A 288,358-nucleotide genomic window follows, 5' to 3' on the forward strand; every position below is an offset into this window, starting at 1 on the left:
ATTAATAATGAAATGAATCCCTAAGGGTGCTATTCGTAGACGGCACTTTAAGCTAAAGTATACATTAGCTGGGCTAAAGTCTACTTTAGCCAGGCTAAAGTCTGCTTTCTCTGTTTCATAAACACCACTTTAGAAGAAAAATGGCAGAATTGTCACTTTACCGTAAAGTGCCCAACCGGAGCTCACTTAGGGTAAAGTGTTCTTTACGGATGAATAAATATGGCTGCTTTTGAAGTTGAAATATGAAGATATTTGGGTTACGGAAATTAATAGGAATTAATTCTTTGGTGAGACTCAGCAGAAGACAGGCATATTTCAAGAAATAACCAGACACGTAATGTGTCTCTCTTTCCGGAAAATATATCGAGTCAGTATTGCTGGAGATGACCCATTACTTCTGCAGTTGAACTCTATTAGTTGTTATACTACCTAGGACATTTTTACGATTATGTGATAATTACAGCACAGTAAGTGGTTGAATAGGTTGGCATAATTTGTGTTGATTTTTAAAACAAGCTAATTATGTTCTTAGGTTATGCATGTGTTTATATTCTAGAATTTCCCCCCTAGAAATGATAGCAAATTTCTGTTTATATTGGAGCCAATGGTCCTCTTAAGCAGACTTGATTTTCATATCGTTTGGCAAACCAAATGCTATTTTCTAAACGTTTCATTGTATTTTAAGCGTTTTCATTCCATAATTGCTTTATGTACTCTTTCCACATGCCTCCATATTATGTTAACATTTTCTTGTTTCTGTCATTTTGAAACTAGAGAGTTTTTGTTTCGTTTTTCGATTAGTCATTTGAATGTTTACAATGATGAAATAGTATCTTGCCATGAAAGGCAGCAATAAATAAGTAAAACATACTTTCCTTCATAGTCATATTATCTGCAGCTAAGCAATATTTTATCGAGGATGTATATACATACAGCCCCATACATCAACATCCCAAGAATTAAAATACTGGTAAGAACAAAAAAATTCAATAAACACCAATACCTACTTCAAAATATGCGTCCACCTGAGACAACCACTGATTGGAAAATCTTCAAATTGATTACTACAGTTTCAAGTTAACGTGAGAGAATTTCACTATTTCACCCACCTTCAATGAACTTATACCATCAAACTTCGACTAACATGTAGTCCAAACAACCGTGTGCAGTTAAACAGGCAAGATTATCATAAAATGATGTGAAAATATCAGCATTTGTATCTTTACTTTGCTGAAAACATCGAAGTGCATTTCCAATGCAGGAAGCTAATTAAAAGTGAGCTTTTATTCACCTAACTCAGTCATTATCATACAAAAAAGTTAGTGGGGAAAAGCTTCGGACAACGCAGTATTAATTTACATCTGCACACAAAATGAGAGAACGAGAAAATGTAGCTTAATAAAATCTTTGCACAATACAACATGGAAACCTAGTCCCCAAAAACCTGTAAACAACTTAGCAATTCATATCCTGAGTCAACTTTTTGTTAACCTTTATGAAGCGTGCCAACACTCAAAATTTCAATGCCTGATCGAGACTTAAGCAGCTACAGTTCCACTTTATAAAGTGAGATCCTGGGGATGCCTTTGAAGTGAACTTTAGCTAAACTCTCACTTTACCGTAAAGAGACTTTGTAAAGTGAGGAATTTTAGTGTCTCTATGAATCGCACCCTTAAATGCTTTTTTACCCCAAAAACACTTTGAGGCCTATTACGAACGGCTTACCGCATGCGGTGAGATACCGCCTGCGGTATCATACCGCCCCGAAGCGCGTTTACCGCCCCCGAGCGATTACGAGTGGCCACCGGTCGGTATCATACCACGGCTTAGGGGTCGGTATGATACCACGGCCAGCTACCCCGGTGGTGAGATACCGACCCCCTAATGGCGGACGTCTGTTTACATTTTTCGGGTCGAGTTGGCGTTTTTAAAACAAAATATCCGACGATAGAAACTCGGAAGCTATCACATTTTGTGTTATTTATAATATTAATGTCTGAGTAAGCGTATAAAATACAAAACTGGAGCCGACTGGAGCAGTTGAATAAAAAAAGTATAATACCCATATAACAACAACGTTGTAGCCGTCTGAGATGAGAGAGAGAGAGCCACGGCCGTAGGAGATGGATACGTTGATTGTAAGTTGACCCTCATTCATTTATTTAATTAGAACAATTCGGATGTTTTTTAATGTCCGCAATGTTTTTATATGCAATAAAATCTTCCATTTCTTCATAGGTGCCGGAAAATTCGTCGTTAAGGACTGCCTGTGCTTGTATTGTATGGTGAATACAGCTGTTGCTCGCCGCTTGGAGATTTCTACGAACATATTTTGTGGCAAAATATTATTTTTTCAACGTGACAACTTCTTGTATTGCAAGGTGAATACTACTTTTGCTCGCTGCTTGGAGATTTCTACGAACATCTTCTGTGCCAAAGTAGTGTTATTTTCAACGTTATAACTGCTTGAATTGTGAGGTGAATGTAACTTTTGCTCGCTGCTTGGAGATTTCTACGAACATCTTTTGTTTCAAAATAGTGTTATTTTCAATGTGACTACTACCGTTAATCACAGTACCAGTGGTTGTAATGCACAAAGTTTGACGAGGTTGACAAACATCTGCCAAGAGCTGTAGTTATCACAGTTCCATTGTGGTTGGTTTTTAAACAGTGGTTTACGCTATCGAGAAGTGTCTGATAGTAATGTAAAATTTGTCAGTGGCGTTTATACCTTCGTCATTCACCACAGAGATAACATTTCACGATCAAGCTATCAAGTTCAAAGCCATGTGTGAAATTTGTTTATACTAGTATATCATTTTCGTACCAAGGAGTTGTAGTGAGAAAAGTTACCTGTGCCACTTGCATAGGATAATGTGAGGCTTAAAATCAGTGATTAAATAGTTGTTTTCATCATAGCGAGCTCTTGATTGTAATGTTTACGTGATGAATATAAGAATGGTAGTGACTTCCAGTTTTTGATGATCCTATTTACCATTATTTATAATGGTGTGAGCTTGTATCGATTGTGGATTTTACCTGAAATATTGAAATAAGTTGTAGCCTGTGTGTGTGATTGCCGCGGAACCGATTCGCGATCTCACTTGTTTATTGTGGGTAGACTGTTTTGCTGTGGTTGTGTACCCGTGATTAAACCAAAGAAATGGTGAAACTCTGTCACATTATATTGAAATAAAATTTTATTGTAACCAGAAGTGAATATCTTGTTTTTTTTTAATTCTCCATTGCTTTTCATAGATAACAGCAAAAAAGTTATTTTTCATTATTTTTAAAAGTGCCTTTCTTGTTCTCTGAATTTGCATTAGGTTTCCAAAACCCGTTACTAACACGAAAGGAATGCAGAGCAACAGATATTTTGTCATTTCACAGATGTTGAGTGTCATATTGTCTGTGATTAAGGCTCTCCAGCTAAGTATTCGTGGTGGATTTTCATATATTTTTTAAGAATGGGCATTTCGGTCAAAGCTCTAATGGAATTGGTGGTTCACCTTGCCCGTTGGCCCTAAAAGTACTTCTATCGTAATTTTTCGATGGTCTGCCATGCAATTTGTCACGACCTGCGTCTGCTCATACGTGATTTTTTGATGATATCTTCCGCAAGTCACTGCTAATTATTGTTTTATTCAACTTTTATCCTATAAGTAAGAATTGAGGAGCAAAATTCGTTCATTTGTCAAACTTTTCAGGTGAATTAACGAAGGACACATCCGTATTAATCCATAAATACCACTAATTGTCTTTATCGACGGCCAACAACTCTTGCCGAAATATTCGTCTGCTAGGAACAGTTGCCGCGGAATTGGAACACCGCACGCCCTTGCCATTGGCTACACCATTTTCGGGCTGAAGGAACTCAGAATTTTTCATACAAACGTCACTTCCGCCGCATCGCTCCTTACCGACCCCCTGACATGTACTCACCGCCCGGCGGTGACTTTCCGACCGTCCCACTCGTAATCGCAAGGGGCGGTATGATACCGTATACCGAACGAAAACTCCGCCCGGCGGTAGCGTACCGCCCGCTCGTTCGTAATAGGCCCCTTTGTATGGCACTGCATAACATAATAAATAAAAATGTAAATGAAATACAAAGATTTCTTAAAAATCTAATGGCACAATTAAGTGGTCATGATCCCAATTGGTTACGCATCATTGTAATTCCAAATACATACAGCTACACCATTGATATAAAAACACTGACTATAAGATGGCCTGTAGGCAAAGATAAGGAATACCTTAGATGTACACCATGGCAATGTCAAAAATTTTACTTTTGCATATTTTCCTATCAAGGTTATTATTTGGTTAAGAGCAAAGCTTCATTTCCATGTCCATTGCCGCAGGAGAAATCTGCAGGTTGAACCACTTCAGCAACTTCAGTTTCAAGATACTGTCAGAGCAAACAAAAAATATATAAAAATATGTCACCCAATAAAAAGCAGGTACTCATAAAGATGAATGCGAAAGTACATTAGCAATCCCATCAAGTTGATTACATACCTCTAAGCTCCATGCCTTGGAATGTTAGAAATCCAATGGAATTTTTCAATATTCAATCCCATTCATCAGTTTAACTGCTCCATTATCCTGATCTAAGGTTTCACATTGTACTTGGGTGATGAATGACATCAATTCAGATACTGTCAAGGTAAAAAAAAAGATAAATGACAATATGTTACCTGGTAAAAGAGAGATGGCCATAGATATGAATATCAAAGTACATAGTCAATTCCATCAAGTTCAACACGAGCCATTCCATATCAATGCAACACACTTAAAATAAAGTGTTTACCTCACCATTTTAGATTTTGTGGAAATTTGTTACGATGATTGCAAGTGCTGGAGCAATAATTACCAAATTTTCAATTTTTTATCTGAAGCAGTTACAGAAATATGGCTAAGTAATATTTTCATAAACTGACAAAAAAGGGAGAACAAATATTTTTCATCACTCTTTGTGCTGTCTTAATTGAGCTGCAGAGATGGGAAAGGTGTCATATACCAACATTTTGTACACTATTTCCAGTGAGATACAAGTATTAGATAGAAAGTTTTGCAGAAGGGTTATGCAACATTCTTTCAAGTTCTCTGCTGTATTTATCCATCTGAAGATGGCATGTATAGCAAGCATTCCAGTCTGCTTCTTCAGGCTGGAAGTCAAGGTTCAAATGAAAAAAAATGTCAACTGAATTAAAAAATCAGCTTGAGTTGACATAAATAAAATGGACAAGTGCCTATTCAGAAACACCTAAAGTGGGGGAACTTGAAAATTTGGAGAGTGAGATGTTTCAAATTTGATGACTCTCGACATTTAAAGAATATTCTTTTGACAGGTGGAACATCTAAATTAAGTCATAACTTAGGAGTTTGAGACATAATGCAATAGAACCTCTGATGATAAAATAGATGCACATGACTAAGGGCCTATCTGAGGCTTTCTGAGTCCGTACTTCACAAGACTTAATCTACAACCAGATAATGAACGACTATCTTGTTTCTCTGTTGGTGAGACTTTTTCCTTACATTTTTATTGAAGATAAAATTAAGTACCACATGGCTAAGCTATTACATTATGTCATGATGATGATCAAATCTGTTGAGTGATTCATTTATGAGCTTAAATATTAGCTGGACTGAGTGGCCACACCCCACTTGTGAATATTCAACTCAACAAATCATAAAATGAATGAGTGACAATGCCAAGCAAAATGTGGCATAGAAAATAACTTAAGTAATAACAAGCAATGCAGTGTAAAATAGCATTTCAACTGATCACCAATTGATTGAAACATACGTACATAATTCTGAATATTGCCCTTGAGAAACTGTTACACCTAAAACTTTGCAAGACTCCCTTGAAGTAAATTTAAATTTAACATGTTCCACTCTGACTGTAAAATTCAGTTCATTACTGTAACCTTACTCAGACTAGATCATTTAATGTGATCTGTAAAACTGGAATAAGCATAAAATAACCTGCAACATGGCCTCCATTAGGCAACCAGCTCTCTAGCTCCATTAGGACTGCCACAAGTATAGCTGAAACAACACCATTAATGTATGAGCCAGTTTTTCCAAACATAAGAATTCTTATTCCATAAAGAAACTTATATCAATTTTAAAATTTGGTAGATATTTAGTATCAGAACCAGCTATGGGTGTACCACTTTTGAACAATATTAAAATTACGATTTTTCAACAGTAAAGGGCACCCAACAGTTCAGAACCTCAATCATACAAATCCAATGTCTCACGATAGAAGAGGATAATGAATGAAACCATTGACTACACAGCGAAGAAAAAAAGTTCTACTAGAGAAAGACTCCAGTTCAGATCAAAGGGGATGTAATCGTAAAATTAAATTTCAAAGATCATTACCTATTCCATTGCGTTGAAATTTATCCAAAAATCACACCCCAACATGATAGAAATCCAAGAGCATTTTACAACAGATCTTGCCAATATTCACTTAACCATGTCCAGCATACAAAGCCAATGTCTCATGCTATACGCGACTGATGAATTATAGCATAAATTTCACTGTGAAGAAAAAAAATAAGATAGGTTCCCATTCGAAGAGGTCATATTCATAGAATGTAATTAGAGTTCTTACCTATTTCATTGAGTTGATCTTTATCCAACATTCACACCTCAACGTGATAGAAATTGAAGAGCTTTTTTCAATAGAATACGCCAATTTTCACTTAACAAAATACACCATACACGTCCAATGTCTCATGCTATATGTGATTGATGAATAATAACATATATTACACTATGAAGAAAAAAAGCAAATGGGATAAGGTGCACAATCAAAGAGGTTCTAGTCATAGAATTTAATTAAAATAATTACCTATTCCATAGAGTTGACCACGTCCAACATTCACACCTCAACATGATAGAAATTCAATTCAAGGGCACATCCTTCCTTACTCAAATATCGAACATCCATAATTATTTCCACTTATTTTCATGTTTTAATTGTCCAGATAACGAGATAACTGAGTAATACTGGTAATACCTCGAGCAAAACGAATGTTTCTGTCAACAAAAACATAGGCAGGTAAAGCAACTGCACAATGTTCGCATAGTACAGTGGCGTAGGTTACTTTTGCACAATATGCATTAATCCGTATAAAATATCGTTCATATGTATCCGCAGATAACATTACACAATATTAAAATATGTTTCTTCCGCTGCACTGCTCTTTATTTTGCCAATGAAAAGTAATTCACACTAAAAGGATTATGTTGGTAATAGCATGAAGGATATCGAATAGGATGCTGAACTTGATGAATTTTCACTAGCGCCCCAGGTCTTCACGCGGTGTCTTATCCACAACATTAGGTAAGCCGGCGGCCTATACTTCTTTCAGGGCCTTGCACGTAAGCGTATCCAACCTTGATCCCTACCAACCCCAAAATTTTCTGATAACATCACTAGCGCTTTCAGGTTTCTACGGTAGTAAGTAGAAATGAAATTACAGCTGTTCGCATTCGGAACAATGCTGGAATCGTACGTAAATGTCTTAAAGGAAAATAATATCGTGTTAAATAAATCTTAAAGTAATTTTAACAATGTTTTAAGTCGTTATTGCTAGAAAATAAATTCCGAGTAATTTTCTCCACTGCCCACATTATGTACCCGCAACAGAGGAGGAGCGAACGAGTGTATTCAAAAAATTAATTACTTCCTTCAGCTGTTCTGGAAGAGGATCTGTGGGTAGTCTTGTGTGTGAAGGGAATATTCGGTGGATAATGCAAGATTAGAGATTCGATTGTGTCTTATTACGGTTAATGATGAGTCGAAATTTCGTCACTAGTAATTAGGGAAAATGGCATTGTGTGACGCAGATAGAGATAAGCTCGCTAAACCTTTCTCAAGTCCTTCGGCATTACTTAACATGGCGTTCGCATAAAACTAAACCTCATTTTATCTATTTGTTTGGTTTTGATGACTGCGAGAACCTACATTAGTTGGTATCAGCGCAGTCGTTCCATTTTTTTATGACAAGATTAGCTATTGTTCAATTCGTCCGCCTGCAAGTGCAACCTTAGGAGACTACACCATAATAATATGAGCACCAGTGATTCCAGTTCGCCTGCCACATTAATGTAAGTTTTATAATTCACTGCCCCGCTGAACTTTTCTGCCTCCCTTACAATGACGGTTGGGCTACTTATGATTGTTTTGTTTAGCGATGAAGGCGTTGTTCTTATTTTCATTTATTAGTGCTTATAATTTTATTCCACTTAGTTTTTGGGTCAACCTGAATACAATTACATCTCAAGTGACTTAAATACTTTTTATTTTGCAAGTAGTGTGGAACATGAAAGTCCCGATCCCATTCCTTCGCAGGATTCGTCGGAGGAAAGGTAAATGTTTTCCTTATTCAATTCATTAAATTGGTTATATACTTTTGTTGGAGTAAACTAACAGGCAAGTGGTAATGACTCACCTTTTCCAGCCATTGCTTAACTAACATTGTACTCGGTTATTCGGGTGTCATGGCAGTTGTTGTATTCTTACTTACGCGTACCTTGGTCATGGTACTGCTCGCTTGTTCCAAACTTATGCGTCGAAAAAAATTAATAACTAGCCTTTTCATCGTGCCATTTTGTCTTAGAAGCTTTTGTGTTGGAATGAATGTAATGCAAGAATGTTGTCTAGTAGTCCCAATTCATGCGTGCGCTTTTCTAGGCTCCCAAACAAATACGCATGGTCTGAATTAAGGTGAAAACCTAGTCTCGAATCATAGGCCAAGGCTGACCAGCGGATCATTTCACAAGTAATTTTTAAAATTTTATTTATCATTGTATTGCGATCTCTAGCTCAGTCCATGGTTGACATAACAGCTTCTCTCGATCTAAGTTTCGAAATACTTCAGATAAATTAATAGTTTTAGAATTTATTGGGTTTTACACCCGGCAAAGGATATTTTATGATGTATTTAGTCAAGGTAGAAGTTGCTATGTAATTGCTTAAGCGTGATGGGCTCTTTCACAATTATTAAAAGTTTTCAATTTGAAACAGATTGAAAAATAAGGAGACCAATATTTTTTCCACTTTCTGATCTGTTGCCTGATTCCCTTAGTTATTCCTAGCGAAAAACTGACGGCCTTAACCCATTTGCATGATGTTGATGATAAGTTAAGGGGGTCATTCCATGTCAGTCCATTCCATGTGGACATTTTTGGACACACTCGCCGTATCTTTCATTCCTAGCATAAGGCGTGAATACTCGTAATTTTGGTAAAATGACTGAACTAAGTCCATTGCAGTTTGTTCTATGTTTTTGCCTCTCCTTGGATCTGGTATGGCTATGATGCCTTTCATTCTTAAGAATTCCCTAGCATGCAGAATTTTATATTCACTAACATTAATTTCGGTGGCTACTTTTTTCCTACTCCACGAAGTCGGAGCTAGTGTTAGTAGCTGAATTATCTCTCACTGACTGCCTGCTGTCACCAGTTCTTCTTTTAGTAACCCAACTAGCACATCCATATCACTCGCTTTATCCAGAACTTCTGAATCATGCTCTGGAAGGAAATCTTTATCCAGTACTTTGAAAACTTTTTTGTTCAAAGTAGAACAACATTAATGAGGTAAAACACATTTGTGAAGTTTTTTGTCAATACAAAATGGAGAAAGTTAACTTGTATAGACATGTATCCTGTATTTTGATGTTTTATAAAGCAACGATCGAGTTTTCCCCAGCAATGATGGGTAAGTGCTATGAATTCCTTAAAATATTCTATTTCAAAAATATATTTTTCTTATCGGGAGTAACACAACCTGCACATAAAAAATGTTTTAATTTTTGAACACACATATCATATACTAGATTCATGTTGTAAATATTTGCTTAGATATAGAAAACAGTTAACACAAGCATTTCATCACACTTGAAGGAGGACCCAACACTGACTACCAGAGTCGTGAAAAGGGATTTTTTTTGCATAAAATTTTTTTTAACAACAAAGCAAGCAAAAAGCCATGAATTTTATTTTTACAGTTGGTGGGTCATACCTTAAGGAATGTTAGAAAAAATAATTTAGCTTGATTCACTTCAGGTCAAAATTTGATGTTTTATAGAAACATGTTTTTGACGCAAAATTTTCTAAAATCTTATGAAACATATGAGTTTAGAGAATTTCCAATATTCCTTAGGATATTTTTCAATTATGTTTTTGGAATCCTCATGACTTCTATAGTAAACCTGCAAATTTTCATAAGAATCGGATGAAAACTGTGGCTGAGACAAATTATGTATTTCCCTCTGGAGGTGCAAGTGCCTCTGGAGACTGCATTCATTGAAAAACTGCAGTTTCACCCAAACTTCAAATGGTCGTGAAAAAAAAAACTATTAGAGATAGCCAAGAAATATTTTACACTGTTTCATTCCTACATGGAAGGATGAAAATTGGCAAGTTTCATCAAAATCTGAGTCGGTGGGTGTCATGCCTGGATGAACTGACATGGAATGACCCATGGGCCACCTCTTTCTTCTAAGGCTACTCCTTGGCTCTGTGAAGGGCCCTCTCGTGAGGGATTCTTTGCTTTTTAGATATTCTTGTGATGGATTCCCTCCCTAAGTGAAAGATTCTCCCTGAAGGGGTTAGTGAATCAGAACTCTTAATGTATAACCAGCTCATGAGAACTGTGCTGCAATTTTTGCATTTTCATATTTTACAGGAGCGAAAGTATGAATGGCTGAACCATTAGGGGTGTTTTTTCCCTTCAAATCTTTCTCTTCTATCAACTGAATCATTTTATTAAACTGCAATTCTGCTTTGAGTGATCAAAGGGCACTATTCCTCATTTATGCAATCCATTGTTTGGGAAATATATTCCATTTCCAAACTAGGCTGTTTGAGCTTAAGTCATGGTATTAATGCACTTAAAATTGTATTCCGTTTATTCATACTTTTGGGCCTATTTTGAGCTATAGGCAATACCGATATTCTTACTCACAATAATGAATGTCAGACCTATATCTCATGGAGGGAATGGGTAGTGCCCCAAGCAATTAATGATGGAATGCCATACCCATCACGACCCACTTTAGGAACGTACCCAACCTTTTAATTTGTTTTCCATACATCAATATAGCTTACATAAATAAATAAGAAATACGTGGTAAATTAATAGTGGTGCGACCCAGATTAGTGAGGGATTTGGCCTGCTCTCTAGGAACTTACTTGACCCTTTAATTTGTTTTCCATGTGTACAGTGCAATAAATGTGTGGTAAATTAATAGCAATGGCAATTTTCTAATGAACAACGGCTTTGCATGTAAATGAATATGCATAGAAAACCATGCCAACTTGGTGTACGCTTAGCCCCTGCAATTTCTAATCAAAATTATTGAGTTAAAACTAGCTGGAGTTCTATCATAGAACATAACTCAATGGTATCGTACTTATAAGTACAGTTTCACTACTGTAATAAAAAAAATTGTCTTTTTATTCTAGCTTTAAAGTAATCTTTCTCTAATATTTTTTCTATTCATGTGTGGTCATATTTACTTTAACAGTAACTAATAAAACAGTACAACAAATTTGTGTATAAATAAAACTGTCAATGCAGTTGATTTGCTGCCTATTCATGCTGTGAAAGTGGTTGCTAATTTGTTGAAGTGGAAGGTGATGCCATCCCGCGGAGTTGTGTGCTGAGCCTGGGCAATGGGTGTACCTGCACTATTTAACGCCATCATTAACACAGAGGGGTCAAAGTTTTCTTGAAGTAATGAAACACTTACTTGCAACTTGTAAGTGTTTCATTATGAATCAATTCCACTCCATCTCGCTTGATTCCTCGAATTTTCTTGAAGTGCCTATATCTGTGAAAGCATTTTCCTTGGCAGGGCTCTGGGCAAAAATGTTTAACCATTATATTTTTCTGGATAGTTTCCTGTTCAAATCAGGTTTCAGCATTATGACAGGCTTCTTCGTGCATATTTTGATTTTTATATGTTCACATTTGGCGTAAAAGTTTCTTATTTAAATGTTGGTGTAAAGTCACTGTTATATTGATAAATAATGCCGGTACATGCAAAGTATTGCTCTAGGTTTTGGCCTTGCTTTCCTTGACGTACTGCTGTCAAAATATTAATGTTAAAGTGTATTACGATTAAAATTAGCATGAGTTTGAGGGATTTCATTGTCAAAATGAAGCTACCAATTTCAATTCTACAAAAAAATTATTAGACTGACTGCATATTTCTAAGTTTGATCATGTGCTTTAACCTTTTCGCGCTGAGCTCCTTCGCGGGAAGTTGCTTTTGGCTCTACGAAGGGTTTGAGATTTTCTTTTTCGCCCCATGTAGGTTTTTTTTTCAGGTTCATCAATGTATTCCTTTCATTTTGCAATGCCTGTAGAACTTTTAAACGAAGTTCTACGGATATTTTTAGGGTTTTCAGCAAAACGGCACTATATCATAGCCAAATGAGCTTTTCCGAGAAGAGTGAGGTTATCATCTTCCACGTGCATACTTCTGTAGGAGAATACTTACACCAATGAGAGTACTTAAAATATGAGAGTAATTACCTGGGTAGAGCAGTTCTTATTCCTGCAATGGTATGGAATGCTTCTCACAACATGTGTCTACGTAAAACATTCCCTATTGGTACTTTAAATTTACGAATTTTTAGGATATGCATTAATCAGTATTTATAGCGAAATTCGTTTATTATACCTTTGTATTCTAAGGTGTGTAACAGGTTATTAAAAATAGCCGCTGTAATTTTGGCTCACAACAAAGAACTGAGAGAATCAAACTTTATTACATTAAGAGGGCTTTTTTTCATAGAAGTTAAAGCGGATATTCTATCGAATTTCACCGCAAATGTACACTTAGAATGTTGCTAACAGAATAACGTATATTTTTATATGTAAATCATTACAATATCGCTCCTATAAACTTGCTAGTAAGTTATAAAAATAACAATTAAATATCTAACCTTAGCGTCTCCAAAAATTGTTCTAGGTGATGATCAACTCCGCTAATATGAACGCTAGAATTCCGTTTAAAATTTGGAACCAATCAGCAGAACATACAGAATGTAATTACTCGCATTGATTTTCAAAAAATGTTTCATTTACGTTTTTAGTTATTCCACCTTATAAACAAATAAGTGACCATGAGCACCTTCAGTGAGTGGGACACTGAGAGCCGGGATGGGCCGAGGTAATCCCCACACGGACAATAGGAAAGGGTCGCACCTCTCGCGCCGAGGGACCCCAATGGCGGTTGGGACCCACTTGGCATGCTTGACCGCGAAACCGTGAAAACACGGCCTTTGGCCTTTTGCTTAGAAAAATTCAAGCCGTGAAAAGCCGGCCTTCCTTCTTTAGCATCAGAAAATTCAGGTCGTGAAATCACGCCCTGCGTAGGGAAGAGGTTAAACTCCACCTTTCACTATTTCTGCAAAAGAAAATTTTTCTAAAGAAAATGTCTATCTTTCATTGCTTGATTTTCTCATAGTTTTTGTTCCCAAAACTTGCATTTTTGATGAAAAGTAAGTATATTGGTCCATTTCTAATCTTTTGGAGAAACATATTATTCCTTCATCACTGGGTAACAATTCTAAGGTTGGTTTGATGGAGCTCTCAATTCAATCATCTAATCTTTCCACAGCTACATATTTCTTCTCTTTCACATCCTTCTTTACCTATTCCATACATTTTGTTCGAGGTCTTCCTTTTCTGTTCTTACCATCTACTTGTCCCTCGATGATTGTCATTATTATGTCTCAAGATGTGGCCTATGGGGTTGTTCCGTCTTCTTGTTAAGGTTTTCATGAGGCTTCTCTTCCCTCCTACTCTTCTTAAGATCTCCTCATTACTCATTCAGCCCAATTGATCCTCATCATTCTTCTGTTGCACCACATTTCCTCGGCCTATACCCTTGATTCCTCTGCTGCTGTATTTGTCCATTCCTTACTTCCATAGAGAAGCGCACTCCAAATGTAATTTCTGATAAACGCAAGTTCATGTAGTTATGTAGTACTTTTGCCTTTAACAATTTGTGCAAGTTTGAGAAGCTTTATTGTCAAAATGAAGCTACCAATTTCAGTGATACAAAAAGCATTGGAGACTGCATATTTATTGGTCCATGAGAGTTGCTAAAATTAAAGAAGTTGTTGTAAAAAAAGTAAACCTTGGCACACTTTGATTGGCATGACTCACTGGAAAATCACAATCTCGATCGATGCTGTTGTGTGCTTTGGTATTTAAGCTAGGTTGGTAATTCGAAAATTTAAATAAAGTATCAATAGAATTGAATATGCAGTGCACGTACATATTGTATATCGTTTACCTTCGTAGGTATTTTGCTATGGATTATTTTTGAAAATTTCAAGACAGATGAATAAAAGAAGAGAATGTTTGCAGGCAACTGGGTTTGCACATCTGGCTTAATTTTAGCAACATCTCTATTGCAACTATAAGCATAATATAAATGTAGATGTCGGCTTAAAAATATGCATAAAATGGAACTCGGTCATTCGCAAAAACTCTCTTCTTCCTCTTTCCTCTCCATTTCTCCTTCCAATTCTCATATTTGACGTTTCTTATGCAAGAGAATTGTGAGTAGGAGGACTCACTCCCATGAATAAGTGATCACGAGTGCATCACATGATATGCTGGGCCTGGAGAAGTTAAGTGAGTCAGCACAAATCTGTGACTCTGCTTATGAGTAGATCTGAGCAAAGCACCCAATTTGATAACCCATTCCTCAGTAACAAAAGGTTTATTGCAAACAAACTTTATTGCTTGCTAAATATGCACCTTTTAGCCATTAATTTTGGAAGTTCCAGTCATGTATCTCTTACTCATAAAGAGATGAGTTATCAATTTTGTAAAGTGTGGGCAAAACAGAGATGAAGTCTGGTTTTATTCTTGGTGGTGTTGTAGCCAATGCCTTCACAGTATCACTAATGTGAACTGCCTTCAGTGTCAGCTATGATATTTAGTCTGTATCGATTGATGTTAATAATGCCATAATGAGTGAGCAGGCAATCATCTTGGAGTAATGGTAAAGTTTGGATCAGTAATCGACACTGTTAGAGCTAATCAGCACCAACGTATGATTCCACAAAGAGAGCGGAGCAACACGTGAGTCACATTTAAGGAGTCTCCGCTCTCTCTCTGTGATGGGCATCCAACTCCTCCTTCAAGCCCAACTCACTCTTTCTTTATCTTTTATGTACCTCTCCTCTGTTACTACTCTCTGTCGAGTCTCTAGTACTTCTTTTTAAGGGAGTTCACTTCTTATTGAATCAATTTTTCCAGAGGCTAGCCAAATTATCACCAAGAAGCACCATGAACTTTCTGGATTCTCATATCTCAAATTTTATTCCTCAATAGTAATCTGTAAGAAGGATTACCTAATAGTTTTTTATTATGTACATAAAACACTGGTGGAGTATTCCATGTAAATATCAAGCTCTTTCCTTTCTCCTACTCTCTTCCATACATTCACCCATTACCTCCCTCGTGCCCCTCCTCCCCTCTCAAACGCCCCACCACTATACCTTAACCCCAAGAATGAGAAGATGCTGCAGAGTCATGCATTGCAACTTGCCCATTTAAGTGTGCTGTGTGCGACAAGGCAGTTCTCACAAAATCTTGGTGCTACCTTAACATCATTAATTAACCCATTATTCCCCTGACTGCCTTCGGTGATTTCGTATTTTACGGTTTATTTTGGCCTAATTAAGAATAATTTTCAGAAAAAAAATATTATATTCACCATAATATATGATTTGCATAATGTTGCGTTTACGCAACGCTGGGAAAACTCCGGTAAATAAAAACAAAAAAGAACTTTTCAAAACTTAGGTTGCATATTTTATTTTTCATCGTCTTTTCTGATATAATGTTCGATAATATTATGCTTGAAATTAAACGTAGCACTTTTAACAATATAACTTATCTTTGATTTGCACACTCGAATTCTTCGCCGGGAATTATAAGTATGCCTACAGATGAAATGCATTATTCTCCCTTGACGGGCATGCTGGGGTATGCCATTTTTCCTAGGGTGTCCTGCATGTGGGCACCGATTTTTATGCCTAATGTCATCAGCAGTTGTATTGGAAACGATTTCTTGCCTCAGTAAAATTTTATGATCTCGGACCGAAATTCTAACTAAGGAATTGCTTGGCCCGTGACGTTGGCATAAAATCACCACAGATTCGCCATTGCACTATCAATCCCTTTTCGGAATAGAGTTTTTTTGCCGTTAATCTGGATACGGTAACATGCAACATAATTATTGAGTAAATCTACCTCTCCCAATCCCTGATTGTAATCGTTGATGATATTTCGATTTTCTTCGGAAATCTCCGTGCCTTTTTGTCCTCACTATGGGTTCCATATTTCCGTAATTTGAAGCAACAGCGATGACAGAGTTATCATGCCATCTCACTAAGAGAATATGTTTAGACCCGTCAGACTAGTAATAGAAATCCCCATTAGGTTTTTTTGTCAAATCTCTCAAAGATATGAGTGCGCAGTTTTCCGTTCGATTTTCTCTTACTGTTTCCGTTGAAAAATAGCAATAGGGTGGTTTCCTATTATTTTTTTATTGCCTAAATCGAAAGATTATTACTCCTGGAGTACGTATTTCACGCTTTTAGATTTTTAAATGACGATATCTATTTTTCGCGATCAAATGAAAAGTGAAAAATTTCAAGCGCGCGAAAACGCGACGCGTAAGTAGGAATGAAGGGAAAAAGTCCGTACGACGCATTTCTGGTTCCCCCTCCCGCCTGGTAGGTGACCTTGATCGAGGCTCTGAGCGCTGATAGGACGCAGGATGCTAACGGGTAGCTGAGTACCTTCCTGTCTGGTAGCGCATGGCTTAAAAAAGGTTTATTAATACCTTATCAAGCGAAGAAAACTTTCCGACCTTAGCCAGTTTTAATAGGTGATTATTAAGACATGTTTCCCTGAGCTCTGTGACTCATGCATGCATTGGTAGCCTCTGACGATGCATAACTCCTATCCTCTCGTGTAGAAACTAGGTCCCTGTGACGTCACGTGGAGTGGAATCGCATGGGCGCCAATCTGGCCTTTTTCAAATGAGGATAAAATTTGACCCTTGCCATTCGTCTAAACCGGTATTTCAAAAACCAAATAATTTGTGTATTATGAATACACTAATGGTGGGTAACGAATCGCCATCAATGCCTTTTGTTTTCTTTGATGAAGGAAACTACCCTATTATCACTTAAAAGTTGCTAACAGATTGTAACTGGTGAAGAAATTATCAAAATACGCGGTATGAAATTTTGTACACTTACAAAAATTCAGCAAATTTAGAACAACCCTTTCTCCTAGTGGACTTAGGAGATCCTAGAAATATCACTTTCAAGTTCCGCCTCTCCATATGGAAAAAATTGATAGAGATAGCCTGTTGATGAGGCCAGACACCACAATCTATAACCTACTCTAAATTGTTCCCCACGAATGAACATTTTAGCTGCGTGCCACCTGAAATATGGAACCATTTGTTGGGAAAAGACTTTCAAAAATGCATTAATTTGTGTAGTTGAGAATTAGCGGAGAGCGTCGATATTTTTTCAATTCATCAAACCGAATCCGCATCATACATTGCCTCACAATGCGACATACATCTCCTCTTGGCTTGTCCAATACAACTTAGTGCGCTGTAATATATGATATCCCGACAACATTAAGATTCCAATTATTTTTTTAAAATCTGCCTTACTCTGAGTAAATGTATGGTTATTTATCTCCTCAGCATAATTATTGAGTAGCTCAAAATTAATTCAATTAATTTTCCGCTGAGAAATAAGTGACGGCCTCCGTACTGACAATGAGTAATACGTGTTTATATTACTTTTTCTAGTGATGGGTCGGTTCGATTCCTCGATTCTCGACCAAGAACCGGAATCGAAAACGAGTACTTGCCAAGGTGAAAAATCGATTCCGATTCCAGTAGTACTTCAAACAGCAAAATATACGACCGCGTTTCCAACAGTCATTTGAATTTTCGTGCCACGTAATCGTAATAACAAAACACATATCTTCCAGGGATGTGCGAGTACTCGAAAATTCAAGTCGATCGAGTAGTTGGTACTCGACTCGAGCGTTTCGAGTAGCATTACGAATGTCGAGTCGAGTAGTTAAGGTTACAGAGCTTTCGAGGCTAGTAGGTCCAGCAATCTGCCGACAGGAAGCGCTATCATGAAACTCATGTAATAATGCAGTTTTTAAAGCCGATAAGTCATTCTAATGCCTTGGCCTGGTTGTTTCAGCTTGCCGAATACACTATAGTAGGGTGGTTTCCTATTATTTTTTATTGCCTAAATCGAAAGATTATTACTCCTGGAGTACGTATTTCGCGCTTTTAGATTTTTAAATGACGATATCTATTTTTCGCGATTAAATGAAAAGTGAAAATTTTCAAGCGCGCAAAAACGCGACGCGTGAGTAGGAAAGTCCGTGCGACGCATTTCTGGTTCCCCCTCTCTCCTTGTGAAGTGACCTTGATCGAGTCTCTGAGCGCTGATAGGACGCAGGATGCTAGCGGATAGCTGAGTACCTTGCTGAATGGTAGCGCTTGGCTTAAAAAAGGTTTATTAATACCTTATCAAACGAAGAAAACTTTCTGACCTTAGCCAGTTTTAATAGGTGATTATTAAGACATGTTTCCCTGAGCTCTGTGCCTCATGCATGCATTGGTAACCTCAGACGATGTATAACTCCTATCCTCTCGTGTAGAAACTAGGTCCCTGTGACGTCACGCGGAGTGGAATCGCATGGGCGCCAATCTGGCCTTTTTCAAATGAGGATAAAATTTGACCCTTGCCATTCGTCTAAACCTGTATTTCAAAAACCAAATAATTTGTGTATTATGAATACACTGATGGTGGGTAACGAATCGCAATCAATGCCTATCGTTTTCTTTGATGAAGGAAACTACCCTGTTGTCGACATGGGCGCCGAATACCTTTATGCCAGCCGCGGCGGCCGATCGTCTTCCTACCCGGCGCACACTGGTCCGAAATCGGAAAAAGCTGGAATAAAGTCCAAAATGACCTTTTTGGGGATAGAGACTTGAAACTTAGCGTAAATACTCATAAATCATTACCAGATATAGATTTATATGCCATTTTACATAAATACGAACCTTTAGTGAGATACAGAGGCCCAAACATGACCAATTTTTCAATGCCACGCGAGATATCGTTTTTCCTCAAAAAATCTTTGAATTTATCCAAGTGGTAATGCGTTGGTATAAGTTTTATGGATTAAAAAACGCAATATTCCTTTGATCTGGTGCTTTGCCTATACTTTCAATGACTCTCATCTGTCTGGTTATACAACGCAAAATGGCCGACCCGTTTTTCACGTGAAATTTGACATAAAGTAGACATTATCTTTCGTTTACGAAAAATATAACTCGGAAAATTTGATCCACAATATAAAGTAGAGATTTCTAAAGATTACTAATTAGAAATCTTAGGAAAAAAAGTTTGTGACGAAGGAAATAAGAGCGATTTTTCAATCGCGCGTCAAGGCTCAGCTACACGCCGCGGAACTCTTAAGGCTCGGTTACTGAGGCCGATTTTTCAAGTTTTTTAAAACATTAGTCTTGAAATTCATCAATTAAAGCATGGATAATCGTCTTCATTGACTTCAAACACTAAACTGAGGATGTTAAAAAGGATTATGTATAGATCGACTAGATCATTTAGCGCATTACTCGAGTGAAAATACTAAGGATTGGATATTTTTCGGATCCATCCCACGCATAAGAAATATGCGTCGGGTATTGAAGTAAACTGAAGAGATTAAGTCAGCATGCTTAAGAGAGAGAAAAATGAACTGTTTCCGTGAAAGGCAACAACCGATACCCTTTTTCCCTTTCCACATTCGCCGAGGTGAGTCGCGCGGAAGGGGGAGTTTTCACACCACAAGGCTCTTTTAGCCTTCTTTATTACTGCGTCCGACCGATGTGATATTCATTTGTAGCGTTTAGTTTCTTTCGTGAACTGAAAAAAAGGAAGAGATTTTAAGGTTGATTAAATGACGTGAGAAGTATAGAATTTTTTTGGCTCTACATAACTAAAGTTTAGTTCTTTAGTTCGTTCGCTTCGTCCACTTGAATTCCATGAAGATTCAAGATCCAAAAAAATCGTTGATATAATTTTTAATAAAAATTCCAAAGTCTCTGAAATCTTGCAATTTTGGTAGGAAAGTATTGCCCAGTCACACAAGTGTGTAGCAAAAGGCAATTTTCTGCAGGCAGTAATAATGTAACATGGAGACGTCAAAACCTGCTGGCTGAGTATGTAGAATAATTGGTTTTTCTGCTTGAGAATTTGAAAGGGCCAAGTATTACATGATTCATATACGTACTACAAATGCAATCTTTATTACAGCTATGAAAATTTCTGTACTCAGGGCTCTCCCTTGTAGTTTGGATACGTATATATGGTCGACATATTATGAGTGCCAATATTCTAAAGTAATACCTATCATGTAACACTACTTTTCAGGTATGTTCTGTTTTGAAATTTAGCTATTATATTTTAATTACATAGTGATGATATGAAAGATGCTTTTGTCAACTGACTCTTGCACAGAGTAATATTTTTTAAAGTGGTTTTCTTATTGCCTGGAATTAAGTGATATTTTTCTTGGAGCCTATGGCATCAGAATCGATGGAATCAGTATCGGTAGAATCGGAATCGAAATTTCAGAATCGGGATCGGAATCAATAAAACTTTGGAATCGACCCATCACGACTTTTTTCACGCAGAAATTCGGGACTACTACGGAGGTAGATTCCATTTTTTCACATTTAGATGAACCTGTTTGTTCTCTGCATCTTTTACCTGGGCGTGCGCGTTTACTGGAAATTTTTTCTTTAGATACTACTTGAGGAAACTGCGATTTGCCTTGCAGCACCTCCTGCAATCATTCATATTTGAAATACTGAGAAGATGTAATCCCCATTGTAGTTCCAAAATTTAGAAAATATTATACATCGCCTCTCGTGTTAATTTATATTCTTCAATTACCTTCTTGACGCTTCTTCTAAAGTATACGTCTGAGGCGTAGAAATAACGGGTAAAATTTTCTTCACTTTTATATCTGAATGAAACCCCTGGATGTATTATTTTGCAAAACGCCGATAAAAAACTACTGCGGTATTATTGATATAATTACTGGATGAGAGATAGAGATGCATTTCAGAGGACTATTTAACTGATACAAACCCAACTGAGGCTAGATAGCCTTACATCACCTAAGCGATAGAAGAAGAAAATAGGTGACTCAGGATTGCACGGAGAAAATTCCAAAGAGTGACTAGAGGAACACTCCACCTTCCATCACAATCCTGCTTCAACTAATACGTTTCTCACCCTATCATTCTACTGTCTCTGAAACTGAATGCATCGAAAGCTGAATTTAACGTCTACTAAGTAATACTTCCATTCAACGACATGGGAATGACATTGCCCTGTATCGGTTCCACGTGTGCGCGCAACAGTTCGACTCTACGAAGTACCAGAGTGTTCGATGTAACATTCGTACAGATGGCCATCTTGGAATTTTAAAAAGCCATTCACCCTTTCCTTTGTAAACTCACAACCTGTGAGTCCCAAAAATGCAGCTAAACTGCCTCCAAAAGACTACGTTGTCGATTAAAAGCCATACTAACAAGTTTCCTTATGCTTTGAGAAAAGCCCTCTGGTCTACCAGAGAATTCCCATCGTTGCGTAAACGCAACATTATTTACAACAACCATATTTATACCAGTAATGACGAAAGTTCGTGACAAAAATAAACATGATGAATAAAGAAACTTAGAACTAAGATAAAGCATTACCTCTAGTACGATTACTCAATAAATCTTGGTAAAAAATCATTTACAATTTGTAGTACTTCAACGCTTCGAAATAGGCAAATTTCGAAGTAAAACAAAAGCTATTATTTTAATGAAAATTTTTACAAAACTAACTGAATAAGAACGAAAGGTACTTCAGAAATTCATAAAACCTGAGAAAAAATTACCCTGACGCAAAGGTTTTTTCTGATAATTACGATTCAATAATGTTGCGTTTACGCAACGCTGGGGATTAATGGGTTAACTAAACATCATGAGATGCATAAGCTTCAGTCGAGAAATTGTTGCAGTCTTCACTATTCCATGTGTATTCTAATCTGGGTGTGCATGTTGTACTCTTCCGTTTTACCTCCCCGGGTGATGCCTCATCCTCACTCCACCTCTGAATCCCGCTGCTGGGAAAATGTCATCTTCCTCTCCTGAATTCTTTTGGGTGTCCTTTGATCAATGTAATATTTCTTGGGAATACTTGCACATATTTTGGTATATATTTTTATTTCCTTTGCCTATATCCCATATTTTGGCACATATTTTTATTTCATTTCCCATTTTTTGTTTTGTTAATGAAATATGTTAGCTTTTAAAGAGTAGGTAATGAAATACTTAGGCAGTTTCTGGGATTGCAAACTGGTTGAGCAGAAATTGTGGCATCTATTCTTGTATTAAATGGTAAAAATCATGATGGCAGTCTTATTTCTACTCATTTTCCATTTTTAGTTTTTTCATGAGAAAAATTGAGAAATGAAAATAGGTCATCCGTTTCATATGTTTACTCCTTATGTGCCAAATATAAGTACACTGGGACTAGCTACGGTGATAACTTTACGGAATCACCTGTTTATGTGCCAGCTGGTCAATCCATCAGCCCGAGGTGAACATGAGAAGAATGCCACATGCTGATCAATTAGCTGGGTATTGTTTAATTCATTTAAAATACTTTAAAAAATCCTGATTAATTGTTATGAGATAACCACTCAAGTAGACATTTTTACCATTTCTACTACTTATTAGAAATGTAACCGAACAAGTTAGCTTACAAACATTGATATTGGAATTTTTATGAATTTCTTAGTAAAATCACACAAATTAGTCGAAAAAAGCCCTGTCATTCTTGTTGTAGTATACCAGTTAAAAGAGCCTGTCACTAAAAGGGATAATATATGTATGTATGTACATATACATTTAAGAGACTCGCAGTGGTCTTCCTGTGTTATAAGGCTTGAGTAGCGCTATGGTGAGTGGAAATACTTGTTCTTTTAAATGTTGACATGCTGTGTGTGCCACTAATGGATTTACATTAATGTCTTGAAGCAGCAATTTAATCTTTAATTGTTTCATGTGAATTGGTATTACTTCTCTTGTTGTCATCTCTGTAAGCTTGACTTGCAATTGCCATGCCTGTTTATATTTTATGTTTCTGGTGCCTGCCTTGAAGCAGTTTTGTTATATTTTCTGAAGTGGATATGTATTTGCTGCAACAGCAACATCGCTCTCCTTTTCTGTTTGCCACATAACAAGACATTTAATTATAAAAACTTTACTTCTTAAATTATGCGTGATTTATTTTTTGTCTGCTTAAGTGTATACATATGCACATCCATTTTCAATTTTATACCGTGGAATATGCTTCAGGGTCAGTGAATCTGAAAAAAAAATAAATGTGACTGGAGCTGAACCAGCAATGCATTTCTCTTTTGTGAGAAATTTGTTTATTTTTCTCCATAAAAATCCCAAGACACCAGTTGCTTTTAAATAGAACAGAGTTACTGATTTGTGAATGAAAAACTTTGCTGTTTCTACAATTTGGAACTTTATTTTCCTGACTAGTTTCGATACACTGTATCATATTCATAGGACTAGCAGTACAAGTAGCGTTGCTGTGGGTTATATACCAAAAAAGGGGGGGGCAAAGAGTGGGAGGGGAGGGGAAGGGGTGGAGAGGAGATGTCTGTAGAGCGCTACATTGTTGCACTTCGCGTAGGAGGGGGGGGGGAGGAAAGGGAACGTACTTAGGGAAGGCGGCGTGGGTTAGCGTCATGGGGATTACCTATTTTTCGGGTGCAAAATTGGGATGTTCAGGAGTGGAATGGGAAAAGGTGGTCATTAGTGATGGGCTCTTTCTTTTTAACTATTCTTAAAATTTCCAGTTGCTCCCTGATGTCCATTTGTGACCCTTTCTTCACACGGTGCAGCAACTGCGGGGTGAAATCCGCCTGATGTCCTTCTTCAAGGAGGTGGGAGGCAAATTGGGACAGTCCCGTTTTCTTGATGTAGTCTCGTCTGTGTTCTTCGCCTCTAATGGCTAGGTTCCTCCCCGTTTGTCCCACGTATTTGGCGCCACAATCACTGCATTTTAGTTGGTAAACCCCACTATGGAGGGCTGGGTTTATGGAGTCTTTGATGGGTGGAAGCAAGCTTTTTAGATTCCTGTTATTGTAGTAAGCCGGATGAATGTTCATTTCTTTGAGAAACTTTCCTATTTTAATAGAGGGTTTGACCTACATACTTCAGGCGTCGCCACGATCCTTTGTCATTTGTGGTTGAGGAGTCAAAATCCTTGATTAACATTTTTTTCCTTTTGCCTGCCAGTAAATCGTCGATTAATTTTTCAGCGTAACCGTTGGCGACTGCAATTTTTTTTAATTGTGATTATTTCTGACATGAAAGCTGTTGGCTCTAATGGTACGGCTAATGCTCTGTGCAGCATGCAGTGAAAGGCTGCTAATTTTTGATTAATGGAATGTTTTGAGAATGAGTGGATGACCTGATCGGTGCACGTGGGTTTACGATAAATAGTGAACTTGTGTTTCCTGTTTGTGATTGAAATATTAAGGTCCAGAAAATTTAAAGAATGTCCCTCTGGTAATTCCATCGTGAATTTGATGTTGGGGTGCAAAGAATTGATCAGCTTCAAGAAATTTCCCAGTTGTCTTTTCGTTCCTGTCCATAACCCCACCCCTCCCACCTCCTTGAAGAAGGACATCAGGCGGATTTCACCCCGCAGTTGCTGCACCGTGTGAAGAAAGGGTCACAAATGGACATCAGGGAGCAACTGGAAATTTTAAGAATAGTTAAAAAGAAAGAGCCCATCACTAATGACCACCTTTTCCCATTCCACTCCTGAACATCCCAATTTTGCACCCGAAAAATAATCCCCATGACGCTAACCCACGCCGCCTTCCCTAAGTACGTTCCCTTTCCTCCCCCCCCCCCCCCCCCCCTCCTACACGAAGTGCAACAATGTAGTGCTCTACAGACATCTCCTCTCCACCCCTTTCCCCTCCCCTCCCCTTCCACTCTTTGCCCCCCCCTTTTTTGGTATATAACCCACAGCAACGCTACTTGTACTGCTAGTCCTATGAATATGATACAGTGTATCGAAAATAGTCAGGAAAATAAAGTTCCAAATTGTAGAAATAGCAAAGTTTTTCATTCACAAATCAGTAAGATGGATTTCTACAACGTGAAGGCCTCTACTATTCAGTGCATCAGAACAGAGTTATTTCTCTGTTTAACATCCTATCTTAAGAATTTTCTTTTTGACTATGTTTATAATGATGTATGAATTTTTATCATTATGAAAAAAATTGTTCTGCATTAGATAATTCTATTTAAATGAAAATTTTTCTAGGAATTAATCTTAATGTCATTCATTTGTTATTTTTCTATGATCATTTGAAAACTTTGTAGTGGGTTTGAAATTGCTATAGAGAATAGAATTTCTGAATGAAGACATTGTGATTAAAATAGATATCTATAGTGCATTCAATCACCTTTGCTAAAGATGATAGAAGATATACCCAATAGTGTATATTGATAATGCTGTGTAAGTATTGCATTGTCCACCCAGTGTCTAGTTCACTGATCATTGCTTAAAAGGTTAGTTTTTCCTTGGTACATTTTAGAGATTTTCTTGATAAAATAAGCTTTTTGTGATTCTCTGTGACTGAAAATTGTTTTTGGTTGTGGTTTTAGCTGTTGTGCTAGCTTCAATTGCTGCTTTGTGAAGTGATTGTTCTCTGCTCTTATGCTCCAGTCAGTGTTGACTGAATTGAATGGATGAAAAGGCATAATTAAGAGGATGCATAGGTACCTCCTGTGTGATTGGTCTTTTGTGGTCATGCATCATTCGCCTTAAACTTATTCTATCATCTTGAAATTTTCATAACTTATATAGGCCATGCGCTGGTCTAAATTTCCATGCATTTCAAATTTCTAAATTTTACCTTTGTATTCTCTCAGATGAAAATTTTTAAAAGTGAGATAAAAGTAAATGTTGACGGAGTAAGATTTAAAGGGGTAGGAGAGGCCTGGTCACAATGACTTACCTTGGAGCAACTATGTATTAGGTTGAAGCAAGACCTGCATGTTCACAACAACTTAAAGTGGTGTACTTTGCCTTGTCAGGGAGCAACTGGAAATTTTAAGAATAGTTAAAAAGAAAGAGCCCATCACTAATGACCACCTTTTCCCATTCCACTCCTGAACATCCCAATTTTGCACCCGAAAAATAATCCCCATGACGCTAACCCACGCCGCCTTCCCTAAGTACGTTCCCTTTCCTCCCCCCCCCCCCCCCTCCTACACGAAGTGCAACAATGTAGTGCTCTACAGACATCTCCTCTCCACCCCTTTCCCCTCCCCTCCCCTTCCACTCTTTGCCCCCCCCCTTTTTTGGTATATAACCCACAGCAACGCTACTTGTACTGCTAGTCCTATGAATATGATACAGTGTATCGAAAATAGTCAGGAAAATAAAGTTCCAAATTGTAGAAATAGCAAAGTTTTTCATTCACAAATCAGTAAGATGGATTTCTACAACGTGAAGGCCTCTACTATTCAGTGCATCAGAACAGAGTTATTTCTCTGTTTAACATCCTATCTTAAGAATTTTCTTTTTGACTATGTTTATAATGATGTATGAATTTTTATCATTATGAAAAAAATTGTTCTGCATTAGATAATTCTATTTAAATGAAAATTTTTCTAGGAATTAATCTTAATGTCATTCATTTGTTATTTTTCTATGATCATTTGAAAACTTTGTAGTGGGTTTGAAATTGCTATAGAGAATAGAATTTCTGAATGAAGACATTGTGATTAAAATAGATATCTATAGTGCATTCAATCACCTTTGCTAAAGATGATAGAAGATATACCCAATAGTGTATATTGATAATGCTGTGTAAGTATTGCATTGTCCACCCAGTGTCTAGTTCACTGATCATTGCTTAAAAGGTTAGTTTTTCCTTAGTACATTTTAGAGATTTTCTTGATAAAATAAGCTTTTTGTGATTCTCTGTGACTGAAAATTGTTTTTGGTTGTGGTTTTAGCTGTTGTGCTAGCTTCAATTGCTGCTTTGTGAAGTGATTGTTCTCTGCTCTTATGCTCCAGTCAGTGTTGACTGAATTGAATGGATGAAAAGGCATAATTAAGAGGATGCATAGGTACCTCCTGTGTGATTGGTCTTTTGTGGTCATGCATCATTCGCCTTAAACTTATTCTATCATCTTGAAATTTTCATAACTTATATAGGCCATGCGCTGGTCTAAATTTCCATGCATTTCAAATTTCTAAATTTTACCTTTGTATTCTCTCAGATGAAAATTTTTAAAAGTGAGATAAAAGTAAATGTTGACGGAGTAAGATTTAAAGGGGTAGGAGAGGCCTGGTCACAATGACTTACCTTGGAGCAACTATGTATTAGGTTGAAGCAAGACCTGCATGTTCACAACAACTTAAAGTGGTGTACTTTGCCTTGTAATGGTCATCAGTTGGAAAAGTATCAAATACCTCTTAGAAGTAGACGGTAGCTAGGAAAATACCGTATTTACTCTTAGACTCTGTGAAAAAAAGGGGTGCACCACTTCCACAAATCCTCCATATTTTCATGTCGTAAGCAGCACACCATTTTCCCTTAAATTCGTATTGTTTATTTCTCCAGAATGTAGCATTAGTGAACATATCTATGAGAATTGGTTAGTATGGCAAAGGGGTGAACTTGTAAAGCAATTTAAGTTATTTGAAAGAAAAACTGTTCTAAGCCTGCGCAGACAACGATTCTTGAAGAAAGGAAACACCACGTTACAGAGTGCTTTTTGTGTGTATATCGTACGTGATATGACACATTGTAGGATTGATGTATGTTCAAATCTCGTTATTCATTGTACATATACTGTAAGCTGGTGTAAAAGATAGTGGGGTTTTAAGTCTTTTCTAAGTCATAATCGGAGTTAGCTTCGGCATCTTTGGCAGCATGTCTCGCGTCATTGGGAGCTACTACGTCAGTATAAACATTAAAGCTACATTGAAAACACAACTAAGTATTAATTCCATAGCGGCAAGACTCTTTTGCTCTGAGGTTGTCACTTATAACTATACACGCTTATCTTTCCTAGCTATCGGCTCCATGCGCAAGAGGAGGTAAAGAGTAGGAATCGTAGTCTAAACACGACAGGCACATAGTGAGAATTTTTGCCAAGATATGGTTCTACCATCTGGAGCGCCATAGAATAGTAATCACATGGCACATTTCTCAAAATCTGCTATCCCCACCTATTACTACCACGTCCACGCCTCTAACATTTCCCTCCTCTCCTTGACCAAGCCTCCGACACTTCTGACACCCCAGATGCACCCTGACACCCAGCTCGTGCAGGGTCATATTATGAAGACTATAAATCGGTCGAAATATGTATCAAGTTACAAGAGAACAATGGAAATGTGTTTCACCCCTCCCTCTTTCTTGTCAACCGACCTTTTGCTGTCTACCCTCTTCAATTGGGTTCAAAGGTATCTAACAAAGACTAACGGCAAATGATAAGGTATCTTGATTGCATTGAAATATTCGTATTATGCACATAAGAACATGAGGTCGAACACGGTGTATTTTTGAAGCCTGTTTTAGCATGGGAGTAGTTTCACTGTTGAAAAGTTAAAAATGAAAGTGGAAAGGGGAGTTGTGAAAGACAGAGCTTGTAGTTCCTTGATGAGAGAGAAGTTCATGGGCACAGAGCAAAAGTTCCAAGTCACCTGAGAGCAATTGGCGGTGGTTTCTTTTCTCTTCTTTTAGTCTATCACCTCTCCCACTCTCGCCAGTCCCCCTCTTTTCACGCGCCATGCCTTCTTGGTTCCCAAGTTTTGAAACAAGCTGATAACATGAGTCGCCTGGTTTGTTCCTTGGTGACAACCAATAACGTAACGGAATTAGTGTTTTGCTGACGTTTTATGACACATTTCTGACATGATGACTGCAGTTCCCATGTTAGATCCCGCACCCAAAAAGTGCTAAGAAGTTTTTTCCTCACGAGCCAGCCCAAAAAAGGGGTGCATGGGTTACATAAGGGCGTCGTGGTTTACACGAGTAAACTCTGTACATAATAATATCCATGGAAAGCCATTTTAAACTCTTCAAAGTCCTCTTCAATCAATTTCACAAATGATACATGGTCAGAGCTTGGATTTGTGAAATCTTTCTCTCATAGGTCTGCATGATATTAACTCAACTTGCCCCAAGTTAAATTATTGTGAGCAGCTTTTTATACATCACTTAAAATTGCAAAGTATGACTGGTCTTGTGGGAAAAATGCATTCTCTTAAAGCTAATTTGTGGTTGTGTACTTGATTTGGTTATGATGCAAGTGCTGCACGTAAATGCATGTAACCATGTGGCATTCTGCTTGCAGGAGAAAGTCTGTTGAGAACCTGCTCATCTCAAGCCATGAGGTGATAGGGAGCAGCATCAGTCCCTCTCTGGCTTTCTCGGCCATGACCATCCCCCAGTCTGGCAGCGGCGGCGGCTCTCACTCAGCGGTCAATCTCCAGCCCCACCCTAGCCCCGTCATGCACACACTGGACCCCAGGTAAGTGGCACAACACGATTTCTCAATCAATGCAGTCGTAGCCAAGGGGAACCAGACCCTAAGAGTGGGACCAGTTTGTATTTCTTAATTGAGTCTTTTAAGAAGTCTTCATGTGCTTTTTACGTACCTTCCAGCAGCAAGAATGGAATAAAAGTTATGTAAGGTAGTCATTCAATCCAATTGTCAATATAGGCTCAGGCAATTATCATTTACTTTCTGATTACTGTACAAGCATGTATAAGAGGCGCACCCCTATTTTGAGCATCGAAGCCATGAAGAAAAAAAATTTGTGTCATTTTTTTATACTATCGCGTGGTGTTGCAGACGTATGCCTGGAATTTCGACAGTTATCGAAATTTCTTCTTTTAATACTAATTGAAAGAGGAAATTTAGATAACTGCGGTGGTAATAAGAGGGAGTAGAAAGAGTTCCGATCCTCTCTTCGCATATGCCGTTGCTCTATGATGCTTGTCCTATTCACGAACAATTTTGTTTAAATGCTCTCGCAGGAGTGTTGCAATAGAATTGCAGCTGTGGAAAATTTTACGGCAAAACACAACAGGCACATAACATGAACCTTCCCAAGAGCTTGGACAACAATCGGGGCAATCTCAGCGCTGTAGGATAATAACCACGTCGTAGATTTAACGGAGCCACACTCGGCTCTCCATCAGCCAATGCCTCTGCCGTTTTTTTTTCCTTTCCGAAACCCCACAGGAAAATAGGAAAACATCAAGTTACAGGGGAACAATGGAAACGTGTTTCATCCCTACACCATCTCACCAACTGACCTTGATCGATCTCCCAGTTTCTGGAGGCCAAATGCTTGGTGAGTCATCTACTGAGCCCGAAGATATCTCGATAGCTTTCAATAATTGTATGACACGCACGAGGTTCAAAAAAAGAAAGAGATCTAACGCGACACATAACTGACAGAATTTAAGTTTTTTAAGCTGTAATTGTTTGACACAAAGATTTATAGTTACAACAGGGCTACTAATATTCAACATAGTCCAAACAGTACAATTTCAGAAGAAAAAAGCATAGCATAAGCGCATTCAAACAAGACGAGACGGACTGGAAACTTCAGGCAATGCAAACTGCGTATATCACATTGCTGCGCCTCTGCCCCTTCGCTTTGAAGGCAACGACGTCACATGCAAGATCGGACATGTTCGTCCCTTGCTCCTTCGCTCGTAGCCTTGTTGCTTCGAAGACGGAGGGATCGCGCTCTTTCCCCTCGACCTCTCCTTCTGCGCTCTTCACTTATAAGCATTTCTGATTTCTTCTATCCACAATTTAGTCCAACAATGAACACACTCGTTCAAATTTTTTTAAAGCGCAAGTTTTGACACCAATATAATTTTCAGTTGCAATAATCCTCATGTTAGCTTCTGAAGATGATTTTTGAAAAATCAGGTCCTCAGCATAATGGAAATTACTCGGCAAGGCAGATATTGACTATTAACCAAGTATGTCCTTCAAAACTATGCGTTTCTCTACGTTTGATAAGCGATTACTATATGCAGTATAAATGCCGCGGGATACCCACTTGTGGCAGTAAATTTAGCTCGCCCTCCGGAGCAAAAAACCCCGCGCGATCTTTTCCATGTTCACCTCTGGGGTACCGACATGACAAGAAATGCAAACAGCAGAATTTTTAAAAATACGTCACTAAGGGAGAAACTCCCCTTGCCTGCTGCTTGTTTTTGACCTAGGTTTTTAAATGAATGAATCACGCTGAAAACCAAGGCCACTCAGTTCCCCTTGAATTTGCGACTGGCGAAGGGGAGGAGGGGAAGATAAGAAGTTTGTGTAAGAGGCGCACCCCCATTGTTTGGTTGTGAATTTCCCAGAAAAAGTCGAGCCTCGCCACCTGGTGGCGATACCACGAATTGTCGGGTTTTCGTTTTGGTTTTGTTTTTTGTTTTGTCACCCCGAGAACGGGAGTGAATAGGCAGTCGTCCAGTGAACTTCACAAGCGTATGAACAACCCCAGGAGAAGGAGCCATGTCGCGCCCCCGACGGGAACAGCAGCAGCGGTGAGTGGTATGCCATCGGCCCGGCTCGACTTTGATTTAAACAGTATACAGTCCACATTTATATAATCACGTTCGGAAGTGATCATATGGTCCTTCGGGCCGGATTTGTCGTTGTAGAATCAGTGTTGGTGTTAGAATACTTTTGGTTTTCCCTTTCTTGGTTGGTTGTATTAGGGAACGTTGAAAATGCCAGCGATCGACGATGTAGAGTTTCGTATTGCATCTCTCTTAGCGAAGATGGGTCGTATTGATAATGTCGCTAAAGATTTCGAAAAGAATTCGAGTGATGTAAAAAAGAGGAATTTATTACGAGCTATGACGGACCACGTGGATAGTCTTTTGGAGGAATTCAATGAGGGTATTTTGAAATTAGCCTCGTTGTACGCGAAACAGTCCCCTCCCGTCGAAAAGGACAAGGAATTGCGTAAATCTACGGAGGAGTTCGAGGCTATGTTTTTTAATACTAAGGCAATTCTTCTGACATATTTCCCAGATATAGAGCCACACTTAAGGTCAACGGGCAATCTTGCGACCGGGGAAAGTAATTCAACTCATACCGTAGCTCTTCCTAAGCTCGATTTAGTCGCGTTTAATGGCGATTTAATGCAATGGCAGTCATTTTATGATGTATACCTATCTGCGGTTCATGAAAACCCGTCCTTGAGTGACGTGCAGAAATTTTTGTATCTCAAATCTATTCTAAGGGGGAAGCTCATTCGTATGTTTCGTCTTTACCTGTGTCCTCGGCGAATTACTCGGTCGCGTGGGAGAGTTTGAAAGCACGCTATATGGACTCAAACTGGTTGACTAATGCCTATCTGGAGGCTTTGTTCGATATCAACCCGATCACCCGGGAAGGTCAAGCTATTCGCAAATTTTGCACATTAATTACTGAGTATGTTGGTGCGTTAAGCGCGGTGGGGCATAATGTCGAAAGTTGGTCGGTCCCAATGCTTTTTATGTTGCGCCGCAAACTCAATTCCGTGTTACGGGAGCGGTGGGAAAAGGTAGCGCTCAACGTTGGTGAGCCTTCCCTACAAACATTTTTTGATTTTTTAAGTGAGGAAGCCAAGATTTTGGAAGCAGCCTCATCGTTTCATTCAGATACTGGTCTGAATAAAAGGCCCCATAAGCCAATGCAATCTTTAAGAAAGTCTACTAGTATGGTTGTTAATACTGATAGGCAAAGGGTCCAGAAATCGTGCCCAAATTGTTCGTTGCCGCATTCTTTGGAAAAATGCAGGAAGTTTTTGAAATTGTCAGTGGGATCTCGGCTAAGATTAGTTAAGGCTAAAGGGTGTTGTTCAGTTTGTTTCAGCCAAGACCATTATTTAAAAGATTGTGAATTCAAAATGCCCTGCCCTAAGTGTAAATTGCCTCACAATGAATTAATTTGTTTTGCCAATCGTGAGGGTTCATGTTCGAAATTAGATAAAGATAATACTGCGGTAGAGCAGAAGCAGCAAAACCCTCAATTAGTGAGCGCAGACCCAGATGAGACGAAAGAGAATCCAGTTCGAGAGGTGTCTTCTTTCCAAACGTGCACTCATCGGTTGGGGTCTGTCGTGATGCTTGCGACTGCCAGGGCGATCGTATTGGACATTGATGGCAATGGCCGCGTAATTAAACTCTTGCTTGACACTGCAAGTCAGGGAACCTTTATCACGGAATCTTGCGTTCGAAAGCTACGGTTGAATTCCAATAAAATTAGAACTCCTATTTTTGGGTTCGGAAATAATAATTCCGTGATATCGTCTGGAATTGTCAGTTTGAAAATGAAACCTTTGTCTGAAAGCACGTTGAAATTGGAAGTCAAAGCTATGGTGGTTCCTCATATTGCTCAATGCCCAAAATTATCGGTCTTTAATAGATCATGGCCTCATATAAAGGGGTTGAAACTTGCGGACCCGAGCTATTACGATGAGGAAGAAATAGACGTATTATTGGGGGCAGAATGGTTTGCACGCGTGGTAGTTAACGCGCCGATAATTGGTCCTCCAGGGACACCAGATATTTTGCCAACTGTTTTTGGTCATTGCCTAATGGGGAAAATTGAAAATAAAGCAAATCAAATCCGAGTGTTCTGCTCAACACTTGGTGATAATATTGAAGGTTTACTGCGAAAGTTTTGGGAGTCTGAGGAACCTCCTAAGAGATATCAGTGTAGTCCAGAAGATGATGCTTGCGAGCAGCATTATAAGAACAATATTTCTCGTGAATGGAAACAGTATGTTGTTCGTTTACCTTTTATCTCATCTACCCTTGAATTGGGGCAAAGCCATGGTTCCGCGCTGCAAAGGTTCTATATGCTAGAACGCAGATTAACCAAAAACTCCGCTTTACGCTCGAAGTATAACGAATTTATGAAGGATTATTTTGAGCAAGGCCATATGATTGTGGCAACGAGTGCCCCATTGAGAACATCTTATTACATTCCGCACCATTGCATTTATCGTTCAAAGGCGGAATTATCGCGATTTAGAGTGGTTTTTGATTGTTCTATGAAAACCACTAATGGCCTATCATTGAATGATGTGTTGCATAAGGGTCCCAAATTACAAGTGGATCTAATCGACATTTTGATGCGCTTTCGATTGCATGAGGTTGTGGTGATCGCTGATATACGCCAGATGTATAGAAATATTAAGCTACACCCGGCCGATTATGATATGCAACGAATATTTTGGAGATTTAGTCCCGAGGAAGAGCTCCAAGAATATTGCTTGACCACTGTGACTTATGGAATGAAATCAGCTCCATTTTTGGCAATTCGGACACTTCATCAGTTGGTATGCGATGAAGGCGCAGAATTTCCACTTGCATCTCGAATAATTCGAGAAAATACTTACATGGACGACATAGTTTCTTCAGTTCGAACCATTGACGAAGCATTAGTATTGCAGAGCCAATTAAAGAAGCTTTTAGATCGTGGAGGATTTGAGTTGCGCAAATGGTTGAGCAACCAGTTGGAACTGCAAGAGAATGTACCCTCAGAATTTTGCATTCTGAAGCCAGAATGTTTTACTTTTCAGCATGAAAACCAACCTGCCGCTGAAATTTTGGGTTTGGCATGGAATCCTAGGAAGGATAAATTTTCGTATAAGTTTGAGGCTGGATTTGGTGTCATCACGAAAAGAACCATATTGTCGGAAGTCGCTCGCTTATTTGATCCACTTGGATTTATTAGCCCTGTCACATTTTATGGAAAATGGCTCATCCAGCACCTTTGGCATTGCGGACTTGAGTGGGATGACACTCCTCCCGAAGAAGTGGTTGTCAAATGGAAACAATTCCGACTTGAGTTACCACTCATTTCGAAATTTGAATTGCGTCGTTGCTTGAAAGTAGACTCGGCAATCGACCTTCAGTTGCACGCCTTTGCGGATAGTTCGGAGAGGGGATATGCGGCGGTGGTTTATTTACGAATTGTGAATTCCGACCAGACGGTTGCCACGTCATTACTGATAGCTAAGTCTAAGGTGGCACCGATCAAGCGGATATCATTACCTCGATTAGAATTATTAGGTGTGGTTTTGGCTACTAACCTTATTGATTACGCAAGAGATATATTGCTCCCTCACTGCGTAATTTCTGATGTTGTCGTATGGAGTGATTCAATGGTTACTCTTCATTGGATCAAGTCATCTCCTCACCGCTGGAAATCATTTATCGCAAACAGAGTCACTATGGTGCAAGAGAAATTATCTCCGAACAAATTTCGGTATGTTCCATCAGACTCTAACCCTAGTGACATAGCTTCGAGAGGAGCCCTTCCTCGTCAATTGATCGAGGACGCAGGTTGGGTGACGGGCCCGTTATGGCTAAGTGAACAATCGGAGGCATGGCCGAGGGCTCCCAGCCTATCTCGCCAAACGGATCGTGATGCCCTTGAAGTGGAAGCTCGAACAATTAATCTCCATACGGCACTAGAGGAAAACACGCTGACTTGGTTGTTGATGTTTTCCTCATTTTCACGACTGAAGAGGATAGCAGCATATTTGCTGCGATTCATTCATAATTGTAAGCACCCTAACGAGAAACATATTGGTTATCTCACTACTGGAGAGTTGGACCAGGCTGAGGTGCGGTTGGTAATCTTAGTGCAGCGAATTGAGTTTCAAAAGGAATTAGATTTATTACGGAAAGAAGAAGTGCCAAGTCGCTTAAGAAAATTGAACCCATTCATCGATGAGGAAGGTGTCTTAAGGTTGATAATGGCTTCCGGGTGCAGCTGCGTGTTGCGCTTTGTCGTGCGAGCTTTCGCGACCGTTGCAGGACGCATCATCGGGCGATGAATGAAATGATTTCATTCATCGCCCGATGATGCGTCCTGCAACGGTCGCGAAAGCTCGCACGACAAAGCGCAACACGCAGCTGCACCCGGAAGCCATTATCAACGATGCCCCTCGCTGCGAAAACCTACGTTCAAGGTGTCTTAAGGGTTGGAGGCAGATTGAAGCATGCCAAAATTGCATTCAGCCAGAAGCATCCAATGTTGCTTCCAAGTTCTCATCATTTAACGGCTTTGATTATCGATTATTATCATGAGACCTACCTACACCCTGGGTCACTTCATTTGCACTGCCTTATCCAGTCGAAATTTTGGATCATTAATGCTAGAGACGTTGTTCGTCGAAGAATATTGCACTGCATTAAATGTTTTCGTGCAAACCCGAAACCGAAAGAGCAGTTCATGGGCAATCTACCGCCCTCTAGATTGAAAAAAATGAATGCTTTCAGCATATCGGGTGTTGACTATGGCGGGCCATTTGCTCTAAAAATGGCTAAAATCCGAAATTCTAAGATATTAAATGGATATATTTGCCTGTTCGTTTGCTTTGCAACAAAGGCAATACATTTAGAGCTTGTTTCGGATTTAAGCACAGACTGCTTCTTAGCCGCGCTAAAGCGGTTTATCGCTCGTAGAGGCGCTGTGACAGAAATCCATAGTGATAATGGTACTAATTTTGTAGGGGCACAGAGAAGGATGGCGACTTGGAGGAAAGTAACGTCATCAACTGACTTCAATGACAGAGCCGAACGATATCTGGGTGGAAGAGGAATCACATGGAAATTCATACCACCGGGCAGTCCTCATATGGGAGGACTATGGGAAGCCGGGGTAAAATCGGTGAAAAGGCATTTGGGAGCATCACTCGGCGGTCAAGTGCTGACGTACGAAGAATTTTACACGGTGTTAGTACAGGTAGAAGCTGTATTAAACTCAAGGCCTATTACTCCAGTTAGTTCGGGTCCTAACGATTTTGAGGCTTTAACTCCTGGCCACTTTCTCCTACAAGAACCAATTTACGCACTTCCTGAAGAACTGGAGCATGGTAATAGTGGATTGGGGAGACGATGGAGTTTGCTGCAACAAGTAGTAGGGACATTCTGGAAGCGATGGCAAAATGAGTACTTAATGACTCTGCAGCGGAGAGGAAAATGGACCTCAAAAAGTGGTAATATCAAGGAGGGTGACTTAGTTATATTGAAGGAACCGAATCGTAGCCGATGTAGGTGGAGACTTGGCCGAATAAACCGTTGCTTCTTAGGGACAGATGGCTTGGTTAGGGTTGCTGAGGTTAAAACCGAGCAGGGAGTGTTTAGACGGTCAGTAAAAGATTTGTGTCCATTACCTCTATCGGGTAATTAACGTTTGAGGTCAGGATTTCGTTTTGTTTTTTTTTGTAATGTTAGGTTTAGTTCTGTAGTTGATAATTTAGTGTTTCGTATTTGTGAACCTTTCCGAGGGCTACCCATTCCTATTAAGTCTCCTTGATGGCCCCCTTGGAGTGAAGAATAAGCAATCCTTTCCTTTTTGTTTTGTCTTTCCCTCTCCTTACCCAAAGTTGAGGTTGGTTTAGTTAAAGTTGGACTATATGATCACATTCGAAAGGTGAAGTAATATGATTGTTTATCTATTCGATATTAATTTAATTGATAATTACTTTTGGTTTTTATTGCTTTGGAACGTTGTTCCAAGGGCGGGGGAATGTTTGGTTGTGAATTTCCCAGAAAAAGTCTAGCCTCGCCACCTGGTGGCGATACCACGAATTGTCGTGTTTTCGTTTTGGTTTTGTTTTTTGTTTTGTCACTCCGAGAACGGGAGTGAATAGGCAGTCGTCCAGTGAACTTCGCAAGCGTATGAACAACCCCAGGAGAAGGAGCCATGTCGCGCCCCCGACGGGAACAGCAGCAGCGGTGAGTGGTATGCCATCGGCCCGGCTCGACTTTGATTTAAACAGTATACAGTCCACATTTATATAATCACGTTCGGAAGTGATCACCCATTATCGGCTGCAATTTCTGGGAAAAAAAGGTGCGCCTCTTACACGCGCTTATACGGTACTCCACGGCGGGAGGTAGCCTACAGTTGCCACTGTGAAAGCTTCAAAACTTTACTGTGCCCTTTCATCAACTCATCCCCCTGCCAACATTGTCACAAATGGCTACATACATTGCTCTTTATGGTGTCATGAATTGTGACCGTGCCAGACTTATGCTTACATGAGTGCTTCTCTATTCGTTATGGCTGTTTTTGCATATCAGTTCTTTAATTCCTCTCTGTTGAGCTTGCAGTGTACGAATTCTTTTGCCTCATTGCCATAGAACAAGTTGTGTGAAACGTGGTTGTGGTGCAAAATTGCGCTCGCAAATTTTAGCGGTGATTTTCAGCATTTATGAGTTCTTCTAAAGAGAAAATAGGAATAGTGGCCCATTTCATCCTGGTTACAAGAGATACTATGTAATTGTGTCTAATGCAATGAGAAGCATCTTTTGATTTACTTCTAACTACAACATTTTTTATTTATTTATTTATTTATTTTATTTATTTATTTTATTTATTTATTTATTTAGTTAATCCAAAAACAGCACGAGGCCAATTACAGAGGACTGGAGAAACAATTTCATAATATTAATCAACGTAACCAACGATAACAAAAAATATTCAACAGTCCAGTAGACTCCCGATTATCCGGGCTAATGATGGGGAGGGACGGCACGAATAATCGGAAAACACGGATAGACCAAACATCAAATCCAATGTCTTGTAATGATCATAATTTACGTAAAACAAACAATATATTATTATTTATGCCATTATTCTGCTTTATTAGCGTGCTTCCCAGACTCAATGAGAGCTTTCTTTGCCAGTTCGCGATCTTTTTAGTGGCAATAACATGGTTGTACTCGTATTATTAATGCTCCATGTAAGGCCTGGTTTCGAAAACCACACTATCGTAGCTGTGTGATCGCGGATACAGAAAAGTGATTTGCACAAACGCTTCAAAACAACTGCTCGACGTCGGAAACTACATTGTCAGGCACCACGCCACGCAGTCGCGTCTCGCATAAGTTGCCCGGGTTGCAACTGCTGCCGGACGTGTATCCGTGATCACGGAGTGCGTTCGCGCACTGCTAGGCTTGGAAAACACGAACTCGGTGATCCCTTGAATGCAGCTAGCGCGCGATCGCTTCCGTTTTACGAACGGGATTCTGACGGAAATGATAAGCCCGGTGTATCCTTGCATTCAAATGCAGTAATTCCGATAATTTTGGGTCCAATTTTATTTTTTTATAAGATCGCGGGAAAAATTGAGCGAGAGGTAAAATCATGCACGGATAATCCGCAACCCGGATAAACCGCAGCCGGATAATCGGGAGTCTGCTGTATTTACAAATAAATAACAAAGAATAGTCATCGAGTCGTGCGAGGAATTGGGGGAAAATTACGATAGTGAGGGTGCAAGTTGGGTGAAGGATGAAAAACTATCTATTTCAGCCTCTAGCAAGAATGATGCCTCTAAAAACTTGAGCAATCCTCTTAGTTCCATGGCCTGAAACTGCTGCCGTGGGCTAACCTTTGCTTGATATCGAAAGTGATTAAATTCATTAATTTTAAAGTCTCACATTTCAGTGCTTTACAAAACTGCATAACCTTGGTCTTCTGGTGATTAGGTAATCCTCATCCCGTACTCCTTGCAATGCTTGTTTAACCCATCCACTGGAGCCAGCAGCCCTCTCGCAGACTGGCTAATCAACGTCAGGTCATCTGCAAACCTAGCTGATTTAGGGCCAGTTTCACCAACGAGGATAATTGAATTAACTCGGATAATATTCTCAAAAACCGAGATATTACAACAATCGTGTTTCACCAGATGCATTAACTCGGTTTTGGGCTGTTATCTCGGTTTATACTTTTACTGACGATATTCCGCAGTCCAAAGCTTATTATCCGAGTTAATCTGAGGGCAGATGGCATGGCGCGCATGCAGCTTCATCAGCTCTCGGAAAATACGAATGACAGCGATGAAGAATATCGACATTCTATTCGGAGACCACGTTCATTATGGATAAATGAGCGTACAGATTATTTTAATATATATGGTGAAGTACATTTATTTACTCATCCCAAAATGGCATATGAAACTGCAAAGGCAGTTCTCGCTCTCATCGAAGAAGACGAATTTTACTAATAAGGGGAAGCGGAGGTTTCCAATGCCGTATATTTTATAGCATTCGGAATGGCGAACACATCTATAAACTGGTAGTGGTTCTAATGAATGAGCCTTAGTTTGGCTGTTATTAATTAATTTTCATGCGGTACTTTTAACAAGCCTTATTCAATAATGATGTATAATGCTAAAATAGCGCCTCATTATTATATCGGTTAGTTGGTGCAGTGGTACCGTCGTCGACTCTCACCATGGGGACCAGGGTTCGAGCCTTCACAGTAGCCACTTTTGCATAGCTTTTTTTTCGTCTTCGTTTTGATCATACGGCGACAAGTATATGAATAATTTTAATTGTAGCAAGCATAGACATGAGGAAAATTTTTTATCATCATAATGGGGTACGTGATCTCCCCCTGTCAAAGAAATTTCACGTTTCTTTCTCTTAAACTTGAGCTTTCCCATGCCTATGCTCCTCTTGAGCCAATAATTCCGACAACTCTTGCCAAAATATGTTCGTATTCATAAATGTCACAAGTCTGTCTTTGAATTTTCTTACATATATATACAAAAACCTTTTATCTCTGTCCTCTTCCTGAATTAATACCTATGTAACAGCATCGTTATCTTCGAAATCGCAATTTGACCAATGTGAGACGTAATTAATTATTGTAGCACAAAATAACCAAGAACTGTGTTTGTTTAAATCTGGGAGTCTCGGTAAATTAAAAATTTTCATTTTTAAATAACGATGCATTAAACAAAGGTGCTTACAAGTTTTTTTTACCGCAATATTTATTTATTTATTTAAGTAGTTGCTTACATACAGCATTTCTGCCAATTTACAGTGACGCAGTAATATTCTCGCATTCCTTGCTCTTGCTAAACGCGGTTCCCCTATTTGTTTTTTATTTATTTTTTACTACCCGTGCGTGGTATTCGGTAAGGCAAATCAATAAATCCTTACACGAAAACATTAATATTATGTATTAATATTTGAGCTTTTCGAACTCTCATTGTCTATATTAATACAGTTGCTGTTCATTTTATCACTCTGTACTTGATTGTACACTTACCGGCTTATTAAAATTGATTCCATGTCATACGGTTGCTTACCGTCATTTGTTTTTCCCACGTCAGAGTTATGAAAAACGTACGAGCCAAATCATTTATTCTGATTATCTCGGTTTTTGAAAACTAAGATAAAACGTCGTTGGTGAAACACGGTCCTCACATTTCTGAGATAATAATTTTAACCGAGTTTTTGAAAACTGAGATAATAGAGAATATTATCCGTGTTGGTGAAACTGGGCCTTATAACATAATCCCCCCACTTTTATTCCAGCTTCCAACTTATCGCAAGTATCTCTTACCATCTCATCAATGTACATTTAATAAAGCTATGGCAATAGTTGACAGCCTTACCTCACTCCTCAGCCAATGATTGCCTGCCCATCCAGATTCTCCCTCCCCTACCTTCACTTGTGCAGTCTGTGTCATGTTCTGAATGAGTTGCCTATACCTTATTTAACCTTATTTTCTTGAGAATATCCATTAACTTCATCCAGTCCACTCTATCATATGTTTTTTTTTCAATATCCACACAGTAGACGTACACTTCCTGGTTATTTTCTTGATTCCTCTCCATTGGAGACCTCATTACCACTACATATTGCATCTCAAGTTGAATTTTCTTTTCTGAAACCAAAGTGATTGTTACCCAAATATGTACTTGTTTGTCCTCAACTCCATTTGTCCGTTAAAAATCCTCATCGCCACTTTTGCCATGTGATATTAGTCTAAGGCCCTTATTAGACGAGGTAGCCAGGCGACGTCGCCAGCTACCGTCGCTGCTACCAAACCTAGTAGCCAGTTATGTAGCCAGTTCAGTAGCCAGAATTTTTCCGTTTTCTCTCAGTTTGCTGTGAACTATAGTCGACTGCGTTGTGTGAGTGGTAACGTTATCTTAATTTTGTGTCGGCCAACTTCTGGCACTTTTTCACGAGCTCTTCATGCTTTTTCTTTTGGTCGTCTTTCTGCGGCTCTTCTTTTTTCTTCTTCTCTCCGCGTATCCCTTCCACTGAATCAGAAGATGTAGGCATTTTCTCAACTGGCGTGGACATACTGAACAACTCACCCACTCACAACAGAACGCAACACAACAGTGAGCAGTACCAAGCGAGGTGTACTGACCGAGTAGCCTGGCGACCTCGTGTAATAAGCTCCGTATGCTACAACGCAGCGTCGCCAGTATGGGTAGCCAGTGGCGACCGGAGTGGCGACGGGGCTCGGTAGCCAGTCAGTCGCCAAAGTGTGGCTACGTCGCTGGCTACCCTCGTGTAATAAGGCCCATAAGAATCAATGACCCGCGACAAGTTGAGCAGCCAGTTTCGTCGCTGGCGACGTCGCCTGGCTACCTCGTCTAATAAGGGCCTAATAGTCCTATAATGTCCATATTCTATGCCTTTCGTCATTTTTGGTAGCGGAATTACAACCGTCTTCACAAAATCCTGTAGCCAACATCCCTCCTCAAAGATCCTGTGCACTTCTTCGAAAATACCTTCTCTTACCATCCCTACCAAGATTCTGCTAAAGAATTTTACTCGGAATATTGTCCACGTCTACTGCTTTCCCAGGTCTTCATATCAAGAAGGGCACTCTTGATTTCTGCATTTAAGACCTCTGGTGGCCAAAGTCTATTCTCTTCCAATGCACTTTCCACCTCTAAATTCAATCGCTCTGGTCTGTTTCTTCCATCATACAGATCCCCCACATGTTCCATCCATCTATTCTGAACCTTATCTCGCCCGATTAGTACTTCGATTCCATCTTTTGACTTAAATTTTTTTTTTAATGAAGCCCTCTTTTGCCTTCCCGTAGCAAGTTCACCATGGCGTATAACTCTACTTCTCCTTCCTTCTGAAACTTTTCCATTAGCTCTCTGTCATTGCCTCTCTTGGTTTCTTGCCGTAATCAATTATTTGTTTGTCTATACATCCTTTTTTTGCCCTTCTTCCTTGATTTTGCATTTTGTTATCCACAGCTTCTTTATCCTCGTACTGTCAGCATAGCCAAATTACTTCTCAGGAGCTTTGACTATTCCAGTTTTGATACTATCCCATTTTTCCTCTTCAGTCTGTGTATCTTCAATCTCCTATTTACGTACATTTTTCCACTAGTTCTTTCCTCTTTGTCCCCTTCAAAGCTTCTGCATTCCATTTCCTTGCCTTTCTAGTTTTCATGTCTTTTGAATCTTAGGTTGCATTTCATGAGCAATAATTTGTGATCAGAGTCCGCATCCACCTCAGGGGAGCTGTGTGAGTTTTTCATCCTATTCATAAATCTCTGTCCTAGCATGATGTAGTCCATCTGATATCTCCCCATATTCTTTGGACACTTCTGAGTGTACCTCCACCCCTTATGGTGATTGAATCATGTCTTTGTGATGAATAATTTGTTTGTCTTGTAAAAAATTCTTCTGCTTCCTCTCCCCTTGAGCCTTGCATTCCTGGTACAAAGTCTATTTTCTCATTTCCATCTCCCCCTTCCCCAGCCCAGGCATTCCAGTCCCCCATCACTACTAGAATTTCCTTACCTAGAATTTCCCTAATTATTTCCTCAAGCTGTTTTTACTTATCATCTACTACTTCTTCCCAATAATTACTAGTGGGCATGTAAACTAATGTTGGTGGGTCACACATAAATTTCTTCTTCCAGAATCCTATCACTTGCCTGATCTTTATCTGCCATATTCTATATTTTACCCACGAGAAAGTGAGCTCCTGCTCCGCTTTGAGAGGAGATCTTGATGGAAAAGACAATTTCCAAGCATAAGTATTGTGGGCATTTAATATTTTTGCCTTTCACAATTTGCACACCATTGCTACTTTTCATTGGTCTCTCTCAGGTCATCGAGCCCATCCTTGTCGGGAAGCCCCCAGTCGAGTCCATGCACGCACCACAAGAGGGAGTCGTCGAGGAGTGGGAGTGTGGATCCCCCGACGGGAAGAGACAGCAGCCTGAGCAGGGTGGAGAGCAGCAGTGCATTCTCGCAGCCTGTGTTCGATGGCCCTCCACAGGTGAGGTCCTCCATAAACATTATTTATACAAACATACGTAAATATCATGTGGTAAGTTATGATCAATTTTGGTTATTTTGTCAATGGGATTAGTTGCAGTTCTATCTTCTGCTCAGGTTTTTTTCTCCAAATTCAACCTGAGTTCTTGTAAAATTTTAAACTTTTAAGGCAGCCGACGAAAGGCACATGGAGACATGAAGGCAAACTGCATCTGGGGCAGTAGTTAACCCTCTCCCTACTAATGACAAAAATATGCGGCAGGACGTTTCTTGACCCGGAAGAGGAAAGTGCAATTTTTCGTCTGAGATTTTTCTATGCAAGCGATTGAATGCCAAAAATGTACATTTCCTTCCCCTCCCCCTTATATGACGGTCACAGGTTTGCGAAGTCTTTGTTTTGGGACCCGTCAAAGCGGGACTTAGGCCGTACACTATAAATCTGGGAGCAGGTACCCAGAACCCTCGTCTTATATTACCCCTTTGGTGGTTAGGGTGATTCAGTTGTTCATTCAGTCAGTTTTCAAAATAAATATTTGCTCCTTTCTTGAAAAATACGAACTTATATAAAAAATAAAAAGGCCTGTTTACACGGTACATTAGCACATACGGGTCGATGTCTAAATATATGAATGCGAGAATAAATGCCAAAATGCACCATGCAACCACCCAACTTGTGCAAATGCATGCACAGAAAATAGAACCTGTTCTAATTTGGTTTCTAATGCATTTGTATATGTTCCGTTCCAGTCCACAAAAATCATTCATGCAAACAGACATTAACTCATACGTGTTAATGTATTGTGTAAACAGGCCTTAAGAATTGATTTTTTTGTCTTTTGAGCATCGTTTACAATTTTTAAACGAAATTCTATGATAAATATGAACTTATATCTCGATTTCAGTATAAATATCAACATGGAAATTGTTGCTGCATTAATATTGACAGCAGAGCTTCGTTCAAAATTTGACATTTCTCAGAATAAAATAAGGAATTCAATTCAAAGTCTGCAATTTACGTGTAAGCAACCATTATCCATATAGCTAATTCGTTTAAACAAAGCATAATGGACTGCAAACCATGCCGCTGGTAGGGTTATAAACCCCAAAAGGAGGGACCCCAGCTACCTATGAAGTCCGAGATAATGTAGAGTCCCCACTAGGAGGGGTGGAAAAAGGTTGATGCTGAGAGTGGGTGATTATCCGAGACTCCCTTCTTCACAAATGTACTGCAAAAATGCTAAGTAAATCACATTAGTGAAGTTTTTGTCATTACAATATGGAGAAAGTTAACTTGCATTGACATGTATCCTGCATTTTGATGTGTTCTCTAAAGCAACAATCAAGGTATTTCCAGCAGTTAGGTTAGTGCTACGAATCCCTTAAAATATTCTATTAAAAAAAATGTATATCTATGTATAACGTAAAAATATCCCTGGTTGGGCAGAAGCACAGGACACAAAAAGATAAAAAAACACTCACTGAACTAAATTTTCGGTGGTATACATCCACCTTCCTCAGAGTTACGTAGGAGACTGTAGGTAAAGGATGAAAGAGAGCTGAGGGAAGGGGAAATACTTGGGAGGTAGGGTCCACCCTAAAACTCAGTGCAAAATCTTGAGCAAAAGGTATTTAAACTGAAACATTTGCTCCGGAGTATAAGGTAGAGCTTATGCATATCAAATGGAGCAAATGCTTATGCTCTTACCTTTTGCTCAAAGCAAATGCTCATGCTCCAAGCTTATGCTCATGAGCATTTGCTCAACTTTTATTCATCTGGCCCATTGTATGTTTATCCTGACATGTCCTATATCGGTGTAACTATTGTAACATCCTGATCTCATGACAAATACAGTATTATTATTATTTAACTTTTCAGTCTTCGGAACACCCAAGTGGGAGATCATCCGAGTCGAGCAATCCTCCAGCTTCATTGGATGTGTGGATGGCTGGGTCAAGAACAGCGCAAGAGGGAGGAAGTGGGGCCAGCAGTGTTGGGGGGAGCAGTGGTGTTGGAGGTAAGAGCTGCTGGTGTTACCTTGTGCTTCACTAGTTAGATACAGTGGAACCTCGTTAAAGCGAGTACGGGCTATAGCGAGACCCCCGCTATAACGAGAGTTAGCCGATGCACCGTCAATGGACCCTATAATATGCATGTTAAAAAATTCGTTTTTACGAGGCCCTTTTGGTGTTGGCTCTCGCCATAGCAAGGGTTTCACCGCCGGAATAAAATTACATCAAGACTCCTTCATCTCTGTAATTGCTAGCGATCTGTTAGAAATTAAGTTAATGGAGTGCTCAGTCTCAAATTTATGTGGTAAACTGTCGTTCGATAAATAAGTAGTTAATTTTGTGATAATATTGTGGCATTAGCATTCGCGAATTCTTGATCTTCTTTTGTTCCTCGGGCGGTTAAAAGCAGTCGGCAGCATACCCACACGTTCGTGAGTTGCGTGAATAGAAAGCATTTGATGGCAGACACCATGGCCAAAAAAACAACAAACACGTCTAAGCGAGAAAATAAAAATAAAGGAGTAATATGAGAGTGTTGAAATTAATTTATCTTCCTATTCGCTTTTCATGATTTAAAAAAAACAAAAGTACCCAAGGAATGCAGACTATGTAGAGTTATAAGGAGCTTTGTTAGGGTGGTTTTGCCCACTCCAATCTGCGGGAACTTCTGAAAAAGGGGCTACGCCTAAGCCTAAAGCGAAGTATTTAAGGATAGGTTGCAAATCAAGAATTTCAAGAGTGAGGAAGGTTGATTTGCTAATGCAAAGCACCAAAGCTTTATCTCTCATCATAATTGTTGGTGATGCCGGCGGTGTAAACCCAAAGTCGTGGAAGAATCACCAATAATAATATACATCAATAAAATACACCAATGGAAACATTTGAGGTATTAAATAACCACGATACGGTTTTATCAGTTAATTTTTGAATACCGTATATCTCCGAATATAGTCCCCCCCCGAATATAGTCCCCCCCCCCAATTTTGAGACCTCAGTTTTGGGAAAAATTTTAAAATGTAAAGGAAGGCAATTTTTCTGTGGTTAGCAAGTTAAGATTCTAGATTCGATAAAAACTATTATTTTCTGTGAAGATTAAGAACAAATCTGTTCACATATTTTCCATCACAACAAAATAACTATACCTAAAACATGTTGTGATCCATTGCATGTATCAGTAATTTATAGTTCCTTAACCAGATGTAATGAAGAAATGAGAATTTTTTTAAAGTATCCAAGGCTATTGTATTTTTTAAACCTTCACAAATTATTAATATTTTTGATTTCCAAATGACTACAGACAATGTCAATATATAAGCTTTAACTTAAAGCCCATAAACAGTATTGCATTTGGCCCTGAAACTTCCTTAGATCCAGTGTAACACACCCATCAAGTCATCACAAATCCAAGTGACCTGAAGGATTTAGGAAATATAAATAAAATTGTGTTAAATAAATTATAAATATTATAAAAATATTGCTATCAACTGCCTACTAAGCAAAACAATTAAACTACAGGACTTACAAATATCAAAGTAATAAAATTAAGAAATAAACTTTTTCCAACAAACATTAAAACTGAAAAAAATTATATCAATTTTTCAATGCCTCGTCGCGAATCATTGCATAAGTTACACAAAGAGCTTCTGCTCTGCATTTGCGCACAAATTCGACGATATTTTCCTCTAATTCTTTGAATCTGCCGCATCGAGACCCTCGAAATGACTTCCGCGATGTACTAGCGCTTTGCTAGCGCTGTAAATACTATGATTTACAGCGTATTCTGCAACGGCTATTTTTAAATTGGCATCGAAACTCCGTCTTTGAAGGCCTCTAATCTGCGGCAGGATTGATCCTCATCTTTCTACTTGATCCATCACCTCACTGTTGAACGTAAAATTATTTTTAATAAAGAAAATATCGCGGAAATAATTGCGAAACGTTATGCGACGTAATTTATCGATCCTATTTACCCTGACGAATTGAAGATATTCCTCAATAAATTGATTACACTTTCGATGCTGAGTCGCTGTATTTCGATCAAATGCAGTAATGCCGGCGCTTCTGGTTTAAAGTCGTCGATTATTGTGCCTTTTCAGAAACAAATGCATCACCTATTGCGCATTCTTGTTCTGTGAAAGCGGCAGTGGTTGAAAACACGAACCGCACGGACGTATAGTAGCTACGGACGCAATGAAATGCTAAATCGTCACGAAAGGTTCACTTTATCTGTTTATTTTTCGCAATTATTTAAATCGTGTAGTTATTAAATGAGCGACGGGTACATATACTATTGATTCAATTCTAGTGTTCGAGTAATGTAATGATAGTGTGTGTTTAGTTTTCATTTTAATTATTTACTGTTTTGCGTCATTAAGTGATCAGTGTCGATTGAATTATTCTAACAATACTTTTCCAAGAAAAATTAGCGGCTACCCGATGGATTCCGTGAAAACGCATATTCGATATGCTATTTGAATCGGAATAATCGTATCTGTACAACATTTGTGGTAAAAATTGTCTTAATTTCCGGTAAAACGTGGCAGTATTTACTAATATCTCCGATTATAATCCTCATAAATATACTCAAATAGAAAGACTACGAGAACATTAGCCATTATGCCGTTATTTATTACTTTATGGTCACCTTTAGTATGCTAAATTGGATTACACTCGATTATAGTCCCCCCCCTTACTTTTCCGCGGCCATTTTTGGAAAAAAACGGGGGACTATATTCGGAGATATACGGTATTCAGTGGAAAATTCCAAAATAATAGAATGATTACGTAGATGCACTGATTAAGTGCATAGAAAAACGGCTTCGTCGGTTGTGCATTGGTATAATGATTGACAGAACCATTCTTTGCATGATTTTATTCAGTACGGCGCTTATAAATTGTATGAATAGCTAGTCGTTGTTTGAGTAAGGAAATTTAGTGATGCAAAAAAAACATCGCTTTTCGTCTTGATTTATGCTTACGTTTATCGGATAGAAACTTCTTAGCCGCTGCACCACTCCTGTTCCAGTATAACTGTTCGCAACAGGTATATTGGCTATTATTTGCTCCACCTCCGGTAAAGCGACAATTCGCTATAGCGAATGTTTATTGGTGCACCGTGGGGTCTCGTTTTATCGAGGTTGCACTGTATGTAGTTGTGTGATGGACTATATGGATTCTGTTAACTCGGATTTTACCATGGAATTTATTTATTGTTTTAAAATAATGAGAATAACTTCGTTTTTCCTCATAGATTTCTGACAAAACTTCACTGTTACCTAGGTTTTTACGACAATTAGGAGGGAAAAGAGGCCTGATGATGATGATCTTCGTTGAAACCTAGGTTGTGGTGAAGTTTTGTAATAAATTTATGTTAAAAAAAAGTTATTCTTATTATATTAAAAATTAAAAAAATACTAATTAGTCGTGACAGGACTTATATGGGTAAATGCAATGTTATATTCTTTGCTTATGAGTGATTTTAAAATTTCAAGGACCAAAAACACACAGAAAGGATTGGCAGTGAAAAAAGCCTTCCCTCCTCACTCCAAAATGGTGAAATAGACCAGTGATGGTGCATTCCCTTTATCAGTTGAAGTTGTTTCCAATCAAGAATTCACTGGCACCCTAACTTCAAACCAAGTGAATTATCTTGTTGCTTTCTTTACTGTCATTCCCAAGCTGCCTTTTTAAATTACTTATGGGTTTTTTTAATCTAGAGGAAAATGGATTAGAATAGAGCTGTAGATGAATAGTACAAAACATTCATAGTAAACAGGAGTAGAACTTAGTGAAAAGGTTCGTATATCAAATAATATCTTTATTCGGTAACTATGAAAGCCTTGATGAAACTGTAACCAATCTTTTTCTTCCTACCTGTGCAGTGACATTATGAGAGTTTTGAATTAGGAGTTATCTCTTTCTGTTACTAAAGCACTTGTTGTAGAATATAGTTCTGATTAAGGCAAGAGGTGTATAGGAAATTGCTGCAAACCACACAACTTTCTAGAGCATAAGTGCTTTAGAATGCACAAGTCACCAGTGGATATAGAAATAATCCATACCATTGGATAAACTAGGATTTATTCTTCACCATTGCACATGTTGTATGAAATGTGCACTAATTTCAACTTTGGCTTAGATCAACAGAATAGCACTTGCCCACAGTATTTGTTCAAGTTCTGGGCAGATTGGTTCATGCCTTTGTGCAGCACCAAGCAACTTGGTTAATGCCATTGCGAAACAAAGTATGCATTAGGATTGGTGCCTGGCTCAGGCAAGGTGTACGGAGTACCTCTGTACCCAGTTGAAGAGGCCAGATAGTGAGGGCTTGCCACAAACCTATGACCACGGTACATCAAACTGGAAAGTGGTCTCAAAGTGCGAATGGCTGTAATGTGGGGCAGTGCTAATTGGAACAGGATTAATCTGTCGGGATTACCAGAGGTGGTGACCATTCACGATTGAGTCTCTTGAGTGATTGGTGGAGGGTGATTGACATCTCTATTCTGGCATGAGTGCATTTTGTGGTTTGTAGGTGGCAGCAGCAGTAGCAGCAGTGTGGTGGGGAGTGGGGGCAACGTCTGGTACCTGACGTCGGCCGAGAAGAAGGAGAAGAAGGAGTCGTCAGTGGAGCGCGAGAAAGGGGGTGGGGGTGGAAGCAAGGGGAGCAGCGGAGGGGAAGGAGGCGGAGGGGGGAGCTTCGACAAGGCCAAGAAGTCATCTTGGTACAACGCCCTCTACCCCACGTACAAGACGCGCAGTGAAGATTTCAAGAGGATCTTCAAGGACCTGCCTGCCGAAGAGAGGCTCATTGTTGGTAAGGTCACCTTTCATCATCTTTTCTTAGGACGAGTGAATACTTTGCTTTCATGTTGCTTTTAGGGTGTCTGCTAATTTGGAAAAAGGTGGAATAGGGAATTTCGGTCTTCTGTTAATACTCTGGTAGAGTCGTGGAAAAATTAACTTTACCGTGGAAACCTCTTCATACTTCACGGAAAATGTCACATTCGGCATCTCATGAAAGCTGGTGTGGATCAGGTTGGAGGAGTGGTGGCCGGAGTGCCTTGGAGGTTCGGCTTCAAATCCCGGCTGTGGCAGATATTTTTCAGTAGTTGCCCAAGTCCTAGCTGGAGTGTCATTTGGAGGACCTATCAAGTGAAACACTCTGTCCGTTGGATGGGACGTTAACCCTTTGGTCCCCGTGGCACGTTTTCTTGTGTAGATGGTGCTTTCCTCTACACTCTACCCTCATGGTGCAAATGACTTCAGCAGTTATTGGCTGCCCTCTCCATATTCCATACCGAATCATGAAAAAAACCAGCCCAACTTGTTGAAACTTCACAATGCAGCCAAACCGAAGCAAAATGTATGCCTAATCATTTTTATTAGATTAGAGTTCTGATTTTCCCAGAACTTTAATTCCTTAGCCCTTTCGCGCCGGACGTCGGGTGTAGCCGACGGGCATTTTATATGCAGAACACCTGACTGGTATTGCTGTCGCACACTTTTCTACACAGACGACCTGATGTCGTGTATAGCTGTCACGGGGGATGGGAAGCGACCGCAGCGGTAGCTATGGTCAGTGGTATTCAGGCCCGGCCCGAGACCCAGCTTAGCGAGACCCTTGTGCCACCCCTTAGGCAATTAAGCCCAACCCTCCCACTCATTTATGATCCTTCCCACAGCAGGAACTTGCTGTGAAGTGGTTGAAACGGCAATGGTTTTTGCGAAGAATAATTTGTTCCAAACTCAAATTTTTTATTTATTGTAATGAATTCTTCGTTTTTTTCTGTGCGTAGGCAAATTTAAAATGAAATTTTAGTGTTATTTTTAACGAACTTCTCATGTGAATGCTTTAATACCTTGTTCTTTTATCTTACGGGATGAAAAATATGTAATGGGGAGATGCTGTTGTTTTATTGTTTTATCGCTCATGAATGTTACAATCCAAATAACTTCCTACATTACATACCCTTTATTTTCTGATCCATTCATTTTCCCCGAGTAATTACTAATACGCCGGTATTCTAAGGTAATGTAACTTGTATATCCAGTTGAAAGAAAATTAATTTCCCAAGACCGTACTCTTTGATGGGCGGATGGGAGAGGTAATAATGTTAACACGGGGAGTGATGGACAAAATAAGACACTAACGGAAATACAAACTTGACTCTAACACACGCACAAGCACTCACTTACTCAGGTTTGTGAAAAAAACACGCTACCGACAGTGACCCACCCACAACAATAGAAAAGGACAAATAATAAAATAAATAAAACACGCTCTCACTCACGCACCTCGCGGGTTTGCTCCGAGGAACAAAAGGCCGTGTAGGACACACGCACTCACTCACTCAGGTTTGTGAAGCTCTCGCTTACGACAGTGACCCACTCACACAAAAGAAAAAGACAAATGAAAAAATAAATAAAACACGCTCTCACTCACGCACCTCGCGGGTTTGCTCCGAGGAACAACTGGCCGCGTAGGACACACGCACTCACTCACTCGGGTTTGTGAAGCTCTCGCTTACGACAGTGACCCACCCACAACAATGGAAAAAGACAAATGATAAATAAATAAAACACGCTCACATTCACGCACCTCGCGGGTTTGCTCCAAGGAACAACTGGCCGCGTAGGACACACGCACTCACTCACTCAGGTTTGTGAAGCTCTCGCTTATGACAGTGACCGCCACACACACGGGAAATGGGAAGGTAAAGGGTAAAAGTGCCCAAGAAGTATCTCCTGACACCAGGTGTTTCTCCTGCCAAGCTGGCCTCCTCAAAGGAGAATGTTCAAAACTTTTGCAATTTTGAGCGTAGTAATGCTCGTTGATGGAGAGGTTGATGTAATTGGTCGAACGTCAAGGGTTGGGGGAGGTAAGTAGCCAATACTGAGGAGGGTCAAGAATTGCGGAGGTGGGGGAAGGAGTGGGGGTAAGGAAGTCGTTGGGATAAGGAAAAAAGGGGGGAAATGGAAAATTACGGAGCGGTTGGAAGAAAGCCGTTATTAGATGTTTTGTGTTTTGAAATCAGGGAAAAAAGGCAAGATGTTGCTGGACCTTGGTCACTGTTCATGGTTTTGCCTTGGTGTTTTTGTATGTGTATAGATTCATAAAAGTCTAATAAATGGTCAGGGGCGTGTTTTATAAGGCTGATGTCATTAATGGTGATAGAATGAGAATTGGAGGCCATATGATGTGCTACGGATGATTTATTGAAGTGGCCGAGTCTAAAGCACGCAATGTGCTCTTTGAAGCGGGTGTTTAAGTTCCTACGTGTCTGCCCTATATAGGCTATATTGCACTCGGGACAGGTGACTTTGTATATTCCGGACTTCTGTAGGGGTTCAATCGGGTCTTTAGGGTTTCCAAGGAGGGTTCTGAGTTTATTGTTCGACACATAACACGGTTTAATGTTGTGTTTTCTGAAAACACCTCCGAGTCCTTTTGTGGACGTGGGGTCAAATGGCAGTTTTACGTATTTTTGGTCTTTGGATGAGATTAGTGTCGTGCTGTCTTGTATACGTTTCTTGTGTTTCTGTTTCTTGAGGATCTTATTGATGAGCCGTTCCGAATAGCCATTCGATTTGGCGGTGTGTTTAATGTATTCGAGTTCCTTTTGAAAATTTGTTTTGTTCATCGGTACGTTGAGTAAACGGTGAATAAGGGAGTGGAAGGCTGCGTGTTTGTGACTGCTGTGGTCGAAGGAGGTGTTGTGGATGTAGTTGTTAGTGTGAGTGGGTTTACGGTAAATGCTGAAAGAGACTTTGTTTTCTTTGTTTCGGAATATTTCAATGTCTAAGAATGGGAGAGAGCGATTCTTTTCAACCTCACACGTGAAGTTTATGGAAGGGTACTGATCGTTGAGCTGCCCTAGGAAGTGTTCGATAGGGCAAGCTTCAGAGTCAAATACTGCAAAGATGTCATCAACGTACCTATACCATATCCTCGGGAAGTAGGAGAATTTTTCCCGGCAGTGTTCTTCAAAGAAGGACATGAAAACGTTAGCCAGGAAGGGGGATAGAGAATTACCCATTGTGGTGCCGAAATCTTGTTTGTAACAAGTCTGGTTGTAAATGAAGTAGTTTTGACTCATTACAAGGTTGGTGAGACTGATGTATTTGTTGATTATGTCATCTGTGAGGCCTTTGGATGTTAACCATTGTTTTAGGAAATTCAATGTATCTGGTATGGGCACACTTGGGAAGAGAGATTCTACATCAAAGGAAACTAATATTTCGGATCTTTTTAAGGTCGTGTTTTGGATTTTTGAGATGAAATCATACGTGTTTTTCAAGTTGGAATTACTATGAAATTGAAGTTGTGTGAACTCCTTGGTAAGCCATTTCGATAAGTTGTATGTGGGAGAGTTAATGGCTGATACAATAGGTCTCATGGGACATTCCTTTTTGTGGATTTTGGGGAGCCTATATAGACGTGGTAGGCGGGGATTGGAGACATAAAGTTTGAACTTGAGAGATTTACTGATGAGATTATTACAAGCTGACAACGTAGCCTTAGTGTCCTGGATCAGGCGGTTGATAGGGTTTTTTGGAAGTTTAGTGTACGGACCGCTTTCCAGTAGGGACGTTATTTTTTGATGGTATGTGTTTTTATCCAGTATCATACAGCTATTGCCTTTATCTGATTTCAGGTAGAAGCATTCTTTGGACTTGAGAGATTTAATTAGCGGAAGATGTTTGTTTGTGTGTGACCCCACGTGTTTGTGTTTTGAAATGTTATCTTTAATTCTTTGTTGGCAGCCTTTACGGATATGGTTCTTTGTCTCCATGTCAAGATATTTGATCGAGGATTCGATGTTGGCTATGAGGTCCTCAAGAGAAGATTTGTTGGGAACGACACTAAAATTAAGACCGAGATTTAAGAGCGACAGCTCTTCGTCAGAGAAATTAATGTTGGAGAGGTTGTGAACATATGGAAATGAAGGGTTACTAGAAAGGGAAGAAGTTTCTTTGGATGGCAACAGAGAAGAAAACTTTTTAGAAATACAGAATGCTTTGTTCCGTCGTTTGTGTTGGCTGACGCGATGAACTTTCCTGTCAAAATCCATCCATAATTGGAACTGAAAGTCGTTGAGGTTTTTGGTGAGTTTTAGATGAAGATTATAAAGTTCTAATTCTAATTTGGCTCTCTTTGAATAGAGGTATTGAATTTCTGACTTCAAAATCTTTTTCTTAATCATGGAGTCGTAGCGTGAGAACTGATTTTTTCCAAAGGTGGAAGATGAAATGAATTTGGGAAGAACATTGTTGATTTGACAGATTTTTAGAAATTCAATATCAAGAGAGATGGTGTAAAGTTTGGTCTTGATACGGTGGTACTTGTTTCGTTCAGAAGACTTGGATGCCATAATGATATAAGGGATTGAACGAACTACGGCCGTTAAACAGTTGAAAGAAAATTAATTTCCCAAGACCGTACTCTTTGATGGGCGGATGGGAGAGGTAATAATGTTAACACGGGGAGTGATGGACAAAATAAGACACTAACGGAAATACAAACTTGAAACTAACACACGCACAAGCACTCACTTACTCAGGTTTGTGAAAAAAACACGCTACCGACAGTGACCCACCCACAACAATAGAAAAGGACAAATAATAAAATAAATAAAACACGCTCTCATTCACGCACCTCGCGGGTTTGCTCCAAGGAACAAAAGGCCGCGTAGGACACACGCACTCACTCACTCAGGTTTGTGAAGCTCTCGCTTACGACAGTGACCCACTCACACAATAGAAAAGGACAAATATTAAACAAATAAAACACGCTCTCATTCACGCACCTCGCGGGTTTGCTCCAAGGAACAACTGGCCGCGTAGGACACACGCACTCACTCACTCAGGTTTGTGAAGCTCACGCTTACGACAGTGACCCACTCATACAAAAGAAAAAGACCAAATTTGTATATCCAACTTAGTACCTGTGTTGTATGCCCTATTGTTAGCTACTCATTTTGGGTGGAACATGTGCTCAGCTGCCTGACGATGTCTCAGATAAACTATGTGGAAAAACCAAACCTTCCACTCTCACAATAATATCGCACGTGCATTCATACAGTCCAGGTGTTGAGCGCTAATGAAATTTTCGCCGAATTTTTTGATGGCCCTCTACAATTCTTCGAAAAGCGATCCTTAATATACCATCGAGGTAGTTCTTTCATGGGTTTTCAGGCTTGCATTCCTTTTTCCCTACCCTTTTCCCTTTATTGCTGAAAACATCCTCAACTTCTTAGAAAACATTATCACTAAAACCCATTTCTCAGTACTTATGCCTATCCATACGAGAATGCATTCCCCTCTAATTTCACTCTCACTTCTGCTTTGGCTCCCAAGCAAGCAGTGTTCTCTCAGCGCTCTAATGTTTTGCTTCGGAGAAAGGAATTTTTTGATTCTCATTCAAGTTTCACTGTGTAGAGTGCTTGTGGTCGGTTTTCTGTCCCAATTGCATCTGTTTGAGACAAGTTATGCCTAAAAAGTCTATACTTGAGGACTCAACAACGAGTAAGCGGGAACCATCAGGTGCATCGGACGATTCATCAGATGAAGGAGAAAGTGCGGCTGCTAAAAGGAGAAAGAGATCATCCCAAGGTATTTATTGGTTTTCCGGCAATTTTTCTCAAATCATTCACGATTTTGACGCCACACCTTCCGGTTGTAAGGCTGCAGTAACTGAAAATTTCCCGATTAGATAATTTTTTGAAATTCTTTTCCTAAATGACTTGGTTGCCGTGATTTCCGAAGAAACCAATCGTTTTTACAAGTATGTACACTATTGAACATTCTCCGGAGATTGTAGACATTGACGTGTAACCTTCTGAAAAATAAAAAGGTCCTAATTAGGTTATTTTCAACACTAGAAATCCGTTTAAAATTCCACAATGCTTAAAAATACGTAAGTTATTATTATGTAAGTGTAAATTCTCAGTAATCATAATCAATAATCATTTATAAAAAGCACCGGTAAAATAATAAGTTGACCACGGACTCCCGCTAAGAAAGGGCTCGAGGGTCGTGTGAGAGACAGAGATAATGGCCGGGCCCCGTTGGGCCCCGTTGAGTTGGGTCACAAATCCAAGGGAGGAGTGTACCCGGGCAACTCAACCCCAAAAAAGAGCTCCATACACAGAGGTCTAAAATATTCTTATGCTACTCGTAGCACGAAAACGTTTTGCTTTCGTATTCTCCGGCAGGAAAGGGTTAATTAAGAGTTACTTGCGCACAGTTTTTCGATGAGGGCACTCGTAGTGACAATCCAACAACGGAAATGTGGTGATCACTATTTAACTTTGAATATATCATCTATTTAAAAATACTTTTTAGTGGTAGTATAAGACTGAAGATAAAATATATAGAGTCACCTCTAAGGAAGGTCATGCCCTGGAGTATATGGCATAGGGGCAACTGAGACACACCCTCTCACGAGTAAATTCAGTAGCGAAAGTGATGAGAATGATAGGAGAGGCATTCCTCAGCAGGTGGTGGTAAATGGCGAGAATACATGTTGTATTTCTACCAAAAGTTCTGATTTGTTAAGTTGCACCAATGAAAAACAATGATGTTTGGAGGAAGATTGTTTCATATTTCAGCTCAGAGCAGGGCAAAAAAAAATGATAAAATGAAATATGTGGTGCCCAGGGTAATATGTAGTTATGGGATTAACTGGAAGCTCCATACCAGTACAGTAAAACCTCTTTACATCGTAATGGAGGGGACCAAAATTTGGGCAATTTGATGTATGGAGGTTCACTATAGAGAGGTTTTTGTGATAGGCACCATTTTATTAATAAACCATAATATTAAAATATTTAAACATGCATGCATGCATTAGTGAACATATATTCACAATTTAATGATTACACAAAGGTAAAAGTAACTTGTTCAAGAGGGCTTTCTAGGAAAGAAATTAGTTATTGGGTTTGCTTAAACTTTTTTTAAAACTCTTTCGATATAATGTTTCCAATTCTATTGAATACAATCATATTATGATCGCATTCCTCCATGATTAATAAAAACCATTCAATTACGTTCAATGAATCCTCAACCTCTTTTCGGTGGGAACTGCAACTGATTCCTCATTACCAACATCTTCCTCTAAATCCATCTCTTCCTGTATCCTGCAATATATATACATCTCCTTCACCACTATCTTCCAACTCATGTGGGGAACATATGAATAAATCATTATCAACATTTACAAAGTCTTCAAATGTTGAATTTGTGTCAACTATTTTTTTGATTTTATAGTACTCTGTACGTTCATTCTCAAATATCTCACTTTCCTCCTGTTTGCTACCACCCATAATCCCAGCCTTGATGAAGCATTTCTCAAAAATTGAGGGTATTAATTCTTTCCACGAAAGGCACAGCCTGTGCATAGTCTGAAGGATGGTCCATGAGCACTTTTAATGTCGTTTTCACTATTCACTCTCCATAAAAAATAAATCACTAGCTGTTTTCGATAATGCCTTTTGTACAAAGAAATGATTCCCTGGTCTAAGGGTTGTAATTTACTAGTAGTGTTTGGAGGGAAGTCCACAACTTTTATATTTCTTAACATAATTCCTTCATCCTCTTATTTCACTGCCCGTGTTTTTTATTTGTGCAGCCTAGATATACAGTTTCATCTGTTTTTCCTCGGTAGTTTAAAATAGAAGTCAGGGTGAATGATGGTATTCCAAAGGTCACAGCTACATCTTTCTTCTGCGTGCCCTCGTCGATGGCTCGGAAAATTCCTCGGAATGTGGTAATGTCAAGCGGCCGCCTTGTTTTATTTGTGGAATCCATCATCAGCTTATAATTAATTAAGTAATTTTCGTATGTTTTCATATTTTATGGAAAATAATTGAAAATACACCTTATAATATATTTTAGAAAATTGATTTATCATTCTTATAACGTATGACTTGTTAAAGATTATAAAAAAATAAATAAACACGTGACTGTTGCAAAAAATAAACAAGAAATTGAGCGTAATTTTGAAAATTTCGTCGAATTCACTTTCTCTAAAATACAATGCTCATAGAGTTCCGTAGAAAAACTCCGTCGAGGGCACAAAGAAACGCTAGGACTGCAAAACTACATGATTTTCTAGTGAGAATGCTGGGCGAACTACTTCAGAATGCGGCGGCGACGGTAAAAAATTTCATTCTCGTCCCGGACTCCCGATGGATTAGTCAGATTTCGCGGCATAAGTACGCACGCAAGACATATGACTGTCGCTAAGCGCAATATACGATCGCTCACGAAAGCATCGAAAAAATTACCAAGGCGGCAGTGAGAAAGTGCTACACCGGGAAATATGGGAATAAAATAATTGCAAAACTGTATTTGATTTATTTCAAGTCACAGTAAATTCATGAAATATTTGCATTTTAGAAACGGAAGTAGCAATGCGGTTGAGTAATTCTGTCTCCATGAATGGGAGTGAGGTTAGTTGAAATATTTCCGCCGGCAAGGGATTATAGGCTGCGCTGGTCGCCTCTTTTATTAACTGAACATAGTGTGTTAGCACTTACAGGAAAATGAAGCCATAAGTAACAGGAAGCGAGTGCTATCGCGCAATTTTTACCATGATTCGAGAGAAAACGATGCGTTCTGTCTTCATTTACTGTCACTTAAAATGAATAGGATAGTTCGTTGCTTTTTTCTTATTTACTGTTAGGTATGCCCTCATATGGAACAAAATGACCCTAGGTAATGGTTAACGTGAAAATTACAGTATAGTAAAGGTGTAAAAGAAAAGAATTAGCGTGAAACATTTATCGCTGAAAATGTCATTCCATGTTCGTAATCGCGGCTGCATTAATGGTCTCTAGTTGACTCGGTACGAAATGCGGAGGTAGTTAGGCCGTCTCGGGGGCGTCTCGTTGCTATGATATATAGAGGTTTTATGATATAAAGAGGTTCACTATAGAGAGGTTTGCCTGTAATTTTACATGTAAATCTGACGGGACCAGAGGGTTGGTACGATGTATAGAGGTTTACGATGTAAAGAGGTTCACTACATAGAGGTTTTACTGTAATTTTGCATTTCAACAATTTTCTTTTTCTTCTGTTAGAATTGCTAACTTTTTGATATTCTTCACTTTTTCACCTACCTTGTGTTTCCAAACCAGTTAGGAGAGCTGTTTGTATATTGCACCTCAGTTCTAGGTCACTGCAGAATTATGCAGAATTTCATGGTGTTAAATATACTGTCGTATTGGAAACATGTAAGCTTGACATCTTTTGGTGGAGGTATTAAAATGTGTTTGCCATCATGTTATTTCTTAAGATTAGGATTATGTGAAAATGCCTGTGCAATATTTTTCTCATACAGCAGACGAGTGATTATCAGGCTGTGTTTATCTGGGTTGTGGATGATCTCGGCATGATTTTCACTCTCGCTCAGTTTTTTCCACAATCTTTAGAAAAAAAAATCGGACGCAAAATCATCAAAATTACTGCATTAATGCTAGGATACATTGGACTTATTATTTTTGTTAGAATCCCTTTCGTAAAATGTTAGTGATCACGCTCTAGCTTCATTCATAGGAGCACCATGTTCCTGTTTTCCAAGCCTCGCAGTGCGCTGCTGCCCTCCGTGATCACAGATACACAGCCTGCTGCAGTTGCAACCCGGGCAACTTGTGCAAGATGCGACTATGTGGCGTAGTGCCTGACAGTGTAGTTTACAATGTTGAGCAGTGGTTTTGAAGCATTCGTGCAAACCACTTTTCTCTATTCATGATCACACAGCCACGGATGTGTGGTTTTCGAAACCAGGACTTACATGGAGCATTAATAATACGATTACAACCATGTTATTGCCGTGAAAAAGATCGCGAACAGGCAAAGAAAGCTCTCATTTAGTCCGGGAAGCACTCTAAAATAACAGAATAACTGCATAAATAATAATATACATATTGTCTGTTTTAGGTAAATTATGAACATTGCTAGACATTTAAGTGAAAGTTTGGGTTATCCGTGTTTTCCGATTATTCGTGCCGTCTCTCCCCATCGTTAGCCCTGATAATCGGGAGTGTATTGTATATTGATAATTTAGCTGAAGTTTTATAGAATGCAAAGAGTTTATTGAACCTTATTTACTTGAGGTATCTTCCATTTGTTTACTAGCATATATTTATTTGATGGATTTCATTGATACTAGGGATGAGTCGATTCCAAATGTCGATTCTTGATTCCACTGATTCTCGGGCACAGAATCGAGAATCAATCGCCTAGAGTCGATTCCGATTCCATCGATTCCAGAAAGATAAATGTTTTCAGCATAGACTATAAGCTTGGGGCATGAAGGCTGCCACACACCTATGTGGCCGCGGTGTCAGCCTTGCCCGCGCGGAGGATACGCCCGGCACGTGGGTGCTGTGACGAACATACCTAAGCGGCCTCGGAAACATGAAAATGTCGCCAAGAGCGACAAACCAACAAACCCTGAAATGGCATGTGTTCATGAGCAACTCTCAGAGAAAAAAATTGGAAACCACGGTATCGGGAAGTAATGCAGGCATTTTTCGTTCTTTTATTAACCGCTAGTCCGATTAACCGCTAGTCCTATTAACCGCGGCAAATCAAATAATTGCAATTATGAATCATCATCAAAGTATTCATCTGGACCACCACTTTAAACGTACAATAGATTGAAATATATATATTTTATTTTCGAATGGTATTTGAAGTCTGTTGATAATAAAAACGTGCAGAGAGCGGGTTTTTTTATACAGTGGAACCCCGATCTATCGTTCCTGCATTGATCGTTTTCCTGCATTCATCGTTCGCCGCTCCTGGTCCCAAATAAAGTTCCATTAAGACCATGTAATTTTTTCCTGCATCCATTGTTCCCCGAAGTATCGTTTTCTCGTATCCATCGTTTGACGACAATGAGACGAAGTGTTCACGATGTGTTATATGTGGCTAATGACGACAGACATAATTTGAATCTTCCCCAGGAAATTGAACTACCATAGGGAGAAGCTGAGTGCTGTGGGATAGTAACATTAGGGCATTTTCCAAGATCCGCTGTCCCCCTTCATTCAGCACTCGCCTCCCCCCTCTGATGCTTTCCTCTTCCCCGAAATTAAAAAATGGTCCCAGCTCACACAGGGATCGTATTACGACGACCTTGGCTTCGAAAAAAAATTAAGTTACATGAGAACAATAGAAACATGTTTCACGCCTCTCCAATTCTCGCCCACTATATTTTTTCAGCCTATGACTCACCTATTAGCCCAAAAGATGTCTAACAATGAATTTCGGCAATTGGTATTATACTTTTATTAGATTTAAATGTTAGTAATGTGCACGTAATTCAAAAAAGAATGATACCAAACATGACGTATTTCCTACATTACTTAAGCATTTTAAGCAAGGACATAGTTGGAATAATACGATGGTGATTTCTGGTGAATCTCGATATCCTCGCAGATGATTTGAGCTTCTCGGCAGTTGATGCGGCATTTTTTTCGGAAACAGAGCTTCAGGTTACAATTTACGAATTATGCTACAAGTCTCACTTGTCAGAGTTACTAACAAGCGATGTCTTCTCATTATATATTTTTTTCTCCCTACTAGCAATCTGAATTCATCCGCTCATCCAGAGCTACGCTACTTATTGTTAAAAAAGAGTGGGTAATTTGCCTTCTCTATGGGACAAAAAAATTTTATTGCACAGTCATATGGTCATGCTTCACCCTCTGCAGTATGCTCTACTTACACCATACGCAATAGCATCAGTTCCGAACGTCACCTCGTATGAATGGTTCCGTACTTTCCAGGGTGGGTTGAATTCAAACCAGCGAGTGTTTTCCGTGTGGGTTCAATAAAGTCCGGTTTCATTTGTAACCATACACGCCCACTTACCGTGCATTGTCGAACTGAGATTACGATCTAAGTTCTTAAGTTTTCGTGGGTTCTGCGGCTCGCGGTCAAGATGGAATCTCAGAGCTTTGAATGCAATGGTGCAGCAAGGAGATGAATGACCTCGTACACAGTGTTTGAATATCATACACAATTTATTAAACGAAAAGAAAACGAACACTTTTATCCTTAAACACTAATGAGGGATGGGGGTGATGCTGACTTAGACGAGACATAAATGACACACTGCAAAAAAGGAAACGAATATGCCAGAAACAAAAAGAAAGAAATCTTACATCTAATAGATGTGGGATGAGATGACTACTGGGATAAATGCACAGAAATGGACAAAAATGACACTGAATATTTCACGAATCGACATGACACGGGCACTCGTTATCTTGCTCAAGTTGCGACAAAAACCACTGCACTTCATTTTAAGACATTTATAGGTAATGTTCGTTGCGTTACTTTAAAATATTACAGGCTCCACGTTCTGTTTTATCAAAATGAAGCTGACGTCTCTCCTAATGGAATGACGTGAACGGGAGAAACGTGATACAATCGAGACGGTCTTTAGACCGGGAAAGAGTGATGTGAGTTTATCTATGAGACCACTGGGTTATTAGGATGACACACGTGCACACTGGGGACTTTCTTCGAGGGCGCATGGGCTAGCTGGAGCGGGGGAGGATCGGGATTATTTCCCCGTCCCGGGAGAGGGTTTAGAGTACTTAAGTGTCAAACGGCGGGACCAAATCCTGGTCGACGAACCACGATCCATCAACCGCGGGGAACTACATCCCGCGGATCCTCAGACGTTGTCGTGATGTCTTGACGAAAGCGAGGACACTTTTCTCGTTCCTCGACTGCACTCCACGCTCTCCTCTCCGGCACGCCTTCCCCTTTGTATCGTTCTCCGTCCTCTTTAGCGGAATCAACCACCGCTTTCTCCGGAATCGACCCCAGTTCACACAATACCGGGCCTTATATACCCAATTGAACAACAAAAGACATACTAAAATGATAGCAGACGACAAAAAGAAACAAAAAAGGTCGCTCATCGCTTGCTTCGGCCGCGCGCCAACTTGAATAGGGAAAAGGGCAGGACGCGGACGCAGAATGAGCCGTGACGAGGCTTTTCGTCACACATTTTTATTATATATTTTATTTCTATTCGTCTTCGGACCATGGCCCTTCCGAAGAAACATGTGAGAACTTTAAAAGATGGACTGAAAATAATTGAAGATGAAGAAAAGAATCCGGGCTAGAAGCGGGTGAATATTGCAGAACGCCTCGGATTGTCCACTAGCATATGATGGCAGGGGTGGGGGTAGAGCGAGATACCTGATTAAAACAAGAAGTGGGATGAAGCCGAGGGCCAGGTGGGCGTGCCGCTGACGATCAACGCAACATTGTTAACGCTTTACACATTGCGTCAATCATATTAAAAATTTAATTGTAAGAAAGAAACATTTCAAATGATAAACTATTTCTGGCCTTTTTGATCCATCTCACAACCAATCACTGCGTCGGCGAAAGCGGTTGTTTTAGGCATAGCATGCACATTACTCTTGTAAATACGTGTACTTGAAATGGCATTTGATGGATAAGAATTTTTACATCAGACAGAAATCCATAATAGTAGCGAAAATGCCGAGTGGAGTGCAAACATTTTTTAGCAAGGTGGCGTGTTCCTTTAGGATATTTGAAAGAGATATAAGTCAAATCAACAATATAACCTAAGTGTTTCGAGAAAGTAATAATATTCCTGTAATCAGCTAAAATCTTATTTGAATCCATAAATGAATATCATAATTCATAAAAATCTAGTGTTTCCTGGGACACATGCAACCTGGTCAAACATTCCCGCATTAATCGTTTTTTTTTCATCCATCCCCCTGAAAAACAATAGATCGAGGTCCCACTGTATAACTTTTTTTCATAGACTAATACACATATGCGTCAGCAATAAAAATTTAGACACATTCACGTTTATATAGCCCAGTTTCATCAATGCAACTGTTGAGAAAGTTGATATTTGCTTGGCATAAGCCGCCGCGGCCTCGGGCGGACTCAATAGGTTGTGTTCGGCCGCCACCGTGCACCGGCCAGGCTGCTCTGGTATGTATGGACGCAATGAACGCTAGATTACTGCTTAGCCACCGTGGTCAAACGACAATGTAGCCACCGCGGCTATTGTTCTATTATTCCATTCAATTCTTAAATTTGAATGACAGCAATGCTACAGATAAATCAATATCCCACCTGTTAGAAGGAATAAGAATAAATGGAATCGGAATCGGGAATCGATTTGAAGGAATGTGAATTGGAATCGGAATCGAAAAAAAGTGGAATCAACTCATCCCTAATTGATACCCTTGATGGATTTCATTGATACCTGCTTTTCATTGATGGCCCTAACCCTGGTTTCATAGATACAAATTTGCAATTGGCAATATTCCTCTTCCTTCACCAGAGACTCGATCAACATTTGTGTAAAAATTCAAAATTATGCCATGCTAAATTTTCAGTCAAGAATTTGCTACCATTGTTGTGTTTTTCATGTTTCTTTTTTCCTATTTCAGATTATTCATCTGCGCTCCAGAAAGACATACTAGTCCATGGAAGGATATATGTGTCTCAAAACTACCTCAGTTTCTATGCCAATATCTTCAGATGGGAAACTTCTGTAAGTCTGTCACCTTCTTAATGTGTGACATTACAGTTATGCATGATAAGAATTTGATTCATTTTATGGAATACATTGCAAGAAGTACCTATTGTCTAGGTTTTACCCCACACTGTACTTATTAACTATGATTCAATCGTAGCTGGCTGAACTTTAGAGAATATTCTCATGATAATGGGAGTAATTACAAATTATTAATTTTCCTTACAGCATTTATTTTCCCCAACTGATTTTGATGATTACTGTGTCACTCTCAGGAGTGCAATTCTGGGAGGACCACACCAGGAGGTGCAAATACTTTATTGTCTGTCTTTTGCACAGGTGTCTTTACGTTGGAAGGAAGTTACATCTATCACCAAGGAGAAGACGGCGCTGGTGATACCGAATGCAATCCAAGTGTGCACGGAGAGTGGCGAGCGCCACTTCTTCACATCGTTTGGTGCACGGGACAAGACGTACCTGATGCTGTTCAGGGTGTGGCAGAACGCCCTCATGGAAGAGGTAACATGTCTCTCACACCTCCCCTTTCACACCTCTGCCCCCCCACCCCCACCCCCATCTCCTCCTCGACCGCTGTCCCTGCTAAAAGTTGAGGTGACAGAATTTGAAGATCTGTATCTTGGTAACTACTCAATCAGCTGTAATGACATAAAGCAGAAGTTTCCTCAATATCATCACCAACTCATTCTTACATTAACAACGTGTTTATCCAGCTTAGTATGAAGAAAAGGTCACCATTTTTTATGCTTTGAAAATGATAGCTCCACTTTGTTCGCTATTTCCTCTGGAACTTTTCCATGTATTGATAGGTGAGTCCATACATAGTAAGAGCAGGCTTCTACCTCTGCATACCCTTGTGACATTGTAATAGTGACAAAAATTGCTGTAAACTCTGCTATTTTGTTTCTTTAAAGAATAGCTAGAAAATAAAAATGTTGCTGGCACAGTCGACAAAAATAGGAGTTAAAACCGCTAAAGTTCATTGTTCACTCAATTTCCTATCAGGGGGAATTGCAGCTGGGGCTGCTAGGTTTGTCAGGGAAAAAGAGAAATTATTAGCTTATTGCCAAGTGGATGCTTGCAGCGAATTGGATCTGGCTTCATTGGCAGTGGTCAAAGAGGCAAGTGGACTTATTCCATCCATTTCACTTCTGCCATCACAGTTCTTCTCTGCACCAGCAGACCTCTGAAGTAAGGATAAACAGATGTCTAAGTAGAGATAAACATAATGCTTCTTAATTTTAATTCCTAATTTTGTTCAGTCTGTGTGTTCAGTGTGTGAGTTCATTAGATTCTGTTCTTCCGTCTTGGAGACACTCATATTAATCCATGAAGTTCTTGAGAAAATACATTAACACTACAGTTTTCTGAGCATCAAAAACCATGCATTCATACAAAGCTGAATAAAAAAACTTCCATGCAAGGATGAATTTCTGATGATATTGAGGTAACGTAGAAATGCATTTAAGTATATTTCCCGTTTACTATTTTACAGCCAGTTTAGAGTCAAGTACTGAGATACAGTGCTAACAATTTGAGCGTCTTGACTTTTGGTTGAACTGTTGACTGAAACTTAATTGTTAGAGATTTTATGGAGAGAGAAATCTACTTGCATTCATTATTTTTCTCTTGCTCTGCTGGCTATTGTGTGATGACTGCATGAGTTGTGGAGTGATATTTGAGCTGCATCATTCCTGTCAGATCTATATATTTATATACATAGTCACTCTTTAATTTTCATTGTCTACTTAGGTAGTTGTGTAATGGTCTCTCTTTATTTGGAGTCATGCTGGTTTAGTTGATGAGTGTGGTGAAGAAATTTTGGTGCTTTTCTCATTTGATAGCCTCTCTAAAGTGGTTTGGGAAAATGTATTTTATGGGCACTAGCAATGAATTAGTTAGTTGTTTGAAAATTATGTTGATATTGATATGTATTTGAAAATATTGTATAACTCCAATGGAGTACCAGTCGTGGTTGTTGGTCCAGACAAGCGTTATTTGGGCTATGAGGTGTACAAATGGGAGCAGAGTATTTTGGCGCTGAATGGGTTGCTTTTGCTGAAATAATTGGTTTTAAGTATTTAAGGATCATATAAAGGAAGTAATCAAAAAGGTAAGGGGTGAAGAAAACCTAATGGTTTTAGGTGATTGGAACGCTGTCGTCGGCAAAGGCCAGGATGGAAGAATAACCGGAAAATATGGATTAGGAAATAGAAATGAAAGAGGAGAAAGGCTGTTAGAGTTCTACACAGAACACAAATTAGTGTTTGCCAACACTCTATTTAAGAATCACATGCGAAGAAGATACACATGGAAAATGCCAGGAGACAAAAGAAGATTTCAACTAGACTATATTTTAGTGAAGCAGAGGTTTAGAAACCAGATAAAGGACTGTAAAAGCTACCCGGGGGCAGATATCGACAGTGATCATAATCTAGTGATGATGAAATGCCATCTGAAATTCAAGAAATTGAAGAAATCAGCAAAGAACACCTGGCAATTAGAGCTACTTAAGGAGCAAACAAATCAACAGGCCTTTCAAGAAGTAGTGGAGCGCAAGATAGGACTAGATCAGTCTGAAAACTTAGTTGAGAATAACTGGACTACCATAAAAAGTGGATTTCAGGAGGCCGCTACAGAAGTTCTAGGGATAAGAAAATGTGTTAAGAAAAAGCCATGTATCACGGATGAAATCCTAGACCTCATTGAAGAAAGGAGAAAGTATAAGAATACGAATACTGAGGAAGGACAGGCTTGCTGCAAGAGAATAAGGAACGAGATTTGCCGCCAAGCGAGGAAAGCCAGAGAAGCGTGGATGAGGAACATATGTTAGGACATACAAAATAACCTCGTAAAAGGGACAGTGGAAGCGGCCTATAGAATGGTGAGGAACCATTTCAAGGAACGAAACAAAATGTAATAGCATAAGGAACAGCAATGGAAACATTCTAATTGAAAACGAAGACAAAGCCGAGAGATGGAAGGAATACCTGGAGGAATTATACAACGGGTGCAAACTTAGCTCAAAAGTTCTCGAAGAGGAAAGTGAAGTTGAAAAGGATAACATTGGAGCAAGCATCTTAAGATCAGAATTTGACGCTGCAGTAAGAGACCTGCGAAAGAATAAGGCCCCAGGAATAGATGACATTCCAGCAGAGTTAATAAAAAATGCAGGAGAAAAGGTCTTAACTCAACTGTATAAAACTATCTGCGATATGTACTCAACAGGAGATTTACCTAGTGATTTCGAGAAGAACATCATCATTCCCATACCCAAAAAGAAGAGAGCTGAGAAGTGCGAAGAATTTAGGACCATAAGCCTGACGACACATGCGTCGAAGATTCTGACAAGAATCATTTACAGGAGAATTGAACGAAGAGCAGAAGAATTCCTGGATGGGGACCAATTCGGATTTAGGAAAAGCAGGGGCACAAGGGAAGCAATTTTGGCTCTTAGGATGATCATAGAGAAGAGAATGGAGAAAAACAAACCAACCTTCATAGCATTTGTCGATTTAGAGAAGGCCTTTGATAATGTGGAATGGAATTCAATGCTTGGAATTTTGAAATAAATCGGCATACTCCACAATGATCGTAAAATTATTCATAGTTTGTATAAAAACCAAGTAGCTGTGATCAAATGTGGACCAAATGGTGCAGAAGCGAGAATAAGAAAAGGGGTGAGACAAGGTTGTGCACTTTCCCCCTTAATTTTTAATGTTTACATAGAGAAAGCCATCAACGAAATCAAGCAGAAAGCTTCGGGTGTCAATATCCACGGAGAAAAAATAAGTATGCTGCGATTTGCTGACGACATAGCAGTCATAGCCGAGACAGAGAAGGATTTGAAGAAGACGTTGACAAACATGGAAAGGACAATGGCCAGATATCAGCTGAAAATCAACGAAAAGAAGACTAAGATATTAGTTTGCAGCAAAAGAGAGGAGGCTAAAACAAACATCAACCTAGGACAGCATAAGCTTGAAGAGGTGAACGAGTTCTCTTACCTGGGAAGCCGAATTGCCAGTGATGGACGGAGCAAGAAAGAAATACACAGTAGAACAGCGCAGGCGAAGAGGGCTTTCTACAAAAAGAAAAATCTTCTTACAGCTGAAAATACCAGCATAGAAGTAAGGAAACAATTCATCAGATGCTACATATGGAGTATGTTTCTCTATGGAAGCGAGGCTTGGACGTTGACTGCAGCAGAGAAGTCAAGAGTGGAAGCATTCGAAATGTGGTGCTACCGAAGAATGGTGAAGATAAAATGGAATTGACCGTGTGAGTAACCAGGAAGTACTAAGGAGAGTAGGAGAAAAGAGAAGCCTCCTAAAAATATTAAGCAGAAGAAGGGACAACTTAGTTGGCCACATTTTGAGGCACGATGGTCTGATGAAGACAATCGTTGAAGGACAAGTGGAAGGGAAAAAGGGCAAGGGATGGCCCTGAATGAGTTATATAGGACAGGTTATAAAGGATGTAAAAGAGAATAAATATGTAGCTATGAAGAGATTAGCGGGTAGGAGAGAGAAATGGAGAGCTACATCAAACCAATCTTAGGATTGTTTACTAATGATAATGATGAAGGATCATATTTCACAATGGCAAGTTTCATGTGGTAATAGGATTGTATGCTTCAAAATATATAAATTGCATTGGATGAAATCTTACTTTTTCCATAGGCTTGAAAAAAGACTCAATATACTCTTTAAACGAGGGTCTGGCTTCTCAAAACAGGCATTGCACTTGGCAAATAAGTTGCATTAAAAACAAATTGAATTCTGAAATATATTAGTTTTAAATACTCAAGCAACATTACAACAAGTTTTTTTTTATGTAGCATTTTGAGATTTGAAATAATTATTAGAAATCTACTGATAACTTTGACTGCAATAGGGTGGTTTCCTATTATTTTTTTATTGCCTAAATCGAAAGATTATTACTCCTGGAGTATGTATTTCACGCTTTTAGATTTTTAAATGACGATATCTATTTTTCGCGATTAAATGAAAAGTGAAAATTTTCAAGCGCGCGAAAACGCGACGTGTAAGTATGAATGCCAGGAAATATTTCCGTGTGGCATATTTCTGGTTCCCGCTGCCGCCCTGTGAGGTGACCTTGAGGCGAGTTGAGCGCTGATAAGACGCAGGCTGCTAGCGGGTAGCTGAGTACCCTGCTGGCTGGTAGCGCTTGGCTTAAATAAGGATTATTAATACCTTATCAAATGAAGAAAACTTTCCGACCTTAGCCAGTTTTAATAAGTGATTATTAAGACATGTTTCCCTGAGCTCTTCGCCTCATGCATGCATTGGTAACCTCAGACGATGTATAACTCCTATCCTCTCGTATAGAAACTAGGTCCCTGTGATGTCACGTGGAGTGGCATCGCACGGGCGCCAATCTGGCCGTTTTCAAATGAGGATAAAAATGGACCATAGCCATTCGTCTAAACCGGTATTTCTAAAACGAAACAATTTGTATATTATGAATACAGTAATGGTGGGTAATGAATCGCAATAAATGCCTTTCGTTTTCTTTGATGAAGGAAACTACCTAATTATCGAGAAGCAATGTTTTACGGCAAAAAGTCAATGAATGACATAAAAAAGTTAAAACAATGCTAAATCAGAGCAAGCTGAAAATGAGTCAAGTATAATTTCAATATTCTAAGCTAACACAGGGTTCCCACTCAACCGTGAAAACCTTAAAACCGTGAATTACCCGTGAATTTCGTCTACCGTGAAAAAACCTGGAAAAAGCCGTGAATTTCGTCCTTAAACCTTAAAAATCTCTGAATCTTGATAATAATACCTTCCTAGAAATTTTCAACTTCGTTCGTAGCCAGCGCACTTCTATTCATTGTGGCGAGCATCGTCGCATGGGTCAGAAAAGCGTGGGAACGAATGTTGCCTGAAGAAAAAAAAAACATCTTTCCCCAGGGCAGGCCTTTTCTCTCCCCCCCTCCTGAAATATGACACCACTTCTCATCAGCTTGTTTACTTTCCTCGACTGGCTTGGTTTCCCCTCCCTCGGTCACTGGTTAGTCCCCCTTCCATCCAATTAGGCTTCCCACTGGCTGCAGCGACCACTTTCGAAACTAAATCTAGATGGCATTTGTGTCGAAAAATTTGAACGTTTATTCAACACCCTCAATCCTGTGATTGGAAGACCGCTTGACAACCTGCTATGCGCTGTGGACACTACGCTCCTTGCGTTTGAACCGGGCGACAGCGAGCTTTCGGCGCGACATTACTAATTCTCGCGCGTTGCGGCCTGAAAACGAGAGAAGATTTCCGCTTATGGCAACACAGCATTACACGATTCTCGCATGCGTCAACCTCGGAGTTGCCAGTTTTACGTCGCAACCGGAAAGTTTGTGTGGAAATATTTGACGAGTGATAAAATAAAGTGAAAGTGAAAATAACATGTTTCAGCAGGTATTTATTATGTCTTTATATATTTCAAACCTATTTGCACCTATCTAATACAAGGTTTTTTTCCTCCTAACTCTTGCAGAAAAGAGGGTTCGTCTTACAATCGAATGCAAAATTCTCGACGTCAATCGGGTTGCATAATTTTCGTCACAAAAAATTATGGATACCAGAGTTTGTCACCTAATATAAATAGCTATACAACGAAAAATCAACGTCAAAAATACCTAAACAGTAATTTAGCTTATTTAATTTTGTGTTTAAGTGAAAAACTATTTCCATAGTAGGCAGCAGGTAAAGCGTGCGTGCCAATCAATCGCCGGGTGCACTTCTGCCGTGTCCGCGAGATCGCCTGCTTTACCTTGGGTTTGGCTCCATTCAAGTTAGAGCTTGATCAACTTACAAAATTTTTGTGTGATTGATTACAATTTACCTAAATTTTAACCAGAGGCGGATCCAGGATTTCTTTCTGGGGAGTGGGGGAGCACAAGCAAAGCCGTATCCAGGATTTTGTTCTGGGGGGGGGGGAGGGCACAAGGATACCTTGTGATACAAAACGAGCGCAATGATGATGTGACCGTATTCAAAATAATGCATATTTTTTAAGTGTCTGGGGGGTATGTGCCCCCGTGCCCCTCTCTAGATCCGCCTAGGATTGTAACGTTAAAGCCTCAATGCCGTCGCGATATATACTGCTACAAAAGTCGTTCCATTTTTTCCAGAGCAAAAGTATGAAGGGAACATGATTTGCCTATGATTAGAGAATCGATTCAGTTTTGGTTTCAGAGTATTACGATAGCAGAGAAAAGAAGTCATTACACTGCCGCTTTCAAAAGAAAAGTTATATGGTGGAACCTCGATCTATCGTTCCCGCATTGATCGTTCGCCGTTTCTGGTCCCAAATAAAGTTCCTTATAGACAATGTAATTTTTTCCCGCATCTATCGTTCCCCGAAGTATCGTTTCTCTCATTGATTGTTTGAAGATTGCGGTTCCGACGCATAATTTTCCCGCATCCATCGTTTGACGAAAATGAGACGAAATAAATACAATGTGTCATTTATGGCTAATAACGACAAGCACATAGTTGGAATCTTCCCAAGGGATGGAACTACCATTGGGAGAAGCTCAGTGCCGTGGGAAAGTAACATTAGCGCATTTTCCAAGATCCGTTATCCCCCTCCATTCAGCATTCGCCTCCCCCCTTCTGACGCTCTCCTCTTCTTCAAAATAAAAAAAGTCCCAGCTCGCGCAGGGATTGTATTACGAAGACCTTAGCTTCGAAAAAAATATCGAGTTACACGAGAACAATAGAAACGTGTTTTGCGCTCCACCCTCTTCTCACCCACTGACCATTTTAAGCCTAACTCCTTCAAAGTTCCCAGTTCCTGGAGGTCAACTGCTGCATGAGTCACCTGTTAGCCCAAAAGGTATCTAACAATGATATTCAGCAATTGCTATTATGCTTCTATTAGATTGAAATGTTAGTAATTTGCACGTAATTAAAAAAAGCATGAGACCAAACACGACGTATTTCTAACGCTATTTAAGCATTTTAAGAAAGGAAATAGTTGGAAAAATACAATGGTGATTTCTGGCGAAATTCGATGTCCTCGTAACTGAGCTTCTCGGCAGTTAATTCGGCATTTTGTTCCGAAAACATGATATCAGGTTGTTATCAGTTATCAATTTACGAGCTATACTGTAAGTCTCACTTGTCAGAGTTACTGACGAAGGGATATCTTCTCAGGATATTTGTTTCTCCCTACTAACAATCCGAATTCATCTGCTCATCTGGCGCTACGCTAATTAGAAAAGAATGGGTATCTTTAGGATAAAAAATGTCATGGCGCAGTCATATGGTCACGCATTGCCCTTTGCAGTATGCTCTGCGTACCCCCGTACGCGATAGCATCAGTTCCGAACTTCACCTCGTACGAGTGGTTCCCTACTTTCCAGGGTGGCTGGACTTCAAACCACCGAGTGTTTTCCATGTGGGTTTAATAAAGTCAGGTTTCATTTTCACTAGTTTAATTTTATTTGTCTTCGGACCATGGTCCCTCCGAAGAAACTATTGAGAACTTTAAGAGATGGACTGAAAATAATTTAACATGAAGAAAAGAATCCGGACTAGACGCGCGTGAGTATTGCAGAGCGCCTTGGGTTGTCCGCTAGCACATGACGGTAGGGGTGGGGGTAGAGTGAGCTACCTGGGGAAAACAAGTAGAGATATGAAGGCGAAGATCCAGGTGGGCGTGCCACTGACGATTAACGCAACATTGTTCACGCTTTACACACTACCTCAATTATATTAAAAATATATTCATTAGACAGAAACAATTCAAGTAATAGACTATTTTTGGCCTTCGTCATCCATCTCACAACCAGTCACTGCGCCGGCGAATGCGGTTGTTTTAGGCACAACATGCACATTGCTTTCGTGAATACATGTACTGGAAATGCTGTTTGATGGATAAGAATTTTTATATCAGACTGAAATCCATAATAGCACTGTAAATACCGAGTGGAGAGCAAACATTTTTTTAGTGAGGTGGCGTTTTCCTTCAGAATTTTGAAAGAGATATGGGTCGAATCAACAATATGACCTATGTGTCTTGATAAAGTACTACTATTCCTGTTATTATCTAAAATATTGTTTTAAACCTTTAATGAATATCTTAATTACTCGCCAAAATCCCGCGTTTTCTGGGACATAGGCAACCTAGCAAAAAATAAAGCATTGATCGTTTTTCCGCATTCATTTTATTATCGTATCATTATTAAGAAAAAAAATTTCTCCTAGTGGAGTTCCAAAAAAGGAGGGTAGTCTTAGAATCGTGTTCGTCTTAGATTTGAGCTAATACGGTGTATGAAATTGTTTTTCGATTCATTATGTTCTGTAAACAATTTTCATAAAATATTTTCCGTTAAATAAGAAAGAATCAATTTATTGTATTCTATAAACAATTTAAATAAAATATTTTCCGTTAAATAAGAAAGAATGGGGTGGGGGAAATTCGGTTACTGTGCAGTAATAACAACGTGCGCAAAAAAAATCTCTCGGCGAGGAATTAAAAAAGGACCTCGGGTGTCCGGACGGAAGAAGGTCCGAAGGGTATTCGGCGTCCAGGCAAGAGTGCGGTTGGGCTGGTCCTTTAGTCGGCCCTGAATTTTGCAAATGATAGATCACGTCATAACAGATATCACTTTTCATTGCGGCGTTAACATTCACGGCGTTTGTCGCGTACGTTAATTTTCTGTTGATATACGGCCAGTGATTTTCTTATTGTTGGCTTATTACCGGACCGTGAATTTAGTGGAATTGAGACCGTAATAACCTGAAAAAAACCGTGAAAACCAGAAAAATAACCGTGAAAACCTGGAAAAAGCCGTGAATTTCATTATTCAGGTAGAGTGGGAACCCTGCTAACATCAATTAATCAGTAAAGACAAGAATGACGTATAAGTGGTGTAATTTATGTCATGACATAAGTGCAACATCATTGCAATAAAACTAGTGACACCTTAAAGAAATAAAATGTTGTTTTAACAGCGTGCCATGGGCTCCTCTGGAAGTGCCTTTTCCTGTCGCTCACCTTTCATCAAATGAACTGCCTCCAATAGAGTACTTCTTGCTACGTCTACATTTTGCCGACTCATGAAAATGCTGCCCTTTAGGCGGGGATCAAGTGGGGTAGCTAATGAATAAATACTATTTTCCTCCATATTCTTGCACTGTTTTATGAGAGGAAAGGCTTAATCTTTCTTCATGTTAACAAACCCTGTTGAAGAGGGTGGGGGTCCCTTCAGCTGTTCTTATGTACTATTAATATTTGAGAGGACCTTAGAAATGGTGAGCAGACAGCAAATTTAGCTAGCTCAAAAATATTCCAAATTTCTTCTACTCCATGAAGAAGGTCCCATTGGTTGCACGTCAGTTCCATTCTCTCAAATGAGTCTCCAAAGGTGTTAGAGCTACAGCCTGTCGTTGCTCTTTGAACTGAGCCATCATGTGCAGCATCAAATTCCATCTCGTCAGCTCGTCTTGCGCTAGTCTGTGTGACTTAACACCCACTATTTGTTGAGCACGCATAAGCTTTTTTTTTGCATGAGTAGTGTGTTCGAAATGCTGAACTATCCGACAACAAACACCTGCCTCTTACTTCACTGCAATTTAGAAGCCAATCTCGGATCTGCAATGTATGGGCTAAAGAAGGCACATGAAGATATCGTTAATTTTCCAAAGTAGCTTTAATACAGTGGAACTTGGTTAGTACGTTCCTCCTTAGTACGTTTTCCTCCTTAGTACGGCGATTTCTCTCGGTCCCGGTACCATCCGAACAAAATACAGGTAAAAGTATTTGGTTAGTACATATGAAAAAATTGCGCTTTCCTGGTTAGTACGCTCAATTGCTTGCCGTGACGCAACCCGCAATTCGTTCTCCAGTATCTTCTTAAGGGTCGTAATTCTCCGAATTCATGATTTAATTTATTATTATGATCTATTAACATTCTTGCATTCAATCCACATCTCTTTCTTCGACCGTGATTTATCCAAATGCATTTCTCAATTCTTATGACTTATTGAATAATAAAATGCGGCCATTTATCAGGAATGTCTGACTATGCAAAACTGCAGCCAATGAGAAGCCCCAATTTTCCCCACCCCGAGCTGTGAAACTTCTGTTGCCTCTGGAGTGCCCACTGCGCACAAATTTCGCGAGTGGGCAATTGTTGCTATAGCACAAGTTATCATGATGAAGAAATGATTCTTATCCAATTCCAACTTTATCTAAAGCAGTACTGGACATACAGTGAGTCCTCATTCTACGTCACACCGTTTAACGTCATTTCGCGATAACGTCACGAAAATTTTACGACCGGGATTCGTTTATCGCCCCTTCGCTTCGCGATAACGTCACGTATTTTAAATTTCACGCGAGAAAAAAGGCGAAGTGGCAGGCGTTACAGGTTGTTGGTTTCGTGGGCGGTAATACGGTCAGTCTATTCAAAGTGTAAAACGGTGTGTATATTGTTAATTGCGATTACGGTTTTGGCAAATTTTAGCATCAGAGACATTTCCACGACAATGTCCAAGAAAACAATGTTCACAATAATTTTGGTTCCTGTTACTGCGACGATGTTTCAGCGATGATGATGCCCAAGCGACGCCTGCCCGCCTCAATTCGCAATTAAAACCATCTCTTCGATTTCATAATCCCAGTTTTCCCGCCCTCGCTCATTTGTGCCATTTTGATTTAGCTCCTGACCGGTCCGAAGAGAAATTCTCGTAGCGAGGGTAGGGCCCATAGAGGTAAACTCTATGATAGGGCCTATGGACCGGATCCCCGGTCTGTAGCGTCTGGTAGCATTCATTGGACCGCACTATAGCGAAGCCGAAAAGCAAATGCGGGAAGATACAAAAATGGAGAAGGATTTATGTCACTGCTGCTATTGTCGTAGATGAAGTCAGGAACTCGTATTTATGCCATGGTTTGGCATTCCCATCGTAAAAAATGCCCCAGCTATGATACGCTAAAATTTTTCGCATAGGAAGTGTGAGGTCTAGGAACCGATAGTCAATTTTTACATTGTTTTTATGGGATATTATGCTTCGATTAACGTCATTTCGTTTATCGTCACATTTTTCAGGAACGGTAGGTGACGTTAAACGAGGACTCACTGTACTCCATAAACTCGACATCAATGCTAAGGAGTACGTGCGTATTTGACTTCTGCTGCGGGAGCAGACGATGCTATGGATCACCACGCGAAGCTTAGCTTAAAAAAAACTTGATCTCGGCACGAAAGCAGACGACATCATACAAATTTTTGAAGTAAATTTCAAGTGTATAATATAAAATCTTCTTGTAATTACGTTGTAATCTTATAATCTTGCGTGTTATTAATCGATATATCGATCGATGTAACAATCGATATGGTTTTATTCCAGAAGCGAATGTTTACGGCTGTCGCCGTAATTTACGGTTAATATAATTTTGTCCAATTTTTATGATGTTTAAAAACAACCCATTCACAAACTCAGGGTTGTTGTTATATTGTGGATGAAAGCTTCTCGGGTTTCCAACCGGGTCAGGGTCTGCATGGTGTAGGCCGACGTTTCGTTGGGAGACTTTCCCAACATCCTCAGGGCTGATGATGCCGTTGTCGCGGTGTTTCGATATATATACCCTCCTCCTACACCTAGGTGGTCTCTGATTGGTCCGGGATTTCTCCTCCTTCCTCGTCCTATTTAATGCCAGGTTCCAAGCGCTACTTAGCTGCAGTCCTCGATCTCTCTTGATATTGTTGGGGTGAAGACGGATCTCCACGGCTTCTTTAGTTATACGGTCCCAATAGCCCCGTGTTCTTCCAAGTTGGGCAGTTTCTTCCCAGTGGATATTGTGATTTTCCTGGACACAGTGTTCAGCAATGGCCGATTTTTCAAGCTGTCCGAGTCGGAGGTGGCGTCGATGCTCCTTCACCCTCGTCTCAATGGTCCTCTCCGTCTCTCCAATATACACTTTACCACATTCACATGGAATGCGGTAAATGCCGGCTGCCTTCAGACCAATAGGGTCCTTAGCTCGGACTAACTGATCCCGGAGTTTGCCAGGAGGAAGGTGAATGCTACGAATATTGTGTTTAGCAAGAATCCTTGCTATCTTCCCCGAGACCGTGGAGACGTAAGGCAGGATGGCTTTTGATGCTGGAGGCCGTTCTTCGTTTTGTTTGTCTCCTTTGTCTTGTCTAAATGCCCTTTTAAGGGCCCTATGGACTTGGAATTGGCTGTACCCGTTGTCAATGAATGTCTTCTTCAGATGTTTCAATTCTCCTCGTAAATTATCCTCGTCGGAGATCTTTTTGGCCCTATGAATTAATGAGGATAGGACCGCGTTCTTCTGTGATGGATGATGGTGACTTTGTCCATTTAGGTATAGATCGGTATGAGTTGGCTTTTGATATACCTTGTGCCCCAGGGTACCATCTCCCCTGCGACGGATGAGGATGTCCAGGAAGGGTAACTCTCCGTTTGTTTCAGTCTCCATGGTAAACCGTATGTTGGGGTGACGGCTATTCATGTGGTCGACGAATGAGTGCAGGGTATCCATTCCGTGGGGCCAAATGATGAATGTATCGTCAACATACCTGAAGAAGCACTTAGGACGCAGTGGAGCCGAGTTGAGGGCGTGTTCTTCGAAGTCTTCCATAAAGAAATTAGCAATGACAGGCGATAGAGGCGAACCCATAGCCACTCCATCTGTTTGCCCGTAGAAGTCTCCGTTGTATAGGAAGTAGCTGGAAGTTAGGTCGTGGCGGAAGAGTTCCACCGTTCTGCGGTCCAATATATCCATTGTTGTTATATTCTCCGAGTATGCTGTGAGAAAGAAGAAATGACTTAGCTTTACTTGTCCTCTTTCCATAAATATATATATGATAAATCACGGGAGATAGATGCCGTTTTCATGTAATTATCTTCGGGAAATCTATGAAACATTGTGATTTTTACTCACATGGTATTGTTTTTCAATGTTACGCTCATTTTCTTGATTTTGAAGGTGAAGAGTTCAGGAAGGCGATCCTACGAGAACTACCGATAGTAGTTGTAATTATGACGACTTTTCCACAGATTGCAATTACCCCGACTGCTATAATTTACTTTCCTCGTTAGCACGTTTTCCTGGTTAGTACGTTCATTTTTTGTGGTCCCTTCAGAAACGTACTAAACAAGTTCCACTGTATTTCTAGCATTGCCTCTCACAACAGTGAACACTTTATCAACTAGATCCCATTGTGACAGCACTTGATGTATGAAATTATGGAGGTTTTTGCCAGAATGGCTCATCTCGAAAAGCAGAGCCACTTCGAGGCACACCTGCCTTGCTGAAAATCCGATGAAACAAAGTGCGCTGTCAAGCTCATGTAGTCATCATTAGCGGTAGATGTCCATAAATCTGTAGTGATAGAGACATACTCCGCATCAGCAGTCACAACATCATGCAATTCCTGGTACATAGCAGGTATCACTACAGTGGATATATGCTTCCTCGAGGGGATTACGTACCTTGGTTCCAAATGTGACATAAGGGCCGTAAACCCCAGGTTTTCCACTGTTTGAAATGGTTGGCAGCCTATGCATATCATTTTGGCAATCAACCTTGTTATGTCTTCTTGTCTCTTGTCCCCTGGTTTGAACTTCCCCTTGTTATCCATGAAATTGGGAAAGGATAGCTGTATTGAAGGAAGATGTTTTTTAATTTTTGCTGGCAGGGATGTTGTTTCACTTGCTGGTGACAATGACAAAGAGAACGTAGACTGGGTAGATAACATTAATTCAAAATTGCTATCATCGTCAATCTCAAGGGACCTATTGTCACTCAGCTTCATTATGCCATCTTTGTGCCTTTTCAAATTGTTTTTTAAACCTGAAGTGGTATGCGATGCACCACGTGATATCTTCGCGCTGCAAAAATTGCACTCTGCGTATTTATGGTCTAGTTCACAAATGTGGAAATGCTGCCACACTTTACCAGTCGTTGTACTTAATTACGTTTCCTCAATTCTGACGCAACTGTCACCCACAAATGCATGGACATCTAACTTGCACGCATGGAGCACAGCAATAGGGTAGTTTCCTTCATCAATGAAAATGAAAGGCATTGATTGCGATTCGTTACCCAACAATAGTGTATTCACAATATACAAATTATTTGGTTTTAGAAACCCCAGTTTAGACAAATGGCAATGGACCATTTTAACCACATTTGGAAAGCCAGATTGGCGCCCATGCAATGCCACTCCACGTGACGTCACATGGACCCAGATCCTCTACAAGTAGATAGGATTTTTACATCGTCTGAGATTACCAATGCATGCATGAGGCACAGAGCTCAGGGAAACATGTCTTAATAATCACCTATTAAAACTGCTTATGGTCGGAAAGTTTCCTTCATTTGATAGGGTATTAATAATCCTTATTTAAGCCAAGCGCTACCTGCTAGCAGCCTGCATTGCAGCGGCGCACACATCCTCACCCCAAGGTCACCTCGCAATGCAGCAGCGGGAACCAGATTGACGTCACACAGGCTTTTCCCAGCATTCATACTTAGACGTTGCGTTTTCGCGCGCTTGAAAATTTTCACTTCTTTTAATCGCAAAAAATAGATATCGCCATTCGAAAATCTAAGAGTGTGAAATGCATACTCAAGGAGTAATAATCTTTCGATTTAGGCAATAAAAAAATAATAGAAAACCACCCTATTGCATCATACCTTATCCTCATATTGTTAAAAGCAAACAAATGTGCTTGTTTTTATATATTTGTGCTTAATTTAATCCTGTATATCATACACACAACTCGGAAGCTATTTGCAGTGCAACTATAAGTACGGGATATTGAAGAGACAAGAAATTTTGACAGCATAGTTTTTTTTGCAATGATTCCTAAAAGAAAGGGTCATACGAACTTCGTTGTTACGAACCTCTGGTTTAAGGGTCCCATGAACTTCGTAGTCTTCGTAGAGTCTGCTGTAGTCGGAGTTGTTATTTTTAAACAAACATAGGTGGCAAACTTGAAAGTATAGATTCACCAAAGGCATTTTTTTAATGATCATTTTTATTTTTTTTTTATGTTTTTTCAACTCTGAATATAACCCTAATTGCTCCACAGTTGCCAAATGTTGATCGGGGAAATTATATTGTTGGGGAAGCTGTCAATGAGTGATGCAGGGAAATGCTCTATCTGGCCTATACTGTTGCATCAAAGGTCATACCGAAAAGAAATATTGTTTCAATGTATTAATTTTAGAATAAATTTTATGAGCGCTTGTGATTTTATGAAGAAGAGTGCACGAAACAATCAAGACTTTGAGAAGCTCTCTTCACTGTATTCCTACATCAGAATTGAGTAGTGCGGAGTAATAGTATTATCAATGCATGTTAATACATGTGTTCCATTGGATACCAACCACTTGTCTCTTGTCTGCTAAAGGGGTTTATCAGTAAGGGAAGCACCAAAGTTTTATAATAATCGGATTAAATGCAAGTCTTCAATGTTTTTTCTGAGTAACTGCACTCTTTAGTCAAATAATTTTGAATGGTGTGGATTAAAATTTGCATGCCACTTTCCAAGGCACAATCCTCCATTCACTTATAATGTCCCCTTGTTTTCATTTATGCTTTGACTAAAAAGATTCTTCTCCCCAGTGATTAAATCAGTTGAAAACCACCAATCCCTTATTCATACAAATCATTTGATCCTTATGGTTTCATTTGGTATTCTTTGAGTCATCATTAGTTTTTCTTTTATCTTTTTACCTGTGCATTATTGAACGGAAAGTCATTTAAGGTGAGGCAGTTTCATTTTTTAAAGCTACCATGAGATTTCTTGGATGTAATGAATTATTTCAAGGAGAGTTAGTTAAATAAAAGACAGTTCTGTGGTGTAACTTTTTGCTGTGAATAATAAATTAATCTTTGTTTGTATTTTTTGTTTTTTTTTAAATCTTTGTTTCCAAATCAATTTCATGTGCCATTCCGCCCCGGATTCACTCCCTTCATTCAAGTAAGCATCCATATTTTTATGTAGTTCTGGGCTCTTTTCATAGTTCTCATTTAACTTGCCTGCTTGATGAGAAGAATGCTATCCCCCATCTATTGCGGTTGAAGCTAATGTGTGGTAGTTGCACTGAGCACCTTGCATGAAAGTAGCCTCGTGGAACATAGTTGGCTTGCCTTGGTTTATTTTAGTCACGATTCATGGGGCATTTTGGTTGAAATGTAGAAAAAATTTATAAGTCAAACTACTTCATAAAAACCCTCTCTGTATATCCCAATGCCGTTGTATACCTAAAACAATTAAGGCCCTGATTTTCCTCTCATTATATAATTTTCCTCCCTCTAACATTCATTTTTACTCCTGTACAGCAAACCTCTTAACAACAAACATTTGTACACTATGGGGGAAAAAGTATCCCAGCAAAATATGTGCTGCCACTATCGCTCAACTAGAAAATTGGATTCCTTTCTGATGGTATTCACTCTTTAGAAAGAGACAAGGGAAATTCAAATACAGCAGCCAATGTTGTAAAGGAATATTGCCTGCCCACCTGCCCCAAGCATAATTTGCGCTGGTCACCAGAGTAATGGTGGTGCATTCAACGTCCTTTCAAATTTGCGTTCTAATTAACTCTATTGGCTTCCCTCTTGTACATTCCTTTTCCCTCTCACCCTCCTTTCCTATTTTGAATTTCCCCTCTCACTTACTCTTGTACTTGCTCCCCAGTCACCTCCATGCTCTCTCCTCTCTAAAATTTTGAGTAGTCTCCAGAAGGAAAGCAGCGATAGCAGAAAGCCCCTTTAGCATTAGAGAGGATGAAGAAAAATGCTGAATACCTCAAAAAACATCTCCATGTTATCATAATCAATCATTTTTAAAACCGGGTATGGAAATATATACTCGATACTCAAGAAAAAAAACCATTGCAACAAAGGCTGCTATTTTTTTGTTCTAAATTAAAGCATAAAATTCTTTAAAAACTTCATTCATTTTTTTTAATCCTCAACGGATGAACCTTAAAACAAGTAGCTCATTTATTAACAAGTAATCGTCTCTCAGTTGAGAATTCATAGTGAAAACCCTATTGCGCAAGAGTCACGGTTGCAATTTCATCATTCTCAGTATTGTTGTATTCCGTAAGCCATAGCTTTACTAATCATTTGCATAAAGTCCTTCCTTAAATATTACCTTTTTTGGGGTTACGGGTTACCAGAGTTTGTGCTTCACTCAAACTGACTGAAAAACAGGTAGGTACATACTTCTTTCTTTACAGCTGTGATAAATGTTCTTCAAATATGGTTATGAACCAAAAATTCAGTGGAAAACAACTCTTAATCTAACAGGAAACGTATTGATGTAAATAGTTTTTTTGTGTCCCTTAGCACATATACAAACTCAAGGAAACATTATTTCTGCTCTGATAGATAGTAGTCTCTCCTCACATTTTCTTGCCAGTTTCTAAAATAGTAGTGCACGACCCTTGTATTTACGGTCATTTTCCAAGATATTTCAACTGCTGTTAAATCTGTCTCAATTAATCCCTCTACTTTCCCCCTCTTGCCTGAACTCAACCGCATTCCAAAGGAAGGACTCATATTTCATTGAGACACGTCAAGTAGAATTCGAAGGAATGCTTCCAGTGTGGGCATGTTGCCACCTAATGGCCCATCCATTCCAAGGAGTTGTGGCTGTCAGGAGACGGGCTTAGATGGAGGGACACCCATGTATCTGTCATGCATTTGGATGGCGAAAAAATGGAGATGGTTTGCCTTTTTTGAATTTCCCTTGTCAACAAAAGAATAGCAACCCATTGTAAAGAAAAACTATTTTTGCACTAAGCGGTAGTGTTGGCACAGATTTTGTTGTAATACTCTTTTTCCCTCAAAGTATATAGTACAGCAAATAAGGGGATGGGGTTTCTGTGGGAGCAAGTTTTTCGGCTTCCTAACTGGAGGGCCCAGGCTCAATTCCTGCTGGAGTGCGTTGTAGTGATTACGTCAAGTGAAATTCCCTGTCCATTTGACAGGACATTAAGCTGTGGTTCCTTTGGCATCTTCTGTTAAAGCAGGTGGATACTGCTATCCTCCACCTGTCCCTCCCCAACCTTTTTCATGTGGTACAAATCACCTAAGCTGTCATTCACCTCCTCCAAATGCCATGACATACCACAAAAAATAAATGTTTTCCATGCGGAACATTTTTCACCTTTTACGAACCAGTGAGATTCGGACATCCCCAATGTTGCCAAATGGATTCACAGTGAATGGTGCAAATATCTTGCAAGTCAGATAAGAAGTAATCTTTGCATCATTGTTTTTATTTGAAAGGTTTTGAAGACCCTTAAAAAGTACATTTCCTAGCTAACCCATTTGAATATGAATGATTTTTGGAGGGGAAATGAAACATCTATGGAAAAATATTGACAAAAAATGGAAAAACAATTGCATCGTCTAACTCCAAAGTTGCCAAATTTGAAATTTTGGGTGTGCTTGCATTTTTCGAATGTTCGTATCTCTGAAAGTTCATTAATGTGCGTTGGAAGAGGACTAACTGTACGTCCAATTTATGAGCGTTAATGAGTGGGTCACCGTAATTCCACAGGAATGAAGCTTATTATACATGATGTTACGTGCATATTGAAGTATCTCCTACTGAAGAAAGAACCATAATTGTCGCTTCTGGGCCCAGTAAAAGAAGAGAGCTGATACGTAGATCAATGATGATAACGTAGTGTAGTGTATATCCACCTAAATTCCATTGCTTTTTCATGGAACTTCGTAATAAAGTTCATTTCGTAACCACCGGGACTGAGGTTCGAAATTTTGTAATAACGAAAAATTCTTAGTAACGTTTCTTTTACTATAGACAGGATAGGCCTTTTTGTAGGGACCAACTATTTGCTTTGTAATAACGAGAGCTTTGCAATGATGTTGTTTATTAAGGTATTAACGAGAGTCTACTGTACGAATGGCCAAAAGAAAAGATGTGTGAGTGCAAAAATTTTTGCAAAAAAGTTTTTTTGCCCCAATCAGGTGGAGACTAGCTTATGCACAACATAATACAGTAAACTCTCGATTATACGAAGTCAGCATGACTAGAAAATAGGCACTTCGTTATATAGTTTCGTAATTTCAAACTTTTTAACAAGTCGTGAAAAAATGTTTGCTTTCGTTCCCACTGCCCTTTTTCTGCCTTAAATAATGATAGAGATACGTCGTGTTTGGTATCATTCTTTTTTGAATCAGGTGCAGATTATTAATATTTCGTTCTAAAAAAAGTATAATACCAATTGCCAAAATTTATTGCTAGACACATTAGGGATAATTGGTGATTCATGCAGCAGTTGACCTCCAGAAACTGGGAAATTTGAAGGAGATAGGCTGAAAAAATTCAGTGGGCGAGAATAGGAGAGGCGTGAAACACGTTTCTATTGTTCTCATGCAACTTGATATTTTCTTTCGAAGCTAAGGTCTTCTTAATACGATCCCTACACTAGGTGGGACCTTTTTTTTCATTTCGGGGAAGAGGAAAGCATCAGAGGGGGGAGGCGAGTGCTGAATGGAGGGGGACAGCGGATCTTGGGAAAGGCGCTAATGTTACTACCCCACGGCACTCAGCTTCTCCCTATGGTAGTTCTATTTCCTGGGAAAGATTCAAATTATGTGTCTGTCGTCATAAGCCACTTATAACACATCGTAAACACCTCGTCTCATTTTCGTCAAACAATGGATGTGGGAAAATTATACGACGGGATTGTGATCTTCAAATGATCAATGCGGGAAAACGATACTTTGGGGAACGATAGTTGCAGGAAAAAATTACATTGTCTTTATGGAACTTATTTGGGACCAGGAACGTGGAACAATTTACGGCCTTTACAATGTGGAATTAACAATGAAGGACATTCACACACGCCCATGCCCTGGATAAGGGTAACTTACCCAGGCGGAACTCGAACCCACGACCTATGGTTTGGCAGGCGAGGACCTCACCCTGCTGCCACCGAGGCCAGCAAATAAATGTTTTGGAATTCAGTATAAAGATCTTACTGCTTACGTTCAGAAGATAAATCTTGATCTCTGAAAACAATTCGTAATTTAAAGTTTCCATCAGTGGAGCCCTCTTTGGCCCAGATATCATGTCTTATACTATTGCAACAGGGTAAGACCATTTGTCCTGGCATCCAGAAGTCACTCTTATCATCATGCATGTGATCTCTTGGGAATACACATTTTTTTTTGGTCTTCAAAATATTGCAAATAAAAACAATGAAACTGATCATTTCTTTTGCCACTTGCAAGAAAAGTGCACTATGCACTGTGAAGCCATGTGCCAGCATTGGGAATTTTGGTGATCGAATCTTGACATTCTGCTCTTAAAAAAAATGGTGTTTACCAAAAATTATTTTTTTGTATAGAAATGTTTACTGTAAAGATAGAGAGAGAGAAAAATCATATATGCATGTAGTTTATGGGAGGAAAATCAAAGGCATAATTGTTTTTGCTGTGCAGAGGTATGTTGCTGTACAGAGTATTGCTATGAAGGGGTTTGAGTGTACATGTTCTTGAATTCTACTGTTACCTTTTGATGAAAATGACTTAATGCCTGTATATTAGTGATGGGCCGGTTCGATTCTTCGATTCCTCGATTCTCGACCAAGAATCGGAATCGAAAATGAGTACTTGCCAATATGAAAAATCGATTCCGATTCCAGTGGTACTTCAAACCACAAATTTAAATATGACTGCGTTTCCACCAGTCATTTGAATTTTCGCGCCGCGTTATCGTAACAACAAAACACATTATCTTCTAGGGATTTGCGAGTACTCGAAAGTTCGAGTAGAGTCGAGTAGTTGGTACTCGACTCGAGTATTTCGAGTAGCATTGCAAATGTCGAGTGGAATAAGTTACGGTTACATGCCTTTCGAGGCTAGTAGGTCCAGTAGTCTGCCGACAGGAAGCGCTATCATGAAACTCATGTAGTGATACTGTTTTTAAATCCGATAAGTCATTCCAATGCCTTGGCTTGGTAGTTTCAGCTTGCCGAATACACTATAGTTGTCGATTTGGGGGCCGAATATCTTTACGCCAGCCGCGGCATCCGATCGTCTACCGACCCGGCGCACACCGGTCCGAAATCGGAAAAAGCTGGAATCCAGTCCAAAATCACCTTTTTGGGGATAGAGACTTGAAACTTAGCCTTAATACTCATAAATAATTACCAGATATATACTTAAATGCCATTTTACCTAAATACGACGCTTAAGTGATGATACAGCGGCCCAAACATGACCAACTTTTCAAAACCACACGCGATCTCGTTAACCCTCAAAAATTTTTAAATTTATCCAGGTGGTGTTGCCTTAATATGATTTTTATGGAATAAAAAACGCAATATTCCTTTCACTTGGTGCTTTGTCTATACTTCCAATGACTTTTGAAGATTTTGACTTTCATCTGTCTGGTTTTACAGCGCGAAATGGTCGACCCGTTTTTCACTTAAAATTTGACGTAAAGTAGAAACTATCTTTCGTTTACCAAAAATATAACTCGGAAAATTTGAACCACAATATAAAAAAGAGATTTCTAAAGGGTACTAAGCAGAAATCTTGGAAAAAAACTTATGCGAAAAAGGAAATAAGAGTGGTTTTTCAATCGTGCACCAAGGCTGAGGTGCCAAGGTGCTGTAAGGCTGAGCCACACGCCGCGGAACTCGGTAACTGAGGCCGATTTTTCAAGCTTTTTAAAATTTTAGTCTTGATAATCGTAATTTAAAGCACGGATAATCGTCTTCATTGACTTAAAAAACTAAACTGAGGGTGTTAAAAAGGGTTACGTATAGATCGACTTGACCATTTAACGCATTACTCGAGTGAAAATACTAAGGATTGAATATTTTTCGGAACCATCCCACCCTTAAGAAATATGGTTCGGGTATTGAAGTGAAGTGAAGAGATTAAGTGGGCATGCTAAAGAGAGAGGAAAATGAACTGTTTCCGTGAAAGGCAACAACCGATACCCTTTTTCCCTCTCCGCCTTCGCAGAGGTGAGTCGCACGGAAAGAAGTTTTTTCACATCACTAGGCATCTTTTAGCCTTTTTTATTACTGCGTCCGTCCGATGTGATATTCATTGGTAGCGTTTAGTTTCTTTCTTGAACTTAAAAAAACAAAGAGTTTTTAAGGTTGATTAAACGACGTGAGAAGTATGGATATTTTTGGCTCCACAAAACTAAAGCTAAGTTCTTTAGTTCATTTGCTTGGGCAACTTGAGTTCCATGAGGATTCAAGATCCATGAAGATCGATGATATACTTCAAGTTTCCGAAATCTTTCAATTTTGGGAGGAAAGTACTTTTCCAGTCACACAATTATGTAGCAAAAGGCAATTTTCTGCAGGCAGTAATACTGTAGCATGGAGACATCAAAACCTGCTGGCTGAGCATGAGCATGTTTGTTTTTCTGCTTGAGAATTTGATAGGGCCAAATATTACATGATTTATATAAGTAGTATTTAATCTTAATTATAACTGTGAATATGACTTTACTCAGGGCTCTCCCTTGTAGTTATAAGTGGTCTTTTTCTTGAAGCCAATGTCGTCGGAATCGATGGCATCGGTATCGGAATCGAAATGTCAGAATCGGAATCGGGATCGAAATCGATAAAATTTTGGAATCGACCCATCACTACTGTATATAGCTATTGAAAGACACTCCTTGGTGGCAAACGAAATTTTTTATTATATCGGATTTTACTCTTGTGTATTTTAAATTTCTGTGCGTGAATTTTATTTCTTTGTTCTATAATAAATAGTGGGGTGAAGAATCTGAGCTTTTCCCGGTGAATAGCGTGGATGAAAGCTTCTCAGGTTTCCAACCGGGTCAGGGTCTGCATGGTGTAGGCCGACGTTTCGTTGGGAGACTTTCCCAACATCCTCAGGGCTGATGTTGGGAAAGTCTCCCAACGAAACGTCGGCCTACACCATGCAGACCCTGACCCGGTTGGAAACCCGAGAAGCTTTCATCCACAAATAGTGGGGTTCTCTCTGAATTCACTGAGCTTCCAATACATTCCTGCTGAATGCAGGATTTCCTAATGCCATCATCTAATTGATTGTCTTGCATGAGTGGAACTACCAGTTCTAATTGAGTTCACTCATTTCTCATTGCTGCTATCAAGTAATCTTTCAAATTTATCATTTTAACAAGGGTCATCCATGTTTTTTTTAATGATGTCAAACTTTGGGGGATCGTTGAAAATGCAATTTTCATAAATCAGAGTTTAATACTCTGGAAAATCCTGGAGATGTTGTAGCCTAACATTTTGTCTTTGGGGAGCATGGCAACTTTTTGCAGTGGTTGGTGATTGCTACCTTATTTCGTATGTTGATTCAGATGGGATGCATCTTTTGGGCTCAATCATTCACTGATTTAACCGTTAGGTTGTGGTTTATTTCATGCCTGTTGTATGAACAGTGGTGAAATTCACGTAAGTTGCCTTGGGAAAAATTCCCACTTGACCAGGAATTGATCCATGGACCTTTGGTTCCTGTAAAGAACACAACGATATCCAGGTTCCTTAATTCCCTCGGCAATTTCACCAAGATTTATGGTGCTGGTTTAGACCCTTGCCTTATTAGGCCCTTGCACTCTATCAGGGATGGCAACGCCAGAGAATCTTGGCCTCCAAGAAGCCACTACCAAAGGTGAACCCCATTCCAGCACTAGCGTCACGTTTGGTGGTAAATAATTGAATCAGATAAAATAAAATGAAATTGGTGAATGAGCCCTCCACTATTTTTATGAGTTAAAATTCTTGGATAGCTGTTCTTATTGTTTACAAAATAAAATTTTACAGATATCCTCTTATTCTGTTTTCATGCTAACGATTTCCCTAATAATTGGGGAGGAGCAACTTAACTTGGTGTATTCTGTCCTATGTTTTTGCTCTCATGTGAGCAAGTGTTGCGTTGCGCTCATCTGTTTGTGTGCTCGCTTTGCAGCGCATGTCGATGCAGGAGATGTGGCAGTGGGTGCACACGTGCTATGGCGATGAGCTCGGACTCACGAGTGACGACGAGGAGGGTTACGTGGCTCCCCCTACCACCGACGACGACAAGATGTCGGCGATCAGTGTCAAGTTCTCTGTCGATTCACTCTCAGAGGTAAGAAGGCAATTGACTGAGCACTCACATCTATTCTCTAAATGAGGGCTTGGCTTTTCTTGAAATGCTCATTTGTTGGACTGTGATTATTATCCAGTTTATTTTGCTATTATTTCTTATTTTTAAGCCTTATGGGTGATAAAGTGTATGACTGGGCCCAGTTACTTTTCAGAACATATTTTGAAAGGTCATACATGGCCTATGCACCACAAGTGGATGAGTTTTGTTCAAATTAATATTAACCTCTTAACTTTGTAATAACTAATAATGCATTTTACCAATTATCCACTGCTTAAGAAGTAGTTATTTTAAGGAGAATTAAATAGTGTATTTGCTCATTTTTTTTCAAAGGATTCCCCGTACAATAACCTTAGTTGTTACATATAAATGAATGAGGCAATAGGATTTACTACAGTCAAACCTTGTTAAAGTGAGTTTGGGCTATTGCGAGACACATGCCATTACGAGAGATAGCTGACGCCCTCCAAAACTACACGTTTTTTATGCTATTACTAATTGTAGTATAAATGCTGTGGGATGTCCACTTGTGGCAATAAATTTAGCGCGCCCTCCGAAGCGAAAATCCATGTTCACCTCTGAGGTACCAACGTGATGGTGCAATGTGTACAAGTAAGAAAAGCAAACAGGAGCATTTTAAAAATACGTTACTAAGGGAGAAACTCCCCTGCCTGCCGCTTGATTTTGACCCAGGGTTTCAGATGACTGACTCACGCTGAAAACCAAGGCCACTCAGTTCCCCTTGCACTTGCGACCGGTGAAGGGGAGGGGGGAAGATGAGAAGTTTGTGTAAGAGATGCATCCCCATTTTTGGCTGCAATTTATGGGAAAAAGGTGTGCCTCTTACACGCGCTTATACGGTACCTTAAGACCCGGAGTGATGTTAGACAGATGAAACGGAACTCTTTTATAACCTACTTCCCAACAAAATCCTAGCAGTATGGGATGTTTCTAGCAATGATGCTTCTAGGAGGAGCTTCAAATGTGCTGATAGCGATGACACATAGAAAATCTGAAGCTGCTCTTTTAGTTTATTTAATTTAAAAAAATCTGCATTCTTTTTCATGTTTCTCAGTCATTATTGAGAATGTTAAATTAATAAATTTATACTGGTATGTTTATGTTGGCCTCAAGGTCCATCATATGCATATGCTTTTTCATTTCATTGTTGCATATACCGTATTTCTCCGAAAATAGTCCCCCTCTGATTATAGTCCCCCCCCTAATTTTGAGGCTTCAGTTGCGGGAAAAGTAAAAAAAATGCGTTTGAATATAGTCCCCCCCTTTACTTTTACCACAGGCATTTTTGGAAAAAAAGATGGGACTACATTCAGACATATACGGTATTACCCATGCACGTTATATTAGTCTCAGTTTCTTGCAGCTTGATTTTGTTTTACTTAGGTGGCATCAGCATAATATCTGCATTAAATTTTTCATGAAATAACATCTTTTCTTATGTTACCAATTTTAATTAAAATCGTTTTTATTGCAGTGCCGTGGATACACTCTATGTATTCTTTTAATGACATCACGGGTGTAACACTCAAAATGGAACTTTTTTGAAACCTAGGTAGTTTTAATCACATCTTTCAGAATGATTAGCAGACTTTTTAGTGTAGATAATGAAGACATTACATTGGGTGATAGAAAAAGTCTTCCGAGGCAGGATCGTTCTACCAATTTTCAGTGGAAAATACCAAAATAATAGAATAATCACGTAAAAGCACTTATAGTGCAGTCCAGCACTTATAAATTGGATGGCTAGTTCCTTTTAAGGCTAGGAAATTTGGTGATGCCAAAAAAAACATCGTCTTTTCTGGATTCATGCTTAAGTTTATTGGATAAAAATGTCTCCATCGCCTCATCAATCCTGTTCCTATACAAGTGTGGACAATAGGTTTATGGGCTATTATTTGCTCCCACCTCCAGTAAAGCGACAATTTGCTATAGCGAGTGTTTATTAGAGCACCATGGGGTCTCATTTTATCGAGGTTGCACTGTATATGTAATAACAATCAACAGTTGAGATGTTGCTAATAGACAGGGGGAAGGGGCTAAAATGGTATAAATCATTTTATTTAATGCTTTGGTGGCTATGAATTAAGTTTCTCATTTCCTTCTGCGACTACATCACTCATAATTGTTCCTTGGTAAAGGTATGTGTGTGGGTATACATTAATTTACGTGACGCAGGCTTTTTGAACCACGTGCCCCAGTGGGATATATGTTCAAAAGAAACGATTAATTTCAGATGATTTCAGATTCAGGAATGATTAGATGATGAGTACTTATTATAATGGCCATTCTCTCGCAGGACTACATGAATGTGTCGGATCAGCCGAGTGGGGAGGAGCGTGAGTTTAAGGGTGGGTCGGAGGAGCGTGGCATGGGGGAGGGGGAGGCAGAGGATGCCCAGCAGCAGCAGGCGGTGTGTGGCCACGCGAATGCAGCGGAGGGAGGAGAGGAAGGGGGTGGGATGTTTGTGGATGGATTCCAGGACGCAGGAGCGGAGGAGAAGGAGAGGAGCAGCAGCACCCCAGGGATCCCCATCCCACCGGTAAGACAATCGATAAACGCAAAAATCCCTGCTGAAGAAAAACTCCATCCTGAACTATTTGGGTGCTTTCACCGCTCAGAGCACTGTGGTGGAATTTCCCCTACTATGTAGAGGTCCATTGTGAGTGCTAAAGTCATTTTTTGGAGCTGTGTTTTCGGCCACTACTAGCCCGAGAACTCACTGCTGATTGGTGAAGCTCATATATTAGTTCCAGGTGGCAAATGGTGTGTTGACATTAGATTCAAAAGCCCCTACTCGGTACTCACTCAACTTTTTCCATTCAGGAAAGCTGAGAACATGCTGCGTATTTGTCAGCTGCCATGGTGAGTGGGAGTGTGCACGTCCAATCCCACTGAATGTGTCCATTGCTAAAATCCAAAGCCAAATGTAATATAATCGGGATGAGCAACTGAATTGGATCAGCTCTCTATTGTTTCTATCCGTCAGGCTAAGCTCCAAGCTGAGATTTCAGACTGGTTTCAAAAGTGTGCTCACTCAGCCTGTTCTCAGACCAGTTTAGTCAGACTGCTCCATTTGCCAACCAGGACCAAGTCAAGCCAGTCCGACCTCAGCTTGGTTGGTGAATGGATCTCAGCTGTCCTTGGCTTACCAAGCATAAAAAACCCTGGCTTGAATTGCCATTAAATCTTCATGCTGATGACAATGAGAGAGTAACTTTCGCCAAACCCATTTTTCAGATAGGAAGACATCTTCATCTTGTGAGCCGTGCTTCATTCCTTTGAGTATTCCTTTTCAGGAGGCCACTGTGTTGATGGAGTCCCAGTTTGAGATGCTACCATCGTCCCCACCCCTGAGTTCATCGTCCCTCCTGCAGCCTCCACTCCAAGACCACCTCCCGTCCGACATGAGCGACACCACAGAGTCCGAGGCAGAGAGGAACATCAGAGAGGGTAATGTTCAATTCCATTCGCTTCATTACCATGGCCTTCTGCTGGCCCTTGAGGTGACTTAAAAATAATTGGGTTATTTTCTATAAAAAGGAAGTACTAACAAAATTTTAATCAAAGGTTACTCCAGAAGAATATATTGTGAAGAAAAAGCAATAAAATAGAAATATGAAAATCATTGATTTACGTATAAGCATTTTGAGCGTTGAAGAAAGAAAATGTGGTGTAACATCCAGAAAAAAAATAATAACGATTTGATTGCAGCATGCCACATTTTTTAAGTACAACTTACCTAATTAACTTCTTAGCTAGATATTTTGCACGTTTTCATAATGCGATGGATATGATATGAGGTAAAAGGGGCACATGGCTTTATAATTCCCAGTAGTATGAGAGCATTACGAGGACAAAATTTTGGAAGACAAGTAGTTGCTGAACTGGCCGCTTTCAGATACCAATGAACTGTGCGTTCATTTTTTTCTGCCACTGTGCTGTGCATGTACAGGAGACTCCTGATTATCCGGCTGCGGTTTATCTGGGTTCTGGATTATCTGTGCATGAGTGCATGGTCCTTCAAAGTTTTCTGCAATCTTTATAAAAAAATAAAATCGGACTCAAAAGCACCAAGGTATTTGCATTTTTTTAAATACAATGCTACACCAGGCTAATTACTTCCATTAGGATCCCCTTCTAAAAATGTAATTATTTTATCTACTTGCTGACAATGAATGCTTCAAATTTACTTGAACAACTGCTCTAGCATGTAGACGACAATCAGCGCAGGAAAAAACTCTGGATCAATTTCAGAACATTCTTCAATGGTTAATCATTCGTAAATTCAGAGGAATGTTACTAACCATCTATGATTGTTTATTTCATGTCGCAAATGTGCATTTACCTCCTTTTTTCGGAAACCAGGTGTAACATGTAGCAGTAGGAATACAAATACAAACGTGTTATTACGGTGAAAAAGATCGTGGTTGTGAAGAGAAAGCTCTTAATGATTCCGGAATCTGATATAATAGACAATGTGGGTAAGTAATGATAGATTGTTTGATTTATGTATAATATGAAAATTACAAGGAATAAAAGTAAAGATTGGATTATCTGTGTTTTCCAATTATTCGTGCCATCTCTCCCCATCATTAGCCTGGATAATCGGGCATGTACTATGTATCATTAAATTAAATTGCAACTGCGAAATCTGCGAGATAATTGACAATGGTTTGAACAACATCGTCTTCATGTGCGACGAAGTGCAGGAGCAGAGCAAGACGACTGCTCAGCGATCTAGAGATGAAGAGGTGGGGAGTGAAAGCACTTTAAGGAAAGGTGGAGGGGAAGGAACGCAAGTCTTTCAAGCAACAAGACTACAAATGAGGGAGTTATGGGCAAACATGTCAGATCTTGCTATTTTGTGACGTCGTTGCCTTCAAAGCGAAGCCAGGCGAGCTATGTGATTAATGCAGTTGGCGGTTCCAGTCCATCTCTAGTAGTTAGTATAGTCTAGTTGTAACTAGAAAACTTAGTGGCAATCAAATAGAGCTGAAAAAAACTGAAATATCGTCAGAAATGCGTCGCGTTTGGTCCCATTCTTTTTTAAATCTCGTCCATGTCATCCAATTGCTGAAGCTATCGAGGCATCTTTGGGCCCAGAAAGTCACTCACCCAGCATTTGTCCTCCAGAAACAGAGAATTGTAGTAGGTAGACCAAAAATGGTGATTTGGTAAGATGGGATAGGGATGAAACAAGCATTGATTTTCCTTGGGTAACTTGATATTTTCCTTTAAAGGCAATGATTTATGGTCTGTGTGATCTTGGAAACGAAAAAAAAAGTCAGAGGCACGGATTGATGGAGGGCCGAGAAAAAACCATTTTCTGAAATCTGCGATGTTGTTACTTTTGACATGCTTGTAATCCTAAGACACTGAGATTCCCCTGATGATTGTGTGGTTTTCGGAAACTAGGTATAACGTGTAGCAGTAGGTATTAGAGTGAAATCACGTTATCACTGAGAAGAAGATCGCGGAGTATGCTGTACAGTGAGTCCTCGTTCTACGTCACCCCGTTTAACGTCATTTCGCGATAACGTCACGAAAATTTTGAGACCATCATTCGTTTATCGCGCCTTTGCTTCGCGATAACGTCACGTCTTTTAAATTTCGCACGAGAAAAAAGGCGAAGTGGCAGGCGTCGCAGGTTGTTCGTTTTGTGGGCGGTAATACTGTCAGTTTATAAAACGTGTAAAACGGTGTGTATATTGTAGTGATGGGTCGATTCCAAAATTTTATCGATTCCGATCCCGATTCCGATTCTGGCATTTCGATTCCGATTCTACCGATACCGATTCCATCGATTCTGATGCCATAGGCTCCAAGAAAAATATCACTTAATTCCAGGCAACAAGAAAACCACTTTTTAAAATATTACTCTGTGAAAGAGTCAGTCAAACAAAAGCATCTTTCATATCATCACTATGTAATTAAAATATAATAGCTAAATTTCAAAACAGAATATAGGTACCTGAAAAGTGATGTTACATGATAGGTATTACTTTAGAGTATTAGCACTCATGTTTAAATTTAAAATAAAAGTATCTCCTTTAATATCTATCTTTTATTGATAATATCTTATCATTATCAATAATGTCTCACAAATTTTGTCTCCTTTTACAGACTTTAAATTTTTGCTCAGAAAGCAAAGCATCTTCACTCTGTCAGCTGACAGAGTTAAGATGCTTTGCTTTCTAGGATATCCAAGGATAAAGCCTGTTGCATTTTACATCACATACTTTTCCTGCAGAACTAAATGTCTTTCGCTGAACACAGTGGATGGTGGTATGGCAAGAAACCTCTTCGCTAATACTTTCAGCCTAGGGTAGGAGACACAAGTCTTCCAGTATTTCCCAGGGAAGGAATTTGGTGGTGCATTCATCTATGATAAATAAGCTTCCACTTCAGCTTCAACAGTGTTTGCTATGGTGACTTTGGGTACTTTCCAAATGCATCACTGTATCTTGCAAGATACTACATATATACCTGTCACAGGCTCCCTAGTCTGCATTTGCTCCTTTGGAATATAAAAGGGATTTCCAAGTAGCACTTTTTGATCTCGAGTCGAGTTGAAAATTACTCGCAAGTATCAAGTCGAGTATGATAATTTCTGAACCAGGCAATACAGCAATGCATACTACAATATATTCTACTCCAATTTTCTATGATGAATGTCTAGCCTAATGTAAGAAGGAAAATATAACGAGGATCGTTGATGGTTATTGCCAGAAGTAGGAGATGAATGAAAATTAATTTGTCTTCAACTGTTCTATCTGTCTTCAACTGTTAAAATTGAAATTAATTAACCCCAAGTAATATGTCGACAATATATATGTATCCAAACTACAAGGGAGAGCCCTGAGTATAGTAATTTTCGCAGCTATAATAAAGATTACATACTAAGTACATATATGAATAGTGTAATATTTGGCCCTTTCAAATTCTCAAGCAGAAAATCCAATTATTCTACATGCTCAGCCAGCAGGTTTTGACATCTCCATGTTACAGTATTACTGTCTGCAGAAAATTGGCTTTCGCTGTGTGACTGGGCAAGTACTTTCCTACCAAAATTGCAAGATTTTGGAGACTTTGGAATTTTTATTAAAAATTATATAAACGATTTATTTGGACCTTGAATCTTCATGGAATTCAAGTGGACAAAGCGAACGAACTATAGAACTAAACTTTAGTTTTGTAGAGCCAAAAACATTCTATACTTCTCACATCATTTAATCAGCGTTAAAACCTCTTGCTTTTTTTAAGTTCAAGAAAGAAACTAAACGCTACAAATGAATATCACATCGGACGGACGCAGTAATAAAAAAGGCTAAAAGATGCCTTGTGATATGAAAACTCCCCCTTCCGCGCGACTCACCTCAGCGAAGGTGGAAAGGGAAAAAGGGTATCAGTTGTTGCCTTTCGTGGAAACTGTTCATTTTTCTCTCTCTTAAGCATGGTGACTTAATTTGTTCACTTTACTTCAATACCCGAGCCATATTTCTTATGCGTGGGATGGTTCCGAAAAATATCCAATCCTTAGTATTTTCTTTCGAGTAATGGCCAAGTGGCCAAGTCGATCTATACATAATCCTTTTTAACATCCTCAGTTTAGTGTTTTAAGTCAATTAAGACGATTATAAATGCTTTACATGACGATTTCCAAGACTAATGTTTTAAAAAACTTGAAAAATCGGCCTCAGTTACCGAGCCTCAGAGGTCCGCGGCGTGTAGGTCAGCCTTGACGCGCGATTGAAAAATCGCTCTTATTTCCTTCGTCGCAAACTTTCTTTTCAAGATTTCTACTTAGTAATCTTTAGAAATCTCTACTTTATATTGTGGTTCAAATTTTCCGAGTTATATTTTTCGTAAACGAAAGATAATGTCTACTTTATGTCAAATTTCACGTGAAAAACGGGTCGGCCATTTTGCGTTGTAAAACCAGACAGATGAGAGCCAAAATCTTCAAAAGTCATTGAAAATACAAGAAAAGCACCATGTCAAAGGAATATTGTGTTTTTTTATCCCATTAAACTCATCCAACGCAAAACCACCTGGATAAATTCAAAGATTTTTTGAGGAAAAACGATATGTCGCGTGGCATTGAAAAATTGGTCATGTTTGGGCCACTGTATCTCACTAAATATTCGTATTTATGTAAAATGGCATATAAATCTATATCTGGTAATGATTTATGAGTATTGACGCCAATTTTCAAGTCTCTATCCCCAAAAAGGTCATTTTGGACTTTATTCCAGCTTTTTCCGATTTCGGACCAGTGTGCGCCGGGTCGGAAGACGATCGGCCGCCGTAAAGGTATTCGGCGCCCACGCCGACAACTATAGTGTATTCGGCAAACTGAAACTACCAGGCCAAGGCATTAGGATGACTTATCGGCTTTAAAAACTGCATTATAACACGAGTTTCATGATAGCACTTCCTGACGGCAGATCGCTAGGCCTACTATACTCGAAAGCTCATAACCTTAACTACTCGACTCGACATTCGTAATGCTACTCGAAACGCTCGAGTCGAATACCAACTACTCGACTCGACTTGAATTTTCGAGTACTCGCACATCCCAGGAAGATATGTGTTTTATTATCACGATTACGAGGCGCGAAAATTCAAATGAATTTTGGAAACGTGGTCGTATATTTTGTGGTTTGAAGTACTACTGGAATCGGAATCGATTTTTCACCTTGGCAAGTACTAGTTTTCGATTCCGGTTCTTGGCCGAGAATCGAGGAATCGAACCGACCCATCACTAGTATATTGTTAATTGCGATTACGGTTTTAGCAAATTTGAGCATCGGAGACATTTCCACGAAAATGTCCAAGAGAAGTGAATCTTCTGAACCAGCGGGAGAGAAAAAAAGGCGGAAAACTATAACTTTGGAGCAAAAACTTGATATTGTCAGACGAAGTGAGAATGGAGCCACATCAATTGATATTGGAAGAATTTTAGGCTTTCCACCGTCAACAATTAGGTCAATTTTGAAAGAAAAGGAAAAGATCAAAGAGTTTGGAAGAGTTGCAACTCCCTTGGGCGCAAAACATTTATCACAAAATAGAAACACTGTTCTAGTGGAAATGGAACGTTTGTTAACGTTGTGGTTTGAGAGTGAAGTACAAAAAAATCAGCCAGTTGATTTGGCTAGATTCCATAGAAAGGCATTGGCCATATATGGTGACCTTACCAAAGATACACCTAATCCGGAACCTTTCACGGCTAGTCGAGGGTGGTTCGATCGCTATAAAAAGCGATCTAATTTGCGTGGTGTTGTGAAAACGAGTGGTGAGGCAGCCAGTGCTGATGGTGAAGCTGCCAGCGCATTCGTTGAAATGCTTCGAGAAATTGTTGAGGAAGGCGGTTACTTACCTCAGCAAATATTTAATTGCGATGAGACTGGTTTATTCTGGAAACGGATGCCTTCTAGAACATATATCTCCAAGGAGGAGAAGTCCATAAATAGGAGAGAAGGCTAATAAAAAGGATTGGGTGACACAGTCTATCTTCAGTGAATGGTTTAACGACCATTTTCTTCCCGCCGTAAAACAATACTGCGAGCGAATGAATCTTTCCCATAAGATATTGCTCCTGTTGGACAACTGCCCTGGTCATCCTCCCAGTATCGGCAATGACTGTGAGAATGTAAAAGTTGTGTTCCTACCTCCGAACACCACATCCTTGCTGCAGCCCATGGATCAGGCTGTCAGAAAGACTTTTAAAACACACTATCTTCGTCGGACCTTTGCGCAGGCAATGGGTGCAGTTGAAGGGGAGTCTTCTGTAACTCTTCGCGAGTTTTGGAAGTCATACAATGTGAAAGACGCAATAGAAAATATTTCTAACGCATGGAAAGATGTGAACTGTGAAGAGCTCTACAATGTAAAGGCGTGGGGAAAAGTTCTTCCTGGCAACGCTACTGGTTTCGAAGGGTTTGTGGATGAGGAACACATTCATGAAGAAATTGTTGGAATCGCGAAGGACCTGGGCCTGGAAGTTTCTCTCGATGATGTGGAGGAGTTGATTTCATCCCACGGAGAGGAATTGTCGATAGAGGACCTTCAAAATCTTGAAGGACTTTGGAAGAGGCCAAGGAAGATTCCGGGGAAGTGGAAGCGAAGCAGCTTCCCGAGTAGTTCAAGTGTGTATAGGGCTATTGTGGGTGATATGGCCTGTTACAGGGAACTCTACCACGACAAAAAGAAAGCCGCCACTCAGAAATCCCTCGACGCTTATTTTTTCAGGGCTACCAGTGAGGTCGCTGATTCCCTTCCATCCACATCCACGCAAAATGTGTAATATAAATTTTCTAATGAAAACATCGAAGTAAGAATCCCCGAGCGCACTTTTTCACTTCAAACATGGTTTCTTCTCAATTTCAATTTTTGTCGAAAAAAATTTCAAAAGTGTAGCTTGTCCTTCAACTTCTATACAGTGCTAAAAATATTTATGTGTTACAATGGAATTAAAATGTTTGAAAAGGTTCGTTTTTTTTTATTCCATTCTCACTATGAATCTTTTATAGTTACGCTGTGCAAATCCCACCAGGTGGCATTCTTAGGTAGGTGCACCGAGTTTACTTGACATGATGGTTTTCAGGAAAAAAGTGATTTCAAGGCATTTTTCCATGTAGAACTCGGAATTTTTGTCGTCACTTTTTTCACCTTGTTCACAATAATTTTGGTTCCTGTTACTGCGACGATGTTTCAGCAATGATATGATGCCCAGGCGACGCCCGCCCGCCTCAATTCACAATTAAAACCATCTCTTCGATTTCATAATCCCAGTTTGCCCGGTCTCGTTCATTTCCGACATTTTGATTTCGATCCTGACCGGTCCGAAAAGAAATTCTTGTAGCGAACGTAGCGCATATGGACCGGTGCTCCGGAGCACCGTCTGTAGCGCCTAGTAGCGGAAGTAGCATTCATTGGACCGCACCCCATAGCGAAGCCGAAAAGCAAATGCGGGAAGATACAAAAATGGAGAAGGATTTACGTCACTGCTGCCATTGTCGTCGATGAAGACAGGAACTCGTATTTATGCCATAGTTTGGCATTCCCATCGTACAAAATGCCCCAGATATGATACGCTAAAATTTTTTCGCATAGGAATTGTGAGGTCTAGGAGCCGATATTCACTTTTTACATTGTTTCTTATGGGATATTATGCTTCGATTAACGTCATTTCGTTTATCGTCACGTTTTTCAGGAACGGTAAGTGACGTTAAACGAGGACTCACTGTATATAACTTTTAGGAGTTAACTGAAGGCTGAGGTCATTTGTGCCGTAAGGTAGGGAGGGAGTGGTGGATAGAAACCCTTTGTCTGCATCAGCCAGCTCATAATAAAAGGCACCGAGGGGACCATGGCTTAGCGTCCCAACTGACGGACAGTGTGTTGCACTGGAAGTGCCCTTCATACAACACTCGAGCAGGGATAGGGCTATTTCTGAGAAGTTTCTGCCAATGCCAGGACTTGAACGGATGGGACGTTAAGGCGTGGTCCCCTTCACGAAGAGCAGGCCAGTGGGATTTTCCTCCTCCCTTTCTTCCCCACCCTTCCCTTTGGTGGAAATAACCTCAGCTGCTGGCTGCCTCCTCCAAGTACTGTTCCTAAGTATAATTTTCAGTAAAGTCATGATATAACAAACAATAAGGATGAATTAATGCATTTCCTTTTAAATAAGTGGTAATATGTTCACTAGCTATCAATCATGCATGCTGTTCAGTTTAACGTTTCCTTGGAGACATTTGATTGGGGTGTAGGATTTGAATTTTTCCCTTCGTAGAGTCTGAAGGAATAATTCTCATGTTTCCCACTGATAGTAAGTGGTCTGAACATTTTGAAGGCTGAGTCCGCCATCATCTTCAGGGGTAGAATATGGAGCCAAGTTCGTGTCGGTATTTATACCCTCGAGTGCTGGTCAAGTGGGCCCCGATTGCTTCTTTCTCAATAGGTGTTGTTTGTGTATGTAGTGGTTGAATATGCTCTTCCACGTATCGCTTAACTGGAAGCCTTTGTTTCTATTGATGTTTTTTTCTTCTGGGTGCTTATTAAAACATCGCTTATTTTACTTGAGCGTGGTTTTTGCTGCAGGTCAAGATGAGTTGAGGCCTACCCACATTCCATGCTGCAGTTCGCCCCATGAAGGTCGTCAGCTCGTGAGTGTTATCCTTCCGATCCACGTTGACCAGCTGTTCATGCTTCTGTTCACCACCTCTAAGTTCTATCTGGACTTCCACGCTCAAAGGCGCACATGCGGTGAGTACGCTTGTCGTGGAGCTTTCATCAACAGTGTTTATAGTTTAATTCACTCAGTACTTTTTTGCCAAAATTTCTGCCATCCAATGCAAAGAATGAGGAGAAATTTTAGCTTACCCTGTGGAACATACCAATTCTCTAGGCTGAAGGAACTTTCTGCTACCTCAAGGGGTATTGTATTTCCAGGTACATAAGATTGTAATGTTCCCTTTTAATTCAACTTATCAAATGAACTCACTTTATACAAATATGCTTGTCTAATGTTATTATTCGCAAAGAAAAAGCTACAACACATACTGTTACTTCACAAATCTCAATCTCGCTTTATCAAGAACTTCTGAATCATGCTCTGGAAGGAAATCTTTATCCAGTACTTTGAAAACCTTTTTGTTCAAAGTAAAACAACATTAATGAGGAAAATGACATACGTGAAGTTTTTTGTCAATACAAAATGGAGAAAGTTAACTTGTATTGACATGCATCCTGTATTTAGATGTGTTTTATACAGCAACAATCAAGTTTTCCCCAGCAATGATGGGTAAGTGCTATGAATTCCTTAAAATATTATATTTCAAAAATATATTTTTCTTATCGGGAGAAAAACAACCTGCACATAAAAAATGTTTTAATTTTTGAGCGTATTATGAAACAGATTCATGTTGTAAATATTTGCTTAGATATAGAAAACAGTTAACACAAGCATTTCATCACACTTGAAGGAGCCCAACACTGACAACCAGAGTCGTGAAAAGGGATTTTTTTGCATAAAATTTTTTTTTAACAACAAAGCAAGCAAAAAGCCATGAATTTTATTTTTACAGATGGTAGGTCATACCTTAAGGAATATTAGAAAAAATAATTTAGCTTGATTCAGATATTGCCTCAGGTCAAAATTTGATGTTTTATAGAACCATGTTTTTGATGCAAAATTTTCTAAAATCTTATGAAACATATGAGTGTAGAGAATTTCCAATGTTCCTTAGGATATTTTTCAATTAGGTTTTGGAATCCCCATGACTTCTATGGTAAACCTGCAAATTTTCATACGAATCGGATGAAAACTATGGCTGAGACAAATTATTTCCCTCCGGAGGTACAAGTGCCTCTGGAGACCGCATTCATTGAAAAACTGCAGTTTCACCCAAACTTCAAATGGTCGTGAAAAAAAACTATTAGAGATAGCCAAGAAATATTTTACACTGTTTCATTCCTGCATGGAAGGATGAAAACTGGCAAGTTTCATCAAAATCCGAGTCGGTGGGTGTCATGCCTGGATGAACTGACATGGAATGACCCTATATTCATTGATTTGGATTCATTCCAAGCACGAATGTGTGCGGCTGTTGTCGGGATTAATGGTAAAGAAAATACAGCACAATTTTTTTGATATTTTTGAACAACCACTTGATATACTCAGGGTCATCGTCATTTTCTACGAGAAATCCCTGAGAAAGAAGAAATGACCTAGCTAAACTTGTCCTATTAGAATACATACGTCAAATAATAGGAGAATTGTTGACGTTTTTATGCATTTGTCTCTGGGACTTCTATGAAAACATTGAAATTTTTGTTCACATTTTTTTTGGCAGTTAAGCACTAATTTTCTTGATTTTAAATGTGAAAAAGTGCAGGAAGGTGATCATACAAGAACTTCAGACTGTAATTGTAGTTATGATGACTTTTACATGATTTGCAATCACCCCTATTTCTATTATTTACTGTGGTAGATGGAAAAACCCAGAAAACAAAGGGTAAAAATATGGACTGACTGGGACTCAAACCCAGAACCTCCCAGTTGCTGGCTGAGTGCTCTACCAGTTGTGCTATCAGGACACTTAGATTTACCATGATTTCAGCGAGGGTTTATACACAGAAATGACAGTAATGGCTTCAAAAAATTGTGAATAAATAGTTTTTGAGTTTAAAAAAAAATAAATAGTAAGTTTTGTATTTGTTGGGTACCTCCCCTTGGGGGAGTGTCGCTGTCCTCGGGGTTTTCCAAGGTCCGGCCGAGTCCCATTCGGCCCCTTTCTCATGGTCTCCACCAAGGAGACTCAATTCACACCCTTTTGGAGTGAGGGCAGTACCGTTACTTTAGGGTCAGTAACCCTCAGACCCTATCATCCATGCCCTTGCTGACGGCGCGGGTGTCATGCAGTGTTTAACGAAAGCCGGAAGCATGTGGACGCGGAGTTTTGGCGTGCACTGCCCTGTAATTCATGTGCGAAATAAAGTGAATTCTATTGAAGGTGTGCTCGCCCTTCATTTATCATAACCCAGGGCACACGTCCCCGCATGCACATCTTCTTAGCCACCACAGGCTGGATTGTGCGAACAGTATTCTTTGTGAATCTCATGTTTTTCTTTGTTATTGTGAAAATTAAGTTCTTTCATTCTTCTCTGTATATTTCTCTTTTTCATATTTCTCAAGTTTATCATCCCCGTTTCATCCATTAAAATCATTTTACTGTCATGACTGCATTTTTCAATGTCTACCTGTCGTTTTTGTTGCAGATATCCTTCAAAGTCCGTGGCAGAATGACCCCAAGACCAAAGGACAGAAAGTGCGACAAGTTTCATTGACGTTATCTCTCAGCCACTCAATGGGACCCAAAACTGCTCAAGTCACAGAAAACATGGTGAGTATAATATTGAGGTAATCGTTGATCTTCATGAACTTCAAAAATATTGTGGGGTTCACAGAAATATACAATGAGTCCTCGTTCTACGTCACCCCGTTTAACGTCATTTCGCGATAACGCCACGAAAATTTTGAGACCGCCATTCGTTTATCGCGCCTACACTTCGCGATAACGTCAAGTCTTTTAAATTTCGCGCGAAAAAAAAGGCGAAGCGGCGGGCGTTGCAGGTTGTTCGTTTTGTGGGCAGTAATACAGTCAGCCTAAGCCACAGATATATACATCTGTGGTCTAAGCAAAGTGTAAAACGGTGTGTTTATTCTTAATTGCGATTACGGTTTTAGCAAAAATTCCTGCAAAATGAATTCTTGCGTAGGTGCGCAAGGTTTTACTTGACTTAATGGTTTTCAGGAACTTAAAATGTGATTTCAAGGCATTTTACCGTGTAAACTCGGAGTTTTAGTCGCCACTTTTTTTGCCGAGTTCACAATAATTTTGGTTCCTGTAACTGCGACGATGTTTCAGCGATGATGATGCCGCGGCGACGCTCGCCCGGGCGACCACCATAGCGAAGCCGAAAAGCAAATGCTGGAAGATACAAAAATGGAGAAGGATTTACGTCACTGCTACTATTGTCGTCGATGAAGACAGGAACTCGTATTTATGCGATAGCATTCCCACCGTAAAAAATGCCCCAGATATGATACGTTAACATTTTTTTTGCGCAGGAATTGTGAGGTCTAGGAGCTGATATTCACTTTTTACATTGTTTCTTATGGGATATTATGCTTCGATTAACGTCATTTCGTTTATCGTCACATTTTTCAGGAACGGTAAGTGACGTTAAACGAGGACTCACTGTACTTAGAACCTCACAAAGTAAAATTATTGTAGGCTGTGCGACTCACGTGATTGAGGCATGAGCATTGACCAGTGATTGTTCTTGCAGGTGATGCTCCCTTGTAGTCGCCCTGGCTTCCTGTATTCGATTGACGTTGAGGCCCACAACTCCGGCATCCCATACTCGGACTCTTTCTACTGCTTCACCCACTTCTGCCTCTCGCAAGCGACGATGCTCGAGTCGAAGGTCCAGGGGGTGGGGAGCGACTCGCAGCAAACGCCACAATCACAGCAGGGGGGGTCGAGCACCACCACCACCACGACCAACACGAGTGCCACCGGGAGCACCCCCTCACCCCCCCCTGCGTCGTCAACGCCCATCCACGGTTCGCCCAGCCACCAGGAGGGCCTCTCCCCCTCCCACTCGCCCTCGTCTCGATCGCCACGGCACCACACGCCAAGGCACCACGTCCACAACCACCACATTGCATCACCACACCCCTCATCTTGCATCCTTTCCATATTCACGCAGATCAAGTACAAGAAGTCCGTGTGGGGCCTGGTCAAAAGTGAGTATATCATAATTGGACATGGTCCAATTTCCATAATTTCCACTTGAGGATTAAAATCACCCTCCACTTCCCATTTAAAGTTGTTCTCATTAACACTGTGCCACATTTTATATTTTATACCAAGTTCCTGTTTAAGGCTCTCTGGTTACTCATCAGTGCTCTTGAAAATGTCGTTCACATGCTCTTCCTTGGCTGAGCCCTGTGAATCTTTTTCCTCGATCGGAATTGAATTTTGCTAAATAATTTTTTTCTTTCCAAGTAGAAAATCCCAAATTTGAAACTTTTATAACAATATTGCCAGTATTACATTGTATGAAAGATCAATTTTCCTAACAGTGTGGTCATGGCTTTGTCATAAAATCATCAAGTTATTAATTGAATTGTGGCCTTTCGACTAAGTTCTGTGCCTTTTTGCATTAAGTTATTTTTAGTACTCAATCTAAGGTGTCTTTTAATTAATTCAGCCTGATTATATATTTTTTATGTTTTAACTCCTGTTAAAAATAGAAAATGGGTGATAGTAGGCAACCTGACGAGGAATGCAAGGTGTGAAGTCTAGCATAGTTGTGTTGTATAACAACTTGACGATGACGCTCCCTCCTGATTCTTTAAGTCGCCATGGCTCTTTCGTCGTCTGAAGGAGTATAGGGAAGGTCACACAGAAAAAGGAAGAACTCGCGTGTTGGAACAATCTCACTTTTATTCTTACTTCATTCCCATATCCAAGCCAAATGCCCCAAGGAGCAGCCCCAGCCTTCCTCTCATCAGCATTTCCGTTTATTGGATTGGATACAATTCAAGGCAAGATCCCATTCACAGTCTTGCCTTGCGTTGTTGGTTGGTTGGTTGCGTGGTTGGGGACATGGAAACGAAAAGGAAGGAGGAAGCGCTGAGTTTGGATGGGAACAGAAATGAGGCGAGGAATACGACAGCCGCCTCTCACAATTCTTGCTTTTTTAGTGTTGATCAAAGGCATTGTTATTTCAACCCTGTCAACTATGTTTTTTTTTATTTTTTAATGCTTTCAATGGAATTCATCAAACAGCCTATATGTATGAATGTACACCCATGCCTCGCTTAACACAATTTCGTTAGAGTGCAAATTCATTCATCAGGGAAACACCCCAACGTTGCTTAGCCTAATCAAATAACCTTAATTCTCTTTTGATGAAACGTGAGCTTGCCACAAGTACACATGAAATTAATCTCATATTACGTAGATTAATAGTATTGCTTGCCTCAAATCATCTTCTTTGTTTATATTTTCGTGAATTGCTCCGCAATGACCAAAAACATTACCTGCTCGTCTTGCTGTCCGGATAGCCCACCTACAGAATTTATTTTGTCTCCGTAACATACAGTGCAACTTCGATAAAACAAGACCCCACGCCTTTTGATTACATAAATATGACGATAGCCATTTTAAAAGAATGCATAGCCATAGCTACATATATTAGCCTTAGATATTTTTTATTTATTCTCCTCTAATTTTAGGTTTCTTTGCAATCAATTAATTCTGAGGCAACAGTTTTTCTGGTATTCTAACCAGAGTCTTCAGGTACCTCAATGCCATGCAGCACAGCACATTAACATAATATTTTTACATTCATTGGTCAAAAGAATGCATTCAGGAGAGATTGGTGAATTTAGCCTCCATCGTCATTGTATTTGTGTTGCCCCGTAGTGAATTCTCTCTCTTTGTGTCTCGTCAGGCATCATCGAGAAGAACTCGTGGTCAGGGCTGGAGGAGTTCTACCAGTCACTGGTGGCGGCACTGCAGCTGGAGTGCGAGAAGATGCTGTCTAGGGGGGGTCTGGCGGTGGTGCACAGTGGATCACCCGGCGTGGGTATTGCAGGTGCAGGCAAGCGCAAGACGAGGCTGCGCAGGCGCCGGCACGGCATGCTGGTGGGGCAGGGAGGGGCAGGGGGCGTGGGTGCGGTGATAGGGGCCAAGGAAGAGGAGGGTGCAGTGGTGGGGGGAGGGGCCATACCAGGCGTGGAGGGAGGCACGGGGGGGCCCTGCACCACCCACCTCCTGCACCACGCGACGAAGAGGGGTGAGTGGGCTGCTGCACCACCTGTGTCACATTTGTACGTTGCAATTGATCTCCAGTCAGTGGTGGAGGAGGTCTGTGCCTCTAGCGTCATGACCCTGCATAGCACATCTAGAAGTGCCTTTGCAACATAAAAGAAAATCTCAGCCAATTTGTAAAAGGTCAAATTTTCACGCTCACTAAACCTGGGGTGGGAATGCACTTGATGTCCCTTGCTGTTGAATAGCAAAAAATACTAATTATTTTAATAGTTTTCAAATTCATCTCTTCAATAGGTAGCCCCCAGAGGCTAAGATTGAAACTGTGTCTAAATTAAAACCAGTTATATGTTCTTGGCTTGATCTAAAAGCTTTTACTCTATATATAAGTTTCTTGAATTTGATTACATTGTGATGTCCTTTGGTGTTGCTTAATATTTTGTATTATTATGTAATTATAATACATTTTATCTATTTCTCGATACTTGTGTATAACTTAATGGTAGAATTTATCTCTCATCTTATCTCATTTATGAAACTTTCTGTGGACTGCTGAAAAAAGTTTCATGAGTGAAGAAGTTTCATATGTGAGGTTTTACAGTAAGGGACCATGAAACACTTCTTAAAAATGACAGCTAATTCTCGGGTTCTCCAGCCGCGTCTGTCGTTTATAGTTGACAACAGTTTCGGAAGCCATCCTGCTTCCGTCTTCAGGTCGAAGGTGAGAAGTTTTTATTTTTTACCGTCTCATATAGCACTGGCCGATCTCCTCCTGTGCGCTGATCGGTCAGAACTCTCTTCCAAACGTTGCTGATTGGGTAGCCGTTGTCCCTGTTGATATTTTGTGTTTTTTTGAATTTCAATTGCTTCCCTGATTTGCCTTGGGTAGTACCGACTCTCTTTTGCCACTATCTTCGCTTTTTCGAATTCAACGTTATGGCCCGCCTCACTCCAAACATGCTCTGCAATGGCTGACTAGTGCAGTTGTTTTTTATTAGTAGCTCTCACATGCTCCTTCATCCTTGTCGCCATTCCTCGGCATGTTTCGCCAACATATGATTTTCCGCAGGAGCATGGCACTGTGTACACGCCTTCGCATATTGCCTGCGGGATACGATCTTTTGGTCCAGGTACGATGTTTTGTATCTTGGTCACGCAGTTGAACCTTGTGACCACGTCATGCTTCCTTAGTATCCTAGCAATACATTCTGACACTCCTGCTATGAATGGAATTGTAAGGCGTGCCGCATGTTTGGTCAATTCCTCCTCCTCTGTGGCCAGGCGTTCTTCAGATGGTGATGAGTGCATCTTCTTGACCTTAGCGGCCCTTTTGAGGACCATTTTCCGGTCGTAGCCATTCCTGATAAGTGCTTTTGTCAGGTGCTTCTTCTCTGAATCTAATGATTCGGCGTCGGAAATGGTGAAGGCTCAGTGGAGTAGAGAGGTTACCACCGAGGCCTTCTGGGCGGGATGGTGGTGTGATGCTGCGTTCAGGTATCGGTCCATGTGCGTTTCCTTTCTATACACCGCATGTCCAAGACTGCCATCGTCTTCCCTCTTAATCATCACGTCCAAGAAGGGCAACTTGGCTTCGCATTCCTTTTCCATTGTGAAGAGGAGATCGGCCAATGCTATATAAGACTGTAAAAAATAAAAACTTCTCACCTTCGACCTGAAGACGGAAGCAGGATGGCATCCGAAACTGTAGTCAACCATAAACGACAGATGCGGCTGGAGAACCCGAGAATTAGCAGTCATCGTGAACAACGCCGCGGAAACCTACGCACGAATTTCACTTCTTAAAAATGTTTGCTGTTTTTCCAGGTTGCAATTACTCATGTGGAGGTAAGAAAATGAAGCCTAATAATCTTATGCACTCAAACGCAACACCAAAGATTTTCACATTGCCTATAGGGAAACATTAAATTGTATTCCTGAACAATGTTTTCCTCTGATGATTGCCTTGGTCTAATTGTTAGAATTTCTGGCACTAAGCCGCAGGGCTGTTTCACTGGGGACATTTGGCAATGGTGATGGAAAATGATTGCAGAGAAACTATTTTTCGAAGATATTTGGCTCATTAACAGCAGTTTTGGGCAATTCATTTTATCACTACTTTCTACTGTGTGTATTTTCCCATGTATACACCCATGTCTCGTATAGCGCAAGGGATGCGTTCCTCGGGGTCTTTGCGCTATACGAGAGCGTTTTATCATTGGGAAGATAGGGATGCGTTCCTGGTAGCATAGGTCTAGGGTATTGAATTTCCTCTAAAACATCTATATTCCCATAAAAAGCCTTAGAAAACATTATTTACATAAATGTTTATAGTTTAAACATCTTTAAAGATAGTATGCACGCATTCAAAGACTTTTATTCACGTTAAAAAAAATTCTTACGTGCTTTTGAAATTCCGTCATGTCGTGCGGGTGGGCTAACATCTGCTATCTCAGGGGATCGTAATGCGTTGCCGGCAGTTGACGATTTTTCAAACTAGTCTAAAAACAACTATTGTGTCACCCAGGCCCTTTTGTCGCTCATCGAAATGACAGGAAAATGCTACTTTGAATGCCATTTCATAGCTAGCGGAGTTTATGAATGATAAATCATTTTAATTTTAAGTCCTCCGAGTCATTAGCAGCTACGAGAAACAGTCTTTAAATGCCTTGAAACCTGATCCAGGTTTTCCTTCCCTGAAAATGAATGAACGAGATTGCATTCTTTTCCAAAATAATATCGTCTCGTCAACACTAAAAACTGGTTGAGGAGGAAAGGAGCCACTTTCAATCACAGCTTGGAGTTCATCAGAAAACGTTGCGGTGACTGCGCTATCAACACTTGCACATTCACCTGATATCGCCGCACTGAAAATACCTGCTTGCCGTTTAAATTCTGGAACCAACCGGAGCTTTCACTAAATGTCTCGGAGTGATTACCACTCTCATCATTTTGTACTGATTCTCTAAGAACTTTCCGTTTGTGTAGACCGCTTGGTTGAAGTTGGTGCGGCTGAGGTCACTGATGTTTTAACTTCGTCTTTATTCAGAATAAGGCTTCGTGCGTTTAAACTTCCGCGCAATATCGCTTTGACGCTCTCCATTTTCAAAGCAATAGACCTCTTTCAATTCCTCTTCTAGGTTTATAGTTTTTCTTGATAAATTCTTGATTTTTCTACACATATTCCTATTTTTTGCCATATTCTCTTGGTTTTTACTCTGTATGGCTCTATCTAAATCACCTTCCACTGCTGAACTGTATTCCTGAGACGCAGAAGGCCTACGACTGCGGGGAGGGAACGAAGCCATTGTGTTTGAGTCTCTATAGCGGACCCTTTTATGTGTTGATGCTATTCATGCGCAACTCGGCCACCGCTCCATTTCTCCCCCGTGAATACCGATGACCTTGAAGGCTTTAGCGTAGACGGCGTGGACCCTCTACCTGGAAGTCAATCGCCCGATAACCTATGACGGCAAAAATACGTCTCAAACCGTATTGCTGAAAAAAAATCATTTCCACTAGCCCCACGCTTAATTAACGATCCAAATTATTTATTATCATTCTGTTAAGGAGACGAGATAAATTACTTCGGTAGGCCGGCTATCTGGACCCAATGACGAGTAATACTTTTGGCCATTGCACAGCAATGGAGTTCCATTAATATATAAACAAAAAAGAAGCTTTGAGGCAAGCAATAATATTAATATGCGTAAAATGATAGAAATTTCGTGTGTACTTCACGCAAGTTCACGTTTTATCACGAGAGCGTTTAAGATTTTTGATTAGGCTACCCTGCGTTGCAATGTTTCCCCGAGGAACGAATTTGCGCTATATCGAAATTGCGCTAATCGAAATTGCGCTATACGAGACATGGTTGTATATATTCCATTGTTTATTACTTGTGTATTTTCGACTTGTATTCCCTTTGATTTTAGGATAAATGATATTGCAAATTCAATTTGTTAAGTGTCCAGTACAAATTATTATTATTTACTTCCTAGCTTTCTTGTAGGATGACACACATTGAGACCAAACTTTGCATCTGTACCTTAAAATAACATTATTTGTCAAAATGTAAAGGTTTTGTGGTATAATATAAAAAATCAGTGTAGGTCTATCTATCAATTGTAGGTGTATCCAATTTACTATCGGTGGCATCGTGTTGTGAATGCTGAATCTGAAGAGGGCATTGTTGTTGCATTGCAGGAAGTGGAGACAGTGGTGGAGGTCATGCTCCCGAGATTCTCAGCTGCGTTGCGCTCCTTGTCCTGGTGTTCCTCCTCCTCCTGAATGCATTGCTCTACTACAAGCTGTGGGCTCTGGAGGAGTGGACCCACCAATCAAATACTCATGCATTCAGTGTGATTGATCTTCACATTCTGAGGTAAAGTGGCAGTCTGTCAAACGTATGTTTTAAATCATAAAATCCCTGTTTTCAGGGGATAAAACATTTTGTGAAATTCATTCCCAATGACACGCATCTCAATTGTCTGCAATAAAATAAATGATAAAGTTCAGGAAATAATCACTGCTCATGTTTAAATTGTCCATTATAATCATAAGAGTTGTGGAAGAATTATATATATGTAACTTTAATCGTATGGTATGCTATTGGCTAGAGAGCTTAACGAATGACTGAGGAGTCGTTGGTTGAAATCCCTATTGAAGCCTAAGAACATCGCCAAATTATAATCCTCAAATTGTGAGGTGGCCCTGGGAAAGGTACTCTGAATGGGTGAAATTCATATGCCTGTTGACTTGTGTGGAGTGAGCTCTGCCCTTGCCTATTCAAACTATCCTTCCCGTTGAGCCACAGTCAACAACAGTCTCTATGTAATCTATCATGTATCTTTCTGTGAGATTTTATTATTTCTTGCAGGAATGATTACTCCATTTCTATTGTGAATGAGTTATGCACTGGAGTAATCAATTGTTTCTTAGTCAGATGGTGGATTTTGAGTTGCAGTCAAGTCTAATAGGTTCCAGTAAGTTAATAATTGCAGCTCTAAATTTTCTGAATGCTTGGTACTGAATGCCTGGAAATGAATGCCTGAATATCACACAATGCTTGGACTTGCACCAAGTTTCTCATAGGGTTTGCTGTTGTGTGTTATAATGTTACCGTGGGAAGCTTCTTTTTCACAGTACAGAATGGAATCGTTGGAATACTTTTATTGCTTTTAAACTTTGGATCTGTTATAAATTTACAATTTCTGTCATTAATTTTCAAGTTAACTGAATCTCAGGGTGTGCTGTCAAGGTGAACATGAATTCTCGAAATAGATGCACTGTCAATAACCTGAAAACTTAAGAAATGTTGGTGAAATCTTCTTGTCTTATCCACTGAGTGAGCTGCTGCATTCACCAACGTTTTAATTGCTGACTCTGTGGTTGTCCTAATGCCCTGAGGATAATGGCAGAGGTAGCCGTGGAAACCTCGCTCAGGAAAACATGAGAAGATTTCACCAGTATCACATGTCAGTAAAGAACAAAATCATACTTAAGAAATATTGGCACAGAAAGCTAAGTAAAAAGAATAATTAGAGAAGTCGGATCAGCTGTATCATGAGAGAGATGAAACAAAAATAAATGGAAAAGCATTTTAAATAGCAAAGTTGTTCAAGCTTGGAAATGATGAAAAATAATTTTTTTACAGATGGTATTCATACCATAATGGATTAAAACTAGGGATGGGTCGAATAGTAGATTTCTCGAATTCGATTATCGAATTCAAATATCAAATCATTGCTCGAATATTCGAATACCTCGAATACTAAATGATGAATGTGAAAATGTTTGACTAGGTCGCCTATGCAGCAGGAAACCCAGGATTTTGGCGAGTAATTGTGATTGCCTTTAAAGGATTCAAACAGGAATTTAGCTGATTAATGGCATATTTTAATTTTATGTAAACAATAGGGTAGTTTCCTTCATTAAAGAAAACGAAAGGCATTGATTGTGATTCGTTACCCACCATTACTGTATTCATAATATACAAATTATTTCGTTTTAGAAATACTGGTTTAGACTAATGGCAATGGTCAATTTTACCTCATTTGAAAAAGGCCAGATTGATGCCTATGCGATGCCACTGCACGTGACATCACAGGGACCTAGTTTCTACACGAGAGGATAGGAGTTTTACATCGTCTGAGGTTACCAATGCATGCATGAGGCGAAGAGATCAGGGAAACATGTCTTAATAATAACACAGTCTATTTCATAAGGTATTAATAATCCTTATTTAAGCCAAGCGCTACCAGCTAGCATGGTACTCGGCTACCTGCTAGCATCCAGCGTCGTAATAGCGCTCAGAGCCTCGCCCTAAGGTCACCTCAATTGCGGCAGCGGGAACCAGAACGACGTCACGCGGAGTTTTTCCCGGCATTCATACTTACCCGTCGCGCTTGAAAATTTTCACTTCTAATTTAATCGCGAAAAATAGATATTGTCTTATCAAATTCTAAAAGCGTTAAATACGTACTTCAGGAGTATTAATATATCGATTTAGGCAATAAAAAAATAATAGGAAACCACCCTATTTGAGCATTACGCCAAAATGCTAAGCCTCCGTCGTATTTCTTCGTCTTCCCGGTATTTATTTTCCTGCGTAAATGCTTAAATAAAGTCAGAAATATGTCGTGTTTGGTCTTATTCTTTTTTAAATTACGTGCACATTACTAATATTTCAATCCAATGAAGGTGTAACAATAATTGCCGAAAGTCATTGTTAGACACCTTTCGGGCTAGTAGATGACTCATGCAGCAGTTGACCTCCAGAAAGGGGAAAATTCGAAGCAGGTAGGTAGAAAAAGGTCAGTGGGTGAGAAAAGGGGGTGGGCGCGAGACACGTTTTTATTTTTCTCGTGTAACTTGATATTTTTTCGAAGCTAAGGTCTTCGTAATACAATCCCTGCGTGAGCTGGGATCTTTTGTTTGATTTCGGAGAAGAGGAAATCGTCAAGAGTGGGTGAGGCGAATGCTGAATGGAGGGGGATAGCAGATCATGGGAAATGCGCCAATGTCACTATCCCATGGCACTGAGTTCCTCCCTAAGGTAGTTTCATCTCCTGGGGAAGATTCAAAATAAGTGCCTGTCGTTATTAGCCACAAAGGACACATGGCAAACACCTCGTCTCATTTTATCAAAAGATGGATGCGGGAAAATGGTCAGTGGGGAGAAAGAGGGAAGGGTGAAATGCGATTCTATTATTTTCCGGTAACTTGATATTTTTTTCAAAGCTGAGGTCTTCGTAATACGATCCCTGCACGAGCCGGGACCTTTTGTTTGATTTCTGAGAAGAGGAAATCGTCGGAGGGGGTGGGGCGAACGCTGAATGGAGGGGGATAGCGGATCGTGGGAAATGCGCCAATGTTGCTATCCCACGGAACTGAGGTTCTCCTGATGGGGGACACCTGGGATTTTCGGATTTTTTTCATCTCATCAATTTCAGTTCCCCACGTCAAACTCTTTTCACCGCTCAAACCCGCGAATTTGATGTATTTCGTCAGCTTGCCTAAAACGGCGCTGCATGCACTAAACAACTAGAGTTCTCATTTTTCCGAGTCAACTACCAACGACGTGCGAGCGACAGTGTATGACATGAAATTCAAAGTATTCGAGGTATTCGAGACGGTACCTTTGGCATAACTATTCGAGATCTCGAATATCGAATACTTTCTAGTATTCGAGGTATTCGAGTATTCGCGGATACTATTCGCACATCCCTAATTAAAACAAAGTCATTTTGTTCCTTTTCAGGCACCCTCCGAAATCTCATGATGAATGGCTGAGATTATTGCAACATCAAGAAGCTTTACACCATGTGGAGTTGGAAAAATGGCAAAGGATATTGCAGGCAGCTATACAGTTACTTCGACAGGTAATTATAATATTTGTACCTCATATGGCAATTTCAATGCATTATGTATGTCACTATAGTATTTAATTTGGTCTGCAATCATTGTGTGTGGTTCAAGCAAAGTAGGAAGGTTACTTGAACTAAGTTAGGGAAGCCAAGTAGAGGGTAGCTATGAGACCTATTCGTGATTTAGAAAAATCGGTGTTAAATAAATTCATGTCAAGTGAGGAATACTGGTGTATCGCCAACAGTTTGCTATGCTACATACTCTTCAGTTCATTTCTTTGTAGTATATCCTTTTCCATTGCTGTCTTTTCTTGTTCCTTAGTAATGGGAAGTGCAAATTTCTTCCTCTTTCATACCATATTCTTCAGAATGGCAAAAGCAGATCGTGAGACAATTGTTGCTCTGAAAACTTCCCACAATAATGATGTAACAATACTCAATCCTACGTGTTACTAGCATTCTCTTTGAGAAAAACAGATGACTCAATAATCGCAAATAATGGTGAATGTACTTGAAGGAGCACTGAGTTTTGAGTGAAAAAAGGAAGATATAGACCTATACATATTACTAGTTAACTGTGTCTATCTTTGGGCTGGGTCTGTTTACCTGAGGTGCCGCAGGATGTGGATGGCTGAGGCATCTCACGCATTTCTTTTGCTGCTGAGCAAGTGAAATCAAGTGCAAGGGTTCAGAATATTATGGAAAAAATTAAGTTTTGAGTCTCTAATACAAATGTGAGTTAACCTATGGATAGGAAAAGCTACCTATTGTGCATTAATTATAACTATGTGCTAAAAACTATGCTGCAATGTGGAACAAGGACTCCAAGGACTTCTTCTGGATTGTAAATGAGATTCTACCTCTAACATGGAATTCATGAAATGGGAAAGTTCAAGAAAATAGTACTGGGTGAATTTCTAGATGAATATCCTAAATCTTTTTGGTCGTATGCGAGAGAGCTTTAGGCATAAATTTATAGGCATCTTCAAGCATAGATTCATTATTTGATAAAGATAGTGAACTGGTCACCAAAAATATTGACAAAGCCAAGACGTAATTCTTCGTTAAAACTTTCCCGGGTGCTCGTCATTATGAATAAAAACTTTTGGGCTATGTCGCCGCGTCAATTCTGGGGTGGCCCCAACATTTCCCGAACGATGCTGGTCGCTTTCTCAAGGGATTCTGAAGAGTTGGGAATTTAAATTTATATACAGTGAAACCTCGATTTTACCCCATTATACATTTTCCCTGATTTTGCACCGTTTTTATCAGGTCCCAAACTATACCGCCTTTAGAAAATGATACTCTATTTTACAATATCCTCAATTTTGCACTTTTTGTAAGTGGTCCATTCCAAAGTGTAAAATAGAGGTTTCACTGTATATGTATGTGTGTCAGATGGTGGGGGAGGGGATCTAGAGGTTGGAGGAGTCGGTTGTTGATTGTTTTTTATCACAATGGGTGGCCAAGTACGGCTAATTTTAATGCCGGTGTCCCTGTTGGAATTGTTCTTTTCTTCTTGGAATATCCAAATACCATATATGTATCCAAAGCCATTGAAATATCTAGCACTCTTTTTTTACGACGTTCTCAAATCTGGGGAATTGAAAAGACAGGTTGACGCATCATTTATAGATTTTAAGAAAGCTTTCGACACAGTACCTCAATTTAAACTTTTATACAAATTACAGTCATGCGGATTAAACGAAACAGAGGTAAACTAGATATGCGACTTTCTGAGTGATTGTAAACAGTAAGTAGTTCTTGACGGAAATAGCTATGATGTAGTTAACCCTTATCCGGGCACCTCAAATTTCTAACGTAACCGGGCAAGCAGGGCCCAATGGACCCTCCTTGTTAATTTTTTCTTTTTGCTCATGTGGGCCAAACTGCTAGAATAAATATCGTTGTTTTTTGTCAAATAGTGCAAATTTATTCAAAATAAATGATTTCAAAATATTTTTTAATGTTCATAAATGAATATATACAGTTAAACCTCACCTTAACGAACTCCCGCTAAACGAAGAACTCCGTTCAACGAACAAATGCTATTGGTCCGGCCAATTGCCTATGTAAACACATTAGTGAAAAACCCCGATGAACGAACTCCTCTTTTACGAAAACTCCTGATCAACGAAATGAAATTTGGGCGCGATCGAGTGAAATTCACCTCCCAATAACCAATTTTTCCGGTTAAATTTTTATTTTCATATGAATAATTTAATATTCGTAGCGTTGGAGGGCAAATCAGAGACTTCCACTGAATAAGCCAATCAGAATCGTCATTATTAACCGTAACCATAGCCTTCCGTCGTGTGTTTCCGCCGACCCCAACTCGCGGCTCGCGGCGAATTGCGAAAAATGTTAATGCTGACTTTCGTAAATAACTCAATGTCCCAATATTTACACGCTCAAAGATATGATATCCAGAGCTATGTACTTCGATCGCATTCTTTTGACGGTTGTTTAAGATACTTTACAGAATTACAATGCGTAAATTCCGAGAAGCATTTTTTTTCACTGGCCGCCATCTTGGATAACTTTAAAATTTAACTAAATTACGGAAGATACAATGTGCGCGCTAGAAGATGAAAGCCAAAATTTGCATCTCTTAATTATCTTTAATATATGACTCAGTAGTTACTCTTGTTTCATTCACATTGTTTATTTCAACATCATCTAAAAAATAGGAGAAACTTTTGCATTTGCCGCAATCTTGGATAAAAATATTCGCACTTAAGACACGAAAGCCAACATTTCCCATTGATCTAGACGTTACTTGAATTGAGTGCTTTATACTAAAGTTCAGTCTCTGTCTGTCGGCGATTGTAGCAATGTCCTAACGTGATGTGAAGCGGTGTTGATTTTCTCCTGAGAAAAAGGTTTGCGACGGCCGTCAATTGTTGCATGAAGAAGACGACACATGCCATGTTTAGACTGGGCCAATGGTGATGCCTCACCCCTGTGGTAGCAGCAAAAATCCATGGGTGACAGCGGGATTAATTCAGCGGTGGTTGGCGGGAGTTGATGCACTCATGGGGAAAGTAGATTTCTTCCTCGATCGCTGCACGGGCCCAAACATAGGACTAACAATAAAAAATGTGCGTGTTATTTTCTTCCCCCCAACTGCAATAGCTAAGTTGCGACCTCTCGACCGAGGGGTCATTTCTGCGGCAAAGCGGCATTACCGTCGGATTTTAGTGGAGTTTTTGGTTTGTCGAATGGATGTAAGGTATCGGCGAAATTGAAGAGGACCATTTTGCAGGTAATGCAAGGGCTTTGCAAAGCTTGGACACGTGTCGCACCTGTCACCATATTTAGTTATTTTGCAAAAACCGGGTTTGCAGTCAACAGCATCATTATCGTGACTTATTTTACTTCAAGAACTCCTGCATGAGGCCTTCCAAGCTGTTTTCTTATCGGGAGTTGTCAATCCGGTTTGCAGTCAACTGCGACCACGCGATGGAGAGTGATGACGAAAGCCGTGAATCCTGGCAGGGTCTCTCAAAAGTCATGAATATTGAAGGGTCGTTTGATGAGTTCACTAGAATAGACTCAAATTTCGTAATCCGCGACGCCAGCGAACTGAGGGTTGCAGAATATAATTTCTCGAAAACTCATTTTTCAAAATCGTGACGTATTTTACTTCGAGAACTCCTGCATAGGGCCTTTCAAGATGTTTTCTTATCGGCAGTTGTCTATCCGGAATGCGATGGAAATGATGCTAGTACAATGAATTATTCACGAAGCCTGCGACCGCAAATATTGCTATGGAGTATTCTGGATTCGACTACTATAAGGAAATGCTGCCACCCACTGAGCTTTAATGGGTCGACGAAAGTCGCACTCGCGCCGTTATGGTAGAGCGATCTTAATTTCATGATGAAGCTATAATTGGCGCTGTTACTTTAACTTTATATTAGTAATGGTCAAATCTATCGAATTCTTAATTTTTCAGTGTAAACTTCGCGAATACATGTACTCTATTTCAAATATTGAGAATAAAGGGATGGCCTCGCACTCACCGCTACGTTGCATACATTTTTGAAAACCGATGAAAAAGCACGCGAAGTGATTGAATAATACGAACTGAGGCTTCCTAAATGTGGTCTATTGCCCGCGATTTGCATTGCAGCTGAAGAAATAAGCACTGTTTTGAAGTATGCGAAGGTAGAATGAAGATAACGCATGCAGACTTGCTTCAATTTCCGAGCCCCTAGAATGATGCAACGTGCGCATCACCTCCGGGGAACGAACTCCCGATCAACGAAACGGCAAAATTTCGGTCCCTTGAGTTTCGTTTAAGAGAGGTTTTACTGTATGTAATAATTTTCATGTTAATTAGTAACAAAAATTTGAAATCTAAATAAATTATGATTCATCCTTCATAAAATTGAAATGGAAATAATTTAAATTTAGAATCAACTAGCATAAGGGATAATTGAATATCATTTACTTATGAAACGAGACACTGTACAACATCAAAACTTATTGTTTGGGGGAAAACACAAAATTTTATCAACAAGTCCAGGATAGGCTACCCCTCAAAGCTTTTTTCACTTTTGATTTACACGTTTACGTCACTATGTTCATTGCACACCGATTGCTCACAGTTGTTACACATTTGTTTTTCTTCATAATGTTTTTTATCATGGGCATATATATTATCTCATTTTTTTTAATACTATAATTTGATGAATGTCTTGGCTCAGAAATTCCTTCATCAAAAAATCCTTAGCCTGTGTTCCAAGGCAAACCCAAGTTGGATCGTCTTTCAATGTGGACATCAACCAGAATATCGGATGCACTTACAATAAATAGTCTTCTTGAATAATGCCTACCAACATTTCAATTTAGATAAGTATTCATCCACACCACATACGCTGCTACTCTACTCACGTCCAAGTCACTCATGAAAAACGCAAAAGGCCAACTATTTGTGCGTCTTTTACTCATGTGCGTCTTTACCAACTGGTCAAGGAAATCGACTTCACCTTTGGTGCAGTTGTAGTGACAGATAATTTCAGAGTGAAGTCCTCTCGGGATTTCCACCGGTTGATTTGATTTATAGGCACCAACGTTTCAATGAACGCCTCGTTCATCGTCCTCAGGGTGAATAATAAATTTTTTACTGATTAAAGAATGTATATAAGTAACTATAAACAAATTGCAACAATTAAGTTACCCCTGATCGGCCGGAAAAATCTGAATTTTTATGAAACGGTGGGGTTCTATGATTTTTAATTTTCTTTAAAATGGGATTCCACGCATTGCTAATTTTGTATCCAGTGTCCCTATTGAAATTATTTTTATTAAGCCTAATTTCAATGGCCTCCTTAGCGAGCCTGTCCCAGAAGTTGTTGGAACGGCAGATTAATTTGGCGCTATCCCATTTAATTTGGTGATCCCTATTAATGCTATGTTCAGCCACAGCAGACTTATCAGGCTGTCCAAGTCTGAAATGCCTCCGATGCCATATATGTCGACAGTATCTACTAAGATCTCGAAAATTCTCAAAAGATACAATATAGAGACAATTCATAAACCTATTAGTAAACTGAGGGACCAATTAGTGAAGGCAAAAGACCCCGTTGGCCTAATGACACCTGGCGTCTACCAGATTTCCTGTGAATGTGGCCAAATCTACGTGGGGGAGACTGGTAGAACGATAGCCACCAGGATTAAGGAGCATCGGAGGCATTTCAGACTTGGACAGCCTGATAAGTCTGCTGTGGCTGAACATAGCATTAATAGGGATCACCAAATTAAATGGGATAGCGCCAAATTAATCTGCCGTTCCAACAACTTCTGGGACAGGCTCGCTAAGGAGGCCATTGAAATTAGGCTTAATAAAAATAATTTCAATAGGGACACTGGATACAAAATTAGCAATGCGTGGAATCCCATTTTAAAGAAAATTAAAAATCATAGAACCCCACCGTTTCATAAAAATTCAGATTTTTCCGGCCGATCAGGGGTAACTTAATTGTTGCAATTTGTTTATAGTTACTTATAAACATTCTTTAATCAGTAAAAAATTTATTATTCACCCTGAGGACGATGAACGAGGCGTTCATTGAAACGTTGGTGCCTATAAATCAAATCAACCGGTGGAAATCCCGAGAGGACTTCACTCAATTAATACGCCGGGAAAGAATCTCATCATAGATAATTTCAGGTTTAGCATTGACGTCTTCCATAATTTCATTATGATGCATGAATCATAGAAGAACTACCGGTCAACTCTTTATCTTGGGCAATGACACAAACATACCATTTTTGGTGAAACCAAACGATGAAGAAACGACTTTACCACTTTTATTGGCTTGAAATTTTCCTGGAATAAATCGTTAATACTTTCCTATAGTTCCAACATAACTGTATGCAAACTTTATATCAGAGAAATATTTGTCACTCGTTTCATTTCTGTTCGTATTTTGGTATGGTTCAGTGAGGTGCTGTACAACTCTTCGATCCAAACCAGGCAATGCTCTTTATGTCAATGCCATTTTCATTGGAACTCTCCTCTTCGATTGGCTGGTAATCCAAATCATCGTCACTAGTTTCTTCAATGTTAAGCAGTTTTTGTGTGCCATCTTGAGACAAAAGCTTTCGTCTAGCCATGATCTAATAATTATAAAAAAATATGTTATTTCATAGAATTTCTCTAAAACTACGGATTACTTCCTTAGTACTCATCTATTAGAACTTACCTGGCTATGTGATGTCTTAGTGAAGGAAACTTGTAAATATTTGCCATCACTCCGATGGCTGTGTTACTTTTACCCAAAGAGAATAGCATATTGAGGCGGTAGTTCAGTATAAAAGCCCATATTTTCGGAATCAGTTATGTGCAACATCTTATATGCCTTCATCTACGTTGCTCAGTAGCACTTTGCTAGCACTCTACTCTTTTGTCATACATGCCGTAGTTTATATGGGAAAGAAGGATGGAGGATGTAGAGGTGAAAGGTGGTGGAAAGATAGGCAAGGAGTGCAGGAGAAGGAGAAAACAGGGAAGGATGGACTGTCAATGCGTTAGGGATTTTTAGGAGAATGATAATGAACAGGAACGTTCAAATTCGAAGCGACATCATCTGCATGCTTGCCGTATGGCAGGATATATGCTTTCCTTTATCACTAATGTCGTTGGATGGACGCTGCAAATAAATTCCGAGGATCAGTGTTTTTTTTTTTTTTTTGAAACAACTGGATCGTTTCAGTGATCATTCTCTAGGGTTTCCCGGTGACTCAACCCAACTGAAGGAAAATTTCTCTTAGCATATGCTCTTGGCGACCGCCACGGTACAATAGCAATAAGCGAAAGAATGAAAAACTGTCCCCATCCTTCATTTATGGATACAGATAATGATGTTTGTTGCGCATTGTTCATTCCTCTCCCATCTCACTCTACTTCACCAGGATTTTCCAACCATAATGCACCGGTGACTCTCCAGTGACCACCCTACTCTATATTCCCTTTTCACCTTCCCCGGTATCTGCCCCCATCTTACAACCCATGCTACCTAGAATAACATTCTGCGTACATAATCTAGTTATTTAATTTACACTAATTACATTTTCCAGCCGTGATAGCTAAAATAAACTTCGTGATTGAAGCTAACACAAACTGGATGTATATGATCGTAAACATCCAAGTGCAGCGTGTTGCATAACTCGTGAACACTCACCTCCTGCCATACGCCACTGAGTTAGGGGGTTATTTAGATGTGTATGTGAAGATTTCCAAATAATACTTGAAAAATTACAACATAATACCTTTTATATTAACCATGTAATGATGTGCAACTGATCGCGTATGTGAAGGGTCCATTGGACCCAGCTTGCCCGGTTACGTTAGGAAAAGTTTAAATTTACCATAAACAAAAAAGAAATATTTATTTTTATTTAAAAATATTTTTTTCTTATTCCATTTGTCCGTATGAACAAAGTCACAGAAGTTCACAGCACTGGGATATTTTGTTTTCATGTTATAACCTGAAATAAAGGCTGTAGGGCCCGTTGGGCCCTCCTTGCCCGGATAAGGGTTAAATTGACATCAGGTGTACCACAAGGAAGCATAATCGACCCCATTTTGTTCATTAAAACAGTAGTTGGGGTGAGTTTGGACACTTTTTTATAAATAATCATTATTCCTGCATCAAAATATTTACTGATAGTCATGAAAATCAAAATTAATTACATATTAATCTTTGGAAACTTTGCGTTCAGAAAAAAATTGATGTAACTTTATTTTTCATCATCATCATCACTGGTCAACAATCCTAGGATTGGTTTGACGCAGCTCTCCACTCAGTTCTCCTATCAGCTAATCTTTTCACACCTACGTATTTCTTCTCTTTCACATCTCTCTTTACTTGTTCCATATACAGTGGAACTTGGTTAGTACGTTCCTCCTTAGTACGTTTTCCTCCTTAGTACGACGATTTCTCTCGGTCCCGGTACCATCGGAACAAAATACAGGCAAAAGTATTTGGTTAGCACGTTTGAAAAAATTGTGCTTTCCTGGTTAGTACGCTCAATTGCTAGCCGTGACGCAACTCGCAATTCGTTCTCCAGTATCTTCTTAAGGGTCGTAAAGCTCCGAATTCATGATTTAATTTATTATTACTAGCCATTAAAATTCTTGCATTCATTCCACATATCTTTCTTCGACCGTGATTTATCCAAATGCATTTCTCAATTCGTATGACACGATGAATATGGCCATTTATCAAGAATGTCTGACTATGCAAAACTGCAGCCAATGAGAAGCCCCAATTTTCCCCACCCCGAGCTCCTCAGCTTCTGTTGCCTCTGGAGTGCCCACTGCGCACAAATTTCACGAGTGGGTAATAGGGTAGTTTCCTTCATCAAAGAAACCGAAAGGCATTGATTGCGATTTGTTACCCACCATTACTGTATTCATAATATACAAATTATTTCGTTTTAGAAATACGGGTTTACACGAATGGCAATGGTCCATTTTTATCCTCATTTGAAAAGGGCCAATTTGGCGCCCATGCGATTCCACTCCACGTGACGTCACAGGGACCTAGTTTCTATAGGAGAAGATTGGAGTTATACATCGTCTGAGATTACCAATACATGCATGAGGCGCTGAGCTCAGGGAAACATGTCTTAATAATCACCTATTAAAACTGGCTAAGGTCGGAAAGTTTTCTTCGTTTAATAAGGTATTAATAAACCTTTTTTAAGCCAAGCGCTACCAGCCAACAAGGCACTCAGCTACCCTCTAGCAGCCTGCGTCGTATCAGCGCTCAGAGCCTCGATCAAGGTCACCTCACAAGACGGGAGGGGGAACCAGAAATACGTCACACGGAGAGATTTCCTTACCCGTCGCGTTTTCGCGCGCTTGAAAATTTTCACTTTTCATTTAATCGCGAAAAATAGATATCGTCATTTAAAAATCTAAAAGCGTGAAATACGTACTCCAGGAGTAATAATCTTCCGATATAGGCAATAAAGAAATAATAGGAAACCACCCTATTGTTGCTATTGCACGAGTTATCATGATGAAGAAATGAGTGTTATCCAATTCCCACTTTATCTAAAGCAGTACTGCTCGACGTCAATGCTACGGAGTAAGTGTGTATTTGACTACTGCTGCGGGAGCAGACGATGCTCTGGATCTCCACGCGAAGCTTAGCTTAAAAACACTTGATCTTGGCATGAAAGCAGACGACATTAAACAAATTTTAAAAGTAAATTTCAACTGTATAATATAAAATCTTCTTGTAATTACGTCATAATCTAATAATCTTGCGTATTATTATTCGATATATCGATCGCTATAACAATCGATATGGCTTTTTTCCAGAAGCGAATGTGTACGGCAGTTGCCGTAATTTAAGGTTAATATAATTTTGTCCAATTCTTATGATGTTTAAAAACAACCCGTTGACATACTCAGGGTTGTTGTTATATTCTCCGAGTATGCTGTGACAAAAAAGAAATGACTTAGTACATATTGGATAAATCACGGGAGAAAGACGCCATTTTCATGTAATTGTCTTCGGGAAGTCTATGAAACATTGTGATTTTTTATTCACATGGTATTGTTTTTCAATGTAGCGCCCATTTTCTTTATTTTAAAGGTGAAAAGAGTTCAGGAAGGCGATCCTACGAGAACTACCGATATTAATTGTAATTACGACGACTTTTCCACAGATTGCAATTACCCCGACTGCTATTTTTTACTTTCCCCGTTAGCACGTTTTCCTGGTTAGTACGTTCATTTTTTGTGGTCCCTTCAGAAACGTACTAAACAAGTTCCACTGTATTTTGTTCGAGGTCTTACTTTTCCATTCTTGCCTTCCACTTGTCCTTCGACGATTGTCTTCATCAGGCCATCATGTCTCAAGATGTGGCCTATAAGGTTGTTCCGTCTTCTTATTAAGGTTTTCATGAGGCTTCTCTTCTCTCCTACCCTTCTTAGGAGTTCCTCGTTACTAACTCGGTCGATCCATTTGATTTTCATCATTCTTCTGTAGCACCACATTTCAAAGGCCTCTATCCTTGCTTTCTCCGCTGCGGTCATTGTCCATGCCTCACTTCCGTATAGGAGCATACTCCAGATGTAGGTTCTTATAAATTGTTTCTTTACTTCTACATTTTAGTTTCCCGCTGTAAGCAGGTCTCTCTTTTGGTGGAATGCTCTCTTTGCCTGGGCTATTCTGCTGATAATTTCTTTCTTGCTTCTCCTGTCACTAGTTATCTTGCTTCCCAAATAAATATTACGAGTGTTGTATTGGTGGTTATGGCCTAGTTATACTTATTTTTAGATTTAAATTCTGGAGATAAAATGATGAAATGAAATGTATTATTTATTAATATACCCAACAAATTGAAGTAATGGTTAAATTTTTACTACAGGCGGTCCCCGACTTTCGTACACAATGCGTTCCCGAAAACTTGTACGAAAGTCGAATGTACGAAAGTCGAACCATTGACTTCCATACTAATTAGGGGTTACGTTCCAAAAGAGCGGAATATACGTACTAAAACCTTTTTTTTCACGGTATTCATTTCAATTGACTTAATTTTAATAATATGTTAATAAAACTCCTCAAATCATCTGATTTCTTTCGAAAATACGCAGAAAATGCAAATAAAAGTTCAAAAAACAAGAACTCCGTTGGCTATCGAGTGAAACTTCCTCTTGGCGTTTAAGTTGACATTCCACTTATTACGTCCACTATAAATAAAAGGACATATCAAGAAGCATAACAAAATGTATTTGTTGAACCCGCACTCTGGATACCTTTTAACTTTTACACCAAAATTCGATATTTGGCAGGTGACATTCGTGATCGCGTATATTCCGCATGTTATTCAAAAAAGACAAAAGACAAACGGAATTCGGGTGATATTTCGTGCAATATCGTTGCTGAAGGTTTACATGAATGAAACAGCACTCAAACGAAAAAACACAATTAGAAAGAAGGTCTTACTAGTTTTATTGAAAGCTATTCGATGATGTCTAGTCAACTTCTTTTGAAAATATCTTCAATTAAGGCTTTCTCCTTCTCTTTATAAAGGAGCCTATAGCAGGCAGTCTCTCTCCCAAATAAATCACCTAGATTAGAGTCAATTACCAACAGTTCCCTTCATTATATACGTTCGTATTGTTCGCATATACTGGCATTTGAAACAATTGAATGTTGGGATGCGCAATAAACATCGCGGGAATTTTAAAAAAATTGCAGACCAACGTCCGAAAGTCCGAATTTAGCGTACGAAAGTCGAGTAAAAGGTGTCAATTTTGAACGTACGAAAGTGCGAATTGTACGAAAGTCGAGTGTACGAAAGTCGAGGACCGCCTGTATTATAATGTCTAAATTAGGCAGGCCAAGGTGTAAGATTTGAAAAGAGATGTTGATGAAAATGGGAATGCATACAGATGATATATAACCAAATCAGCTTGGGGTCACATTTTTATTTATGTACTTTAAAAAACATACAACAAAATAATCTCTTCATTTATTTTTCACAATTCTAACCAAAGATCTAATTTTTTATTTAATAATTTCTAATCTTTTACCATTGATGCAACTTTGACACTTTTAGGAACTTTGACACTCGTTGAAATGTGAATGTAAAACATCTTTACAATGCCATTAATGAGTAAATGTATTATTCAGCATCATCAATATTAGATAACCACTAAAAACAAAGCAGCCCCTTCACAAGTCCCTCAGCAGAGCCAGCTGACGAACAATTTGCATTCTGTGTGCTATACACTCATCCTCAACCTCGGGAAACCTGGAATAAATCTCCTTGACTGTGGTTTTCTTCTGAAGGAAATGCACTTGGATTCTGTCATTAGAACAAACTTCTATAACTTTTCCCACAAGGAATTTGTCCCGATTGTCAGTCTGAGACTTTATCAAAAGGAATGAATTTTCAGGAGGAGAGCTGGGTATTACAAAATGACTTTCATGAGAAGTATCATTATTTTGCGAGGCCAAAAAGAAGTCTCACCCGCAGATGGATTTATCCTCGAAGAAACGTCTCCCATTCCTTCAACAAATAACCATGCACGCATTCAGCACTCACACTTTTCCCTGGCTGAACATCAAGCCTTTTCCCCCTTGATTTTTTCTCAACACGTGTTTCTACGCGGGATGATGCTAGCCGTTGCAAAAATGCATCTGACAATGCATTGCCGTAATCAGCCGAATTTTCCTCTGGATTTAAACAAGGGCCTTTGTTAATAACTTGACTTCTGTTGAATGGGAAAATTCCTGCTGCTGTACACCCTGCACAAACATTGCCAGACAAGGAAGGTCCATTTGACTCAAAGGCAGATTTCAATTATCTCGGAAACTCACTTTTCGGAAGGACTCCACTATTTTTACGCTTCCACCCATCAATACATTTGCGCCAAATGATCTTAAGTGGCCTAAAAATAGCAAGGTCGAGAGGCTGGCATAAATGGATTGCATTAGGAGGGAGCATTACAAAATTCATTCCCATCATTTTGCATTGCCTCATTACTTCTAACGAGAGGTCACAGGAAAGATTGTCTCCTATCAAAACTTGCCTTTGCTTTTTTTTGAAAAATGGCACGCACGTTGTAGTAAACCAGTCTTCGAAGGATGCAATGTCAAACCATCTGCTGCTATTTCGGTTAAATCTTGCTCCCTCAATGCCACCATCTACCCACGTGGGATATAAGTGTACAGCTTTATACCCTGTGTACGGTGGAAGCAATTCTCCGCTTGCTGATGCTGCAATCATTACAGAAACTCTTGTTTTGCTGGTGTCCTTGATGACTTTTGTGTGTTTCTCTCCCATCTTAACAATCACATGAGATTTTCCAGGATCATCCCTAAAATTTGTTTCGTTTTAATTAATGATGTTTTCTGGTGGAACACGGTCCAAAACCACTTCCAAATTTTGAAACTACCGTATAAGCGTGTGTAGGAGGCGCACACGTGTAAGAGGCGCACCCCTATTTTGAGCATCGAAGCTATAAAGAAAAATAATTTTGCGGCAGTTTTTTATCCTATCGTGCGGTGTTGCAGACGTATGCCTGGTATTTCGACAGTTATCGAAATTTCCTCATTAAATACTAATTGAAAGAGGAAATGTTGATAACTGCGGCGGTAATAGCAGCATAAGAGGGAGTAGAAAGAGTTCCGATCCTCTCTTCGCATACGCCATCGCTCTACGTTGCTTGTCCTACTCACGAACAATTTTGTTTAAATGCTCTCGCAGGAGTATTGCAATAGAATTGCAGCCTGGGAAAATTTTAAGGCAAAACACGACAGGCATATAGCATGAACCTTCCCAAGAGATTGGACAACAATCGGGGCAATCTCAGCGGCGTAGGATAATGACCACGTCATAGATTTAAGGCCCCTTGCAAACACAACGATTTTGGACGGCCGGTAAAATATCGGCCGTCCACATTCCAACAGTGAACAATGGGAGAGAATTGGAGTTTGCACACGTACCGAACACGCGACGGCACCGGCAAAATGCCGGTTAGCTGCCGGTCATTGTCACTGTGGATCGCCAGCACCGGCTCAAAAACATAGCAACTTATCCATGGTTAAATAAAAACACAGTACTATTCCACAACCATATATTTTTGCAGTCTACTAGTTTCAACGTTACAACGTCATTATCAAGGCTAACTGCACCGTCCGTCTACCGGCCGTCCAAAATCGGTGTGTGTGCAAGGGGCCTAACGGAACTACACTCGGCCCTCCATCAGCCAATGCCTCTGCCGTTTTTTTCCTTTCCGAGACCCCACAGGAAAATAGGAAAATATCAAGTTACAGGGGAACAGTGGAAACGTGTTTCATCCCTACCCCATCTCACCAACTGACCTTTTTTGCTCTACCAGGTTCAATTGCCCGAGTTTCTGGAGGTCTAATAGGTGAGTCACCTTCTGAGCTTGAAGATATCTTGATATCTTTCAGCAATTGTATGACACACATGAGGTTCTAAAAAGAATTAGACCTAACGCGACGTATATCTGACAGCATTTAAGTTTTTTGAGCTCTAATTGATTGAAACAAAGATTTATAGCTAAAACAAGGCTACTAATATTCAACATAGTCCAAACAGCACAATTTCGGAAGAAACAAGCGTAGCATAAGCGCATTCAAACAAGACGAGACGGACTAGAAACTTCAGGCAACGCAAACTATGTATATCACATTGCTGCGCCTTCCCCCCTTCGCTTTAAAGGCAACGACGTCACATGCAGGATCGGACGTGTTCTTCCCTTGCTCCTTCACTCATAGCAGCTCATAGCCTTGTAACTTGAAATACGGAGGGGAGGGAGCGCGCTCCTTCCCCTCCGAAAGATGTTGGCTATTAACCAGGTATGTCCTTCAAAACTACGCGTTTCTATACGTATGACAAGCGATTATTATATGCAGTATAAATGCCGCGGGATGCCCACTCGTGGCAGTAAATTTAGCCCGCGCTCCGGAGCGAATCACCCAGCGCGATCTTTTCAATGTTCACCTCTGGGGTACCAACGTGACGGCGCGATGCTTACAAGAAATTCAAACAGGAGCATTTTAAAAATACGTCACTAAGGGAGAAACTCCCCTGCCGGCCGCTTGTTTTTGACCTAGGATTACAGATGACTCATACTGAAAACCAAGGCCACTCAGTTCCCCTTAGACTTGCGACCAGTGAAGGGGAGGGGGGAAGATAAGAAGTTTGTGTAAGAGGCACCCTCATTTTCGGCTGCAATTTATGGGAAAAAAGGTGCGCCTCTTACACGCGCTTATGCGGTATTTTAGAAGCACTTCTCTAGTCACTGATGCTCGGACCCTTTATATGTTTTCATGCAAACGCACTGCAAGTTCTCTCAGTCTCGCCTTGAAACCCCACACCCATTCCATTTGCAGGCAGTTATCTTTTAAACTTTTTCCATGCTGTCCCATCCTATTTAAATACTCCTTTACCACTAACTGAAGGTCAATGGGATGTGTACGAATCCCTTACTCTGCGCATCCCTTGGTTTAGCCTTTGGTTGATAGCATCATTTGTGCCCCAGAATTTTTCGGGTGATTTCCCTTGAGTCTATCATGGACTGTTGACTTTGAGACTCAAAATTCTTTGCACGCAGTGCGTAGTATCATACGTCCACATTTCACAGCCTCAATAGTCTTTTCAAGTTGCCGCTCATCTTGCATGCGCAAGTGCCGGCCTCAAATCACCCTTACGTAGTTTCTCACCATTTTGCCTGCGAGCTACATGAAATCGAATAATGCATTCTAGTAAATAGAATATTCATAATAGTCAAATGAAATTTTTTGTATGTTATGTGAAGTTATGCAGCTTAAAAGGTAATTAATCGCGTGAAAATCAGAATCACTTACCAAACAGCAAAGTAGTTCTTTTTTGGTGATACGAAGTTACACCAAACTGTTGCGATGCAAACTAATCGGTTTTGAATATGGCAAAGAGCCACAGATTCTCTGCTTTTGTACGCAATATGCTATGTTGTATCAATCTTAGTCTGGAAGACATGATATCATTGTATAGCAATGTGAGTTTTGGGAGAAAACACAATGTAAGTAGAAGCTGGTGCGATCGTCATAACTCGCCCCAATTTACGCTACATGGCCTCTGCTCCTGATTAGCGGTAAAATACGTTTATTTGCCAATGGCGCTGTCATCTATCGTGAAATCAGTGATTACTCTGACTATGAAATTCTATCATCGGATTTAAACAACGTTCATTTGTGGAGCCAAGAGCAGGGGCTCGAACTTAATCTGAGCAAATGCACGGCCCTACATTTTTGCAGAGTTTGCCCAACTATAACCATGTTTGTGGTGTGGATGGTATTAACATAAAGGTAACAGACAAAGTGAAGTACCTATGAGTTACAACAACCTCTACTCTCTTGTGGGGAACACACATAAGGAATATTTTCAGCGTAGCCCTGAAGGAATTGGGATTCGTCGAGCGTATTGTGGGAAGATTTTTTGGATGAGAAATTAAAAGAAAGGTGCTATTTTGCTCTTGTCCAACTGCACCTTGAATATGCAGCGAGCGTATGGGATCCGGTGCAGAAAGACATAATCCGCGAACTGAATAAAATACTTAGGAAGGCTGCGCATTTCGTCAAAAACTGCTACGGGTGTACAGACAGCGTTACCCAGATGTTAAGCAAATTAGGCTGGGAGCCGCTGGAGACTCATGGGCTGCACGCTAGGCTTAGATTGCTTGACCAATTGAGAATATATATCTTTAAGAGCGACACAAAGAACATAATGTTAGAGCCCCACTATCTTTCCAGGTCCTACAGAAGCGATAAATTAAGAGATATGTGTTGCCAAACAAATGGATATGGGAATTCGTTTTTCTCCCGAACCATAAAGAACTATAATAAGTGCTAATCATAATTTTGCATTTCCTTTTTATGTGTAATCGGCTGGTGATGTAACACCCTCTGCCACATGCCTTTTTATGCGGGGTAATATGTAGATGAAATGGGGATTGTTCAAGGTCAGTTGAATGGCAATGTTTCTTTTGCTTTTTTTGGATATTATGCAAAATATTTTACACATAACAAAGTAGGTATCAAGACCTGTACTCTTGACCATTCTTGATATTATGCAAGCCTCAGGTGCTCTACTCAGAGCACCTGGCCTGCAACCGGAAGGTTCTGGGTTCGAGTCCCAGTCAGGCAGCAGTTTTACCATACTCTGTTTGAAAGTGCAACAGTATTACTATTTAGAAAAATTTAACCTGACAGTCCCAAAAACTGATTCACAATAATGGTGGTTCTAAGAGGTCCTGGGTTGATTATTTTCTTGCATGTGCTGAAAAACCATTTCTTTCATTTCAGACAGAAGAGTCCTTGGCAGACCTACTTCGCAACATTCATCCAGTCATAAATCAAAGAATCCTCGCTGCAACAGAGCTCAAACCACTGCACTCGCCTCCAAAGGGCGGAGGAGGAGATGAGGGCAAGACTACAGACAAGGGGGGGCAGGAGTGGGAACTGCGCAAGACAAACCAGCAAGTGCCCATGTCCCTGAAAGATGAGTCTCAGAGGGAGGTCTTTTACTCGATTCCAGAAAGCGAAGTGAGCGGGGGAAAAAATGATGAGCTGTGATGTGATAACAAAATGAGAGGGATGGTTGCTCACTCTCTTGGGTCAATCTGAGACGCATTGATTGGTGGTGGCCATTGAGTTGTCACATGCTTAACATATTGTCTGCCATTGGGATCTCCTCTCCTTGGAAACAAAGAAAAGACGTCCTCTCGGAAGTCTCCTGAAATATGCTTGCCTTATTAAAGTAAATAGTCTTCAAAATGAAAATTATTTTGACAGGTTTTGCTTGTGCACTACTAGTCTAAGCAAATACCTAAACGTCTGGTGATCCCAGACCATGAGGAACCACTCTTAAAAATTGAAACTATGACCTGTTGTCACTGTAGATATTGTATTTATGAGGATGGTGAGAAATGTTGAATGCTTTGTAGTGTACATAAACTAGATACATTGCATATTTTATGAGCCATTCCGTATCCTGTCTTATCTCTGTTATTTAAGATACACTAGTCACTTCCAAAAAAGCATTTCTTCTTTAAGTTATTTCTTAAAATAGCATAACTGCGTACATAATTTTTATTAGTTTTTTTTAGAGTGAGAGTAGAGAGGAACTAGTCAAACTCCAAATCTTCATATGGACATCAATGTGATGTTAATTATTTTCTGGATCTCATTTTCTAGTTCTAGTGATCTTTCTCTCCTTTCGTTGGCTGTCTTTATTTAATTTTTCATTTCAGTTTATTAAGGCTATATCTTTTTGTTGTAATATTGACAGAGCAATTGAGTATGGTGATTATTATTTACTAAGCCAGAAGTATTACAGAGTTGAGAGTGACGCTTTTTCTTGGGATTAATCTGATGATTATGGTGGTGCGATCATTTTTTCTCATTGTTTTTCCACTGTGCACACCAAATTTTATTTTTTTATGCGGATTTAAGTTTTTAATGGTGTTAATGAAGATCAGTTTTGCAAGGCTACACTATGCACAGATTCCTAAGTAAACGTCTTCCCCTAGCATTTAGATAGATTTAAGTCCCAAATCTAGCCCGACTATGTTTCATGTCTGCTGTACATACTGAATTACATGGTTGCCAAAGACCTCACTTTATTTTGCGTGGTAGTATATATAAATTTATATATTTATAAATATGTTGAAGATGTTTTTCTTTGAACTGCCTCTTTGTGCAGTTGTCAGAGAGTGTTTTTCCCTGGCATCTGTCCTGTTCCAAAGACTAAATTTATCTTAGTTTGAAACGACAGGAGTGTGTTATTTTTATGGAATGTATGCCTTAAGACTGGAAATTGTAAAAAGAACCTGTACAAAAACGTGTGAATGAAGTGCTGTACATAAATAAATAGAAAAATGTTCTCTCTTCCATTGTTTTCTGTGTGGGAAATTGCAATAAGATTGAGATTTGTGCAAGGTCTGCTAGAGTTGTTTGAGCACAGAAGAAATTCAAATCAGAAGAATGTGGTACTTACTTGCAGTTAAGAATTCACCCATTCTCATTGTCTTTAACTGTTCCACTGTACGTTACAATGAACTGGGCAGTACATATTTTCTTAACATTTTTTCGAAAAGAATGATGAAATGACCTCATGCAAGGAAGAGCGTTACTGTTCGTGTATGTTTTTTCTTTAAGTTTAATTGGAGTACAGTACTTCATCAACTTTGCTATTTCAATAATACTGCTTTTTGTCAATCATCACTGAAAGTTTACCTCTCAAAATTCTTTTGAATTTTGTGGACCTTATCAACAAATTGGCATTTTTCAGCTGGCGGAAGAAACATTTTCTCTACGTTTCCTTTGTCATCTTTTCATCTGGTGTCTATGATGCGGGAGTTGTCCTTCACTTCTTAATTAATTGTACACTTATTATTTGTAAGTCCATGTACTTTGGGTCAAAAACTTTTTCCAAAAAATAGAGGGGCACCCCTTTGTCGATAATTGAGTTTTCCTTTTGGTGCACGTTTGGTTTCAAGGCCACGCTCATGAAGATCAAAATTCAAAGACCATAGCATTGAATGCTCTTAGCTGAGATCCATGATGTCTATTGCTAAATGGAAAAGCTAGGTAAAAGTATCATTTTCTATGAGATATCTTTTGTGAAATGCAGTCAACCATGGTTGATGGAAAAGCACACCCTTTGTTCTCTTTTCTCTGACAACAGACGGTACTTCCAGATTGCATTCTAACTTTGCAGTGTGGTGGAAAATGGGATTTTTGGTGATGAATGCTGTTACTAATACTCTCTATAGATGATAACTAAAAAAATTATGGCCCATTGGATGCATGAGTGAGGACATTGTGAGTTCAAATTTACTATTCTATTGCGATGCAAAGTTTGAGTTGGATTTTGTAGTGAAACTGGATTCCTTCTCAGGAGAGTGATAAGCAAACTATTAAGTATACTTTTTGTAATGTGAAATTGCCACGTAAACAAACAAATTATGAAAAAACCATAGTGGGGAGTTCAATAGGAGAGACCATTCTGGTAGCAACAGAATTGCTTCCTCTCGTCTAAGTTTTGGTTAGTTGATTAAGCAGTTCAAATGAGCTCATCTCATAGAATTCAAGGGTGTGACTGTGTTAAATCGTTGTCATGGGAGCAAGACCAAATAACAGTAAGCAACAAGAGAAGAAGAAAGAACATTCAATGAAGGCATCTGGTGTGCCACTCTATTTGACGGGCATACTTTTTTGACCCATGGCACATTTTGTGAGAATATCATTTTATAGTTTGTTTAGAAGAATATTACAGCCACTTGTAGGCTTTTCTGAAGCACTTAACTGTTTTTACTGAGCTGTGTGTGATATCTAAGTAATTACAACTGGTGATTGTTAACTAACTGTTTACGTAGATCCATTGTTTTCCTTTACTGATGATATGGAAAATTGGTGCGAATTGAAAAATGTTATTTACCCCGACTCATAAATTGTGAGGCTAGGTATTTTATCATTGAATCATTCCTTGCTAGAAATTATTCAGCATTTTTGGTTTAAACACATTTTGACAATCACTCTTATTTTGTAACTGTTGAAATTGAACTTAATTGTAATTTTAATGGTGTTAATAAAATACATGAAAAAAAGTTAAGTATTTTAATCAGGGAATATTTTTTCCTAAAAAAATGTAGAAACGTTGTGGCTTTCATGAGTCTTTTCCAAAAAATTGTGAGTCTCACAATAAGATAGCAGTTATTTACACAACTTTGAGCTCTTCTAAAAGGGTATATGAGATGCTCATGGAAATGGAAACTCATGATCTTAAAGTTGTCTGAAATAACCGCTATCTTATAAGCTGATGTTACTGACTAGCTGCCCCAATGGAAATCATGAGCCATTAATGGACTCTAGTCAGGTTTTCAAGAAGATTGCTGGAGAATTTTTTGTAAATATCTTGAGGAAGAAACTTCATGAAGGGGCCTGTAAAAGTTTTGTTTGACATTAGTAAACCTCATTGCAATTCTTACATTGAAAACCTCAAGGATTGCCAAAAAAAATTTCTTTTCATGTTTCAGATATCCTCATGGAAATCCTTTCTTAATCAACTGTTGTGAAACCACAAACTTAACCACTCCTTTTAGACCAACCTCAGAAGGTCTTTGACCTCACCAGCAACTCCTCAACACCTCTTGCGATCTTCTATCAGGTCATCTTCTGTTCCCTTTCTTCTCTAGTCCTTTCTAATATGTACTCATACGTTCTTCCCAGCTTTTCGGTGACTGTCCCAAAGGCTGCTTTCGTCTTGGTAGGCCTTCTGACCCAATCCTAATTGATCACCCTTCTCCACCCATTACTTGCCTACCTACTGAAATGTCACTTGGTTAAAGGCCATTTTGGTCCTTGGTTAAAGGCTAGGCTATGGCGGTTTTTTTCAATTGGATTCCGGTGGTTATAGAGGTAGGAATAGTTAATTGGGGAGGGCTATTTCCAACATGTAGTGCTTGTTAAGTTCAAAAGAGGCACACTTATCACATATGGCACACTCATGTCATTGTAACCCTTTGGAATTCCAAAAGTTGAAGTTCCTGTATAGTACAGGGCATGAATTTCATCGTCATAATTAGCTGGTCTTCTTCCTTTCACTGGCAGATGTGTCCCTAACACCAAAGTCCTCTCCACCTCTCTCCATCCAAAGCCTCCCCTTCAGTTTCCCTGTGGCTTCTTCCTAACCTCACTGCATCCATCATCTTCAGCCATCTTCTCTTTAAACCCTTGCTCTGTTCCCTCAACTGCTCCATTCGCTCAAAATCCCCTTCCCTCTAACTCACTTTTCTCTTCACTTCAGTTCTCAATTAAATTCTCTCATCCCCAACTCTTCATCCATCACAGCTCCTCTTTCCTCACTTTATCCTCCCACTTCACTTTCTCTCTCTACACCATCATCTAAAAAAGCGTTCATCCTGTCCCTGTCTCTCCTTCCCAAGGTCCACGTTTCGCATCCATATAACATAGCACTCCATACATAGCATTTCTCTTTCTCAGACCTAAGTTCATGTTGCTACAGAATATCTCTCTCTTCCAATTAAATGTTACCTTTCCCATAGGTATTCTTGTCTTTACCTCTGTCTCATTCCTCCAGTCTTCAATCAGCACGCTTCTTAAATATCTATGCCTTCTTACTTGCTCTATCTTTTCCCCATTGATCGCAACATTCACATTTCCACCAGGATTTACTCTCATAACTTTTGTTTTCATAACATTTACTTTCATTCCATAGTCTTTCATTCCTCCCTCTTTGTATCTTTGTTTGTAACTTTGTATCATTCTTTGAAGTGCCCGGTTGTCATCGGCAAAGCTGATGCATTTTATCTTGCATCCTCCAATCCCTAACACTTTTTCACTTTCCATGGTTTTACTGACCTCCTCCTCCATGTATCTATTGAATAGGGTGGGTGAAAGGCAGCAGCCCCGCCTACACCCATGCCCACATCCATCCATTCTGTCAATTTTCCATTAACTTTCATAGAGTTCACTTTCATTCTGGGTTCCATTCCATTCACTTTCTCTCTGGGTTTTGTACAATTCCCTAATCAACCTCCTATCCTTCCAGTCTACTCTCTTTAAGAATATTCATTAGCTTATTCCATTTTACCCTGTCAAATGCTTTTTCCAGATCCTTAAAGCATGCAAAAGGCGGTACCCCTTCCTCCTCTGAAGCCAAACTGCTCCTCACATACATTCTCTTCCATTATTATTTGGAGTCTCAAGGTGCGTTTACACTGTGTAACATGTTATATGTAACTACCGTATAAGCGTGTGTAAGAGGCGCACCCCTATTTTGAGGATCGAAGCTGTAAAGAAAAAACATTTTGCGGCATTTTTTTAATCCTATCGTGCGGTGTTGCAGACGTATGCCTGGAATTTCGACAGTTATCGAAATTTCCTCTTTCAGTACTATTTGAAAGAGGAAATTTTGATAACTGCAGTGGTAATAGCGGCTTAAGAGGGAGTTCCGATCATATCTTCGCATACGCCATCGCTCTACGTTGCTTGTCCTACTCACGAACAATTTTGTTTAAAAGCTCTCGCAGAAGTATTGCAATAGAATTGCAGCCGTGGAAAATTTTAAGGCAAAACACGACAGGCACATAGCATGAACCTTCCCAAGTGATTGGACAACAATCGGGGCAATCTCAGCGTCGTAGGATAATAACCACGCCGTAGATTTAAGGTCCCTTACACACACACCGATTTTGGACGGCGGGTAAAATATCGGCCGTCCACATTCCAATAGTGAACAATGGGAGATCATTGGAGCTTGCACACGTACCGACCACGCGCCGGCACCGGCAATATGTCGGTTAGCTGCCGGCCATTGTCACTGTGGATCTCCGGCGCCGGCTCAAAAACATAGCAACTTATCGTTTGACCGGTAAAAATCCGGCATGTGTGCAAGCATCGCTTCGCCGGTAAAATATCGGCCGATATTTTACCGGCAGTCCAAAATCGGTTTGTGTGCAAGGGGCCTAACGGAACTACACTCGGCTCTCCATCAGCTAATGCCTCTGCCGTTTTTTTCCTTTCCGAGACTCCACAGGAAAATATCAAGTTACTGGGGAACAATGGAAACGCGTTTCATCCCTACCCCATCTCACCAACTGACCTTTTTCGGTCTACCAGGTTCAATTTTCCGAGTTTCTGGAGGTCAAATGGTAGGTGAGTCACCTTCTGAGATATCTCGATATCTTTCTGAGTAAGACACGCACGAGGTTCTAAAAAGAATTAGACCAAACGCGATGTATATCAGACAGCATTTAAGTTTTTTGAGCTCTAATTGATTGACACAAAGATTTATAGCTAAAACAAGGCTACTAATATTCAACATAGTCCAAACAGCACAATTTCGGAAGAAACAAGCGTAGCATAAGCGCATTCAAACAAGACGAGACGGACTGGAAACTTCAGGCAACGCAACATGCGTATATCACATTGCTGCGCCTTCGCCCCTTCGCATTAAAGGCAACGACGTCACATGCAAGATCGGACGTGTTCTTCCCTTGCTCCTTCGCTCATAGCCTCGTAGCTTGAAATACGGAGGGGAGGGAGCGCGTTCCTTCCCTGACAAAAATAAACTCCACCATGGTGGGTACAGGAAGGGTACAGGAAGGGTGGCATCCTTCATGGTGGGTAGTTACCCTTGCACAACCCACGCCCTACCCACCATTAAGGGTAAGGGAAGGAGAGAAAAATCCTTCGTGTACCCTTCCTTGGAACTCCTTCCCTTACCATCCGTGTACCCTTCCTCTACCCACCATTAAGGGTAAGGGAAGGAGAGAAAAATCCTTCGTGTACCCTTCCTTGGAACTCCTTCCCTTACCATCCGTGTACCCTTCCTCTACCCACCATTAAGGGTAAGGGAAGGAGAGAAAAATCCTTCGTGTACCCTTCCTTGGAACTCTTTCCCTTACCATCCGTCAACCCTTCCTCTACCCACCATTAAGGGTAAGGGAAGGAGAGAAAAATCCTTCGTTTACCCTTCCTTGGGACTTAGCATTTATAACTGAAGAAAACATATCCTGAAAGAGTCTCCTTAGCTACTTTCACCTGCTAAAGAGTATTGAGTTCCGTACAAGAACATAAGCAGTCTTTGAAAGCAAAGATAGACGGGCTACACAACTAATCTTTAAAATTTCCTTAAGGAAAACAATAATATACATATTCAGTGGCGTATTCAGGGGTGGGGTCCGGAGGGTTCGGACCCTCCGCCCCTCCGAAGTATAAAAACACAATCATTTTCCTTCATAATAGAAATCAAAATATTGAAAAATAATGAATTTAAAAAATATTTCTTTGACTATTGAAGTTTTTTCGATTATGAAAAGTGTTTGAATAAGTTGAATTCTAATACTTACTATCCTGTTTTTCAAAACTTTTCCCACCTGGTTTTGGACCCCCCCCCCCAAACGAAATTCCTGACTACGCCACTGTACACAATAGTTTCTGTAATTGTGTGAAAAAAGCTCATTTAGAAGTTCTTCCATTCACGTTTTAGGATGTAACCTATTTGTGTGGCTAACAATGAGACATCGCTAGAGTGATGTTCAGTATTAGAATGCCGATCTTATTTTCTGAAACGAAATAGGTGTGGTAGAAAAAAGTCACAGCTTTCTTCCACCTAGGCCCGGGTGCGATTCTCATCTTAAGATTTTGGAGTATAAGTTCCGTTCAGAAACTACTCTTATCAAGTACCTCGATAGCCGAGGTTGTTAAATCTCTAGTTCGTGATCCTGTAATATGTAAGTCCTGGTTTCAAGACCACATGAAGGCTAATTTTTTTTATGCCCTATAACTTTAGAAATCACTGTTGCAACTCATCCCCATTCGTTTAATTTAGTTTATTAGCGATTTTTTAAATTTTTATGTTAATTTATGGATTTTTAGTTTTTATTTTATCCTACCCTTCATTGAGGCTGGCCAAACCCTTCCCGTACCCTCCAGGAAGGAGAGGGCGTACCCACCAATGTTCTAAAATACCCTTCGTGTACCCTTGCTGAAGGGTACAGGAAGGGTACACTTATCCTTCCTGTACCCTTCATCGAGGCTGGTCAAACCCTTCCCGTACCCTCCAGGAAGGAGAGGGCGTACCCACCAATGTTCTAAAATTCCCTTCGTGTACCCTTGCTGAAGGGTACAGGAAGGGTACACCTATCCTTCCTGTACCCTCAATGGAGGGTAAACCTCTCCTTAATGGAGGAGTTTATTTTTATCAGGGTTCCCCTCGACCTCTCCTTCAGCGCTCTTCCCTTATAAGCATTTCCGATTTCTTCTATCCACCATTTAGTCCAACAATGAACACACTCGTTCGAATTTTTTAAACCGCAGGTTTTGACACCAATATAATTTTCAGTTGCAAAAATCCTTATATTAGCGTCTGAAGATGATTTTTGAAAAATCAGGTGCTCAGCGTAATGGAAATTGCTCGGCAAGACAGATGTTGACTGTTAACCAGGTATGTCCTTCAAAACGATGCGTTTCTATACGTTTGATAAGCGATTACACTATGCAGTATAAATGCCGCGGGATGCCCACTCGTGGCAGTAAATTTAGCGTGTGCTCCGGAGCACGTGTTTATTGTTCTACTCGCCCTAGTAGCACAATTTGTGTTCAGAGTATGCTCAAGGCATTTTCAACACATATGTAAGATGTGTTCAACTTAATTTGAGCACATGCTGAGCATATGTAAATGTCCGGCAAGGCATATGCTCAACATATGTTCAACACAAGTTTTCAACATATGCTCAGCATGTTTTCGACACATGCTCAACATATGTTTTTAACATATGCTCAGCATATTAGCCACTTATGCTCAACATATGTTTTTAATATATGCTCAGCATGGCATCCAATTATGCCCAACATATGTTTTTAACATATGCCCATCATTCTCCCAAAATATATGCTCAGCATACCCTAGTGAAAATATCTACAGGATTTTTTTTCCAATAGTAATTTGACAATGGGAAACGTTTGTTTCTATAGGAAATTTTTATGTTCCTACAGGAAAATTTTATTTTCCCATAGGAACCTAAAATTTTCCTATAGGAACAATCATTTCCCACTGTCAAATTACTAATGGAAAAAGAAATCCTATGGAGATTTTCACTAGGGTGAGGTTGCATCCATTTATTCTTATCCGTAGGAAAAGTATTCCCTTACAACCTTGCAATACCTATAGATGCACAAATTCTCTCCTTTTTACCGCTCCTGCCTTTCACTGTGGACTTAGGGCATGATGTCAGACCTACACATTGCATTCACTCAAGTTATCAGATTAGCACTTTAAATTGAAAATGTTTAATCATTAATACAACTAAATTTGGTCAAGGATTTGAAATCACTAATGTTAATTTAAAATTTATAAATTATAAGCTTCGACAGAATAAAGCATCGATGGTACTGATTATCAGAAGGAAATAACCATGATCCTGCTTCTGATCCAACATCCTTATAATGACCAAAGATTAATAAATTACCAACTTAATTGCTGCCGCATCTAAACAGTCCTCATCCCATAGTGATTTAAGAGCAAATCCTACACATGAGATAGTCATGAGGGAGTACTACACCCTGAAACTTATTACAAAAAAATGGATTAACCTTCTGCTATGAGAAGCAATAAAGTTTTAGTTACATGTGATGCCTTTCAGAAAAGCTGAAAATATTGCAAAATAAAATGGTTAATCAACCATAAGGAACAGCAAGGAATAAGTGAATCTCTGAAAAAAAAAGTCTCCCACAAATTGTTCAACTGAGATTTCCCTACTTCTATTGTTCGAAAGCTATGAAAATTTTATGCATTCCAAATAATGTAATTAATTAGCCATATAATGTACGTAATTTGATCACGGATCATTCCTAAAGTTGAGCCAACGAGAGTTGTCTGATGATAGGCAGAAGAGGCAAGTCAGTGGTAGGCATCAATGCTATCTGGTCAGGATAGGAAACTCCCACGGAAGGTGTACAAAGGGTTTATGAAGACAATTCAGAAAAGAGGATGGAGAGAGAAGGGCAAACAAGAGGGATGCAGTCATTATTACCTTTTTCCTGTGACGAAATTGTATGAGTAGGCAAGGGTGAAAGTTGCATTTGGGTAATAGCGACTGCCTGCAAAACATTCATGTTGTCTAGCCCTTCAACGTCCTCTTTAGCCCTGTCATCGTACAGCTCTCACCAGCTCCACTGCACATGTGCATCTGAAAGCATTACACTCCACACTGCTAGATTACAACGTACGAAAGATTGAACGAACAAGGAAAAGGGCTAAGGCATGTTTTAGTGACATTAATAAGAATGTTGATACATAGGTGGTATCATGAGCCACTAATGCTTTAGCCCAAATTATTTGTAATTATTAAAGTCTACTGCCACTTTATCCTTTGATGGAGCTCCTACGGAATATGTAATCAATTGGTAGATAATGGATTACATAGGATATAATAGGAGAATCAAGTATGAAATAGTTCTGCAATTAGATAATGAAGTAGATTTATTCTAATAAAGAAACATAAGCATTTAACATTATCAACAAATATTTCAAGCCTATTCTTTTCCTTGATTTCTCTCAGTCTTCTTCAGGCAGCACGACCATCGTAGCCACTCCCCAGTTAACTCAAGAAAGGCACATTTATCATTTATCAGCACTGCTAAACATAAGACAAGAGTGGAGAGCATCTGTAGATTAAAATAAACAGAAATCAATATTTATCCACTAAACAAGCACAAACAGCAAAAAATTATTACTTCTTTAACCTGAAAATAGTGAATATTGACATCTTTCATGAATGGTAAATTAACATTAAGTTGCAAAATTTAAAATTTGCATGTGTCAGACTAAGGAGAGGAAGTAGCAGTAAGGGAAGTATTGCATCATAAGTTCACACAATATGTAGTGTAAAAGTTATTCATGTCAGCTAGTGCATATACATTGGTCTTAAATATCAATAATCCTACAATACATTTCCATGTAAGTCCATCATCATAATACAATTATTGAGTGCTAGATGAAGATAATACTAATAGATTAGTGAGGTCATGAACATTTTAAGACACCGATTCCTTTCCATGCAAGAGGGTGAAGTTCTTCAAAAAATAAAAATGTCATTTTTTTGCATGACTAAACAGACATTTCTCATTAACAGATTTTGCATTGCTTAAAATATGTAATGAAATATGGAAAGCAAGAAAATTATGATGTACCTGAGAATATCATGTTTAACAGAACAAACGGTTCGATTGACAACATTAAATTTAATTCCACTATAATGTGGTGCCTTATATTCCATAAAAAATCGCTTAAGATACACATTATGTGACTTTGGTCTCTAATGTCCATGAAATTATAAATACCAATGGGCATATGGTGCATGTCTTGAAATCCGTGAAACCCAAGCAATATATATGCCAGATTTGGTTAGTATTTGGGGCACGAACCACAGGAATACTGTAGATACTGCAAATCAACGCGATTATTTTTGTCCCCTTACTTCTGAGTGAATCGCCTAAGTGCTAAAGTAATTTTTTTAGTAATCTGATGGAAAAACTAACGACAGTACGTATCATGCACACCTTTTGAGCCATCCCCATGGGTAACCTATGCCTTCTTTGCTTCGTTCCCTCATCTCATAGTGCAACTGTGTTAACACGATTCCTAGTCGAGACTACTCATATTAACTGTTAGCACTTCGCTGCGACAATTATTCACAAAATAAGTTCGTTAATAATAATAAATAATAATATTTATTTATCACCGTTGGCAAAATACAAATGCATGGCTACGTCAAGATTTGCATACAAAAAAAGATGCAATATAAAAAAACAAAAGACATTAGGAGATGCGTTTACCATGGCTGCATTTATGGATAAGCGTTGCAAAAAATAGCATACGCTATTCTGCGGGTCATTATAGCTGATTATAGCAACGACCCCGTATTATGAATGAAGCGTAGTAATAATTTTGTTCGGAATAGCAGCATGCTATTTCTTGCGCGAGCTATTTGGAAGCTCCGCCTCTTCCCGTATGACAAACTTTCTGAACAGTTTGCGTAACCAATGAGGGAGAAGATATTTTATATATTTTTCTGTATTTTACGGAATATTGACTTGAAATTATAAATAATTGCTTTATTTACATTTAAAAATTATATTAAACCTTGGAAATATATAATACGCTTTGAAAATCTCATTTAAGAAATCAGCTGTTTGTTGTGGTTGTGATAATTTCCCAATGGCTTCAGACAGGTGGGTTAGGTCATAATTTCGTTGTTATAATGATGATTTATCGGACATAAATATTCAATGATTTACCTATATCCGATCGGTCCTTTACCGTGAGATATATGCTATGCGAAATAATCATTGAAAGCTAAATATGTTTGATTTTCTTCGTAAATGTGTTAGGCTTCGAAGTCTGTTTGTTGCATATCAGAATTAATATGTATCAACTTTTATTGTATTGCTCGTGACGATATCGTTTTACTGTATGAACTAGAAGCTTTCGTTTCTAATGTTATCTATGTATTATATGACTCCCTAATTTCAGTGTTCATTCTCTGTTTAAGAAATGAAGTAGGTGGCAACGTCACAGCTGTGCTATGATGTATTATGATGGAATAGTATCGATATTTCAGCTGCATATTTGGAAAAAGCAGAGGGAGGTGATGGTGAATTTGAGGATGGATGGAACAGCTGTGAAAAAGTGAATCTAGCAATAGTGAATCGTGTGGAAAGTGCTGTTGTGTCAGTTATCATTGTTTTCGAATCAGCTGATTTTATTATGTGCTCACTGAAATTTTTGATAGACCCTGAACTGTGCCGATAAACTGAAACTTAATTGTGTGAATAACTTACTTGTCTATAGAGGAAACAATTTGTATTCAATTCCACATGATTTATATTGCATTAATGATGTAGTGCATGGATATTCCATTAAACGTTTGTGGTGAATCATATTTGTTCGGAAACTTTATTGGTGTTCGGAGAAATCCTTTGTTTTCAAGCAAGTAATTCAAGTCGACTGCCCGTGTTTATAATTTAGTAAATTTTTAGTTTTAATTGTAGAAGGCTGCGAATAGTGGGGAAAACAATTTCGACTCGTTGCATGTATTTGTATATACTGTCCAATTGAGGAAATGAACGGCTGATCAAAGTATATGGTATTATTATGGTAATATATGGTTTTCATTGAAAGCTATAACTATTAATATATTTGGCGAGTTAGTGTGTTAACACAAGCTTGAAATTTTTCAAGAATCGACCTGATAGCCTACATTGAGGATATTTTTAGTAGCAAGTCAAGTGATGAAATAAAATTATGAATTGTAAATATGAATAAAACACGTAAAATTTGGGCTAATGGTAGTAATTCTTTGCATTAATTGTTATTGTTTTCGTACTGTCGATGAAGCAAGCTTGTGCTTCATATATTAAGCTCGAATGTTAATTCCTAACCAAATCAATTAACTAGTTAAATATTCATCACTTATGCTACTATTATTTAATTAAAATAAAGCTGATATCATTTTATTTTTGGCTATTATTCCATTTTTCAATGCTTGATTAGGTTACTTTAACCTCAGAAAAACAATTCGACATCGCAATGCGCACGTTTTCTGGTTGCAATACCGAATTGCTCGGCATCGAAGACCGCGTAATATTATAGCAAGCCTACCGGTTGCAATTCGCCGTTCATAATAGTAAATAGCAACGGGCCTATGCTATTCTGAGAATTACGTCTTCCGGTGTAGTAAAAACACGAATTGCAACCGTTCGTAATACCAAATAGCATAGGCGTTGCAATACGCTATATTATAGCAACATCGGTTGCAATAATGAAGAATAGCATAATGCTATTCCATCCATAATAGCAGCCTATAAGTAATATATACAATAAAAATACAGAAAAGGGAAAAACCGTACAATAATACATTTCAATATCACATGTCTTTATGAGAGTCTTCGAGGTATTCAGAGACACTGTAGTAGCACTGTCTGAATAGAAAATTTTTTACCCTCCATTTAAACCCGGCAGGTGAAGAGAGGGATTTAATTTCCTCAGGGATGTGATTATAAATTGTAGAGGCAGAGTGGTAGGGGCCTTTCAGGCAGAGAGAACTTGAGTACTGTTGGGCGTGTATATTATTTCTAGAGCGGGTAGAGTAATTGTGGAAAGAGGCATTAGCAGGAAATTTGTCCCGGTTGGGGTGTATGAAGCAAGCACATGTCAAGATATATAAAGAAGGGAGTGTGAGGATTTTGGCATTGGAAAAAAGAGGTTTACCTGGGGTACGTATAGAGACTTGAAACATTGCCTTGATGGCTTGCTTTTGTGCAGAAAAGGCTTTACTTGAGGCAGCTGAATTTCCCCAGAACAAAATGCCATAAGATAAGTGGGTGTGTATTTTGGCGAAATACAGCTTTTTCAAAGTATCTAGAGACACAACTGGTGCTAACATCCTGATCATGAAGGTGCCTACAGATACTTTGCTGATTGTTGCTTGAATATGATGTGACCAATCTAGGGTCTCGGAAATGATAAGTCCAAGGAACTTAGGCTGCTATTCTGGATGGAATAGCATTATGCTATTCTTCATTATTGCAACCGATGTTGCTATAATATAGCGTATTGCAACGCCTATGCTATTTGGTATTACGAACGGTTGCAATTCGTGTTTTTACTACACCGGAAGACGTAATTCTCAGAATAGCATAGGCCCGTAGCAATTCACTATTCTGAACGGCGAATTGCAACCGGTAGGCTTGCTATAATATTACGCGGTCTTCGATGCCGAGCACGGTCTTAGAATATGAGAAGGTCTGGACACTCTCCGTTCAGGCATGGTCATTTAATGAAGCCGTTTCCCGTTGAGGCCGGTAGGGGCGCCACCTATCCTGAAGGGCAAGTTTCCTACGTATCTGTATACGATACTTCAGTAATTATGAACTAATTTATGGCAAAAATGAATATAAACACATCGACAATGGTTACTAGTTAACAAGTTCATATGCACTTAACATCTTATAGCGAAAAATACCAAGAAATCGTTCTCATACGTGAGTATTAATCAAATGGAAGGCGTTGGATTTCAGCTTCGTCTGCTTCCATACCTTTGTAAAATCAGTTACAGCCATAACGAAAGATTGTCAGCAGTTAAAACCTTATGTAGTGAGGAAAGGAATATTTAAGGAAATAATTATTTATAGCTATCTTGTGGTAAACGTTAATATAAGTTGTCATAGAAGCTACGTACGCACCATTGCCTCCGAGCCCATCGGCATGTTTCCACGGCCTTATAAGAATATAGATGTTATTCCTTGCTTTCAAACACTATTAACAAATATAATATCAGAAACGCAAACGGCTTCTTACCAAGGCCGAAGTGAAATACTTCTTATGAAGTGACGTGTGTTAATGTTTTTAATCTCCTGAGTCTCGATCAAGTGATAATAATAATGGCAGGGCACAGCAAACCTAAAAAATGATTCTATCCTAGGGACGTTTTGCGGGTATAGAATAGGCATATTTAATCGTTGAACGGGGTGAATAATTTCCGGAAGTACCATTATTACCGTTAAAGGCTATTTTATAACGATGCTTGCCTATACTCACCAAAGGAATAATTTGAGATTTAAGGAAGTAAAATACCATATGAAAGATAAGAACGAAAGAGCTTTTGCAAATAATTTCCGAATAAACTTCCACGAAAACAGTGCAATGGATATAATCCGAGGGATTCGCGGATGTCTGATCACTTTCAGGTGCTGGAAAATCTGAAATATTATCCCTCGCCCAAAAATAAGATGAGTAGTACGACAGCAGGGGTGCCGACTTACAAAAAATATTGGGGGGGGCCCAAACCGAGGACCTTGCCCCGGTAAATTTTATAAGTTGTGAAATTTAAGTTTTTTTAAGCATTTTAGAAGAGCCATATGATCAACATTAGAACCCTGATCACTCGAATCTCGATATCTGGATACTCCGGGGAAAATTGACTAGCCTGACACATTTTTTCCTCACGTCTGTTACGAATTTTTGGGGGGGCTCGGGCCCCCTCAGGCCCCATGGAGTTGGCGCCACTGTACGACAGAAACCACAGGCTAATACTGCTAATACGCGGTAAATGTACTTTTAATGAGAGTTGCACGCACCATCGATAACGGCTGCATTAAAAGAAATCATCGAAAGAGGTATTAAGAATGAAAACGATTCACATTTTTCCAACTTATATAATGTACACACACATCAAATCTACATTTCCAGAATGATTACACAATGCTATTGAAACTGAGATTATTTATACAATCAATGCAAGGTAATGTCATGAAAAATTAATTTTAAGTACTCACAATTTAACATTTCTATTAATTCTTTCTATTACTAATTTCTATTTCTAATTACCAATCATTCTAAGAGATTCAATTTAGTAGGAGAGAATGATGAATAATTGATGAAAGCCGTCGCACATCTTGCATTTTCTCAGTGTTACTTCATTCCTGCACTGTGAATGACATTGGCCACTGGAACAGCAGAACCTGTAATTTAAAATATGTATAAATTTTGGAGCTTTAGCACACCAAAAAAAGGAATCGTACAGCTATTTCATCGCTTCTCAGGGTCCTTGGGGACTCTTAAAAGCGAAATCCCCGAAGTCTTGTGGCCATAACCAGTGGTGCAACGCGGTACCACACACGTCCACGGCATTTTCCTTTTTTCAGTAAATCCGCGATATATATCCACGAAATATTAATGTAGAACAATAAGGAAATAATGCAGAAGACTAACATTCGAAAATAAATGAAAACTAAATCTTAATCAATTACAAAAATGACTATTTCCACTCACCTGTAGTATGCGCTCAACAATACGGAAATTAACTTACCCGCTAATTCTTGCCCTCCAGAATACGTGGCGCCGCCCCGGCAAACGTGCGGCAGGTTGAGGAAACGACTTCAATAAAAGACCATGGGTTCCCAATGGAGTGGGATAGGAAGTGTCATGGGGCTGGGTTAAAGTAACATAATCAAGCATTGAAAAATGGAATAATAGCCAAAAATAAAATGTTATCTGCTTTATTTTAATTAAATAATAGTAGCATAAGTGATGAATATTTAACTAGTTAAGTGAATTGGTTAGAAATTAACATTCGAGCTTAATATATGAAGCTCAAGCTTGCTTCATCGACAGTACGAAAACAATAACAATTAATGCAAAGAATTACTACGATTAGCCCAAATTTTCCGTGTTTTATTCATATTTACAACTCATAATTTTATTTCATCACTTGACTTGCTACTAAAAATATCCTCAATGTAGGCTATCAGGTCGATTCTTGAAAATTTTCAAGCTTGTGTGAACACACTAACTCGCCAAATATAATAACAGTTATAGCTTTCAATGAAAACCATATATTACCATAATAATACCATATACTTTGATCAGCCGTTCATTTCCTCAATTGGACAGTATATACAAAAACATGCAACGAGTCGAAATTATTTTCCCCACTATACGCTACCTTCTACAATTAAAACTTAAAATTTACAAACTTATAACACGGGCAGTCGACTTGAATAACTTGCTTGAAAACAAAGGATTTCTCCGAACACCAATAAAGTTTCCGAACAAATATGATTCGCCACAAACGTTTAATGGAATATCCATGTATACATCATTAATGCAATATATATCATGTGGAATTCAATACAAATTGTTTCCTCCATAGGCAAGTAAGTTATTCACACAATTAAGTTTCAGTATATCGGCACAGTTCAGGGTCTATCAAAAATTTCAGTGAGCATATTAAAATCAGCTGATACGAAAACAATAATAAGTGACACAACAGCACTTTCCACACGATTCACTTTTTCACAGTTGTTCCATCCATCCTCAAATTCACCATCACATCCCTCTGCTTTTTCCAAATCTGCAGCTGAAATATTGATACTATTCCATCATATTACATGAAAGCACAGCGGTGACGTTGCCACCTACTTCATTTCCTAAACAGAGAATGAATACTGAAATTAGGGAGTCATATAATGTAAAGCTAGTATTAGAAACGAAAGCTTCTAGTTCATACAGTAAAGCTATATCGTCACGATCAAAGCAACAAAAGTTGGTACATATTTATTTTGACATGCAACGAACAGACAGACTTCGAAGCCTAAGAAAATTACGAAGAAAATCAAACATATTTTGGTTTCAATGATTATTTCGCACAACATATATCTCACGATAAAGGACCGATCGGATATAGGTAAATGATTCAATATTTATGCCCGATAAATCATCATTATAACAGTAAAATTATGACCTAACCCACCTGTCTGAAGCCATTGTGATATTATCAAAACAACAACAATCAGCTGATTTCCTAAACGAGATTTTCAAAGTGTATTATATAAATCCACGGTTTGATATAATTTTTAAATGCAAATGAAGCAATTATTTGTAATTGCAAGTCAATATTCCATAAAATACAGAAAAATATATAAAATATCTTCTCCCTCATTGGTTGCGCAAACTGTTCAGAAAGTTTTTCATACGGGAAGGGGCGGAGCTTCCAAATAGCTCGCGCAAGAAATAGCATGCTGCTATTCCGAACAAAATTATTACTACGCTTCATTCATAATACGGGGTCGTTGCAATAATGACCCGCAGAATAGCATATGCTATTTTTTGCAACGCTTATCCAGAATAGCAGCCTTAGAGGTACTTATGCTGTTTCCGTGTGGATTTTTATTATTACTTGGGAAGAGATCTACCTTATTGGATCTCTTATGCAGAAATTGAAGGAAGACTGTTTTTTCTTCATTGAGCATGAGGTTATTTTTGCTGCACCATTGTTGCATTTCGTTGACAGTAATATTCCTGAGATGGATTAGGTTTTGGGGACTGTCGGCTGTGATGATAGCAGATGTATCGTCTGCATAGAGAATTAATTTGCCATGGGATAGGTGGTTTGGAAGGTCATTGATGAACAATAGGAATAGGAGCGGTCCCAGGAGAGACCCTTGGGGTACCCCACAGGAGAGTTTCATTGCACTGGATTTAACAGTAGAGTGACTGATGGAATAGCAGACAACTTGCATCCTTTCACTCAGATAGGACATGATCCATTTACCCACACAGCACATCGTTGCCAGAGGACGTCCGCTGCGCGTCCGTCGCGTCCTCTCAGTGTCCGCGGATTTTCAAGACAGCCAGAGGACATCCGCCGGCTGTCCTGGCCATCCGTCCGTACACTGTCCTATCTCGGATGTCCAGCGGACGTCCAGCTAATGTCCCATTACGCAGGGTTTGGGAGTTTTGGTTTCCTCTTAAAACACTCACCTCCTCAAGGAGGAACTCCGAGAGAAAGTCTCGTGATCCTCCTCCGAGTAGGGAGTATAGGAGAAGGGAGAAAGAAAAAAAACTCTCTCGTTTCTGAACCCAGAATACTTCCTCCCGATCGAGGAAGAGGAAATTTTTCGTGGAGGAAGAGATATTTTGAGGATTATTTTAGGTAACCAAATGTAATCCTCTTGTTGGAGTGTGGACTCGGAGGAAATTATAAACTATTTAACGAAAAAAAAATTGACATTTTTACCGCTTCTATAGTTTAAGAACAACAAGTGTACGCTATTTTTAAGTTTTATATTGTTTATAACAATTAATTAAGTTTAAACAAAGTTAGCAACAATTTAAGTAACATTTACGAGCGTTAAAAATTTCTACATGCCTCACGGGTTAAACAACAACAATTGAACGAACTTATGACTCTCTACATTATTTATAACAATTTTTAAAGTTTAAATAAATTTAGCAACAATTTTAGAAACTTTCAAAAAATTAAAAATTCCCGCATGTTGTACGGTTGAGAAGCGTTGGATGAACAATAAACCCGTACTTTTCATGATTATAAAAATTACTTAAATTTAAACAAATTTAGCAACTTTTACAAAAATTAACAACAGGAATAATGGAATTTATCGATTTTTACTGAAATTTTATATTATGTACCAATGTCCTGCGGACGTCGCGTAGCCGTCTCGGGGACATTCCATTCCTACAGGTTAAATGAACTCTTTCAACTTATTGATTAATTAATATTTACTCTCTAGGGATTAAAAAATCTCAGAGGCGATTGATTGGAAAGTATTTTAATGAAACATAACGCTTTAAATTCATTTTAATTTTTAATGGTAAGAATTCTCCTAAAATTATCACGGCATCGATGGCCTCATTCCCAGATTAGAAATTGTAATTGTCCAATTTAAGGATAGGCAAGTAGAAGAAGTAGTAGAAGATAGAAGGTAAGTACTGCCGTACCTTTACTTTATATCGAAATTCTAGTTTTTTTGGTGGCGAACGAATTTTGAATCTACCGCTACTCCGCGATTCAGGAAGGTGTTCTACCATGGTTCTCCACATTCCTCCGTTCCTCCTTTGCAACAGAGGAACCGGAACGGAACACCGGAGACAGCATGGTGGTTTGGCGGTTACAAAGATGCTGCTGCAAGTAAGTTTGATGTGACTTCTAAATAATTTTTTCTTGGCGTTCACTGGCGGCAGTATAGTGTTTCCGCATGCTCCTTATATTTCTTATAACTCAGCCTGTAACATCTCGAGGAAAAATATGGCTCTGCTTGGAACATCATTACCGTCTTGGTAAAACCGTTACTTGGCAACTAAAGGTAGCGTCTTTTTCCGTTGTTCATGGTGAAATGTTCGCTTTTGTTCCTTGTTTACATGATATAATTTAAAGTGGAAGTTCTTGTACTATAGTCTCTGTACGCGAGAACGTATAGGAAATAATGTAAGTGCTTGCGCATAAAATAGAACCTGTTGTTTTGATAGCGTAGGCTACGGCTGAATTTGTTGGAAGTCCCAACGGTCCGTTTGGTTCCGTTCCTAAATCAAATCAAGTAGGGTTCTTGGCAATAAATATAACTAGGAATTGTACTTAAGTGTAACCGGGGGATTTTGCAACACGCATGTATGATTAATAGGTTTCACGTAAATTATTAATTCTTTGAAATCGGACTACACCGTGTGATTTCTTTCGATATGTATAGTTACGCACGCATCGAAAAAGAACAATAATGTTATGATAGGATAACCACCAATGTTTAGCCTTTTTACAAAAAGTTTTTATACTCTTTATCTGTTTGATGGAACTAGGTTAATAATTAAAAATTTTAGGTCCTAAATAAATAAATGATCTATTATGTCAGTAAAGATAAGGCTTAGGGACTGAAAAATTACAATGCCGACGTAACTTTTATAGCGTTTATTATATTTTTTCTGCCAAACTTTGCTAACCTAATAAAATATAAACTAATTTAACTACAAACTAAGTAACTGTGCTATTAGTCATCCATGCATTTAATTTAGTGGAAACTATAGGACGACTGTAAGAAACTCGGGATGAATCTAAACAAGGTCTAATTGTAAGTGATATATTGTGTAAACAAACCTTAAGGCTATGTTTCATGGTTCATTTATTTGCTCAAACTGCTGCATGAAATCTTATACCCAGAAAATAGAACTTGTGCATCTTTTCGTACAGCCATCGGTACACATTTTGGTGTAGAGTATCGTGAACCTGATATATTTACCTGGAGGCATTTACTGACTATAGCTTTCATGTAGTGGAGTTGAATAAAAATAGTTCATCTGTATTTTTATTTATTTCCTATCTCTATTTATAAGTTTGTATGTCTCTCTTCTTATAATTGTCTGTATACTTATTTGTCTTCATTCTTTACAGATGTTGCATTTAACCAGGACGATACAGCCACCAATTCTAGTGTGGAAGTTACAGTGAAGAGTTGGCTGGAACATGCTAAAGCGAGGCATGTGAGAGAGGTGTAAGTATTCGTTTGATTATTATATAGGTTTGAGCAAGGAGGAATAATTTTGGTCTGGATACTTTTTTGACAAGTTGCTCCTGTAAAGGGAGCTCATATAAAGTAAATTTAAATAATTATTAAACATCTTGTAATACAAGGTTCACCCTTCCATGCTAAAGGTAGAGAAAATAGTATTGTTATGTATTATTTTCAGATGCAGATTCCACTACCAAGTAATTCAAACATTTGAAAACAATTTTTGTTCAGCATATGGGAGGTATAATTACCAAAAACGTGGTTGAAAAGGATCTCATGCTCTATAAAAGTTCGATGTATAGCACCTGTAGAACTTAAGAATGGGATAACTTATTCAACAGGGATGGTAGTTGCACAGTACTACAGAAGCTACTATTTTCTAGTAGCTCTAGCTAACTAAGATGTTTTGAAGTAGGTGTTTTTGTAGGAGCTATAGAAATTTCAGTAGCTCACAGCAGGCCTTAGCTGCTATTCCCCTGTTATGTCTCTGTCGAAATGTGAATATTGCCAGTGAGCTAGGTTGTCACTTTTGCCTTGATACCAGACTACATTAGAAGATCTATTTTAATTATTAAGATTGGAAGAATTCGGAGATCTAAATCATGGAATGGCCTTAACTACAGCAAGTTTTTGCTAGTTTTTCAAAGTTTCTATTTTTTTAAGTTGCATCTCGGCCAATGCAGCTAAGTGGTTTGTGTGCCAAATCAGTGTGGCTGTTTTCACACTAATCCCAAGAGATCTAGTTCACTTAAACTTCCTCCTTTAAATTTTCTAGTTTCCTTTACTCCTATATCATATTCAGCTCTTCTGCATTAGTCTTCCTTAGCTCCAGCGTATGTAACACTTTTCTTCACCTCCACAATTCACTCTAGTGTAGTCATAATCTTCAAGGGGAGACCAATTGTTCAGAAATATTATCCTCCATTTGAATGCTTTTTCCAATATCTTTTTCGAGACCTCTACTAAGCTGTCTGGCAAGGATGGATCAAAGAATTTTTTTCTAGATGGTGCACCAGGGTCTAACAGGCAACAGTCTTCTCATATTTGGGATTAAAATCTAGTTCAACAATTGTTCTATGAAAAATGTTCTTAATCATAATATATACATTACTAACACATTAATAATTTTACTCAAAATCTTTTCTTATTTAAGAACAAGAAAAAGTCAAAGAAAAGTTTGTAAAATGTATTCAGCCTGTAATGGACAGGTTTCCTAATTTTGAAACCTTAAGAATGTTAAACATGTGACTAATAAGACTGTAGCGTCCTGTCTTATGTAATCTGCTTGTTACGTACAAGATACAATTTCTTGCTACAATGAAATGTTTATATACTTCATTATTACAGGAGCAGTGCAGGAGAGCAAGACAGCCCCTGAAAAGGATGTGGAGGTTGCCATCCAAAGCTGGCTAAGGCACGCCAAGGAGAGGTTACAGGGGAAGAAGAAAGTTAAATAAATCGTATGTAGTTTCTGGCATTGTACTGTTTTAAGAAGCCAAATAAATATTGTGCATGAAATTGATGCCTTATTTATTTAAATTCTTGTCTGGACCTATTATTTATTAGTATCGAACAAAATGCAATCCTAACCTAAACGTGTCCTGAAGGTGTCCAGAGCGGACAATTTCAGGTCGTCCATAGGCCACCTTTTTTACTGACATGCGGACTTGCAGCGGACATCATTTTGTATGAATTCGGCTGTCCGTAGGATGTCCATAGGCCACTTGGCGGACAATCACCGGATGTCCGAAAGGTGTCCGTGTGCTGTGTGGGTAAGGGGCAAACCAATGATGCCGAAAGCACAGAGCTTATTTTTTAGAATGTTGTGGTCAATGAGATCGAAAGCCTTACTTAGGTCAAAGAACATCCCAAGGGTTAGTAGCTTGTCGTTTAGGCCTAGTAGTATTTCGTTTATGAGTTCAAAGGAGGCATGTTGTAGTGGATTTACCAGTCCAAAAACCATGTTGGTTGTCATGGAGTAGCTTCATTGAAGACAAATATTCATACATACGTATGAAGAACAATTTTTCCATTAGTTTAGAAAAAACAAAGGATGGATATAGGTCTGTAGTTATCTGCATTTTCGCGAGAACTTTTTTTGTGAACAGGTATCACTCGGGAAGATTTAAGATTTGTAGGGAAGCACCCAGAGGAGAAAGATGAGTTTATGATATCAGCCAAGGGTAGTGCAATGGTGTGTGCAACAGCTTTCAACACTGGCATAGGGATGTCATCCAGGCCAGTAGAAAATTTATTACCAAAAGAGTTGATAGTTTTTATAATTTCTGCCTTAGTTGTGGGAAAAAGGAACATAGCTTGATGGAAGTGCTTTTGTGGGGGATTCGGTGTGTTTGCCTTTTTGAGGAGTTTTGTGGCAACATTACAGAAGTGAGCGTTAAACAAGTCAGCAATCGCTTCAGGCTCCGAGACACTGATGCCTCCAAAGTTCATAGAGGGAGGATTTTTGATTTCGACATTTGACGCAGTGGTAAGATGTTTAATGACATTCCATGTCGATTTAATAATACTGTTTGAGTTATTAATAGTTTGTTCAATTTTATATTTCCTGCTGTTGTTTATGAGGGTTCGGAATTCCTTATGGGCTGCTTGGTATGTTTTCCTGAGATTAGGATCAGTGAATTTACTCTTAAGATGAAGTTCCCGGATATTTTTAGATAGAGCAACAATTTCAGGTGAGATAATCTTAAAGTTTCTATTTGCCATACCCAGTTTAACTTTTTTGTGGGGAAAGGAGGCATTGAAATACATGATAAAAACATTGAAAAAAGCACTAAATTTGTCATCACAGTTTGCAGCCGAGATAACGTCCTCCCAAGATTCCTGCTCCAGTGAGGTAGCAAAATCCATCATGGAGTTCTTACAGAAAATTCTCTTAGCAACAAGACGATTGGGAGGCTTGGGGATAAGAGTGTCATTATCTACATGCACACAGAGGCCAAAGTGGTCAGACAGGCCAGTATTGATAGTTTCTAATTTTAGCTTAGAGGCTGGGATGTTCGTGATAAAATAATCAAGGAGGGACTGGCAATTTGCAGTAACTCTAGTGGGTTCTGAATTTACAACCTGCAGCCCAAAGGAGGAAAGCAAATTCATGAGGTCACTCTTCATAGTGGAATCTTTTAGAAAATCAACATTTAAATCACCGAATATTATTATACCATTCAGTCTTCTGGCCATTAGAGACACAAGAACATCATTTAAAATATTTAAAAAAAATGCTACAATTGCCTCCAGGAGGCTGATAAATGGATAAAATTGCAAGCGTTTGGTTTCTCACTTTAAGTATAGCACCAGAGCACTCACAAATTGATTCCACTGAACAGTCCAAGTTCAGACAGATCATATTTATCTTTGGTTGACAATACAATGCAACACCACCACATTTGTGCTGTTGTCTACAGTAAGAGGAGATTAGGTTTAGGCCTTAAATGAAGATATTTCATCCTGGCGTAACCAGTGTTCAGCTAGTGCCAAAACATCAATCCCTAGCTCACTCATCAGTAATTCTAGTTCAAGGTATTTATTCCTAATACACTGAATGTTGACGAAGAAAAACTTCACAGTTCCATATATCTCCCTACATTCACTGTAACCTTTGTGACGACACTTGTTTAGGTCAGAAACTCCTAGTCAGGACCCAGACGGCACAGAATCCTCCGTATCTAATTCGTATGCAGATAGTATCCATTGACTACCGCTCCGTCGCTTTTCGTCAATGGATACTATCTGCATACGAATTAGATACGGAGGGTTCTGTGCTGTCTGGGGAGCTGACTGGTGTAGCAGTCAAGTCCTCAGAGGAGTCAGTTTGATTGCTATTGATGCCATTAAGGGGTAGAGATTCGACACTCGTGGCACTTAATTCTGATTTGGAGATAACCGGGGGCACAACTGGCTGTTGGCTCACTAGTGACTTTTTGGGGGGAAAGTACTTGCCTATAGAGACATTGTCCGGCCATGTTTTACTCTTGAGGAGTACATTCAAAAGTTTCATGGGGGCGGTAACCACAAAAGAGTTATATATTCGGCCGCAGTTTAGAGTGGAGCACTCGAAATCGCTGATACCTGGTTACAAATTAGTTAATTATGCCTCAAAATGATACCATGAAAGAGAGGGCTAAGTCATCATCCAGATTAGCATTCATGAAATGGTGCAGTTATCATAATTTTATGGCCTTGTTACAATATTAGCACGAACAAAAAAAAGAGTTTATGAATAGATTCACAAACGAAATTAGAACAGGCTCTATAAGCCTTGACCAAGAATTTATTACTTCCTTCACATTTTATTGTGGCTATGATTGATTTTGATCGAACATTTTCGCACTCACTCGGTTACATGCATCATATTCGATCCAAGTATTTTGTGGCACCATTCAACCGGCGCTCGGCTGTTTTCTCGATCCTCGCCCGAAGCTTCCAGAGGACGGGGGAAACTTCGAGATCGTCCGTCCAGAATGTTCGGGCGAGGGTCATATAAATACGCCGATGCCAGGCAGCCCGGAGCAGTTGCCGCGAAGCCATTGACTCAGCAGTTTCCTTTGTATAGTGCCTCAGTAATAAATTACTTTGTTACCCGGCGCCAGAGTTTAATTCGAAGTACCTTCTCCCACACTGGTGACCCCGACGTGATCGGCTCATCGTAATTTTTTGAAGGTACTTTTTCACGTCAATCACCGCACACGCAATGGAGGAGCTTCAACGGCAGCTTACTCTACTCAAGCAAGAAAACGAAGAGCTGCGGCAGAAAACTCAACTTGCGACTCACGCCAACGCAGGAGAGCTCGAAGAACACCAGACTACGCGCACGCTAGGCGTTCACCGCGTGACACCGAAGCTTCCACCCTTCTGGCCTGACAATCCTATCGTCTGGTTTGCCCAAGTGGAAGCTCAATTCGCTCTGTCGGGCATCACTCAAGACGCTACTCAATACGGGTATGTAGCATCTCATCTTGACGCCAGATGGGCAGCGGAGGTTCAAGACATTCTTACTAATCCTCCCAGTGAAGGTCGGTATCTTCGCCTGAAAGAAGAACTTATCCGGCGTCTCTCGCTGTCAGAAGAAAAGCGGGTTAGGCAACTTCTCATCGAGGAAGAGCTAGGAGAGCGAACTCCTTCACAATTCCTACGTCATCTTCGAAATTTGGCAGGTACTACCCAAGTCCAGGATAATCTACTTCGTACACTATGGCTACAGCGTCTTCCAGCAGCCGTCCAAGCAATTCTCCAAGTCCAACTGAACCTACCGCTGGACGAAGTCGCCAAGCTCGCGGACCGTATCATAGAGGTCTCTTCTCCGAGCGCCCCCGCCGGCATCTGCGCCGCTACTAGCACGCCGACCAACGATCCAATTGCATCGCTAACCAAACAGTTGCAGAACTTATCACAGCAATTTGCTGCTCTTCAACTAAGCTCCCGCTGCAATCATCGGAGATCTCGGTCCCGCGGCCGCTACTATACAGCCGACCACTCAAGATCCCCTGCACCTCGTTCCAGTTCAAGCTCCTCAGCAGTCCGAGTCTGTTGGTACCACCAAAAATTTGGGAAGAAGGCTCGACGTTGCACGACGCCCTGCTCTTACGAGGCGGAAAACACCAACGGCAGCTGCTAGTGGCGGAAACCGGCTGCCAACTCACAGGAAGCCGCCTACTATTGTTACAGACCAGGTCAGTAAGCATCGTTTCCTCGTCGACACGGGCTCTGATCTTTGCTGTTTCCCGCGGCGACTCGTAAAAGGTCGCTTACCTCCTACAGGATTAGACCTCAGTGCCGCCAATCAGACGATCATCCGGACCTATGGTTACTTACCACTGCAATTGAATCTTGGCCTCCGCCGCGATTTCTCCTGGCGTTTTATCATTGCTGACGTAACCATGCCTATAATCGGAGCAGATTTCCTTGCCCACTACCAGCTGCTACCTGACTGCCGCTTCAAACGCCTGATAGACGGCAAAACTGGGTTTTCTGTATCCGGTGTTCCTGCATCTTCGGACCCGCTCAGCGTAAAGGTTTTGCAATCATCGTCACCATATCAGAATCTTATCGCGGATTTTCCAGGATTATCTCGACCCCCCGGTATCCCGCGGGAGACTCGCCACAAGACAGTCCATTACATTAGGACTACAGCTGGACCACCAGTGTCATGCAGCCCGCGCCGCTTGGCTCGAGAGCGTCTTGCCATCGCAAAAGCTGAGTTCGAAGCAATGATCCGGAACGGAACAGCTCGTCGATCAGAGAGCCCGTGGGCATCACCATTACACCTTGTCCCAAAGAAGAATGATGGTTGGCGCCCATGTGGCGATTACCGTGCCCTGAACGCTCGCACCATTCCGGACCGATATCCAATAAGGCATATGCAAGACTTCGCAGCCAACCTCCACGGAAGTAAAATATTTTCCGTCCTCGATCTCGTGAAAGCCTACACCCCAATTTCCGTTCATCCTGCTGACGTGCCCAAAACAGCCATCACCCCGTTTGGTCTCTACGAATTTCCATTTATGACTTATGGACTTCGTAACGCCGGCCAGACGTTTCAGCGCTTTATAGACAAAGTGCTCCAGGGCTTTGATTTCTGTTTTCCATATGTGGACGACATCCTCATCTTTAGTTCTACCCCATGTGAGCACGAAAAGCATCTTAAGGCAGTCTTCCATCGATTGGAGCAGTACGGAATCGTTGTGAATTTCGCAAAAAGCGTGCTCGGCTCACAATCAGTGACCTTTCTGAGTCACCAAATCACAACGGACGGTATTCGAGCCCTACCTGAGAAAGTTGCAACCTTATTGGAATATCCAAAACCCACGAATGCACGCGCTCTACGACGATTTTTAGGAGTGATGAATTTCTACCGCCAATACCTGCCGCATGCCTCCGAGTATCAGGCCGCACTTCACACGGCCCTTTCCGGACTTCGCGGTTCGCAGAGCATCGAATGGACACCGCCTATGGAAAAAGCTTTTTCTGATTGCAAGACTGCCATCTCCAGGACGGCAATGCTGGCGCATCCCATTCCTGAAGCAACCCTCGGCTTATTTACGGACGCCTCCCAAACCGCCGTAGGCGCCTGCTTACAACAACAAGTCGACAGTCGTTGGCAACCCCTGGGCTTCTTTTCCAAGAAGCTCACCACTGGACAGAGACTTCGAGGGTTCTGGGCGAACCCTCACCAAGGGTACAACGCACCGGGGCCGGGAACCAAGCACGTAGCTTATACGCCCGCGCACCCGGGGAGGGGGAAGAAAGGAAGGAAAAAGGATGGAGACGCCGTCGCGATCGGAGCCCGCCGACGCCTCCAGGGAAAGTAAAGGGTTGGAAGGGAGGGAAATAGGGATAAAACACTCCAGTGCTAAGGAAGCAAAGGAGGCCCTACCTAGCGAAACCAAGCAAAGCTATTTCTCTGCCACCATCCCGGGGAGATTTTTCTATGAGGAAGAAAAATCCCAATATAGGCTCACCACTGGACAGTCTAAGTGGCCGGCATATTACCGTGAACTCCTGGCAATTTATTTAGCGGTAAGACACTTCCGACACATCCTCGAAGCACAGCACGCCATTATATTCACTGATCATAAACCACTGTGTTTCGCATTTCATCAACAGGGAAACAAACTCCCTCCTGTCCAACTTAACCACCTCACCTTCATTTCTCAATTTACGACCGATATTCGCCACATTAGTGGATCAGAAAATATCGTCGCAGATGCACTTTCACGGATCGACGCCATTAATCCACCACCAGTTGATCTAGCCTCTCTTGCGGAAAGTCAGCTTGAAGATTCTGAACTTCAAGAAGTACTAGGTGGTAATTCATCATTGCATTTGCAAAGAATGCATATTCCTGGGCTAAATACAGAAATTTACTGTGATATGTCAACTGGTCGCCCCAGACCATATGTCCCAGCCTCACTTAGGCGGCAGGTTTTCGAATCTCTCCACAACCTTAGTCATCCAGGTCCTAATGCCTCTGCCAAGCTTGTTACAGAGCGTTTCGTCTGGCCTCTTATCCAACGAGATGTTCGCGCTTGGAGTCGAATATGTGTTGCTTGCCAACGAGCCAAAATTACGCGGCACGTCTCTTCGCCACTTGGACACATCGCACCGCCGTCCGCCCGTTTTATGCATGTTCATCTGGACATCATTGGTCCACTGCCAGCGGCTAATAACTTCCACTACTGCCTCACAGCAATAGACCGTTTCTCCCGCTGGCCCGAAGTATATCCCCTGGAAAAGATCAAGGCCGAAGATGTCGCCGACGCTTTCACCCGGGGCTGGATTTCAAGATTTGGCTGCCCCCAGCGCATAACAACAGACCAAGGCCGCCAATTCGAGTCGAAGTTATTTCATGCTTTATCTGTATTTATAGGTTCACATCGCTCTCGATCATCACCCTATCATCCCCACGCAAACGGCACATGCACTCATGTCTTCCTAAGAGACGACACAGTGCGTGGCAGCTTAAGGCCTCCATACACCGGCCCGTATCGAGTGATCAATAGGGATAATAAAAATTTCACACTGCTAATTAAAAACAATAACATTACTGTTTCTATTGACAGGGTGAAACCAGCCTTTATTTTGGCCGACGACCTTCCTGAGGCCGACCCCGCAGGCGATGCAGCCTCTAAAGAACCCACCTTATCTTCACCGGAAAAGCCACCCATGGTGACGACGCGTTACGGCTGCCGAGTGCATTTCCCCGATCGTTACTGCCCATAGCTGCTCGAATTGAACGGACTTCCAGTCTCCGCAGGGGGCTGGTGTGGCACCATTCAACCGGCGCTCGGCTGTTTTCTCGATCCTCGCCCGAAGCTTCCAGAGGACGGGGGAAACTTCGAGGTCGTCCATCCGAAATGTTCGGGCGAGGGTCATATAAATACGCCGATGCCAGGCAGCCCGGAGCAGTTGCCGCGAAGCCATTGACTCAGCAGTTTCCTTTGTATAGTGCCTCAGTAATAAATTACTTTGTTACCCGGCGCCAGAGTTTAATTCGAAGTACCTTCTCCCACAATTTGTATTGGGCAGGAATAACTTAATACGGCATTTATGACCACAATTCAGTTCATAAATAGCCATTGAGAACTTTTACCATACTACACTAGAACAGTTATAACTAAAATAGTAATATCATAAATTCATCAGTTCATAAACAGCCATTGAGAACTTTTACGATATCACACAAGAACAGTTAGTACTAATTGTAAAATAGTATTTTCATATATTTATCTACCAATGTACTTACATTTCATGCTTCTAGATGATTCCGAGGTAACTGGGCTCTCTCCTCTTGTATAAAGTTATAGTTTCCCAACGTGCGATTTGAGCAATGAAATCATAGCAGCATGAACACACACAACAACGTCGACGCATGCGTCTCGCTCTTCAATTATTTTAAAAGTGTTAAAATTATGAATTGATATACTTGAATTAGAATAAACTAGAACAAGATGTATTCCTTTACATTAATTATAAAACTAGCATGCAGTATTCGAATCCTGATCGCTGATTTGTTGACGAAATATTTCTCAGAACGCATAGATATTTTCTTGAAAATATGCTCAACATATTTCGTTTAACACATGTGGAGCATATGTCTACGTATATATGCTCAACATATTTCGTTGAACACATGTGGAGCATATGTCTACGCATATATGCTCAACATATTTCGTTGAACACATGTGGAGCATATTTCTATGAAAATATGCTCAACAAATTGTCGGAACATATGCTGGAAATATGTCGAGCATATGTTGAAAACATGTGGTTTTAAACATATGTTGAACATATTTTAAGCATATGCTCATGTTGTGTACAAAACATATTTCCCTGAAATAACCTGAGCATATATGCTCAACATTTCTTGTGCTACTTAGTTGTCTAGGGTTAGCGCGCGCTCCGGAGTGAATCACCCCGCGCGATCTTTTCAAAGTTCACCTCTGGGCTACCGACGTGACGGCGCGATGCTTGCAAGAAATTCAAACAGGAGCATTTTAAAAATATATCGCTAAGGGATAAACTCCCGTTTGATTTTGACCCAGGGTTTCAGATGACTAACTCATGCTGAAAACCAAGGCCACTCAGTTCCCCTTGGACTTGCGTCCGGTGAAGGGGAGGGGGGGAGATAAGAAATTTATGTAAGAGGCGCACCCCCATTTTCGGCTGCAATGTCTGGAGAAAAAAAATGGTGCGCCTCTTACACGCACTTATACGGTATAGTTACTTGTAATATTTGTTTTATATAACATTTGTTTTATAACATGAGTCCAGCGGAGCTAAAAATGCACAAGTAACCTATGTTAAAGATTCAGTCCTAGCCGATCCGTCAACTGGCTATATCCCCACCATGCGCATCACCTCTATTCTGTGACATCCCAGACGGCACAGAACCCTCAGTATCTAATTCGTATGTACATAGTACCCATTGACTAAGGGATACTATGCCGCTCCGTCGCTTTTCGTCAATGGATATTTTCCGTTCGCGGCCTGTCGACGAAGCGCGTACGCAGCATGTGAATGTCCGCTACTAAGCACGTACGATTGGATACGAAGCGCGCAGGAACACGGCACTCAGGCTAATCTCAATCGATTAGGTCGAAATTAGATATATCGTAACTCGCACGATCGAAAAATGTATCGAACGCAACACAATCGATAGCTACCGACCGTAGCGAGAACCTTGATACGAATCATTATGAATTGTAAGTTCTCAATAGGTAAATAACACCATATCATGAATTCTAATTACCATGAAAGACTCACGACCGACAAAGTTTTTGTCGGTTGTGAGTTTTTCATGGTAATTAGAATTCATGATATAGTATTATTTACCCATTGAGAACTTACAAAACGTATTCGGCCACTTAAATAACTGCGAAAAATGAGATTCTCAAGGCTAATTCACGCATCCCCAGCATCCAGCATTCTTAAGTGGCTCGTACTTACTTGAAAACCTTGATATGTTAATAAGAGTAAATTCTTATTAATTTTGACACTAAATAAGACATCACATAGCCCACGAGCATTAAAAAGCTTACCCTAAAGCCTGACGAAATAAAATTTTTAAATAAAAATTGCCGATGAAACAGGATTGCTGACACATCTGCTATTAGTATGATCGAATTCATCAAAATGCAAGCAAAAATTAACGTATAGTTCAGTCTCAGCTACTAAAACTGACCCATATCAGGCGCTAAAGTAATTGAAAAATTATTTGGGATGAGTAAAAGTCTCTAGGTCACTGCAGTAAATGTATCAACCTATTAAAAATATGAAAGTCCTGCCAAATCACCAGCATAAACACTTGTAAAATAAAACATGGTATCTCTTAGATCACACCTCCGATTTTATACTTACTTTGCATGAAGTCACCACCACAAGAAATTTTAAAGAGGCAGGAAAGAAAAAACCCACAGAAATACAATACATATATTATGTATTTTCTATTGTCAACCACAATAATATTTCCAATTTTCTCTTCTATCCCACATCTAATTTAGCGAAACAATTACTCTTATTCTCTTTCGAATAAAAAATTATTTAAAAGAGGATCGACTGGTCGATACATAAAAACTATCTTCAATACTTTCTCCGATGAACGTCCACTATCACAGCATCAACTTGCACAAATCAAATCCACATCCACAAATATGTCACTTCTGCCACAATGTCTGTATTATGTATTTTCTATTGTCAACCACAATAATATTTCCAATTTTCTCTTCTATCCCACATCTAATTTAGCGAAACAATTACTCTTATTCTCTTTCGAATAAAAAATTATTTAAAAGAGGATCGACTGGTCGATACATAAAAACTATCTTCAATACTTTCTCCGATGAACGTCCACTATCACAGCATCAACTTGCACAAATCAAATCCACATCCACAAATATGTCACTTCTGCCACAACGTCTGTCTTCTTGGCGACAGGTAACAGTGAAGCAATGGTACCTTCCTCCAATCTGGGCACCTTCAATTCAGCAAGAATTTTCTCCTCGTCTTCTCGTCCAAGGCCACAGATTATTTTCTGATATCACAAGGTGCGATGTGAAGCTCACACACCTAAAATTAATAAATAATAAAATACCATGTAACTTATTAGGTCAAATAATTTCCAATTTTTGGTATTTCTGCATGAGAAATCAAATTACTATAGGCTCGTAAATATAGTAAATATTTGTATGCCTGATATTTTTATTGTTTTAAACTATAGCATAAGATAATTTGAAATGATGAAAGCCGACGTGTAATACACCATAGGGCAAGCTAAGAAGCAATATTCGATCCTATAAACTTGGCAGCTTATTCCTAGTTTCTTCTTTAACCACACGTTTACCGAATGAATTAATACAAAAAAGACAACTAAAATGCAAGAATTTTCAAAAGAATTGCTGCTACAATATTTTGAATCACCATTTTTAGTACTGAATAGTACTATAGTACTTCAGTACTGAATAGTTCGGGATGTTGATGCATCAACATCCCGAAGCCACTTCTAACTTAAAATTACATCCAAATAATTACAGCGAGAAAGAGTACATACCTCACAGTTTTTCGTAGGGGTGAAATGTTTTCTTCTTATCGCCCAAATGCACTTCTTCTTCAACTCAGGATCTTTTGGAAAGCTAAAAACTTGAACCATGTCCCGGAGTTTCCATTACATCCCGACATTACACACAAGAAAGGCATTTTTAACAAAAATATCTCACAAACACGTTTCTGAAGCCCAGAGAATGAAATTAAAGAATAAGGGAAACTTCACCATTACCAGACACTCTATTTTTCACAAACTTAACCACAAAAATCCCTGAAATGTGGTGAGACGTGACGTAAACCATGCCATCTCCAACGGCTTCTATATTATATACAACCCGATGTGTGACAGATAGCTCACTGACCACTCACTCCCCTGTAAACCATAATGGTTGCCACAACGTTGCAGCAACGTCTCACGGCAACCAACTGGGAGTTCCATGCAACGTTGTGACAACGTCTTATTTACTGCCAAACGTCCTCCGTACTACGTTTTCACAACGTCTTCACAACATCTTTGCAACGTGACACGTAACATGATTGCAACCTGCCTGCAACCTTCTGTAAACCATATAGGTTGCAGCTACGTCTCACGTCAACCAATTTACTGCCAAAATTTAATCCTTACTACATTTTCACAAATCTTCGCCACCAGAAGCGTAACGTGATGCAACCTTTAATAAATAATACTTTAAATTGTGTCGTTTCAAAGGAAATTTTTTTATTATTCCTTATTTACAATTTGTTTTCCTTTCCTCCACCCTCTGATGCCTTGACTCAACGTGCCTGAACCAGTCAATTGCCTTCTCCTTTATGTGCTTATGGCCATATTCCTTTAATGTGGGCTTGCAACGGAAAGCATCTGAAATTAAATTTTAGTAAGGATTTTAGACACAAGTAGTTTTATTGAACAGTTCCCATTTTGAAATAATTTTATAAGCACAACATACCAATAATACAGGCACACGTTCTGGTGGCACAGAACTGGATTTTTTTAGTGTTCATTTTGGAATGGCCGAAAAATGAAAATCTCCGACCAAGGTTATTGGTAATTAGGTGGTATAACATGCCGAAAACACCCTCAGTAATGTTATTCCGACCTCGTCTGCATAACTCTACAGTCTGAAAAATCAGAGGAATTTTTACAACACAAAAAAACTCACAAATAGCTACTTATAAAAGCCCATCAAACAAATGACACTCAAAAGTTTTATTTTACCAGAGCTGCGTGGAATGGCTTTTTGAGGAGTTCCACCTCCAGGGCATCAAATTCTTCCATTGTATCCATGGGGAATTTCCAGGTCAATAATAAGTCGTTGTCACTTTCATCTGGCATCTGGCAGTTCGACTTAGCTCTTTTCAAAGCCCGAATTTCCTTTAAAATTTCCAGCTGCGTCTTCTCAATTCTCTTTAAATACTGAGGAAGGTCTTCAGAAATAACTATGGGACCAGAAGAAGTTTACATTACTAAAAAATATGTATAATGTACTTTTCATCTTATTATAAAGGTGAGAAGTAAATTGACTATAATATAATTAAGGCAGTAGTTTTTATAGGGCCATTTTTAAATAGATGCACATAACCAATAAGATGTGATGGTCAGCTGATGAAATCAGCAGGATTAGTATTGCACTTGCCACCTAGGTCAGAGCCCACAAATTTGGACTTTCTATGAGGCAAGAGTTGGCAAATTACTTCATATGAAATGACAAACAAGGGTTTGAGACACGAGCTTGGCTGCATATACTTAGTCATTTTCTTAAGCGATTCTATTATCATTACTGTCATTACATGAGATCTTGAAATGACCTCGATAATTAAGGCGTAAGCAGTTAATTTTCCCACAAAATCCACCTGATAAATTTAAGGCTGGAGAGTGGTTTCTTTACTTTAGAGAAATAAAAGTTTAGTCCAAATGTTAATGAAATAAGCAAGCACAACAATAATTGAATGTCATTCAAAGAAAACAGAAATTATCTCATGATATTTTTTAGAACAGCCAATCTTGAAAATCATAGGAATGGTAATAAAAATAATCGAATGCTAGGGTTGTATTGAAAGGGAGAGTACTAACTTTGAATACAACCCAAGAGACTAGAGAGCATAATTCAATTCTGGGCGCTGGACAGCACAAAATAACAAAAGTAATGTCCTTGCAAGAATTTCAACAAAATGCAAGGATGGATTGCTGATAGCTCTCAAGGAAAATACCTAAGCTACTGACATATGTTGGTCTCATTGAAGTATTTAATTAATAGAAATTTGAAAACTTTACTTACAGCTTAGAGCCAAATGAATGTGTGTCTGTCCAAACTTTATGTTCCCTTTAAGGCCTTCCAATAAATAATATTTTGCAATATCATCTAAGAATGATGCTCTCAACCCACGCCTTGTTGCATCTGGTGGAGTAGAACCCCCAACTCTTTTCAAAAAATCAATTTGAAATAAAAATTATTATATTAGGGATAATTCATTGAACCAAAGGCTGTACACATCCACTATGACAATTTTACATGAAGAATACTGGGTGTCCCATTTATCTTGATCACCCGAAATAACTTTTTGTCCAGATGGAAATTCAAAAATGTGTCAAGCAAATGTTCATTAGCCGTCAGGGGGACATTAATTAGCATGATTGACTTCCTTTTAGCTTTATTATTTACAAAGATATGAACAGCGGTATGTCTTTTTAAAATGGCACCCTATATTTTTTATTTGGCAGTTCATTTCCTCTCCTAAAGACTTATTCAAAAATGTAGCACAGTGGACCATTAACATAAACACAGTGTTATGAAAAATGTCTGACTCAATAGCACTTAGTGCAGGAAGGCGGGTATTGGAACTACTACACCAGTCGTTCATAAAAAATATAGGGTGTCATTTAAAAAAGACATACCACTCTTCAAATCTTTGTAGAAACAAAGATACAAGGAAGGCAGTCATGCTGATTAATGTCCCCCTGAGGGCTTATGAACATTTGCTTGACACATTTTTTAACTTCCATCTGAACAAAAAGTTATTTCGGGTGGTCAAGATAAATGGGATACCCTGCATAATTGGAATCAAGATCAAACAGTCTGCTTGCTTAGAAGAAAACAATATTAGGGAGCCAACGCATCTCAAAGTCTTTGATCACTCTATTGAAAAGTGCTTCAAGCAAACATAAAGGAAGATGAATCTAAACCATTTCCTATAGGTACTGGGCTGGGTATTAATAATATTACCACAGATAAACTGATATTCACTTTATCATTATGGCCCAATGGTTTTATCCCTGAGTAATGTGCACAAATAGACTTGCCTCCAACAAATCAAATCCCATTACTTATCCCCTCTTTAACAAAATCACAGTGACATCTTTAACTACAAAAAATTATCAAAAATGAGACACAAAATTGATTGAAATGTTTTCTTTTAATAACAATTACCTGATTGGAACTTTGATCCAAAACTTTTTACATCATCATGAAGATGTTTTTGACATGAAGCTACACTTAAACCCACTACACCTAAATGAAAAATAAACACTATAAAAAATGTAAATAACTTTAAATGACTCGATAAATAGTAAAGCCGAGAAGTTTTTCTTCATAATCCTCCCACACTACGGTGATGCAATGCGTCAAGCATTAAAATAAATTTAAGTTTATGCATATGCAATGTTTTTCAATCCACAGAAGATGGATTGACTGAGCTGTCTCAGGAAGTGTGAGAAGGTTGAAAATATTAAGAATATGCTTCATTTAAAATAAAAAATGTTGCAATAAGCAACACTTCTACTTACCCAGATTCTGATGAAGGAAGCAAAAGTAGAACTTCAGCTGTTGATAAACTTTTGTTGGAGAAGTTTCGCAAACATAACACTACAAAATTACGTAGTAACAGTAGATGATTGCCTAGGTGCTGGTGAAACAAGTAAAAGAAGAACTTAAGAGGCTGATATGCTTCGGCAGGATCAATTCCGCTCACGAAGAACACAACACAGTTCACGTAACATTATTAATGTGCACATGAATACGACAACGGCCATCAAACGGCCATGGCCGTTGGCATGTTGTTTTTCTCTCGATGGAAATCGACTATTGGTGGAATCGACCATCGATGGTATCCACAATCGATAGCTCGACATCGCGGGCGGGAGTCTAAATCTTGGTAGGCGAAAAATTAAGTTTCGCCTTATGACTTGAGGAATAAATCCCACTGGGAAATATATCTTTTTTGTATCATCGCCTTAGTAGATTAAAAAGCACGAGTGAAATCACATTTCGAAGAACATTCTTCTTTATGAAACGAGGAAAACTTATCATGGCAGGATTTTTTTTACATCTTAAGGGAATTGATTGATTTTTTAATTAATCTGCATTTCGTAGCACCCCAGGTGGACGGCGTTCTTGGGTGTTCCGAAAAGAAATGATGAAACACACTGTAACAACTGTGACTCAGTTATTACATACACAAAAGCCTACTGTCAAAATATATACCGCGAATATCCCACAATGGTTCGCAATGTCTCTGGGACGAAATAGGAATATAAGGGATCAAAATAGGATATTCCAGGAATATCCTCTGCTGTGTGGGTACCTATTCTTTTAGCTCAATATTTTCATATTTTAATGAATGAGGGAAAATTGTTGTAAGGACGTTGCAAAGCAACCTGTCTGCAACGTTGCAAAGAGACCTAAGTAGCTCTGCAACCTCGTGCAACCTGTCTGCAACGTTGCCAGGACGTTGCAAAGAGACCTCAACAGCCCTGCAACCTCTGCAATCTCGTGCAACCTGACTGCAACGTTGCTGCAACTCATTGTGTTTACAGGGTCATTCTCGTATACAAATTCCCGACCACTTCCGGACGTGCTGGGAAGACGAAATTTTTACAGGTCGTGGAGAAAAAATATTCATCGGGGGGAAAAGTCCGAAAACTCGAAAAAGTCGATCGGTTTTCGAGATATATCGATCCGAATTAACATTGGAGCCTTATGGGACTAAAACTTTTTCCGTTCCTTGCCTACTTTCAAACGTCGCGGGAACATGAAATTTTACTTACTCAAACTAGATTTTTTGGCCCATTTTTTTATGTGAAACATTTTGCCATATTTTGTTTATGAGTATTTTTTATATTTTTTTAAAATTTCCAATGCTTTTCTTATGGGCCTATCTTTGGATTTTTTAAAAACCAACTTTAAATCGTTGTAGGATAAAGTCCTTAACATATGAGATACTAGATTTTTTGGTTGATTTTTTGGTGAGGTTGCCTTTGCAATATTTTGATTTAAAGTATTTTTTTTTACTTTTTAAAATTTCCAATGCTTTTCTTATGGGCCGAATTTCGGGATTTTTTTGACCTATTTGCAATAATCGTAGGTCTACCTCCTTTCAATGCAAGATACTAGATTTTTTACTCAATTTTTTTGCTACATTAAATTTTCGAGAAGTCGAACGAATTACGAGTAATTAACGACAATCGATTTTCCATTGAAATCGCGACTCCTACAATGTTTGGTAACTTACAACACATCCGCCGTGAAGTTTGCATTCCCTCAACACACGATTTTTAACTTTTTCGGAATTTTTTTTGCCACTTCCCGACGTCGTACGGGCATTAAATTAACGTGAGTGACGTCTTTTTTGTGTATCTACGTGCTGCTACCCGGAGAACGCAGAATATTTAATTTTAATGGGTGACACCGTCGAATAACCATGCTTGCACTACAGCTAAAGAGCCGAAATTTTTATCGAAGGTAAACGATGCCGCGTTATACGGGACAAGTAAATAAAATCCCCCGATTACCCCCAGTGACCCCTCCAAAAAAATAAAAATTACCTAATAAGTGGTATATTTCGTGTACCATTCATCCGAGTTATATAGTTTTTATTTATTCGGACTGGGAATTGTGTCGGCTATATTTACCCGTCATGTTCAATAGGTCTCTGAACACCTATTTAGGTAAAGATGTTTCTGAAAAGTAGGTGTAATTATTATGCTAAAAGTTATAATAATATGCCTGTAATGTCATCTATTTTTTTATTATGAGCATTTAAAATACGTCTTACAAGCCATCAAGGAAAAACGTAATTCGCACCGCCGCCATCTTGAATGACGTCAGCTCATGCAATAGTGTTGTTCTTAACCACCTTGACCGTGCACATTATTGAAGTTTACAGTGGAGATATTGTAGTTATTCCGCCGTATTTTTCGTGTCGTAGTTATTCCTCGATATGTCGCAGCGTATAGCTTCAAGTACTGCATTGTGCCTAAGTGCAGAAATACGACTAGAAATGCTCCAAATAAATATTTTCATACGGTCACCCAAGACGTAGAACGAAGATTGATTCGGATGAGAAAGTGCCGACGAATGTGAATGAATGAAAAAAATTAATTCTAATATTAACGCATTGTTTATCAGATTTGACGCAATCCTATACCTACTCATCTTCACCAGTGGAAAGTTTTTTCACTTGCTGGCTTTATCCACTTCGAGGGGATCTCTGTCCGACACTTTTTGAAAAAATTGCATTCCTCGCGGAGACTAATGCAACCATATAGAGCAACATTTGAGAAGTTTTACTTTAAAAAATAAAATATATATTTTTAAAACATACCTTTCTCGTGTACTGTTTGTAACTATCCTTACGAGCAAAAACAGGTTAAATATTTTTTAAGATCTCTTAGTTTCCATAAGGTGAGGTGGGGTAGGTGCGACTGCGGGGTAAGTGCGACTCCCCTTCAGGAAAATCGTATTTCCGTTCTCGAAGCAGGTGGCGGTCGTGCAACATATTCCACACATTGTTATGAAACCAGAGCCAACGACTTTGTAATACTTATCCCTTAATTTCTCGTTCCACATGCTTAGTCGGTTGTGAGGAGAGGCTATACCGCAGTGTTCCCTCTAAATCAACGCATCGGAGGTGTTAGGTAAGAACTTATATCTTGTTTTCTCTTCTTCATGGATTGACTTTCCTTGCTTTACTTTAAATTTAGGAACTCGGGTCATTATATTTAGTTTAGATGGGGGGTCGCACCAAGGCCTTGGGTCGCACTTTCCCCGTCGTAACCGTTCATTCCTACCTTCCGGGGCAAGTGCGACCCGTTACCTGGGGTAAGTGCGACCCCCTTTCGCACTTACCCCAGGCTACGGGGTTGAAGTATGGATTGAATTTTTAGTTTCTGTCTAACAGTTTTTGCGTTAAACTTTCAGTTTCTGTCTGGCAGTTCTTGCGTTAAACTTTCTTAAATAAATGTTGCAAAACACCGAAGTTTATAAAACTAGGTCTTTTAATTAGAGTCCTCTCATTAACTCTTATTTTGAAGGTTTATCTGATAAAGATAGCTTACTTCAGTTTGTTGATTGATTATGATAGCTAGGGCATTGGATATCATGTCTTCTGACAAGGAGGATGTAGACGACATGGTATTAATGCCTAAAACAAGATAGCATGAGTCGAAAAAGCTTAAAAAATTCGGTGACTAACATTCAAAGTGGAGATTGGATTCTGGCTAGATTCAGCAGCAAAAAGTCAGTTGCTCACTATGTAGGCGGGAAAATTCTGGAGATTAATGAATAAGGTGATGCCGTGGTTTGCTTTTTGAGGACATTTTTTGGAGCTGAAATTAGTTTCACCTGTCCATGGAATGAGGATTCCAGCGAAATACCTAGGGAAGATGTTGCAAAAATATTACCGAATCTGTCGGCCGTCGACCGGCCGGCTTACTTGAACTGCTCTCAGAACTAGCAATGCAATCATTGCAAGAAAGGCTGTTAACTTCCACCTCACCGTCCTCCTCAAAAACTCGTGCCTCCACAGAATAGGTTGTGCTCGGGGCACACACGAGCTCGAACGATGCATTCGTTTTGATTGTGCATAATTTGCACGCAACCAATGGCAGTAGTGTTGCCGCGAGACGAGACTTTCGCCAGTCTCGTCTCAGTCTCGTTTCCTGACCTCTGGTATCGTCTCGAGTCTCGTCTCGAGAACCCCAGTCTCGTCTCGGTCTCGAGTCTCGTACGAGACTCTCGTCTCGTCTCGTTTCCCCCGTAATAAATTTAGCGTCGGTTCCATTGCGTGCATAATCGCTGAATTGAAGGTCTTAAAAATAGGAGAGCCATTAATAAAAATTGCAAACACATATTTATCTGGACACCAATTGAATCAAACTGGTGCTAAAATCATTGATTTTATTGATAAAATGATAAATGAATAAAATAGTATCATAAAACGAAAAATGTCTAAAAACGGAATGTAGACATAATCGTAATCGATCACCGAAAAAAATTCAACAAATTACATTCTCTTAAAAATTGTTTGAACTTGATTATTATTAATACGTAAGTACTTACAATGTTCAGCGCCGATTACTTTTGCCTGCTCCCTGTATGCCGTGTTTAGTAGTTGAAAAGTCTGTGGGGTTACTCAAAACACAGGTTCCTGGGCAGTTTTACACCTGTATCTTGTCTCGTATCTCTTTATGTTTATCTCACTTATTACACTTTTTCTTCTTTCAACCCTATATATTTCAATTTGTGGGTTTTGTTGAACAAAATATGCCATCTGGTCGATCGAGCATTCCGTATCGGTATCCGAGAGCCGTCCTTTGTGCTGTTCTAAATTCTGTCCTGCTATAATTTTTTCACTAAGATTCAAATTTTCACTAATGGGCGAAATTTTATAGTGGTAAGGACCTTTTTTTACAACTTCCTTCCTCTTTCTATCTACAAAACAGAGAAAGTTGGTGAGCAATGAAAACCTTTCCTTTTCCATTACATTGAGAAAAATTGAGTCCCGAATACATGTTTTCCGATAAAATACATTCTGAAGCTTGGTTTCTTATTTATTCCCATCAATATGAGCAACCCTAGAAATAATTTTATTTCCACCAGAGTTGTGGGAACCCACTTTTAAAAACGCATTTTTTTTCTTTGGAATTTTCTTTGTGAATTTTAAAGAAACTATGCCACGTAGCGGTTTGTCTCAGTCACTATAATTGTAATTATTTCATCATCGAAAAATAACTCCAATTCCAAGGATCCTTTTCACACGAATAGGCGATATTTCTTTTCAACTAAATCACACGCAAAGGTTACAGGCGCGTCTTCACAGCCGATCTCTTCCCAATTGTTTTCTTGAAAATTCACAGAAAAATGAGATGTTATAAATCTTCGAACCTAGAGTCAAGGGAGTATCCAATTGAAACTTACGAAGTCGTATCAGAACATTCTGCACTCTTTTGTTCCAGAAAGTCAAGCACACACTGATCGGACCACTCACGAGAGCTAGAAGGCATGGTCAACTAAGAAGGGGTTCATATACGGAAGGGGCCCAAGGCCGAAAAAAATAAAACCACCGAAGCAAACGTAAGCGTGAAAAAACTCCAACCCTCTGCTTCCAACGTAATAAATAAGATACCAGATGCTGGCAGGCCTTCGAGGTTCCAAGAACTATTGAGTGACAATGCCTGGACGGTCCAAGCCTTCACTATCATTGCCTCGATGAAAGAGAAAGGAAAAGATGAGACAGAAGATGAGATGATAATGAACCACAGAGTAAGGCAGTCAGCGTCCCCACATTGAACACACAATCGCTAAGAAAGCACATAAATCGGAGCGTAAGTGGAAGACTATCTTCCATACGTGTCCACTAGACGCCGCTCCATCCTGGCATCAGCTGGAAAAAATATTCTTAAAAAATTCGAGCACACAGTGGCAATTAAGAGGCACATAACGAAATCAGGCAGATATGCCTCACATATATACTCACTGGAAGTACATGGAAGATTAAGAGATAGGAATACCTAATGAAACTTTCAAACTCATACTGTGTCTTTCACGCTTGAGGCATGGCATTCAGAAGACGCAGACGTTGGTTTTACGCGCGTTCAGGGAACGACCACGGGCATTTAAAGTCACGCTTGAGGGGTTAAATAGTAATAATAGTACTCCCTCGTTTGCACCGGCGAAAAAATACCGGTATACTGGTACATTCATAATTTATAAAATTTGTTAATAAGTTGAAAATAAACGTTCGTATTAATCTATTAAAATTATCCGGTGTTTCCGAAAATTAGATTATTATACCGGACGATTACACTGGCTCGATAATCTAATTGTGGAACTGTGATAGCGATGTAGTTGTCAAAGGCAACGTTATACAAACGATTTCGGAGTACGCGTTTTAATTCTTGGTGTTTTCCTAGCGAATGATAAATTTGGATTTTTCTCAGACAAGAGTAAGACACTGTCAGCAGAACGTCTTCTTATTCAAACACCCGACGGTGGCAATACGACACAAACTTTGGCTACTTATACAACAACCACTCACTTGGTGCCCGAGAAAGCTTTTGTCATTTTAATTTCTGCTGTATTTATGTGTGTTAAATATTTTTACACTTGTCCCATGTAAAGACATAGTAGTTTTTACATTTTAAGAATTGGAATTAGTTATGCCTAAAATACTGCGATCGAATAAAATTAGATGTGTAGGTCACATTTCTGTTTAGTTTGGAAAAATATATACATTTTACGGTTCAATAACATTGATTCTCTTGCCTTCTGTGGCTAAAAAATCTTTTATGGCCATAGTGATGAACAGTCAAAGCAGTGAAGCATGTAGCCATAGTCAAAACACGTATTAATTTTGAACTGGATATTTGGCTGAAATTCTGGTAAAATTACTTTGCAAGTCATATTTAATTCGTATATTTTCATTTATAATTGATACTTTAAGGTCATTTAACATACATGCAGAAAAAATATAAATCGTCCCAGACGGCACAGGAAGTTTTCGTACCTAAATACGAGGGTGGACAATCAAGATACAAAAATCGCGCTTAGGAAGTTACTTAGAAGGTTTTGTTTCTTTATTTCCTTTAATGACGAAAAAAGATGCAAGAGGACTGGCAAATTCATATGCATCGATAAAATTGTATCTCATCGATAAAATTGTATTCGGTCTGGGACTATTTTCTTTCGCGGGTGGTGCCATCTGGTGCCATCGTGCCCTATCCTCCTAGAAAGATCACATGCCTTCACAAGCCGTTGGAGATCGCGTCGTTTACGTCACGTCTCACTACATTTCAGGGATTTTTGTGGTTAAGTTAGTGAAGAATAGAGTGTCTGGTAATGTGGAAGTTTCCCTTATTCTTTAATTTCATTCACTGGGCTTCAGAAACGTGTTTGTGAGATATTTTTGTTAGAAATGCCTTTCGTGTGTGTATTGTCGGGATGTAATGGAAACTCCGGGACATATGGTTCAAGTTTTTAGCTCTCCAAAAGATCCTGAGTTGAAGAAGAAGTGCATTTGGGCGATAAGAAGAAAACATTTCACCCCTACGAAAAACTGTGAGGTATGTACTCTACCTCGCTGTAATTATTTGGATGTAATTTTAAGTCAGAAGTGGCTATTCAGTACTAAAAATGGTGATTCAAAATATTGTAGCAGCAATTCTTTTGAAAATTCTTGCATTTTAGTTGTCTTTTTTGTATTAATTCATTCGGTAAACGTGTGGTTAAAGGAGAAACTAGGAATAAGCTGCCAAGTTTATAGGATCGAATATTGCTTCTTAGCTTGCCCTATGGTGTATTACACGTCGGCTTTCATCATTTCAAATTATCTTATGCTATAGTTTAAAACAATAAAAATATCAGGCATACAAATATTTACTATATTTACGAGCCTAGTAATTTGATTTCTCATGCAGAAATACCAAAAATTGGAAATGATTTGACCTAATAAGTTACATGGTATTTTATTATTTATTAATTTTAGGTGTGTGAGCTTCACATTGCACCATTGTGATATCAGAAAGTAATCTGTGGCCTTGGACGAGAAGACGAGGAGAAAATTCTTGCTGAATGGAAGGTGCCCAGATTGGAGGAAGGTACCATTGCTTCACTGTTACCTGTCGCCAAGAAGACAGACATTGTGGCAGAAGTGACATATTTGTGGATGTGGATTTGATTTGTGCAAGTTGGTGCAGTGATAGTGGACGTTCATCGGAGAAAGTATTGACGATAGTTTGTATGTATCGACCAGTCCTCTTTTAAATAATTTTCTATTCGAAAGAGAATAAGAGTAATTGTTTCGCTAAATTAGATGTGGGATAGAAGAGAAAATTGGAAATATTATTGTGGTTGACAATAGAAAATACATAATATATGTATTGTATTTCTGTGGGTTTTTTCTTTCCTGCCTCTTTAAAATTTCTTGCGGTGGTGACTTCATGCAAAGTAAGTATAAAATCGGAGGTGTGATCTAAGAGATAACATGTTTTATTTTACAAGTGTTTATGCTGGTGATTTGGCAGGACTTTCATATTTTTAATAGGTTGATACATTTACTGCAGTTACCTAGGGACTTTTACTCATACCAAATAATTTTTCAAATACTTTAGCGCCTGATATGGGTAAGTTTTAGTAGCTGAGACTGAACTATACGTTAATTTTTGCTTGCATTTTGATGAATTCGATCATACTAATAGCAGATGTGTCAGCAATCCTGTTTCATCGGCAATTTTTATTTAAAAATCTTATTTCGTCAGGCTTTAGGGTAAGCTTTTTAATGCTCGTGGGCTATGTGATGTCTTATTTAGTGTCAAAATTAATAAGAATTTACTCTCATTAACATCTCAAGGTTTCCAAGTAAGTACGAGCCACTTAACAATGCTGGATGCTGGTGGTGCGTGAATTAGCCGTGAGAATCTCATTTTTCGCAGAGTTATTTAAGTGGCCGAGTAAGTTTTGTAAGTTCTCAATGGGTAAATAATACTATATCATGAATTCTAATTACCATGAAAAACTCACAACCGACAAAAACTTTGTCGGTCGTGAGTCTTTCATGGTAATTAGAATTCATGATATGGTGTTATTTACCTATTGAGAACTTACAATTCATTCGTATCAAGGTTCTCGCTACGGTCGGTAGTTATCGATTGTGTTGCGTTCGATACATTTTTCGATCGTGCGAGTTACGATATAACTAATTTCGACCTAATCGATTGAGATTAGCCTGAGTGCCGTGTTCCTGCGCGCTATGTATCCAATCGTACGTGCTTAGTAGCGGACATTCACATGCTGCGTACGCGCTTCGTCGACAGGCCGCGAATGGTATGTATCCATTGACGAAAAGCGACGGAGCGGCACAGTATCCCCTTAGTCAATGGGTACTATGTACATACGAATTAGATACGGAGGGTTCTGTGCCGTCTGGGGTGTAATCAAATCTTCATGAATAGGTACTGTAAATTATGCCGTCATTATTAATAGCTATGTTCTTCACGATTATTTTCGCTTGTAATATTATCAACGCTCAATTAATTTAGTAGTTAGCTGGTTGATAAAACATAAAATGGCAGCGCTGTCGAAGTACCTCTATATAAGTACCGGTATTTCTAGTATTGATAAGGTAGTACCGCTTTTAAATACTGCCAAGTACTACCGGACTCTCGGTACTACCTATGTGCATTCTTTCCCCAACCTCTGAGAGAGACCCTTTTGTTTTTCCACTTTGCTGTCGAATGTGATTTGATTGTGAGAAAGTATAAAATGGAACAACCGACTAGTTACGTGATGTGGAGATATCGGAGAGTAACCGGCTAAAGAAAAGGAAATATAACCCTCGAAAACCATAGTAAATGTGATATATATTATTGCAAAGGGCCCAAAGAAGGAGAGGAACACTTTATCCCTCATTTCATCAGTTGCGGCTTATGGGAGGATATCGCTTATGGTAACAGTCTCTTATCTAGTCAGTCCCCTATTTTTTTATTATATATAATTTCAATAACAATCTTAAGGAGTTCTACAACTCTTACGTGGCAAAGTACATAAGAGGGAAGAGAGTAAATTTTTGTCTAAGGGGTCCTACGAAACTAGGTGCCCTATTGCATCAGTAACTTCCAATGTGAAAAACAATGTACATTTTTCACAAAGAACTAATGGACAAGAGCCGAGGAGAATTTACAAAAAAAATGTTTCCTCAGAAAGGGATAAGGAATATATGAGGAAACGTGTATGGAGTTATCTGCAACATCCAAAAATAAACGTCATCGAATAGAGGGATCAGACAATCATTATAGACTCATTCGTGATTTCGTGATGTTCAAAGTGACGTAACATTGTCCAACCACGATTCAATGAGTGATTTCCTTTCATCAGCAAAAATAAAACAAAGGTGGCGTGAAAATTAAGAGAAGGAAACTAGAGATCAAATGCTCAATGGGACGTGGCAGTCAGAAAAGTGGAAGAGGTTCAAGCCTCTTCCTTTGGTCGTATGTGTAATCTTAGGAAATCAAACATTAAAATTGGCTGACGATGTTTTGCTTCCTTCCTTCAGAGGAATCTAGGCAACCGATTGGGGGAATGCCAATGAAAAATCTGCCGTCAGGGAATATGAGAGATCAAGCAAAAATAAAATTTTGCTCGGAGGTGTTTTGATGATCAAAATGCACTCTTTTGGCTGCTAGTCCTGATGGGATAATATTTGATGACGAGGTCTAGGTGGTACAAATATTACTCCTGAGGAACAAGTTGAAAGTAAAAGTTACCTTCATGGAAATAAAAAAAGGAAATTAAAAGCTACGCAGAAGAAGTATATATTTTTACCAAGTGCAGACAGCTAGAAATATCTAATATTGTGATTTTATTTGGTGTTATCTTCATGGTACTTTAATTGAATACCAAGGGAAAATCATTTTTGGGCCAAAGAAATGGAGTTCGTGAGCTTTCTGATGCGCTAACTATTTCAGAAGGCATCAGGTTATAGTAAATAATTGTACCGAGTTGATGTTTTTTCATTTGAACCAACACTTTCCTCTCAAATATTTATCCTTGCTCACGCCTTCCGGAGACAAAATATGGTGACCTATATATATCCCTCTATATCGCGGTGCGGCCAACAGCAGCCTCATGCCCCCGCCACAGGCTTTTCCCGGATTATCTCAAGTGTAGCATAACTGTGTAGGACACATTTTTTCACCATAAGTTTTTAAAAATTAATTACAATTGTAACATATTTAAGTAAGACTTTCTCTCCATAAGTTCTTACAATATGCAATACGTTGAAACAATTATTAGCTAACAGCCGCGCGAGGCTCATTGTTTTGCAATTACATGCGGGTGAACTGTTTCCGGACATAGCCTTAGAGATGGAACTCCAATAGGGTAATGAAATCGCAATACACGAAGGTACTGATACCACCTCGAAATACCCTCTACCAATTATGAACCGATTCGAATTTTTTCTTTCAGAAAAGTTAAACTGCTGAGGCACGACTTTCATCTTCTCCGAGTATCTTCAAATGAGTGAGATAAAAAATTGAGGATACCATGACTCTTCAGCTTACTGAGATTTTAGTGCCGATGACAGCACCACAGACTTCATAGTTAAGAAAAAAATGAAGTTGGCAGGATCTCAGGGGAGTTCATCATGAATAACTATATAAGAATTTTAATGAATATAATTATAAACACGTTTATGTCTGTTATGAAATTCAATAATTGTAAAAATTTTAGAATTTTAATATATTTTTCCTACTTAATGCATAACTTGGAGTTGGCACGGCGTGTGAAAACCTTTCACCATTAGAGTTGAAGCGATCAAAGTAGAGGTAATTTAAGATTCCTATCAGCTGTAATAAAAATTATACTGTCGTTGCAATCTTAGGAAAAATTTAGAAATGAAGGGCGCAGTAATAAGTATTACTGAAGTAATATAAACGTGAATTTTGTGATGGATTGCTACAAAAAAACGGTAGAAAGAAAAAGGAAACTGCAATTTACGAAAGTCATACACGATTGCAGGCGTTCTCGTTACGATCTATTATGTTGTGCGGTATCGCTTACCGACGCGGAATAAGTCTCGTCATATGTCCTAATTTTATATTTGTATAATGCAGTCTTTTGTTTACGATACACCGATGCTTTCACAAGTGCAGATTGAAGACATACTTTGTAACCCTGAAGAAATCAAGAAAAATATATCCAGGAAATACCCAAAGCAAAAGATACCGAGCGAGGGGCTAACCACCCAACGTAACAAATTTTTGTAACACAAGGCTGTGGATCTCGAAAGTTTAGCCAGAACTTTTTTACATTAAAATAAGGCTCCAATTTTCCAAGTTAATTATCCCGGGAAACAAGGAAAAGTAGTCAGCCATTAACACTCCCTTACTTGGCTCCATAAGTGTCGCTCATGCATTCATAAATTGGTTTTTCAGCACATATTCTAGTTTATAGTTTGATCATCTATCGAAAAGTTATTATTCAGCTGTATTTAAAATACAATGCTTAAGAAAAACGTAAAATGTATTTCGTCCTAACTGAAGGATATAGTTTTAGGCATAAACCTATAAACCTCTAGGCATAAAACTATACCAAATATTAATTAAGGACGTGTATCTAAATTTCGAGACTTTCGAGAGTCTCGTGGAAGTGGTATCGTCTCGTCTCGTCAAAAGGTGGTCTCGTCTCGAGTCTCGTCTCGAATTCTACCCTACGGTCTCGTCTCGAGTCTCGTCTCGAAAACGAGACGAGACTCGAGACGAGACGAGAAAGTCTCGAGTCTCGCGGCAACACTAAATGGCAGTCTAAACATATGTTTAGACTGCCAATGGCGTCGTCAGCGTAATCTTCTCGTCCGACCCTAATAAATGTATTTCATTGTTAAATTTCATAAATACATCTAACATGTATTTTACAAGAGCCGGTGATATTATATTTCCATAGCTATGCATCTTCACTCCCCGGCTTTCAGCATGCATGTAGCAATTTCTGTTGCTTATGTAAGTAAACATTGCTGCCGTTGTAATTTTCGGCAAGTTTCCGGTGTCAGCCTCGGTGAAACCATGTTCCGTGGCGTTTGCTTTTTACGATAAAACCTCCGAAAGATATATAAGAAATAAAACCTCACTTAAAGTCGTTAAATAAGCCGAGAAATTTGGTGACAATGCGCAACGCCACTAGATTTCCCACACGATTGCATGAGCTGACGTCACTTTCCGGCTGGCCAATGGAATTACGTTTTGAAGTGGGTGTGTTTTTGGAACTGTTTCGGTCATTTCTTTTGTAAATTCTTAAGAAAATATGTCAAATAAGTGCGTTAAAGTGGCCTCCAGGACAATTTTACTATATTTTACGATTTTTAGTTAGTATTTGAAGGGATATTAAAATTTTGTCCAGAGACCTATTATCCAGGCCCATTCACACACCCGCTACAAAACTTATTTTTAAACGTTGATTCCTTGACAACATAGTAGATGTATTTTAGGGACTCCAGGACATGGACACCTAAAAGCTATTTTTTTAAACCACTTCCCCATAAGGTACGGCTACGAAATTCACATGAATTATGCCTTATTACAGCACCTATGCACCGCTATGTGCAGAACACAGAATTGGTAATCTAAATGTGAGTAATACGGGAAAATTCATTGTTCCCCTAAAGCTAGATCGCTGGAATTTTTATTGTAGGTAGACAAAGACCTTTTATGCAAGAAAACCCCTCGAAATTTCACGTGGCTACCTAGAAGACCAGGGAAAAAATAATTTTTTTTTCTGTAAATAGCATGTTCTTTGGTTTTTTCGCATATTTTAGCAGTAATTCCCTTCTCCTATGACTCATCCCTAAGGAATTTATTTCGATGATTGTGACCGTAGTCAGTACACTCATAAAAACCCCTGGAAACCCCCCGGACCGCCTTAAAAACATCGTCATAAGCTAAAATGCCACAATCACGGCTAGCATGCGTCTACATTCTGCCACATTATCCCCCGGCAGCCTTTGTAAACGATGGGGGAAAGCTGGTAGTACGCATTGCTCTGCGAGGAGTGAAAACCCTGGCGGCGAAGCTGCCCCCGCCCCAGGAACGACGGAGCCATTCCGAGGAGTCAGAGGCGCGGAAAACCTCCGAGAACCCTCGGGCGGCAAATCCGCTCCAACAAGTGGAGCAGCCGAATGGGTGTCTTACGAGGGGGGAGGGCGCCGATAACCGTTGGGCGGCGAAGCCGCCCAATGGCGAGGAACAGCGAAGCCGTTCCGAGGAGTCGACGGCTCGGGGGGACACAGTAAACCTTGGGCGGCGAAGCCGCCCCATCACGCGGAAGGGCGATGCCGTTCCCAGGAGTCGACGCCTCGGGGGGACACGGGTAAACCTTGGGCGGCGAAGCCGCCCCATCACCAGGAAGCTTACTAAGGGGAGGGCGCCGATAACCCTTGGGCGGCGGAGCCGCCAACAGACGAGGAACGGCGAAGCCGTTCCGAGGAGTCGACGGCTCGGGGGGACACGGGGAAACCTTGGGCGGCGGAGCCGCCCCATCACGAGGAAGCTTACGGGGGGAGGGCGCCGATAACCCTTGGGCGGCAAAGCCGCCCACAGGCGAGGAACGGCGAAGCCGTTCCGAGGAGTCGCCGGCTCGGGGGGACACAGTAAACCTTGGGCGGCGAAGCCGCCCCATCACGAGGAAGGGCGATGCTTTTCCCAGGGGTCGACGCCTCGGGGGGACTTGGGTAACCCTTGGGCGGCGAAGCCGACCCCGAACGAGGAACGGCGAAGCCGTTCCAAGGAGGCGCGGGTGGGACGGCGAAGCCGTCAGGTGGGGGCAGCCGGCGAAGCCGGATGCGGGGGGGGTTTTAGGGGGCGTAGCCCCCTAACGAGCGCGCGCAGCGCGGCGAGTCAACGAAAATGATTATTATATATGTTCATAACATTGTCTACGAAATGTTGGTAACAATTTTCTTTCATCGTGCTTGGATACTCAGAAAAAAATTAAAGTATTCCGAAAATCACCGAAAATTACGATTTCCAAAAGATTAACACAAGGTTTTGTCGATTTTAACCCGACCGATTTCTTTCAAACTTTGTAGTTACATACAGCTATGCAATTTCTTTTAGAAAACATAAATATTTAATAAATGATATAATCGATATAACCGCGAAAAAATAAAAATGGCGGGCACCACTAATTTTTTCCGGGGAGAGATTTACCTTTTATTGTATTACTCTGGAAATGTCATGGATGTCATAGGACAATGGATGTCATAGAGCCTCTTCTTTTAGATATGACAGTAAATGAATGTGACCATATAGTATCGTCATCTATAAGCCCCCCGAAACCCAAAAAAAATTAAAATTTGCATATAAGTAACCTTTTCGGGTACTTTTCGTCACAATTCCGCCGCTTTTCCAATCCTTACCACTCATCGCTACGGAATTGATGTGGACGATTGATGACCGCTGGCCGTAAAAATCTATAAACCCCCGGTAAACCCACATACACCCCCCAAAAAATAAAATTTTGCATATAAGTCTATTTTTGGGTACTTTTCGTGCCTATTCCACCGCCCCCAACGACGCATCCCCACGGAATTTATGTGAATGGATGATGACCGCCAGGAGTACACACATTTAAACCCCCGGTATACCCCTGAAATCCCCCCCAAATGTAAAATGTTTCTCCTATTTGGGAACTTCTCGCAAACATTACGCCGCACTACCCGTGCCCTCTGCGCTCTACATCCGGAATATTTGGTGAGGGCGAGCCACCGTAAACCATACGGGAAAAAATACCAGAAAACCCCCGATCACCTCCTGGAACATCGCCGAAAAAATAATTTTAAAGTTTCCTTTCCGAATAGTTTTCGTCACACTTAAACCGGTGCCCCTACCACTCATTAAAACCCCCGATAACCCCGTGAAACCTCCCAAAAAATTCTAATAAATCGCCACTCCAGGTAAAAGAATTGTCAGACCACTGTTCCGGACCCCTAGGACTTATCGGCACGGAATTTATGAGAACGATTTGTGACCACTGGTTTAACACAAGGATAAAACCCCCGGTATTCCGTTGGAACCCCCCGCAAAAAAATGAAAAACTTGCCATTAAGTCTTCTTTTATGGGTACTTGTCGCCACTATTACTCCGCATTGCACTACCCTTTACAATCATCGCTACGTTATCACTGTGGACGATTGGTGACAGCATGCATAACACATTAAAAACCCCGAATCCCCCTGAGCATCCCTCTCGGTGAAGAAGAGCATTAATGAGGACTAAGTGGAGCAGCCGCGGGGGGGCTCCTCGACGAAGCCGTTCCGAGGAGTAACTGGCGTAGGCGAGGGGGAGCTGCAGTAACCCTCGGGCGGCGAAGCCGCCCAGTTGTCCAAGCGGCGCAGCCGCTGTAGACTCCCCCCATCTCAACTCACGCTCAACCCCTGGGCGGCGAAGCCGCCCTTCAGCGAGGAACGGCGAAGCCGTTTCGAGGAATGAGTGGGGCGCCCCCCTACTCCCTAGCCGGCCCCTACCTGAGGTGAGATTATTCGAACTTTAAAAGTGTTCGAGCGACCACAAATGTAGACGGCAAGCCGGAACCGGGGTTCTTAAGGGGCGGAGCCCCTTAACGAGCGCGCGGAGCGTGCGAGTACAGTTTTATCGATGAGATACAATTTTATCGATGCATATGAATTTGCCAGTCCTCTTGCATCTTTTTTCGTCATTAAAGGAAATAAAGAAACAAAACCTTCTAAGTAACTTCCTAAGCGCGATTTTTGTATCTTGATTGTCCACCCTCGTATTTAGGTACGAAAACTTCCTGTGCCGTCTGTGATATGTTACACATTTTCCCACTCCATTGCGGGAAACCGAAAACTTGTTATATAACACGAATTTTTGTTCTGTAACACAATGGTACATGTAACTTGTTACGCGGATTTGTTACTTTTTCTTAAAAAATGTTATGTGTAACTTGTTTATATAACATATGTTACACAATGTAAATGCACCTTTAGATTCAGATCTCTCAACAAATATCTTGGCCACATGCGAAATCAGACTGATAGTTCGGTGCTCCTCACACTTTCTGGTGCCTGCCCTTTTTGGATTTGGAATCATAATTGTAACTGGAAATATACTTCGGAGGGGAGGATGATGAGGGAGGGGTGACCCTTCCCCCCAGTTCGGGAAAATGCATTAAAATAATGACATGCCTGGAAATACATTTTACATTATATTTTGGCACTTAATATTTGGGTTTCATTAAAAGATTATATAAAAATTTATTACACGTCAAAACTAGGCAATAGTTCTAAATGATTTTTGATTTCTCCTACTATATCTACTTTAATTTTTAGGCTTTGGGGGGGAGGGATCTGTCCCGACCTTCTTCTTCTAAGCAGTTAAATAATTCTATGGGCATGAAAGGAATTTAATTCATCGTTATCATGAATGGATGGCTCACTAATACTTATCTCATTCCGCAATCTAGAGGAGCAATGAGTAACACTCAAATATTTGTCCTCTTCAGCCTCGCGGGTGGAAGGAGTTGGAAACCTCTTTCCGGGCGGGGCTGTGTGAATGGAGTTAGTGAGAGACACGTTTGCCGGGGTACACGGTGGTTGCTACAACATAATAGATTTTCGTATTTTTCAAAACAGATGTTACTTTTTTTTAAGTTCGATTCGATTACTGTAGAAAATATTCAAAATGACATATCTTCATAACTATTTCAGTTAGACCAATGAAATTTGATGTGTGTGTGCACATTAGTATTCCTCTTACTTCCCAGTAGAAATTAATGAAGAGAATGGACTACCTTTAGATTTATATCGAATATGCGTTTTCATAAAATATGTCGAATAGGGAAATTGCATACTTTTTATAAACAGTATGCTGATATACTACAGTAAACACTTAGTACAGCAATATACTTTTTTCCGCTTAAAATTCAGTTTATACCCTAGAAAATGACTCCCAAAAGTCGCCCGAGTTTCGCGGGCTAAAAAATACCGCCCCCACTAATCTTTGGCTGTGACGTCATAGTTCAGTACGAGTCCAAGATCCAAGCCCAGTAACTGCAGGTTTGGAAGAGCCACGTTGCGTTTAAAGGAGAACATGGGTGAAATAAGGAAAAATTACAAGTGGTGCATTGTTCCTCTGTGCAATAACACCCCAGAAAAAAATTTTCGTCTGCATTCCCACGGAGGAAATTAGAAGAAAAGCCTCGATGCATGCCGTCTGTCGGGATGAGCGTTACGGAAAAATAAGAGTATAATAAACGGAATGATAAACCCGTGTGCTATGTGAGCGAAGATAACTTTAATGTAAATAATATTTCTATATTTCATTGACTGAATAACTTGAAACTGAGATTTTTAGATAATTCGGCCGCCGTAGAATAAAAACTCAACTTCCGAACAAAAATCGAGATAGGTGTTTCTCGATGGTTACGATCGTTACGATGGACTCAAATTATTAAGACACTTGTTCAATTTCAGTTACGGAAGGACAGAAAATTCCATGATGTTTAAAATCAAGGGAGGAAATATGAAAATATAGAGCAACGTTGATCCTCATGCATTCGAGTGCCAGCCAAGAAGACTGCGTTTTCTTCTACTGTCGGCGTCAAAATGATGTGCCGCTGTTCTTTGCAAATTTATATCCTGGCTTCACTACATGCTATAAGTAATAATGAATTATACGTCATGTTGAAGGAAATTCTATCCTAAATTCTGATTTATTTTATCACAAAAAAATTGAAAAATGTAGACACGGTCAGTGCAATAAATGACTCCGCGCACCGAAAAATTAGCCGTTTTGTCAACTTCATGAAATTTGCAACTCAACCTAAGGAAAACTACTACGTCTACAGCATTCATCTTCCACATTAATTTAAACTCATCAGTGCGGATTAATAAAATAGCTTTTGGGTATTTTTAGAACTTATATTTTGTTATAAATTAATGAAAATATTTAAACATTATCTTGTCCCATAGTTTACCCCGAAAGATAAAGGAAGTTGTAGATGGAAAAAGAATGGAATCCAGAGGTGGTCACAAAAAACGAATCGCAGCATTCTTTGATTTTATTCTACGCCGGCTTGCTTTTCATAAAAAGTTGATTCACAATGAGGAATGTTCCGCGGCCCTTGATTTGGAAACTGTGGAGAGAGGAAGACGCGTGGATCAGCAATTTCCATTTAGTTGGTTGTCAGGATAAACCAAGGGTCCATTTAAAGGTTGTCAGGCCATCGTATAAAGATAGGACTGATGTGCACCACAGGGTAAATGGGATGTTTCAGGGAAAGTCAAACCCAAGGTTGCCCAAAGAATGTGCAGTTCTGTTGCTCTTTCCCAGTTAAAACCAAATAGAAATAGGATTGGGATGATATTTTCACCACGGGTTCCAGTGATAGTGAGAGTGCAGTAGGTGATCATGGTCATCGTCGAAGGTCATCCCTCTAGGATTTCCGATACGGAATTTTTAAGTGACAACCGATCGCAATGACGATGAGTTCGCCTTTAAAGTACGTTTCAGATATATCGTGAGAAAAGCTCCCAAAATGTATTAAAGACTCTGTTTGGAAAATATACAAATTTTAATGTTACTTTAGGAAGGCCTTCTAATTACAAAAGTAACTTATTAACACCTGAAGACGTTGTATTTATTATATTAATCGAAATGCGATTGACCGATTCTTTCTGCAGAATAATAATAGGAATAGGAATTGGTTTCGGGGTTTTGAGTTACAAGATGGTAGATTGTGTTGGAAGTTCGTCTATATTAAACATTAATAGTCTGGCTTCCTCAGAGCTTCCTGTCGCCCTCCTGGCAAGGTATTTTCAAGTTGAAAGTATCATCGACAGCTTCGAGGTGGAAATAAGTTCACCATAAGACTACCGGACTACCAAAAGAATACATCACATGAGTATACGCTTTCGCCAATATTATACGCAAGTCTCACTTTGTTATGAACTATAAAACATTTCAGATGCATTCATCAGCTACCTTTCCATTTCTCGGCATCGACTTTCCGCGCCGACGAAGTCTACAGTTTCACTAAAGTACCCTGTTATCATGATGGAATCAGTAACAGGAAGCTTGCTAGGATCAGCCTAAGAATAACCATATTCCTTCATCTTCACGCAATCTATCGCTTTCAATGGAGGAGAAATAGATCAAATAATAGCCCTGAAGTCACAATGAACAACTCCGATACGTCTGCACGTCAATATATGAATCATAACCACGCCGTCGCATGTATTCAAGTATGCAACCTCTACTATGGCCGTGCCGCCGTCCGCCGTGCCTCCTCGTACTGAACTATGACGTCACTTTTCTGCCAGCCAATCATCGGGCGTTTTCGCTTCTCACTTGCATTTGAAAATTCTCGTGAACTTTGATGCATTAAATATCGCAAACCACGTCATAAAATAATAAAAAAACTTTCACCGAGGTATGCAAACATATATTTTTATATAATTTTGGGGCTATTGATTATATCTGAAATATATGCAAGTTCCCTATTGCTTTAACATTACGTGGTGAAATTTTCGAACTTTTTACCAACTTATGGACCCAGGACTAGGCTACAATTGACACCACCATATCTTCTATCCTTTACACACCCGCTTGAAGAATTCAAGCACCCATCCACTCGTTGATGTAATAATCGTGGTTCAATCATAGAGAAAACGGAGTTATGAGCAGCCAGCGGAACGTTCAATATCATTATGTTGGTAGTACTGGTGGAGCAGTTTCTTTTTGAGTTTCAAGTTGGCGAGAGTGCTTTAAGATGGATGCCTTCACTGTGTTTAGAAATGGGCGTCGTGTTTTGGTATCAGCTGTCCTGTTTGCTACATAAGTGTGTTGGAATGCGTTGAAGGATACTCATGCAAAGGCTTCGGAAATTTCGTAAATGGCCGTATTTGAGAAGAACGTTCCCAGGAAAATAACTCTTGATGACACTGAAGTGTTGACGTGTAGTATAGAAAATACCCAGAATATCCATGGACATACGGTAGGAAGTGATTATTATCCCTCTTTATTTCTCCCTGTTCTTTTATTTAAACATTTTGAGTGTTCAGAGTACGTTGCCAACCGCAATGCTGTCGATAAATTGAGGTAAAACCGCTGTCTACATGGGAATACGCCGATTACCTTTGCAGGAATATGTCATTCGAGTTCAAAGGGGACCCTCTCCTGACAAGTCATGGCAGGTTTTCAAGCGTTACAAGGACTTTGTGACCCTACATCAGATACTTAGTGTATCAGGACTCAGCTTACCAATGCCTCCTAAGAAGATCATAGGTAACATGAATCGAGAATTTGTCGCTGAAAGGAAAGCTGCTCTACAGGTATTCTGTTATGTAACCGCGTGTATTTTGACTTGCAAACATTTTCTTCAACTCTTCATCCCGGTGGGGAATTATTAATTTTCAAAATGTGTGTGTAAGAGTGTGACCCAAGTTTCATTACTACACAAGACTCAGTGCCTGTTCATCGTTGTAACGACAACTATTCTTTTTCTTAAACTCAGTATTCTATTGAGCGTATGTATCATATTGTTGTATTTTCGCTCGTGCTAAATGATTTGGGCATTTATTTTCAGAAATACCTCGATGTCGTTCTTCATAATAGATATTTGTCTATGTCACTTGCTGTGAAAAAGTTTTTGGATCCGGAACCGTATTCTCTTCCTTTTGAGGGTGAGTTTTACTTTTAGTGTAAAGAAAAGCGTTGCCTTCGTAGCCTATACAAATTAGGGTTCATCGTTTTTTCTCTCAATCGCAGAGACGGCGTTGCAGCATGTTTCCATGGTCCTCAGGGGGGAATTAAATTGTCAGGTGGTAAAACCATTGCCTGAAATCGGGACAAGACTTCGAAAGCACTATTTCCTCGTCAGTAATGGTTCGGAGTCTTCATCCCCGATGATTCTTTCATGGTGTGAGCATGGACCTGATAAATTTTTGGAAGACAAAAATCTACGAGCACTTTTCAAAGCCCTGCCATCTCTACAGGTAAAATGCTCATTTGAGTCAATATATCATCAGGGAATACCGCATATATGCTCATTGAATGTTTTACTCTTCAATTTATTTGGATAAATAAAGAGTATTTTGTAAACAATTGGTTAGGGCAGGAGCCATGGAAGAAAATATTTGCTGGTAGCTTGTGACCTTAAAATCTCGCTAAATATGCAGTAAGTAATTTGCTACCTATGAAACTTATTGAGAAACTGGTTATATCCTCATTCTGTGTGTAGAATTTCTTAATAGGGTATCTGCAGCTTTAATAATTTTAATGAAAAGTAAATAAAGCTGTAATTCCACATAAATATTTAATTTACAACCTAAGTTTTGACGTCAGCATGTCATGATCTGGTACAAATGCACAGAAGGCAGAGAATGTAATGCATTTTTGCCAGACGATGGTGTGCGACATCAAATCTTAGGTTGTACTTTTAATATTTATGTAGAATTACAAAGTTTTCTTTACTTTTCAATTTGTTAAGTAGATTCCATGAAGTAACGCCTGAAACAACTAGGTAATTTAATTATCTTAATAAGAATGGTAACTAAGCTTTGCTCTTCTAGTTTGAATTGGGATTGAAGAGGGTTGGTTTTTGTGTACAAAGTATTTTTAATAGAGCTTTCAGTTATCTTAATAGCGGCCAATTGTTTTTGCCTTTACATGAGATGGATTTTATGATAACACGTCCATCTACCCAGCAAAGAAAAATGGATTTCCATCAGATTTGATGCCAATTTCCAACAGGTTTGACGCACTGATTTCCTCTTCCTTTGAATCTATTTTAAAAATTGAAAAAGGCTGGGAAGCAGTTGGAAGACAGCTGGAAATGTCCAATATGGTGGCTGTTTTCCTACTCATTTCCATGAACGAGTGGTTTGAATCTGGTTTCTACCACCCAACAGATTTGAATCCGGTTTCTCAATTTTAGCTACATTGGATATGATTTCCACCGTCTTACGGATCTGAATCTTGTTCATGACTCGATTGTCACCTCCATCGACCCGCTGATATGGGTGGTTTACACCGATTTTAAGTTTCGCAGATTATCTTAGCTGTCCTCACCCAATGTTTATCACTTCTCATACTGGATCTCTATCTTCAATCTGTCAAGGCTTAACGGAAATCGTAGCACATTTCCTTGATTGGTATAAACCTTGAAGTGGAACTGTAAATTCTCCTATTGAATTTTTTCGTTAGCATTTAATTCCCCTTAGATCAGCCCACATTGTTCCTTCCTTTAAGCAATGAGTAAGATTAACACAGTGAAACCTTTCCACAATGGATAGTATGAGTAATATACTTCATAATGTTCACTATTTATGTTTAATGTGTGTGACCCCTGTTTCATAACAGAGTTACATTTTCAGCCATTGTTTAAGTGAATCATTATGCCATTGTTTAAGTGAAAATTAGTGCAGAGGGGAAGGATAGGAGAGGGGCGAGAGTGGCATTTTTTGGAAGAAGGTGGAGGGAGGGAGAAATGGAGCAAATTAGAAGGAGAAAGGAAGGATTAGCAGGGACACATTGTCAGTGTACATGTTTCACTGGGACATTTAACTAATTACATAATGTCTAGGGTTACCATGTGGTACCAGCTGGGAGTGCAGTACTAAACCTAATTTTTATTATTATTTATCATAATGGAGACATTGAATGGGTTGTTGATTGCTGTAAAAACTATTTTGAACAGGTGAAACTTGTCACTTGTTGTTTATGTGCTGTTACTCTTGGGAAAGTTTTCATTTTGGTCATTTGCCGCGATTATTACTTGGGATATTAATAATGCAACATTTGGATGATGAAATACAAGCTTTTTACCTCGTATGTTTCAGTTCTCAGAAAAATGGATGATGACATTGCTGCTCGTTCGTATGTTATACCTGACGTGGATGCAACGTCTCTCATGGAGTTTGTTATGACAAATTATTGCTATACGTCGGTGGAATATCATGACGCAAAAGAAACTTGTAATATTGGAGGATAATGTTCGGTTTAACCCTTTAAAGGATGGCTTTAAAGCCCAGATGTATCACTGCACGGCCGGGCATTTAAATGGTCTAGGTTTAAAATATAAGCAGCTCTCCAGTTAACTCTCGAGCGACGAAACTCCAATAAGCTGATTTCAAATGAAGTGAGTCTCAGAGGTCTGCAAGGCCATAAACAAAAACATTAGGCGGTCCCTTTTGGGACCACAAGGACGATAAAGGTTAATTATGCATGAATGCTTCAATTTTCCAAGTGTATTGGGATGTTCCATGCTTCGGTAATTTTCTAACCTTGTACCACTCCATTTATTCCATTTTCATCTAGTTTTATCTTTAGGTTAAAACACTCATTACTAGACTCGCTTATTGATGATATTCATTGGTTCTCCAGAAAGTACCTACCGTAAAAATTTACTGGTGGAAATAGCTAGAATGTTGTCCTCAAAAATTATATATCAACACATCTTTAGATGGATCAACTATAACAAACAGCTACGACAATACTGATTCATAACATGAAGGGTGTGTAAAAAACAGTTTTGTATATTTCTAAGATTTTAAGGTGTACGTATTGCTAATGGCTGACTCCAACTTCGTAAAAGCGCATTCTGGGAACATTCTGATGGTAGATTAATTCATGGTCACTTATTTCTTCTCCGGTAATGAAGATTTCTTGGTACAGAGTTGAAAAGCTTTGAAATTGTACTGTAACATAAATCAACTATCTCCTTCGCTAGTAATAATAATAATTATTATTATTAATCTAGAGCTTAGTTTGTATCTCATTTAACTACTGTGAATTACTCGTTGCTTTCAACACATTTATTGCGGAGCACGTCAATTGTTGTGCTCTGACGGTCGGTCCGAGCCCACTTCTCCGCCTCCGTATGTAACTAATATCCACTTCTAAGTCTTCCGATGGTGTAAATGGCCTTCAGCAGGCTTCTATCTTTCATATGGTGTGCGCCGTTTGTAAAAAGTAGTATTTGAACGGAAGTTATGGCCTCCCTCTATTTTTTGTCCTTACTTGGCACTCCGCATAATTGTATGTCATTATTTTTTATCAATATTTATAGATGAGATACTTAAAATATCGTAGTTTATAGGTGCCATTTTATCTTTTTCATTGTTTTCATTTTTTCACACCAAATTACGTTAAATACACATTTTTTAAACCATAAATTTGCATTGTATATTAATTTTTTAGCACTTTTCTAATTATTGCTTATTTTATTTGTAAAATTTATAGAACCGCAAAGAGAGATAGCTCTCCATTTTTTGAGCCCCATAAGTGTTAATTTTATATAGCTGCCTTTGTTAGCATATTAGGATATCTTATTTTTCTACAAAAAAATTCTTTCATGGAGAGAAAAAATTCTTTGTAGCACCTGACAAGGGTGGCAGTAAATTGTCATTCCCACTTTGTGTGAATATTATATTTTTTAAATTTTAATTAGTCTATTGCCTTCATATTTTGTAGTGATGTATGGAAATGTGACAAGAAAGTTGACAAATTGAGGAGTAGGTGTTGCTTCAAAAGAATTGTACGTTACGAAGATTTATTGTTTATGCCTGTTTATGGAAAATTTGCAAATGAAAGTGTTATCTTAACCATGACCTAAGTGTTTGATCTGACTTTCAATGTCATAAATTATTCAGTAGCCATAACATCTGCCCATTGTGGTCTATCTACATGCGCGTAGTATCCAGCAAGCCACCTGAAAGATATTTGGCATAGGTTGCCTATGGCACAAATTCACTAACCGTCAAGCATTATGTAATAGTACCGCAGCTATGCATTGTTGATAAGTATAGCTAACTATTGTTGAAATATGGTCATAATTTTCTCTGATACTAGGGGTGTAAATCATTTTAGAATTCGTGGAATTCTAGGAATTTTTGATAGACAAAATATTTTTAGGCTCTCAACATTTTTTCTTCGAAAAAATATATGGACTTTCTCTCTCTCTACACTGCAGTAACATTCTTTGCTTTTCAGAATGGTTTCCTTTTGAAAAGGAGACCTATATGGTTACAAAGATAAACAAGACATTTTTTTCTTTCCTCAATTTGGCGAATGAGGGAAAAACGGATGTGGAGAGTGGTTCTGAGGATGATGAGGTTGAAGAAAACGTAAGGGACCCATCTGGGATGAAGGCAGTAGTTATTGCAAATCTGTCTTTGGGCCCTTTTTCTGGAGCCAGCAGTTCCAGTATTCCACCCTTTACCACTACCTCTTCATTTGCTTCTTCCTTCCCTCCCTCTCCCATCCCAACTCCCTTTCCTTCTCCGTCACCCTACCCCGAACCACGACCTTCAACATCCTCTCAAACAAGCAGTATTGTATGAATTGATAATCTGGTGGACCCTCCAAATATCTCTTTTGGGTGGGGGACAGGTGGCAAGATTATTTTGATCACCTATTTACGGGTAAGGTTTTTTAGTCAGATATCGAGGAAACAAACATATTTGCGGAGGAAGTCTTTCTTAGAGGTGTCTTCAAAAGTCTGTCTTGTATGATGGACTGGTAAAACTCTATCAGCAGAGGAGTTCAAAGTTTTCCTGAGACTTATATTCCACATGGGGGGTATTTCTCCGTACCAGCTAGCCGACTTCTGGAGTGCGGATGCAAAATTTGGGCATCATTATTTCTCTCGTAACATGTCCCGTGATCCGGGATGGACCATCTAAGGACCCCATTTCCAAGATTAGGCCTATGGCGTAGTACTTTCACCATATTATTCAAACAGAGCATTACACTCGGCGGAGCCTGTGTATTTGAGTTGAATCCATGGTGGCTGGGAGAGGAAGGCTTTTGTTCCGCCAGTACATAAAATTGAAGCTCGTTTTTCATTTGTTTCCTTCGACTAATTCCGAATCCTCTGATTGAATTTTGTGGAAAAGTTTTAAGTACTTCTAAATCAAGGTAACAGTGGTGGAAATCAGTTCATTCTCATGCATAACAAAACCATATTGTATCGTTAGTCCAGCATAGGGTATGCTTGCCGAAAAATCTTAGTTTCATTTGATCCAGGTCGCATCGTCGTACGTTGATTTCATTACTCAAAGCAGTGCAGCCCTATAGTACTGTCAATGTCCTTTCTTTTACTTATGATAATTCCCAACACTAATGACAAAATCCAGCACCAAAGCAATACAAATGGCTTTAATGCAAACTTCGTCAACATTTGTACCTATCCTGCTATATAGTCAACATGCTCATATTTTAATCCTGGTGATATACGGAGCACGTCAATTGATGTGGTGCCAATTTTTCCAAGAGTAAAAAAAAAATTTGCTCAAATCATTTATAAACATGTATAAGGAACTATAATAAACACAAATTAAGAAAAATAAATTTTTATCTGCCGATTCTGACGACTATCATTGACTATCGGGCCCGCATTGAATGTGTTAATGTGTACTGGGTGCAATATCGTAATACATGAAATAAACGTTTTAGAGAAATGAAACAGAACTTATTTGATTCCGATTTACTTAGCATTCCTAAGGTCTGGAAGAGAGACATTCGGCTATTGAGCAGTTGAATAGGCTCAACTGAAAATAATTTGAGTATATAACTGATAATTTCAGGCTTCACTAATTGAAAACTCTCCATATTGGAAATAAAAGAATAAAACCGTGAACCTTACAAAGTTTTATTCTTTTAATTCCAATAAATTTGAGCTTTTGCACTTTTGGGGCTAAGGTGACACCAGAACGTAAAGTGAGAACAATAATCTTATAGTGTGGAAATTGCCTTAGATGAGGAGGATGAAAAGGAGTAAGCACTACATATATATTTGTCAAGACTGTGCTGCATCTTCCAGTGTGTATACAGCAGACTCCCGATTATCCGGCTGCTGCAGCACATCTGTGTTGCGGATTATCCATGCATGATACTCACTCTTGCTCAATGTTTTCTGTAATCTAAATAAAAAAATAAAATAGTGTATAATAATACGAGGGGTGTTTATAAAGTAAGTACCGTTTTGACATAAAAAAACAACATGTAAATTAAAAAAAAAATAATTTATTCACTTAAAAGGCCATACTTTACTCTACTTTTCTACATAATTCCCATTACTATTGAGGTATTTATCGTATCTTGGGACCAGCTTTTGTATGCCATCGTCAAAGAAGCTTGCCGCCTGATTTGACAACCACTGCTTCACGGTCGTTTTCACTTCGTCATCATCGGAATGGCGCTGACCCGCCAGATGCTTCTTCAAGTGCATAAACAAATGGTAGTCGCTCGGCGCTAGATCGGGACTGTATGGAGGATGGTTTAATTGTTCCCAGCCAAAAGAAGTGATAAGGTCTTGTGTTCGATTTGCTGTGTGTGGACGGGCATTATCGTGGAGCAAAACGACACCTGCACTCAGCATGCCACGCCTTTTGTTTTGAATAGCGCGGCGCAGTTTTTGTAAAGTCGCACAGTACACTGTTGCATTGATTGTGTCGCCGCAAGTCAAAAAATCGACCAGCAACACACCCTTAATGGCGGGACAGCGCCATTCCGATGATGACGAAGTGAAAACGACCGTGAAGCAGTGGTTGTCTAATCAGGCGGAAAGCTTCTTTGACGATGGCATACAATAGCTGGTCCTAAGATACGATAAATGCCTCAATAGTAATGGGTATTATGTATAAAAGTAGAGTAAAGTATGGCCTTTCTAGTGAATAAATTATTTTTGAAAAAAATTTAAATTTTGTTTTTTTATGTCAAAACGGTACTTACTTTAAAAACACCTCTCGTGTAATTGAAGAATCGGGAATTCTTTAAACCTTTCAATTATTCTGTATAAATCTTTCACATTACTAATGATGAAATTAACATGTATTCCTATGAAAAAAAGAAATTGTATTGAGGAAAAAGTACTCAGAGATACGTAGGTTTTTCTAAAACTAGGACAAATAGTCTACTGGCACCACGTAAATGTATTGTTTACTGGAGTCTGGAATGTCACGCTCAGCAAACATGGCGATGGGTCGTTTGGAGCGCAAGATCACTATACGATTTTCAAACTGCAATTTTACGAATAATATGAGAAAAACTGGTTTCACTCTAATTTTCAGTGATATTTTTTTATCAAACAGTCATCCATTTTTGGTGGAGTTCCCCAATTCAATTTTGACCACTTGCTGCTATGCCGTATATATTGTCTTTGACATAGGCTTCTGAATACACTGATCGTGGTAGATTCTCTTGCACTCTAAACATGAAACAGAAACTGTGTTTCGAGTTGACTTTCGGTACATAAAACACTGAGTCATGGTAGAGATACTGTCAATTACACTCCACGTAGTGCAAACCAGTAGAAATATACTATCCTATCGTCACCACTGTCAACCCATTTTCTCAGGGTGAATTTCGCTGTTAATTAACGATTATCATTCCGACAACAAGCAACACCTTGCCTTGAGTATTTCGGTGCAACTGAGAGTACATCCGCTCTTGACAAGTGGCTGTGAGTGAGGGAAAGGAAACTGATTATCTCGTATACAGAGCTTAGCGGGGAGGGGATGTTGAAAATGGTGTTAGAGGGTAGAATGTTGGGGAAACGAGGGAGGGGAAGGAAGAGAATAGGATTTTTAGATAGACTGAAAGGGAGTAGGCCTTACAGTGAATTAAAGAAGGCAGTGCTGGAAGGAAAGGGAGGCTACCGGATCACTTCTTGAACACTCCATGGAAACCTACCTTAATCGGTAGAATACTATAAAAATATACCCATGGTGGTGGCACAAGCCTTCTTCCACCTTTTGTGAATTCCAACTAAATGCACATTCATTTTTGCAGCTTTGTTCCAAGTGCGTCCTCCTAACTTGTGATCATTTTTCTTTCCACAGCATCCATTTATTCAGCCCATTGAGTTGGCTGGCGTGAACGACACTGGAGGATTTGTGGTGAGGCGCGCGAGTGGGTATGGCAGCTTGAGAGACATGATCATGGGTGTGTGCAACACTCCACCATCGTCAAATAGCCAGCCCAAGTGGCAGCAGCCGTTCCTCTCCAAATATTGTTGCCGGAGTGGCTCGAAAAACATTTCTGAGCACGAATATGAAAGGATTGGAATTGCTGATGAAGAAATTGCAGTGTTTGGAGCGCAAATACTCGATGCTCTCATCTTCCTGCAGGAGAAGGGACTTCCCAGTTGTGGTTAGTGGTTCTCCTTATCCCTGGCATGTCCACAATCTTAGTCGAAGCTTTGAAATCCATGAATTATGTATTATTCTTGAGTTTTCACGACTGGAGAATATCCTTGATTTATTCTTTTATTTTTGATCCAAGTCAGGAAATAGGTAGTTGCAATCGTAATTTCAAAAATCCTTATTTTCTCAGCCAGCACAATTTATGTTGAGTTAAATTAATTTTTTCCAGTTTTAATTTATTTCTCTGTGACCATAGTTTCGATATCAGGGTATCATCCTCAGATGCATAGTGCAGGGGTGTTCGGACACCAGCTGGCAACAAATAAAAAGGAAAGATTCTAACAAATTTCTGCCTAGCATTTATTAAAATCCTTTATTTTACAGGGAAAAACAAATTCCCACACCTATCTGTTCAGCAAAATATGTATCTCTATTAATTTATCGTTTCTGTTGGACTTGGGAATATATTGTGGTTCTTTTATGGTGTTCTCCGTGTCACTCTGAAAGATATCTATTCTCAATTGCTCACACAATCTAAGCTTTACTTGCAGCCTCCGAGCCTCTATCAGCTGCCCGCATAATTCCTTTAACATCTTTGTGTAGCTTTCTGTATGCCCGTAGCAGCTTTTGATGAATTGTGCTGCTTTCCTTTGTATTTTATTAAGTTCATGAATTATGCCTTTCTGTGCAGTATCCCACATTCTCGCTGCATGTTCAAGGTGTGGCTGGACGAGAAGAAACAGCACCTCTCTTACTTTTACATCCGAAAATCTTCCCACAACTTGCTCCACGAATTCTATCTTCTTCAGGCCTCTGCAAAAAATATTTCTTATATGTGTTCCCCACTATAGGTTTGAAGTTATCATAACTCCCAGTTAATTTACTTCACCTTCAAGTTGACTCCATCCAGAGCATAAACATGGGGATAGTTAGATGACCTACGCAAGAAATCAGCCGCCGTTTGCTCTGGCTAAGTTCAAGTCCCCACTCTTGGCTCCACACATCGTTGTTTTAATACAATAATAGAATTTCAAAGTCAGAGTGATCTCTAATTTTATGCAAATAATGCTTCCATGTGGGACTCTATGAAGAAAGAGTGGGTCTTTTCATTTAAGTTATGAATGAGGAGTGCAAGCTTAGTTTTGCATGATCTACCTTTTCCGGAATCTGTGCTGACTGCCATGAAGTAGGAAATATTAATGTTAATTAAATAACAGCCAGCTGATAGATTGGTCAGTAGTTTTCTCCTCCCTCGGGTCAACAAATTGGCCCCCTAGCCATTATGAAATCTTGAAATCAGGGTTCCCACTCAACCGTGAAAACCTCAAAACCGTGAATTTCGTCTACCGTGAAAAAACCTGGAAAAAGCCGTGAATTTCATCCTAAAACCTTAAAAATCTCTCAATCTTGATCATAATACCTTCCCAGAAATTTTCAACTTCGTTCGTAGTGAGTGCACTTCTATTCATTGTGGCGAGCATCGTCGCATGGGTCAGAAAAGCGTTGGAACGAATGTTGCCTGAAGAAAAAAAAAACATCTTTCCCCAGGGCAGGCCTTTTCTCTCCCCCCCTCCTGAAATATGACACCACTTCTCATCAGCTTGTTTACTTTCCTCGATTGGCTTGGTTTCCCCTCCCTCGATCATTGCTTTGTCCCCCTTCTACCCAATTAGCCTTCCCACTGGCTGCAGCGACCACTTTCGAAACTAAATCTAGATGGCCTTTGTGTGGAAAAATTTGAACGTTTATTCATAACCCTCAATCCTGTGACTGGAAGACCGCTAGCCTTGACAACCTGCCATGCGCTGTGGACACTACACTCCCTGCGTTTGAACCGGGTGACAGCGAGCTTTCGGCGCGACGTTAAAACGAGAGAAGATTTCCGCTTATGGCAACACAGCATTACACGATTTTCGCATGCGTCGACTAGGACTTGCAAGTTTTACGTCGCAACCGGAAAGTTTGTGTGGAGTTATTTACTGTCGGTGGTGATCCAGTTCTTCCGCTTTTTGCTATCTAAGGTAATATGCTGTTTGTTTGTGTCGTTAAAGCCTCAATGCCTTTGCGATATAAACTGCTACAAAGTCATTCCATTTTTCCCAGAGCAACGGTAAGAAGGGAACATGATTTGCCTATGATTAGAGAGATCGATTCAGTTTTGGTTTCAGTGTATTACGATAGCAGAGAAAAGAAGTCATTACACTGCTGCTTTCAAAAGAAAGTTATACGGTGGAACCTCGATCTATCGTTCCCGCACTGATCGTTCGCCGTTTCTGGTCCCAAATAAAGCTTCTTACAGACAATGTAATTTTTTCCCGCATCTATCGCTCCCCGAAGTATCGTTTCTCGCATTGATCGTTTGAAGATCGCGGTTCCGACGCAGAATTTTCCCGCATCCATCGTTTGATGAAAATGAGAGGAAATAAATACAATGTGTCATTTATGGCTAATAACAACAAGCACATAGTTGGAATCTTCCCCAAGAGATGGAACTACCATTGGGAGAAGCTCAGTGCCGTGGGAAAGTAACATTAGCGCATTTCCCAAGAACCTTTATCCCCCTCCATTCAGCATTCGCCTCCCCCCTTCTGATGCTTTCCTCTTATTCAAAATAAAAAAAGGTCCCAGCTCGCGAAGGGATCGTATTACAAAGACCTTAGCTTCGAAAAAAATATCGAGTTACACGAGAACAATAGAAATGTGTTTCGTGCTCCCCCCTCTTCTCACCCACTGACCTTTTTCAGCCTAACTCCTTCAAAGTTCCCAGTTCCTGGAGGTCAACTGCTGCATGAGTCACCTATTAGCCCAAAAGGTATCTAACAATGGTATTCAGCAATTGCTATTATGCTTCTATTAGATTGAAATGTTAGTAATTTGCACGTTTAAAAAAACGAGACCAAACACGACGTATTTTAAGCAAGGAAATAGATGGAAAAATACTATGGTGATTTTTGGCGAAACGCGATATCCTCGTAGCTGCGCTTCTCGGCAGTTAATTCGGCATTTTGTTCCGAAATCATGATATCAGGTTGTTATCAGTTATCAATTTACGAGCTATACTATAAGTCTCACTTGTCAGAGTTACTGACGAAGGGATATCTTCTCAGGATTTTTGTTTCTCCCTACTAACAATCCGAATTCATATGCTCATCTGGCGCTACGCTAATTAGAAAAGAATGGGTATCTTTAGGATAAAAAATGTCATGGCGCAGTCATATGGTCACGCTTCGCCCTCTACAGTATGCTCTGCGAACCCCCGTACGCGATAGCATCAGTTCCGAACTTCACCTCGTACGAGTGGTTCCCTACTTTCGAGGGTGGCTGGACTTCGAACCACCGAGTGTTTTCCATGTGGGTTTAATAAAGTTAGGTTTCATTTTCACTAGTTTAACTTTATTCGTCTTCGGACCATGGCCCCTCCGAAGAAACTATTGAGAACTTTAAGAGATGGACTGAAAATAATTGAACATGAAGAAAAGAATCCGGGCTAGATGCGCGTGAATATTGCAGAGCGCCTTGGGTTGTCCGCTAGCACATGACGGTAGGGGTGGGGGTAGAGTGAGCTACCTGGAGAAAACAAGTAGAGATATGAAGGCGAAGATCCAGGTGGGCGTGCCACTGACGATTAACGCAACATTGTTCACGCTTTACACACTACCTCAATTATATTAAAATTATATTCATTAGACAGGAACAATTAGACTATTTTTGGCCTTCGTGATCCATCTCACAACCAGTCACTGCGCCGGCGAATGCGGTTGTTTTAGGCACAACATGCACATTGCTCTTGTGAATACGTGTACTGGAAATGGTGTTTGATGAATAAGAATTTTTATATCTGACTGAAATCCATAACAGCAGTGTAAATGCCGAGTGGAGAGCAAACATTTTTTTAGTGAGGTGGCGTTTTCCTTCAGAATTTTGAAAGAGATATGGGTTGAATCAACAATATGACCTATGTGTCTTGATAAAGTACTACTATTCCTGTTATTATCTAAAATATTGTTTGAAACCTTTAATGAATATCTTAATTACTCGCCGAAATCCTGCGTTTCCTGGGACATAGGCAACCTAGCAAAAAAATAAAGCATTGGTCGTTTTTCCGCATTCATTTTATAATCGTATCGTTATTAGGAAAGAAAAATTTTCTCCTAGTGGGGTTCCAAAAAAGGAGGGTAGTCTTACAATCGTGTTCGTCTTAGATTCGTGCTAATACGGTGTATGAAATAGTTTTTCGATTTATTATGTTCTATAAACAATTTTCATAAAATATTTTCCGTTAAATAAGAAAGAATCAATTTATTATATTCTATAAACAATTAAAATAAAATATTTTCCGTAAAATAAGAAATATTGGGGTGGGGGAAATTCGGTTACTGTGCAGTAATAACAACGTGCGCAAAAAACAATCTCTCGGTGAGGAATTAAAAAAGGACCTCGAGTGTCCGGACGGAAGAAGGTCCGAAGGGTATTCGGCATCCAGGCAAGAGCGCGGTTGGGCTGGTCCTTTTGTCGGGCCTGAATTTTGCAAATGATGGATCACGTCATAACAGATATCACTTTTCATTGCGGCGTTAACATTCACGGCCGTTTGTCACGTACGTTAATTTTCTGTTGATATATGGCTAGTGATTTTCTTATTGTTGGCTTAATAAGGGACTGTGAATTTAGCGAAATTGAGACCGTGAAAACCTGAAAAAAAAAACCGTGAAAACTTGAAAAATAACCGTGAAAACCTGGAAAAAGCCGTGAATTTCATTATTCAGGTAGAGTGGGAACCCTGTGAAATGCATGGACACTTCAGAATTATGGAATTTCCATGAAAGTCTACATTTTTTGTCAGAGTTGTATTTAAATTTTTAATATTGAGGCATCTACTGTCGCAAAGTATTTATGGGGGGGGCAATTAGGTAGGAAGGGGAGATCTCCTCATAATAATCCTTACAGTCTTAACTCCCTCCCCATATCCTTCCACCTCTCAAATGGCACCTCTCAATTAGTTGCAATACTTTTGGATTCGATCGATTCACCTTTGTACTACCACAATGTGACGGGATGGCCTGGTGACTCTTGTGTTATTCATTTATTATCTTGTTGTCTGTCCATGTGCTTTTGACTGATGATGACCCTCAGATCACTTGATTTTGCCTGACCATTATCCTCAGGTCACCTGCACAGCGGGAACGTTATCATCAGTGGAGGCGTGGCCAAGGTGCTGGAGGTGGAGAACGCTGTGCTGGGCCTCCCGCAGTGGAGCAGGCATTTCATTCTCCGCCTGCCCAAACCTCGTCAGTCGAGCCCAACGTCTAGGGATGGAGCGGAGGTGGTGTCGCCCGCTCGGAGGAGTGTGATGTCGGCCATGGACTCGTATTGCTTTGGCCGACTTGTTTATGAGATGGCCACGGGCAGGGAGCTGGCGGAGGCCACGTTAGAAGCGCCTCCTCCTCTCTCGCCTTCATTGAGTGAGTACATCTCATGTTTAGATGCTCACGAATGCGGAGGCAGTTCCATACTATCCCCAAGAGGGTCATTCACTTGTATCTGAGATCACATACAGATGTAACAGGGCTTTGTTTTACATGGTTATCACTATAAAGTGACTGGGCCTTGTACACTGCTCTATCCTAGTCCATGTTATTTTTCTGCTGCAGCTCAACCATTGAGCAAGTCAAAACTTTCGTGTCATATTTCAATGAACAAGGGAAAAGCAATCGAGAAAGAGCATCTCATTACCATCCTCATTAACAGTCATCAACTATCCTGAGATTGGTTTGACGCACTCAATTCTCTTGTCAAGTTATATATTGTGTAATTTACTGTATAATTAAATTCACTTCCACTTCTATTACTCTAGCAGAACATCCACATATATCAGCACGCATAAAATAAAGTGGCATTATTTTATTAGAGTCAAATAATTAATAAAAACAACATCATAACAGATCACCCTACACAACCGCAATGACTTTCCGACGCCTCTACCCTGATCGATGTTTATCCTATCGGAAAGCCTTCCTAAGAAGCAGTCTGAAATGCACAGATTGTCTTGCCGATAGTAAGTGACACAGAATCCGTGCCAAGTCTCCCGATCCGCTTGGAACTCTGAAACACCCTCCAGGGTTCTACTGTATTCTGAAATTGCATCAACTTCATTACCTGGTGAGACCTTCCTTTTTGATTGTTACATTTATATGTGTTTGTTGTCACAGGGTCGTTGTTGGAGCTGACGCTGAGTGCCGAGTCCTGTCGCAATGGCCTGCCCACCCTTAAGGAGCTGAGGGCGCTTCCGTTCTTCAGCCGAGTGAAGAGGGAAATGCAGGGGCACCTCAAGATGTCAAGTGCGCTGCGGGAGGCACTGCGAGTGGCACGAATGAAAGCAGAAGATCGGATGAGGGAGGACCAGCGACTGGTGAGGAGATTCCTCGGATAGTCCTCCCTTTGTCCACTCCTCTCGTTCTCTCCAATTATCTTCTTTAGAACCAGCCAAAACGTATATTTCATATAGTATCTGCGTATTGCAATCCATGGAAATGTCGTCATAATTATCATTACTTTCAGAAGTTCTCAAGGATCATCTCCCTGAATTCTTTCCACATTTAAAATCAAGAAAATGAGCATTACATTGACAAAACATTACCATGCATATGAAAATCGCAAAACTTCATAGATTTTCCTGAAACAATTACATAAAAACAGCATAACTGTCCCGTGACTAGGACAAGTTAGCTAAGGTATTTCTTCTTTCTCACTGCTTGCTCGGAGAATATGAGAGTAATGCTGAGTTTGTCATTTGGTTGTTATAAAGAATCATAAAAAAGTGGGTAATATTTTAGCTACCGTAAATCCTGGTAACAGCAGTACACATTTTTTCTTGGAATGAAACCATATCGATTATTATATTGATTGATATATGGATATTGATATGGCAGTTAATAACACACTTAAAGATTATAACTGGCAGATTTTTATACTCTACTGTTTGAATTCACTTGAAAAAATTGTCCAATGTAGTCTGCTTTCTATTTCTTGTACCAAGATCAAGTATTTTTGCATTAAAGCATCCAAAGCATCGTTTGCTCCAGCAACTCTTGTCAAGTAATGACGTCAATCAGGGGCGCAGCTAGGAATTAAGGCTGGGGGGGAGGGGGGGAGGTGTTAAGGTGCAACTAATACCGGGGTGTGTGGGGGTATGGAATACCCACCAGGATAAGCAGTAGGTGCGAGATTAATAAATTGCAGAATTTTATGATAAACGGCGAGTTTTACGGCTTTCTGAGGGATGTTTTTAATCCTTAGGATGTTTGATCCTTACACTATTCTATTAGTGATATCAATCCAACTAAGTAAAATGGACTAAACTTAAAATTTCTCTGAGTTCTGGGGGGGAGTTCATCCCCCCTCCCTGCGCCACTGACGTCAATACCCTTTGCATTGAGAAATTCATCACAGTAGAGAGAGAGATGTGGGAATAATGTAAGAAGGTCAATAGTTGATAGTAACAAAATAACTTATGAATTCAGAGGTTTACACACCATCTGAAGGTGCTAGGAAAAGACTTGCGGGTTGTTTCACGGCAAATAATTGACCGTTCTACCCAGGAAAGCACCACTATTTAAAATGTATTAACCAAAAAGTTTTACCTGTATTTTTTTCGGATGGTACTGGGACCAACAGAAATTGCCATGCTAAGGCGGAAAACATGCTGAGGAGGATTGTACATACCAAGTTCCACTGTAATCATTCATCTGGTTTCTCAATTTTTACAGAATGTCTCAAATTTAATGCTTTATTTGAGGAGGGAAAGAATCCTAGGGGTCTAAGCTCAACTCAAGTCTGAGTTGGCCTGAAGTAACTCATTTTATTGACTCAAATACGTCTTTGTTCGGGAACGGAACATTAGTGCGCACACAATGCAAATCCTTCAATTAACAAACTATAAACAGAAATGCAATGTTTTGGGCTGAATAGTGATGAAGTCAGTGTCATGTTACATGCAACCAAATGAATAAAATTTTAAATTTGAATATTTTGATACTCATGGTACATTTTTGCATAACTTCATCCGCTTTTTTGTGCATGAGTTTCACCTTCCTTTGATGTTTTCTACGATCGTAATAAATTTTAAAATTGGATGGAAAAACATCAGAGTTATGGTATTCTGTTTCATAGATGCACAGGGCTTATTATTTCCATTAGAATTCCCCTCGTAAAATGCAATTATTTTATTTACATGCTGACAAGGAATTTTTCAAAATCTACTTCGACGTCTGCTCTAGAAGTGCTAACGATGATCAGCGGTCGGGAAAAGAAACTCTTGATTAATTTTTAAAAATTCTTCAATGTTTAGCCAATTGTAAATTAGGAAAAATGTTATTAAGGATCTTTAATTGCATATTTCATGTCGAAAATTCGTAATTATTGCCATGGCCTTGCATGCAGTTGAATACGGCCCAAGGGAACCGGAGATTTTGTCACACTCGGGCATGTTTATGCAGCGACTAGTCAAGGTGAAACTGGAGGGAAAGGGAATAGTAGAAGTGAAGGCAGCGAGGGAAGTGGAAGTAGAGATAGCATGAGTCATAGCCAGGCACTCGCCTGTGTAGACTGCTTTCCATAAGGCCTGGTTTCCTATAACCGCTGCTGTGCGATGGTGTGATTTTGCACCCCTTGCCTTCATGGGAGTTCCGTGTTCCTATTTTCCAAACATTGCGGTGCACGATTGTGCTCAATGATCACGGATCCGCATCCCGCAGCAGTTACATCCCAGACAACTTGTGCGAGATGCAACTACACGGCGTGGTGCCTGACAGTGTAATTTCCGATGTTGCACTGTGCTTTTGAAGCATTCGTGAAAACAACTTTTAATGAATCTGTGATCTTGCAGCCATGGATGCGTGGTTTTTGGAAACCAAGTGTGACACGGAGCGGTAGGAATAGGAGTACAGTCACATTATCGCCGCTAAAAAGATCACAGTTGGTAAATGATAGCAGTGAATGATTCCAGAGAGCAACCTAAAATAACAAACTATGTTCAAAATAATATTAAATTGTCTGATTTACATGAATTATGAAAATTAAAATAACCAAGTGAAAGTTTGGACTATTTGTGTTTTCCAATTATTTGTGCTGCCTCTCCCCATCCCATTAGCCCATTTGGATAATCTGGGGGGTATGCTGTCATTCGCATCTCTGGCTGAAAGTTAGGAAGCTGTTGGACTCTCTAGCTAAACATAAGAGCCATAATTGATATTCTATTGAAGTCCTATTAGCAAAAGAGCTCAATATTTAAAAAAAAACATTGAAAACATGAAAATGTAGCTTCAGTTTGTGGCAATGCATTTCAGTATAACCATAAGTGTTCCTGTTTGCCTCCAAAATTCAGTTTTTCTTTCATCTGGCTGTGGAAGTCTTTCAGGTGGAATTGCCATTCTAATCTTGTTTTGGCTATGAAGTTCTCCCAAATACTGAAGAACTTCACTTATCGAAATCAGAGGAAATCCTTAAGCCTTGAGGATTTAAAATCATTTGGAATTTTGTCAAATTCCTTCTTCTCCATAGCTAAAGGTGTACTAGGTCTCTTTAATCAATGATTTTCTAAATTTTATATAATTCTATGTCATGTTTTTTATAGTTACATGTATCTGTGAATGCCTACTCAATAGGTACTTGGTTTGCTTGCATTTTAGCAGGATATTGTCTTTGGCTATGAATGGCAATCATTTCAGTAAATAAGAATGCTTTAGTTATATAGTAGTGATGTCCCTGTTATTTCTTTTTTCAGTTACGACATCAGAAGAGGTTAGCAAAGGTGAGAGAGATCCTGAATTCCTCTGATGAGACAAAGCTTAGGAGGGTGAAGCAGGTAAATATATTTACCTTGATTATGCCCCATTATTTATGTTTTACATGATTTAATATATTAGGGATGGACGGATCCAGGATTTTTTTCGGATCCTTGATTTTCGGAGCCGGATCTTTTGGATCAGATATTTTCGGATCCAAATGCATTTTCAAATTCCTGCTATTAAATGAAGTAATTATTCAAGTTTATTCTGGGTACACACAAGCAAAGGAATGCTTTTTATATTTTCATACACATTTTAATATTTTTGTGAATTAAAAATCATTTTTATAGGCTTTCAAGTTGTTTTTTAAAAACATCTTTACATGCTCAGGACCTGAACTGTTACGCTTGGATTTGGAAATAAAAATAGGAAAATTCTTCGGATAAACCACTGACCAGTGAGAGGGGGAAATCCGGGGGGTCAGGACCCCCCAAAATATAGAAACACAATTACTTTCCTTCATGAAAAGAAACAAAATATTGAAAAATCATGAATTTACAATAGATTTCTGTGAAAAATGAAGTTTTTTTCGATTATGAAGGGTGTTAAAATTAGTTGGTGCATGAGTTTCGCCCTCTTGTGATGTTTCCTGCAGTCTGTATAAAAACTAAAATTGTATGCAAAAACACTAGGAATATTGTATTTTAATAAGGATAGAGGGTTGCCTTGGGATAGGTCGCCTTACCGACGATCTTGAACGCCTCCCTATTCAAACTAGTGTACCTGCCAGTGAAGCTGCCTGAAAGTAAATCAAGTTAATGTAGGAGCGAGTAATCGTTGGTTAAGAGCAAGTAACAATTGCAGCAAAAGTAAAGTTTTCTCTTTCACCATAAGGGGTATAATTACAAATAAAAAATGCATTTTGTAAATAGTAATTGTGACAAGTACAAATTACTGCAAATTTAATAATTACTAGTAATCCAATTACTTTTACTTGGTTACCTACCAACAATAAAGATTTTCATGCAGATTGTTTGAAAATTGTTTTTCCTTCTACATAGGTGCTGATGATTGTGATTAGTTTATGACTATAAAATGTGTTTTTTCCCTTTGGGAAGCCATTTCAGGCAAAGGCACCTCCGAGTGTTACCGTGGACGACCATGCAATCACAGTTGACAATTCAGTGGAGGGCAAATCGCACGAATCGGCCATGCTAAATGGCCGCTCACCCGAAGATTTGCGTTCCGATAGTCCAAACAGCATAAGCACCGTGACATCGGCAAGCACCGTTACACCATCCCCGCCTCCATCGATCCCGGGGACCTCGACAAACCCTTGCAGGGGTGCCTTGCTGGGATCCATCTGCAATTTTGATCGAAACGCTCTGAGGCATGTCTCAGCCAACTCCTTGAATGGAGGCAGCCAGTGAAGGCGTCATTTGTTGGTGTGGCATGCCTGCCTGATGTTTCCAAAGGCTTTGATCATGACGAATCATGGTGTGCGAGTTTGTTTGTCTGTTGGAAGTACTTGTTGTTGCTGCTTGGCTAAGGGTGGCGAGAGCTGCTTCTCGGGATGTATGTATTCTCCTTTTATCCTTTCTTCTCTAGGTGAACTGGTGTGCAATGGACTGCTTAACCTCCGATTTTATTATATTATCCACTGTGATAGAGTTTGAAAAATCTTGAGACCCATTTTTTGATCCACCCCCTACTTCTTGAGCAATGAAAATGATTGATGGCCTTTTCTTCTGATGATTTGATGAAGTCAAGAACTCAAGCTGAGCAACTCACTGCATCTCAGCTACTCCTCGGCCTTGTGCGTTGGTCTTGTGTGATATGTTGTTGTTTACACTCTCACGAGTGATTGCTTCCCTCCATGAGAAGTTCCGGCTGATCAAGGAAATGGACCAGCATGCAAATGACGTCACCGAACTCGTGAAAAGGAGGCGTCAACTTTTGCGCTATCTTATTTTAAACTAATGACAAAATGACTGACTAGTAAAAATTTTTTTTCATCTCATCTATCCCTTCCATCAACCAAATTCTTTTGATTTATCACAATATAGGGTCTTAGTGGATGATCCCATTGTTGCTGCTTAAGAGGTGCCATGTGCTATATTATCTTTGCAATTGCGTTTCTAATCTTTTGAGACCACGTCCTAACTATAGAGATACACACAAAAACTGTGGGCACAAGTATAATGAGTGAGCTATTTTTAATGCCATCGATGATAGATAGAGTATGATTGAAGGGTGGGAGAAAAACAAGTAATTATTTTGAAGAGAGTTAAGCTGTTGAGTGTAAAATTATGGTAGTAAATTCAACCCTAGTCAATTGAAATGTATGACTTTAAAAAGTAAATAAAATATGCTGATTTCTCATTCTATCTTAGCTGTCTTTATAACATATGTAAATAAGAATTTTCTGTTTTTTTAATCAGTGAATTGACTGTGTATATTTCTCCATTTGCTCTGTTATTAGTTATTAATTATCCCAAAGAGTTATTACTGTGATTAGGATTTGAATAGGTTTCAAAACCATTATTTTGTATGCAAGTGATTGTGGCAGTTGAGTTTTTTGTTTAATTATACATAATTTCTAAACATCTGCACATTCCTGTCCCCTCATTACATCTCCTCCTAATGTTCAACTTGGTCAAGTTAAGTATATTTTCAGAAGGTGTGTATGTATTTATGTCTAATATTTTCTGACAAAGTAATTGTCTTTCAGCCTTTGGTTGAATTATCATTATTATTATTATTATTTGTTAATATCAAATAAATCTAATTTATAACTACATTTTCTATTTTCATATAGCTCCATTATCTTCGAATATAGTGCTATCATATGGTCACAGGGTGACAGTTTTATTTTTGTTATGCCTTGTGTCTGCTTCTAACATTGGTCCTCCTTTTCTGTCTTTTTTCTAACGAACTATAAAAACCAAATGGAAAGTGATCTGATTGGTGCATTATTAACAATGTATAAACCACAGTTGAGCTCACTGTGGCATGAAAAGCGACAATGGTGTGTCCAATATCTGGCTGTGAAAACAATGTAGTGGAAATTGTTTCCCCATATATAAATGAATTCCTTTTTAAATTTTTTGAGAGTGTAATTGTACACCAAATGTGTGCTAATGGCTGCTATATGTACTTGTGTTCAACATCTGCTATTGTTTCTAATTGTCTTTCTATCTTCTGTCCATGGCTTAGTTCATGTGTTGCAGTTCAATGATAAATTTTATCAGCTGACGTAAAAGAAGGTAATGTTGTAATCATTGTTATGTATTATGTATTCTAACTGTATGCATGTTAAATTAAACATTATGATTTTAATGTTGCCTAGTTGTCATTCTTCATAGTTTTACAGAAGTGAAGTTAATTTATGTGTGCTGGTCTATTACATCCGGATTTTAAACAAGATCTGGGACATTCGTTGGGAGGTCTGTGGCCAATTAAAGAAAATAAAGAAAAAATGATGTACTAAAGTCTGAATTAGTTCAAAAATATTGTGTGATGGTGCGGCTATTGCATACTACGATACACCTTGATACTTATTACAACTATTCCCCGACTTGCCAACAGGATACATTCCAAAGACTTGATCATAGGTCTGGTTTGTCATAATTCTGCAAAGACATTTAATCACTCTAGGCTAAAATCTAGCCTAAAATATTAATGTGTCAACTGAGGCAGATTCACTCTTGCGAAGTAAATGTGTGCTCAATCCTGTAATGAAAATATTTCAATAGAAATATGTATAAGTACATATAAAAGAGGATGTCTGTTTGTCTGTCTGCTGTGCATTTCTATATGGCTGTATGGATTGCAACCAAAGTTGTTACGTAAGTGCATCTCATGCTCCCAAAGCCCGTAGTGCTCCTTTTGGTTGAGTATGACGCGTCCTTTGCATATTTTTTGCATTACCGTTTGTTACATCATGTCATACAACTTCTGCAGTTGGACATCTTGCTGGTAGGCACACCTCTTGATTTGCTCTAATGGAAAACATAACTCAAATGATTCTACTCTTAACTATTTTCCTCCTCCTAGTATCCTCTTGGTGCAAACTCTTTTGCAGTTGTATGAGTTCACAGTACATTTTTGGTCTATGCACATTTTTAGACAAACACAATGATCAATGTTGTGGAGCAGGGTGTAAGCTGATTCAGTGCATGGTCTAGGGAAATCGTTTTTTCCATCGTTTGCTGTTACATATGTATACCATCATCATTTCTGCTTAGCTCCTTTACCTATTAATCCTGCCATGTGACCATGTATTCCAAGTTTCCAATTTCTCTGAGTATTATCCTTCCCGAGAAATGCATCAGCTTGCCATAAAAGCAGAAGAAAAGCCACAACAAATGTTATAACACCCCTATCCAAGTAAAAACCACTGCACAAAATTATCCCTTCATAGAGACACGTTGCTGCAATATGTGTGTGGTTGTTTTGGCATTTTGTAGAAGAAATTTTGGGCATTTTTCAAAAGTTTTCTTTAAATAATAATTTTGGTAATAACTCTGGATGGTCATTGTTGTATGTAATCCTCCCTTTTCAACTGCTTTGTTCTTATATTGTCACTCCTATTCATAATTTCCATGATTCTTATATTCCGAATGCTTTCTTCCCTTGATTAGCCGGCTGCGCTTTGCCAGATGTCCATTTTTATGTTGAATACATAGTAGGTTTCTGATCATTAGATTTTATACCCATACTTAACAGGCGTAAGTTACTGTGCTTTTCACTGTTGTGTTGTATATCCTCTTTTTTATTTTCATTGGATATTTCCTGGCCCCATAACGAGTGATTCAAAAATGCAAATGACTTTTTTCCTTCACTGTATCTTTATTTGATGGCTGCCTCCCAAGGAGGAAAGAAAGTCAACATGACATCACTTTGACTGCAGAATGACCCACGAAAAGTCACTATTCTGTCATAACTGTGAAGGTGACTTTTTTTGGGTCATTCTCATGTCAAAGTGATGTCATTTTGACTTTGAATTCATTGTACAAGTTTTCACTGAAAGTGAAATTTGTCAAATACTGTCTACGATACTCACTCTCTCCGCATTTCACCCTGAAGGTTGGTTTGGAAAGGTGAGGGTAGAGCTCACCCCAAACACTTCACACAACCCGGCATGCGAATATCACACATTAAGGAGGGGGCTAGTTCTACAGATGATTGATAACGTATTAATTTTGGGGAGCCCAAAACTCCACCCCAGATTTGAACCCCAGCTCCATCGTTTTTGTTTTCAGCAATTTGTATCCCCATAGATATTAATACTCTTCTAAGTGTCCCATTGCTGCTCCCATACGTACATTTTATTTTGTCGATATATCGAGTATACTCATATCCAGACCCCAATTTTTATAATTGTCTATTATTTTTTATATAAATATATGTCCTGTTGTCATAATCTTGTGATATAATAACTTAGTCGGTCTGAATAGCTTTAGGTGAACATTTTTCTTTCATTTAAAGGTATTTCCAAGGAGTTCATTGCCTTTTCAAACTTTGAAGTACTTGATCTTAGTATATGATAAATACAAACAATTAACGTGGTGGATAATAAATAAGGTGAATATCAACATTCCTCTGTACCTGGGGAGATGGAAAACTCTCACGACCTACAGGTTAGCAGTTACCTTAAGACTTAACCCCATTGGTAGCAGTGCTGGCTGGGTCAAGTTCTCAGGTTTGAGTAAAATAAGGCACCTAATATCGGTGAAGGTTGGTTTGCATGGGGCAACCCCCTATGAAAAATTTGTATAAAACCTGTATAAAATTGTATAAAAATTTTGTATACATTCTGTATAGAATAATATACAAGTTGTATACAGTCTCTATACAGATTGTATAAAATCTCTATACAGATTTTATACAGTCTGTATATGTTATATACAAAAATGAGTGTATACAATTTGTACCCATCTGTACAAAGGGTACCCTGGTATGTCCTCCTTACAATTATCTAATTATGTTTTCAGTTCAAGACCTATTGCCAGGCTAGTAGCCAGGGCACGTTGGCACAGTCTGAACAATTTAGACTGTGACGCTGGTACGTATGTAATGAGTTCAATAAGTATGGGGATGTACTCTTCTTATTTCATGAAATTTGGCTCTGAATCGCACAAAGGCTCAACGCCTCCCCTGATAAAGGGGAAGGAAGAAAACGGGCTACGTGGATAGAATAAAGTGTTTAGTGGCACTTATCATGGCCTCCTTTAATAATTATTAAAGGAGGCCATGTTTAGCCATAAAATTGCTTCCGGAAGGTCTTTGGAGGCGTGCGTGTTGTATACACTAACGATTTTCTGCCAAATCGCAAGGATAGTTAATCGATTTATTGCATTACATAATCAGTACATTTTGTCTCAATCAATACATGCAGGGGTACAGCTAGGAATTAAGGCTGGGGGGGGGGGGGGGTTAAGGTGCAACTAATACCAGGGTGTGTGGGGGTATGGAATACCCACCAGGATAAGCAGAAGGTACGAGATTAATAAATTGCGGAATTTTATGATAAACGGTGAGTTTTACGGCTTTCTGAGGGATGTTTTTAATCCTTACACTATTCTATTAGTAATAGTAATCCAAATAAGTGAAATGGACTAAACTCAAAATTTCTCTGAGCTCTAGGGGGGGGGGGGAGGGTTTATCCCCCCAAAACCCCCCCTCGATATGCCACTGAATACATGATACTGAAAATTAAATCGTTGATTTCTTCTGAAATGTTCGTCGTCATTATGTATAGGTTTCCATATATAGGTATTTGATTTCGAAATCTACCTGAATTTTTGAAAATTTTAGAACTTCTGGGCTCTGATGTACTGCGAGCAGTCGCTGTGAGGGAAAATTTTCGGGGGAGGACTAAAGCTCCCCTGGCCCCCCTCTTCCCCTAGCTAGGTGTCTCTGATATTTTATTCGAGTGTAGTAGGTCGTCTTGATAGGCTCATTTTCCAAATAAGAAGGAAAGTCCCAACAACAGATTTCGTTTAAATTTAGCTAGGTGAAATGGAAAATGGACACACATGAGAAGCAGTTTTTGTTTCAGCCGCCAACGCTTAATACTTTTCGAAATATTAGCTACGGAAGTACCAGGATAACGACTGCATTTATGCAACCCGCAGCGCAACAAAATACCCTCTTCATCCATGGAGGCCATGATCCATGCCCTCAGTTGGCGAAGAGTAGTGACGGTGTATTGTTGTGCTATGGTTTGTATACATTCAGGCGTTTTCGTCTTACTGTCCGTTGCTAAACCATGACCCATGAAGGAACTTTATTGTACCTACGGATATCCCCCAAAAGTAAAAATAACTGAATCGATGGATCAAACACGCACACGGTTACTTTCACAGTTGAATAAATCATTCTCCAAGTTTCCCAATCATTCTACTGTAATTAGATTATAAAATATAATTTTTAAACATATTTATGCGTAACTTAAATCAATTGATTTAAATAATACGCCTTTGATTCTATGAACTCGACGTTCAGGCGATCTTGAACCGATCGAACCCCGTCCGATATCGATATTTACGCTCGTTCCGATAGCGGTAACCATGGCAATCAACTTTCAAACAATGGAATGGGGGTTACATGGTTACTCCAGTTTTATTGTCTTAAAAAACGGCCTAGGTGGAGGTGTGGACATTCAGCCGGTTTGTAATGGCGATACATGGCCGTTTTGATCGTGGCAAAAGCTTAGATGTTAAAAGAATTATTTGGGATTGGAGATTATTTTGAAGAACGGTGATGACTGCAGGATGGAAAGGTAATTACGTATGTTGTTAAGTATTAACATTCTGAGTTATAATCATCAAAAATATGGATCGAGGCTGAGGAAACCAATTTAAACGGTAACTTTTGGAGTCACGAGTGCCACTAATTTTCAATACGTTGATGTTACGCAATTTTTTTTAGTAAACCGAGTATCCTTGATCTTGCCATAGACATAAACTCCAGAAGTGCGAATGCACAAGGACTGGAATCGCAATCAGGAGATAGCTCGGTGTTTTTCATCGGGAGTAAAGGAGTTGTACGTTTGCCTCTGATTCAGTATAAGCACTTAAGAATGATTAAAAATTTGCAATTGATTAGTACCTATATCTTCATTTTAGGGAAAGTCAAGTTTGATAAACTTACTGCAAGACAAAAATGAAGTGCCAAAGTCAACTCTTGCCTTTGATTACACTTTCATCAGGAGAAGTGGGAAGAGTATGGTATGCATGCGGAAGGTCATGATTAATATGTATATATCATCAGTCAATTTCAGAACTAATCTCAATCTTCATATAGCTCAAAGATGTCTGCCACGTCTTGGAGCTTGGTGGAGGCACTTCATTTTCCAACTTGATTGACACACCCATAAGAACCATTGGCAATTTAAAGAAGATGGCAGTTATTCTGATGGTTGACGTGTCAGAACCAAATCAGCTTTGGTTCACTGTGGAGCACCTAATTACAAAAACATACCAAGTTTTGTCCCAATATGCAAGGGAGAAAAAAATAATGGACGACCTGACAGCCAAAGCTTGGGAAAGAATGGGGGATATGGAACATCATCAGGTGATTGACCAATCTCCACCTCACATTGTACATGCTTTCTTAAAACTGGAAGTTGATTCTAAAGTCCACTATTTCTAGGACATATCTGCCATTATGCCATTTCCTGTACCACTTGTGATTGTTGGAGGGAAATACGATGTGTTTCAGGTAGATGGAGATTTCGCTTCTCTTAGATCATTTTGAAGTGTAGAAAGCTGCAGTCATTTAAAAATAATTTCAATCACTATTTGCAGAAACTAGACTCGGAAGACAGAGACATGATAAGCCAAACTTTGAGAAGTATAGCCCATGGACACGGAGCAATGCTATTGTACTACAGCTTGAAAGATCAAGTTTTGTGTAAGCGAGCAAAAGATACTCTCATTCAGTTGGCGTTCTCCTTATCCTATTTGAAGTAAGTAAAGGAATTGAATATACATTGTAAAATTGGGTGAATTCAAGGTGGTTAGTGCTACCACAACAGCTGCGTGATATTACCCCCTGAATGAGACTGTTAGGTGGCAAGTCAAAGTGTAAGCACCCAGTCATTTTTTGAAGGTGGTTCAAGGCGGTTAGTGCTACCACAACAGCTGCGTGATGTTACCCCCTGAATGAGACTATTACGTGGCAAGTCAAAGTGTAAGCGCCCAGTCGTTTTTTGAAACTGTCTTTTAGTCTGCTACTTGCCTGACCACTTGCCGCAGATCGGCAGGAGCCCAAGTATTAGTTCTAGGTGAGCAAGGGTGTGTTGTTAAATGGTGAAAAAAGCCCCTACGTAGAGTAAACTTGACTTTTTACATTGAGGGAGGTTGAAAATATGCTACCAAGTGGTCTACTTTCATGCTTAGTGAAACCTAGAAGTTCTTGCTATGCAATGCATTCCTCCATTTCCCAAGGTAGTTCCTAGTATGTACTTTTCTCTGTGTCCTTCTTTGTCTGTCCCAAGTACTAAGCGCTAGTTATTCCTCAGGGTAATTTTCCGTCAATTATTCCCTCCCTCATGTAATTACTGTCTGATGTCATGTCTATCCAACTGTGCGTCCTCGTCTAGCGTATGGTGCTCCTCAGTTACCATTCTTCAGATTACACCACCTTTTTTCTCACCCTATGCGTCCATTTGATCTTCAACACTCAACACCAGCACCAGATGTAGAAGGCTTCAGGTTCTTTTCTGATTGACCAAACTTCTGATCTGCCACTGCTGCAGCCAATGTTTTCACTAATGTTACCGTGTCTGTATTATAACTCTCTTACGGCCTGGTCACATGTTACGTTAACCTGTATGAGTTAACATGTAAATGCATGAACGATTTTGGTGGACCAGAATGAAAAACGCACGATTGCATGATCCAAGTTAGAACAGGTTCTATTTTCTGTTCATTCATTTGCACAAGTTTTGGTGGTTTCACGGTGCATTTTTGCATGCATTCACATGTTCATACGTTTAGGCACTTACTAGATATGGGTTGATGTATCGTGTAACCAGGCCGTAAGAGCAGAGTAGCTCTCACTGGTCTGTGCAAATAGTTGAGGTACCGTACCAATCTCAGTAGCTACTTGATCAGTTGTAATGAAATTAACTGGAAGTTTGAAAAGGAAAATTTTTGTCTTTGTGTTAGCTATATTTTCAAGAACTTATCCATTAACATGAGAGTTGAAAAATGAAGGATTGGACTTATGAAAGGTGTACACCAGAGAAGAACTTTGTAGTAGTTGCATGAGTGCCAAAAACTGTTGCTGAAAGAAACTCAGCTATTTTCTTTATCTCCAGATTTACGTTCAATTTTAAAGGACTGTTGGCACAACCAGTCAAGTTGTTACTGAGATACATACAACATTTCAAACTCAGGTACCTTGACTCGACTTTAGGCCTTAGCTGACATTACACTTATTTCAATGGATTCGTTTTTCATTCCATAGTAAGCATGTGTGTTTGGACCACTTGAAGCCTCTCTCAATACCTCCTGGAGCAGACTCCTTCCAGTTGATTGGAAGTCTTCCCATGAGTTGCAGTCTATCTGTGGCAATGCAGAGATGGAAGCATAGTTTCACCTCACAGTTCCCACAGGTGTGTGTGCAAGTCAGATATTAATTTACTTTAAATGCATTTATAACTGTCCTCTAGTAAAGGGTGCGGGTTCTTGCCCTTGGTGTCGGGAAGCGAATAATCACACACAAGTATTTGAAGTTTTTGACCCAAAGTTTATTTCCATTCAAAACCCCAACATCCAAATCAATTCAATGAATATACATAAAGTAATAATGAATTTGTGCATCTAGAATAGCCAAAATTTAGAATATTACCAATGTCTCGGGAAGGAGAGGAGCTGCTGGTGATGGCACGGGTGGATAGCGAGGTGCTTAGGTCGCACGGGCCATACGGCCCGCGCTTCGACTCCAACTGATGGCTACATTGCTGACTGACCGCTGGTGACTGAGTAACTGAGTCAAGTAAGTGAGTCCCTGAGTGCCTCCTGAGTGCGAGAGTGCTAATAGCATCTCAACCGTGCCATTATATAGGGAAGTGGAACCAGGATGTTTTCGTCCAAAAGGAAGGGGAAGAGGAAGGTTAGGCGTTCTGGAAAGTGAAAAGCAGTGGCGGCTTGCCCATAAGGACTCTCGGACGCCGCCCCTCCCAAATATTTGAAAAAGTAAAAAAAATAAATATCCATTAATTTATAATTAAACATCTAATTAATCAAAGTGTTTTTTCAGTCCCATACATCGAAAGTATTGGAAAAACACGAAAAGAAATGGCGCGAGAAGTTCGTATTTGTAGCCGTGGGGCGCTGGCCAGAACGTCCCAATCCATCCCCATGCAGTTATATGGAGAGTGGTAGTGGTGGGGGCCGCTGGTGCTATGACGCGTCTAACGTTGTGTCTTATGGAGGTCTTGGGACGTCGTCCGAGAATGCGCAGAGCGACGTGTGAGTTGATATCGCTGCGCAGGCCGGCGGGCGTATAAACTGGCGTCTACTTGGTGCTGCCACAGAAAAGGGACGTACGGAATCAGAATGGTCACTGTACTGGGTGTAGTTATACGATTTTAATTTTTAATTACTGGTAAGTATTGATACAGAAAATAAATTATCTCATTATACTTGCGTTTTTGGGTGTTTGAATTCCGGAACACATAAAATCCAACCAGTTAAAGGCCGTATTGACGTAGGAAAACTATTATCGAGTATTTGCCACAGTTCTGTTATGATTACGAATTTCAAGAACCTTGGGGAAACTAATGTTATAATGTTTAGGCCTGAACAATGTATTCATATCTTCCCGATGATTAGAAATGCGGTACCTAGGTATATAAAAATAGCTATTTTTCAGATAAATTTATCAAAAGACCCGCAGTATTAGGAAAAATCAGTTAACATTCCCCACTGATTTATAATTTAAGAAATAGGTGCGTGCGTGATAGGGTGAAGGATTAAACATGATTTAACCCGTAAAACGTGACTTTAAATAGAGTCATTCAATGAATGTCAAGAAGTTTCGCGTACAATGCACCTTTTGTGTGTAGGTTCATCATTTTTCTAGCCGTCCTTGTTGTATTAGTTCATGTTCACCTAATTCCTCAGTGGCAGAGCGGTAGCTGTCTGACGGAAAATGTCCACTTGGGTCTGATTTAAGTGGCTTCGAAGAGTTCATATCAGTGCGGAGATCCTTACAGCTCTTATTTGTGGTTCAGAGCCGTCTTCTTTTACGATCTAGAATTTATTTTCTATTATATCATGGCAATGATTTCGAAGACATGGTTATTCCAAGTGCGACCCGTTGGCGTTTCGTGTGTTTGCCACATATGAATCTTAGACTCAAGGAGATGGTGCGTGACGTCTTTTGTTTGCTTGAGTGCCTTTGCTGACCTTAAATTCGTCCCTCAGCTGAATCATCATTTGTGGACCACGACTTCTATCTCCCTTGAGTCTTCCTTATAGTAACGCAAGACTCTCCTTAAGAACGGAGTGAAATGAGTTCAGACATCATTTTTGAGGAGTTAACTGTGCTTAATTGCCGATTAAGAAGTTTCTTAGTGCTAAGTGTACATTCAAGAAGACAATTTTGAATTAATCAACAGTGCTCGTTTTTGTTTTAGGGAAATATAGGGAAAAATTGTCCCCAAATCTGTGTCCTGGCACCTTGTTCTTTTTGGTCGTATTTTTCGTCGGCTCATTTTGTGTCGTCCCTTGTTTATTTATAGACTAGCGCCCTTGCTATGTGTTCAATCGGAAAGAAATGGTTGTCCGGCGCTGATTTCAACGAACGTGTAATTGATCACTTTGCTGGACAAAAGGAAAGAAGGATGGACTTGTGCAATATAACTAAAGGCATGTGAGTATTTCAGATTTTGTTAAAAATGTGTGAGAAATATTTAATTATTGATTTTAAATCATACTGTATTCAAGAAGCAACGCGAACACCGCAATCAAAGTTTACATCTACAATAGCAAAGCGCGCGCATTCTAGTAGTGTTTGTTGCCTAGTGGAAGTCAGTGACGCTCCCCTCCCTCCTCAGGTGTTACAAGTGTCATTGCTACCTAAATCTTTGCAAATGTCGAATAGATTTGACAAATAACGCATTATGATTGCAAAACGAACAACATAAGTGTATTGCGGGCATATCCGCACGAAGAATGTAGGCGCTAAAACCTAAAGTTACGTATTTTCGTTTGTATTTGCAAAATATCGCAGCAATTATATTTTTATTCTTCAAGATCATTGATCAGTATAATCGAGAGTCCGGACTAAGCGGATCTGCATGAACGAGAGTCTACCGCATTTAGTATTTATTAATCAAGCTTTATTAGGAAAACTAGGTATTTTTGTTGAAAAAAACGGAACATATGGCATTACTAAATTTTATTCCTAGATTGCCGTAAAAACTTAATAAAATACACGAAATATTAAAAAAGTGGAGTGGTGCCCGGTGGAGTGCGCCCCCCCAGGCATTTGACTCACGAGCCGCCACTGGTGAAAAGGTGCAAATACCGAGGCATAGTTTGTCATAGCTGGCTATTCTGAGACGTCACACAACAACATATTTGTACATATTTTGGAAATGGAAATCTTCCATTTTACGGCATGTTAATTTGCAATTGCAAATTTTAGGACATGTTAAATTGCAATATTCAAAAAAAAAATAAATAAAAATATTTATACACAAGGAAACAAAGAAATACCATTAAATCGTCCATATTCCTAATTCTGTTTCACTTCTATATTTTCAATCCTTTTTTTATCACTAAAAACGAAACAACACAAAAAAGAAATAATTCAAAGTAAATTGGAAAGAAAATGTTTGTAAATGACAAAAAAAAATTCAAGTCCTATTGATTAAGAAAAACCAAATACATACAAATTTTCAATATCAATTCTATTCCACATGTTCACTTCACTTTTCCTCTTTTTATCACCCTCCTTTGCTGTGCTTTAAGTCCATTGTTTATTCACACAGATCCAAAGTGACTATTCGTTGCCGAAGCGAATATCAGTTCACTGTTTTCTTGAGGAATTTGGGGAGGGATAAGATGAATTGGGGAAAACATGGGCACACTTCACTTTGTCACTAGACACATTACACGCTTAACACCAATTGTTTGTGTTATTTTTCAAAGATCACTCTTTTACACTCAATAAAATTTTCAAGGATATGTTTTACTAATGCCTTAACCTTTTCCCTAGCCGGCCTATGCTATATCATCTCATTAAACAAATGGTTTCAATTATCCCTTATGATAATCACGGTCATCTTGTAAAATTCCTCACACTCTTGGGACCCATCTCTTATTAATATCCCCATTTTATTTTTTAACAGATTCCCTCTTTAAAAACACAATTATCTATCCTCTCTCTCTTATTCTCTCTTTACATTTCTCCACCCGGGATCGTTATCCTGTTCGTACCATATCAACCTTTGATTCCCCCAAAAATCAAGCGTAAGTTAACAACTTCCGACAGGTTACGAGACAGTGCATCTGCATTATAGTGTTTTAATAGGCATGTGTGGGATCGGAAAATTGTACTCGCTCAATGGAAGGTAGCCGCGCCTCACGCTTGCAGATCGGTCCTTCAGCGACAATATCAATTCCAATTTCAATTATCAGCAAACCCACTAAAGCCTTTAAACTAAATATGCATCGAAATACTATATTTAGAACACTAGCAAGAGGCATTCCCTAAGTTGGCACCGTAGATTCACCTCGCCTAGTTTAATTGCCGGCTAGCGCAAGTGACTGCATATGGCTAGTGGCATTCTTATGAGCCAATGCTTGCTTCTAAAGTATGACTGATACTGAATGCAGAAAAAAAAGGTTCAATAAAATCGAGGTACCAAAGTACAGGTCAATTACTCTAGAATTCCTTCAATGTCGCAAACGCAGCGACGACTAGCTTAGACCATCTCAATTGCAAACCTTTATTAAAATATGCTCAATTCCCAGTATAACATTAATCGGAAACTGTTATTAGAGCAACTACCCAGATTTCGCTCATTATCCGAGCCCTATCTCTTACGGGTTCCAGAGAGACAAATTACTCAACTTGATGAGGATTCCCATACTCATCGGGACAAATAGGGGCTTCAAAATTACTTATACTAACTATCGACTAAGAAAATTCAGAAAACTAATATCTAATTGTCGGCCAAGAAAATTCACGAAAAGGCATAGCAATCATTTCCTTGATTTTTTTTCCACTCAAAGTTCTTATTAAGTCTCGTAATCACCAATGTCCTTTGTTGTCGGTGATGATCTTCCTTCATTCCGCCAACTGCTTAGACTGCTTCAGTTGGTGACTCCGCCGCTCTCGAGGCGAAGTGAAAGTACCCCGGCGACAGTCTCTGTGATGCCTCCGGCTCTGTAGGCGTTGGTCAGCCGTCGTTGTCCGTCTGACAAGGTGCCTCCTCCAAAATACCGCATTGTTATGACAGCTATTTAGGATTCAGCTCTCCCGGACTTATTACTTGCGAAAAAGATGGGCGAGCAATTGCCACTCGCATCCACCATTTACCACCAAGCTCCACTTCCCGAGAAAGTGTTTCACGACATATCAAATATAGTTTTTCTGGCGATTTAAAGTATTTCGCGGAATTTATTACCCAAACAATTAACTCTACAGACGCAAAGAATGTAAAGTCAGTGTGATTATCATTCCGATGCGTGTAAGGTGATCATAAATGAGCCTTACACTACCTAGGCAGTAATCCCACAGTCTTTTGGGATGTAATTACCACTCCCTCCCACAGGGAGGCTATGGCAAAACAATCCCACTGCTGCCACCATTGTCAAGGGTGCGGATTCTTGCCCTTGGTGTCGGAAAGCGAATAATCACACACAAGTATTTGAAGTTTTTAACCCAATATTTATTTCCCTTTAAAATCCCAGTTTCCCAATCAATTCAATGAATATACATAAAGTAAAAATGAATTTGTGCGTCTAGAATAGCCAAAATTTAGAATATTACCAATGTCTTGGGAAGGAGAGGAGCTGCTGGTGATGGCACGGGTGGATAACGAGGTGCTTAGGTCGCACGGGCCATATGGCCCGCGCTTCGACTCCAACTGACGGCTACATTGCTGACTGACCGCAGGTGACTGAGTAACCGAGTCAAGTAAGTGAGTCCCTGAGTGCGAGAGTGCTAATAGCATCTCAACCGTGCCATTATATAGGGAAGTGGAACCAGGATGTTTTCGTCCAAAAATAAGGGGAAAGGAAGGGGAAGAGGAAGGTTAGGCATTCTTGAAAGTGAAAAGGTGCAAATCCCGAGGCATAGTTTGTCATAGCTGGCTATTCTGAGACGTCACGCAACAACATATTTGTACATATTTTGGAAATGGAAATCTTCCATTTCCGGATCACTACACTCTGTTCTATCACCAAAAGCTTGGGATGTTCTTCAGAGCATATTGTGGTCCTCATCTGGGAAGATGTTTGTGATGACAAAAGAAACACAAGAGAAGAAATATGAAAAACTCCATTGCTGGTTACAAAAGAAAATGGCCTCATTAATCAGCTGAGGTTCTTTAATCTCAGCGGGCAGTACCCAAGTGAAGCTGCCATATCTCTACTCTTTCGGGTTCTTAACTTCATCATTGCACCTGGAAACATGCCAATAATGAAGAATGTCACGGGGGTTGAGGATGAGGGGTAAACTGGAGGAAGGAGTAGGTGGAGATATTCAGTGTATAAGTTGATTACTCGTCGCCTATTCCACTCACTTTATTTGGTACACCTCAACTGCTTTAAACCCTCCTTTGTCATTATCTGGTGAATGTATGTATTCCCCATCGAAAATCACAGTGCAGTGTAGAAATTGGTCGAGGTGTACCAAAATAAGTGTGCGGAATAGAAAAACACATCAATATATTTATTGAACCATGAGCAATTCTACAAAGCCTGCTTGCATACAATTGAAGACATTCATACAGAGAGATGTGGAATGCATTGTAGAAAGAGCAGAACCTCATAAGTCAAAATTGACTGGAGAAGATAGACTAGCCCTGAGAGAGAACTGAAAAGAGACCACCACTGACTGATCGTGCTGGTGGACAAAAGCAATGCTATGATTTATAATGATAAGGTTGAGTTCACTCAGATCTGAAGTCACCATTCATATAAAGAATTCAGGGAATGAAAGGGAAAGATTAGTTGAAACGGAAAAGAGATCTTTGTCACCCAGCCACTCCCCCAAAACCTATAAAATAAAAGAAAACATGGAAGTTGTTTCCCAGTTTTTATGAATTGGTGATGTCATTCAGAGTTTCCCATTGGGTCGTTCGATTTTTGAACCATTCATTTATCAAAGGAAATGATCACAAATTGAGAGTAAAACAACAAACAATTTAAGGCCTCGTAGTAGCTGAGATGAGGTGACCCACTTGATGTGAGTCTGTGACATCAACAACTTATCTGTGAAAGTGTTAAGGGGGCAATTCTGTGCCGCAAATAGCTCTATAATAGCAGTACAGTCTGTTGAGAACTTGGTGGCCCCTGCTCGGACGTTGGTTTTGGGCACGGTATTTGGAGATCACATCACATAATGCCATTTGGAGAAGTACTATGGTTGGTTGGGGTGTTGGTTGAAATAAGTTTTTTGCTTGGGACTTAGTGGTTCACCTCCCCCCCATTGCTCCCTCACCACAGCCACAATCCCCTCCACTCGGTGGAGTTCTGTGCATTCAGGAACCGCTTAGTTTTTCCGGACTGTAGGCAGCAGATTTTTTCATCATTTCAGATCATTTTTTTTAGTGCTATCGCAATGGAAGGTGGAAAAAAATGGGAGACCAAATCCACTTCAATCCCCTCTACGAATCAAGCCAAGTTTGTGTTGTTCTCTTAGAATAAAATTAAATTTTTCATCCTCTCTAAATCAGTGGCTTAAAATGTAGTAAATGTATAAAGGGGGTGTACATATATATACCTAGTAGTTGAACTTCATTTGCATTATAACTGTGTATTTATATTTAATGTACATTTATATATTTTTCATTTTTTTGTAAATTTTCACCATACATCTCCTAACGTGTACATATATCAACTTTACTTATAATAATGAAAGAGATTCCGGTTAGGAAGTTTACAGAACAGTAAAATATTATTGCAGGAGGCATACTAATCATTAACAGAAAACTTGCTTTGTTTTACTTTTCATAAGCAGACATACACAATCATTCAGTTCCGACTTCCATAAGAAGCAAGGGCCAAAGTGGTCAAGATACTAAGGTGTGATGTCTTATAATATTTATCTCAATTTTTAGCAAGACTAACAGGACTGTATCAAATTATTTTATGCTTGTTATTTGATGATTGCAATGAGCACAAGCTAATTAGTAGCTTGTCCATAATTTATCAAAATAGCTAAATACATATTAACATTTGAAGAATCTATTGGAAATAACAAATGGTGCTATAAACATTAATTATGATGGGTTGATGAAGGGGTTATGGGGTACTCCAGTAGTTAACCTTACTTCAATAAAGTAAACGAAAGTAAATTCGACCACGTTTATTGTGATGGTAAGCGATACACTTGCTCAATGTCTCTTACGCGCGATAGTCCTTCTCCGTCGCCGTTTCGTCAGCGTCTCTCTCTCTCACAGCGCCTTCCTGGCGCTCGGTTCAGAGCACCCTGATAGCGGCAGCAGGGACCTCGGGGTCCCAGGGCAACGACCTCGGCCAGGTGGCTGGCCTTGGTGACGGCAATCGAAATCAAGAGCTCCGCCACAGTTGAAAATCGTGAAAACTGCTTTTCTTTATAGATTTCTGCCTCATCAGATTAGCCTAAAATGATTATTGCTCTACCATCTTAGTAGTATTTTTTGTGTAATAATCATGAGTACACATATAAGTCCCAAGTAAATATTAGAGCAGAACATTAAGGAAAATGGATTTTATCGGTAAGTGTATCCGGTAGAAAATAGATTTAGCCAAGGTGTTTTAGAAAATAGGGAAGTTAATGGGAGGATCACCATGGAAGATAAGGAAGGCTACAAAAGAGTATGATATGAAGCCCTACACTTAGAGGTGCAGAAATGCAGACTTGAGTAGGGTACGAAAACTGTGCTGTAACTCATCCAACTCCTCAGTTAAACTGGAAGTGCCATTTAATGTAAGGGTGATGGAAAATTAGAAGCATTGGGCAAGAGAGGATGTTGCTAAGCATATGTTAGGTTCCAAATACATCTGTGATTTTAATTTCTAAGGTCTCCACTACCTATGTAAAGGGAGAAAGTGGGAGTTTTTGGAGCAGTCTGAAATTTCTATGGCCTGTCAAAGCAATTGTGTGTGCTTGGTAATTGACCTTCTGAACCCTTCCACTCCTCACCTTTAGAGTCATACTTCCTCGACATCAAGCTGAATGCATCAGCTCTCTATCCCTGAAAAGACAGAGAACACCTCATAGATACACACCTTTTAGCCACTCCTCCACTTCCTTACGACCCCCTCCACCTCCAAAAAATGTATGAATTAGCTCACACTTTCAGTCTTTGCACCATGATTATGAGTAAGTTGGCCAAAACATGGGTCGGTTATCAAAAATCAGTGGACAAGACAATTGTATGTCAGTGATTATGCTCCACAAAATATCACCATTTACTCTTATGTTAGCCTTAAGCAAGAAAGACTAACCATTCACCACCAACAACATAAACTCAAGTATAAGGTAATTGTTGGTGAGAGCTTTTGTGTAGATTATCCTGCTACATACATGCTTTCTCAAAAACTCTCACCATCGTAACCAGAAGGAATATGCTCATGAAGTGTGCTTTTCTATTACTGCCACCTCAACAAATTCTGGTCTCTAGAGAATCGTTGCCAAAACAATTCCCGAATTGTGGTCACTGTTTGTATAAAAACAGTAAAGGGCTCTGATAGACCAATCTTGTTCTGCGTCTTTCTGCACCAATGGAAAATTTACTAATTATATAATAAAAATGGCAGAGAGCCCTGGACGCTTGACGGTGAGAGAGATAAGAAAAGAGGCATTTAAGTGCAATATTACAGAAAATTTCTGAAATGCCCTGGGAGGCAAGAGTCATGAACAAGTACGTTTTAAACAGGATAGGAGAAATAATGGTGTCTAATTAGAGCACTAAATTAAAGAAGCAATGCCTGAATTAGCCATTTTCTCCAGCATGAAATCTTAGTCAAAACCATACTGCAAAAAAGAGTGAAAGGGAAAATCATTAGGGTAGACAGGACTTCATGGGACAGATGGTGAAGGACCTTATATGCCAATGGTACAGAGAAGTGAGAAGACCGGCCCAAGACTGAATGAAGTGGAAGGTTCTAGCAGAACACATTGTAACCTGAAAAGAAGAGTTTGGAAAAATAAACACCACCTGGGTGTAACACTTACGCAAGTGTTCCATCACGGATAGGAAAGCGAGAGAGAGAGGGGAAAAAAATTTGGGAGGCCACAGCAGATGTTGAATCACCAATTAAGAGCACTGAAAGCCACACTTGGCAGTAAATGTGGTCCTGAATGTACTAGCTATGATGGAATTAGCACGAATTGCCATCCAAGATGTAGATTTGTAAAAACCAATACAATGAAAGCCTGGTAATTTGTACATGCTTGGGAAGTGTATAATTTTCAGGTAGTGTAAATACTATGAAATGGATGTTTCTTCACCTTTCTAAAAAAATAATCTTTATGCCTTTGAGGTATTGGATGTAGACTTATACATTTATTAAATCTACCTATTATCTTGCCAACATTTATATTTACTTAGGTTAAGTTTTCTTTACTCGGTGCATTAAATGGAAAATTTCACAATTATTATTTCCACATCACCAGGGGTTGAGAATTTTTGTGAACTGATGCATTAGTGAAAACTTTCTCAAAATATACAAAAATTAGAACCTCCAATAATTTTAGTTAATAGGAAAATTAATAATATTGATATAGGATTTTAACCTTTTTTTATTGTTTTACTTCATAAAATTCTAAGCCCAAGTGGTGGAAAAAAAATTTGTGAAATGGTGGAATGGAAATTGGTTGAATCTTTAAAAAATACTTCCTCCATCCAATGACTTCTCGACAAGTATAAATACCACTGAATTTATTCAATTGAAAACGGGGCTATAAACTAGGTTATTCCGTACTCTACCACTAGGCTGATTTTCGCATTACTTTTCAAGTTTGCGAATGCAACTATACGCACACAAGGTTATCACTATATTGACATAGATCCAACATATCGTTCTCCCTTTCTCGCAGGAGAGTGAAAGCACAATAATACCGGACGACCCGGGGAAAGACAAGAATTTCGAGGAACCCGCCATCGACGCTCTGAAATCTCAGAAAAATGAGGTACGTGTAACCAGTTGAAAAATTAATGCTATTAAAAAGTTTTATACCACTTCATCCCACATGTGACTCATCTTCTTCATAGGAATTCGACAAGTACCACTGGGAAATGGAATGAAATATTCGGAGTTCCAGAGAATCATGTGTTCATTTCATTGGTATAATGTATATCTACGTACAATAAAGGCAAAACATTTCGAAACATGAATTGGTCTTGGAGTGACAAGGATTTTAATAGTAAATCCGAAACCACATGGCACTACTTCAAATTCGAATAAGAGGTATCCGCTCATTACACATCAAGGTATTTTCCCAAATATTAACAAAGGTTGGAATCTTGTGTCAGGTAAGAAAGGGATGCCAATCACTTATAATATCAATAAAAGTTGCACTAAATAAGCACTTCAATTCGAATTAAGTCATTTTCGTACTCCAACAATGTCTTCCACGGCATCTTAGTATATAATTGGCGGCTGCTGGATTGGAAGTAAGTTAAACCTCCTCTTTATGGCCACACGTTGCTTAGAATACTTGTCCTCCGGAGAAAATCTTGCTGGATGTGCGGACATGGTTGGTTTCCCACTCTTATCAAGTTTTTTAAATGTGTACACACGGTCTCCATTTTCATCTAACATGTACATGAGATACATTTTAAGAGAAAAATATGGTCCTGCTAATATTGATGCTTGGCTCGCACTGCTACTGTTGAGGTTCACCTACAATTGAGCATAAGTCAACATCAGTAACCATCTTTATGAAGTGAAAGACTCAGGAACGCTGGAAAAAATAATATTATACTCTTCCGGGAGAATTACCACAACAATTATTGGAATTGCAGTGAAAATAGCCATTTACTTACAGAACTTGAATTGTAAACAACAATTCACACGCGGTGCACCCAATGGCCAATGGCATGTACAGCAAAACCGCAAAACAAACGAAACTTAGATTAGCGAGCGTGACTTCACCATTTAGTTCATCGGTTCGTCGCTAGGTTGGTCTGACAGCTAGCAGTCCTTTCTCGGGGTTGGAGGGAGCCATGCGCAAGCGTACCGACATGTAAAAGTCGGCTGAGTGAGTGCGTGTTGATTATGTGCTGCAGGTGTTACATTTCGTGCAAATAGAAGTGCAATTGGGAGCTATTTTATGGATACTTTGTGAGGACCGGGGAGCCGTGCCACCACACTGTGTGAGGAATGGAAACCCTATCGGTACAGGTGAGATTTCTTCTTGTCTCGAGAACATATCCTTCGGTTCCTGTTTTATTATTTACCTTTGACTACGGTGGTCGTGATTTATTTACCGGGGTTACCTTAGCTGCAACTTCATCTTAAGGATGCATGATTCGAGAAAATATGCCGCTTGATTACCTGAGCTAAAAAATTCTAATCTCTACTTCCTCGACAGTGTGTTTCAAAGATTTCAATCGTTTCTGAAGTCATCAACGGATATGGAATTCCGTTGTTTCGTGATGGGGATCGATCGACATTGTTTTCATTATTCCATTTGCTGTTCTGTGAGTGATAACAATTTTTTCTGCATGACGTGGAATGAAAAAGTCAACGGCATTCTGTCCTGCTTAAGTTTCCATTTTCGTCATTGACAGGTATCTCTTTCCTATGCTCCACATATGCATCTCGTTCTGATCATACTTGTGGGTGCTCTTACACCGATGTACTGTGTGAGTTCCTTTATTCATTCCTGCAATCATGATTTTGAAAGCAATCGTCTGTCTCATTTGCTTGTGGAGGGGAGTTCACCTTGCGAGGTTGCGAGCCTGCCGCTCGGTCGTGCGCTCTGGGCAAACAAAAAAGAGGCGACTCTTGTCATGCCCGCGAAAAAATCAATGCCCCCTCCAGACGCGACTGACTGGCTTATATATTCCTGGCTGCCAATGTAATACGGTAAAATCTCTGTAATCCGCTCTTGCGGTAATACGATACGTCCCGTAATCTGGGCTAAGGACCTCGCATCGGCTTAAAAAATTTCGTCACTTTTCGATAAAAAGGCCTTTCACTGTACACCGAGATTTTGATTGATATTTGCAATGAGTGTGTCCATTATGTTCTCATTTTATTTGTTGAAAGGTTTGGTAAGATGTACCACTACGCCGGAAGAAGTATGCAATTTAAGGAGTAAAATAATGGGTTCCTGCGATGGGAGTGTTTACTTTAATTACCCAATAACTGTCCGCTACGAAGTCGACATTTAATCCCTAAATTAATATGATGACAACTAGACCTGCTGTATGTTTAGCAGATAGAATCTCTCTGGTCACACTTTCATGCGCCAAATATTCATATGCCTAGAGAATGGCTGCACATTTTATTAGTGTGTTACCCTCTCTAGTATCCTACGTTTTTTTATTATTTAATGTGCCACATTTTCATTAATACGTTGTTCCACCCAATTTAAAACAGTACATTTTTTTTACGTTTCTCTGTGATCCATCTGCTAAATTTCCAGAACTGCAGCCAAAACATGAAGACATGGAAACCGCATTCAGCGCACCAAACCTCATTTCCACAGCTCAATATTTGAAGGAAGCTAAGGCAAAATGTATACAGAATGACTGAATGGCACGTTTCATAGTATATGTATAGATGCGCATTAAGGAGGGTTGTATTTGTTCCGGGAGATATCCTGTTATCAGGTGTTTTCAGTGGCAATTGACGAAAGAAATATCAACCATTCACCAATTTTCCTGCAAGTTTAAGAAAAGTAAGAACACGCGAAAATTATCCGCAATTTACTTGAGAAGTTATAGTGACTGTATGGTATTGCTCAGTTTTGTCACGGTTGCATCACCAAGGTCTAACAGTAGCTGTTGGAAGAGTAAAAATCTTCTAGTGAACTACGCATATGTTTATCGTGTAGTTTAGTCCCTGGCAGTGTACATGTGCATACTTTTATATTTGTGGAATATTTCTTGGATCATAGGTCTTAATTTAAAAAAATACAGAATTAAAAAATGATGTAACATTTAAGAACAACGTTTGGGAACTTTATTTTTCCATTTGAAAGGGGTGTTTACGGTTACATTCAAAATTTTCTAGACAAGACAACTCCGTGCGATGAATGCGACGGTGTGAATGGTAAGTGCCATAGAGGTCCCTCTATGGTAAGTGCCCTTGGGACATGCCCACCATTTCCATTGAAAAAAAAGAACACGAGCAGCGCTGCGAACTCGGCCACGAGGGATCGGAGAGAATTCGAAGCACTGCTATGTGTAATGGGTGTGAGGTTAGTGGTACTTTTCTGGGGCCAAGAAATGGTCAGGTCTACTGGACGGAAGGGCGACCCTTTTTCGAACCTTTCACCGGGTCTCAGAGATAATCCGGGTCCTCCCGAGACGGGCGTCACAGTATGAGGTAACCGCTGCCGATATGACCTTTCGTAGTACATTTTTTACTTTACTAATGCCAGTACTTGGAGGTAAACAATTACACCTATCATACTCATTGCCGTTGAGCGATTAAATGCGTCTTTTGATCGAGGTTCTACGATGAGAAATAAGGATTTTACGAAAAGTGATCAAATTGACGCCCATTGCCTCCGCTGAAATGGCAACGCCGAAATTTTGTGAGTGGAGGGGGGAACGCGAAAAGCTCCTTTTTCTTCCCCCACCCCAACATGCGGCATGCAACAGGACCGCCACATGCACACCGCACGGTCGTAGAAGTATTAGTGTTTGGCAGGGTGTGAGTTTTCACCGACCTGCACTACTTTTTTATTCTTCTAAATCCGCATAACTCCATGCGAGCAGTCTCTCGGGTCTTTGGCAGGGGGTGACCAACCACCAGCATGCAGCACGTAAGAATCCCCACTAGCGCGCTCCCCAATGGAGCAATGGATGAATGAAAGCATATAATCTACATCATTTTTATACGTGCACATTCATTCGTAGTTAAAGTAGATTTATATCATTGACGCTAATATTGAGGCTCTTCTATGGCCTAGGGAGACAACAGAATGAAGCCAATATCTACACTCAAAAAAAGGATTGGATGAGACATCCAGTTTGAATTGGATAAGTGAAAGTTGGATGCAGTATCCACTGTAACAGACACGGCAACCAACGCGATTAGGTGGTATATCTAATTAAATTGGACAATCATAACTTGGTTGTAGTGTCCAAGTGTTGGTCCCCACACCAATCTCGAACATATCCACGACCACCGAGAGACAAGGCCTGAGCGCTCTATCGTGACGTCACGAGTCGTAGGCGGACGGAGGGAGTAACGAAGACTGCCATTGATATCGCCGATTGGTGGGGAATGCGTAAGAAAACCAAACGATATGTGAACAGACATTTCTCCGGCTACAATTTTCCTTATATAATATCATATGTACTTACATTTAAATGATGTTAACAGTAAATCCCTACCACGGGAAACATAAATGTTTCGAATGGACCAACGTCTTCGCCGAAAAATCTTCTTTGAAGAGAAACAGCTTGCTTCCAAATGCATTCGAAACCTCGAGAATATCATTAAAAGTCTTATATTCAGTAAAACATTTTTTTACGCATCAGTGGTACTTATAACGTAGAAGTCATAGGATTTTTACATCCTTCACGGGGCTTCTATTTTTTCAGCATCGCTGCATTAAACGATAATGAAATTAAAAAGTTGTTCTTACACATGCGCAAGATTAGAATAAAACTAGATTGTGCTTCTATTAAATTACATAGGGATTGTTTTGATTAGACCTATCTGCAAACTATAATTTCTTGGCAATTTATGCACTTAATGGAGCGAATTGTAACCTTTTAAGAAACGGTGAACTAGGATTTGCTGCTTTAAAGTACCTGGGGAAATTGTTTTGAATGGAAAAATACCATATCCTACCTGATAACACAGAAATGTAGCATATAATGCATTCAGTTGGGAAAATAATAGTTTTCCTTATCGATCCAGTTGTTGCGAATACATTTAAACATATAGATAGAGTCAAGGCTTTAGAGTAATGGTCAAGAATGATGAGAAGGATGTGGATAAACTATACTCAGCCTTGGTGGATTGGTGAAGAGAGATACTGCCTTCCTGTTGATTGATTTGTTTTCACTTGTAACACAAACCACATCCAGACCAGCTTTTTCGAGACCAATGATGACTTTCTTCAGAATATCTTTTAGAACACAGGCTGACAGAGTACTCACTCGCAAAATATGGACAACATCTTTAAATGAATATATTAAGTTCTCTACCGCGAACACATGAGCACTAGAAGCTACACTGCTGGAGTTATAAGCAGGTCCTACTATACATCTGCCCTTGTAGTCAAGAAAGGGTTTCAAATGAACCTTATCCATCATAAGGGTGATATAACGCTCGTGGCTCTGTAATGAGATACTCGGTGCTTCACGTTAGATAGAAACCCATGCTCAATTTGCTCATTAATTGGACCAACTTTAAAAGAAGAGCAGAGCCGTTTGATAGTAACTGGATGTGGGAAAACCAAATTACTAGAATTGCGAGCAAATTTATGAACTTCAGGAGATATTGACAAAACATTGCAGCAAATACAAGTATGTCACATATGCACGTTACTTACCTTCTTTTCTTGAACCTACCTACCTTTTTCATCCTGGAACAAGAGACATTTGTGAATTGATAAAGTTATTCAAAGATTAATTTGCAGTCTTTAATTTTGCATTCTTCCAGTAGAGTTACATTATCGCTATAAATATTTATATTATTTGTGGAGTTTTTAAATTCTATCCAACACATCATAGGTACTTTTCATACATGAAAGAGGCTTGAAAAAGTGGAGTGAATTTGCCAATTGCTTTTAATTCCCTTTTTCAGTGGTATACTTTGATATTATTATGAATGTATACTATTAATGAGTAAGTAATAAGAGGTGGTGCACACTCTTCCAAATGCTTTTTCTAAGCTAGACTCTCAGCTCTAAGCTAAAACAGCTTCCACAGTAGCACTTTCAAGAAGCTGTTCCCTCATTGATGGCGCATCCCTGGTCTGCTCTGAAGTGGTAAGGTACCCAGGGCAATCAGGGAGGATCCTTGGCATGGCACCATCCCTCAGTTTTGGGCTGTTCAGTGGTACAGCCAGCAGTTTTCCTGACTTCTCATCGAAGTAGGAGATTTAATGAAGCACATCTTCAAACAGAAAATGCCGGATACACACCTTAAAAATAGAGATAATTTTATTGGTACACGGAAAATCAACTGTATTTCAAGTGAAGAATACCTTCGTCTGATAAGGGTGTAGTAAACAAGAGTTAAATAATTCGCTGTGCACACAATGGTATTTAGATTAACAATATTTGATCTGCAATGCCAACTTAGACATGGGCCATATTTATCTCGCTTGTAAGTAGCCCATTTATTCATCCCGAGCGTTTCACATATTTCCATATTTTATTAACTTCTGAAGAATCATTCATTTAATACCCTCGAATAGTTTAAGTTTTCGCTCTCTACACAATCGTTCTCAGATTAGCACGATTAGTTAGTAAATATTACCTATGTAAGAACTACTTAATGCAAAAAATCCACCAGTAATACCACCCTATGCATGCGTAAACATACAAATAATGTAAAATGCCACCGTAGGCATGGGTCATATTTATTACACAAGTAGGTATCCCATTTATTCATCCCGAGTGTTTCACATGTTTCCACAATTTACTAATAACAAAAAATATTCATAACACCCTCAAAAAATCAAGTTCTTCTTAATAACAACACCTTAGAACACGAGGGTAAGCGCCGTATTCTATTTTGCGTTGATATGCGAGAATTTCAAAGACATTTAAGTACTATGAAATAATCAAAACCATTAATTATTCAAGCGATAACGCAAATAATATTGAAATCAACCTGCAAATACACTCGAGAGTAGAATTGTTTCAAGAAACCAATAACAATTCGTCTACCGGTCAATGCTTACATCAAATATATTTTTAATTCACTTTTAATGACGATCAACATTTACATTATACAAACATTTCCCTGAATAATCACGCCGTCCAAATAGAAAGAAAAAGATGGTAACTCACCCAGGAATATTTCGTCGGCTGGAGGTCTTTTCTTGGAATGATAAGTATCCATTTTCTCTTCGTCTCTTCGTCATTAGGAAATTTGAAAACGCACACTTTCGTTTCCTCCGTGTATTTTCCTCTGCACAGAGGCAGACAACACTAGTACACCATTTTTTGAACACTTATATTCAATACTGTTGCCCACAAAACCATCGCAAAAGCTTTAAAACTCCAAATAACTTAGCGTTCAACAACCTAATCACCATTTTCACCGCTATGGCTTATAAATATAAACAACTGCAAGCATTGTCGGAGGGCGTGGTTGATAACCTACGGCTCGTGACGTCAGACAATTAGAAGGCATCAGCGCTCAGGCCTTGTCTCTCGGTGGTCGTGACATATCCCTCATCCAATAGTTGGATCCCGCAGCCAACTCGATGGATAAGGCGACTATTATCGCTTCTGCGTCAGTCATCACTATAGCGACGGACTCCCAAACAGTTCTTATAATAAACAACTCGTAAGTGAGCATGTTTGGCGTGCTTTGTGGTAAGTAAATAGCTTTTAAGTTTGCTCTTGCAAGTGAGAAAATATTGCCATTCAATGCCAATTTTAATACTTTTTTTATATCTTAGAGCACTTTAATACGAGAAGATGACCGAGCTAAGGATTTTCTTGATGCTATGGGCCTGAACCTTCTCAAGGAAAAATTTACCGGTAAGCTTGCCTATTGTGTATCGTTATTATGCATAACTCTTATTTTATTTCACCGTTCAAGATTTTATCTTGTGGGTTGATATTATCCCTTGGTTGGATATTGTATTTTTCAACCCATACGTTTTCTCGAAAGTACTTCCGATCAATTTTGATGAGTACCATATGAATTATACATTTCGCTACTAAATAGATGAATGCATTTTAACTTAATACATGTGTATTACAATATCACTTTTACTGAATGAAATGTTTGTATTCTCATTTAATCCATTGATGAAAAGTTTCAAGTAGTTTTCCATTAGATTTCAATTTCAATTGGATTGGATTGCTATTTCATGCACACCGGATAACCTGAGTTCCACTGTACAAGTAGAAATACAGACACTTATGCACTAATTATGCGAAGGACTCTACCCTAAATTTATATAATATAAAAGTGTAATATCAGACACTAGCTTCTTCCAGAGACCTCTTTATTCATTTCATATCACAATTTCTTATTCTCCTCTCCTTCCTTCCAGCTCCTATTTAAATGGCTTCCCTCTCAACAATTCCCTCTCTCTTTTCAACAGCTCATCGGCAACAATCCAAACATAAATATCAAATAAATAATAGAAATCAAAACATAAACATAATATCAAACGTTACAATGCGTATGAACTGCAATATAGAGCTGTGTATCAGGAAATTTAGAACTCAAATCGAGGGTATATAGACCTATATACAACAGTATCCATATTGCAAGGTGTAACATACCACAGAATTTTTAAAATCATTTTTCTCCTAATCTAGTTATTCTTGATGTTTACATGACAAGAAGTTACGGCTGATTTATGTACTGTATAAATAGCTTAAGTTATGAGTAGGAAGTAGCTTCCTTTTCATGCAAAAGGTTGGTAAATAATTGCAAAAGAGTATAACGAATAATCATACAGGCTAGTTTAATTATGTAAATATTTTATATATTTATTTCAGTTCCTTAGTGTAAGATTGTGAGGTGTTGATGGACACTGAACTTATAGGAAAATTCCCCGTGAGTTTGTGTCAGCTTGCCTTGAGGTGCCTTGGGTGAAGAGGAAGTTCACTCGTTGCCGAAGTGGAAAATGTGTTGCAGTTGGTTTCGACGATTTCAGCCTTCCTGAATTTGGAAAAGTGGACAGAATAATTTCCAACGAAAATGACTGAGCGTTTCGTCTACAAAGCTCTGTACACCTTAGTTTTCGACAAATTTTTGATGTTTACGAAGTTCTTGAAACCAGCATAGTAAACTACATCAATGTTGAAAACTTAGTATATTTTCAGCCTGTAATTTATGTGAGAATGCCGGACTATAGCAGCAAAATTGTATGCAGCCTTCGGATATTGTGTAACAAAATTTTTCAACTGAAAGTTTGTTTCTTTTTAAAAAGATGCTTCATTTTTTAATAAATACGTTTTATAAAAGATTACTGCTTTCTTATATCATTTAACCTATTTGCATTATTTATGGCATTCAATTCCACATGATAGTGATCCGAGGTGAGTAAGTCTTCAAGGTAACAAGTTGCAGTGAAAATTATGAACTCCAAAATTTGAGGTAAATAAACATATTATTAAAAAAAATGCATTTTCTAACTCTAATGTTCGTCGTAAGTGGTGGAAATAGTACGACAAAAGGATATTATAATGTTACTTTCAAATGGTGACACTATTAATAATAATATCCGTTGAAATATTACCCATTCATTAAACGCTACGACAACAATAGGGTTGTTCACCATATTTTTTTTATTTAAGAAATCGAAAGATCGTGCTTCAGAAGGAGCAATGACAATAATATTATGCTATTTTCTTCATTGTACATGTTTAGAGAAGGCTTTAAACAGTGACAAATTTTACGTTACGCCAAAAAGCCCTACTTCCATCTTGAATTGATGTGTGACGTCACAAGCCTGTAGATGCCCTACTGCAGTGTTGTTTAAGTGGCTCAGCAGGGTTATTCCACTTTTTTTCAAGATCTCCAGCGTCTGCCGCCAGATCAGTGTTTAAAGAAAATCCAAATTTATCCTTTAATAAGAGTAATAATAAGCAAAATTACCCTTACTTGTACATATTTATTGCTCATCATATCATAATAGCACTAAAACGTACACATTTCACGAGTTGTCTTTTTGATACATATAATCAGTATATTCCGAATCAACTGTTTCAATGAAAAACTTGACTCACAATAAATATAAAACACTAATAAAACATGATAATCGGTTTTCCAATCACTCTACACACGCTAAAAGAATTTGCACTCCTTGAAGTTCGAAAGATTCTCCACACCTCACTCATCACTAACGACTTAGAATCAGTTTACGTTATTTCACATTGACATTTCGAGGACAATGAAATGAATAGGCTGAAACAAATAGCTAAATCGGTTATTGTAACATCAAAAAACTTCGAATTTCACTATTACTCTTACCCGTACTCTTACCGTAACCAAAATATGATCAAAACAAAAACAAACAACAGCGCAACGAAATTCGTGAAATGTAAACACTCGTGAATGCTCAAAATTAATAGGTAATAAAATCAAACGGAACTTAGAAGCGAACAAACGATTGGAAATTAATATGCGTTCGATGTATCCCTAAAGCACAACTAGATCAAATATGAAACATATCCCCTAGGCAATAGTTAGATACCTTAGATCAAAATGTATAGGGTTGATTGAACTAGCATGGAAGAAATAAATAATTTCGTCGAAGCAGTTACATTCACAACTCACTTCACTCTTTACTTCATCGTCTATATGCAATCATTCACTTAGGGGTACATTAAGGGCACAAATTGTGTTCACTTGCACTAGAGGCACAATGAAAGTTCACTGCACGTAGTTTCCTAGCAAATGCAGCTATACAAAACTTTCAATTCCTGTCAACGCTACATACGTTGCCTGCCTAACTTGAAGAATGGATTTCATGTCGCCTTGATCCATCCGGAAGCTTCATGCACAACATAGGCCATTTCAAAATAAGGAAAAACCTTGGCAAATGTCCAGTCGGCATGCAGAGTGCTCAGCTTGGCATCGAGCGATCGAGGGTACAGGCCAGCCGTACAGGCTTGTTTCGTCATCACCTCTATTTCAAGATGGCCGACCGTTTTTGGCGGCGTTTAAAATTGTTCGAATTTTGATTGCTAATAATTCCATCATTACTTTTTCAACGCATCTGTCATTCATCCCAATCGAAATGAAATTACATCAGAAGTGATATACATTCGTTTTTTTAGACCGTTCTGATAGGCTTGAACAACCCTATTTCGCAAGGTTGTGGCATCCAATATAGATGGAAGTAAGACCCAACTACGCTGACTGTGGTATCCAACGAGTTGGTTGTCACTGCCATTTCTCACCCAGCCATTTAAAATGGCTCCCTCATCCAACTAACTAGATGGGGCCATAGCAACCTTTTAAATTGGATGTGGGATCCAACTATTGGATACAACAGCCAATTTTTTCTTTCAGTGTACCGCTACATATTACTCTGCAGGCCTCCTACAGAGGTGTTTGGCAGGGGATGATCAATCACCAGTAAGCAAGAGGCTACCATCTGGCTACCTTCGTCGGAAAATAAACTGCCCTTGATATCAGGTTTAATGTAGTTGCCAGTCAACGGTCAGACAAAGATTCCTTTCGAGTTGTTCTAAGAGGTTAGTTACACTAAGGACCTGGCAGCTCTTCTCTCTACGCGTTATAATTTCTATGCTTAATACTACTCTTTGGACGCGGTCGCTCAAAAAGTCTCTAATCCAGGAAATAACATCTTTTTCTAGACCAGGGGTTCCCAAACTTTTTTGTACCACGCCCCCCCCCCCCGCTACACATATCAGCTTTCCATTTTGCAATACACTATTTCCACGGTGCCGTATAGACCAACTCCTACTCGTACAAGTATGTGCCTACTTGATACGGTGAGTAGGTAGATTTTTTTGTTCACTGTTGAATGCGGTAACGCAGAATGGAAAGATTCAATAATTGTACGTCTGATCTGAGGAAATTATTTTTGTAATTTTTTTATTTATTTCATTTGGGTGTCACGCCCCCCCTGGACTTTCTCCGCGCGCCCCCCAGTTTGGGAACCCCTGGTCTAGACCATATGATTTCAATTATTTATTAAATTTCCGTGGGGTACATTATCAAATGCCTTTTTGAAATCAAGAAAAATCGCGTCTACTGGAACGTTGTCTTCCCCGGAGACTAAAATATCGTGGGCAAAAAGCGCTAACTGAGTTTCGCACGATCTGCTTTTCCTGAATCCATGTTGAGTTCCCATTAATAAGTTTTGCGCGTCTAGGTGTTTCATTACCGAGCTGATTACGATGTGTTCAAGGACTTTGCATGAGATGGACGTTAAAGATATCGGCCTGTAATTAGATGGCTGTTCCTTGTCTCCACTTTTAAATATTGGCGTTACATTAGCGATTTAGGGGGTAATTTCTGAGGCTAGTTCTTTATATACGCGAGAAGGGATTTCGTCTGGACCAGGTGATTTATTTGGACTGAGCGATTTCAATATATTTTCTATTCCGAGCGTACTAATGTCAATAGGCGGCATCTTATGTATACAGGGATTGTTATCGGTCTCGGGTGAGCTCTCGGAAGGCTCCGTGAACACGCTCTTGAAGTAGGTATTTAATAAATTGGCTTTATCGTAACTGCTTGTCAACACATCTCCATTGTCGTTTCTCAGCGAACATACGGTAGATCGTTTACCTTGAACTTCCCTAACATAAGACCAAAATGCTTTTGGGTTATCCTGAAACTGCTCTACTAGTGTTTTTCTTTTAAAATTCGTGAACGCATTCCTGAACGCTTCCTTCGTGGCGACTTTAGTCATCCTATATTTTTTAATTATTAGCTCGCGTTCATTAGCGGATAAATCCGTGCTGACTTTTTTCATTTTAGCATGACACGCTATCTGTCGCCTCAATGATTTTCTCACTTCCGCGTCGTACCATCTCGGTTCGCTGCCTTATTTTACTATTTTACTATGGATGTAGCTATTTATTCCCGAAGTTACGAGCGAAGGAAAAGCTTTCCAAGTATTCTCTACATTTAACTTTAATACTGATTCTTGAAACTCGGGGAAAGCATTTTTTAGATGAGTCTTAAACCCATCAAAATCAGCTCTTTTAAAAATGAAAACTTTACGCTCTTTTTTAAAGTTTACAGCGGTATTTAGAGAAAACTTTGCAGTTACTACCCTATGGTCACTTATTCCTTCGACAGTGCCAACGTTTATTACCTGATGTGGTATATCTGTCGCTAATAAATGAAGAATACTTTCTCCTCTGTTTGGTGCGGATGCTATTTGAAACAATGAATTAGATGTAAAAGTGTGTAACAAAGCCTCGCAGATCACTTTATCCCTCCCACCAGGAATGAAGCTAAAAGTGTCCCAAAATATAGAAGGTACGTTGAAATCTCCACCTACAATCAAGTTTCTTTCATGACACTTGGATGCTACGCTGTTTATTTGATTTTGAAAGTCCAACATTGACGTTATATCTGTGTTAGGTGGTCTGTAATACGAGCATAATAAAATAGTTTTGAATTTTGGACATTTAATTAAACACCACACAGATTCAACGCTGGTCTCAGTTACGGTTATCGCTTGGCTGACGATTGAATTCTTTACAGCTATAAAAACTCCGCCCCCAACTCGATTAATTCTATCTTTCCGATAAACAGTGAACGATTTTGGAAAGATCTCATTGTCTGAATCATCATCTGTTAGCCAACTTTCTGTTCCAAAAATGACGCTACACTTCGTACTATGAATTAAATGGTGGAATTAGGGAATCTTATTTCTTAAACTACGGCAATTAACCACAGCCACGATTAAAACTTCGGAAGTAGTATTATTGCGATTCGGGAATAATTCTGATTTACTTTTGTCGAATAGACTATTCACAGGCTCTATACCGCTGATAAATGGAAATGCATGTCTTATTGTCTCACCATCAAAATGACTTGAGCCTTGGCTGCCTTTGAAAGTATTGCTCGACTGACGCTTCTCGTGCTTAAATGTAATACCTGTATATTGTAAATCGGTAATGCTGATTCTGAAACGCTGATTTTTCTTTCTGCTACTCTATTCTCATTTCTGGAAGAATTTTTGTCTGTGAAAAGTTTTGAACTTACCCCTTTATTTTTCAACCCACTAATATATCTACACTCTGCCCTACTCTCTAGGTACTCTAAAAAAGACCTACAGTGCTCAAATATGCTACTCGCTACACGACTAGCCGACTCGGCCGTGTAATGGACTCCCGAACGGTTCAGAGGGATCCGACACGATCGGATTGCCGGCCTAAGGTCCACGAAGGAGGCTCCGATGTCCGTGCAGAAAGAGAGAATAAAGTAGTGCAGGTCGGTGAAAACTCACACCCTGCCAAACACTAATATTTCTATGACCGTGCGGTGTGCATGTGGCGGTCCTGTTGCATGCTGCATGTTGGTGATTTGTCACCCCCTGCCAAACACCCTAGAGGTGGCTCTCAGGGTATTATGTAGATGGCGATTACATGCTTTTATTTTTCCATGCGCTTGTGGTGAGCTTTGTGATTGGTCACCCCCTGCCAGACACCCTTGGCTCGCATGGAGTTATGTAGATACAGAAGATTAAATGAAGTAGTGAAGGTCAGCGAAAGCTCACACCCTGCCAAACACCTTTGAGGAACCTCGTCACCAGAATTCCTGAAACACGTGGACAAGCTAACAATTGGGGGGGGGGGGAGAAAAAGGAGCTTTTCGCGTTCCCCCCTCCACTCACAAAATTTCGGCGTTGCCAATTCAGCGGAGGCAATGGGCGTCAATTTGATCACTTTTCGTAAAATCCTTATTTCTCATCGTAGAACCTCCATCAAAAGACGCATTTAATCGCTCAAAGGCAATGAGTATGATAGGTGTAATTGTTTACCTCCAAGTACTGGCATTAGTAAAGTAAAAAATGTACTACGAAACGTCATATCGGCAGCGGTTACCTCATACTGTGACGCCCGTCTCCCGGGGACCTGGATTATCTATGAGAGTCCGAGAAAGGGTTCGATAAAGGGTCGCCCTTCCGTCCAGTAGACCTGACCATTTCTTGGCCCCAGAAAAGTACCACGAACCGGAATATTCGTGTAATTATGTCCTCAGGCGATTCCCTTCGGTTTGACGCGGAGGGAAGCCCTAAGGAACTTCACCACTTCTTCTAACAAGTTTTAAATACGAAAACGAGAAGTTGCAGCCCTTTTTACATGAGTTGGTGACGTCATTTAAGTTATGGTTCATTTACTTGTTCAGGAAAAACCACACATTGAAGGAAGGAATCAGTTACAAGAGTGTTAACAAAGACACTCCTCCTCAAGTGACCGAGAAGTCGCTTAAAAGTGGTGACACACGCAGCATGAGTTTTTTACGTCATCAACTCATCCGCTTAATGGTCGCCGATTCTTCGCCACGGTTTGCACTAGATATAAGGAGGCGACGGGTTGCGATACGGTAAAATGCGCGTCTGTTTATTTTCAAACCCCATCAAAATCGGCATTGTGGTAACGGATAAGGTATAAAATAACGGGTAAACTAACCTTCTTCAATTTAACTCCCCTAAAATATCCACCCTCTCCAAACCCACTCCAGAATTTTTTAAGACTGCTGCGAACGCTCCTGGCGTGAAGAAATTCTAACAAAGAAAACACTCGATCTTTGACGTCATCAGTCCAGAAATTCGTTCAGAGAAGTAAAAAGACTTCGTGCAGCATACTTGTGCTTTATAAAGTACCTACCGAGTGTTCCAGCGAATAGCCAAGGAGTTGTGCTAGGAAAATTATCGCGTGATTTGGGGATAGCATATTGCTTTAACACTATTGATTTGATGTTTGCTTCTAGTAGCCAACCTATAAAAGTTTAGCCTTTGCGTTGTGATTCATGGGCGTACCCAGTTTTGACTCTGGGTTCGCCCATGTTGTGATTGTCTATTGTTTTAGAATGCAGATTTTCCTCACTGCGCTTGTGTTTACTGGTAGTTATTTAACCCTGAAATCCTGATTGAAAATCTTCATTATGCCTCGAGAGTCACCTGGTTGTGGTATTTGGCAGGGGGTTGCTAATCACCAGAAAACGATAGGTTACCCACACGCGCACTATATTGTTGTATAAAATATGCAGTGTGCATATATTAATGGAAAAGAGAGGCAAGCATTCGTTCAGATGCTGTGATCTCCCTCCCAGCATGATCTGGCTTCTTCTTCTCCTATGACATTTAATAGTAGATACCGTTGGGCTGATGGGTTCGCACACTATGGTGACATCAGTGTGCGATGGTTAGGTTATATACCTCTATGGATGTCACTCACTATATCTCGGAAAGCGTTCGAGTCACCACTGTGAACACAGCGTTGCTGCACTCCATGCCTGGCCACTCGAGTAGCTGCGCTCACCCCTGACGGATCGACAGTTGTGTATATTTGGAAGTAAATAATTTCCTTCTTGCTTCGAAGATTACCAAGGAACGATCAATTAGATATGATGACATTATGTAAGATATTCTCATTGATACTATTTTCGGTTAAAATTTGCCGTTTTTTAAAAAAATTAATGTAACTTCAAAACGGACGGCGTGGGTTAGTTTAAACAGAAGATGGCGCCATGTGGCTAATAAAGTAGTTCGATCATTTTCCATGGGGATATTGCGTACAGCTCGCTGGGTACTCTGACTACAATAAAAATGTATATAGTCCCGTAAATTGGCTTGGTCTTCTTGTACTTGAAAAACTTATTTTGCAGAAATGCAAGCCTATTATCGTACTGGTTTACGTTTTCCCTGGCGAAAATATAGCGTAAGGGGAGCGTCAACGAAGAGTCGACCGGAGCGTGAATGAAGCGTTCTTCAAGCGACAATGGAGAGAAAAGGAAGAGTCAGGGAAGCGTAAAGTGGCACATCGAAGAGTAAGCGAAGCGTCCGCCTGGAGGGTTAGCGGAGCGTAGATGGAGCATTAGCGGAGCATCGATGGAACGTTAGTTTGACTCCCGCGTGGGAGTAGATGGAAAGTATAGCCAGTGTAAATGGGAAGTGAGCGGGGAGTGCTGGGGGAGTAGAGGGGACGATTGAAGAGTGAATGAAGCCGAGGGAGCGTAGGCGGAGGTTTTGTCATGCACTCGCATGTGTAGCAGTCTTTATCAGAAATAAATCGAAACACAATGAAACAAATATTCAAGTATAAGTGGGCCTAAAACGAATAAAAGGCAAAACAAAAACATAAATGCTTAAAGAGAAGGCATAGTATCCAAATATAAAAGTAAGCATAAAGGTAAATCGTTCATTCATCAATAATATACACTTTTCTGTCAAACTGAAACTTAAACTTGTTTTTAACATGAAGTATTGGCTACTAATGTAAAGAAAATTACTAGCACGTGACGTAATGATCAACCTTTTATCCCTTACTGCTCTATCTTCCCTTACAGGTAGGGTGCTAAGGAAATAGACAATTTTAAGGCAAATATGAGTTTAATTCTATTTTAATAAAATATTTTTAAAATACCCTGGCCTCATAGCGAATGAAAATTACTGTGAAATAAAACCGAATTACCAGTGAAAGCAAGGTTTTTGCAGTTCAAATCTTCCATAATCTCAAGACAATGATTATAATATCAAACAAGTCCAATAAAGGAAATGGTGGTGCCCCAGCACAACACAAATATAACTTCATACCTGGACAACTGTATTGGGGCAAATAAGGTAAAGGAATGGATGAATGTATACTCCAAATACCTAATCCAAATTAAAAAACCTTTACCTGGATTGTGCAATGAATAACCTACCTATATCACATCTGCAGATGGCAAGATTCAATGGTAAAATACTGACCTGATTACACGAGTTTTACTCTTCATATTGAAGTAAAATATGAAAAATTGGATGCAAATCTGGAGCTTAAGTTTTTTACGTTCGGCCTTAAATTAAATACATATGCCAATACAATAGGAGAATTAAATTATTTCCAATTCAAAGATATCCATTTAGCTCATCAAAACAGAATAAATATATTTATTACAACATTACATTATGCACACATTATTACATTACATAACATGTTTTCTATATACACCAGACTATATTTACAACACCTCCGCACCTTGAATATGCAGCGAGCGTATGGGATCAGGTGCAGAAAGACTTTATCCACGAACTGAATAAAATACAAAGGAAGGCTGCGCGTTTCGTCAAAAACTGCTACGGGCGTACAGACAGCGTTACCCAGATGTTAAGCGAATTAGGCTGGGAGCCATTGGAGACTCGGAGGCTGCGCGCTAGGCTTAGATTGCTTGAACAATTGAGAATGGATATCTTTAAGAGCGACACAGAGAACATAATATTAGAGCCACACTATATTTCCAGGTCCGATAGAAGCGATAAATTAAGAGAGATGTTTTGCCGAACGGAGAGATATGGGAATTCGTTTTTCCCCCGAACCATAAAGGACTTTAATAAACGCTAGTACTAACATCGTTAGAGTACTTTATTTTTTTAGCTGTAAACGGCTGGTGTCCTAACATCCCCTGCCACACGCCTTTTAGGCGGCTTGCGGGGTATTTTATAGATGTAGATGTAGATGAACATTTAAATTCATATGAAAAAAACTGTACATACGGTTCCATCAAACCTGCATTTTCAGGAATTTCTGTAATATTCTCAAATGCATCTATTCCCACGTCAATAAATACATGGAGCTCCTTGCCTCTGTTAGGATCTCTACTGCTAATTTAAAAAAGAACAAGCTATTTAGAAGATTGAAATAAGATACGGGGCAGGACTCCCATTATACGACAGAAAAAGGAAAGAAGTAACAATTTACCTCTGCTTAGACCCATTGCTATATCCTTGGTCCTGCTGTTTAATGGCTGAAGTCATTGCCATACCTCTTGGACCGCTGAGGTCAAGTAAGCGATCGGACAAATAACTGGGCAACTTCTTCACTTTCTGATCCAGAGCTACATCATTCTCTGCATGTTTGCCCATCTTAATGAGTCTCTCCCTGTACATAGCTGGTAATTTAAATTTCATCATATGTATTGGCAGTTTCATAAGATTGGAGAATATTGAGAACTAAGTGAACACAATATCATATGTTGAAGTTGAGGTTAATTTCACGGATATTTAAATACCTTTGGCAATTGTCAAGAAGGTCAAAGAGAATGGAATCAATCCTTTTTTCCATGGGTACACCTTCATCTTTTTTGCGTCTTCCTCCCCAAAGACACCAACTAAGAGGGAAATGGCCCAATTCCTGTCCTCTTCTGCAGTTTGCATACTATTGTATGCAGATTCAGTCAAGTATTCTACTGCCAAGGTGTACCTTCAATCATGCAGTTAATGAATACGGCGGATCTCGGCGAAGGAAAGATTAGATCGAAAGCTATAATGTACAAGGAAAGATATGAATGCATTTATGTTCTGTAAAGAATACATTCTTCTAGTATATACTTAAGGTTTCTTAGGGGAGTTGTAATAACTTAATTAAAATAAAAGAGTTAAATAACACACTGAATTCAATGCAATATTCTCTCTTTTGTCGTTCCGGCCCGAATCAATGTTTATTTTTTTTAAGCAAAACTTCATAGCAACAATGCAAGACGACCAACGTAAGAGACAGGAAGCGTCAACGGAGCTGAGAGGTACTCTCCGTGCGCTCCCGCGTAGGAGTTAGGGAAGCGTGTTTGGGGTTCAGGAATCTCGGAGAGTGAACCGGGAGTCAATGAAGCCACTCGGAACGTGTGGAACTCTCCGTTGACGCTACATCTACGCTCAGGCAAGCGTTCGATTTTTACCAGGGTTTCCTTGAAATATATCCATAGCATTGTAAACAGTGGTTATTGCTATGGAAGAACTAGTGATTTCAGAGTGTGGGTGGAAGGTAATAATTTGGTGGCTGCTTACGTGCGGCCTCAATTTGGTCCTTTGGATGCACGGAAATTCGGCGAAACGGGTCCAACTATTGTCCTAATAGGATTGTAGGAAAAATCGGCTCGCACCCTCGTCTGGCGAGAGAGTGATTGGTGAGTTTCGTTCGTGGATGCACCGGGGAATGCGCTTTATCCCTTTCTATTTTTATCCCGAGAGAGGGCATTCTGCTCGAGACGGGTTTATGGGTTGTCACGGAGACGAAAAACTCATCAGGGTGGACGGCAGAAAATTATTCAATGCATTTTATCACTCCATTCGATGTTTTAAAGGCCGGCCTTGTGTATTGCTATCGGACAATCACGTTTCCCATTTCTTCGGTTGATTGTTTGAATAGAGCGTTGTCACAGTATTGATTATCCCCCCGCACTGCTGCCACAAACTGAAACTTTTAGATTTCGCAGTTTATGATCCTTTGAAAAAGAAAAAAAAGTACTTCGACTCAGCCTACCAGTCATGGATTGCCACAAACAAAAGGCCGATTGCAATTTATGATATTCCGGCATTATTGATTGCACCTCTATCATTGACACCAACGATGATGACCGCAGCATTTATTGGAGTTCACCCTCTGAGCTCAAGGATTTTCACGAATTGCGCACCTTTGAGGGTGCCTCAACCGAAAAGGCCACTTCATTAGGGACCTATCTCAAATGCTGCGCTTTCCGCAAGTTCTCTGCCACTTGCTTCTTTCGCGGTTGAAACACAAGGCTCTTCTCAGCCCAGTGGCGGATACGTATGGGGGCGCCTCCCCCCCCCCCTGCTAGGCCATTTGCATTGCCTAGCATATCAGAACCACAATTGTAACTTTTTTATATCATAAGATAGCATGACCTTGTATATGCGTATAATCCGCTTAAATGAAAAATTCCCATACTTTGCATGCGATTTATTTTTCAATCCGATAAAAGTTCTCAATAAATATGTATTTTGCCCCCCCCCCCCCTTGAGCTTTTTCTGTCTCCGCTACTGTCTCAATCACTGGGATCTTATGGAACGTCTAAGGGATTGGCCAAATGTCCATCCCCATGGGAAATTCGGCCAATCCAGGAAACAGCTCCAAGGAAGGCGTGTGAGCGTAACTGTTTTAGAATAATCGTCGAGTTCATAGCTTTTCAGTGCATCTCTTGCGAATGCAAGTACTTACGTGCTCTATTGCAATTATTTAAAATAAATGGATCGGTGTGCACTTATGGTCGCGATGTGGGCGTATTTGGTGGTAGCAACTCCAATCTAACCCATGTTGGTGTTGAGTATTGAATTATAATTTTCATCACTGACCAGAACCAGATGGCAATGCAATCTTTCCAGTTCTGCAATATATGAGTCGTCGTTTTCGACACTTATAATTTGAATTCATCGTTCAGCTGCAGCATACATTTTACAATTTTATTAATGTGCATGTAAATAAGGGGCTGTCTGGGGCAACGGAGTATGCGCCTGACTACGGATCTGAGGATTCCAGGGTCGTATCCTGGCATGGCCGTCACTTTTTCCTTGTATTTTATTCCTCTCGCGTGCCACCCCCTACCAGAGACGCCGCGATTTCCTATTTCCTGACTGTAGAGGCCGCTTTAAAAGTACGCAAGACGTCAAGATTAGTTGTTGGCCCAAGCACGCACTTTGACCTCTGGAGGAAAAGGAACGGGGTCCGGCGAAAATGCTCATGACCTTTCGACATCATGCTCTTTCAGAATCGCCTTCCCTGCGACATTGCAAACTGTGAATGGAGTCGTCCTCTTCGAAAAAAAGGCGCTGCATATCTTTGCAGGTTGTTGCTTCGAGCCTATGTTTGCGTGTTTTGCGCTCTCTCTCATCAACCTCCGAGGGTTTTGTTTTTGTAGTTTTTTTTCCAGGTGGCTGTACGATAACCTCGCGGAAATTTCTCCTGTAAATCTTATTTGCATGATTATATCTCCATTGCTTCTGACGTATAATACTGCTAGTCGACCTTTGTCGAAATTTTATACAGATTACATTCATGGGTTAACGTTGTTGAATTTAGAAAATTAAATGGCTGTATATCATTGCTAAAACGTTCAGGCGAAGACCACTAGGTCTATATCGAAATAGAGGGTGACATAATCCCTTGACTTCCCTACGGTCGGAAAATAACCCCGAATATTAATTGATTTAAGTGCTGATTAAATTGCAGTGAATATACTTTTCTCTAATGATTCTGTTTTCTACTGTTGAAACTGATTTATGTTTCCTTATATTATGAATAATTTTAAAGTAGCTATTTTGAGTGAAAGTGCGATTTAGTGGTGACAACTGTAGACTTTCCGTCCCTTGTCAGTTATGCTGAAAATTTATACATTTTATCGATAATATTTTCTCATTAAATTGTGTAATAAATAGCTGAAACATTGAATTTCATTCTCCAGTGCATAAACAGACTAAAACCTTTAAATTTCTCACAACGCGTCACGTATTTTATTTTATTTTTTGCAAACGGCTGTTGTCATAGCAACCCCCACCACGCGTCGATCGAGGAGGCTTGCTTGCATTGGGGTGGCATGTAGATGTTGCATCGCCCTGCGCGGACGGAATAAATACTAAGCCTTTGAGTTTTACTCTCCAAAGTGGATTGCCTTTTTTTAGTTTTCGTTTCTCTTTCCATAATTCTCGGCCTATTCCTTGCCAACTTACCTGGCTTCCCCCGTGTATCATATCATTAGCTAGTGCTGCCGTGGTTCGTCTGTAGCACGTGACGAAAACAAATTCTCCCTACTCTTTCTTCTCCTGTTTGCTCTCGCGTTTCCATGGTTTCACCTCGGCGATGTTCACATACTGCATTCACTTGAGTATTCACTTGACGCATAGATTATGGGAACAACAGCAAACGAACGCATGATGCTTAAAAACCTCGTATGAAAAGTTTTGCCTAAAAAATATGTTTTAATATTAAAATTGTTAAATTTATTCATATTTTGTATCCATTCAGCAATAGCAGTTTAAAGGTCGCATTTCTGGTCTTACGCTGTAACGAAAGATGGCCATCTTCGAATTTTAGTGGCGTTATTAAACCTATAAGTATTTGTTGAGAGATTGGAGGGGTGGGAAACCCCTTTTTAAACTGAAAAAGTTATAAACTGTATTGCACGATTAAATTTCACCCAAAATATAGATCAATACCGGATAATTACCATGCATTTCTTATATCACTTTTTGAAAGAGCTCTTGTGACTATTTGTTGCAATTTTAAACTGAAAGTGAGAAGGGAAAGGAAACGTATTTTTGCGACTGCCCTTGAAGGGCTGAAAGGATGAATTTTTACGCGAATATTTTGTATGTTGATTATTTTGACCAATTCTGGTTTATGTTTATTTTTAGGCGGCGTTGAAGGCATTGCATAAATTAGCAATTTTTATTGTATTCAAATATATTTTGTTTATATCAATTTTTTTGTTTTACTTTTCCTCTTCCCTCATATAACACTCCACTCCGATTACGAAAAAATCTGCGCGAAATAATTTAAATGCTTTAGTAAACTGGGTGTTTGGGTTGAATCGTATAATAACTGTTACAGCCTTTTGTGAACGCGTCTTGTGCGCGGCCATTGAATCGAGATCGAACAGCTTTTCGTCGTCATTCCTTTTTATTGTATCTCCAATGCTGTCGATGAAAAACGTGAATATGCGAACATAGCCATTTGCCGTAAGAACACGTTTTTGTGCCTACAAAAGTGGGAGGAAAATGTAACTTACAAGAATGACATTGTCTATAATATTGTGGATAAAAGTTTTTACTGTATATCAGGGTTGACTATCTTAAGATAGTTGTGCCCATAATGCCAGTGGCCAAAACTGTCATTCAAAACACGCGCTCCTAATGACGTAGCTAATAGTAGTAGTATATAATGTATAATTGTTTAAGCGAACTTTAATTGTTGCCACCACATTGTCTCACGCTCCATACGGAGCGCGCTCATTGGCTGGAGGGACGGTATAAAAGGGCCCCTCATAGCCACCTTGGCTTATCCCCGCCTTTCGGGCCCGCAGCGAAAAAATCCTCGTCCTCTTTCGCCCCTTCGATCGCAATGCAGCGAGAATATTCTCGGTATCTACCTTCGACCCCCCTTGCTTATAGCGGTGATGTCGCAGGGAGATAATCCTCGGCATCTTCGTCCCCTTCTTCAAGACTCGCCGCTCCCCACCGCACCGCATCCGCCGCACGCCCAGCCCTCCGCGCCGCCCACGCACCCAGCGGAACTGCCGTCGGAGCCACCGACGCCGCGCTGCCAGCCGCCGCCGCGCCGTTCCGAATGCTCTGGCCGCCCCCGACAGGTGTCCCCCACGGATCCACGGGTGACCCAGATCGTGTTCGGTTACCCGGCAAAGGCACCCAGGACCGCAGCCGAGGACCCGCACCTCCTAACGTGATCCGCCGACAAATCCAGCAACCGCCGCCGCACCGTTCGCCCCTAGACGCGGCGCGCGGGTGATCGGCCACAAAGTAAGATTCGATTCCCTCACCTCTTTACATTATAAAATTAACCCGTGTCAAACTGTGACCGCCTATTTGTCCTCTCCCAGCGACCATGCAGGCACGGTCACTACGGAACCGCTCTCCCAGCGGAGACTCCGGCAAGGTTTCCATTCATTGTCAAATTCCCACCCATTTCGAATGCTCTATTTATACGACCACTAACCACTATAAATAGAATGTTGATTACTGTCAGCCCTCTTCTGAGCGAATGCAAATAAAAACACGCCATGGCTTGTGCGCATGGGGCTCAGGATGAAGTGGCAAAGGCCGAGATCACGTGAGGTGTATGATGGGTCATATTATCTGACTGCAGAGTTAGCGTTTTCTTTCATGTTGTGTATTGCGATTATGAATTTCATTTACGTCGCCATTAGTATTAGCAAATTAATATAAGTATTTTTTATTTTTACTCGATTTTTTATGGGGTGATGGATCGCGTGGTAATCTTTCCTCACAACTTTTATTTAACCCAAGCAGTTTCGTCAATTTCCCTATCATGCTCAGGTCCGAATTCAATTCAATCCATTTTGAGGTTTTTTCACGTGGAGGCGCACTTAAATTTCCTCAGTTTCCGGAAATGACGCCACTTTTTTGAGCTAGAGCGAACTTCACCACCAAAGAAAGACTAGTTCAGCCTGTGCAGCTGAAGTTGTCCTGCGGAGCTGTGCCAGTCTTACTAAAGTATAGTGGCGGATGAAATTATGACCGTATTATATTTTCTTAAAATATTATTTTCAGGAGAGGAACTCATGGAGAGACTACCTGGGAAGGAGCCGTCGCTGGATGCAGTGGAACACGTCGAGGAACTTGAGGACTCCGTCACAACGGCCATCGACTCTCCGCTTAGCAAGGCTGTGCCGAAGACCACTCAACCTCCTCCGCCCTCCTGAATGCATTCACACATGGCTCAGGCCCCTGATTGAAAAACGCCATCGGAAGACGTGGGACAACGTTGTGGCAGAATTGTACGGAAAAAGTAGCCTGCTATTGAGGATGGATGCATCAGTATGAAGGCGAGGTACCATCGCAGACTCTCCAATTAGTTAACCTAATGGTCTGCTCTGCACAGACTGCCAGAAAGCCGCCCATGATCCAGAGTAACCGGAGAAATCCCTCACTTCCTGCGTCCACCTTCTGGCGCCTGGGGGTCCTGACCCTCGGCCGGACCACGCTGAAGTAGGACGAGTATCCACCCAAAGTACGTCCCGACGACCTAAAGGCCGCACTGGGAACTCTTGAGGAAGGCACATGGGAAAGACGGCATCCAGAACGTGGCACGGATGCTATAGATACTCGCCTCCATTCTGCTCTGCCAACTCACAGCCTGCTTCAACCGGGGATACTTCACGCAGAGGTGGCAGCCGTCAAGGGTCCTACTCGTCCCGGAATCATAGAGAACAGGAAGGAAATGATTAACTACCGCCCCATAGCGCTCTTAGCCATATTAGACAAGCTGCTGTAGAGGGCATTGCCACCGCACATACTCCTGCATAGCCAACAAAAGAAGATCTTACCGGGAGAGCAGGAGTAGCAGTTCAGAAAGCACAATTATACGACTTATCAGATCGTTAGAATAGTGGAAATCGTTAATACAAGTTAATTATTAATATATTAAAGTCGTCATGGTGAAACAAAACCCAGTATTAATCCACAAACTTTTATTTTAACTGTCAACTAGTGTCGACGACTTTGGGAGTCTTGATAATGACGGTGTAAACGTCGAAACTAGTTGACAGTTAAAATAAAAGTTTGTGGATTAGTACTGGGTTTTGGTTCACCATGAACATTTCATCGTTCCACCAAGTAACGCCCAAATCAGTTGATTTTATTCATATTAAAGTTCATTTGAAAATGCTACGCAGCGGAGGCCTTTTTAGACGTACAAAAGGCATTCGACCAGGTGACTTTAAAACAAACTGAAGACGTTCCGGTACCCTCTCTGGTAGCGTTGCATTTAAGTGAATCATAGCTCTCCAGACGAACCTTCAGAGCCCTATGGGGAGGAAGCGTCTGTCAACAGAGAGCAATCGACGCCACAGTTCCTCAGGGATCAGTCCTTGGGCCGATTCTATTTTAATATCTATACGGCCGACATGCCGAGGGATTTCGGCTGGAATACCATCATCTCGCCATTCGCCGACGAAGCGGCAGTGGAAGCAAGACCATGGTAAGAAGCAAGACCTTCCTGCTGCAGACAATCGACCGGTTGTTACCTTGGCCTTAAACGATGACACGACTCGTCGACACGACGCTCCGGGAAGAGGCTGGAGTGATCCTCGTGGGTGTGAAAGAGGCGCACTGGGAGAAGACGGCAACATAAATCCCGATTCTCGATAAGAACCTCTCCTCTAAATCCCATTCGCTACATGCGGCACAAATGGAGAGGATCAGAAGACTTGTGACGTTTCCCCTGCTTCTCTCGAAACACCTTTCTCACAGAACAGGCTCAAAATATAAAATATGGCCATCAGACCAATTCTAGCGTACACAGCACCTGCATGGAGCGGACTTCTGAAGGATACGGAGAAGAAACCCATTTGGATAACAGAAAACATCACATTAAGTGGCATTATGAACCATTCATGGATATATACCCGAGAAATCGTGTACACCCAAGCGGTAATGGAAACTATAGAGGAACACCTAACAAAGCCACTTGGGAAGTTCTTAGAAGACGCAAGGAATACAAACATCAGCGATATCCGGAACGTCGTGGATAACAAGCCTACAACATGGGAACGCTGCAAGGCGACAGGCAAAGAAGAAGTCATACCTCTGAGGATCAGGGCTGCAAGTGAAGGGCATTATAACTGACACGACGGGACAACTCCTTCTTGGACGCAACAGCCGAAAAACTTCGCGTTGGGCAGTTGTCATATCAGGCATCAAAGGAGACAGCCTATTCATAACTCCGTGACTGTTCGATATTCTATCCCTGAAGACCTTAGGCAGATTTACCTGATAAAACTTTGGGAACATACACCCAAATCAACAGTCGGTGGGAAACCAGAAAAACTATCCTGCAAATTATATGCTGGGAACTCTCAAATTTTACATACTAAGAAAGATAGATTTGGTATGTTTATTTTGGTTACCACGGAGCTATTATATGCGCTTTTCCTCCATCAGACACGACCGGGTCGGGAAAGACGAAGGTGGGATCGGCGTCTACAATCATCATCGTCTTCATTCACAGGTGCTGTTCACCTCTTTGGAGGCCTATGAAGCCCGCCTGGAGTTGACCATGGTCCTTGAAGTGTTTGGCATCAATTTTTCAAAATTTCTTTTATTCTTTATTTATAGCTCTTAATGTTGGATACTTTATATGCACATGCTTACATGACATTAAGTCCGAAATTTAAAAATATTTTAATAGTTGTTGACCTAAATGCTGATATGTTACATTATAATCATTATCAACCCTCAACACAAATAATCAATTCATCACACAGGAAACAGTCATATTCTACGTGACATCTGTAGAGTAGATTCTCTAGAAAAAGTCTCAACATTTACCCAATCTCCTGCGCTCTTTCTTTCTGGGGGCCGATTGTGTAACTTTACGTTCGAACGTAACGATCCGGTTCCCGTGGAATTTAGATCAACAACTCGAAAACAATTGAAGGAGCGATTGTGTAACTTTACGTTCGAAAGTATTCCGGCTCTCGATCGAAAGCTTCTCTTCGTCAACACATCACTTGACGATAAGGCTATCGAATCGTTCGCAGGTGAGGTTTGGGATGGAATTTAAATGTTTATTACCTTTCATGGCCACGTTGTTTGTCCTTTTTTGGGATTAAGTGAATTATGCAATCAATTATATTCATAAATCGCAGTGTTATGTTGTTGATTACGTGAATTTGTAGTGAATTGACATAAATAATTGCAATTTGTGCGTATTAGTTCACTATGGTATAAAGATGAGCAAGTTTACATTTGCTTCGCTGTGTAATGTATGTGCAATTGAAATGAAATTAACTCATGTGGAATTAAGTGAATTAAACATTCTATTTAATTTATACATCATTGTGTTATGTTTTTAATAACGTGAATACGTAGTGAAATTACATCGATAAATACAATTTGTACGTGTTAGTTTACCATACGATACAAAGATGAGGACGTTTACAATTGCTTCGCTATGTAATGTGTGTGCAATTCAAATGTAATTATCCTTTTTGTATGCTTGATTTAAACGTGGTTCCACTATAATATATTAGGTAAATTATAGTTGTGCTATAATAAATTGCCAAAATTATATTCTCTACGAGGATTAATTTAATTCGGATCATCGGGCGGTTATTGACAAGTAAATGATTTAATTTATGTATTCAAATAGTTTATTTTAACTTCTCAATGACGTCGTAAATTAAGTTGAATTTATATGGTTTATGTACTTCAATTATAATGTCTCTGATGCGATATGGTTTCCTCAAAAAGGGTAAATGTTTGAAGTGATATTCGGGTGTTTGAGACGAGAAGAGATATCAAAGATGACTCTGCATATTTGCTTTTTCTTTCAAGTAATAGGTGAAAGGTTTGTGATGATGAGAAAGTTTTTGATTGAGAATATTAACGTACTTATTTATGTCATGAGTTATGTGCTTTTTTAACGGTTTACCTTACGACTATTATTAAGACGTCGTACTAATTCACACTCGTCAGTTTTTATTTCTTGCAAATATTCAATATTCTGCGGCATTGCTCCTTGCAGACACACAAAGGCGAAGACGAGAGTCTATCAATATCGAATATCCGCTCATATACTTCCTCTAAATGAATTAAGTCAATTACAAATGACACAAGTTATTATTTAGCGAATTGCAAAAGTAACGAAATGGAGACTTACCGCGGCATTTCTAAATAGTCAGCGATATCTGAGTAAAAACTACTAATCCCAAATATCAGCCTCGCTCCAACGGAAAGGAAGGTATTTAATACTGAATTGAGAAAGATTGATTTATACGCAAAGTTAAATTCTTTCAATAATATAAACCTAATTGGCCGATTGTATCTGAAACCAATATTGTTAACTTAGTTTCGCTATTCAAAACAAACACAGCCACTCTCGGCCTTACTGCGCATGCGCTCAAGGAAAACAATCGCGAAACTTATTCCCAATTCCAAGTAAATATGACAACGTCGTAACTTTCGATGGCTTGTTGACGATCGTCCATACACAATCGCACTTACAGCTAACGTTCGAATACCGGGAACTCAATCGAGAGTGAACGGATCTCTAACGATCGAAAGGTAGCCAAGTTACACAATCGGCCCCCTGCTCGGAATAAAATGGAAATGTCCAGTAAATTCTAGAAATCAATAAATAGCAACTTTTTAGGAGAGAAAAAAACCGATTATTTTTTTACTTGTACACTGAAATTCAAAACCAAAAGTTCATAAAACGGAAAAAGGAGCATTCATTTGCAAACGAAGAGTTGTTTTTTGCTTGTATTTTATTTTTTCAATGTTATTACACTTTGTTTAAGATACCTGTCTCAAACCTGCCGAATTTGAGATACGTGTTGTTAGAACTTAGCCATCAATATATTGTACGATTTCACCTAAAAATGTTTACCGAGGTGTGAATAACTTTGATGCAGTGAAATTCCAAGTTGACTTATTTCTGCCATTGAAATACCACCCCTCTTCTCTCCCCCTCCATTTCCCGGCCATTCCCCAATTTTACAGCCCACCAATATGTTACCCTCTTCCTCCCTCACATTCAACTTCCCTTTATATTCTGGAGATGTCCCCACTTACCCTCACTTCGACCTTGTGCTGTTGTGAAGATATAAGCTTTGCGTTGAAAAGGGACTCTTGGAGGCCGTAATTTAGAGCTATTCGCACCTCTCTTGTCTTAATATACATGCATCTTGAGCCGCTCTTCTTGAGCTTTTTCTCCTGGCATTTTTAGCCTGTCTCTTTGTGGGTGTGTGAGTGAGTGAGTGATTGTCTAGGCTTGCCGGTTGAGAGGCTGTCTTTTTTTTTGTCCCTTCGGTCTTTGGTCCATCCCCGCAAATCAAAAAGTACGGTATAACCCGGGTCGGTGAAAAACGGACAAGTTCCTTATGGTTTGGTAATCGTCAATTAAGACACTAATTAAAAAGGTATAAAAATCAACACCTCCTCGAGATTATCGCCCAATTTACATCCATTTAAATAACTGGAACGGTTTTTTTTTCCAACGAGTCACCTACTACGTGAACCATAATAACGTGAATGATCCTTTCCAATCTGGTTTCCAAAACAAACTTTTCTGCGCAGTAAGCACTACTCAAAGTTACAGAATATGTAAGTCATGCTGTCGATAGGTATATGATCACCATTCTTGTCTTATTTGATTTCTTTAATGTGTTTGACTTAATGAATAATGCCTTTCATCTCCAGAAGATGGAAGATCTTAACTTCTCGAGTTTCTCACTTAATGGGGAACTTGCATGAATTTTTTTTATTTCATAGGCGGACAGAAAATTATTTTCTGAATGCAACAAAGAAAACCGCATGTAAATGTGAGTTTTCGTTCGCGAGATATTTAATGATAAATATAACGAATTTTAAAGCGCGGGAAAAACTCCCTCACCCCCCATGCCACTGCCGACGAAGCCTCGATGACGTCAAAGGTGCCTAAACATCACGCGAAGCTATTGTTGTGATTGTTTGTAATAGTTGCCAGCAGTTGTGAGAGCTTCGTTTGTTAGACGTGTTGATTATTTTATATTTAAAGATAAATATCCGACGATAGAGGCTTGGAAGCCCTCGTATTTTGCACTATTTATAATATTAATATCTGAGTAAGGGCATAAAATATAAAACTGGAGCAGTTAAACCAAAAATTTGATAATACCTAAATAACATCGTTGTAGGAGTCTGAGCCATGGCCATTGGAAGGGGGATACGTTAATTGTAAGTTGATGTTATCGACGGCATATCATTCATTTAAGTATGTAATTAGAACGATTTTGATGTTTACTGATGTCCGCTTAGCTTTTATATACAATAACTTCATCCGTTTATTCGTAGGTACCGGAGAATTCGTGGTTTAGGACTGTCTGTGCTTGTATTATGGGGTGAATTCCAGTCAATGCAACTTTTGCTCGCTGATTGGAGACATCTTGGAACATTTTTGTGCCAAAATAGTGTTATTTTCAACGTGACATCTCCCGTTAAGCTACTGCTAATAATCACAGTGCCAGTGGTTGTAATGCACAAAGTTTGACAAGGTTGAAAAATATCGGCCAAGAGTTATCAGTGTTCCATCGTGATTGAATTGTAAAAAGTGCTATTACGCTATCGATAAATATCTAACAGTAGTGTAAAAATTGTCAGTGGCGTGCTAATCTCCGTTGTTCACCGTAGATACGACATTTCACGATCACGCTATTGAAATAAAGACTGTGTGTGAAGTTTGTTATTCCATTATTTCAACGAATAGTAGTGAGAAATGTCACTTGTGTGGGCTGATTTAAGGGTTTAAATCAGTGAATAAATAGTTGTATTCATCATAACGAGTTCTGTTATTGTAAGTTGTACGTGATGAATATAAGAATGTAATAGTGACATCCAGTTTTTGATAAGAGTATTTGCCTATTCCCCACTATATTTTTATGGTATATGCTAGAATATTGTTTATGGATTTACCTATATTATTGAAATAGGTTGTAGCTTGTTTGTGTGTGTTGGCAGCGGAACCGATTCGCGATCTCACATGTGGATTGTGTGCAGACTGTTTTGCTGTGAATTCGTACCGTAGGACGGATAGGACTACCTTCTCCGTTAATCCGGCGTTGCCAAATTCAACAGCACAGCTTACTCTAATGTCAACAGCACAGCTTACGATCGTTATCCTCCAGTATTACAAGTTTCTTTTACAACTCGATTTGCCGCCGACGTATAGCAATAATTTGTCTCAACAAATTCCATGAGGGTCGTGGCATCAATTTTTGGTGTCCTAACACCCCATGCCACACGCCTTTTAGGCGGCTTGCGGGGTATTATGTAGACGTAGATGAATTTCAGGTGTACTATTCGAACGAGTGGCAACGTTATCATCCATTTTTCTGATAACCAAAACAAACGAAGTGAAACGCTTGTACTTCATCATCCCGATGCCGCATTATTAATATCCCAAGAAATAATCTAGGCACAATAGCAATAGGAAAACTTGCCCAAGAATAACAGAACAAAATAAAATGACGATGAGCGGCTAAATACTCCCTCAAAACAAATTTTACACCATGCGCTCAGCGTATTTCCCTACTCCCTACGGTTGTTTAGGCACCTATGACGTCACGCCTGGCCTCGGCAACGCTTGGGTGTCTTCGCGCAGTGGTCGGCTCAGAGAAATTTTTCTCGATTTTAAATGCAATTTTTTTATTTCTTTTGATGTTGAATGGAGAAACTGAAGGTATTTTTGCGACCTAATGTATCCATTTGACTTATTCAAAATAGTTTTTAGAGCAATCTACGACCCATGCAAGTTCCTCATTGGTTTAGCTAATATCTAAATGAATGACAGGAGGCTGTAGGCTGTCCCAAAAAAGCATTTTTTTTTTAATTTCAAAATCGTCACTCGGATTTCGATGACCCTCGGGTATACGAGGATTGGCAAAAAAGGATTTTCGAAAAACTTTAAATAATTAGTTAGCGAGAGGCGCCTAAATAGCAACACCATTGCTTTGTCATAAGATTTGCGAAAACTACCAAATTAAGGGTAATCAGGGCAAGTTATGATGCGTAGGGTAAAAATTTCGTTGGTTTTTGCGTATCTTATACCTTTTAGGCTTTGCGGCCCGCGCAGCCTGGCGCCAAGCGATGCGGCTCGCGCGACGCGGCGCAACAGGCGGCTGAGGCCGCCCCCCTCCCCTCTCCTCCTCTCACCCACGGTCGCACGCCATATTCACGTGTACCAGTGACTCTCTCTCTCAAATTCAGATTCTGAACTCGTTTCGTAGACCAAATCATATCCGAATGGGGGACTAATTAACCTCCGAGATGTTTTATCGTACCTGAGGGACTTCCATCATGTCTGATTATTTAAATTTGGAGTAGCTGCGACTCCTCGGGATAATTATGTGGAGGTTTCCCCTTTCCTTCCACATCGCAGTACTACAGCCGTTAAAGTAAATGTTACCACGCCCGTAGTGAAATGAGTGTCGCTTTACCGACCAATGTGGTCTCCTCCTTCACTCCTATGAAGAAGTTATTTTACCCTCTTTCCCCCGGGCCATGTAAGGCATAATTGTTGGCGGCCTCTCGTCACCAAGTCACGGCATCTTCACAGGTTTAATGTATCATTTAATTGGCTTATCTCGCCTAGGAATAGACCCATGTCACCTCCGAATGCTGTCGCTTTTCTTCCACGACTGTTTATTTGACAATTTTAGCTCGCTTATATCGCAGCTAACCTCTATTTATCTAGAAGACGATCCACAATCTGCAACCCGGTGGACGCATTTGGTGGCTTTAAGCTCAGCCGCGAGGGGCTGGAAACTGCAATTTAAAACAGCTTTGGCAGAATCAAGTCAATAATACAGAGAAAATCAAAATTACTCAGAAATGTCAACGCCAATGCAATTCCACAGGTATTAGTCGGTGATGCGGAAATATTATATTCAAATAATGTTAAAAACCTTGGGATAACGATGGTGTGCAACTGGTCTTGGCAAAATAATGTTAGACATCAGCAGTAAGGTAAATGTGATTCTTTATCAGCTTAAATTTCAGAAAAAAACCTCCTAACCATTCATACACGTTATAAACTTATCTCTTCCCTTATTTTCCCCATGTTTGACTATTACTGTCTTGTGCACCATTATATAACTTACTGTTAAAGTAGAGGGCCTAATGGATATGTGTGTAAGGTTTACCTTTAACCCCCTCAAAGATGACCCTATTTCTCCTATTTTACCAGGATTACATGGCATTACAAGGCCAAAACGAGAGGAAAATATTTGCTTGGTTCATATATGTATTGACTTTTTGAAAATAGGCAACCAGGTTACCTGAAGCAATTTTCCTCCTCCTGAGAGGAAACATGGCTGGTGATACCACTAAACACTTCTGATTATTTCATTTCTTCTCTGCACAGGAATACTACTTACCAAAAATCTTTGTGTGTTGCCGGGGCCAGGTTGTGTATAGTATTCATGGTGACATAAAAATACCGTTCGGTATTTCTTAAAAAAAAAGATTTGTTTCTTGAACTAAGAAGTGTCTAATTAAAAAAATACAAAATCTTATTTTTTACAGTAATGTAACTGCTTTGAGAATCAATGTGTTATCGATCTCACATATTTATATACTTTTCTGTATGTTCTTCGTGGACGAAGACGTCCAAGGACAATTAATTTTTATTCTATTCTATCTATCAGAGAGGAGCTTATTCTAGATGATTGGCTTACTTTGCGGCTTTTTCCATTTTTTTGCTGAATTTCCAATATTCTCTATCCAATTAATAATTTATTGACGAGCCCACGAATAGTGTTTGGTAGAATCTTGGCATTGTATTAGCAAAAAAATCTATCCAATAAGCTGCATGCTAAAACATTTACCTCATGTATTTTAGAATATTTCTCCTTTAGACCCTTTTGAGGAATTTACTGAGGTCATTGGTGCTTGACTGTAATTCTAATTGGAAATGAACTGATGGAGCAGACTACGAAGAAAGAAAATAAAATTGAATGAGTTGAATTGTTGATATAAAATACTTCGCGCAGGAAATGATTCATGGACAAGAAGGGAGAGGAGAGGGATGAGGCAGTATGTTGAAGCACATGTGCTTCAGGGAGAAGCAGGGAAATATGAGTAATTAAGGGAATTTAGATAAAATGTCGCTTGCCTAAGTGGGAGTGAGGTTAAAAGGAGGAGACCTTGGACGGGAGGAGGTGGGGACAACTTTGGTGTTTGGGACTCATCTGGCCGTGAAAGGCTGAAAACCAGTTGGATATTAATAGGGAATAGATCTAATAATCAATAGATAAAGGCTAATATTTATACAGTAGATACGCTCTGCTTTGGCCTGCTTGCATATATTTTTTAAAGATTCTTCTAATTTTTTAAAATTTACTTTTTTCAGGTCTTTAGAAAATTATAAACCTTATAGACTGTCTTTAGTACAGTATCTGAATATTTTAAACTAATTTTTAAAGTTTTTTTTTTTTAAATTGCTTGGGCTAATGTTTCCCTAGAGTTGGGACTAAACTTGGACTTTGACCCAAGGTGATTTTACCCGCTTAAGAGCATTGTATGTCACCAAAAAAGTCTTGGATTCAAGAGGAAATCAATACAATTTATATAAAAACACATTTTAGAGGCGGTTTAAGTTGAAAATATTTGTAATAAATAAAGTAAAAAAATATGTGTGTTTAATAAGTTTTATTTTTGTTACCTATTTATTTTTAAAATAATCGAATTTAATCACCCATATTTTTAACTCCTACTTATAAAAAATATGATACAGATACGTAATATGTGACCTTAAAAGCCGCGGCATGTTGCTTACAGGTATTTTTGTTTCATTTTAATAAATAAATATATGCCGACATAGTTATATAATGATATTTTTTTACAAGTCTCGATTCTTTTATTCGATTGTTTTGCTATCCTCTTATGGATCTGCAGCCGAAATCAGGACATATGTAAAAAGGAAAAAATAAAATGTACGCCTACTACCTACTTTGACTCCGAAAAAAGAGCACAACATGTATTTAATGGATTTTCAATGGGGGAAACAAGGTTTGCAAAAGTACAACCTGATTTGTCCCGGAAAAAAGCTGGGCCAAAGTAGCTCTTAATTTTGAGGTTTTGAGACCTGTTGCTATTATGAAATTTTTACTTAAAATTGTTATTAGTAATTTAAAGTTCAAGTATACGCATGTCTTAAATATTAAATTGTGCTCATAAATATATAATTACCAGACTTATAGTAGATATAGAGTTGTTTTTACAAACGAAAGTTTAAGAGCCCATTAAATCACGTGGTTGCAGGAAGAAGAGAAAACCACAAGTGCTGATAAAAGTGGTAAGCAATCAAATGCTTGGAATACATCACACTAAAAGCTTGATGCTGCAGCCAAGTGGAAACTGCTGAAATCAGTTGAAAAACTGTTTCCGAAAGGTTACCAGAGTACGTTGTATTTTTTTCTCAGTTTGGGCCAAATAAACCCACGTTTACGGTATGGTAAATATACCAGGCCATGAATTCTATGAAAGCCTAGATAATCAAATATTAATTATATTTCCATGTAAACGAAAAAAAATCGAGGAATAACATTAATCCTCTCCTATTTGCTCAGTCGTGGAATCAATTGCCACCAAGTTACTCACCAAATAATTACATCTATGCAATTTCACTTGACTATTTCCACATTATAGCTTCAGTTGTACTCGTGTAATCCGTCATCATTAAAACCATTCGATCAAAAGGTGGGCGTCTTCTTTAGGTGTACTCAGTGGCAGTTGAGAGGATTCCAGAACAAAAACGCAACTGGCGCTAACTTATATTCTGTATCCCAATGGCAGGCGACATATAAGTCTGATGTTACTCTATCTCGCGCCGAACCAAATTCTATATCTTTTAGTTAAATATTTATCTCCAAGAGGGCAGGCGTAAAATCCGTGAATATGTTTTCGGGCAGTTTGCCCTGCAAATTGTCTATAATTCGGGAATAATAAGATTCCATTGACGTCACTAATAATATCCGTTTCCGTGGTCGAATAATGTTGAGAAACTACTTCTACAATAATAGGCTGTGGTGTGAAAACTACTTAAAACAAGCCCGAATTTAGGCTATATATTTGTTTAAATTACAATTGGAGTACATTCCGTAACGGTTGGCAACAAAGTAAGCAAAACTAAAATTTTTCCCAGCTGTATATAGGATGTGATGAACTATTAGAGAAACAGATGACAATCAGGTCTACGTCCGATATGTCGACTACATGCGGTCAAGTCATACCGTCCATTCCATAGATTTTCGGGACTCTTGGCGTGTTGAAAGTGTTGTTATTAGAGCTGTGCTAGTCTTTGATTCTCCAGCGTCGAATGATAATGGTGCTGTATCAGTGTAATATTGAGGAATTAGTAATGAATGTATGCCCGTCTCGTTATCTTTGATCAATTCATATGCCATTTGACCGATCGCCATGAAATTTGACAAGGAGGTCATTATACTACCTGATTTGTTTTTACTGGCCTCAAGGCCCTTGAATGGGCATCCATGTTGGTCCCTTTTGATAAACTTTGGGTTTTGTGCAGTGGTATCATTTTTCAATTTTTAACATTACTTTCACTCAAGATGAAGAGCCGAGATTGTTTTTTCTCATAGACTATGGACTATTTTAATCGATTTTCCTCCAAATGCGCTTGAAAATGATGCTATTATCTGAAACATACCTTATTTTTCTATACAATCGACTTCTTCGGCTGTATTCCCGTGGCAGTTATTGATAGTAATAACAATAATTATTGATGTTGGCTCTGTAGCTAATACCATTTTCGTTGGATTTGTTTTTGAGTGCTTGGCGTTTGAATGAATAACCATTGCTCTCCCGAGTGGTGTTTTTACATAAGTACGTACAGGAGCAAGTACAGGAATGCACTGTTTTATGACGATGTATGGCACCACTAATGTAAGGCATGTCGTTTCCGAGACCGAAATGGGACCCGTTCTGCGCATGACGTCACTGGAGTGCATTTCGTGCAAAAATCAAAAATGCATGAACGTCTTGAGCATTGGTACTTGCGGATGAAAGCTCATTGTCAGACGATTTGGTTCATAGTAATGTAAGAATGGTGTGAGGACAATCTTATGTACGGTAATATCGTACAATGTATTTTTGATCGGAAATAGTGGATTTATGCGTAATCAGAGTAATTAATAGCGAAATAAACTAACTACTGCGATTTCGCGCAGGCGCGAGACGTCGCCTTGCATTGAAGGCGGATTTTATACTAGATCAGGAGTTGTTTATCGTTTAGCGTTGACTGTTGAGATTTGGTGTTAACCTGATCGTATTGGTAGATTATAATTCGGAGTAAGTGAATAAATAAAGCAGTCATGAGCGTTCTTTTAGTGCATAAATGCACTTGGAAGCTTGCTAGAAAGTGCGTATTTGAGATTTATGGTGTAGTGAAGGTGCGTGTAATTTCAGCATCTCTTGTGGGAGTTGAGTGTACAAACCTCATAATTTGCATTATTTAAGCGTTGTTTACTCCTTATAAATGCTACGATACATTTATTCTAAATAATTACTTCCTCGCGGGAATTACCGTCCAGCATCTAATTTTCGAGCTGCGTAACAAGAAGGAACAAAATTACGATAGCTTTGAATAATTTGGATTGTGATTGATTCCTGGAGGTAATCGAGATCGAAATTTCTGGTAATATTTTTTGTTATGCGAATCACGTGTTTAGATAGTGATACCTTCTTGTCTTGAAAAAATCACTGGAGGAATCTTAAAATCCACATGATTACTACTAACTGGCTCCATACCAGGCGGAGTATGTTGGCAGAGTTTTTATGTAGGCATGGTGCAGCAGCTGTTTAACTTTTAGAGATAACGGCGAATTCGGTTCGGTTAATGGCCACACAGCTGCTGCAACTCCTTTGGATTTTTCGAAGGAAGATTGCATCTGAGAACTCTATGCTAGTCGCTGTTCCCAGATATTTCACAACTTCCATGACTCCCAGATATTTTTCAACTTGGCCTTTTGGAATCCAGGTATTGCCGTAATATATTGGATGGCCTTCTCTTGCTTGCGGTCTGTGGGAAAATGCAACATTTGATCATTTCGACGCGTTGATGGCCAGTTCCTAGTTTTAAACTCTCTCCTCGAAGTCGTCGAGATGATCGGCAGTCCGCTCCTGGTGTTGGTGGTCAGTGTGGTGGCATAAATGAATAGGTGGGTGCAGGATAAGTGAGTGGGTGTATCATTGACGAAGCGGTTGGACGAAGTTGGAGGTGAATTGCTCCACCGGAAAAGATAGGATGGAGGGAAGATGAAGTAGTTTGGACGGTGGCCGGAAACAAAGGATAGGATCATGGTGAAACAAAACCCAGTACTGTTCCACAAACTTTTTATTGTTAGCTGTGAAATAGTTTCGACGTCTATATCGTCATTATCAAGACTAACAGAAATTCTTGATAATGACGGTATAGACGTCGAAACTAGTTGACAGATAATAATAAAAAGTTTGTGGAACAGTACTGGGTTTTGTTTCACCATGAACATTCATCGTTCCACCAAGGAACGCCCAAATCTGTTGATTTTATTCGAAAGGATTGGATGATTTTCAAGAGGTTAGGTTGAGGAGAGTGAGTTTGTGGAAACAAAAGAAAGATGTTATTGGTATCTAAGTTACTGTAATGATAATATAAAAGTTGTTGATTGATTAAGTTATTGTGTTGTGAACCTGGGGGTCTATTCTCTAACTCGAAGCTCCCGTTCTGGTAGCTTCGAACTAGCTACCAGAATTGGCTACCAACCGTGTTCCTTAACTGAGAGTAGCTAATTCTGACCGAGAATTTCTGGTAGCTTTCTCAGACCGGATATGGGGTATGAGAAATATTTCGTGCGAACTCAGTTTTTACTTTTAGAACCAATGAAATCGCACGCTTCATTGTGTTGCCTGCGGGAAAATCATAATATTGTCGTTATCGGCTGACCTTTTCTTCTAGTGGAAATTAATGTGCTTTGTAAATTACGAAATGTTGAATGCCTTTAGCTTTCATTATTGTAAAAAATACGTAGAAATAATTATATTAGGCTATGCGGCATTTATATCAATTCAATAGTTTCGATCGATGTAGCAGTTCACGAATGATAATCGTAACCAGTAGGTCATGTAAATATAGTGAAGAGAAAATGTTAGTGAACAACAAACAAATAAAACCAATGCAATGGCATTGTCGTTCTTATTCCCGAGAACTGTTCACTCATCGCTCCTTATGCTTCTACATGTTTCATACAAAAATTTTGATGACCAACTGTTTCTGTGCAGAGATTGTTCCTTCCTGCACTGCGAAAGAATATCGCAATTACATGTGTATACGATAAGTATTGTGTGTGTAAGATAAGTAAATATTATTTCGGGAATATCTTCAACAAAGTTAATGGGAATGTGGAGAAAATTATCTTTGAAAGTTACGTCATTTCGCTCGGATTGGCCTAAGCAATCATTTTAGGCTCACAATAAGTTTCAAACGATATTCACACAAAACTCTACTGTCGTGCCGCTCTCACGACGCGACGGCTGAATTAATATTTTAATGGTTTTAAGAATCAGTATTACATGCCAACCGCCAACCTTGCAGTATTGCAAGCGAGGGCGATTCATTATAACTTGGCCATGCTTATGATAAACTAACCTACGTAGTTCCTTCTCTCAATATTGAAGTCATATTATATTATTTTTTGTGATTACTTCCTCCGTGGACTTGAGGAATATCCATGGCTACACTTTTTCAAAATTCAAAACATATACGCAGCCTTAACTACCGGCACTGAAATTAAATGCGTATATAATGCCAAAGACACACAAATGAAAGCATAATGAGATCATGAACACATTCATTCATTGGAGGAGCAAGAAATTTATTAATAACTATCATGAAACACCTTACATTGAATTATAACAAAATAATATCCATCTCTCCACGGTCAGCATCTATGTAACACTAAACTCTCTTCACACAATAACTTAACAACAAAGATCATAGCTGAAAATGCACGGGAAAGTTAATCATAAATGTATAGACTCCTGCAAAAATAAGAGATCCATCTCTGTGCAGTGGATACATTGGCATTGTTAATGATTTCAAGGTATCAATTTGTACCGTCACTACAACATACTATCTCTCGCAACATCAATAATAATCACTACTGTATCCGAGTTTTGTCTTCTCACTAGTACATGACTTAATGCAAAATAAGATTTAACGTGAAATAAAATGATTAAAAGCAACATTTTTCTTCTCCAAATAATTAAATCAACTAGTTTACGCGATCAATAGTTCACTCTGAAACATACATGTTTCGTCACGAAATTTATCACTCATTCCCACTACTTTGTTAAAAATACAACAATTGAAGGCTTTAAATAATATACGCAGCATTCCCGACCTCATTAAAAAAATAATTACAGAAAACAACAATAACAGTCAACACTTTTCTTGTTTACCACTCCATCGCTAGCCGTGTCAAGAAAAATACTGATGGGATAGAACAAAAGATTAGCGACATGCGCCACTTGGTTCACGGCGGTTCATAGGAATTCCCCAAGGTGCGTATTACGCACCTTGGGAATTTCCTATGTATTTTGATGGTAGCTAGCTGAAGCGCGGGGTCCCGAGGGCGCGCTTCGCGAAGCTACCGTGGTAGCTAGTTTGAAGCTAGGTACGGAAGTAGCTTCACAGCCCATAGAGAATAAGGGTTGGAGCCTAATAATCTACAGGTAGCTTCTGCTAGCTCCTTCGCCGGAGCTTCAGCGTTAGAGAATACAAGTGGGAGCAAGTAGCTTAATTAAGCATCTCTCCACCAGAAAGCTACCGCGCTTCGAGTTAGAGAATAGACCCCCTGAAGACTTAATAATAATAAAATAATAAGTACAGCATAAATTACAACAGCGTGGACGGTTGAAGTTTTACTTCTTAAGCCGCTTTACTTCATTGAGGCTGTTCACCATCGGGTCAGCGTCCTTCCAGGGACGGAGAGGAAGTTGTGAATGTTCATCAGTTATGTCTCCGGCAATGCGGCAGAATTCTTTGAAGTCGATTCGCGGTTTTGCCTGATGAATGCGGTATAGAGAAGAGGATGTTGAAGAATCTACGACGGTTGCTTGGCTGCGAGAGATTGCAAAGTCCAGAATGTTACAGAAGCCGGTGGTAGTGATGTGAGCCGATGAAGAGGACGCAAGGTGTTGGAGGTTTCCGTGGCACTGGATTATTCTGCCGTCTGCTGTTGGCATTGCAACTTATTTGGCGTTGAAGTCTCCACTTATGACTGCTCTACCGCTGAGGTGGGATTTGATTTGTTGAAATTCTTCCTTTCTGGAACCGCTCGGTAAACAGACCAGAGCCGCACTTCGCCGATGTTTGTTTGTATTTTGGTGCCTTTACTCTTTCGTTCAGAGCAGGCTCATGCCAAAGCTGGATTTCTCAACTACACTACTCTTCACTCAAGGTACAAATGGCGTGAGATGTCATCGGTCGCCTCCTCCAAATACCGTAACATCCTGAAAAGTAAGTCAAGTGGAAAGGAAGGATGTTGTTTCCATAGTCTCTTTAACCTTCTGTCAAGTTATCGAAACAAAGTTTTTTTCACGTTCTTTTCGGGGCGAATGAATACACGTTTATAACGTTTTTTTTTCGCGGTGGCCATTTGTGAGATGAATGCATACTTGGACGCCAGTAGATGGGAGCCCTTGAAATGAGGGCACTTCTCGCTCCTACTTGCCGTGAGAGAGGCAAGGCGACGTCGGGTGCATCTGGGACTCGTTTCCATGGAAACCTCGCATCTTATTCGGCCGCGTTTATCGACCGTCACGCGACGTTACGCCATAATTGTGTTTTTGTGTCCTTGCATGGCCCTCGCGCCGCCGAATCGCTAATTACTTTCGTAGGTGCCAGTGGTGGCGTGGTGTGTCTTTGTTTTCGTTTCCAGGGGTTTATCTTGTCTCGTTGTGTGAGTGAGTGTGCGCAGCGCCCCCACGGCCAACCGCGGTTGTCCTCTTCGATAAACAAGTGAGCGCCGCAACTGGAGACGGAAAGGAGAAGCGAGGCAGGGTGGGATGAGACCTTAATTAAACGGGCGGCAGATACAATAGTTCAATCCAATTCCGGCTCCAGAATATGCGATGCCCCCACAGTCCTCTCTTCGATAATTTATTCATGGCCCGAGGAGAGGGCAGCAGCAGCGGTTACTTGAGGGCCGTTCGGCGGCTGACCCTCCCGTAACCACTGCCTCTATTGGGCCCTTCCCCTTCCACAACACTTAAGAACTCATCAATAACGATCGCATTTTGTCTCCATTTCATGATTTCTAGGGGACTAAGGAAACTGTCGTCCATTAATATAAAGCAACCGAGGCGATAGCTACTGAAAATGTAGAATTAGGAATCTTATTCTTCGATCTCACAAAGGGAGAGGTTGTTCTCAATGAGCCTCATCCATACTTAAGTGCTTTATGAAGGGCACTTTACAAGGACAGAACTCCGTCCGTCGAATGGGACGCTAAGTCGCGATCCCTTTGGCACCTTTCTTGAGGAGCAGGCTGATGTCTAAGCCGGGTTTCCCTCCTTTCCTTCCCGTTAAGCGAAGTGTCTACTTTCAATGCTGTGGGCATTTCACGACGGCAACGTAAATTTTAATCGCGAGAAGCGAGAGTGAAGAAGACAATATGCGACAGTTTGAGCGGTCGTGGCACTGATGAAGAGGAGCTATTATGGAAGGCGAGTGTTCTGGAGGGGGCGACCGACAGCTGAGGTTATTGGTGCCGTGAGAAGAGGGTGGAGAGAAACCCGGCGGAGGAATGAGCATGCTCTCAACGAAAGGAGTCAAGGGGACCATGGCTTTACGTCCCATCCGACGGACGATGGGCTGTACTTGAAGAGCCCTCCACGTTTAGGGATCGACCAGTCTTCGCCGGGATTCGAAGCCGGTCCCACGGTGTGTGAGAAGGCCATTCAAGATATTATTATCAAGAGATGAAAATAATTAGCGATCATTAGTCGATTTCGCCAATAGGTTCTTTCATTATGAAATGCGAACGTCTACGGGATAAAATAAGATGCAAATGTTAGTTAAACCGCTATGAAATGAAAAATAGACATTTTAATTACTCTATTATCCATAGTGATACACTTAAAAATGATCTAGAGGAAGGAAATTACCATTTAAGGATTAGTATTTTCCTAAATATCACATATCTGTTTTATAGTAGTTGTTAAAATTCCTTCAGGCTTTCAGATTGAAAAATGAGCCCATGCAATGCAATGTGGACTTCTAGAGTAATAATTCTGGGCGGAGAATGTGGAAAAGTTTTGAAGTTTTAGGATTAGCTTCGAGACATGTTGGAAGTAAAAGGGTAGGTTCTTGCGGAAAAGATTGAGGAGCGACAGATCGCATCGTCTCACGAACGTCTCAAAGAGGAAAGTTTCGGAAAACTTTTTGGCACGCTGGAAATTAGAGTGTAGAATTGGTTAAAGGTAATTCCACAATGTTGTTTTCTTTTGTGCTTGGAGGGTTCTAGAGAGGGCTCTAATCTTAGGAAACTCCTTTCGTCGGCAGCTGAAGCCACGGGTCCGCCATATTTTTACATACACGGTGAAGCAGAAATAGAGGTTCGTAAGGAGATTGGCTCAAGAAGAGAAAGTAATGTCATTGTTTCAACATTTTCAGCACTTACAGAACTAAAGGTCTCTCATCTACTTAAGTGAACGCAATTATCCGAAACAGGAAATCGTCTCCAATGGCCTTAGCGAAGAACTGAACTTCAGTTTGTAAACCGTGTCACCTTCTTTAACCGATTTAATTGCACGCATAGAAGAAGCTTCCCCGAAATGTTTTGACTAGGCAACTAAGGACTATATTCGGAAAAGTCGTGAAAAAGTTAAGAAATAACCTTTCCAGGTTCAAAAATTCACAATCTCACTTTTTCGAACGCCAATTCCATAATAATCCATATTCCATAAATCCAATATCCAATCCATAATCCATCAAGTCAGAACAATGATTCTACACCAAAGCTGATAAAGGCAACTTAGTGGTCTTCCTTGATAAAAACCAATGATTTGATGAAGTCACTCATTATTTTCTACCGGTCCACATTCCGAGGTCACCAGGAATCCAATCAGACAATTAATTCTCGGTTCAAATCTGTACTTAAATGTTAATTAACTATTCTAATTGACATAAGAAAAAACACGCTACGGGTATTGGAGCCGATATTCTGTTTCATGACTGAGGCCAGAGAGGTCACCTTACCTATTCTATAATTATCCCAGCTCTGATTTTGAATTAACTGTTTTCTTCTGTTGGTGATTGCTGAGCCAAGCCGAGCATAACCCTCGTTAATTTGGGCTATTACATGTCAAACATTTTGAGCCTTTCTTAAGTTAGAAATGTACTCGCTAAGTTATTTTGTCGCAACATCCTTTATAATGTTTTTAAGATCACGTGTGGATCACCAATTTTCAACAGCCATAGGAAGGTTGATGCGAGCGCCTATACATTTAAAGAATTTCGATTGTCAATCATCTTCCTCAATTATTTGCTTAAAAAGTTTGGTTCTTTCATTTTCTAACAAATGCCTAGCATTTTCCGCTGCGTATTCTTAACCAATTAACACATTCAATCGAAGTATTTTTTGATTCTCGCCGCTGGAAGCCCTGCTAGAATCAAGTGCACCATAAGGGCCCCTCTTTTTTGACTTCATTGGTAGTGGTATTGCCCAGGCTACCAATATTTCGAGTGGCAACCGATTCTCTACTCTACGGAGCCATGCAAACAAGGAGCAAATGTATGCTTGAATGTACCATTAAGGTACCATGGAGGAAACACGAATAATTGTTTGCTTTTCTTAACTCGAAATGTTAAAAAAATTCTCCTTTTCTGTAAAGAAAAAATACCGGCGAAGTACGCGAAACTTGTCTTCAGGAGAGTGAAAATTTCGCAGAGTAGGAAAGCGTAGGATAAGAAGGGACTGATGTGAGGCCATCGTGTCTTTTTCTAAATGAAATGGAGGCAGGGGTAAAAAAAAAGACCATATGTTTCTTTCAGACTGCCAACACACGAGGTATGAAATTATACTTATTTGGCGAAAAGAGTTTGCCAACATAGATTAAGGGATACCTAACAAATATGTTTGTTTTCGGGAGCAGCGAGAGATGTTGACGTGCGCGCTGAAATTTCCCCGAATTCAGGGCGAAGAGAAACACGTGCAAATTGTTTTTTATCGTAGATGGAAGAATGTATGCCAGCACGTGCACTTATATTCAGTGATTGATAGCGAGGACAAGTGCCGGAAGAAAATTCTGCATCGATTCTTGAGCTAAAACGAAATTGACTAACTCATTATTAACTTTGTTGTATTCCATTATAAGTTTTCTGGAATATTAAACTATTACTTATACCCCTTCTTTTTTTACATAGTACGACCCAGGTTTCGATGTAATATTATCATCTTCAGGCGAAAATTATGATTCAACGAAACCCGGGTCGCGCTATGTAAAAAAGAAGTGGTATAAGTAATAGTTTAAAATGCCAGAAAACTTAAACTGATTCTTGAGCTGTTTCTTATGATGAAAATTGTGGCCATTTATTCAGATCCGGATTGGATAATACTTAAAACAATTAAGCGTATGGAAAGGAAAGATTAGTTGAGACGAAAACAATATCTTTCTCATTTAGCCATTTCTAAATTTGAAAAATCACAATTTTTAAATAAAACAAACTTTATTTCACGACAAGGGTTTCCGCTTAGTGAGGGAAGAAATCACGCGTAATATAGTGGACGAACGACGTGAGGTCGATGCGTGTGTGAAAACTGTGTTTTCTGCCAACAGTTAGGAATAGGCTAATATGGCTTCCTAGCATAAAAATCGCGAACCAAGCTGGGCAACGTGGTTTTTAGCCCAAGAAGGGATAATTTTTTTTAAAAATAATTAATTACATGAAAAACTGCTGGCAGAGGTTTTTGAAAATGTATGATCCAACGTAAGGAACTGAATGTTTTGGCCTGTAAGTGTGTTCTCACCCACTGCCAATTTAAATATGTTCCCAAAATACGACACTCGCGTCGCTGACAGGTTAAGCTTTCGAATTTCAAGGAATTATGTAGGCAACCTTTACAAAGCAAAAACTCAACTTTCACATTATTCATAAGTCATGTTTTATTGTTTTAACCACTTTATTAAATCCAAATTTGTCTCTGTCCTGGCCACGTGTACGAGTAGGTTTGGAAAATTTTGGCCCTATGTACTGATATGGTCGCCGAAAGATTTCTTTTTTAGGCCTTGCCACCACAATATCCGATTTTAATCTAGTAAAATAAGGATTTGGTTTAGCCTTTTCACCGCCTCGGATATAAAATACTTTACAGACGACTAGATGCCTTAATTTTGGTATATTTAATTTCTTAAAATGTGGGATTGAGCGACATTTTTGTAATGATCTTTTAATAACTATAATCATGACTTTTTTGTGCAACCGAAGATAATATCTCTATTCTCGTAAAATAACTTTAAAGAATTTTTTGTGGAGAATGCGCGCAAAAAAGGAATTTCAACAAGGAAGGAAGTCGATTTTCTCTGCTTGCGAGGCGGCTATTTCCTCTTCACGTAGTAATTCTTGGAAAATTCTCCTGATACCATTGGCAGAGTTAATTCTGGGCATTCCTAGTATTAGAGGATGCTGATGCACTATTACCTTCCTTCTCTATTAATGGGATTTGCGGCGATTAAATTCTCTAAAGAGCGAGGAGTAGTCACTGCCCGTCTGTCGCTTACCTGCATACGTGGAAAAATTAACACATTGTTATTCCCGTGGATGAGGAATCGAACCTGGAATCCCGGGCGGAAGGCGAGTGCACAGAAGATGACACCCCGTCGGAGCTGGATATGAATTGCCTTCTTTTTGGCAGGTGGCAGCAGCGTAGAAAGCAGGCTTTAGAAATTTACTTCATTGTAGAACAACGACTTTGGTCAAATGGATAGATCGTGTGAGAATAGCGGAAGGCCTAAGAAGAGGAGTGATTTTGAGAAGTTGACTGACAGGCAGGTCGATCCGAATTTTGCTGCTAAATAAACAATAGTTGGGGCTGTTAACGGAAAGTTATACTTCATAGAGAGCATAACATAGCGAATTGATGATTTTTCAATTCTATCCATCGCGAGACCAAAGCTATCTAGTTAATATTGATAATGAATAAATTGATCGCTATAAGTTGATCGCGGCACCGCTGACACCTATTAAAATGTTCCCATCAGCATTCTTCTGCATTGCATCACCACCTCTCATTCGAGGCCTGCCTCTGCCACTTCCACTTCTGTCCGTTCAGCCATTATATACATCATTCCATCTTGTCTTATCGGTGTGGTGGATTGAATCGTCCGTCCAAGGAACACTTAGCCCCTTCTCTTCTTAGAACTTTCTAAGTACTCTCATGTTCTATCCATTTGGTCTATGTTATTCTCCGGTAACATCACGCATGCTATGCGTCCAGTCTTGGCTTCTCTGCTGCTGTTGTCGTCCATATCTTAGTGTCGTGTAGAGGTAATTTCTAAATGAAAGTCCTAATGAAACTCATTTTTCCAGCTGCACTGAGGCTCTTCTTTTTCAGGAACATCATCTTCGCAGTGGATATTCTACTTTCTGCGATGACATTTCAGCACGGAATAAGAAATACAGATAGTACATTCGAAATCCCACAATCCTTACAATTTTACCTAATCAACACAAAAGAAAAAGTATTTCTCATTTTCCATTCTGATGAAATTTTCACAAAAGATTACATGTGCTTCTTTATGGTAGAGAATAAAAAAAATAAAGCAAAAAACGAAAGAAACTCACGCATATTAAAATTCATGAAAATGACTCCTCCATGTGAAATGAGAATTTTCCTCATCGCTCACCTGCAAAGAAGTAATGGTACCGGCTCATATTGGGCTCCATTAATTCTTCTTCCTCGTTGGTATAGCGTGACGGCCTCGACTTTAATATTGCTCTGCATGAACGGGCAACAGCCCCCTCCTCACCGATATCCAAATGATTTATATTCGAGAAAAATATTCGCCGCAATCCATATTGTGGGAGGACTTCCGAGCTCAGCGCACAAGTCGCTCGCGTCTCTTCAAAAATGAGAAAAAATACGTATAATAGTGTATATATACATCATCCCTGGATATATTCGGAGAATGCTCGGAATAAATCGACAAATTCGTCATAGGGGGCAAAGAAAGAACATGAGTATTGTTCTTCAAGGTACGCTCCAAGTGGTACCTGTAGGAAAATGGGTCAATGTCGTCCTTTATTTTTTAGCTCTATCTTTTGCTCTACGGGGCCACAATATTCGATCTCGAAACACGTCGAGGGTGTATAAGCACGGGGCTCTAGAGAAGGAGGAGGGGAGAGGAAGGAAGGATCATCGCACGGTGGATCTCTTTTTTTTTCTTCTTCGAGCCCTTTTTCTCCGCTGAAGGTGACAAAAGAAACGCGACGTCCGCTTAGCGTTCCCCACCTGACGCCACCTGCCAGATGTTGAAGCGTAGTTCGTTTGGGGCGAATAAGGTTCCGACTGGCCACTAAAGTGTGCAAACTCCCATGATGCAACGCAGCCTCTGAGATGTACACGTCGAAACATTCGAATTTCGAGTGTCTTGTGTTTGAAATTAGTATGCCTACCTGTGTGTTAATCCTTTCGGGGATTATAAGAAAACTTTAATTTATAATGTTATTTGGGCGGCTAATATTAGGGTATTTCTGTACATTTGCATATCATAGTTATCTAATTATCGGTAATGATGGATGACTCATGAAGATTTTTATGTGGTTTTCTCAAATGTATTAGCACATTGATCGGTATGTTTTTATGTGCAATTTTGTCTGGTTAATTCTCCCCAAGATACAATTATGCATTAATCTTTGAAATGAAGGACAATTGACCTATAAATAAGCCGTAATGATGTAATACATTATGCTTCTCGAACTCTACCTTAAAACTACCCCAGGAAGCGAAGAAAAATTTTGTGGTTTTCTGCTAATGAATTCCTAAAGAGTCGTCTTAAATAAAACTATTGCTTTCACCCGTGCATAAGTATTTTCAATGAAATTGAATCGTAATGCTCACGACAAGACACTAAATCTTTAAATTCATTGAAATGTAAAACCTTTGGAATAATCGCATCGCACGCACTGCTTTGCCTAGGCTGTAGGCTAAATCAACGTGGGAGGATTGGGGTTGTGTTCCTATTTGCCTGTGTTACACATCTCGCCTTAGGCTACGAATGCGAGCGAGAGCACAGCGTGCAACATGGGATAATTTTGTTCTCCGATTACGGATGAACACGGCAAGCTGAGTATGTCCACGATCACTCACGTCACACTTTGCCTGAAAATATGCATACTCAGGCAAAAAATTATCTCGCATGCCTTGTTTTTACCTTTGAAACGATTATTGCATTTTGATCTTTGAGAAGAAGGGAAATAATTTTAAACCCGTGGTTACTTACTTACCGAAACGAACCCATTGACGAAATCGCATAAATCAATAAAAGTTTTCTATAAAATACCTAAATAAATAAGGGTACCAAACATTTCTACATTAAAATGTGCGAACTTCTAAGGCAAATACGATATGAGACGCGCATAGAGAACTTGTTTAAAACATAAAAAATGTAATGAAGAAATGTAGACCCTGCCAAGAATCGAATCTGGAATTTTGAAATTATTAACAGGTAGGGTAATCCGTTGCGCCGAGCTACTCCATATCATGTTTGAAGAATTAAATCTTAGAACTTTAAGCCACAGGGAGTGATCAATGTGAATGTTAAATGTCGGGAAATGTCAAAAATGTTATTGCGGGCATCTCATGCTAACTCTTAATAACTATAAATGGCGGATGAATGCATTTTTGTCACCGTCATCTGGTTCTGATGTGCACAGAATTAGCTAGTATGGGTGTGAGATCAATTCGAGTCGTTTACCGGAAGGGCGAACAAACAAGCGAACAGGGAAGGAAATGACACGATAAAAAAGTGCTGGATGAATAGCTGGAGGGGGATATCTTCAGTGTAACAACCCTGTGAGCGATTTTCATTTATAGTGAAATGCAAACCCGACGAATGAAAGACTTAATCCGTAATCTCCTCTTTTAGAGCAGTATATAAATTACATGGTGTCGTCAACTAACGCAAACATAGCAAAAATACGCCCAACTGAGCGGTTCTTCACTCACATGTGAAAATGCTGGTGCAGACAATTCTGGTCATAGACAAGATGTAGATTAAATATGCTCGTGGCATCATTAAATATTTTGGGTGTGCGCCATTTCGGAAGGAGAAATTAGCCTTGATTACAGAGTGTGAGCTAATGATTCTTTCGATCAGCTCTTTCGCCAAATTCTTTGGACCGTCGATCGCGATAGCAATTCTAATACAAATAGATCGGTATTTATCCTTAGTCCTATGCGTCACACACTCCTTTTTCCACGAAACATGGATAGCCATTGCCTCTTGCTGTTGATTTGATGACGTTCCATCCCGAACGGATCACCGCTGTTCGGCTGCTCTTAGCCCTTGAAATGGAAGCCTTCCCTCCATTAACGCTACTCTCCGAGGGACCTTATCAACGGGAAATGACGTCACCAACTGTAAAGTGGGCGAAAAATTTCTCATCTTTTTATTTTAAACTTCCGACAATGGCTGACTTCTAGCTGAATGGGAAAGATTTTTTTTACCTCCGTAACTCATTTTCATTGAACCAATTCTTTCGACGGATTTCGATTTCGGGCCTGAGTGAACGACCGAATTGTGAATTAATTTTTTCACTGATCAGTGATCATGTATAGTTACTATCTCTAAAAAAAGCGCATTCATAATCTCAAGGAAATTATTTTCGGGCTCTGCACCATGGTATTTATTGGCATGGTTTCCGCCGACGTTTCGTAAAACGACTTGCTTCCCAATTTCAAGGCGTGTTTATGTCACCGTGTCAGATTTCACTCTCATTTGAACTGATCATTGCTCAGGCTCAACAACTGAGCGTGGTTGTCGTCTGATTGGTTTATATTTGTCATTTGACATTGAGTTGTTTCCGTTCTTTCCTTGTATGCATTATGCAATTTACTATAGGTGTCCAAGTGTTTCTCACATGAAGGCCTCGACATGCTTTGAATGAAGGTGGATTTGGATGGGTCCCCCATTCATTATTCTGCAGTTTAAGTGACGTTTTGAGAGTTTTGGCTCCTCCCCAAATGCTCTTCACTCATGCTTTGTTCCCCTTTCGTCGATTTGCTCATCTAAAATGCCTTCGGTGCTCCTTCTGCCTCGTCTCAATCGTTCGCCCTCTGTCCTCCATTTCGCATTCGCCAGTGAGTCCCTTAATGCAGGTGTCTAGCGTATTCGTCACTTATTATAAAATCGAATATATTCACAATATTTATACATAACATAACCAACATATTTGATGTGATGCTGTGTTATCATGTGAAGATCTGAATGTCGCACAATACTTAGGATGCGGTGATTTATTTCATTTCGATCTGTTTTCGATCATTCCTCCCAATAACCTGATCGTCAGATTCAAGCGGCCGTCGCGACAAGTGCTTCTCATTCCTCAGTGCTTACATTTGAGCCTTTCCAAGTTTTAGCGCCTTGTACCAATGCAACCCAACATTACATAAAAGTATGACGGGAAGAGGCGACTCCAGCCTTTGACGGCAGAAGGCACCCTCGCTAAGGCTTGAATTTGATCCTTGGCAACGCCACCTTCAAAGTGCTGGAACGGTGCACTAGGACCCCAAAGAGAGACATTCGCGTTGACAGTGAACAGGAGTTTTGTGCTCGGAGCGCTGCTCGTAGCGAAAGTTTGAAATTCTTCCTACTTATGTCTCGTGCAACAACACAAATCATTTGACGCTGACCAACGTGTCTTTTATAAGTAGAAATGAGACGATGATTTGCTTAGGTCACGAGAATATGGGTGATGAGAAACATCAATGCATTGGTTTCATGTATATCCAATGGAGCATTTTAAGGGAGATACGGCGTTAACACAACTGCTAATATTAATTTTATTATATCTCTTGGGCGTCCTTTAATGGTGAACGAGTAATTTATTGCGGGAGTATACTGTCTTAAGATTAGCCTTTTTTACTGGAGGAGGCAGTATGGCGAAAATTTAATTGAAATATCGTCTTCTAGAGATCGGAAAGTAAGGTAATTTCATAAAAATATGAGTGAAAGATGAGTTTCAACTCATTCTATATCGTGAAAGCACGTAATATGTATAATAGAGGACAGGAAAGCTCAATGCCTCAAAATTCATGAGAGACTTGAAAATACTCCTGTTTTCCGCTTACATAGAACACTAGGAAAAAATGGAATTCTCAGAGATTTTCGGCCTTGTGGAACAACTCGGATAAACACTGGGAATTAGGCGTGTGGCTTCGAAAAATGCGTTTCTTTTAATGTGTCGGGTGAAACCAATACGTTTAGTCTTCGCAATGCATCAGAGCAGGCACATATAATCAAGATAAGAAAAATAAAATATTTATAATTGAATTTTTATTCTAATGTTCCTATAAATCTATATCCCATCGATGGAAGCTTTCCGTACAATTTTTTAACGTTTGATGAATGAAATGTCTATAACTCGCAGAATAGCTGTCTTCTAGACATTCTCCGTTTGCTCACATACTTACTGTTTATAATGTGATATCATTTAAGGTAAATATCTTATGGAGGAAGTAGTAAAGTGTGTTCGAAACTTTGTTTATCGAAAATATTGGAATTGTTTGGTACTGCCTGTGTTTTGTTTTCCCTTTCGTGATCATGAGTGACCTAGGCGTTATAGAATGTGTACACGGTTTATGGAACCTCATCTAAAAAGGCAACATTGCATGTGCTGATAGGTTGCAATCATCTTTACTTGTTACATACTGAGTAAAAAATTTGTCTGTTGTCATTAAATTCTACCCATTGAGCAATATTCTCCAAAAAATGCCTAAGTTTAGGTATCACCATAAAGACAAAATTATTCCCCTG

The 288,358-nt window shown here is 39.6% G+C and overlaps 5 protein-coding genes and 1 long non-coding RNA gene across 11 annotated transcripts; 5 read left to right on the forward strand and 1 right to left on the reverse strand.

Moving 5' to 3' along the window:
* The first annotated feature begins 7,439 nt into the window (after positions 1–7,439).
* LOC124156986 (protein Aster-B-like) lies at positions 7,440–137,795 on the forward strand. Of its 5 annotated transcripts, none has more exons than XM_046531428.1 (18): positions 7,445–8,136; positions 8,341–8,397; positions 29,598–29,774; positions 44,177–44,348; positions 46,224–46,362; positions 50,892–51,173; positions 65,827–65,930; positions 66,252–66,431; positions 90,919–91,080; positions 93,416–93,658; positions 94,416–94,569; positions 103,222–103,386; positions 105,901–106,025; positions 106,975–107,434; positions 109,150–109,494; positions 113,673–113,850; positions 117,229–117,349; positions 134,683–137,795. In XM_046531428.1, exons 1-18 carry the CDS (start codon positions 8,099–8,101, stop codon positions 134,950–134,952), a joined length of 3,372 nt encoding a protein of 1,123 aa, XP_046387384.1. In that variant the 5' UTR covers positions 7,445–8,098; the 3' UTR covers positions 134,953–137,795. The 5 variants fall into 5 exon arrangements, with proteins under 5 accessions (XP_046387389.1, XP_046387384.1, XP_046387386.1 ...); XM_046531430.1 differs by having other exon boundaries at positions 90,934–91,080; XM_046531429.1 differs by having other exon boundaries at positions 8,344–8,397.
* Positions 137,796–161,473: 23,678 nt separating this feature from the next.
* LOC124157064 lies at positions 161,474–162,397 on the forward strand. Its single transcript, XM_046531536.1, has one exon. The coding sequence runs from the start codon at positions 161,474–161,476 to the stop codon at positions 162,395–162,397; it is 924 nt and encodes a 307-aa protein (XP_046387492.1).
* Positions 162,398–193,696: 31,299 nt separating this feature from the next.
* On the forward strand, positions 193,697–216,371 carry LOC124156987 (PX domain-containing protein kinase-like protein). The gene is made up of 9 exons (XM_046531434.1): positions 193,697–194,096; positions 194,245–194,433; positions 194,688–194,784; positions 194,870–195,096; positions 202,945–203,254; positions 208,413–208,709; positions 209,457–209,656; positions 213,029–213,109; positions 214,151–216,371. Exons 1-9 carry the CDS (start codon positions 193,995–193,997, stop codon positions 214,460–214,462), a joined length of 1,815 nt encoding a protein of 604 aa, XP_046387390.1. The 5' UTR covers positions 193,697–193,994; the 3' UTR covers positions 214,463–216,371.
* Positions 216,372–220,609: 4,238 nt separating this feature from the next.
* On the forward strand, positions 220,610–234,609 carry LOC124156988 (cytoplasmic dynein 2 light intermediate chain 1). 2 transcript variants are annotated; one of them, XM_046531436.1, is made up of 9 exons: positions 220,610–220,818; positions 220,997–221,082; positions 221,165–221,266; positions 221,343–221,612; positions 221,691–221,759; positions 221,846–222,006; positions 223,512–223,659; positions 234,312–234,404; positions 234,487–234,609. In XM_046531436.1, exons 1-9 carry the CDS (start codon positions 220,800–220,802, stop codon positions 234,517–234,519), a joined length of 981 nt encoding a protein of 326 aa, XP_046387392.1. In that variant the 5' UTR covers positions 220,610–220,799; the 3' UTR covers positions 234,520–234,609. The 2 variants fall into 2 exon arrangements, with proteins under 2 accessions (XP_046387392.1, XP_046387391.1); XM_046531435.1 differs by having other exon boundaries at positions 220,611–220,818; positions 220,968–221,082.
* On the reverse strand, positions 234,531–235,117 carry LOC124156989 (H/ACA ribonucleoprotein complex subunit 3). The gene has a single exon (XM_046531437.1). It carries the CDS (start codon positions 235,049–235,051, stop codon positions 234,857–234,859), a length of 195 nt encoding a protein of 64 aa, XP_046387393.1. The 5' UTR covers positions 235,052–235,117; the 3' UTR covers positions 234,531–234,856.
* Positions 235,118–241,789: 6,672 nt separating this feature from the next.
* LOC124156990 lies at positions 241,790–243,230 on the forward strand. The gene is made up of 3 exons (XR_006864502.1): positions 241,790–241,955; positions 242,042–242,123; positions 243,099–243,230. It is a non-coding gene; the product is annotated as an uncharacterized LOC124156990 (long non-coding RNA).
* Positions 243,231–288,358: the final 45,128 nt, after the last annotated feature.

This window comes from Ischnura elegans, chromosome 4 (assembly GCF_921293095.1).
Source record: "Ischnura elegans chromosome 4, ioIscEleg1.1, whole genome shotgun sequence".
Lineage (NCBI taxonomy): Eukaryota > Metazoa > Arthropoda > Insecta > Odonata > Coenagrionidae > Ischnura > Ischnura elegans.

Bases quoted from the DNA above. Each gene is read 5' to 3' on its own strand.
- LOC124157064 (XM_046531536.1), top strand. From the start codon at position 161,474: ATGGAGGAGCTTCAACGGCAGCTTACTCTACTCAAGCAAGAAAACGAA.
- LOC124156987 (XM_046531434.1), top strand. From the start codon at position 193,995: ATGGCCGTATTTGAGAAGAACGTTCCCAGGAAAATAACTCTTGATGAC. The intron at 194,097-194,244 runs GTAGGAAGTGAT...TTACCTTTGCAG, and splicing joins AGAATATCCATGGACATACG to GAATATGTCATTCGAGTTCA. The intron at 209,657-213,028 runs GTGAGGAGATTC...TTCTTTTTTCAG, and splicing joins TGAGGGAGGACCAGCGACTG to TTACGACATCAGAAGAGGTT.
- LOC124156986 (XM_046531428.1), top strand. From the start codon at position 8,099: ATGAGCACCAGTGATTCCAGTTCGCCTGCCACATTAAT. The intron at 91,081-93,415 runs GTAAGAAGGCAA...ATTCTCTCGCAG, and splicing joins CTGTCGATTCACTCTCAGAG to GACTACATGAATGTGTCGGA. The intron at 107,435-109,149 runs GTGAGTATATCA...GTGTCTCGTCAG, and splicing joins CGTGTGGGGCCTGGTCAAAA to GCATCATCGAGAAGAACTCG.
- LOC124156989 (XM_046531437.1), bottom strand. From the start codon at position 235,051: ATGTATCTCATGTACATGTTAGATGAAAATGGAGACCGTGTGTACACA.
- LOC124156988 (XM_046531435.1), top strand. The intron at 221,083-221,164 runs GTACGTTTGCCT...TCTTCATTTTAG, and splicing joins TCATCGGGAGTAAAGGAGTT to GGAAAGTCAAGTTTGATAAA. The intron at 221,267-221,342 runs GTATGCATGCGG...ATCTTCATATAG, and splicing joins GGAGAAGTGGGAAGAGTATG to CTCAAAGATGTCTGCCACGT.